Source organism: Populus trichocarpa, chromosome 11 (assembly GCF_000002775.5).
Source record: "Populus trichocarpa isolate Nisqually-1 chromosome 11, P.trichocarpa_v4.1, whole genome shotgun sequence".
NCBI lineage: Eukaryota > Viridiplantae > Streptophyta > Magnoliopsida > Malpighiales > Salicaceae > Populus > Populus trichocarpa.
The window spans coordinates 17,423,676-17,687,201 of NC_037295.2; the positions used below are offsets into that span (position 1 = coordinate 17,423,676).

The 263,526-nt window shown below is 34.2% G+C and overlaps 38 protein-coding genes across 73 annotated transcripts; 16 read left to right on the plus strand and 22 right to left on the minus strand.

Moving 5' to 3' along the window:
* The first annotated feature begins 1,240 nt into the window (after positions 1-1,240).
* LOC7454997 (protein PIN-LIKES 3) lies at positions 1,241-4,365 on the plus strand. Its single transcript, XM_024611868.2, has 10 exons — positions 1,241-1,533; positions 1,645-1,826; positions 1,928-2,007; positions 2,098-2,344; positions 2,436-2,633; positions 2,764-2,856; positions 3,060-3,160; positions 3,446-3,498; positions 3,625-3,810; positions 3,966-4,365. The coding sequence occupies exons 2-10, from the start codon at positions 1,692-1,694 to the stop codon at positions 4,088-4,090; spliced, it is 1,218 nt and encodes a 405-aa protein (XP_024467636.1). The 5' UTR covers positions 1,241-1,533; positions 1,645-1,691; the 3' UTR covers positions 4,091-4,365.
* Positions 4,366-5,784: 1,419 nt separating this feature from the next.
* On the minus strand, positions 5,785-11,066 carry LOC7489056 (protein PIN-LIKES 3). Of its 4 annotated transcripts, none has more exons than XM_024580963.2 (12): positions 10,582-11,066; positions 9,995-10,031; positions 9,663-9,836; positions 9,204-9,283; positions 8,976-9,100; positions 8,152-8,273; positions 7,827-8,042; positions 7,553-7,645; positions 6,790-6,890; positions 6,630-6,682; positions 6,333-6,518; positions 5,785-6,225 (listed from the first exon to the last, which is right to left on the minus strand). In XM_024580963.2, exons 3-12 carry the CDS (start codon positions 9,795-9,797, stop codon positions 6,101-6,103), a joined length of 1,236 nt encoding a protein of 411 aa, XP_024436731.2. In that variant the 5' UTR covers positions 9,798-9,836; positions 9,995-10,031; positions 10,582-11,066; the 3' UTR covers positions 5,785-6,100. The 4 variants fall into 4 exon arrangements, with proteins under 4 accessions (XP_024436731.2, XP_024436732.2, XP_052301139.1 ...); XM_024580964.2 differs by having other exon boundaries at positions 9,995-10,044; XM_052445179.1 differs by having other exon boundaries at positions 9,663-10,044.
* Positions 11,067-16,053: 4,987 nt separating this feature from the next.
* On the plus strand, positions 16,054-19,630 carry LOC18103446 (protein FAR1-RELATED SEQUENCE 5). Of its 2 annotated transcripts, XM_006377806.3 has the most exons (3): positions 16,054-16,251; positions 16,482-18,745; positions 19,308-19,630. In XM_006377806.3, the coding sequence occupies exons 2-3, from the start codon at positions 16,490-16,492 to the stop codon at positions 19,473-19,475; spliced, it is 2,424 nt and encodes an 807-aa protein (XP_006377868.3). In that variant the 5' UTR covers positions 16,054-16,251; positions 16,482-16,489; the 3' UTR covers positions 19,476-19,630. The 2 variants fall into 2 exon arrangements, with proteins under 2 accessions (XP_006377868.3, XP_024437102.2); XM_024581334.2 differs by having other exon boundaries at positions 16,054-18,745.
* A 1,371-nt stretch (positions 19,631-21,001) lies between these two features.
* Positions 21,002-24,761, minus strand: LOC7454998 (diacylglycerol O-acyltransferase 2). Its single transcript, XM_002317599.4, has 9 exons — positions 24,428-24,761; positions 24,245-24,319; positions 23,983-24,068; positions 23,299-23,405; positions 23,061-23,216; positions 22,583-22,669; positions 22,220-22,317; positions 21,890-21,977; positions 21,002-21,213 (listed from the first exon to the last, which is right to left on the minus strand). Exons 1-9 carry the CDS (start codon positions 24,610-24,612, stop codon positions 21,112-21,114), a joined length of 984 nt encoding a protein of 327 aa, XP_002317635.2. The 5' UTR covers positions 24,613-24,761; the 3' UTR covers positions 21,002-21,111.
* A 4,481-nt stretch (positions 24,762-29,242) lies between these two features.
* On the minus strand, positions 29,243-30,685 carry LOC7454999 (uncharacterized). Of its 2 annotated transcripts, none has more exons than XM_024581097.2 (4): positions 30,346-30,685; positions 30,009-30,182; positions 29,627-29,788; positions 29,243-29,525 (listed from the first exon to the last, which is right to left on the minus strand). In XM_024581097.2, the coding sequence occupies exons 1-4, from the start codon at positions 30,364-30,366 to the stop codon at positions 29,412-29,414; spliced, it is 471 nt and encodes a 156-aa protein (XP_024436865.1). In that variant the 5' UTR covers positions 30,367-30,685; the 3' UTR covers positions 29,243-29,411. The 2 variants fall into 2 exon arrangements, with proteins under 2 accessions (XP_024436865.1, XP_002317636.4); XM_002317600.4 differs by having other exon boundaries at positions 30,292-30,664.
* A 934-nt stretch (positions 30,686-31,619) lies between these two features.
* LOC112329158 (vacuolar iron transporter homolog 2.1-like) lies at positions 31,620-32,222 on the minus strand. The gene has a single exon (XM_024611855.2). It carries the CDS (start codon positions 32,220-32,222, stop codon positions 31,752-31,754), a length of 471 nt encoding a protein of 156 aa, XP_024467623.1. The 3' UTR covers positions 31,620-31,751.
* LOC7455001 (uncharacterized) lies at positions 31,620-34,932 on the minus strand. Its single transcript, XM_006377807.3, is given in 5 exon segments — positions 31,620-33,622; positions 33,806-33,922; positions 34,021-34,159; positions 34,161-34,431; positions 34,780-34,932. Coding segments are annotated over 4 exon segments (543 nt in total). The 5' UTR covers positions 34,370-34,431; positions 34,780-34,932; the 3' UTR covers positions 31,620-33,544.
* LOC7455000 (vacuolar iron transporter homolog 1) lies at positions 32,280-32,594 on the minus strand. The gene has a single exon (XM_024611637.1). The coding sequence runs from the start codon at positions 32,592-32,594 to the stop codon at positions 32,280-32,282; it is 315 nt and encodes a 104-aa protein (XP_024467405.1).
* Positions 34,933-40,116: 5,184 nt separating the features above from the next.
* LOC7455002 (subtilisin-like serine-protease S) lies at positions 40,117-44,587 on the plus strand. The gene is made up of 11 exons (XM_052445693.1): positions 40,117-40,378; positions 40,472-40,566; positions 40,683-40,780; positions 40,866-41,024; positions 41,906-42,017; positions 42,100-42,628; positions 42,708-42,802; positions 42,897-43,139; positions 43,232-43,346; positions 43,487-43,673; positions 43,815-44,587. The coding sequence occupies exons 1-11, from the start codon at positions 40,295-40,297 to the stop codon at positions 44,375-44,377; spliced, it is 2,280 nt and encodes a 759-aa protein (XP_052301653.1). The 5' UTR covers positions 40,117-40,294; the 3' UTR covers positions 44,378-44,587.
* Positions 44,588-46,257: 1,670 nt separating this feature from the next.
* On the minus strand, positions 46,258-48,420 carry LOC7489057 (uncharacterized). The gene is made up of 2 exons (XM_002317603.4): positions 47,999-48,420; positions 46,258-47,048 (listed from the first exon to the last, which is right to left on the minus strand). The coding sequence occupies exon 2, from the start codon at positions 47,029-47,031 to the stop codon at positions 46,585-46,587; it is 447 nt and encodes a 148-aa protein (XP_002317639.2). The 5' UTR covers positions 47,032-47,048; positions 47,999-48,420; the 3' UTR covers positions 46,258-46,584.
* A 5,867-nt stretch (positions 48,421-54,287) lies between these two features.
* On the plus strand, positions 54,288-57,797 carry LOC7455003 (probable L-type lectin-domain containing receptor kinase S.5). The gene is made up of 2 exons (XM_024611601.2): positions 54,288-55,651; positions 56,661-57,797. Exons 1-2 carry the CDS (start codon positions 54,421-54,423, stop codon positions 57,458-57,460), a joined length of 2,031 nt encoding a protein of 676 aa, XP_024467369.1. The 5' UTR covers positions 54,288-54,420; the 3' UTR covers positions 57,461-57,797.
* A 2,545-nt stretch (positions 57,798-60,342) lies between these two features.
* Positions 60,343-62,041, minus strand: LOC7489058 (2-oxoglutarate-dependent dioxygenase DAO). Its single transcript, XM_002317604.4, has 3 exons — positions 61,547-62,041; positions 60,896-61,211; positions 60,343-60,778 (listed from the first exon to the last, which is right to left on the minus strand). The coding sequence occupies exons 1-3, from the start codon at positions 61,876-61,878 to the stop codon at positions 60,533-60,535; spliced, it is 894 nt and encodes a 297-aa protein (XP_002317640.4). The 5' UTR covers positions 61,879-62,041; the 3' UTR covers positions 60,343-60,532.
* Positions 62,042-62,642: 601 nt separating this feature from the next.
* Positions 62,643-73,738, minus strand: LOC18103447 (kinesin-like protein KIN-14E). Of its 4 annotated transcripts, none has more exons than XM_024581213.2 (24): positions 73,473-73,738; positions 72,941-73,200; positions 72,394-72,466; positions 71,976-72,107; positions 71,653-71,891; positions 71,060-71,387; positions 70,106-70,205; positions 69,838-70,019; positions 69,585-69,700; positions 69,257-69,359; positions 68,426-68,578; positions 68,195-68,341; positions 67,896-68,096; positions 67,106-67,270; positions 66,920-67,024; positions 66,622-66,741; positions 66,341-66,535; positions 66,095-66,221; positions 65,198-65,400; positions 64,885-65,067; positions 64,360-64,455; positions 64,046-64,243; positions 63,331-63,602; positions 62,643-63,115 (listed from the first exon to the last, which is right to left on the minus strand). In XM_024581213.2, exons 2-24 carry the CDS (start codon positions 73,096-73,098, stop codon positions 62,923-62,925), a joined length of 3,789 nt encoding a protein of 1,262 aa, XP_024436981.2. In that variant the 5' UTR covers positions 73,099-73,200; positions 73,473-73,738; the 3' UTR covers positions 62,643-62,922. The 4 variants fall into 4 exon arrangements, with proteins under 4 accessions (XP_024436981.2, XP_006377870.3, XP_024436980.2 ...); XM_006377808.3 differs by having other exon boundaries at positions 66,622-66,759; positions 73,473-73,737; XM_024581212.2 differs by lacking the exon at positions 73,473-73,738 and adding an exon at positions 73,316-73,460 and having other exon boundaries at positions 66,622-66,759.
* A 3,182-nt stretch (positions 73,739-76,920) lies between these two features.
* On the minus strand, positions 76,921-80,160 carry LOC7455005 (N-acylphosphatidylethanolamine synthase). Of its 3 annotated transcripts, none has more exons than XM_052445664.1 (5): positions 79,901-80,160; positions 79,626-79,753; positions 78,536-78,591; positions 78,245-78,382; positions 76,921-77,973 (listed from the first exon to the last, which is right to left on the minus strand). In XM_052445664.1, the coding sequence occupies exons 1-5, from the start codon at positions 80,107-80,109 to the stop codon at positions 77,656-77,658; spliced, it is 849 nt and encodes a 282-aa protein (XP_052301624.1). In that variant the 5' UTR covers positions 80,110-80,160; the 3' UTR covers positions 76,921-77,655. The 3 variants fall into 3 exon arrangements, with proteins under 3 accessions (XP_052301624.1, XP_002317641.4, XP_024467359.2); XM_002317605.4 differs by lacking the exon at positions 78,536-78,591 and adding an exon at positions 79,232-79,317 and having other exon boundaries at positions 79,901-80,159; XM_024611591.2 differs by lacking the exon at positions 78,536-78,591 and adding an exon at positions 79,232-79,317 and having other exon boundaries at positions 79,921-80,128.
* An 892-nt stretch (positions 80,161-81,052) lies between these two features.
* Positions 81,053-86,089, minus strand: LOC7455006 (probable aquaporin NIP5-1). The gene is made up of 4 exons (XM_002317606.3): positions 85,040-86,089; positions 82,505-82,924; positions 82,198-82,259; positions 81,053-81,642 (listed from the first exon to the last, which is right to left on the minus strand). The coding sequence occupies exons 1-4, from the start codon at positions 85,262-85,264 to the stop codon at positions 81,447-81,449; spliced, it is 903 nt and encodes a 300-aa protein (XP_002317642.1). The 5' UTR covers positions 85,265-86,089; the 3' UTR covers positions 81,053-81,446.
* A 6,468-nt stretch (positions 86,090-92,557) lies between these two features.
* LOC7455007 (protein FATTY ACID EXPORT 4, chloroplastic) lies at positions 92,558-95,432 on the minus strand. The gene is made up of 4 exons (XM_002317607.4): positions 95,114-95,432; positions 94,957-95,021; positions 92,943-93,030; positions 92,558-92,817 (listed from the first exon to the last, which is right to left on the minus strand). Exons 1-4 carry the CDS (start codon positions 95,361-95,363, stop codon positions 92,705-92,707), a joined length of 516 nt encoding a protein of 171 aa, XP_002317643.1. The 5' UTR covers positions 95,364-95,432; the 3' UTR covers positions 92,558-92,704.
* Positions 95,433-97,499: 2,067 nt separating this feature from the next.
* On the minus strand, positions 97,500-99,536 carry LOC7455008 (probable receptor-like protein kinase At4g10390). Its single transcript, XM_002317608.4, has 2 exons — positions 98,575-99,536; positions 97,500-98,468 (listed from the first exon to the last, which is right to left on the minus strand). Exons 1-2 carry the CDS (start codon positions 98,948-98,950, stop codon positions 97,732-97,734), a joined length of 1,113 nt encoding a protein of 370 aa, XP_002317644.3. The 5' UTR covers positions 98,951-99,536; the 3' UTR covers positions 97,500-97,731.
* A 5,565-nt stretch (positions 99,537-105,101) lies between these two features.
* LOC7455010 (uncharacterized) lies at positions 105,102-110,932 on the plus strand. Of its 5 annotated transcripts, none has more exons than XR_002984561.2 (5): positions 105,102-106,249; positions 106,450-107,001; positions 107,109-107,502; positions 110,419-110,528; positions 110,625-110,932. XR_002984561.2 is itself a non-coding variant. In XM_002316996.4 (3 exons), the coding sequence occupies exons 1-3, from the start codon at positions 105,299-105,301 to the stop codon at positions 107,217-107,219; spliced, it is 1,614 nt and encodes a 537-aa protein (XP_002317032.1). In that variant the 5' UTR covers positions 105,102-105,298; the 3' UTR covers positions 107,220-107,605. The 5 variants fall into 5 exon arrangements, 1 of the variants encoding a protein (XP_002317032.1); XR_008056856.1 differs by having other exon boundaries at positions 110,431-110,528; XR_002984559.2 differs by having other exon boundaries at positions 110,419-110,932.
* Positions 110,933-116,010: 5,078 nt separating this feature from the next.
* LOC7489059 (trihelix transcription factor GTL1-like) lies at positions 116,011-120,697 on the plus strand. Of its 3 annotated transcripts, none has more exons than XM_052445256.1 (3): positions 116,011-117,087; positions 117,769-119,473; positions 119,583-119,745. In XM_052445256.1, the coding sequence occupies exons 1-3, from the start codon at positions 116,684-116,686 to the stop codon at positions 119,592-119,594; spliced, it is 2,121 nt and encodes a 706-aa protein (XP_052301216.1). In that variant the 5' UTR covers positions 116,011-116,683; the 3' UTR covers positions 119,595-119,745. The 3 variants fall into 3 exon arrangements, with proteins under 3 accessions (XP_052301216.1, XP_024436869.2, XP_052301217.1); XM_024581101.2 differs by having other exon boundaries at positions 116,014-117,087; positions 119,579-120,697; XM_052445257.1 differs by lacking the exon at positions 116,011-117,087 and adding an exon at positions 117,186-117,632 and having other exon boundaries at positions 119,579-120,697.
* Positions 120,698-124,644: 3,947 nt separating this feature from the next.
* On the minus strand, positions 124,645-129,107 carry LOC7489060 (uncharacterized). The gene is made up of 10 exons (XM_024611496.2): positions 128,745-129,107; positions 128,566-128,644; positions 128,316-128,410; positions 128,090-128,194; positions 127,913-127,992; positions 127,098-127,188; positions 126,912-127,019; positions 126,612-126,698; positions 125,239-125,307; positions 124,645-125,118 (listed from the first exon to the last, which is right to left on the minus strand). Exons 1-10 carry the CDS (start codon positions 129,000-129,002, stop codon positions 124,990-124,992), a joined length of 1,101 nt encoding a protein of 366 aa, XP_024467264.2. The 5' UTR covers positions 129,003-129,107; the 3' UTR covers positions 124,645-124,989.
* Positions 129,108-134,684: 5,577 nt separating this feature from the next.
* LOC7455011 (probable methyltransferase PMT18) lies at positions 134,685-138,762 on the minus strand. Of its 2 annotated transcripts, none has more exons than XM_024611652.2 (6): positions 138,213-138,762; positions 136,625-137,324; positions 136,262-136,472; positions 135,784-136,081; positions 135,204-135,671; positions 134,685-135,107 (listed from the first exon to the last, which is right to left on the minus strand). In XM_024611652.2, exons 2-6 carry the CDS (start codon positions 137,294-137,296, stop codon positions 134,879-134,881), a joined length of 1,878 nt encoding a protein of 625 aa, XP_024467420.1. In that variant the 5' UTR covers positions 137,297-137,324; positions 138,213-138,762; the 3' UTR covers positions 134,685-134,878. The 2 variants fall into 2 exon arrangements, with proteins under 2 accessions (XP_024467420.1, XP_002317647.1); XM_002317611.4 differs by having other exon boundaries at positions 136,625-137,314; positions 138,213-138,761.
* Positions 138,763-145,830: 7,068 nt separating this feature from the next.
* On the plus strand, positions 145,831-147,395 carry LOC7455012 (60S ribosomal protein L9). The gene is made up of 3 exons (XM_002316998.4): positions 145,831-146,314; positions 146,875-146,997; positions 147,175-147,395. Exons 1-3 carry the CDS (start codon positions 145,943-145,945, stop codon positions 147,259-147,261), a joined length of 582 nt encoding a protein of 193 aa, XP_002317034.1. The 5' UTR covers positions 145,831-145,942; the 3' UTR covers positions 147,262-147,395.
* Positions 147,396-156,340: 8,945 nt separating this feature from the next.
* On the plus strand, positions 156,341-157,320 carry LOC7489062 (RING-H2 finger protein ATL79). The gene has a single exon (XM_024581042.2). It carries the CDS (start codon positions 156,352-156,354, stop codon positions 157,153-157,155), a length of 804 nt encoding a protein of 267 aa, XP_024436810.2. The 5' UTR covers positions 156,341-156,351; the 3' UTR covers positions 157,156-157,320.
* A 2,558-nt stretch (positions 157,321-159,878) lies between these two features.
* Positions 159,879-163,596, minus strand: LOC7489063 (actin-7). Its single transcript, XM_002317612.3, has 5 exons — positions 163,228-163,596; positions 161,646-161,719; positions 161,167-161,530; positions 160,440-161,053; positions 159,879-160,123 (listed from the first exon to the last, which is right to left on the minus strand). Exons 2-5 carry the CDS (start codon positions 161,703-161,705, stop codon positions 160,058-160,060), a joined length of 1,104 nt encoding a protein of 367 aa, XP_002317648.1. The 5' UTR covers positions 161,706-161,719; positions 163,228-163,596; the 3' UTR covers positions 159,879-160,057.
* Positions 163,597-165,460: 1,864 nt separating this feature from the next.
* On the plus strand, positions 165,461-168,305 carry LOC18103449 (probable cinnamyl alcohol dehydrogenase 1). The gene is made up of 7 exons (XM_006377811.3): positions 165,461-165,610; positions 165,970-166,074; positions 166,395-166,508; positions 166,604-166,834; positions 167,183-167,468; positions 167,598-167,748; positions 167,866-168,305. Exons 2-7 carry the CDS (start codon positions 165,986-165,988, stop codon positions 168,060-168,062), a joined length of 1,068 nt encoding a protein of 355 aa, XP_006377873.3. The 5' UTR covers positions 165,461-165,610; positions 165,970-165,985; the 3' UTR covers positions 168,063-168,305.
* On the plus strand, positions 165,469-172,651 carry LOC18103450 (probable cinnamyl alcohol dehydrogenase 1). 5 transcript variants are annotated; one of them, XM_024581259.2, is made up of 7 exons: positions 165,469-165,610; positions 170,304-170,408; positions 170,736-170,849; positions 170,945-171,175; positions 171,520-171,805; positions 171,935-172,082; positions 172,197-172,651. In XM_024581259.2, the coding sequence occupies exons 2-7, from the start codon at positions 170,320-170,322 to the stop codon at positions 172,391-172,393; spliced, it is 1,065 nt and encodes a 354-aa protein (XP_024437027.1). In that variant the 5' UTR covers positions 165,469-165,610; positions 170,304-170,319; the 3' UTR covers positions 172,394-172,651. The 5 variants fall into 5 exon arrangements, with proteins under 5 accessions (XP_024437027.1, XP_024437025.1, XP_052301482.1 ...); XM_024581257.2 differs by lacking the exon at positions 165,469-165,610 and adding an exon at positions 169,587-170,114; XM_052445522.1 differs by lacking the exon at positions 165,469-165,610 and adding an exon at positions 169,587-169,809.
* A 5,991-nt stretch (positions 172,652-178,642) lies between these two features.
* LOC127904040 (protein WALLS ARE THIN 1-like) lies at positions 178,643-181,162 on the minus strand. 3 transcript variants are annotated; one of them, XM_052445525.1, is made up of 5 exons: positions 180,219-181,162; positions 180,055-180,115; positions 179,719-179,968; positions 179,480-179,642; positions 178,643-179,405 (listed from the first exon to the last, which is right to left on the minus strand). In XM_052445525.1, coding segments are annotated over exons 2-5 (432 nt in total). In that variant the 5' UTR covers positions 180,072-180,115; positions 180,219-181,162; the 3' UTR covers positions 178,643-179,403. The 3 variants fall into 3 exon arrangements, with proteins under 3 accessions (XP_052301485.1, XP_052301484.1, XP_052301483.1); XM_052445524.1 differs by having other exon boundaries at positions 178,643-179,642; XM_052445523.1 differs by lacking the exon at positions 180,055-180,115 and having other exon boundaries at positions 178,643-179,642.
* Positions 181,163-181,307: 145 nt separating this feature from the next.
* Positions 181,308-186,698, minus strand: LOC7455015 (uncharacterized). The gene is made up of 14 exons (XM_002317616.4): positions 185,859-186,698; positions 185,634-185,696; positions 185,329-185,445; positions 184,833-185,241; positions 184,565-184,716; positions 184,344-184,452; positions 184,007-184,058; positions 183,604-183,701; positions 183,229-183,419; positions 182,878-183,057; positions 182,534-182,792; positions 182,299-182,457; positions 182,072-182,223; positions 181,308-181,947 (listed from the first exon to the last, which is right to left on the minus strand). Exons 1-14 carry the CDS (start codon positions 186,104-186,106, stop codon positions 181,770-181,772), a joined length of 2,367 nt encoding a protein of 788 aa, XP_002317652.3. The 5' UTR covers positions 186,107-186,698; the 3' UTR covers positions 181,308-181,769.
* Positions 186,699-187,836: 1,138 nt separating this feature from the next.
* LOC7455017 (60S ribosomal protein L9) lies at positions 187,837-189,357 on the minus strand. Its single transcript, XM_002317617.4, has 3 exons — positions 188,855-189,357; positions 188,216-188,338; positions 187,837-188,050 (listed from the first exon to the last, which is right to left on the minus strand). The coding sequence occupies exons 1-3, from the start codon at positions 189,224-189,226 to the stop codon at positions 187,964-187,966; spliced, it is 582 nt and encodes a 193-aa protein (XP_002317653.1). The 5' UTR covers positions 189,227-189,357; the 3' UTR covers positions 187,837-187,963.
* Positions 189,358-190,632: 1,275 nt separating this feature from the next.
* LOC7455018 (nuclear pore complex protein NUP98A) lies at positions 190,633-197,406 on the minus strand. Of its 3 annotated transcripts, none has more exons than XM_024581141.2 (13): positions 197,248-197,406; positions 197,007-197,055; positions 196,374-196,682; positions 195,058-195,702; positions 194,705-194,923; positions 194,029-194,582; positions 193,611-193,695; positions 193,483-193,528; positions 193,008-193,146; positions 192,693-192,809; positions 192,403-192,577; positions 192,104-192,166; positions 190,633-191,615 (listed from the first exon to the last, which is right to left on the minus strand). In XM_024581141.2, exons 2-13 carry the CDS (start codon positions 197,023-197,025, stop codon positions 190,927-190,929), a joined length of 3,060 nt encoding a protein of 1,019 aa, XP_024436909.2. In that variant the 5' UTR covers positions 197,026-197,055; positions 197,248-197,406; the 3' UTR covers positions 190,633-190,926. The 3 variants fall into 3 exon arrangements, with proteins under 3 accessions (XP_024436909.2, XP_002317654.2, XP_024436910.1); XM_002317618.4 differs by having other exon boundaries at positions 193,647-193,695; positions 197,248-197,397; XM_024581142.2 differs by lacking the exon at positions 192,104-192,166 and having other exon boundaries at positions 197,248-197,397.
* Positions 197,407-205,892: 8,486 nt separating this feature from the next.
* Positions 205,893-207,791, plus strand: LOC18103451 (WAT1-related protein At3g30340). Its single transcript, XM_006377815.3, has 6 exons — positions 205,893-206,151; positions 206,389-206,451; positions 206,536-206,652; positions 206,757-207,171; positions 207,255-207,406; positions 207,506-207,791. Exons 1-6 carry the CDS (start codon positions 205,970-205,972, stop codon positions 207,672-207,674), a joined length of 1,098 nt encoding a protein of 365 aa, XP_006377877.3. The 5' UTR covers positions 205,893-205,969; the 3' UTR covers positions 207,675-207,791.
* A 606-nt stretch (positions 207,792-208,397) lies between these two features.
* On the minus strand, positions 208,398-209,263 carry LOC7489067 (uncharacterized). The gene has a single exon (XM_002317619.4). It carries the CDS (start codon positions 209,167-209,169, stop codon positions 208,702-208,704), a length of 468 nt encoding a protein of 155 aa, XP_002317655.2. The 5' UTR covers positions 209,170-209,263; the 3' UTR covers positions 208,398-208,701.
* A 3,452-nt stretch (positions 209,264-212,715) lies between these two features.
* Positions 212,716-215,215, plus strand: LOC7455020 (uncharacterized). Of its 2 annotated transcripts, none has more exons than XM_002317003.4 (7): positions 212,716-212,882; positions 213,208-213,491; positions 213,827-213,961; positions 214,052-214,094; positions 214,486-214,545; positions 214,644-214,758; positions 214,874-215,215. In XM_002317003.4, exons 2-7 carry the CDS (start codon positions 213,214-213,216, stop codon positions 215,002-215,004), a joined length of 762 nt encoding a protein of 253 aa, XP_002317039.1. In that variant the 5' UTR covers positions 212,716-212,882; positions 213,208-213,213; the 3' UTR covers positions 215,005-215,215. The 2 variants fall into 2 exon arrangements, with proteins under 2 accessions (XP_002317039.1, XP_024467521.1); XM_024611753.2 differs by having other exon boundaries at positions 214,489-214,545.
* Positions 215,216-217,319: 2,104 nt separating this feature from the next.
* On the plus strand, positions 217,320-221,171 carry LOC7489068 (protein NTM1-like 9). Of its 7 annotated transcripts, none has more exons than XM_052445366.1 (8): positions 217,320-217,720; positions 218,179-218,471; positions 218,846-219,157; positions 219,238-219,609; positions 219,797-220,261; positions 220,348-220,389; positions 220,545-220,583; positions 220,670-221,171. In XM_052445366.1, the coding sequence occupies exons 1-8, from the start codon at positions 217,552-217,554 to the stop codon at positions 221,000-221,002; spliced, it is 2,025 nt and encodes a 674-aa protein (XP_052301326.1). In that variant the 5' UTR covers positions 217,320-217,551; the 3' UTR covers positions 221,003-221,171. The 7 variants fall into 7 exon arrangements, with proteins under 7 accessions (XP_052301326.1, XP_024437069.2, XP_052301327.1 ...); XM_024581301.2 differs by having other exon boundaries at positions 219,238-219,546; positions 220,348-220,422; positions 220,509-220,583; XM_052445367.1 differs by having other exon boundaries at positions 219,328-219,609; positions 220,348-220,422; positions 220,509-220,583.
* Positions 221,172-225,527: 4,356 nt separating this feature from the next.
* On the plus strand, positions 225,528-226,110 carry LOC7489069 (uncharacterized). Its single transcript, XM_002317005.4, has one exon. It carries the CDS (start codon positions 225,628-225,630, stop codon positions 225,802-225,804), a length of 177 nt encoding a protein of 58 aa, XP_002317041.1. The 5' UTR covers positions 225,528-225,627; the 3' UTR covers positions 225,805-226,110.
* Positions 226,111-235,291: 9,181 nt separating this feature from the next.
* LOC18109378 (heavy metal-associated isoprenylated plant protein 30) lies at positions 235,292-238,472 on the plus strand. 2 transcript variants are annotated; one of them, XM_052445176.1, is made up of 4 exons: positions 235,299-235,446; positions 235,529-235,650; positions 236,270-236,345; positions 237,828-238,472. In XM_052445176.1, exons 2-4 carry the CDS (start codon positions 235,621-235,623, stop codon positions 238,148-238,150), a joined length of 429 nt encoding a protein of 142 aa, XP_052301136.1. In that variant the 5' UTR covers positions 235,299-235,446; positions 235,529-235,620; the 3' UTR covers positions 238,151-238,472. The 2 variants fall into 2 exon arrangements, with proteins under 2 accessions (XP_006387655.2, XP_052301136.1); XM_006387593.3 differs by having other exon boundaries at positions 235,292-235,650.
* A 1,938-nt stretch (positions 238,473-240,410) lies between these two features.
* On the plus strand, positions 240,411-246,163 carry LOC18103452 (uncharacterized). 3 transcript variants are annotated; one of them, XM_024611505.2, is made up of 3 exons: positions 240,411-241,049; positions 242,238-245,032; positions 245,448-246,163. In XM_024611505.2, the coding sequence occupies exons 1-3, from the start codon at positions 240,650-240,652 to the stop codon at positions 245,457-245,459; spliced, it is 3,207 nt and encodes a 1,068-aa protein (XP_024467273.2). In that variant the 5' UTR covers positions 240,411-240,649; the 3' UTR covers positions 245,460-246,163. The 3 variants fall into 3 exon arrangements, with proteins under 3 accessions (XP_024467273.2, XP_024467271.2, XP_024467272.2); XM_024611503.2 differs by having other exon boundaries at positions 245,514-246,163; XM_024611504.2 differs by having other exon boundaries at positions 245,517-246,163.
* An 11,334-nt stretch (positions 246,164-257,497) lies between these two features.
* Positions 257,498-260,003, minus strand: LOC18103453 (B3 domain-containing transcription factor NGA1). Its single transcript, XM_024611669.2, has one exon. It carries the CDS (start codon positions 259,412-259,414, stop codon positions 258,086-258,088), a length of 1,329 nt encoding a protein of 442 aa, XP_024467437.2. The 5' UTR covers positions 259,415-260,003; the 3' UTR covers positions 257,498-258,085.
* Between the last annotated feature and the right edge of the window lie 3,523 nt (positions 260,004-263,526).

Sequence of the window (263,526 nt, forward strand, 5' to 3'; positions counted from 1 at the left end):
TTGTGTGTGTTTGGTATTGCGGTAGTGGTTGTGGTTGTGGTTTGAAAAAAGTAGTTTTATAAAAAGTACTTTTAATTGAGGTTGGTTTGAAAAAATAGGTGTTTGGTTAAAACTGTGGTTGAAATTGAGGTTGAAAAAAAGTAGTTTAATGTGTTTGGGTAAGAATGCTTTTGAAATTGAGGTTATAAAATAATTTTAAAAAATATATATTAATATTGATAGTTTTAAATTTAAATATTATAGAATTAATTACTCATATTACATTATGAAATAAATAATACTTTATATAAAATATTTTTTATTATTCCATTAAACTATTTAATAATACAATTAAATAAAATATTATCATGTATAAAATTGATATTACAGTGCGAGTAAATTTAATTTACTTTATACTAGTTTTTCGGTAAAAATATATTGTTCATATCACAGTGCAAATAAATTTAATTTACTATAAACTATTTTTTTTAAAAAAATATTAATAAAATTAATACATAAAAAAAAAAGTGTACCGTGTACACTGTGCATGTTAATTGCACTGTTCAGTGAACAGTGCAATTAGCATGCACAGTGAATGGAAAGCATGATAAAAAAATATTAATAAAATTAATACATACTAAAAAAAAATACATACTATAAAAAAAAAAAAAAAGTGTACCGTGTACACTGTGCATGTTAATTGCACTGTTCAGTGAACAGTGCAATTAGCATGCACAGTGAATGGAAAGCATGATTTTCCTGCTTTTTATTTTTAACGTTTCAGCCGCAAAAAACACGTGGGACCCAGACATAGTAAATCAAGTTTTTTCATTACCAAACGGCTGCCAACTGCGTTTTAATTAAAACGCAGCCGCAGCCGCGTAAACAAACGGACCCAGCATTTTTTATATAATTAAATATTATGTTTGCTGTGGTTGCTTCAAACGCAGAAGCAACCACGCAAACAAACGGACTCTTAACATGTAAGTCATGATACGAGGACATAATTGTGTGAGGTTGCAAACCGGCAAATTTATAAGGTTTGTTGGCAACTTCAATCAAATGTCTTTTCTAAATTATACTCCTTTCTTTTTTTCAATAAAAAAATAGTGTTCATCTTACTTTTATATTTTTTAATACTGTGAACTCGCTTTCAGCTTTATTCATGAACAAACAGTAACTTTCAAGAGTCAAATTATAATTTAAAATTTTATTATTAAATATTTTTTTTCAAGTAGTTTGTCTCACTTAGAAAAAAAACTATTTATTTAGTATAGATATTTTACAGTTGGAACACACTTAGAAAAAAAAAAAAAAACCTACCAGCTAGCTTCTTCTACAAAAAGATTCCGACATTTTCACGTGTGAAGATATAATGTTTTCCACTAAAGAAGACAGAGGAAGAGCTCTTGATTAAGGTAGTATTTCCTATTTGAATGATCAGAACTCTATTAGCTAATGTCTGTAAGAAACAAGCAGTTTCTGTAATTCTTGCCTGCAAAGTATCAACAGAAGCTTGAGTTTGCTTAGGACTATCCAAACTTGTCAAAAGAGGTACCTTCGTACCTTTTTCTTTCCATTAGATTCGATTCCATAGTTTTCACTCCTACGTTCTTAGGAAACGCTCTTATATCTGTTGAAAGAACTTCCTTTTCTTTTCCATAGGAGTGTCAAGAGATCAACTTGCAAGTTTTGCAGAGAAGTTGTGTGTAATGGGATTTCTTGATCTCTTTGTTGCGGCATTAATGCCAGTTCTGAAAGTACTCTTGATTACTGGACTTGGCTTGTTCTTAGCGCTCGATCGCATAGATCTCCTGGGAGCGAATGCAAGACACTACATGAATAATGTGAGTCCAATATATGTGTACTTACATGATTCTGTTCTTTACATTTACTTCTTCTTGCCTTCCATCTCATCAAAAAGGAAATTTGCTTTGTGTATTTGCAGCTTGTATTCTATCTGTTTGGTCCAGCGCTCGTGGTTAGCCAGCTTGGAGAGACCATTACTTTCCAAAGTTTGAATACCTTGTGAGTGATACAGTTCGCACCAATTTTCACTCTTAAGGCAATCTTGAAACTAACTCTTGGCACAAAAAAATTGTTGTGGTGATGGTGTAGATGGTTTATGCCAGTAAATATCCTTCTGACATTCATGATCGGCTCTATACTGGCTTGGATTCTCATTAAAATCACAAAAACTCCGCCGCACCTCCAAGGCCTTGTCATTGGTTGCTGTTCTGCTGGAAATCTGGGGAATTTGCTTCTGATTATTGTTCCTGCAGTCTGCATGGAGTCAAATAGCCCATTTGGAGATTCAACTATCTGCTCCACTAATGGAACAACTTATGCTTCTCTTTCCATGGCGGTATGATCTGCCATTCTATTATTCTTTTCAGTTTTGTTATAGAAGGAATTACATTCATTTTTTCATGCTACTATTTATTCTGATTATGCAGGTTGGAGCTATTTATATATGGACCTATGTGTATATTATCATGAGGATATATTCAGATAAGAGTGCTGAAGATACTGATACAAATCAACCCATATCAGATTCTGAAAGTTATAAAGCGTTACTTCTTTCAAGAAAAAACTCTGGCTCCAGTGGCTGTTCTAAGGAAGATGAACTTCCTCTAACTATTTCTGGGGAAAAAGTAAGATTTCTTTGGCCTTAGTTTATTATTACAAATGCTAGCATCTGTTTTTTTTTTAATGCAAAATGTAGCTCTTCCTCTGCAGATATTGGATGGCGTAACCTTGCTAATTAAATTCTTTTGATGATAGTTGACAGTTATGGAGAAGATTTTTCAGTCTGTTAAGAAATTTACAGCAAAGATCAACCTGAAGATGGTGTTTGCACCGGCAACAATTGCAGCGGTAGGCTAAAAATTTAATGATAATTTTTTCTCTCTCTAATCTTCAATATTATTCTTTGATAGAGATAATCACAAACCATACAAGTCTTAATGATAAATACAGAAAAAAGGAAAACCAGAAGAGTAATTTTGTCGAGTTCGTCAGTGCTTAATCTACCAATGTACATGTCACTAATTTGCTTCGTTTTCCTTAATTTCCTTCAGATTTGTGGGTTTATAATTGGCACAGTCTCTCCAATCCGAATACTGATGATCGGGGATAGTGCTCCTCTTCGCGTGATTGATAGATCTGCATCTTTGCTGGGGTAATAAATCAATTATGGACTCTGTTTGGCTTTTGATGATGGCAAATCTATCTTTACAGCTGACCATTATAGAACTAGCCTGCTGGCCAAATCTTAGTCTAATCCAACGGCCGGATAAAATTATACGTGTTTTCATCAAAATACTCGTTTAACTCGTCCACACTTCTTCTTGCACTTGGATTTGTCGTCCTGTGTCATATAACCCAGAATGTAACTTTCTTCGTTATTTAGGAACTCACAGCAACATTGTTATTGATCTTGTTTATACAATTTTCTGACCTGCAGAGAGGCAACAATTCCATGCATGACACTGATAGTAGGATCTAACCTTCTCAGAGGTAATTTCCTGAATCTACCTGGATCATCTCATGCTTAATTTCCTTTACATACATCCTGCCTCTAGTTGCTGAAAAATCAAATTTACATCCTCAAGATTTCTAATCACTAACTCCATACTCTTTCAGGTTTAAGAAAATCAGGAGTGAGTGTATCAGTCATTGTAGGGATTGTAGCTGTGCGAAATATTTTCTTGCCACTTATTGGCATCGGTATTGTCAAAGCGGCACATCATCTCGGCATGGTTGAATCAGACTCCTTGTATCAGTTTATCCTTCTGCTTCAATATGCACTTCCACCTGCAATGACAGTAGGTATGGCAACTTGATACTAAAAGTTGGAACTAATATTTTATTTTTCCGATTTGACGGCAAGAAGTATCCTCGAGCCAGCTACAAAACCAGTGAAAAAATTACCTGATGAATACTAAACCTGCTAATCTGTTTGTTATTTGTTGTTAAATTGACAGGGGTTATTGCACAGCTTTTCAAGGCCGGTGAAGGTGAATGTTCAGTCATTATGCTGTGGAGTTATGCTTTATCAGCACTGTCTCTTACCCTCTGGTCAACCTTTTACATGTGGCTGCTGCAGTAAGCACAATTAGGGTTCCTTCTATTCCCTGGAACTACCCTGCCATGACAAAATGAGGCCGCCGCAAGCTTATCTTCATCCTTCAGGCACATCGATCACATGGGGCATCAGTAATTTACTAGTAAATTAAGCTCATGAAGCTTTGTTCCATGATATTTATTTAATTATAGCCACCATATTATTTGATTAAAATTTGTAGAATATATAGTGTCAATCATTTTGGGATATGGACATCTGTGTGCTTATGAATTGTGATTCCACTATAATGGATTTGGGCATTGGTCCGCTGTCTGCAGGCTCTGCTGCTGGCAACCGGGGGATTTGAAACATCGGTTTCCTCCCTGCTCAGCCTGTTTTTCAATCTGACAGCCCGTTGTCAGCTCTGAATCTGGAACGACAATCGTCACGACAGATTTTTTCATGTAATTGCATTCTAATAATAGCTATTAAACCTAATATGATTTAATAGGTTGATTTAAAAAATTCATGAATCAGATTTCATTGAGAATGAATTTTAAATTGAAAAAAAAAATTTGACCTGATAAGTAACCGCAACTTTTTAAATCAAATTTAAATATTAATAATATATGTAATTTGAAAATATAAAATTATATAATCGAAAATCATTGATTATACATATTAAAGATATCTTTTATGCTCACAATTTATATATAATGTTAAATTATGTGTTTATTATTTATTTGATTGACTTGTATTTTGAATCTTTTTTTTAAATACTTTTATTATCTATTACAAGGTATTTAATGTTGGAGATTTTTTTATAATACACAATTTTATATTATTGGATATAATTTTTAATTCAACTGTCGGATTTAATTAAGAATTTGCTAGGATATTCTAAAGATTATATTTTTTATAGAATTAAAATTTTAAAGTAATTGAAGATTGGAAAGATCTTTTGATAATGATTAGAAATTACTATTTGAGTTTTACTATATTTTTCTAATTGGTTTAAGATTATATTTTGTATTTGAATTAGATGTTTTTAATTATCTTTTTGGCTTTATTTAGAACAATTTTCCCTAATTTTTAGGACTTTCATTACTTTTCTTTTATTTTCGAGTTTTCTTATTATTTAGGTAAATTTTTAAGTTTATTTAAGGAATTGTAAGTATTTTGTAGATGCATACTACTTAATAAGAAAATATCAAGTAATAAAATTTCAAATTAGAGTTTCTATGTGATCCCTATTTTATATAATTTTATATTCTTAATTATATTTGCTATCTTTATTGTGTTGCTTCATTAACATCAGTCATTGACCAACTATCATAAATTATGGTTTATTGTATGCTTTCTTCTGTCTTTTCATAACTTTCAAAATATTTGATTTTATTAATGGATTGAGACAAACACCCTAAATACTTAATTTGTATATAAAAAATTGATATCCACTATTATTATAAACATATTCAATAAATACATAATAAGCGATTTTAGATCATATTTTAACATTCTTAACTTTTTTTGTGTAACTCTGTTAAGTATATAATTGATAGTTAATATTATCTTCCTTACAAGTTATGAGATACTCTCAACTTTATATAATTGATATTCATCATTGTTTTTAGAATTTATGTTTCACAAATCATGATTAATAATATTTTTTTATTGAGATAAATAAAGTTTAATAGATAATATTAGTTTAGAAACAAAATTTACTAAAATATTCCTCATTCTCCACCAATATGTCTTCTCATTACCTTTATTTTTTTTTGAACTTTATTCATACAATGCTTATACATTTCAAGTATCTTAACTTTACTTCTAAGAAAATACATATAACAATATTTTTTATAATTTAATAATTTTTTTCCATAATTTTTTCCCATAAATTAAATCTAGAATTTCGCCTCCGCTGAAATTCTATTTTATAATGTAATATTTTTTTTCCATTGTAATATTACATTGGAAATATCTATGCCAAGGCCTAAGATATAATGCATTGCCTAGATTGTGTATGTTGGAAGCGATCCAAGAGGCAAGTGATAGTTATTTGACGAGCCACATGAAGAATGCTGACCAAAGCATCACCGAAACTGAGGCCAAGGCATAGGTCCGTAGCATGATGACCGAGTATTCGGCTTCGCCAGCTCCAAACAACTGGGTCATTGTGCCTGCCAAATCAGGACAAAGAACATGCGAAAAACCGATTTCTAGTTAGGAACCGATTCAATCTGTCTCCAGATAAGGACATGGTTGAACTTTGCATGAATGTTAAAACCTATGTTGATTGCTGGAGGCAGTGCAAATTGAAGCAGCAGAACAAACTTGTACAGAGGATCTGAGTTCACCGCGCCAAAATGGACTGCACATTTAATGAAACCAACTCCCAATATCGGCAAGATTATATAACGGACTGCCGTGATACCAATAATCACTGAGATCGGCACCTTTGACCCCCTGAAGCCTGAGAACACATTCTGGTCATCATTGTATCTATGCTTCGGGAAGTTCAACTAGTGAAGAAGGGCAGGATAGTGAAAATAAGCATGATAAAAATCAAAATGATCGCGATTACCCTTCAGAAGATTTGCTCCTAAAATCAAAGTGGTGATTGTAATGGCTGACTCCCTGCAAACACACAACAGAAAGGAATTCTAGGGGAGCATGTTAGGTAGCTGAATGTTTTTTTGGTTTCTCGGGAATGTTCATATATATCATCAAAGAGGGATGCTGACCCGACAAAGTATGCAGAGTCTTCAACCACACGAAGAGGAGCACTGTCACCGATCAACACTTTTCGGAAGGGAGGGATAGTACCGGCTATAAATCCAACAATCTATAAAAATAAAGCAGTAAGGGGGGTCAATTCTCGCATCGATACTGAAACATAAAGTGGCCTGTTTAGTCTATTCAGCATTAGATGCTTTAAATGTGATCAAGAACTGAAGAGGGAAAACAATCCAGCTTAAACCAGCAAGCTGCTTGCTAATGGCTGCTTCATGGCAATATCTCCATAAGTGGTCTTTAAATTTCGATAGGGTTCAAAGATCAATGAGGCATGTATGAAGAGCAGGCTTATTGTAAATAATGCTTTATAAAAGAACGGCTTGTTCTAGAAAATTCATGGAAGGAATGGAATAGTACTACAGAAGAAATGGACTTGATCCTATATGAAGCATGTATTTATATCCTTTAAGAAAGCATGGGATGCATCTGACGTATTTTTTCATCCACTGAAGCTCATCGGCTACCCAGCAGGAATATTCTTGCTCATGAGCTATCATTTTGATGCTTAAGCCTTTCTGCAATGTGCAGTCTCTAATATGCATGATCATTTCAGTATGCTATAACGTGAGCAAATTTGAAATGTGAGCCTTCTCTTGCTATATATGATCTCCAAACTAGAAAGAAGATTAGTAGATGCTTTATACACTTCCTTAAAGAATCAATGTGCCCTTTGGCCAACACAGAAAAAATAAGAACTTGCCATTACCGTACCGCTCCATTAATTGAAGGTGAAAGCAATCTCTTCAGGTTGAGTTTCTTCAGAACCTTTTGAAATCCTTGCTTAATGTTTTCTGGAAATGGCACCTGTCAAGAAATCTTGATTGGTAGGTTGATGATTGCTCTCAAAAACATTTTATTCAAGGGAACAAGAGGAACCAATAGTATCGTGAAAACTTCAACATGTGCTCATAGTGAGCACCAAACAATATATGGAAAAGGATAAGAGAGTTAAGAAAGAAATGAATGTATAATGTTTTCAGGCAACCTTCGCCTTCCCCTTTGACACTGCACGATCAAGTTCAAAGTTCTCCATACCCTCATCGATTGAGGGCTCTTTTAAGAAAAGCATGGGCCCTGGTGTTATTTCTCGGGCAGACTCTATACCCTCTGGCAAGGCATCCGGTTTGGTTTCATCAGAATCTGTACTTGAATATATTCGCACAATATTGTACACATATGACCACAATAAGATGGATCCAATCTGAAATATCAAGAAAAAATGGAAAGAATTTTAAACAATTCAAGACCTATTATACTGCCTTTCTTAGAGCACATAAAAAATTAAATTCAAGTAAGAAACATTGTCATACTGCCAAAGAGAGCGTAGCATATGCCAATCCATGCATTTTACAGATACTGGCGTCGCCAAATGGATTGCCTTTTTCTTCACAGGCAGCTGGAATGATTATGAGAGGCATGTTGCCCAGATTCCCTGCTCACATTCAACCGCCCATGTAAACTAGAAATCAGGTACAAAAGGTCGAATGTAATGAAGCTTGTGCCACAGCTTCAATATATTAACAATACATGATATTACTGTCAAGAGGGGCCTAAATAGCTGGGAAAAAAAAAAAAAACAAATATTGATGTGTGACAGGAGTATATAATTAGATTAGAGTGTCTAAAGTGTTTCATCACAGCGTACAGTAACTAGACCAAGGATAGCAAAATTAATAGACTTTCATTTCTGCTTAATTCACTTGCAGGAAATGGCACATCAGCCTCTTTTCTAAGGCGGTTGGTCTGCACGGGTTGGATGGCAGGAAAGAAAGAAGGAGAGGAATCAACAGCAGAAATCTTAAAAACTTGTTTCTTTTAGTTGGAAGGATGATGATCAGTTAACAAAGCAGAGGCCTCCTTGACATGGAATTAATATCTGACAAGAAATCTTAAAGAGCAACTAAAAGATGTAAAAACCTATACTTCAAATCACAATCATCAGTAAAAGGGCACATCATCAGAAACTGATTTACTATTGATACCGATGCCAGTGAATTAAATTGCTCAGACCTTCTCTCTTATTTCATGAAGACTTCGGTTAATCAACAAATATTTTGTGAAAATTTATAAATCAGAAAGGAACACTCAAAAGCTGTGCATGTATCTTCCTTCAGCCAGAAATAATGAAACCCACCAGCAGCACAACAGCCCAAGATGAGGCCCCGCAGGTGAATAGGAGCTTTTGTAATTTTTATAAGTAGCCATCCAAGCGCTGAGCCAGCGATAAAGGTGATAAGAATATTGAGTGGCATGAACCACCTACATAACAATTCAACCAAAGCTGATTGTAATAAACTAGCAGAAAAAAAACCACATTGAAAGAAAACAGCTGCTGAAAAGTCGATTAGAGAAATTAACTCACAGCATAACTATGCTTTTCAATGTTATGAATTTCGCCAAGTTGCTACCAACAAGTGCTGGATTCAAGACATAAAACACAAGCTGCACAAGAATTGAAATAGAAAATCCACATATATTCTTAGGGAACTCGGCGCAGGACAACTAGAGCAGCATTGAAAGGAGAAAAGCAATTGATAAATAATTTATCTGCAATTTTTCCCACTTTGTATCGAACACACACACACACACACACACAGATTTTCATTCTTCAAAAGGGTGATGTTATAATAGAAGTTCAAAAAAGAATGGACCATTATACTAAATAATCAGCTGTATATTTAAAACTAAAAGAAAATCTGTCACCCCCCAAAGAAATTGTCTAGTATACATTGGCAGACATCTAAGTGATCCTTCAGACTAAGTTCTTTTGTTAAATTTATCATCTATTCTAAAATCCATTTGGAAAAATATTGGTGCTTACACTATTCAGATGCTTCCGCGCATCCGTCCCCAAAATATCCATGCGCTCAGTTGCAAGAAATACGCCTACTGCAGTAATCAGGAGCACCTTCACAACTGGCATCAGTGCAACAACGAACAGTTGCCAAAGCCCCATAGAAACTTAAGCAGGTCTCAGATTCAATCCTACACCTTACTGAATAAAAGGTAACAGCACATTAAGCAGGTCTCAGACTATTACAAGTCACTGAAGATGATTCTCGTAATTAACAATTCTGAATTTCTGAAATATAACTAATGACTGCAAGTGGAGTCAAGCGTGTGAGGGTGTCAACTGCTTTAGAACTCACTGACCAGTTTGGAATAGTCTGAGGCCACAAACATCTGCAACCTGTCAGCCAGTTCTTGATTCAGAAACAGGAAATTCGATTGGAAGTTCAGAACACAAGGTATTTATAAAGAAAATATCTTCAAAAACAGGGAATTTAGGCTTATAAAACTAATAAAATATAGCCAAAAGAGCCAAGTTTTTTATGGGAGTGATAAAAAAGGGGTGGCTATCATCATCAGAATAAAACTAAAATAGAGCAGAAAATCACACATATAAAGAACCATACCCTTGCACTCGAAAACGATAAATAAGAGGAGAAGAAAGATTAAAACGCAACAAAGTTTGTACCCCAACAATATAGAAACTGCACAAATATCATTTATGCAAGGCAGGCACGCAAGCAATGAGAGATCAAGCATGCATGCTATGTTCTCCACTAAATTTTGGCAAGCAAGAAACTACTATGTGACAGAAATGCTTTTGAAAATCAATCAGATAGAAAGATGGTAACAGAAAGAATTGATAGAGGAAATGAAAATGACCCGAAAGAGAGAAAAAGAAAGCAAAACAAGACTGATAAAGAAAGAAGTTAGGAGTCTTGAAAAGTTACCAGAAAGTAGAAGAGAGCCTTTCTTTTCTTTCGACTATCAAAACGAGTGAAGGCAGTTTTACACTTTAGCCAAACAAGAGATGCAGAGAAGAAATGCACACTCTGAAGTGCTTGACAAAACCAACAGAAACCCCCAGCTGTTTCGCTTCCGCTTGGACTAGCTACTGGTGATTGCTTTTGCTGGCAGAGGGCACGAATTTCATGTCTGAAAAGGTCTGAAACTATGGCATGTCTGAAAAGGTCTGAAACTATGGCACACTATTTTTAGGGTGGTGTATGTTAATGGGAATTCAGGAAGATTTTATGGGAGAAAAAACGACTGTTTTCTTTGCCTTTTTTTCGTTTATTGTAAGTGCCAAATGGACTTTTGGAACACAGACGAGTGTAATCTCTTTCTTTTCCATCCTAATATGAGCTCGATTCAATGATACAACATGTCATTTTCCACCTCTCATTAAGCTTTTTGGATGAAAGCAAATCAAGATTCAATTTTAATGTCTTTGTTGGAGCACCCATGCATGTTCCTTGAGTCAATAAGATGGTTCAAGCTCTACACAAGCTAACTAATGGTAGAAAAAAATAAATAAAAAAATACAATTAAGTGTATTTAGTGCTCCATTAATGCTATTAAAGGAAGTTCCATCAATTAGTGCTCCATTAATACTTAATGGAAGCTACGTCAATTGATTCTTATGTGCACAGTGCTTATAAATAAACAGCATGTAGAGCAAGGAAGGACAAAAAATATATATACATATTAGAACACTTGTTTTCTTCATTCACTATTACCATTGCCTGTTTCTAACGTCCTTGCAATATTTTCTACAAATCTTTCCACAAATACACAAATATAACCTGTTGCAATTTTATCTCATTACACACACATTAATAGATGATAACTCTTTATTCACTCTTGCTTTTGCTTTTTCTAGCACTCTGTGACAATTTTACAAACAAATAAACTTGGATATGATATATTTCTCCCCGTGTTTTATTAACTTAGCCCTATACATGGGGGAACTGTTTTCCAGGAAAGCACAGATCAAGTACAAGATCTAAATTATATTTCCAAACCCTTTTGTCCGTTAAGGAAAGCACAAATCCAACAAAGGTTTTTTCTCAACCTAGTCAGTGGTGTTGTCTGTCAAAAACTAAATAAAAAGCTGGCTAATTCTCATTTTTGTTTTATCAAAAGTAATTGATTTCCCCCTATATAAGCTCTTGCCCTTCCAAATCTCTAGCAACTTACTCATCAAATACAAATGCTCAACAATGTTAATTTAACTATACAAAAATAGCTTCACACTCTTTCATTTTCTCAAAGAGAAATATAGAACCCAACTCCATTATGTGTACTAGATGCATAGAGACAACCTCAATTCCATGAAGGAATTAGACAAAACAAAAAACAAAATGGGCATGATTCTCTAACTTTACGGAGGAGTCACTCTTTCTACGAGAAGCACTCCTCAACATGTCCTTACCATCAACGTTACTATCTCTATCAATCATCTCCTGAGTCTTGATCACATTCTCCCCATCATAAAAGACTTAGACGTGATACTACACTAACTCCTAAGAACAAGAATGAACACCATTCTCACAAGGTGACATTCCTCGAACTCTTAATCACACCTCTCATCACCATACATAATGAGGTATTGGTTGTTATCATGAAAAAAAACTACATGTAATATCCACCTCTCATGAAAAGTGGTTCAATCACAAAGAACCCTAAAAAGTTATATCTCTTTCACCATGATTATATAAATGACAATGACAAATGGCATGACCTAAAAAAAAAATTGAAAGATTGATTGCCAAAAACTACCTTCAACAATTTATGAAGAAAGAGTTGTAACCTGAATAAACAAGGAACAATCCTTATGATGCACTACTTGAGATTAGATAATCTCTATGGATTGTGTCTCAATCTCTTGAACTTTTCAATAAAGCAGTGTTTTTCCAGGTCTTCATGATCGTTTATCTTTAAAAAGATCACAAATCCTTTGACATATTTCCATGACCACACATCTCCTATAGTATCTGGAACTTCTCCCTCAAAATGTGTTCTTAAATGCATATACAAATCAGATTACTTTCCTTTACATTTATCTCATTTTACTATTTTTTGACTAAATTTTCTTGTGAAATAAAGAACAAAAGAATTATGTCAAACAAGTCAAGGAGGACATCAAGAACATTTTTAATATCCATCTCAAGCCTGTCAAGAGAAGGTAGCCATGAAGTTTAAACAATCATGATGGTTTTCTTCTTCAATCATGGTTGACCAAGTGAGCTACTTTGGAGAGAGCATCGTAACAAAACTGGATGTAAACATGGGAAAAGAGTAGTTAATCCTTGTAAAGGGAATGCATATCTACCATGGGGATCAAATATCATATGATTTGAAGATCTAAAACTTCACATTCATTGATTGAAATATGAGCTCTCGATCAATTTAAAACTATCAAATATAAAGGAAGTTGATTAAAGAAAAGATGTTGTTGAGTTCATTGAGCCAAAGCAGCTATAAATATATGATGAGGATAGCTAATTCTTATAGAGAAGGCGTTTATAAGTCCATTAGTGATGGTTTGAGTCTTTGAAGTGGTCGGAGATGTCACATTCATTTGCCTGAAAGTGATAACCTGATCAACCTTATTGGCTGAAAAACATGACAAACAAAGATTAAACGACATGTCACTCGTTCTCTTTATTAAAGATGAGTGATACGTCGTTTAGAGTAAACCCTAGAAATTAGGGTTTTCTAATTAGGATTTTGCAAACTTCAATTTGGCCCATGTTCTTTCAATTCTGGCATATGCTCCTTTAATTGACTCTGAAACTTCTAGTTTGTTCAATTTAACTCCTATCAACCATCAAACTTTCAATTTCTTTCAAATTGACCCATGTTTTGATTGATTTCAGTCCTCAAACTTATGTGTTTTTTGGACTTTGGTTCTTGGTTTTGAGGTTCTTCAATTCGGCCCTTAATTCTGAACTTAGATTTTTCTTGCAATTTCACCCATGATTTCATAAAGCATAGATCAGTCCATGGATGTCAACGAAGTTTGGTTCAAAATACTGGTTTATATTTGTTTAATAACTTTCTTTCATCGTATCCTCGAATCAACTCTAGCATGGTTTTAACAAGCAACAATGCCACACTTCACATTCAGACATCTTAAATGTGAAGATATAGTGACAGGAGCAATCAACTCTAGTCCATCGAGGAATGAAAGAGTTGGTGTTGTGATCGCTTTGTTAAAGACTTAGTACATGTACTGTGCATCTGTTCTTCGCCTGTCATGAATCGCTAGAATTTTGAACTGCATTCATTATATATCTACTCCCTGATAACATTTCAAGACTCCTAACTTCCTCCTTTATCAGCCTGTTCTTCGGATGCAGAGGAGTTAAAAATACCACACAGCATGAAGCATTCAGAGTTCCCTAGCAAAGAATGTAATTTGCGTTTTCAATTTCGATTGATGTGCAGCTTGTGTTTTTTGTCTTGAATCCAGCACTTGTTGGCAAACACCTTGGCAAAATACATAACATTAAGAAGCATAGCTATGCAGTGAGTTTCTCCGACCAAATTTTCTTGGGCAATTTCGTGCTAGTTTATAAAGCACAGTTATGCTGTGAATTTCTCTGCTCAATGCTTGGATGGTTTTTTTTATTTTTTTAGATTAACATGAATATCCGAGTCAGTTTGTGCACATCTCAACTAATCCTACGAGCCTTGAAATTAATAACTATATAAGCTTCTAATTGTCCTAAGGTTTGTGGAACTCGATTTGATGACCTCTAAGAAGTAAATCTAAAATCTGATCAGTTAAGCTACACCATTTAAAATTTACTTAAATGATTACTTAATAATATTGTCACATGCCCCTTGGATCACTTTTGACGTGACAATATGGGCAATGAACTTAGCTTAGATTTGATTCAGTATCTGGCAATTACAATTGCTTGCTATCGAAGAAATTATGAGATATGGACACAAAAGCTTACTAGCTAGGCTAAATGCATCTCAGGGACCTTTACAAGCCCCAAAACATTCTGCAACCAACAATCTGCAGTTATATTGTTTGAAGATGTAATATGTGTTTGAAATTAAAGTAGTTCTTATTTTGTTATAATTTGAAAAAAATGTTTAAAAAATACTATAATTTTTTTTTGTAACCAAGATTTTAAAAGAGGAATTTCAGTAGAATTCATGCAAAATTATAATATATATTATTTAATTAATTTTAAAATTATGGTCAAGACAACCATTCAATCATTTCTAAAATCATCATATAATAAACACCAGGAGATAAATCATTAACAAAAACAATAGAATGGATTATTGTGTGTTCTAAATTTTCTTTTCCGGAAGATTTTGTCACTTTTTTTTTTTATTTTATCATCATTTTTTTTTCTAAGAAAAAAAACAAATTTCCCTTTTTTTCCAATATAAATTTACAACCTTTTTATTTCTACAGAGAAATTTCTATATATAATTCGATATAAAATTGACTCAAAGTAAATATCATAGGTTATCTGAGTTGATTCAAATTAATTTAATTTTTTTTATTTTTTTTATTAGTTTTCATCGTATAGTTTTTGAATTAACCGAATCATGGATCAATTTAAATTTTTAACAAGTTGATACCAAGTTAATTTTTCTAAAATAATTAAATGAAGTATTAAAACAGCATCTATAAATAGTTTAACAGCATAATTCCAATCTCATTAATTTGCACTCCCTCCTAATCAGCATTCATAACTTTCTCATAAAAAAGGAAAACCTTTTTCATATAAAAGGAGGAGCAAATAAAAAAGAAGAGTAAATTGTATATTAACCCTTGTATTTGTGAGAAGCTAATAATGTAGTCCCTCTACTTCCCAAGAACAAATAACGGACTAAGTTATAGTAAATAGGTACATGAAATATGTTCACCTAAGAAAGATTCCAAGGTTGGTCCAGCATTATAACCAGTTCATCCATCTAGTTAAAGAGCTTGGATTTGAGTTGTGACATCATAGCTTTTTTGTCGATTAAATTCTATAAATATTTTAAATTTCAATATAAATATAAATATAAATGAGATAAAATTCTTCTAAATATATCCTATTAATGATTTAGAACAATAAAAAAAAGATATGAAAAATAAGAATAGAGAGAGAGAGAAAAATGTCACTTGGTTTGTCAAATAACAAAACAAAAGTTTGAATTTATCTTTTTTATTTAAGATTAGATCATATATTTGGTAGTATTATTTATAGAATTAAGTTTAATAAATTCAATTGTAGCCCATTTCCTCTAGCTTTGTGATGATGGGAATTGACCAAGGAATGAAACTTGTGGAGAAGTTAGAAAGATCGTGAAGTTTAGGTCCTGATATGTTATTGACTTTATATTATGTATACTGATTTGTAGTTATTCCAAACCCGAATAGGAAATAAAGGCAGCTCTGCTCTGTCTGATTACTTCCAAAATTTAGTCCTCGTCCTCAAAACTTCGATTCTGCAAATGGGTTTCTATCATCCATTGCTGTTTGATTTTCAAGAAGTAATGTTCTTTGAAGTGACTGAGTGAACTCATATCAATATCATGTGTGTATGCTGAGAAAGTGAAAGCTTTCACCTCCTTATTTCATACAAGCCAAGCCCAAGTGGGTCAGTCTACTTCATTTTTACTCTCCTTCAAGTTTTCATCAATGGGTTTCTTTATTACAGGATATATTTTCTGTTTGTGGTAGTGATGTGTCTTTTCTTTGTTTTCTGTTTAAAGATTGAAACTTTTTTCACCTTGGGCTTGAAAGTTTTCGTCTTTAGTTGGAAGCGAAGTAGCAGTGTTTGATTTCTTGATATTTGTAGCTGTGCTTAGATTAATTTTTTTTATATAGTGGTTGATATGATAATGGAGCTGGAACCACTGACTATGGGGAATGAAGTTATTGAATTTGACATGATGGGTTTGGGAGACGATACTGTGGATGATATTCAGCATCAGTCTGTTGATGTTGGTGTTGATGAAGTGGAAGAAGAGGAAGGAGGAGATGGAGAAGTTGAAGGAAACCATTTCCTGCTGAATTTTTATGACCCCCAAAGTTCCGACAATTCCATTTCTGGTCAAGTCTATATCCCTCAAGGGGACACTAATCTTGAGCCTTATGAGGGTATGGAATTTGAGTCTGAGGAGGCTGCGAAGGCTTTTTACAATTCGTATGCTCGTCGTGTAGGATTTAGTACTCGTGTCAGTATGTCTCGCAGGTCTAGACGTGATGGTGCTATCATTCAGAGGTCTTTTGTTTGTGCAAAAGAGGGTTTCCGCATTGACAAGGATAAGCCTGCACGTTCTGATGTGCGTGTCAAACGCCCTCGTGCTGAAACCCGTGTTGGTTGTAAGGCCATGTTGGTTGTTAAAATCCAGGATTCTGGTAGATGGGTTGTTTCGGCATTTGTAAGGGAACATAACCACGAGCTTGTTCCACCTGACAAGGTGCATTGTCTCCGCTCTCATCGCCATGTATCCGGCTCTGCCAAATCATTGATTGATACCTTGCAGGGTGCTGGGATTGGTCCCAGTGGTATTATGTCTGCCCTCATCAAAGAATATGGTGGAATCAGTAATGTTGGTTTTACTGAGCGTGACTGTAGGAATTACATGAGGAGCAGTCGACAAAGAACTCTTGGTGGTGACACTCAGCACCTTTTGGACTACCTGCGAAACAAGCAGGCTGAGAATTCTGCGTTTTTCTATGCTGTGCAGGGTGATGAAGATCAGTGTATGAGCAATATCTTCTGGGCTGATGCAAAGGCAAGGGCTAACTACACATACTTTGGTGACACTGTTACCTTTGATACAACTTACCGGTCAAATCGCTATCGATTGCCCTTTGCACCGTTCACTGGAGTTAACCATCACGGGCAGCCTGTTTTGTTCGGTTGTGCTCTCTTGGTCAATGAATCCGAGGCTTCTTTTCTTTGGCTTTTCAAAACATGGCTTATGGCAATGTCTGAACGGCCTCCTGTTTCAATCACTACTGATCATGATAGGGTAATTTGTCTAGCCGTGAACCAGGTTTTTCCGGAAACCCGTCATCGTATCTGCAAGTGGCACATCTTTAAAGAATTCCAGGAGAAGCTGTCCCATGTGCTTTCTGAGCATCCTAATTTTGAAGCAGAGCTCCATAAATGTGTTAACCTCACAGACTCAGTTGAGGAATTTGAGTCTTGTTGGTTGTCTCTACTTAATAGATATAATCTCAGGGAGCACGAGTGGCTACAAGCAGTTTATACTGATCGACGCCAATGGGTCCCAGCTTACTTGAGAGATACATTCTTTGCAGAAATGTCTATAACACAGCGCAGTGACAGCATCAACTCTTACTTTGATGGATACATCAATGCCTCAACTACCCTACAGTTGTTTGTTAAGCAGTATGAGAAGGCTTTGGAAAGCCGCTATGAGAAAGAAGTCAAAGCTGACTATGATTCGATAAATACTGCCCCAGTTCTGAAGACACCTTCACCTATGGAGAAGCAAGTGGCTGAGCTCTATTCCAGGAAATTGTTTTTAAAATTTCAAGAAGAGTTGGTTGAGACTTTAACTTTCCTGGCAACCAAAGTTGTGGATGATGGGGCAATCACCACTTATAGAGTTGCTAAGTTTGGTGAGAATCATAAAGCTTATACTGTTAGCTTTAATGTTCGTGAGATGAAAGCCTCTTGTAGTTGTCTGATGTTTGAGTTCTCCGGCCTTCTTTGCAGACACATATTGACAGTTTTTAGGGTGACAAATGTTCTTACACTGCCTTCCCATTATGTTTTGAAACGATGGACAAGGAATGCCAAGAGTGGTGTCATATTGGAGGAACACGCCAGTGATTTTCTTGGTAGTTCACGAGAATCTCTTACCTTTCGATACAGCAACCTTCGCCATGAGGCCCTTAAGTACGTTGATAATGGAATCCAAAGTTTAGAAATTTACAATGTTTCAATGGATGCTTTGCAAGAGGCAGCAAATAAAGTGGCTCTTGCAAGAAAGAATGGTGGGAAAGTTGCAATAGCAAATAGAGCTGGCAGAGAAGAGTATCCTCCTCAGGGAAGTCAAGCAAATAATAACAATCAAAATCAGCAACAGGGCTTAGAACAGCCTGCTTCTGGGGTCAGTTTTTCATTCCTTTTCTCTCACACTTCAGTTATTTATTCATTTAATTTTTCCTTTGTCAGTAATATTTGATACTTATTTTTGCCCTTTTCTATAGATTTTTCTGTTAACGCTGCAATATAGGTTCTATTAATGGCAGAAATTGCTCTTTTAATTCCGATTAACTATTGACTTTGTCAGTTGAGATTAATTTGTTGACTTCAATGGGTCTCTTTGTAGTTTGTAGCAGAAACAAGCTGTTTAGATTCATGGTAATCATCATCGTTGTCATACCAACGTCTGATTTTGTTTCCATGAACAGCCTAAGCTCTCACTGCATCTGCTGTATTGGAACATTTGTCTTCTTTTTTTTGTGTGAATAGAATTCTTATTTTTAAGCAGAATGTTTCTTAATTTTTCTTTTTCTTTTTCCTACTCCTAATAGTTGATGATGTAGAGGCTTGGTCCTGATAGTTGCATTCTACTTTGTGGGATAGTAGAATAAAATACAGCTGGCTTGTGTTTGTTTTGTTACTTCCGCAGCTGAATGTAATTGAATATTAAATGTATCAATTTGCAGGATGACCAGGACAAGAAAATCCAGAAACTGCATCGCAAACTGGATCGTGCACGACGAAAATGTGAAGTATATAGAGCAAACTTGCTTTCAGTGCTGAAAGATATTGAGGAGCAGAAATTACAATTGTCTATTAAAGTTCAAAATATTAAGTTGGGAATGAAAGATTAACCCAAATGGCTTTGTTGGTATCAGCTTCTCCTCTCCCCCTCCCCCCTCTCCTTCCCTTCCTTTGGCTTTCTCTAGCTAGATGAGACGCACAAATGAGAAGTGTAATTTGTTTCTTATGATAGAAGATGAAATTACCCCTTTTTGGCTTTGAGTTATATCATCCTTCATATTTTTATAGTGTTCTAATCTCAGTTGGTGATGGTTTTCATCCTGCTTCCTGTCGTAATACCACTCAACGGAACAAGTTAGCAAGGGCAATTGCTTTCCCGTCAATTGCGTCTGATGGCTTTAGTCTATGAAACTTTTTATACTGCACTTAGCCTTGGTGAAAATGCTATCGTCTTAAGGTAGTGCCATGGCATCTGTATGGAAACGGGAACTCTTGTGTGAAAGATGCTACCTTTTTAAATTTACTTGAACATAAATTGGCTAAGCAATTTTCGAAAAATGGCCATGGTTCTAGGAACCCCACTTTAACAGTGATAAGTAATATCTTTATATGATCAACCTTGGTTTACCAGTTTTGGTTTTAAAAATACCAAAATCACCTACAGCATCCTCCGTTGCAGTAACTGCTAGAGGTGACAAATGAAAGAAGCTGATTAGTTCAAACTGGGCTCGGATGAAAAAATATTCAAGCCTCAACTTACATTTCTAGTAAGGTCTGGACCGACATGATACAGTTGCTTTACAGAAATGTACAAGAACCAGATGTTTTGATTTCAAAGAGTTATACAAGGTTGATTGTCCGAGAGACCTCCTGAACTTTTGATCAAATCTATATAGACTTTTGACCTTCTAATTTTATTTTTGTCCCTCAAATTTTCAGTTTAAGGCAAAATAATCTCACTTGGGCTTTCATCATCTAGGAGGGAATAGTCACACATATGCACATCATGTGCTACCTAACTGAGTTTATAGGACGGAGGTGGAGACGATGTGATGTATTGTATTGACCTGATAGTTCGATAAATAAAAAACAACGGGAAAATTAAACGAATTAGCCCATATATAATGGCATTGAACCTCACATGACATTCAAATTTCTATATAATAATTTTAGCTGTTTTTGTTTTTGGCTCACTTGCAACTCCATCACACAAGACCTCATCCCATTATCGTTTCTGCATGACAGGGACTCATGGCCGAAAACAGCACTCAATTCATTATCATTTCTGCAGAAAACTGTTTGCATGTGCTTCTGGAACGCAAAACCCTGCTGATACTTGAATAAGTCAAACAGCTGGAACCAAAATTACTTGCAACTGTCGCTTTACAAGTCATCTTTGTGCTGTCTCCCTAAACTAAAAGAAATGTAACCAAGAACATTGGATTCCTTGAATGAATATTTATTGGCTTTTGAAAGTTTATTTAAAAATATTTTTCTCGAATAATATTTTTCAGATTTTTTTTATTATCTTCGATATTAACACATTAAAATCATTCAAAAACATTTTTAAAAAATCAATTTAATGCTTTTTTTGACGAAAAACAATTTGAAAAACAATTTAAAAAACAATTTAAAATGCAAAAACAAACACTCATTATATACAACATATAAACAAGAAAACATAGAAGAAGATAAATAAATGTAAAAAAGATACATTCTGAAACAGGTCTAAGTTGTGTAGTCAAATTATAGAACTTTCAATTCAAGATCAGCAAACCCAACCCGTGCTCTGTGCCTTTTAAAGAGATCTTCCAGTGCGGCAACAAACTGACTGTGCACTTCAGCGAGCTGCAAAATGAATCTATGTATAAGCAACAGTTGGAGATTAATATCACTCAGTCGTTAGTCTATAGATTTAGTGAAAAGAGGAATGCAGGCAGCTTTAAGTCCCACCCTAACTGGATTTCTTTTTGTACCAGTACTAGGGCCTTAAGGTTCTGAGCTTGTTAAATTATAACAGCTTTACAATCTGCTACATTTTGTACAGCGTGTAACTAGTTTGGGACTGGGAAATGCCGGCATCTTAAATTGCAAGCTATGGATTTTTACATTACAGAGCTTTGAGCTGAGTGTCAACACTTCACATTACATTATATTCTCCAGTAATCAAGCGGCATTATGGGACTATGACCATCCTTGGAACCAACTTTCACTTGATGGTATGTAAGTTTTTCTTGGCCCCTCAAATGAAATTGGGAATTTGGGGTGGCTTTGCCACTGGCCAGAGCAGGAAGTATTACTAACTAATACTGGAAGAAAAAGGAATCCACAAATGAACAATAGGCTATGGAGCTCAATGGTGCTCTTGCAAAAGCAAGAGGGGCGAGGTCTCTCCCTTATTAATCCTTCATTAATCTAAAACATAAAAGGAATTTATTGTACTCCACACTCAAACAAAATGGATATGTTCACCATTTCCAGTCACAACTGATTCATCAGATTGCAGATTTAAGTGGCACCATACCTCTTCCACAGTGGGCTGAAGATTTTGCTTAAGCTCAATAGGTCTACCAACCACGATATGCATCGGGCGTTGGAAGGGCAAGGGAGTCCTGAAAAGCAGCAAAAAATTATAAATTGCAAATATGTTTTTGTTTAAATATACAGAGGAAATAATACAACAAACCCACTTCCCCAACAAAAAAAGGAGTCATTTTGTCTTTCCCATTAAACATTAGCAGATTTTTCAGAGAAAGCTGCACCAAGTGGCAGTGGGTATAATCACGGGCCTAAACACTTAACACAAACGGAGTTTCTCTGAACATAGTTGGTATTTCCTCAAATTTTTACTTACCCAAAAATTCCCCCAAAGACAACTGGAGTGAATTTAATTGCCCTAGAAATTTTCAAGAATAACTTTCCGCTGGGTTTCCACCATTTATACACTTTTGACTGCAGCAAGAATAAGAAAATTAACCATGTTATCAATGGAAAATGTGTAATTGTAAAAGGGAGAATTAATCTATAAGATGAAAACAATGAAAACTCAGTTCTTGAAACATTAACCTCAAGCAGTACGCAAGAGGACCAATGTCTTTACAATGGACCAATCCACATAATTCCAGCATTCACTGGCAAAGTGGAATACATAACAAGAAAATACTATACTTTGCATTTAACCAACAGGTGACAAAATGAAAAAGAAAAGAATCAATACTTGACCAAAGCAGAAAACTGGAACCAAGGGTGCACCGTTCTCCATGGCTATCTTGATAAACCCTCTTCTTGACTTGAGGAAAGCGATCTGAAAGCAAGCAGCACCCAAGATTAACAACCAAGCTATTCTTCAGGGTGAAAAAAAAAAGAGTCTCTTTCAGTTTGGTTTGCATATGATGTCTGTCAATTTCAGGTCCCAAACCTCAAGGATTCTACGTAAAAGGGATGTAAAAGTAATAGCTTTCTATCACCATCTAAATAGGAGAAAAGGGTGGGTTAAAGAATAAGGAACAATGATAAACACACACAAACATGTAAGAACTAGATTGTAAAATATATCAACGTCCAACATATGAACCAGCAAGGATCAGGCAGGGTAGGTTGCATAAGTCCTAGATCCAAAACTTTCAAAGCCAGACAGGGGAAAAATCTACTTAGGCGCAAAAGGGAGAGAGAGAGAGAGAGCATAAAGAGAAGACCTCATTATCATGCTCCATGTAAAATGTCTCTTGTACTCCACCTGGATTTACAATGCAACTATAACCAGCTGACAGAAGGGAAGTAAAATTTTTCTTTGTAGCAGATGTAAGACCACACCATGTCCATATATGTCTCAAAAATGGCATGAGGAAAACCTGAATTTTAATTCCCATGTGTTGAGAAAGAGAAGGAAAAGCTCTAAATATTTAAAAATACAGAGAGGGGAAAATGCCTTACAGCGCTACTAGCAAGGACCTTTACTTTTGGGAGAGGCATGAAACCTGTATGATCTGCTAATGCAACGACCCCAATGGGCCAAACTGAATGTGGCTCATAACCAAAGACTGCATGAAGCACGAAAGAAGTCTCCTGTTACTTGCTCAAAAAAGCTAAAAGAAGCTATTAGAAATTTAGCACAGCTAAAAAGTTAAGATCCACAGGAAACTGTAAAATCAACTGCCTCCTGAACAACATCCTCGCAGAAAAACCCAATACCCCAGCCACTTGAATTTCAAAATCAAAAAAGTAATTTAATCTAATAAAAATCCACTCTTCTGATATCACATCTTGAATCCTATTGCCAATTTCTCAAAGATAACACAAGTCCTATTCTGACATCATTTGTTAGAGTTACAACATCCTAGTGCTATTGTCACACGTAATTCTGAAATTGGACCAAGCTGATATCAATAGGAATGAACAAGTGGGGCATCAAACCATTCAATTCTCACTTCTATTAAAAATTGGTTAATCATTAAGCTTTAGACCAGTAACCCCTGTGGATTTATTGTCTCAACGAAGTCCTTTTTCAGATTCACTTTCATTTCAAAAATAGCAACACAAAAGTCAATTGCAAACCACCATTTTCATGTTCTGCAAACGAACACTGATGGAAAAAAATCCCACAAATAAAGTATATACCATAAGCACGATCAGGATGGAAGGCATTTATATCCTCAACATGTAAAGTCACCGGAAAATAGCAGCAAGCATATCTACATATATACCTGCATTTGTTATCAAAAGCAATTAAGATGCAATCTTTATCATACAACAAAAGAAAAAAAATTCAAAGATTCAATCTTTCTTGAACAACAAAAGCAAAAATTCATTCCTTTTCCCTTTCAAGATAGTAAAAGTACTAACGAAAGAATAAACAAAAGGAGTAAGATAGTTTCATTACCCACAAAGGCGACGGCCCAACTTGTTATCATCATCAATTGGAACGAAAACTAGCAACAAAAGCAATCCGAAAACACTAAAAGCCAGAACAAAAAAGAACCCATGTGTTGGTTTCCATGTTTGAAGAGAATCAAACGAAGAAAAGATCAAAAATTGAGGAAAGAAAAGGGCTGTTGATACTTACAGGAGACATTTGGAGAAAGAGAGAAAAAGGAGAGAAAAAATAACTAAAAGAACAACAAAATGGATTGAACCAAGCCATATTGCTACTGCTATCAAGCTGAGAATTATGTTTGATGAAAATAATTCTCTTGCTTTGAATGTTGTTAGCTCTCCCTGCTCTTGTTCTTCTTGCTTATGATTCTCCATGGTTTTACTGGTGATGATGGCTTAATGCGGGGCGGGTGCCTTCTGCTTCTCGAGCTTTCTATGCTTGATTTCTCCACCAGTTCTTTACCTGGCTTTAAATGTCATTTTCTTTTAAAAAAAAAATTAAAATTGTTTTGGTGCACAGGTGAAGAATTAATGACTCATAGCAGGTTATAAATATTCCTCCTCAGTTCTTTTCCAGCTTCTCTACTGCTATTTCTTCCATTATTATTATTATTATTATTCCTTGGTGAAAACTTATGACTCGATAATTTTAATTTATTTTATAATTTTTATTTGTTATTTCGTTAATGAAAAAAATCACATAGAATTTCAAGATTGTCAACATTTTTATTTCTTTAATGAAAAAAAATTGTCAGGATTTTCTTTTAATTTTGTTCTTTTCTTTCATAATTAACGATAATCTCAAGGCGACTTTCACGTAGTGAGATCAAGTCCATATTTTTATATCTGATTAGAGACAAATTATGTGCACCATACCTCGAATTTAATATCTATTTTTAAAATCTAAATTATTTTAAATTTGTTATGTAATTACCTTAAAAAACGCTTTCTTTTTATTCATATCTATATATCATAATCAATTTTTATAATTAAAAAAACAGTTAATAACATTACTTTTAATTATTAAAATTAAAAAAAATTAATTAACACGCAAGTTAATTTAAAAATACTATTTATTGTCAAAGAAAAATAAAAATTGAAGACAATTATGAAGTTTTTGTATTCAATCTTGATTTACTTTGACTAAAGAAAGGCAACTATTAAACGCGGTGCAAACTGCATTTTATAAAAAATTTAATTTTTTTTTGTTAAAATTATTTTTTTTTGTATATTTTAGATCTTTTTGATGCGTTAATCTAAAAATAATTTTTAAAAAATAAAAAAAACATTATTTTGATACATTTTATTATGAAAAATATTTTAAAAAACAACCACAATCACACTTCCAAACAAACCTAAGCTTACACAAGTAACAAATTAACTTGAGCAGAGCTTGATATTGATTTATCACACGTATCAATAAAACTTAAAGAATAAAAAAATAAAAAAAAATATATTAATAAAATGGGAGATGTAGATACCGATAGGTAGGAAGATCTAGAGAGTTTGATGGAATCTAGAACTTGGTTGCTTAGCTAAATTTAAGAATTTTATTATTTTTTATTATTATTTTTTTAATTTAAGAATTTATTCCTAAGGGTGGTTGTCTTTTTCGCTGAGAGTTTGGAATTAAAGCCTCAGTTTCTCCACCACAAAGCACATGCATGCTCCACGTACATTTCTGAGGTGACACTTCTGGACGGGTGGTGGATCTAGAGCCTCGTTAATTCAGACCGATTTAATTAAACCCCGGTGGAGCATGTTTAAACGGATTGTTTTTTAAATAATTTTTATGCTAAAATATATATAAATAATATTTTTTTTTATTTTTTAAAAATTATTTTTGACATCAACATATTAAAACGATTCAAAACATACAAGCTATATTAAATTTTAATAAAAAAATTAAATTTTTTGAAAACACGGTTTGGACTGCGTTGCAAACCGTTTCTCTTTTAACTTTTATTTTTATTATTTTTATTAAAATAATATTATTTTAATTATTTAAAAAGAATTCTAATTCACGAGCCTTGCTCGATGACAATTCCGTATCAAATTTTAAAACTATGGTCTGTTTTTTCGACATTGCGTCTCCGCTTACCCAACCAAGATGATACACGTGCCAGAATATGGTACATCACCAAAAGTCTAAAAAAGACATCAGTCTGTTTTATGTCTTGTTATAAGTTAGAAGTACAAGTAGGATTGTTTAGCCGCCGTTTATTTATTTTTTTAAATTATTTTAATATATTAATATTAAAAATAAATTTTAAAAAATATATTCTCAAATAAAAAATATTTTAAAAACACAATTACTATCCCAGCATCAATTAGATTCTCAATAGCAATAATTACAGTGACATTTGATTATTTTTACCTTTCGTTTTAATTAAAAAAAAATGCTAAAATATTCATTTTTTAATTATAAAATAAATATTTATAGTGATGTAATTGTAAAATCTAATTTGATTCATGATAAATCAACTTAAATTAACCTAAATAAATTCAAAAACACTTCGGAAAAAACATCAAACTTAGCCATAGATAAATTTTTCATGTCGATGAGGTTTGATTACATGAGCTCTTATCTAATTTTCTTTTTTATAATTAACTTGACTGAAAAATTTATGTTTTTGGTTTTCACTGAAACCTTGACTAAATATTTATAGCCGTTTTGTTTTAAAGTTTATGTGCGAAGGAAAATTTCAAAAAAAATAAAAACTACAAAATTTTATGATATTCAATAATTACTAGCTATACTTATAGCATAGAAGAGAAATAAACATAAAAAAACTTATATCGGGTTCTATTAAAAAAATATAATAATTCAACTTTAAGGGGTGTAACTCAACTAGTCAAGTTCTATGTTTGCTTTCTATAGATCACCAGTTCGAGTTCTATAAATCTCGAGGCCACTGGAGACTTACATGGTCATTAATTTCAGGGTCTGTGGTATTAGTTGAGGTACACGCAAGCTGGTCTGAACACTCGTATTAATATAATTCTCTCTATTATTGAAGAATTGCTAGCGAAGTCTTGTGAACGTGGGTATTTTAGCATGTACGTACCATTTATTTAATTATCCATTAATGCTAAATAAAGATTGTTTTTGGTTTTGAAAAGGCACCAAATAAGGTTACGAAAAGGAAAGGATAATCCATGAGTGATGGAACAACTTTAAAAGGAAAATTGGCAAATCTTCTTAACGTATCGCTTTAGTCTTCAATTTTTTATTTAATCATTAAGTTTTTAGTTTGATTATGATGTTTTTGGGCGTTTCTCTTTATATTTCACTTATCAAAAACATACTTGCACCACATATTTATTAATTTTCTGGTTTTTAATTATATTTATTAGCTTCATCAATAATAAATTGAACAATAATAACAACGACCATTGTCGTTGTCATAATAATAATAATAATAAACAATAATTATTATTACAAAGACTTGTACTATTTAAGGGCAGTTTGGAATTATTTTTCATATTGTATTTTATGAAAATTTAAAATTTTTTATTTAAATTTTTTTATATTTTCAGATTGTTTTGAAATATTAATGTTAAAAATAAAATAAAATATTATTCTAATTTATTTCTAGAATTTGTTATTTTTAAAAAACAACCTTCCAATTATCTATGATTAGTTAAGGTTGGCAAGACAACAAGAGATGTTGGGCGTTGCAGCTGTCTCCGAATCCCTGATTTCAAGGAACAAAGACAGCTTGCTGAATTTGTTAATTATGAAAGTAGCATTGACCCCAGAGTTTTGGGCGATCCACGTTCCGTTTTTGAAGTTTGAAGCTCCTGGCATGGCTTCCATTTATGGCCCATCATCACCATGACATTGGATTCAGACAGGTGTAACATAAAATAAACAAGACAAGCAATCCATGCATGTATGGGGTCCTAAGCTATGTTGTAGATGTCACAGATAATTGTGTTTGCTTTATAATGCTGTGCAAATGATTTGTAATATGAGGTGTGGATTGGAAAATCATTAAACGTTAATTTTTTAAGATTTTGATATGAATATCGTATTTACTAATTAAACGTAATCTAGTTATGCTAATTAACTTAGTGACTTGGAGTTTGATCCAAACCGAGTTTTATTTTAAATTATTTTTTATTGAATTTATTCAAGTCTGAGTAATCTAGTAAGTTGATTCTTGATTTGATTAGTTCGGTTAAGATAAATTAAATCAAAACAAAAAAGAATCCATTAAAAAAAATTAAATCAATGATATTTTAGATAAAAATAATAAATTTAAGTTGATTCAATGACTTATGGATTGAATCGACAACTTAGTAACTTAGGTTCCAAATCATGTTAGGCTCCGAGTTGGATTTAATAATTATGATTAATATATTAAAACCACGTAAAATCATTCAAAAAAAATATTAATTTAATATTTTTTTTTTAGTTCATATATATTTTAAATATATTTTCAAACACAATATTACTCATGTTAGATGTCCCTCGCTCAAAGTCTTTTGAGTCTTGTGTAATATTACAAGAGATATGTTAATATGGATAGATTATTAACATACATACATAATTTGATTAGATTTATTTATTATTATAATATATGATCAACCAATCTAGAATGTGATTTAATATTTAAGAAATTTGATCAAGTAATGAGTCTGAACAGATTTTGGTGGAACAAAAGGTTTGGATTGGATATTGAAACGTGAAAGATGGTGTAGAATGACCCCATTGAGATTCAACAATTGCCTTGCAATTTTCATCAATTTCTTCTTATTCTCCATAGTTGGACTGGTTGAATATCAATATAACAAGAACACCTTTCACTTCAATCATGCTTGGGTCATTTTCAAGAACTTCTGTCATACAGAAACTTTTTTCTGTATGTATTCTATTCTTCCTGCATAATAAGTTTGGTAGATAAGACAAAGCTATTGCAGGATTGGTTACTTAGAATTGATTTGCGCTTTCTTCTTAGCCACATAAAGACAGGATTGCTTTGTTCAGAAGCACACAATCTTAAGTAAATTGGGAAATTTATTAACATTTTGAGACTAACAGGATCAATGATTAGACATAGAAAGGTTATGGAAAATTAGACAAGAAGAGCAAGAGCTTCGTGAAAGCTGCAGGATGTGGAACTTGCAAGTGAAAACTAGTTTGCCCAAGTTGCTGGGGATAGCGAACATTAGCATCCCATTGCAAGCCATCCAAGCCATGCCCTGCGCTTCTTTTTGTGCCTTTTATCTTTTTGGGATGACTTTGAAATTCTTACACATGCTTCTGCAGTGCAAGTGATCTCCTGCAGAATTTCCAAAGTATGTTCATGCTACTAGAAAATACGTCAAGAATATTAGATAGGACATCTAGCATACTATTCCAAGAAAGGGACTCTTAACATACTTGATCTGTAAGAGAATCTTGCTTCTCTTTGTGGGTGGTGATCATTTGCTCATCCTCCTTAGTGGTTATGGTTGAAGCCTCATCACGGCCCATTTTTTCAGGTCCTTGAAAGGTGGAAGAGCTTGACCTCGATGTGTTCTCTATATCCATCTCTAGGCTTAACTGATGAATTGAAGATAAGAGAAGATTAAGCTGGTAATAAGAGTTCAATCACCACAAAGATTTTACAGCGACATTTTGGGGACTTCAAATTTGAAGGGTTAGCGAATCTTCAAAGAAAGGGCTCTTGGAAATTCCCACATAAAATCCAAATATCAGCATTGCAGATCAATACAGATATCTGGAAGAAAAAAATTCAGGATATATAATGATGTTTAGAAACCTGTAATACTCGGTTTTCGAGCATTTCTAGTCTATCCATCAGGTTGCCTTTGTGTTGAACTTCCTCAAGTGCAGATGATAAATTCTTGAACTGATCTTCTGCTTCCACTGTCCTGACTACAGACTTGGCTGTGTGCCTTCCTGACAAGGAATGCTTCTCTTCCAGAAACTGCAGCTGCATATATTCATCAAGAGAAGTAAAACGTCCAAATCCAAACATTAATCAAAATGAAGCAATGAATTAGAGGTCCTAAGCATATATTAGTACAATTGAAATGCATTACCAAACGATCAAGGCGATCCAATCTTGGTAGAACAGGCAAAGGAGAAGAGAATACCTGCTTTTCTTCCTGCCCCATGATTGTCAAACTATGATCAGATCCTTTTCAAGTTTGCAGTCCAGACTGTTCCTTTAGCAACCTTTCAAACTATCATATAGATATGGTGCATCTATGGTGGCTGGAAGGAAATGCTACCTTTCAGACTTTAGCATTTATACAAGTAGTTTGTTTATTTTGGAAGGGCTTTAAATGATGACCACCTTGTCATACCCTATTGTCCTTATTCAGGCAATCATCTACACCAGATATTTTATTTTTATCCCATCATGCATGCCTTGTCTAGTCTATCTTCACTTCTTTTATTTCCCAAAATCTTTATCATCTTGGAAATGGAGGCTTCTGTTAACAAACTTGTCAAAGGTATGGCTCTTTGACTTGAGATGAGGCCCAGAAGCCCCAATCAAGAACGGTGCCATTAATTATATTGATTTGCCTCAACCACTCCTGATAAAAGTGATGAACTCCTGCAAATTTGCAATCATACAAGTCGTGCAAGTCTCAATCTATGAACTGATTAGCTTGATCATGCTCCACACTCATAGCACAAGTATATTGGTACTTCTAGGCCATTTTGCTCTTTATCGAGACATCGATTACTCCACGTACGAGTGGCTTGTAATCTACTTCATTAAGCTCTGCAAATCAATCAGACGGTCCATTTAGCTATAAGTGTCGATGGCAGAACAACTGTCAAACTTTGTCCCATTTTTTGTACAGTGGAACCCAACTAGGAATGCTTTTTTGGAATCATCCAAGAGAAAACAATGGCAAAAGACAAGCAATTCGAGCATAAAAAAGCTGTCTGGAATGTAAAATGTCAAACAAGTTGACTGCTTTTGCACATTTCCCATGCACATGTCACATTCTAGTTAACTACTAGATGTTCATTTACATATTGGATGATGCCTAAACATTGGTTAGAACAAATTTGACATATTTTGATGGGTTGATGAAGTTCCCTTGCTTCTTGTTCTTAACATCGGTTAGAATAAGTTTTGTTGTTTTTCTCTTTGTTTTTGAATTTTCTTGTTTGTTTAATATTTTTATTGCCTTTAATTTCCTACCTAGGTTATTTATTTATTTATTTAAGGAATTGTAAACCTCTTATAAAAAAAACTACTAAAAAAAATATTCAATAATAAAATTTCAAATTAGAACTTTTGTGTTGTAATCTATTCAATAAAATTATGAATTGCTTGTAGTTGTTTTTTATTTTTTTTTATGAGTCAAATATTCATCTCCTGACATTTATGCATTAGTATACCAGTATCTTCAAACAATATTAGCATCTAGTATTAAGCAAACAAGATTCAGCAAGAAACAACAGCTTTGGCTTTATATGAAAAACCAAACCCCCCCTTTTGCAGCTTCTCTTTCAGTAATGATGGAAATAATCTAAGTCATCAACTATGATCCTTATCGAAAGGCTTGAGCAACCCAAAAGTAATTGCCATGGCAATCCAACCTCCAAGTAGAATTCTTACCGCCGATATCCTAATTGGTGAACCACCAAGATAAGCTCCGAAGCCTCCAAAAAAAGCCAGAGCTATTGATGCAACCACAGCAATCACCACAATCCTAACAACATTTTGGGCCACAAGCACGGCAGACAGCGAAGGCACACATGATCCTATCAAAAATGATACACCCGATGCAACGGCAGCCTTGTAGGGGTTTGTTAGCACCTCCTCTCCGTCATCCTCCCGCAATATTTCAGGACTTCTCTTTCCATCTTCTTGGATTACCTTCATTACAGGAGACCTTCCGGGAGACATACCTGGGGGCAACTTTGGCTCGAGGATCATACTTCGTGACATTCTCTGTGTTGGCTCAGAGATGACCTTGGAGTCATCCAGCTTTGCTTCTCCTTTCATCCTTGCTGTAGTTGGGGTGCCATCGAGTCCGATTCCAGGAGCATCTTTCCCGTAATTTTACGAACTGAAGTGGCTAACAGTTTCCTTTTCGATATCCTTTTGGGTTGAGACAGAAACAAACTCCCCAACAGCCATGCTACAAGCACCTGCAACAGCTCCAGCCAGTCCAGATAAGACCATGTACCGTCTATCTTCCTTTGCTGCACCTACGCCAAGCATTAGTGATGTGGTAGAAAGCAGACCATCATTAGCTCCTAGAATAGCTGCTCGGGGCCATTGAGCTCGTCGCAATCTCTGGACCTTTCGAGCATCTTCATCAGCTACTGAAATCGTATGTTCAGCACAAGTTCCTGATATTTGATGTGAAGCCATGTGGAAGAGAGAAGGGCTTTTAGCTTAATTAGGGACGGAAGTTTGGAAGGAGTGTGGCTACCTAGGTTGAGACATACAACAGGCACGTGGAGTAGATAAATACATGCAGGTATGAAAGTGGAGGAACTGAGAATTTCACACCGGCAAAATTGGATTTCTTTATAAAAAAGACAAGACAATACTTAGGTGGTACCGTGAAAGATTACTTATGGGGTCAACACAAACGTTGAAGTCTATGACATTTTCATCTTTTATGCATTGGATCAGAAGGGCATCATTTTATATTTAAGCACTTTTCAGCAAAGTGAAAGGTGACTGGCAAGGCAACTCTTTTATATTGAAGAACTTGATACTCAGCAATTTAGCTCCATCCCAAGCATGCATGTCATGTTCAAGCATCAGATGCCATTTCACAAGGAGTTGCTCAAAAGCACCGGTCAGGGTAATTGGCTTCCCATAAAAATCATATAAAGCCTTCCTTGTATGGCTGAAGCAACACAAGAAACATCTCTGTCATGCTCCAGACAATTCAACAGTTTCCAAAATAATCTGCAAGGGCAGCTTTCATCTGATATTTACTTAAAGGGAAAATTATGGAAGATTCAATCATTCAATATATGAAGGTAGTGTGATAGGTCATGACCTCAAACCTTCCACTTATGCATCAGTATATCCTGTCAGGATATTTCTATACCAAACAAAAATCATAAAATGTTTTGCGTACAAGGTCTATGGTATACTTGTTACCTCAGCTAGCTTGGATATTCACAAGTCTGTACATAACTATAAACTAAAAATTTCACAGATGGAGTATCACAATGTAAAATTAGGATATTTATCTTATAGAAGCAAAATTGAATTGAAAGGCCAAGAGTTAAGATAAATGAAAGAGGTACTCGTGTTTCATAGAAGATTAACACTATATTTAACTCATTGCTGCAAGTGTGACTTTAGAGATAGCCATCCCTCTTGTCTTGCTCATCAGCTTCCTTGTTAGCAGCTTGAACAGACTTGAACCACAAAAATGCCTGTAGACAAAGGTCATGTTAAGCTAAACAATGGGACTAGACAACTTCATCACCCACATGAGATATTAGTAATTCATAATAAATTTCAAAAAGTTCAGGATCCACAGAATTTGAAGGATCAAATTCTTGAATCTTGATTGACATGCACTCCAGCTTAACACTGAGAAAGAGATGACCACTTACAGAAGTAGGAATGCCCGTAAATGCAAAGAATCCTAGCAATGGAGCGTACAGAATGCTGTCTGTGTTCACAATCCCGAAAACCGGCCTCTGATTCACATACTCAAAAATGGAACCAATCTGGACACATTGGATTTTAATCAATAAAACTATCTACTTTATTAGTATATAAAGCTATAGAGGAGAAAAAAAAAAAGTACAGGAAGTCAAGAACTCACAGCAGCAATTGCAGTAATTGCCGAGGCAAGTAAATAAACAAAAAAGGGAACTTCAAAGTTCTGCTTTGATGAGTTCTCTTTGCCTTCACCCTTAGCCCATGGTGGGGGTTCATCAGAATCTGGTTTAGCCCAAGTCGGGAGTTTCTTCAGATTTACTAGACTTTGCAGACCCTTCAGTTGCAGCACACACAAAAAACTTCTTTTGCTTTTGATAATCATTATAACACCCTCTACTTCTCACTATTGATTGATTCAAATCCAGTACCTTCTGTCTTACAAAAAAATTGGAATATGAACCATGCCTTATCAAGTCTGAACTGCACCAACACAACAAGGTCGCAGAAGCCATAGTCTCCTTCTCTTCCCCCTATCAAATTCCTCACTCTTCTTTCAATTCTTTACTATATAGACCTAAAAGTATTGACAACATTGTAAAATCTTTATGCTAAGTTGCTAACTACAGTATCCAACTAGAACAATCTTGGTTTTCAGTACCAAAGACCCTGGTTCTTTCACTTTCTTGGCACCATCACTTCATGAATGATAAGTTAAGAGCCGAAAGGAAAGTTCCATGAAAAAAAAAGAGAGCAGAAGCTCAGCTAAACTTTGACATGCAATTGATTCATGTCAAACTGCTTTAAAGCCAATTTTCTAGAATATTTGAGCATTTCTTCATTAGTAGCCATAGTAGATACAGCTAAGGATGATGATAACTGATGCAGACAACTCTAAATAGATTGAGAAAACGAGAAGGAATACCTGTTGAGTTATGGATTAGAACACAAGGTTGAAGAGAGTGAAGCGAAGCCGAGGATAAGCAGGGGTGCCGGTGCTTTTTAGCTTAGCCACACGCAACTCAAATGGTTTCTTCATTTCTTCAGCTCTTGTTTTTTTCCTTCTTGGGTTCTTAGGAAGGTTTATTGAGCCTGGACATGTTGATGGGCTGGGCTTTGATATTCAGTTTTGTAACATATTTTTCAAACTGAAATCCGAAATTTCAGGTCTCGTTCTTGGCGACACCGATACATGCACGATGTATCCGCTAGGGGTTTCACATAGGGTGGTCCTGGTACCGGAGAGCGGAGACCCCACACTAGCACCGCGTTCTGTATCCGAAAACACGAGCGATCAGGAAAGAACCAATCCAGCGAGAGTTTACTTGACTTTGGGTGTTTTTATTTCTGTTTTATTTTTTGTATTTATCATGAATTACATAAAAAAACACAAAAATTAAAATAAAAAATTTAACTATTGTGTTTTTTGTTTTTAGTGGTGGACTTCACCACTAAAAACAAACATAACAACAAAAATAATCATACAATACGATCCACGATAATGTTTGGATGGACTAATTAAGTAATTTTTTAATTCTAAAATAAAAATGGATATGAAATATTTTCACGACAAATCAATATTTTCACAAGAAATTTCTTTAAAATAAAAATTATAAACTAAAAGTAGGAGTGATTATTTTCGATTCGATTCGGTTTTTATAAAAAAAAAGTAACCAAACCGAAATATCTTTTTGAAAAAAAAATCAAAACCGGTTCAAAAGCAAAACTCTAACCTCCATTATTATTTTAGATTCGGGTGAGAAAAATAAAAAATAAAAATCTTTTTTCATAACCACATGAGTATTAAGTATAGATTATTTATATAAAACTCGGAGAGAGGAAAAAACTAGAGATTGAAAACATGTTGACAATCAAGTCAAAGAAAGGTGTCAGCATTGAATAATCCTAGCGTTCAAGTTAATTAGCAAGTCATTTTCTACGATGCTTGTTGGAGTGATGCCTTGTCTCGTCTTTTATAAGCAATCCAACACCTTCTTTTTATCTTCAAATTTGTGGTGGAATGACAAGAAGAAATTGCCGATCTATAGAGAAAATACATTTTATTGCTTTAAACGGTGCTCTTATGTTTTAAAAATTATTTTTAATATTAGCACATCAAAAAATCAAAAAATAATATGAAAACGCTAAAAAAAATTAATTTATTTTTTTTAAAATACTTTTATGCCTTTCATTTTCATTTGATTGATTGTCCACTTATGTTTCTTGCAAACACTTGCGCGTAGTCGGTGAGATCAGTAATGGTATAGAAGCCTCCCATGCCTTGATATCCACTGATAGTTGAGAGATTGGTTGCCTTCTAAAACATCATTAACTTGGGATATAAGGTAGGCAATAATTCATTACAAGTTTTGTTTCATCAAATTGAGAAAATCTTTTGTAAGTTATCACCATTACATCATCATTGTCATGAATAAAATTCCCAAGGGATCAACCTTAACATATTTGGAGATAGAAGGGTTAACATTTAAGTTATTAAACTCAGTTTACTGGTTAAGTGTATTAATTCAAGTCGGCCAAAGCAGCTTTACTATATTTTTTAAAGGGAAATAATCAGGTTTTGACCATGTTTAGGTTATAGATTGACTCGTTAGGTCAATTTCAAATTAATTTTATTAAAACTTGTTTTGATCTTGGATTAGAGTGTTTATATACCTTACAAAAAGCATGTAATACATGTTTTTTTTTAATGAGTGATGCACCTCTAAAACAAATACTTTGGTCTCAAATCGATGGTTTTATAACCATGATGAACACCATACAACAACTATGAATCTAAGAAGATATAAATTGATTTGCATGTATTTCTTCAGGTAAAACATAAAAAGAAAAAAAAAACAATAATGAGAACAATCCTTGCCTCACCATGACAAGACAACAAAACACCATCGATCCCACACTTTACAGAGATTCTGCAAATAGTTTGAAAACCCCATTACTGCTTTGCACCGAACAGAATGATGAACGATTCTGCTGCAGTCAACTAAGACACTTGATGCGCTGCCAATTAACAACACTATAAATCCATTCCTCGTTTCGATTCAACCTTTTCTATCGGCAAACATGGTATTGAGAGTAGAGAGAAGCAATAAGTAAAACTTTGATCATCATTTCTACAAAGATTCTGCAACATAATTATATGGGTCTTGCTATATATTAATGAGTGATTTGTACTAAAGGTATGTACTAGAGCGTGCCATGAAAGTGCTAGCCGTTATTTACTGCATCTGTGAGTCTTGTAATTGTTTATTGACGATGCAGGTTGGAACCTGTGATCAATTGATGCTCCCGGCCTACTTTTTCCTTTTAAAATCCTAAGAAAAAATAATTCTTTAATTTGATCTCCTATTTATCAGATAGGTTTCTGTTCTTCAACTAAACATGTTTTTGTGATTTCTTTATATATCGTTATGTATCGACTTTAAGCATTACTCAAATAATCTTTGTCTAATAATTTTGTTTATATAAAAAATATTACAACTTTTTTGTTTGAAAAAGATGTTGTTTTTGTCATAAATGTTAACGGATATATATGTGCTCGACATCCACATGTAGCCATCAGAAACAGTTGCCTCCCTCTCACAAATTTCACAAGCTAGGCTCTTTCTCAGAGGGAAAACAATCAATTCCAGTTTTTTCTACCATGTAGTTCTTGAGGAATATTCTAAACCCAAGTAAACGCATACTCTTCTCTTGGAAATTCTTGCAAGTTGCTAGTTAATTTGTCATATACCATGTTTGCACATGGTGATGATCTTGAAGGTTGGGTTGGCACTTTGTCTTTCTCAGGGCAGAAAATGACGCTTCTTTTCCAAGAGGGAAACTAAAATACAAAAACCAAACACATAATTTATTAACCCACCAAGAACTAACCTGCAAGTCACCAAGAACAAGATTGTTCCAACCCCTTTTTGAATCCACATGTAGAGTTCTTCTACCTTTGACTATTAGTTTTGTCTGGGGAAAAAAAAAAACTGTGCAGGGAATTTGGAGCTTTGTCTTGCTCAGCCTTTCATGGGGTAAATAATATTCTCTGTGTAATCATATCTTGAGCTTCCATGAGCAGATATTGATGGTTTTCCCGTGATAAATCTCTTAGAATATTGCCATGTTCTTAACCACCAAATTAATTAATTTCGTTCCTTGTGTTTGCCATTAGTGCCGTTTGTTTGCTGGTGAGCTGCAAATATAGAATGAGAGTTCGTACAATGTGTGAATCATTAATACCATTTTACCTCTCAGGTTAATTTAATTACTTTAAATCTACCTGATTAATTTAGTCAAAACTCAATTTAAATTTAAAATAAATCAAAACAATATAATTTAAAAATAATAATAATAAAATATTAAAATAATATCAACTGAAATTTAAACTAAATCATTGATGAGATCAAATTGAATAGCATTATTGTCAAATTAATGACAGGAGTGAGACAAAAGGAATGTAAGCGGGGGTAATGGGAGATATTAAAAAATATAACAGTCACAGTCAAATAAAATAACCTTTAGCAAGTAAAAAGGGCAGTGGCATATGATCGGCTGCATTAAGCGTGGATAATTATTTAAAGTGTTTTTTAAATTATTTTTTTATTTAAAAATATATTAAAATAAAATAAAAATTCTTTCCAAAGAACCCTAAGGCTGCTGGAGCCTAAATGGCAGCTAACCTTTTCTTCTCAGAAATAACAAAAGTGAAAACAAAGGACATTTATTTGTCACCTTAACTCAACGGTCTGAATTAAAAGCTAAGCTAAGCTACGCTTTTTGGTTGGCGGGGAGAGAGTGTCGCTGTTTTGTTTGCCCCTAAAGCTAAGCTAAGCTCTCTCTCTCTCTCTCTCTCTCACACACGTGTATATGTATGGGTATGCAAAATTTCTCAGATTTGATATTCAAGCCCAAAAAAATAATCTTATGAATTCTTTAACTATAGATAAGAAAAAACAATTGATGCAGATATTTTTAAATATTTTTTTATTTTAGTTTATAAAGTTAAATAATATACTTAATAAATTTGTTTTTCCTAGTTTGTTTATGGTTTTTATTACTTTTTATTTTCATGTTCCAAAAAATAATTTCATGAATGTTTAATTATAGATAAAAAAATATTTATGTAGGAGGTTTTTAAGGAAAATTATTTTTTTCTTAATTATTTTTATTTTTTCCTTTTAGTTTAGAAAATTAAATAATATACTTAATAATTTTATTTTTCTTAGTTTGTTTATGACTTTCCCTTAATTTTTAGGTTTTCTAGTTTATAATATCAATGTATAAAATCGGTCTGAAAATAATATGATCATTACAATGAAAAAAAAATGAAAACAATACCCTTAAAATTGGTTGGTTCCAATGAATGGATCCAAATAAAATATTTTTAGAGAAATAAAATTTATAAATCAAAGTAGTTGGTACAAAATATATCTTGGAGTTACAAATGGTTTAGACAACTAATCTAAGATAATTAATTGAATGGTCTGATTATTTAACCAAAACTTTTAATTGGGGCAAATATTTTTTTTTCTTGGCACAATTTTGTTTTTTCGATAAAATGTGAATATGAAATGTTTATATTTTGAGCATCCATTTAATTTTAATAACTATATAGACTATAGAGAAACATAAATACTATAGTTATAAAACTCAACTCGGGTTATAAATTAGATAAGTTGACATAAATCAATTTAAATCAATATTATTTTAATTTAAAAAAAATAAAATGACATGGTTTAAAATTTTTTAATGAAAAAAATCAAATAATATCTTAGATTAAATTTACCACAAGTCGATATAAATTGTATTTTCAAAAAAAAATTGAAAATAAATTGAAATAACATAGTTTTGATTTTTTTTATTCAAGTTAACTTGTCTAACTTATATTTATAGTATTGATAAAATTATTATAATTTCTCAAGTCATGGATCACTAGTGATATCTTCGAGACCTTCCCCTTGTGTTAAAAGTAAATTCATCTTTTCGATTTGGTTGAATTTAGAAGATTCATATGCGAAATAGAGAATTGATGAGAAGTTCATATATATATATATATATGCTAAGTATTTTTATCATGCATTTATGGACAAATTTGTTTTCTTCTTTCCTCTCACATCCTCAATGTCCCCATTCACAAAATGGGTCACCAATGTTGGTCTACACTCTACACTGTACTCGATATTTTCACGTTATATCGGTGTTTGTGTCTTCAAAGCTTTTTTTTTTTTTTTGTCTCACGCATATATAAAGATGGTGGACTACATTGCATTCTTGTGAAGTGTGAACATTCTCTCCCTTGCCCACTTTCTGTTTTTTCTTTTTCGTTAATTATTATTCGTCTTTCTCCCTCCTTGTTTGCTGGCTCTTATATATACACCCCACCAACTATTCCTTGTTTCAAGAACTAGTAGTGGTGGCATATACTTGTTGTGTTGATGGCTTCTATGAGATGGTGTTGCATTTTCTGTCTGTTTCTTGCTGTTTTTGGAGCACAAGTTGGTATTTGTTTTTCTTCTAAGGTTTGTGCTGATTCTTGATATGATATGTGTTTTCTCTCGCTGGTTTCTAAGTGGGTTTTATTTGATGTTTTGTTTTGTTTCTTGAATTTGTAGGTTTATGTGGTTTATATGGGAAGCAAAAGTGGGGATGACCCAGATGATGTTTTGAGCCAAAATCATCTTATGCTTGCTTCTGTTCATGGAGGAAGGTAAAACCTTTGTGCCATTTTTATTACTTTCATGTCATTTGTTGCTTTGCCTCTCTCTCTCTCTCTCTCTCTCTCTCTTTTTAATCTACTGGTTTAATGTGGTTTTCTGTTGACAGTATCGAGCAAGCACAGGCCTCTCACCTTTATAGTTATAGACATGGCTTCAGAGGTTTTGCTGCTAAGTTGACTGATGAGCAAGCTTCTCAGATTGCTCGTAAGTTCGTAACTTTTCTGCAATTTATTGCTTTGTTTTGGAATGAAAATGAGATTTACAACAACATTTTGGTTTTTCTGGACAGAGATGCCTGGAGTAGTCTCTGTGTTTCCCAATTTGAAAAGGAAGTTGCACACCACTCGTTCATGGGATTTCATGGGGCTACTGGGTGAAGAGACCATGGAGATACCAGGGCATTCAACCAAGAACCAAGTCAATGTTATCATTGGTTTTATCGATACTGGTGAATGAACTGTTTGCCTTTAAAAATTAAAACTAGTTTCCCTGTGTACTAATTCTTGATTGAATACCCATGAGCCCGTGTGTTTTGATTAAATGCTGCTGCATGTACAGACACATTTTCTTGACATACCTTCTTTTTGCTGAATGATGTCCTTGATATTCGAGATTCATTCTGAAATTCCATCTTTGCTTGTTTATGGCTCAAGTAATTCTTGAACTTCTTATCAAAAAATAATATAAATCATATCCTGAGATCTCACATAAAAGCTTAAGTTATTAGATTGAGATGGTTCTTTGACATGATATCAGAACCTTGATGACCAAGTGGTCTCGAGTTCGAATCTCACCATCCCTATTTATTTGATAAAAAATTAAGCACAAGGTAATGTGGACCTGTGAAAATTTCAAGCTCAAAGTGCTTTTACTTGAGGGGGTGTGTTAGAGAATAATATAAATCATATATTGGGACCTCACCTAACAGCTTAAGCTATTGAGTTGAGAGATTTTCTCTTCTTAATCAAAACTGATTAAGTAACCGAAGATCAGTTTTGATTCTTAGTAATTATAGTTTTTAATGCTAATTATAATTCTTGTAACAGTCAAACAAATTTTCCTATATATACAGTTGTATATTGTAAACAGAAGTAATAAAAAAAAAATCATCTCAACCCAATAGCTTAAACTGTTAGGTGAAATTATAGGATATGGTTTATATTATTCTCTAACACTCCTCCATTTCAATGTTGTGTTTGACTCTAGATTTAGATAACATTTATAAATTAGTGCACCGTCTGTAACTGTTCATGCTTTGATCATTTGTGTGGCATTGAGTTGGTTGCATATAATTTTTTTAAAAAAAATTGGATTGATTCTTATGATCAGGAATTTGGCCTGAATCTCCAAGTTTTAGCGATGCTAATATGCCTCCGGTGCCAGCCATATGGAGGGGGGAGTGCGAACCGGGAGAAGCATTCAATGCTTCATCTTGCAACAGGTTCATTCATGCTAAATAATTTATTCAATGATTAATTCCGTGGACATTAATTTATTAGTGAGGGATCTAAATTTATTGATAGGAAAGTGATTGGAGCAAGATACTATATGAGTGGCTATGAAGCTGAAGAAGATTCTGCCAGGATAGTGTCATTCCGATCTCCAAGGGACAGCTCTGGTCATGGCAGTCACACAGCCTCGACAGCTGCTGGTCGTTATGTTACAAATGTGAATTATAAGGGGTTGGCAGCTGGAGGGGCCAGAGGTGGTGCACCAATGGCTAGAATTGCAGTATACAAGACTTGTTGGGACTCAGGTTGCTATGATGTTGACTTGCTGGCTGCCTTTGATGATGCAATCAGAGATGGGGTTCATCTCTTGTCCGTGTCCTTGGGTCCTGATGCTCCCCAGGGAGATTATTTTAAGGATGCTATCTCCATTGGGTCATTCCATGCTGCTAGTCATGGAGTATTAGTAGTTGCTTCAGTTGGAAATGCAGGGGACCGTGGTTCTGCAACCAACCTAGCCCCATGGATGATTACGGTTGGTGCTAGTTCAATGGATAGGGATTTTGCATCTGATATTGTTTTAGGAAATGACACAAAATTCACGGTAAAAATATTTCTTCATTTATTGAAAAATGTTTGCAGTAAATGGCAGAGCCTTATTAGTTCTCAATCCTGAAAATTAGGGGGAAAGTCTGAGTCTCTTTGGAATGAATGCCTCTGCAAGGATCATCTCTGCCTCTGAAGCCAGTGCAGGATATTTCACACCTTATCAATCCAGGTGATGCAACAGGTACTTGAAAGTGAGTTAAATTTATATTTCAATGCATGGGAGAAATCTAACTTATTTTTCCTTCTCCTGCTTGTTCCTGTAGTTATTGTTTGGAGAGTTCTTTAAACAGTACCATAGCCAGAGGCAAAGTTCTTGTCTGTCGAATTGCTGAGGGTTCAAGTGAGTCTAAGCTCGCAAAGAGCAAGGTGGTGAAAGAAGCTGGAGGAGTTGGAATGGTTCTTATTGATGAGGCAGATAAAGATGTTGCCATCCCTTTTGTCATTCCTTCAGCTATTGTGGGAAAAGAGATAGGAAGGGAGATCCTATCCTATATAAATAACACACGGTTTGTTTTTTTTCCTCATCAATATGGAGACTGGGTGTTTAGCTTTCAAGTTTCTCCAATTTTCTGATTCATGGTACTCTGATTGTGAACAGAAAACCAATGTCAAAAATTTCCCGTGCAAAGACAGTTTTGGGTTCTCAACCAGCACCCCGTATTGCCTCATTTTCTTCCAAAGGACCCAATTCCCTGACCCCTGAAATTTTGAAGGTAACATTTCAACTTGAGTTCAAGTGATTTTTGAGAATACCTACTGGCATTTTTAAATTATTTCTTTCAACTTGTTTCGTGATTCATATATGATTAATCTAAGTTTTTTCGTCTTTCCTTGTGATCCTACCACTTTGTAGCCTGATATTGCAGCTCCTGGACTGAACATCCTTGCAGCCTGGTCTCCAGTAGCTGGGAGAATGCAATTTAACATCCTTTCTGGTACTTCCATGTCATGCCCACACATAACAGGAATTGCTACCTTGGTCAAAGCAGTCCATCCATCTTGGTCTCCATCTGCTATCAAGTCTGCAATCATGACGACTGGTGAGTTTATCATACCAACATTCTGATAATCAACTTGATGTTTCCCGTTCAAGGTCTCTAGGTGAGATTGATGAAGCAGAAAAAATAGTCTTTTGTCGAGAACTTTCTAAACAAGAATCTGATTTCAAATGGAAAATGCAGCTACCATCCTGGATAAGAACGACGAACCCATCAGAGTGGATCCTGAAGGAAGAAGGGCCAATTCATTTGATTATGGATCAGGATTTGTCGACCCTTCAAGAGTCCTTGATCCTGGCCTCATCTATGATGCCCATCCAATAGATTATAAGGCATTTCTCTGTTCAATTGGTTATGATGAGAAATCACTACGTCTGGTCACAAGAGATAACAGCACATGTGATCAGACATTTACAACAGCTTCCAGCCTGAATTATCCTTCCATCACTGTTCCAAATCTTAAAGACAGCTTCTCAGTTACTCGAACTGTGACAAATGTTGGGAAACCAAGAAGTGTTTATAAAGCTGTAGTGTCTAATCCTGTGGGAATCAATGTTACTGTTGTGCCAAAGCAACTAATCTTCAACAGATATGGCCAGAAGATCAAATTCACGGTGAATTTCAAGGTGGCTGCTCCATCAAAGGGCTATGCATTTGGTTTTTTGACATGGACGAGTGGAGATGCACGGGTCACCAGCCCCCTAGTTGTCCAGGCTGCACCATTCCCCAAGGGCTTGATGAGATAACCTGGCTTAGTATGTACATATCAGCTTAGGAATCTGGAGATCCTGACAACCCTCCACAAATACAGTTGCAGAAATATATTTGAGTTCATAAGTCCACAGGACCTTACTGTAACATGGATCATGCAGCAATTGAATGATTGATAAGATTGTTAAGCAGGCCACATAAAATGGAATATACAAGTACAAAGTCAAATTTTGGCTCTTTTTATATATTTATTTACTCTCTTTTTTTGTCTCTCTAGTGTATTTTCTTTGGCCTATCAATGTAACCTTCAACATAGCATTGAACCCTGATCAGATTGGCATGTGATAGTTATCTTGTAATTCCTGATGACTGATAACAGTTGAGAATTTCTGGTTTGAGCAGTGCTGGCTTGGCTTCCAGGGGCAATGGAGTTGAACCTTTTTTGTGTGAAAATTAATAGGAAAAGTAACGAAGTAAAACAGAGTGATAGACGAATCTGTTCAATCCCCATTGCAATGGCGGCTGGCATTCATTCCAGGTCTTTGATTTTCCAGAAAGATAAGGCTATTCACTGCTTTTCCGTTCCCTTCTTTTTACAATGCCAATCTGACCATCTGAGCACTGATTTTGCTGGGAATCACCTCAATCCTGACCACTTTGAAGGAAACCAGCTATTTATCTTCACCGCAAGTTGATTTTTTTTTCAATATGATAACATTTTTTACCTGTTTTTTAACATAAAAAAAATTCTCAAATGCAAATCAAAAAGTTATATATGGATTTAATTAAATAAATCAAAATCTATTTAAGCAACCAAAATAAATTATAAAACTTAATTTCTAACCAACAAAAATTAACCAGCTAAACTCGTGATCCAAGTTATGGACTAAACTAGGCTAAACAATTTTTTTCAATCGTGTCACCTATTTGCCTAAATTAGATTGTGATATTCCAAAAAAAATAATTATTTTCAACTATATTTTGACCCCAAAAAAACACCTCAAACACCTTATAAAACATATTCATGTCCTCAAATAACCCAAAAAATGACCCGAAAATCCACAATCAACTAGAAATCAAAATTGTTTGCGAGCTCAGACCCACATGGAAAAAAAAAAAATCTAGGATAAACTCTCTTCATTGAAAGGAATCTATTGAGACCAAAATCATCATTTTTTATGTCCTTAATTGGTGTAAACGATGATTTTCTTTCTCTACCGCTAAAATCTGGCCACTTCCTCTCTTCTCTTTCAAATCGTGTATAAAAAAATAAAATTTAGAATCAAAATTTACTTTGTTCTAAAAATTGAAAAGACCGAATAATTATAATTGAAAATGTATGGGACTAAAATGAACATTTCACCCAAACTTATCTAAAGCCACACATTCTCTTGGTATTTTTCATTTTGATCCTATGTTTTTTAATCTCATATTTTTTAAACAAATTGACCTCTAGATTGGCAATTTAAATGTGAAATTAAAAAAAAAATTCTAAAACGAGAATAATTCACTATAAAAATCCATAGTTAATTGTAAGAGAGTTTACCAGATATAGGACTCTTTATAAGTGTAATAAATGTTTTTTAATATATCTAAATAATTTTTTTTTTTTACATTAATATATTAATATATCAAAACGATAAAAATACATATAAAAAAAACTAATTAAAAGCTAAAAAAATTCAAAAACATGATCAACCGCAATAACAAAATAGCCTTAATATGTTTTGTAAGGAGGTGAATTCAGGGCAACCTTCTTGCTCCTGTTCTGTAATTCAATCATGGTCCTTAATATCATGCTGCATTGCTCTGGTGGTCGACCACAGACAAACATCTCTTATCTCATTAGAACTAGCCAGCAGTAACATAATCTTCTTTCCCAAACTACGTGGTCTTAAAGAGAAATCACCATAAATAATGAAGGCTTAATAAATTAAATCAGGAAAATAGGAACATCCACATCACAGACATAATGCCTTAAAAACAGATCAAATCCAAGTATTGACTTGATTACTCATAAAAGACTTCAGAAATCACAGCAGTATAGAATATCATCTATTTCATTCTTGTTTCTACTTTCAGTTCTAATTATATGGTAGTCTTTCAGCATCAGCCATTGGCAAATTAACCACCCATGTGGCCAGTCAGATAGAATAACATACTCTGGCAATTAACTCTGAAACCATGCACTGACGATAATGTACAAGGGCGCCTATCAGTGATATCATTAAAACGGAGGTAACTAGAACCCGTTGGGCTGCACTTTTGAAGGATCAATCAAACCTTCTAAAACAACAAGCTGGTCTAGTAACGCAAATTTCTCATCTTCAAGGGTCTTGACCTCGTCCTCAACCTTGCTCAAAGCTCCTCCCACAGAAAAGCTATCTTCCTCCAACAACAAATACCTGTGTCTTAGATGCCGGTATTCATCTACTGGGGCAGAGGAATCTGGCAGTGAATCAGAGTTCGACCTCTCTGGTTGTTGGAACAATGGAGAGCCTTCTTTCTTCGAGCTCTTTTTGAAGGCTTTCTGCCCTGGTCTTAAAGACAGAGGTACCCGCACTTGTTTGACTTCTCTGACATCATTCCCTTGCAACTGAATCGTGGAAGCTCTTGAGGCTCCAGCTTTCTTTTTACGAGGCTTGGCATTTTGAATTTCAGATGAAGGCGCCATCCTTGGATTTTGCATTTCTTTATCAGCAAATTCTGCAAGATCTCAGAGATAAATTATCGTACTTATTAAAAAGGCACATAGCATGCTGCTGAAGCAAGCTTCAAGACTGCATGGCCATACGTGGAGAATCAAACAAGTATCAAAATAGTAGATTATGCCACTAAAAGAACCATCCATAAACATTTAAAGGGGCTTTCATAAAATCAACAGTATTGAATTCATTTGCTTATGAAGGTTGATAATTATGCTGGGAAAAACATAGAGGAAAGCATTACTTAAAAACTAATCTCATGAATCCAGATGACCTTGTCTCTTTCATGAACTAGTCCCTTGCTCAATTCATGAAAACTAGCTCGATTTACCCAAATAAGAACTCACTCACTCATTAACCTATCTTAGCTTTCTAATTGCTTTCCTTCCAGAGTTCACATTAAATATCACCTGTTTCGAGCTGAAAATCGACAAGATTAATTTACTAAACTCCCATATTAGTACCCACATGAAAACATAAACCTCTTGTTCCGTCTTCAAACCGAACTCCCATACTCTTGGAAGAAAAACTCATTCAGATTTGCAATTTTTTATAGTACTATTGTGTCAACACACACATCAAAGCCTAAATCTTTCTAAGGGGCTACTCCTGTCTAACTTCCATTATCACTGCCCTTCACAGCAATTACCAAAACCTAAAATTCACAAGCTTCAAGAACCATTGCCTTTCCAGTGTAAATCGCAAAACCCACAGTTTAAATTATCAAAATATACAACATGAAATCAAAACAAACACCCATAAAAAAAAAAAAAACACAAGAACATCCAGAACCCACAATAAAAAGATCCCTCCTTTTCAGTCAAAATTGCTCCTTTCAATTGAAATCAAACCCACAAAGGAATTTCACAGAAAGGGTTTCCTCATCAATAACATATACACAAATAAGAAAAAAAAGGGTTGCAAATAGAGAGGAAGAAAAAAATATTTTACCTTTCAAGCCGAGAGAAGATGTTTCAGTTGGTGTTTGGTGTGTTTGATATTTTTATGACAAGACGGACAACGCAAAAGCAAAAGGAAGAAGGTAAAGGTTTATTTAAAGGGGCTAGTACTAGTACAACCTATACAATGGCCTGCTTCTTATATGGTTTGTCCGTATTGAAGAACAAATGGGAGAGACAGGCTCCGACTTTTCTTTACTTTTCCATCTACTACTTGTATTAGCAATCAAATCACGGTGAAAAACCTTATCCCTCCAGCACTCGGTTGACCAAAAAGGGCCCAAGTGGTGGACGGACGGATGGATCCAGCCAGGCAGGCTGGTTCGTTCGTGAAGAAAGAAATCATGGGGGATTTGTTCTTCTTTATTTGTCTCTGCTGACTGTTAATTACCATCCATCCTGTTTTTTGCCATTGAATAACTCATCCACGGACGGATAGTTGGTGATGTAAGGAAAAAAAATTCTTCATTTTTTAGTCTGTTTTGTATTATTTTATTATGAATTGAATCTAAAATATTTTGATTTTATTGAAAGATCATTGAAGTTAAACAATATCACCCCCTTCATTTATCTATTATTAGTGGTTGTATACATAAACTTTGGGTATTAAAAATATATTAAAATGATGAGTAAAATTATGATAATAATTTTAGATATAAGACTACATTTTTGGCCCGCCAGAAGGGTTGGATAATTCTTTTAAAACCTTAAAAAAATATAGAAACATTGTAAAATAAAAGATTTAATGTATATTGCACGAAATATTTTTAAGATATTAAGAAGGTAATATATTAAATTATATATATTTATTAAAAAAAATATCGAGACATTGATACACTAAATTGGTCCAAACCCATCATATTTAACTTCTGAAACTCGTGATTTGACCCATGAAATCATAATATCCTCATGAAATTTATATCAAAACAAATTAAAAAGTTAAATTCTATTAAATAAAATATTAAAAAATATATATATATATATATATATATATATATATAAAAAAAAAAACTAAAAAAAGTGATTGAAGTAAATCTAGATTAATAGCCATTGCACTACTGTGAGCCAAGCCAAATTATTTCTAACATAAAAAAATGCTTAGATGATGACAATGTTTTCAAACAAGAATGAAAAAAATGATATTCAAGTCATTGAACTTATTGATCCAATAAATCTGTTTAATTTAATTAAAAATCTTATAAAAGGAATAATAATAATAATAATAATAATAATAATAATAATAATAATAATAATAATAGAGCTTATTCTCTAGATGAAGGATGAAAGTTTAAAAAAAACAAAAGAATTTGTGATGACATATTAAACGATATATTTTTTTAGATAAATATTGAGTGATTCATTTAATTTAATTCAAAAACATTTTTTTTGAAAAAAAAAGCTAACAAAAAACAATAAATAAAAAGACATAAGAAAATCAAGGCTATTTTCAAAATAAGTGAAAATTCCAGTAAAAAAATAACAGATCTCAGTCTCCAATTAAATCAAATGTTAAATGATGAAACTGAAAAACATTAGTTTTTTTTTTAAAGTAAACTCGAACAAATTTTCTAAATTTGGGTTAATCTCTCAAATTTGCAACCTGTTAAATCCTTAACCCGAGCTCAATTTAATGTTGAAGGATAAAATTGTAAAATAATATCAATTTAAAAAACTTGTCAGAGTAAAAAAAAATAATAATAAAAAAATAAGGATAAAATCTAATAAATAAATATAATGAAAGAGGATGAAATCATAAAAAAAAATCTAACATATAAAAAACTTGAGGGAGGATGAAATTAAAAAAAAAAAAACAATTCAATTTTATAAATTAATTTAAATAAAAAAAATAGCAATTAAAAATATAAGGAATAAATTTTAAGGAAAACAAATTCAATGACTGTTGTGAAATTTTGCAAAGCCTTACGCAAAACTTCGAGGAAAAAAAAAAATCAACCGCAATCAAATTAGAGAGAATTCTGCCACACTCCCGCTTAGGGAGGTAGGTCCTAAAATGATGATTAAGAGAACATCAATGATATTTTTTTTAGCATCATAAATTGCCGCACATGCCGTCCAAATATGATAGGGCGGCTTTCTAGCTGGCGCATACAATGCACGGAGGAATAACTTCTTTTTTTTTTAATTATTATTGGTATTAATTAATAAATGAAATAACTCCTACTATTAAATGAGTATTAAAGAAAAACCTTTATGAAATTACAAATAAACCCCTAAAGTCAATTTATCCCAAATATCCAAGAAGGGGAGAGTAAAAAAGAAAAAACCCAATTTATCCCCAATAATCATTTTTGTTTTCTAAATTTAGAATTGAGGGATTAAATTTACCTTGCAAGAAGTTTGAAACGTGAAGGCTGAAGTACACTGGTCGTAAAGAATGGTGAAAGATCATTTATTTGCTTGCCAAAACCAGCTTTACTTTACCCTGAAACTGAAGCACTGTAGCATAGAATCTTGTAATTTGAATTTGTTAATGTAGATCGTGTTGAACATTTTCGCATGTTTCTGTTTTTTTTTTTTTTTAATCGTGACCTGGATATTCCACACTTTTTATTGTAAAGGGTTAGATTATTTCTGTTTGAAGTTCGGGAATGTTTGAGAATGCGGTTTAACCCGTGTTTCTAAAAATTTGAATTTTTTTTTTTGTTAAAATTTAATATGCTTTGTATGTTTTGGATCGTTTTGATGATCGTTTCTAAAAATTTGGATCGTTTTTCAAAAATTATTTTTAAAAAATAAAAAAACATCATTAACATGCATTTTAGCACGAAAAGTTATTTGAAAAGCACCTGCAACCACACTGCCAAACAAGCTCTAAATTTGTGTTCTTATTTTTATAGGGATATATCGTTGTCTTAACCGCTAGACTAACACTTTATTAATTAACTAGAGTGTTTGAAGGTGCAGTAATAATTATTTTTTAAAATATTTTTTGTTTAAAAATATTTTAAAATAATATTTTTTTTTATTTTTAAAAAAATTATTTTAACATTAACATATTAAAATAATTTAAAAATATAAAAAAATATTAATTTAAAATAAAATAAATAAATTTGCAAGCCGGAATTCCTTTACCATGCTTAATTTAATACGAGACCACTAATAATCAGACGGAAGTTGCCCTGCTACACTACCTTCAATTGCTATCACAGGGCCCACAAACACACAAATTTTACAAAGCCAGCATTTACTTCGAGGAGAAGAGAGGAAAAAAAGAGGTCAACTGTTGCCAATTAAAGAGAAATCCACCGCACGCGCCGCTTATGAAGGTAGGCTATGAAGATTTGGAAATCACCAATAAAAAAATATTTTTTACTTGTAAACTGTCATGCACGCTGCAAAATAATTTTTTTAATTATTATTAATATTAATTAAAATACCAAATAGCAAATCAGTATTAAAAAAATATATATAGTGAATTTATTAATAAACCCCTAAAGTGAGGGTTATTTTTTATATTAAGGAGAATTGGGTCATTATATTTTCTATGATTTGTAAAAAAATTGGACTTGATCATGAATTTTGCTTTGAATTGTGAGATTTTTATACGAGTACAAAAGTTTTGACTTGATTTAATAATAATAATAATAATAATAATAAGAATCTGTTTAAAAATACGGGTGAATCCGTGTTTTTAAAAAATTCAAAAAATATTTTTTATTAATAATTAATAATAATAATAATAAAGATTTTAATTATATATGTCCTTCTTTGACGGACTTGAACTTACGCATGAAAGAATTTTCAACACCTTTAATATTTTGTTTTTCTCTCATTAATTCTGCAGAGCTTTTTAAATTTGATCCCTTTTTTCTAACTATTTATAATCATATAAATTACAATTTATCTCTTTTTTTTTTTTACTTAAAAACGCATTTAAAAAAAAAACATGATGAAAATTACTTGAAATATTACCCTTAAGAGGGCCACAAATTAATTAGAAAAGGAGTTCTTACTGTTATTCATGCAAGTGGCCTAGTTTTCCTTGCCTTCCATGCAAAGATTCATCGTGAAATATTCATAATGGCACGACCAGCGGCTAGTATTCTTTAGGTTACCGGAAAAACTGCACAGAGCATCAGAAATCGAAGCCAGAACTGCAACGCTATAGCGTCCGGCTGCCTGGGTTTAATTTTTAATTATATCTTTTTTCTTTTATTTTTTTTTAAATCACATGTTCTTTTTATCAATTCCCAGGAAATAAAACACGAAAAGTTCATGTGTCCATCATGGTCTGTGTATATATATATATATATATATATATATATATATATATATATAAAATGAGCTGGCCAGCAGTTATATTTTTTATACTTGTGCTACTAGATATTTTAGTTTTTTTTAGTTTAACGTGGGTGTCCGGACCAGCTTACGTGCATCTCGACTAATCCCACAGGCCCTGAAGTTAACGACCATGTAAGCCTCCAGTGACCATCATATGAGCAACCACAGGGCTTGAACCTGAGACCACAGAGGGAGCAAACCTCTTGGTCTCAAGCTCTTACCACTGGACCACAGAAGGGCTATTAGAGACTTTACTTGTATGAAAGTGTGGTTGCAATTGCTTTTCAAAATGTTTTTTGTGCCGAAATTTATTAAAATGATTTTATTTTTATTTTTTAAAAATTATTTTTGAGATCAGCGCATCAAAACAATCCAAAACATACCCAAAAATTAATTTTTAACAAAAACAATTTTTAATTTCACTTCATCTCTTCCTGATAGGTCAACCAAATATGGAAGCTCCAAAAATACTGGGTCTACATCTCCAAAAATTAGTTATTAAAAATGTTAGGGTTTATAATAATTTATGGGTTTGTTGAATTAAGATGTGTATGGGTAAATATTATATGTTAATGGATATGAATTGAAATGAGTTTTGATGAATTGATAAGTTTTGTTATGAATTTCATATGAAAAATGATAATAATGAATTTACTAATGATTAAAAATGAAATACAAGACAACTAAAAAATTTAGGGATATAATAGATAAATTAAAAAAAACATTTAATATTTATATTTAATCTACTTGTACAAAACAACAAGTCAGCAAGAACAACATCAATTTATGATAATTCTTTTAAGCTATGATTTTAAATGTTATGTACCATATGTCAGCATAGAATTGTTGTCAACAACTTTCCTAGTCCTTGAAAGATTTAGAAATAGATAAATGAAAGTTTGTAGTATATATTGAGAAATATATTTTTAATGAAATTAAAAATAAAATTATTATGAAGCAGTTTTAAAATATAAAATGTCGAAGAAAACAATTATAACATAAGTTTTTTTCATTTTAAAAGTATTCTTAAATTAATTTTGCTTGACTTGAGTTGGTACATGTATTTCAAATTAATTTCTATATATAACATATATATGTATAGCATATAATATCAAATATTTGTTAGTAATTTGCCCCCTCGTTTAAAAATTTCTGGCTCCGCCACTGCCTGTCAGCTTCCAAACACAAAATAAGTTGGATATCTAGAAATCGTATTTATTGGGAGGAGCAGTTACGATCCTCGAACGAGACTAATCTCACTCTTTAAAACGATGTGAGGATATCCGGGTAAGAATAATAATAAAAAAGAAGCCTTGGAGTGGTCCTGTACAGATTCAACTCAAGATCAATCAACTCCATGATTATCGTTTTGATCTAAAATGTAATCTCCTGTACTATTACATCTTCTTCAAGGTTGAATTTGACTAAAAAAAAGCTTGACATCAACCTTATAGCTTAACATGCACTTCTAGCAAAAAAAAATATTCCATTTTAAATAACATAATTCTTTATCTTCGTTAATTAATTTAAATCAGAAGCGACAATGCTTTAAGAATCGAATCAGGAAGAAATTCAGTGTAGGACTGAAATACATTAAAATAAAATACATTTGTGTATTGAGTTTGATTTGTCGTGTGGTCAAAAAGCCTCGTGCCATGCCTTGGCTTTGTTCCCTTGACAAATGGGTTCATCATCTGTGAAGAGAAAGGTCATTAATAGAATCAAAAATGCTTTGGCACCAAATGAAAATGTCATTTTTGAGATCAGGGTAATCAGGCGAGGAGGATTCTACGTGTCTTGGTCAAAATCATCTCTAAGTGGGAATTGGTGAGGTGGTAGTTTTTGTCGCTAATTAAGAAATGAAAAATAGATTTGAAAAAATCCATAAATTGTAGCTTTTGATAACCACGGAGAGGAAGACTCTGGGGTATACCAATTGGGTTTTAGTCATGGTCACTAGATAAAGCAAGAGGGAATAAAAAAATGGATAAATTATTGAACCTCATAGGAAATGTCCTGTTTTCAAGATTAAAAATCATTACAGTTGGCCTCCAAAATTTTGTTCTTGGCTTGGTTGGTCTGCAAAGCTAGCAAAGCCGCCAAACCATTTTCATGGATCTTCAAGCAAGTTTTGTTACCATCGTTTCTTTCCTAATTCTAGCCCTATCTCAAGCTCAAAACCTGCAACCATTCCACCGAGAATACGGCCCGTTTAACCAAACCTACTATGATATATTCCAAGTAGAAAGACCTGCCATGATCAGCAACGACGCCCTTCAGATCACTCCTGATTCTAGCAATAGAAACTTCAGTCTAGCAAACCGGTCTGGTCGTGTATTGCTCAACAAGTCCTTCATCCTATGGGAAGATGATGGGGCTGGCGGCGTACGGGTGGCTTCTTTCAACAGTTCGTTTGTTATTAACATCTTTCGCGTTGACAACTCCACACCTGGAGAAGGGTTAGCATTTCTCATAGCCCCGGACCTTGCACTCCCGGAGAACAGCGACGGGCAGTATCTCGGTCTGACCAACTCTACTACAGACCGCAATCCGGAGAATGGCATAGTTGCCATTGAGCTTGATACTGTTAAGCAGGAATTTGATCCTGATGGTAACCACATGGGCCTTAACATCCACAGTGTCATTTCTCTCAAGACTGTTTCCCTTGACGACTTGGGCATCGAAATTGCTCCTGTTGGTGCCAGGAATCACATGGTTTGGGTTCATTATGATGGGAACAGTAAGAAAATGGAAGTGTATATGGCAGAGGAAGGAAAGGCCAAGCCTGCCACGCCGGCGCTGGCAGCAGAACTTAACCTCAAAGACCTTGTCCGAGAGAAGTCTTACTTTGGTTTTGCTGCATCCACGGGAAGAAATTTTCAGCTCAATTGTGTCCTCAGGTGGAACCTGACAGTAGAGATGCTGTCTGATGACTCGGTTGAGAATGGTGGCATTGATAATAAGAAGCTGATAAAGATCTGTGTAGGAATTGGGGTTGCTCTATTTTCGTTGCTGCTGATTGGGGTAGGGACTTGGCTCTACTATCTTCACAAGAAGAAGGCAGCATCGGACCCTAATCTGTTAGGTGCCCTTAAGAGTTTGCCTGGAACGCCGAGGGAGTTCCCTTTCAAGGATCTGAAGAAGGCCACCAATAATTTCGATGAGAGGCATAAGCTTGGTCAAGGTGGTTTTGGTGTGGTCTACAAAGGTCTGCTGACCAAAGAGAACATTCAAATTGCAGTAAAAAAATTCTCCAGAGACAACATCAAGGGTCAGGATGATTTCCTGTCTGAACTTACCATCATTAACCGTCTCCGCCATAAACATCTTGTCCGATTACTTGGCAAGTTTCCTTCTCTCTAGCTATATTTCACATCTACCTCTCTTTGTTTCTCCTTTTACGTTGTACCTAATATCCATACAAAGTCCATGCTTGTCATGTCATTTTCTGTGTCCTGATTGATATTTTTTCCTTCTTGAAAGTAAAAAAAAATTACTAAATTTCTTTGAAACTATAGCTTTGTAAGAGAATAACAACAAGGGTTTGCAATTACAAGTTATATTTTACAGTAGCAAGTTCAAAGGAGTCTTAGCACTTGCATGGTCCCGGAAGTTATATCACAACTTGGCATGTGCCTGGTTGCAGAGCTTGGAAGGGTTCAAAATGCCAACAACGTTTTTTTGAACATTTTGCATGTTGGATATGCATACAATTGTTAATTTCATCACATCATTATAGCAATAGGGCTGTTGATAAGTCTTTTGATGAAGCTCAATCAAGGGAAACATGACAAAAGTTATCAACAGTAGAAATCCATGTATTGATTGTTGGCAGCAGGTCTTTGTCCTGGTAATTAACTTTTCTGCTTTTGTTTTGATCATTTGTGACTTTAGTCATTGGTTTCTTTTCTTTTCTTTTCCACCTTCTCTTTTTATATATATTCTTTCCACATTCTTTTTTCATGCGGATCACTCTTCAGAAAGAAAAGGCTGTCGATAGCTATCTAATTCAATCATGTTGCTAACATGAAAAGAAAAGCTCATGTGAACATGATCTGATATCCTTTTGTTGGGAAAAGAGGAATAAAAGAAACCGAAGATTTTGCTTTCGAAAGTGAGATGCGGTGGGAGAGTCTAATATGTAGTGGTATGTAACTGGAAATCTGAAATGGTACAACTTAGTGTACATACATGACCAAACAAATGGTAGAACGTCTCTTTCATGGGTTGCACAGCCAATTTTGCTCTAAATGTTCAATGCAGCAGTGTTACTGCTCAATCCATGTTCATATTTCAGCATAATGAGGGTCTTAAAGTGGTTTCTGATAATAATCTTGACTTTGATTAACTAGGCTGGTGCCACAAGAGTGGAATGTTGCTTCTAGTATATGACTACATGCCAAATGGGAGCTTGGACAATCACCTATTCCATGAACTTGAGGGTAATGTCATCCTAGAGTGGAACTTGAGGTACAAGATCATATCAGGTGTAGCATCAGCGCTGCACTACCTCCACAATGAATATGATCAAACAGTGGTGCATCGTGACCTCAAGGCCAGTAACATCATGCTGGATTCTGAGTTCAATGCTCGGTTAGGTGATTTTGGTCTGGCGCGCGCTTTGGAGAATGAGAAAACGTCCTATGCTGAGCTAGAAGGAGTGCCTGGAACCATGGGCTACATTGCACCAGAATGCTTTCACACTGGCAAGGCCACCCGCGAGTCTGATGTCTATGGTTTCGGCGCTGTAGTTCTAGAGGTAGTGTGCGGTCAGCGTCCATGGACCAAGATTGGAGGCTTCCAATTCTTGGTGGACTGGGTTTGGAGTCTACATCGTGAAGAGCGTATACTAGAGGCTGTGGATGAAAGGCTGAACAGTGACTATGTTGCTGAGGAAGCAAAGAGGCTGCTGCTGCTTGGACTAGCATGCTCCCATCCTATTGCCAGCGAAAGGCCTAAAACGCAGGCCATCTTTCAGATAATATCAGGATCAGTGCCGCCGCCGCACGTACCCCCTTTGAAACCAGCGTTCGTGTGGCCTGCTGCCGTTGGCAACATCGACGTTGATGCTAGTTCAGCTGATACTATTCCCATTACATCTGGTTGGACTCCTCAGTACATCAGCAGGGAAAGTTTTGGTACAGGAGAATAAACCGGCTCTACTGTCAGTCCTGTCTAACAGCTGCAAAGTTCTTTCTCAAATCATCATTGCTTTTTCCTCCCCACATTTCTTGGCACCAAAAGGGAAGCATCTGAGATTTCTTTTTAAGGTCATTGTTGGGAGGGGGGAGAAGAGTCATAGCTGTGTTTTAAAAATACTTTTTATTTGAAAAACATTAAATTAATGTTTTTTTTTTGTAATTTTTAATGATTTTGATGTTTTTATATGTAAAAAAATAAAATATAAATTATTTTGATAAAATTTCAAACGTAAAACACTAAATAAACACAAAATTATGTGCTTGAATATATTTTTTTCATCCACAGAATTGCACAGGTTTTCTTTCTTATTTCCACCAATATGTTGTTGATGATCGGGCTATATTGGATTTATCCTTTCTCTCTCTTTGTTTAAAGTAATCAATTGAGATCCAAGGTCATGGGATCCCACAAGCCAATATTTGAAGCCAAATCTGATCAGTAAAGATCACGTGATGGAAAAGAAAACTTAGTCAAAGATTGAAGTGTTGACTCCAAGAAATCAATTATGTGCAGAAATCAAAGTTGGTGCACCTTTCTTGGGGACCGATTTGAAAAAAGGCTTGGGTTTGGGGTTAGCTTGCAGCAGGTCACCACAAGGACAGCAAGAGACTGTGGAATTTATTTGCTTATATATGCCCTAAACGTGCAGGCAAGAATTGGCCAGTACCTGAATTAATCGGCTGCGGTGGTTGGTGATCGGTAATTCCTCGTTATTTTTTGGGTTATTGCACAATAACCGGCAGCAGATCGGCAGGTTGCGGCTAGAATGCAGTAATTAATCGGCTAGAGATGCAAAATTATCGGCAATTGCAAGCCAGTGGGATGAAAACTCGGAGTTTCACTCGCAAAATAATCGTAAATAAATCTGGAGCGGCCCTCCTTTTAATCGGCGATTGGGAAAACTCGTCAGTTAATCGGAAATGCCAAAAATCGGCTATGAGTGGCCGATTAACATGGAATTAATCATCAATTTGTTTGGAATTTAATCGTCAAGACATCGGCATAAAAAGTCGGGAAGTATTCGGCGTTTGTTTTTTCCGAAGTTAATCAGCAGAATCGAGGATTTTGGAAATGATCGGTAAATGATCGGAAGCAGCAATGGGTCAAGAAAAGAAGGGTATCTAAGCTGGAAATAATCGGCCCTTTTTTCTTGGGCCTTAACCCGTTCTACGCCATAACATACAAAGCACAGAAAACTGGAAGTATATATTAGGGCTCTGGCTGTGTTCATATGTTCGGTCCACCTTAAGACAACACCTATAATCAAAATTACAAACCCGGCTCGGCCCAGCAGTTTGGCCTAAGATCTGGGTAACCTAGGACCTTGTCCGGATCTCAAATAGCAAAAACTTAAAGATGCAATTGACCTGGTCAAACTCAGGTGTCCTGCTAAGTTAACCGAAAACTCTAGTGACCCAAGATAACTCAAGTGAAATTCAATTTTTACTTTTAACATTTTTATTTTTTTAATAAACCTAGAAAATATAAAATTGATTTATGAATATTTAGTCTCACATTTTGTTTTACAGTTTACATTCACATAAATTGTTTCTTAACTTTTTGACGTGGAATAACTATATATAGCTTACATCCACATGAATTGTTTCTTAACTTTTCGATGTGAGATAATTATATTACACTTCATGCCTCACATTTCTTTTTTTATAACCTACATCCACATGAATTGTTTCTTAAAAAAAATTATGTGTGATAATTATACTACACATTCTGCCTCACATTTTTTTATAGTCTAATTCATATGTATTATTTAAAAAAAAAATCATATAAAATATTAAAACCTCAAATATAATTTTATTTTTTATTTTCCAAGGTTAACCCAAGACCTCCCTTCTTAGTTGGGTCAACCTTTAGACTGGGGATGGGGATTAATAATTATGCCTATAAGACTCCACGAATGAATAAATTAATTATACACAAATCCATGTATTATCTATAATTTTAAAACCCGACCTGCATTTAGCTCGAGACAAAGATTAGGTCATGGGTTAGGAGAGCTGATAAAAAAAATATTTTCTTTTTAAAAAGAATTAAAACAATATTATTTTAACAAAAAAAAAAATCAATTTGGTTAATGGCTAGGTTTTGATTGGGTTAAATCTAAGTAGATGAAGTTACAAAGTCAACTCAAATTTTTGATCATGTTAGTTAAGATTTTTTCTTTTTCTATTTATTTCAACCTCGATTGGATCCGTGTCAGACGGGTTCCAAGTCATTTCACTAGTCTAGTATGGGTTTTAATATTATAATATTACCTATTGCAAAAGACTTGAAATTATAATTATAAAGTCTTTTTTAAGAACTGATTTGGAAAAGAATATGGTATTCAGGTCAACCCAATCAATTATTTTAGTTAAAAATAATGTTATTATATTTAATTTTTCCAAAGTTGACTTGGTCAAATTTAGCCATTTCAAATAAATTATTAAATATTTTTTATGGAATAAAGGGAATCAGCAAATCAGATTCAATGCCCTTCTGCCAACCATGTGAAACCATAAAGCATGCAAGTGCTGAACTTATCTATAATCACAAGACTGTAAGCTCCCTAAACCTGCAGTAAATATACTGTGGTTTTTCCTAACATGGCCAAACCTGTTCTTCCTGAGAACTTTGGTAGTTCAGACAGAAAGGAAACCCTGAACATGCTATTTAGACAACAATTTCCGGAGTGCTGAGTTCATTAGCTTGGTCGTTCATGTTCAGAGCTTATAAGAACATTATAATCTTCTTGTTTCTAAAATTCTTTGAGATAAGGTGTTCCCCACTTTCTGTTTAAGACCAAGAACATGAACACTTGCAATATTTGGAGAATGAAGCATAATCTTGTTAGTTTATTAGAAATCATAATCTTATTTCATTTGTTTAGGTAATGTCTGAATCTGAGAGATTCTTCTTTGCCATACTAAAAGGTAAAACTAGAGATATAGGCATCCCAATTTATTTTGTGTTCTATGCAAGTTCAGCAGTCCTACAGCCTGCAGATTGCTTGCTCCTTTATTTTTTAGGACAGGATGCGTTTAAGTTCAAGGGCTTCACCAGCCTCCAATTTTGTGGTAAGTCTGAGCTTTCTATAATCTTCATATTTGAAAGGGACAAAGAGACGTGGGTGTTCAGAGTCCACAAGTTCCGGCGGAGCTTCCACTTCGTCCTTGGGACCGACCAGGAATGAAGCGATTGAGATCCGAATTGTGGCTTCCTTGCATTGCACTCGATGCTGCACGTTACGAAGCCCTCCATTGCTCCATGCCTTCATCACATCAACAAGAAGTTTACCAAACATCAAACTTATCTCTAGCAGCTTAAAACTAAGAAGTCAATCTAGTACTAATAATAAGGCAACCAAATGCAGGAACTCTGTTATTACCGTAGCAACGTCTCCAAGATTGACCAGGAGGGTGCCTGGTGAAGGATCAACTGCAGCAAACACACCAGATGGGTCCATCACTTCAAGTCCACCAACATTTTCATCATCTTGAAGGATAGTCAGGAACCCAGAATCTGTATGTATTTGGACTCCAGACGAGCCTATGGTTTCGGGGGTGAAGCTGTACTTGTTGATCCTGAACTGGGAAATCCATGACTCGAACAAATCACCATTCAACCCCATACTTTCAGCCAACTTTCGTGCTATATCCATGGCTGCCCCATGAATTGCCTTAGCATACATCTCGATAACCTCTCTGGCAACAACAATCCCAAATTAAGACACTGATATAGTACATCTCTCTATGATAAGGGTTTTGCATGAGTTCAAAATCTACTGATTCTAAGGATTTTTCCACGTATTCTTCTACCATAAGAGTGGTTTTCTTTTCCCGGGGTCAGAGATCATCTGAACCCCAAAAAAATGCAAAGAAAAAGTATCCAGAATGCTTTCTCCAGTAATAATGATGGTAGTTCCCATTTTACCTTCCATCAGTCAATTTGTTTATTCAAAGCTGAAGACTTTAAGAAACTTCAATGAAAATGAAGTGAAGAGTAGTCGAAATACTATAGAAATGAAAAGGAATTTTACCTTTGGTAAGGAGAGGCATCCATTTGGGAGCAGAAAGTTTCCACGGCTTGAGAAGACCTCATATCATGAAGTCCTAAAGCCTCATAAAGAGGGTTGACTTTGCTTGGTGCCATGTAGCCACTCCCAGCTATGACATCTATGTTGCGCTTTTTGACATCAAAGGGCAGGTCTAGCAATGACCTCACAACCCTCTTCATATCTGCCATGAGGGCCAAAGAGATATTGTGATTCACAATCCTGAAACAGCCCCACTCCACACATGCTCTCCTCAGTTTCTCATACTGTCCTGGAAACTCATGCAGATCAATTATTGGGACACCACTCTTACCCATGTTTACCTGTGAAATTGTGTTTCATTTCTCGAAATATATAGAGACCTCTTCATCGTTTCAGTAAGTTGTGTTATTGCACGGCATTGATGCTTATATGCTTACACATAAAAGCTTTGCTTTGTTTAGGCAGACATCATGTGGCAGACTTCATATTTTGTGCCCGACAAATATGAGAAGGCAAGGCAAAATGTTCATGTAAAACAAAACAATGACATCTTTATTCTTGCCTAACGAGATTCCAAGAACAGCCAGCATCAGCTGAAGTAGTTAATATGGTGTCACCCAAAACCCTATTTCGGAAAGATGAGTTGGAAATTAATCTCATCTTTCTACATATAGATCATGAAGGAAATGATGGAATTCCTAGTTCACAAAAGCCAGTAATAAAGGTGTGCTTCTCATTTTAAGTTTTGGAGGAACATCCAAGTCATGCAATATATTCAGATTTTCCAATAAAGATGAACTGACTAAAAGGTGAGCAAGTACATCAAAGCAGGCAGGATTGCATTATCATGTTCCATAACAAGACCATGACCTCTGTCTCCGTTAAGTTCATCAATATTGCTGAAAATATGCTCCCAATGAATGAATGGTCTCCTTGTAGAAACAGGTTTTATAAATAAAAAATGCAACGCAACCAACTGTTGCAGAGACATGAAAGGTTAATGACAGATTAAATTTTGAAGACATTAATGAAGGTAACATGGTAAGGACCTGTTCCACATCAACGAAGATTTTAAGCACTCACGTGCCTGAAGAAGATATTTTGGATTAATTAGTTATATTATCAACTCATTGATAAGTATTATCAACAAAAAGGTGCAAGTACTATATACAAACAATTCAGACTATACAAATCAAATCCTTCAGGCCAATTACAACCTCTTCAGCCTCGGTAAGGTATTTGTTAGAGATCATCAGAACCCATCCATAATTTAGTTAGTTAATCTCCAGTCATCCCAGTGTCATCAAAAGCCAAAGAAAAAAAATCTACAAAATCAACGGAGCTCAGAGGTGAAATTTCAACCCCGGTAACAAAATACTCTACATTGAATGACGACCATCTGTCTTCTCTCTCACCAGTCTTTGTTCTTGAATCTCTTCAAGATCATCGCCATCCCCTTTCTTACCTGCCTGCTCTTTCCAATATGCAACCAGTTTTTTAAGCCGAGCAACCTCTTTTGACGAAACATTTTTGCTTGGATCATTAACAATTGATCGAACCCTTGATGCATACCTGAAATGGCAAAAGTTGAGATACCAAGAAAGGCAAAAACATGTATGAGAGACTGGAAGAGATTTAATGAGATAAATTGCAGTCGTAATTTAATTCTATCATCTTAAAACTAACCAATACTAATCTTGGATAAGACATCTCACATTAAGAATCACAAAACAAGCTATTAAAAACATTATGGATATGTTATGAATGTTTGGAAGACAGAAACATACATTAGAGAATTGTATGACTCGTCTAAATTTGATTCCGCTGGAGATACATTCACGAACATAAGCGTCTTGGCATTACCACCAAGGGAATCACTCATTAACATGGTTAACTTGTGGTTCCTGTAAGGTATGTGTTGACCACCAGAAGATAAAGCACTAATGACATCCCCGAGGGCTGAAAGTGATTTATTGATGCTTTGAGCTTCCTTAAGTTGACTACCTGAAGAGCCTGACTTCTTCACCCTTTCTGAACCAGCAAGGTCCACAAAACTTAACTGCACATGATATTGAGATGTGGTCATACAAATAACCAACAAAATAAACTTTAACTCAAGGATGACATCAACGAGTGAGTCTCTCATGCGGTTGCTTTTCAAAGTGTTTTTCACTCGGAAATATATCAAAATAATATATTTTTTTATTTTTAAAAAATCATTTTGACATCAGCGCATCAAAATAATCTAAAAACACCAAAAAAAATATTAATTTAAAACAAAGAAAAAAATTAAATAAAAAATTAATTTTTTCTAAAAGCGCTTTTAAAACGCAAAAACAAACAGGGCAAGTATCACATTTCTAGATGCAGCTATGAGCATGGGTCTTCACATCTCATAAGAAAGAAGAACAAGTCAATGCACAAGTACATTATGCTTCTGACACCAATCATTCAGTACATAGAAGCAGCTTATAATTTGTTCAAGAATAACTAGATAGATACCTTTCCCCTTGCAACAGACTGAGTTTGAAGGTTGGTACTTTCAATAACAACTGAAAGTATCAAATGAGACCTCGAACTTTCTTCATTCATTTGAGTCCCGGATATATGCCGCTTATCAGATCCTCTCTGAATAATGCTTTGTAATTCTTCAAATGTAGCAATGGATACAACTGTCACATTTTCTACAGAAACCATACCCTGAATATCATATAATACATAATACATGAGATCCAAGAAATGAAAGTGATATCAATCAAACTAGACAAGATCTAAACTAACAATTATTAGATCTCACTTTTTGAAATAGCAATCACCTTTGAATCTTTCTTAATATCCAATTTTAAGCGCTTCATGTTCTTTGGTAATAGAAGGTCCACAAGTGTATCTTGATACAATTCCACCATATATGCCTGCATCATTTTGCAAATAAGATAAATTTTTTTATAATAAAGAGTGCATTTCACACAGGTTTGTGGGAGTGTTTCGAATTGATTTTAAATGTCTAACAAAGCTAGTAGAAACATATTATGTGCAATGATGCAAATGCACAAAGCTTTGTGAGTGTGTTTCAAATGGATTTTAAATGCCTAACAGAGATAATAGAAACATATTACATGCAATGATGCAAATGCATGCAGGAATACGTGCATGCAAAGACAGAGACTGGTCAACATAGACAAGCCAGCAAGCAACTCATGTTGATTATTAAAATCTCTTATGTGCCTTAGATGAATGGAGTATAAAAAATCTAGCTAATGAAAATTTAGTGCCGCAACATCGAATATGAATAAGCTGTCATCATTATCAGTACCCAACAATTGACGTTAAAACTAAATTACCTTTAATGAAAATGAGAATTTATTGCTATCACGTCTTAAAATTTTAAAAAGTTCTGAAGTGGCCCGTGGTGTCAGTCCAGGATTGCCTTCAGAGCCATAAATGGTAAATGTCTTCCCGGAACCAGTTTGACCATAAGCAAATATGCAAACATTATACCCATCTACTGCAGACTGAACCAAATACTGCATCACAATTTCCAACAAAGAAAAAATTAAATAAGAGTTAGTTGAAGAATCCTAAGCTATTTACAAGGTTCCATCCAGCTTAAAAATTAAAGCAGTATATTGATAAATGAATAAAATTCAAACTCACTCGTGTATCCTCGAACACATCTTCCTGAGTAGCACTTCCATCAAATACTCGATCATACATATGTTGTTTTGCTTTGTCATCTTTCCATGGATGCTCAACTGTAAATTCATCTATACTTGTAAGCAGGCCTCTATCCTTTTCAGAAATCTCTTTCTCACTTAGAGGCCTCAACCGACAGAAAACCCTGATCTTGCCTTTCATATCTGAAATGCATCAAAGAAAATGACTCCATTAGCTTTATGGTAATCAGACATATAGTTTTCATTCACGGAAAAAAATACTGATGATGATGTTTGGAAAAGATTAATAAAGCAGAGGCTCGCACAGTTTGTTTGTGAAAGTGTTGCAGTTTTGGAAGAAAACTTGTGGCTACTGCCTCTCCCCTAACATGTTTTTCTCACAACATCTCCTCTCTCTCATTCTTCCCTCTTTTACAAAAAAATTCCATTTTTATTTCTAGCCTTTCACTTCTTTCCTCGGAGGTTCCAGTTTTTTTCTTTGCAACCAGCCCTTGCTAAAACTCTCATAACAGTAGGTTACATCTTACCCTGGATTCCTATGCCAGTTTTGACATCTTAACCCAACAAAATCTTAGTTAATGAAGGCTGCATGAACTAATCTGATGTCACAGTGTTCCTACAAATCAGATAATGATAATTTTAATGTTATTTGACAGTATTCAAATCAACATCAAATGCCACAGTTGTTAGCTATTTACTTTACCTTCCTTAAGTTCTCCTAATCAATTGCTAGGGATTTCAAAAAATCATAGGACTGCATCATGAAGAGCATTACAAGTGGGACAATTATGTTTTAATTCATTATTTCATATTCTGATGATGTGATTTTTTATTTTGTTGTGTAGGCATTGATATAATATATTCGAGGCAATCCAACCTTCTATAGTATTAAAATAACGTTTCCGCAAAACTTGTTCTTCCTTATAAAGCACTTCTAGCTCAGCAAGTTGAGATGCTTGCATCTTCAAAATGGCAGCAGTCTGCTCATTCTTTCTGTCAATGTCCTGAAAGCATGTTCCAACTTATGGATTTAGTAAGCAAAATATACATGAAAATTTAACCAAATCATAAAATAATTGCATATGTACCAGAAATAGAGAACCTGATGCAAAAGCTTATGTACCTCTTTCATTTCTCTCAGTTCCTCTAATTCCTTCAAATTGTTATGCAATGCAGCCAAATCTGCATTCGCGACTGCAAGAGTTGATTTGGAAGTGGCCAGATCTTGTGTGACTGTTTCCAGCTTCCGTTCAAGTTCAATCACTCGAAACTTTAAGGATTGGCGTTCCTGCTCAAGGTTTTTCTCAATAACTTCCATCTGCATTATGACCAACAGTGACATTAACCATTTTGCAGCAACAAGTCACCAATAGATGGTTAACAAATTCAAGAAGGTATCAATACCTCTTCAACTTTCCTTTCGAGTCTAGAGATCTTCTGTTCGAGAAATATTTTTTCATTAGCTGATCTTTGCATCCTTTCTTCTGCTGCATGCAATTCCTCATTCCGCTGTTTAAATTCATCCTGGAGCTTGTGCAACACCTGTGTTATCCACAGTTCAAATTGACTACTACATCATAAAGCACGCAATATGATTCTATCGTATTAATGAGAACAGAGTCCAGACTAGAAAACACTGCAACAAATTACACACAAATTCAGAACATAATAGTCATTTTATTTTATTTTTTTGGAATTGTACCTGATTATCAGCTCCAACTAAATTGTTTTTGGTATTTTTCTCTACTGCAAAGTTACTGAGGTTGGCCAAACTTGTTTCCACGCTTCTTTTTTCTGATAATGCAGCCTAAAACTCAAAACTTAACATTAGCAAAATAGACATGGTAATTAAAGAAAGTACATGTGCCTCAGATTTAATAACACTAACCTGAAGAGCTGCATCCCTTTCAGCACACAATGACTTAAGTCTATCACGATCACACTCTACTTCTGCCAAGTTTTGCTTCTCTGATCTCAAGGAATCTTTCAAGGCCTCCAATTCCTCTTGCAATTTCACTTCTTGATTTTGCTTCTCATGCAATTCTTCCAATAACTGGATAAGCATTTAACCGGTTAATCATAAGTGCAAGTTCAAAGAGATGCATAAGGAAAAAAAAAATTCAGTTCTTTAAACAAGGGTCTCAAATCCATTATATAATGAAACACTTGTTGATGATCATGCACCACTTGAAAATCAATTATGGGGACCAAGCTAGCCTTCAAGTATGTTAGATTCCAATATAGACACCGATTGAAAATCATGTACGCCAGATTTTACCTTAGAAGAAACTCATTCAGATCTGCTCTACACTTCGTTGACATCTTAGCCCCAAAATTTAAACATGCAAGTCAACTATGAAGCAGGACAAAGAACAAGACAAGATAGACAGACACAGAAAAACCAAATCTTGACAAAAGTACAGAGATGCAACAATGAATACAAAGGTATTTCATATATTAACAATTTTGGACTGCCTGCATCCATTTTCTACACTTATTTTTCTTTATAATATTTTTCAATCGATAATTATTACCAAATTTAGACTTGATTTTCACGTTTGAGCTGCATAAAAAATGACTTAAAATGCATCAAATACTTTATCTGATGATATCTCCCCTGCATGCCCAACTGATCATGAATAAAGAAAGAAAGAAAAAAGTAAAACTTTAGAGCATACCTGTTCAGTTTTCTTATGAGACTCTTCAATAGTTCTAGACAATTCACGTAAACGTTTTTCATGCACTTCTGCACTGGGAGGCTTAAAATTGTTAGAAACATCTCCATTCACTGAGCCACTAGCAGCTGTCCGAGCTTTAGAATAACGACGCAGCATAACATCATTTATATGTGTTTGAAGAGCAACACAAATTTCTTCTCCCTGATAAACAAAGTTTGGTTACTTCAGCAAATACAGTTAAGAAGATCAAGTTCCAACTATGGAGAACCAAAATATAGGGAAGTGACAAATTTTTTAACCTGCTTGGTCTCAAACTGAAATATGTGTAGAACACCAGCAACTCTCATTTTGAAGAACACAGCAGTATTGCTACTACCAAACTGCATTATGTCTCTTAATTCTGCTGAATGTAAATATTCCTTTGGAACTGGACGGAAAAAATGCACCTGTGGACCAATAAACAAAAAAAATTAAGGTCCTTTAGATTTCATGATCTGGAATGTGAAAAGAATTTCACCATGTAGACTTACCCCTCGCTTGTTAATGCCCAAAATAATCCGTCCAGGCAGAAGTCCAATAGGATCATCAATCTTGCGAACGCTGAAGAAAACGGAATTGCCATACGGAAGTGACCTTAATATCCGCAGAAATTGTTGTCTTGCATCATCCTTTGTCAAATTTTCCTACATGGGAACAGGACAGTATCAAAAGAAGACTTTCACTATAGAACGGAGAATAGACTGACAGGCAAAATGCCAACATTCTAAAAGAATCTACTTTACAAAGATGGGTTGTAACACATAAGTTAAACAAATAGTAGAATTTATTGAGTGCAATTGTTATCATTTGGTACAATATTCTACCCCCTTTTATGCCTTGTTTAAGGTAGCTCCTTGGATCTATTCAATTGAATCTGACTAAAATTGGTAAACAAAGTAGCAAAATCACCAGGAACTTGAAACCATAAGTTTTAGTTTTACATAATTTAAATTGCACTAGTATACCCCTCGGCCAACCACATCTCTGATGTAAGTAGACACAAAAGTGGAGGAAGAAATTAAACCATCAACCACACAATTTAAGAAGTTTTCTCAAACTAAAACAGAAAACAAACCAGAAAATGATGTAAAAATAAAAATTATTTTGCTTTTAGACAAACAAAAATAATGTTTTATTCAATACAAGGATAAAAATATACAAAAATCCTAGAAGCAACTTGTTTTAAGCAATCCTTGATAACAAATCAATAATCCCAAGTCAACAAGCAAGTTATAAACATGACTTGAACAAACATAAACATTTAAGACAAACAAAGTTTCTTGAAAGTTATGAAGACAGGAGTTTCAGATTTTAGTTCTTACCATCGAATGATAACGAGAAAGAATATCCAACTCCCACTCCCTCTTTCCTCGTGTAATTGCAATTTGTCTGGGAAGAAAGCGCTCAAGGAGAGAAGTCCAATCACTGCAAAATATATTAGCCTCAGCATGTCAAAATTCATAGGAATAGAGAGTAACTTGAGATCAAAATATGACCATAAAATCTACCCCATTGTGGTCAAGCCTTAAACTAAGTCACTATGATTCCAAGATGAAAGAATATCTAAAAATCATTGCAAGTTCAGAAGTAAAAATGCTAGAATCTAACTTAAATTAGACAAACAAAAAAGGGAAGAGAGAAACAACTAACACAGATAATTCAGGACTACCAACATATCCAATGTCAACCAATATCTGCAACGCAGACAACTGTGCAGCATCCTCCCTCCCAACAGGATAATTGCCCAATATATAGTCATGTTGCAACTGTAGCAATATAATCATGCATCAGTAAAGCAAGAAGCTATGGCTATGTTAAACTATAGAAATAGCATGGAAGATCTTTCCAAACTTTAATTTGAAGTTACAGCTATTCAATGATATTTAAGGGCAAGCTTACGCACTTGAACATATGATAATTGCACAAACATTGGATCTGTTACAGCTTCATCTGACTCCCGAAATAGTTTTTTCTTAAATATCAGTTTGCAATGCAAAATTTCTCCCTTGCTTCGATCCTTGGCTGCCTTGAATTCTCCTAACAAATCTCCAATATATTTGTTATCATCTAACCCAATGTACTCCTCTGCATGAAAACAAGGTGCAGATTAAATGACAACATCAATTGATCTTTGTCAAGGAAAACAACCAAGAAAGCCAAAGGATACATACCATTCCCAGGATCAGGTGACTTGGAACCAGACACAACTTTATGGCATTCAAAGAGACTGAAGCTAGGAAATGCTGATAGCTTAATTATCCCAGCGAGTTCCTGAAAAATGTACAAATTACATTGATGTAATATTATTTCAAATTGCAAAACAAAAAAATAAATCAGTTCTCACAGGTCGATAAGCTTAGCTATCACTTTAGCCCACAATGCCAAACAGGCCATCAATAATGGTGGCAAGATTTGAACAAATAAAAATGAGTTTTGCATCTAGTAAACACCTACCAATTTATATTATGCTTTTCATTTGAGAAAGAAATAACAAAACAATGGCTTAAGTGATGGCTGAACACCCCAGTTGGTGGGAAGCCTAGACCAGCCACAGTAGAATGGCCATCGCAGCTCTATAATCTTTGTTTAACCACATTCAATCCAACTCGAATCAAACATCAAGCTCACAAGCTCCCTGGACCATTCACAATCATCACAATGGTTTTCAAAATATACTTGTGGATGTTTTCTTGTCACTATGATACATGAAATTGTATTCAATAAGCATTTCAAAGTACAAAGTACAGGTGTGTTCTTCCCAAAAACCTCGCAAAAGTGAAACCCACAAGCCTGGCTGTCAAACAAATTCAAATTGAAGATATGCACAGCATGACCCCATTTCTAGTCACATATTCCTTTTGTTCTGCATAATCATTCCCCCATTGCTTCACCCAAATGGAGATTGATTTCAAAAATTTCCATCAAAATATCAATTCTCCTTTCAACCATTTCTAAGCACTTCTTCCTCTGTTTGCATATATCCTTGAGAAAATTATAATCAAAATAGCAGATCCACCTGCGATGATTTTTTTTTTTCCATGTTGAGATTGAGTTTCTTGTTTCACTATATCTATCCTACCTGGAATGAAACCATAGAAGATAGATTTGATGGCTTTTTAAAATACCTCAACAGCATCAGACACTGTCGTCGCCATGTCATATGTGATTTCTTCAAAAGTTTCATCCAGAAAAAACACTATTGTTGTAAGCTTTCGACCAGTTAGAAGAGCTTCAATTTCCTCACGTCCTGGTATTGTATGCCTAGGACCAGCTTTGACAGAACGCTTCAAAGCATTTAGTGTATTTAATGCAAGGATTTGGACCTCAGAATCAGTACTTGCACCATAAGCTACATTATGGACATACTCAGACAAATATCCACCGATGTCCTTGCTAGGAGGCATAGAAGAAGCACATAAGTACATTAGCTCCCATCCTTTAATCAAGTATTGCCTGCGATATGAGAATCAGCAAAGCTAGATGGCATTAGATAAGGAAAAAAAAGCATTTAAAGGAGAAACAATCAGAAGCCCAAATAAAATCAAGCATGCAAACCAAGCATCACCGTTACATGTATAAGAAAGATTTGTCCATTGGGAATCAGCTCTAGTAAAGAAAGGCCAATTAGGATGGGTTTTAAATTCACAAATTACAAGATGAGGAGGAAAAACAACTTGCTAATAGAAAGCTAAATAAAAAAAAAAGAAGCTATGCATGCCTGTCAGGGTTATTCCTTGTTTGCTTTGAAATCTGAGCAAAAATTTCATCTCGAAGTTCTGCACGTTTTAATGTGTGCTTGAACAATTTTCCAACTAGCTCAATTCGTTCATCTAAGCTTGTTGGAGCTGCTCTATCGGATGAATCAACTCCCATGTACTTCAAAATTATCTGGAAGAGTTTAGTGGCGCGGCTTACCAGGTCACTATTAATTTTAAGCAATGAAGTTGGTATCGGATCCTGCAAAAGAGCACTAACTTAGCACTTCATGACTAAATATATCTTTGACAGAACATACTTCCTTGATGCACAGCATAATTTTACCTTTTGGAAACACAGCATATCCTCAAATGTGAACTTTTCCCGAACTTGAGGGCCTACAGATTTTTTAGAAAAGAATCCACGTTTCCCAGTGGATTGAATTTGTTTCTGCATCAACTTTAAGAATCCCTCAACCTGCATGGAACAAAAATTATGTATGATTTTGCAAAAATAGAAATGACTGCAACAACTGTGGCTCAATTCCAAGCCAGTTTGGGCCAGCTTAATGTATACTTCTGCAACATTCAACTTGATCATAAACCAAATCCGCATAAGAAGGTAAATGAATAGTGGCCAAATATGATAATCATAAGCTTAGTTTAGATTCAACTCATTATATTCAAGCAAGTAAACATAAATGAGAAGTAGAAGTTCTTCCACATTATTACTTTAACAGCAAAAGAACTTATTTGTTTGTTACCTGGAATTTATCAATCAATGGTATGGCACCAGCAAGTTCTGCCGGAATAGCTGTGGAGAGGGTTGCTGGTGTACTGTGAGAAAAAACAATAAATAACACTAAGAGTTAGAGGTTCGATAAATTCTAACAAAAGAAAACATAAAAATTACTTCCTGGAAGTTCTAAAGCTATCTAGTCATCTTTTACAAGCAAAGCAACATAGAGACAATCAAAAGCAACACGTAGTACTCTTATAACAAGGCCAACAATATAATGCACCAGTATCAACCGGTCATAAAATCAAAAGCTAAGGCAACAAGAATTGGGCAGGCAAAACCAGTGAAAGACAATGCACCTGAGAGAAGGTTTATCAAGTCCTTTACATTTTACCATGTTAAAGCTTTTGAATAAAATCAAGATATACAAGATCAAAAACTTAGACCCTGTAATTAAGTCCAACGCTACTTTCAATCCGAGTTTCATAGCATCGCAACAGTAAACAAACAAAGATAAAAAGCCAACAACGAAAGTAACAAATACGGAGCTAAAAATGGTGTAGAAGACTTACGGGGTAGCGAAATTGGAGCCATCGCTATCATATCCATCCCCATTTGAGAAAGAAGCAGAAGGGTGCATAGGAGTCTCTTCATTTCCATTAGTGGAGCTAAAAGAAGACCTGCTTGATCTGATACTTTGAGCCATTAACGACTGCACATCAAGTTTCATTTCCCAAATACAAATAACCCTACTTCACATAACAAACAATCCCTTCCTCAAATAAACCAATCTCGCCACCATATAGCTCCCCCAGCTACCTTTCCTTAATAACTGCAAAAGACAAACACTTTAAAGATCAAAACACAATCTTTATCTAAAAGGGTATCCAAAATTACAATCCAAGAAGTCAACAAAACTCGATTTCAATCAAGAAACACACACACACCTATCAATGTAGATCCACAATACAATCTATCTAAAACAACAAAAGAAACAAAACCCAGCTGAGCAGATGGCGCTGAAGTGACGAGAAGTGAAAAGGAACTAAAATTTATCAATCAAGAAATGCAGACACGAAATGGGAACCAAGAAAACGTTATCACCTTTTTAAGCTGACAATCAAGAAAGGAGGAAGCTTCGAGAGCTTAAGAGATCTGAAATGGTGATGGTGATAGTATATTGATGGCAGTGATGAAAAACGTGTGAAGAGAGAGGGAGAGTCACGAGAATGATATAAATGGGAGAGGAGAGGAGAGGAGAGGAGGAAGGAGGAGGAGGAGGAGGAGGAGCAATGTCTTCTCCTATTTCTACACTTGTTTTCTTCTTCTTTTTTTGCTGTCCTTTCTTGTGTTCTGTTGCGGAGTACATTAATCAGCAACTTCAAAATTCAAATCTACACATTAAACATTATCATGGATTTATTGTATTTTGCTACAAAATCTCTCTTTTTATGAAGTATGCAATAGGACTATATATAGTAATCTTATTAAATAATATTAAAAAAATAATATGGAGTATGAATATTTTTTTATATGCATAAACTAGTTTAAAAATAGCTTCATGGTTGGTAAAAAATTAGATTTTATTAATATATTATTCAATTAAAAATACTCATAAAAAAATTATATATAGTTTCCATGTAACATAATGTGTTGATAAAGGTTGGGGGTGTAATTTATGTGTCTATTTGTTTCTGCATTAAATTTTTTTATTTAAAATTAATATATTTTTAAATAAAAATTATTTTAAAAATAACGGATAGCATACATTTCCTATTTAAGCAACTAGCCTTGTTTTTTTTTTTTTTTTTTTGGGAATTTCAAAAGGTTGGCCCCACTCCTCAGAAGTCCGCCTTTTATGTTTCAGCACTACGGTCCCCTCCAAGATTTTGACTTGGCACCTTACAGGGACCCCATTTTCATGATCTTGAGCTATCTATACTGCTTTATTTATTTATTTATTTCACATTTTGAGATGTGAGCCCCACTGCCTTTTGTTAGTGCTTGATAATTAAATTAATATATAAATTATTCAAGATTTGATTAAGAACACTTTTTGTTGAATAGTTGACCAAGAGTTTTGATAATGTCTTTTTTTTTTTTTAGGGAAAATTGTTTTAACATTGTGAAAAAACATACAAATATCTCGAACTTTTTTTTTTTTTTTTTTAGTATTTATATGATCGATGAGACTGAGGGAGTGTTGGAAAATATGATTGCGGTTAATTTTTAAAGTATTTTTTTTAAGAAATATATTAAAATAATATTTTTTTTATTTTTTTAAAATTATTTTTAATATTAACACATCAAAACAATTCAAAAATATAAAAAAATAATTTTAAACAAAACAAATTCATTTTTTTAGGAAACGCGGCTGAAACCGCGTTTCCAAATGATCACTAAAGCAACACGGTTATGCCGTGCTTTTACCAAATTTTGAATTTTATTTTGCTTCAAATTATTTTTTGAAGCTTTTTTATTATTTTGATGTACTGAAATTAAAATTAAATTTAAAAAATTATTTTGATATATGTCCAAACAAAAAGAACTTTAAAAAACAACCGTTAAATATGGTATTGTGGTAACTTTTATAATTATAATTTTAAAAAATAAGTTTGAAAGAGTTATAAATTATAGTTTTTTATTAATCAAGATTTCGAAAAAGAGTTTTAAACTAAATTATGCAAAACTGTGGTATGTATTAATTAATTAAATTAAACAATTCCGAATAGATGGAAAGAGGTAACAATCTACAACCCTCAGTTCATATAATGTTAATGAAATTCATCTTTTGGCTAGTATTTTGTTACCGGCTAGAGATAAAAAAGAATGGAGATAACTGGAACAATAAAAATTCTCACATGATCCTTGAACACGCATCATTTGTAATGCATGCAGAAATCTGAAATGGACCCATAAATTTCGTGTCCTTTGATCCTTTCCGAAGGGAATTATGACCTAACAATGAGCCACAATTATTGCTTCACAGGCACATGCACGTTTGCGCCACAAATGACCCATTCAAGGCAAATTTGCTGGATTGCCGGCCATGTTGCTGCCGGCACCTCTCCCACCTGTGTATTTCTGCCCGCCAAAGGTATGCATATTCACTGTAGCTTCATACTTGCGTGACTAGCAGTAAACTCCCATGACCACCTGCCATCTAGCTAAATCACTTTAGTAATGCTTCAAGTACAGTTAATGTTGTTTTTTAAAGTATATTTTTTAAAAACAAATAAAAAAATATAACTTGAGTTGAGTTTTTATTTTTAATATCAGTAAATAAAAACAAATAAAAAATAAAAAAAAAATCAATTTTTTTTAAAACGCCATAACTAACTTGACAGGTCCTTTGTTTTGTTCATGTCTAATCATTTTGTCCCTTTCAATGTTCATGAGAGATGGAAGGGGCAGCAGAAGAGTATTTACTCACACAGTAGCATTAAAGACAGACATGAGAAATTTGGGGAATGGAAAGTCATCATTGTTAAAGCAAATACCAACCATGTTAAAAGCATAAACCAGATTCATTATATCTATCAGTCCCCTTCTTCTTTTTTTCTTTTTTTTTCATTAGGGTATTTTTTTTACTACTACATTCTTGGTGGTTTGGTAGTTAACTCAATGAATCGTGATTTAAAATTTAACTTGAGTTGAGTTTTAAATTATATTAGATAAAAGTTGGTTCGATCAAATCTACTTCCCTTGATAGGTTATTAACGATATAATTAACTTGGTTAAAATTTTGATTTTTTTTTTTTTTGAAGATTTTCAAAACAATATTATTTCAGGTTACTTTTTAAATAGTTTTGAATCAATACACCAAAAGCAAACTTGCCTTGGCTTTATCGTCAAGAATTTCATTCATTTTTCTTACCAAAAGGGCATACAGGTCCAAGAATGACAGTGCAGCCACACAAAAAAGGATTGGGTCTTCTTAAAGGGATTCCAGCCTGCATTCTGCCTCCACACTGCCCTTACTTTTTATCCTGGGGTCCGTTATGGTTGCATATTCATTAGTTTGTGATAGCCCTAAAGTGAGAGAGATCCTGACAATAGTAAATCCACATTCTGTAATCTGTACCATAAAACTGCTGGGATTAGCAATGTATATTTGCTGTACTTTCTGCCATCTACTCACTGATAATTCTGTGTATGCAAGGTCCACCAGAGAAAAGGGTATGAATGAAAATCCTACCCGTGCTAGCTGCTACCAACTAATTCTGTCTGTGAAGGTCCAGGAAGGGAAAAAGAAGGTATGAATGCAGAGTCCAAGTACAGTTGCCATTATCAAGTGAAATACGAATAAAGTGGTTTCAATTATGATTCCAAAGCTCATCATTTGATTGTGATAGCATCAACTAACTCCACTACCTCGAGACTAGCCATCTCAACTACATGAGTGCATGACCAAACTCTCCACTACAAACCACCACTAATGAAAGATATTTGACTTCTATCATCCATGCATTTCAGGGTAGCAGACAAAGATTCGAGGAAAAGAAAATCATCAGAGAGCAACTGCTGAACGTGCAAAACACCATTGTATACATGCAGGCAATGGAAGAAGATAATTCTATTAAGGAATACCTATTGCGAAGATTACAAGCAAGGCAGATAGAACGTCCTTCACAATAATAAAACGATTTAGAACATCAAATTACAGTGTTCCAGTTCCAATGAATCTCAGCTGAGACTCCTGTAGCCACAAAAAGTTGCTTCGATTACAATCATTCACCCTCCAATATACCTCTAAAAGAATCAATTGCAGATCTTTCACCCTAGGCAAGGATACCAAATGTTCAGTAGTCACTGCAAGTGGTGAAGAGCGTTGTCCAAATACCCCATGACACTGTAAGAGGTGCTGATTATGTATTTGCTCACAATTAAATTACATAAAACAAGCATCAAGAGGCAATGCTCAATGAGCTCTCGTCTCTTGTTTCAAATCATTAGGATTGTCGTTTTAAAAACCTTAGGGACCAACCTGCTTCTCATCCTTCCAGATACAATTTTTTCGAGGGAAAATGAATAAGGATATGGAGTGCACAAGAAAAATTATCACACCTTTCTATCCACCCTCAAAGAGATGCAAAAAGAATCAAGAATTTGAACTAATGAAAGGATGTCTTGTGCTTCCCCCCTCATTTAAATTTTTGAAATTGATTCCACGAAACGTGACCAGAACAAAGGTGTATTTATCATTACCATAAACTTTTGGAAATAATCACATGCATATCCCCTACCACCATGCATGCTTGGTAGAAGACATGCACGAAGATATTCTCTACTCTTCTACCTGTCCAGAATTCAGAGATTTTGCCTCAGATAACTTTTTACTCGAACTCCTTAAGCTTTCCATGGAGGTCTGAATCTGGTCTGAAATACTAGTGTAGAGACACCTCTGTGCTGCTTCATCCAATCCAGACGGGGAAAGGATGGGCCATCCTCTGGTAGGATTATGCAAATTATGGGACGTAGAAATTGCCATTTGTGTCATTTTAGGAAGGTTGAATTCCATAGGCTCGCCAATAACTATGTTGATGCTCTTATTACACAACGGAAAAGGAGGCCTTCTCCCAAACCAAAAATTTTCAGGCATCACCTGCAAGTTATAACCAATGATGTGAAATACTCAATGATGGCTGCATTTTTTGTAAAATCCAGAAAGTTAAATAGGCCAAAAACGTTGCTGTATGAAGAACTTCTAGACCCAAAATCAGTAAAATTAGTGCGTGAATGAAGAACTGTTACATGTAAATGTCTAGCTTTCTGGCACACAAGGAAAATGGGAACGCAATCCTCTTTCAGTTCTGTACATGTTCAAGTCACCTCTTCAAAATCTTTCAATTCTATGAATATTGAAGAAAAGTTACCTCTTCAAAACCATGATGAACAATTGGCAGAACTATTGGAGTTACAGGGGAACGAACAATGAGACTAGCAGTTCCCCATTTCAATCGCCTTATAGGAGCATCTTCTTGAGACACTTTTCCTTCAGGAAAGGTATGTAGCTGCTCATTAAAAGCAAGAAAAGCACCAGGACAGTGAGAAAAAAATTGCTTCCTCATAAAAAACTATGGAACAATTTACATAATTTCTCAGACACTCTGCCTGCTAGTGTAGGATATGTATCGCTATGATGGCAAGTGAGACTGAAACATCACCCAGGTAAAGAAAGCCATTAAATCATGCTTCCTGCTGTTCACAAGTCCATTGCAACCTAAAAACGTGCAATATTTTTCACAATATCAATTCCAATTCAGGTTCTCATCATATTACTACTATTCAAGCTACTGGTTTGAACTTGTAATAATTGAACTATACAAGTTACTGCCTGGAATTTTTTCATACTTGACAGTAACGCACCAATGTACGAAAAACAGGACATTGACTGAGCAAAAACACGTTAAACACTATGCTCTCATTCATGAAAAATTGACAAAACTAAGCATAACATAAATCGTCTCAATGTATCATTGACACTATGACAGCAATCTTTCTGTCAATCTAGTTACATCCATCAAGAAAAAGTGTTGAATGACCAAGCTGCTTCAGACTAAAAAGGCTCACATCTTTCACAAAATTGGCCAATGCTGAGAGAGAGGGAGGTGGAATTGCAAAGAATTATGTTTTAGCAGCCTAGTGAGGCCAGGACTTCATTGATACAATGAAGAAAGCATGGGCACTTTTAACTAATAGCATAAGGCCTGCCAGGAGAGTTCATTAAGACATAAAAAAAATGTAATACTATAAACATTCAACACATTCATACACTAACCAAACTATGTTTCAGTAGAAACTAAACAACAAAACCATCCAATCATTACACCAAATAATGGTATAGCATTTTAACTAAATACCCATTCTCCATCACTCAACCGCTCAAGAGCTTCATTCATGTGCTTTTGATAGATTCCACCACCCCTTGTAATAGGTATACATTTCCCTGCAGAATTCACTACTTCAGACCCAAAAGCTTACTAAAAAAGTATCACATAAATTACTTAAAAACAAGGATTTATGTCGCAACCACAACTGAAGATAGAATAGAACATGGCCTGTCCTATTTTAGTACTTTCAAGTGATATTGTTTCAGCAGCAGCTAAGGTTTGAACCAACAACAGAACACTAAATTGCAACTGATTTTCATATACATAGATCAAATTAAAAAAAGAAAATGAAACAAAGAAAACTCCAAAACCAACAAACACAATAGACAATTTAACACAAAAATCAGTAAGGAAAAAAAAATACCAATACGGAAAAAATAAGACAGCAATGAATTCTTGAAACAAATGTCTTCAGCTGCAAGTGCCCATCTAGCCAAATTTGAATCAAAAATAGGAAACCCCTTGAATCCCCACATCACTGGATCATCCAACCTGTCAAAAACAACAGCAAAACTCTAAAAAACCAAACTTTCGCTTCATTAACGGTCAAAGAACCAATCTTTACCGAGAAATCAAGCATTAAACAAACAGAAAAAAGAAACCCAGAAAAGAAAAGGCAACCAAATGAGCATAAGTTACGTGGACATGTGATTGCTAACAGTGATAAGGGGCACCCCAAGGGGTCTAGATCGAACAAGATTGATAAGGGTATCAGCATTATGGACTGTAGTGGTGTTAAGAAGATTGGCAACTGCCTTTGCAAATGCTCCAACGGCCATAATCACCATCTTTCTTGGTATTCCTCTCATGTGGCTCCCTCTTGCTGCCCACTCCATCGTTCGAGTCATCTTTTCCTTGACTTGTTTGCTTTTGCAGTTGGTCTTCGGTGGCTGTAATTTCTTTGCTGAAAATAAGAATAGTCAAGACCTTGGGCCTTTAGTTCGTTTTTTGTTTTAGGCCTAATGTGTGGGCCCTTGTAAATCCAGCCCATGCTTATTATTCGACACTTTACCCAATATGAAATTGCAATGAAATAAAATTCTCTAAATAAAATAAACTATAAAAAAGAACAGTATAATTGTAAACAATGTTTTAAATTATTTAAAAAACTCAACTCTATTAGTATATATAAAAAAAATTAAAATTTATAGAGCAAAAGCAGGAAATACAAAAAAGTAAATATGAGCAATTGTGTTTTTTTTTTATCAAAGAATCAATTCACCCTAGTAGTTTAAATTATTAGATGAGCTCTCAAGATATAATTTATATTATTTTCTAATATACCTCATTAAATGAAAACTCTTTAGGATTGAAACTTGCATAAGTTCACATTACCTTGTGTTTAAATTTTATCAAATAAATAGAGATGGTAAGATTCGAACTCGTGACCGTTTAGTCATCAAGGCTCTAATACCATGTTAAAAGATCATCTCAATCCAATAGTTTAAGCTATCAGATAAAATCAAAAGATATGATTTATAGTATTTTCTAACATTTTTCATACCTATCTTAAATTATACATCGTCAAAAAATGGTAGTGACAATATGGTGGTGGCTGAAATATTTAAAATGATAATTAATGTAATTTGATTATTGTTTTGTAAAATATCTTATAGAATATCATGAATTAAAATGATAATTAATGTGATTTGAGTATTGTTTTGTCCTTCATTTTATATATATATATATATATATATATATATATCCCTTACCAATTAATATCGAATCCAACCGGATATTACGAGATATGAGTAGGCAAAATGCTCAGTAAAATTATACAACGAGGAAAAATGTACATAATCCTTGCATTTTCATCCCATATATGTTTTTCTGCATCACACATAACATTTTTCACAGGAAATTACAAATTAAGACAATAATATTAAAACACAAAGACAGTAATATTATGAGACATGTTTAATCTCACGTAGCTAGGAAATAAAACACACAAAATAAATAAGCACTTCGTCAAGCTCTATATTAATTACATATCCAGAGATGATGACTGAAGAGATGGCAATCACCACTCCAAGTGCACCCCATTATTCAACCACACTGTAGGCCGTGGACTTAGCGTCACATCACCTTTTTATTCTTCGCAAACTTTCAAAGATATTAATCATGCATGTATCGTCTTGTTCCACGCCATCATTCATTGCATGATCGATCGATCGATCGATCTATCCTAGCGACGGAAGCTCCTGACTGGACGGGGTGGATCAGTCTCGTCGTCCCGGAGCTTCACAAGCGTGTAGGCGCCAGCACCGACTACGGCTCCAAGTGTCGGTGCCACCAGATAAATCCAAATTTTTTTGTAATTTCCTGCAGCTATTGCTGGCCCCAAAGTCCTCACTGGATTCATAGAACCACCAGTTGATGGCCTGCCCACGTCAAGAAGATTACAATTATACCACTGTACTTTCCAATATTTTTCTTCACCAAACTTTGTTTTCTGTGTTGTAAGCATTATATATTATGGTAAAATCACTATATTCTTGTAAAAGAAAATTATTTAGTTTTCATACTGTATATGAAAATTCCCGGAGCTTCTCATGTTTGGTTCTTTCATGGTTTTTGTCCTTTCAACAGGAAAGGTTAGACCTATCCCTTCATCATTTCTCTAGCCATCTTTAACCCCGGCCCTAGCTAATGTGGTGTCATGTATTGCTAGCCCGCCTACCCTATTCGGGGAATCAGTACTGCTATCAGATACGACATTAATTTCTAGGCTCTTCCTTGCATGCAAGGCTTGATATTATTGACTTTATAGAGAGCTGGATTTGTTTACTTATATTTCAATATCTTTTTCCATGTTTTGTCGCAAACACCTAGCAATGTCCTCGAGATAAAATTACAGAAACGATGAAGTTTTCAAAAATCTCTATAAACAAATAAATGATTGCCTAAAGAAGGAAGGAAGACTTGGAGTAACTTACCCTGCAACAAGAATGTTCAGCATAACCGTAGCTCCGACTGCTATTCCAGCCAGCTCTCCCACCTTTTCATCAAAAAGAAATAAGAGAGAAAATATATAAGCTTATGCATGTGTGTGGAGATGCACTCATGTGTTGGTACAGATTAATATATAACATTAATAACTTATTATTTCTAGCGACGCAGCCCAAGCCAAGGCCTGAGCTGACGGGTCACAGGGTTTTGCAACGGCGGTTTTTCTTTCCTTAGGAGAGAAACGCCATCTAGGTGGGTGTGTAAAGAAATGAATTACTAGGACGAAGTACTCACAGCACGAGTGTCAGTGGCAACAGCAGTGACAACAAACAAGAGATTGAAAGTGATGAAGAACTCAAGCGCAAAAGCTTGGCCAGTGCTCACAGATGGAACGGTAACCCCACCAGACATGAAGGGGTGGAAGACTCCTTTAAGAGCAAAAGAAGCACAGATGGAAGCCGATACTTGAGCTGCAATGTAGGCAGGCACTTGGACCCAAGGGAAGTGGCGTAGAGCTGCAAAAGCAATGGTGAGTGATGGGTTCAAATGAGCTCCAGAGATGTGTCCAGTTGATAGGATTATGATCATCACTGCTAGTCCGGCACAGGCTGCATTTCCGATAAGTGTTTCTGCGTGATCATACTTCTGGTTCACTATTGGTCCTGCTGTCGCCATAAATATCAGGATGAAGGTTCCCACAAATTCTGCTCCAAGCTGCATGAACATGTCAGTAATTAATCCGTAAACACCCAATCATCAATTCTTGATCATAATATTCCAAATGAATATTTTGACACGAATTATAGGCATTTTACTGCATTTTAAAATCATTAAAATAATTCAAGAACTCAATCACTCAACAAATTAACAACAAAAAGAACTCATATAATTTAGCTTCACATCAATTGGCTTTACATAGAAACTGATTCATTCCAACCCTACTTCTCTAATGTTTGATGAGGATGCTCTCAAGAGACAGGTAGACATAGAAATATTATCTTCTAACAAGAAGATGATGTACGCAGTACGTATTAATTACTAACAAACCGTCCAAACATAATCTATTTAGGTGATGTCATTTAAGATGTTGAGTATTAAAATAATTTTTTTTTTATTTTTAAAAATTATTTTTAATATTAATAAATTAATCTTAAAAAATATTAAATTTTTTATAAAACATATTTAAAACGCAATTAATTCTAGACAACAAGCAATAGATTGAGCAGGTGAAATGACCTCATGATTTTTAATATTTTGGGTTATTTTCTCTGTGTTTACTGGCCCTGAAGACTATATATATATATTAATTCCATTATTTTCACCTCTGTCACCAGCTTTATTTCTAACCACAAACTTAAGGTCCAATAAGAAGCTTCTTATTAGAATAAAATTAACCCAGAAGCTGCCACCGTCCTCCTCGTAGTTTAATTAGCATGCTGGTATATTATTTTAGTTAATTTGTAACAAATATTTAACTATAATAAAAACATTAATCATGCCCAACTAGTCATATAATTTAATGACAAATAATTAATGAAATAAGTGGACGGGTTAATTTCTATTTTAATCCCTCAGAGGTTAATAATGTAAGATTAACAAATTAAATATATTTCACATAATTTCAAAATAAAATTTTTTTTTTTTTTTTCTTGTCTCCTTCTCTTCTAATTTAGGGCAGTAAGCAAACCCTAATTAACTATGAGACAGGACATCACATTCAATTAGATTTACAAGCCACTAGGCTTGTTCATGTATGTCAGGGTATCAAACCCACGGCCCACCATCTAAGACTTTGGAGTTTGGATGGTTACTACGAACAGTTTATTTTTATATTTTTTTGAAAAAATTAAATTAAATTTTATTTATTTTACTTCAAATTAATTTATGCAAGCTACGACTGCTATACCTTTCAAACAATCTTTAAAGCGTGTTTAAGAGTTTGATTATCGGTTGTTTTTTAAAATAATTTCACTCGAAAATATATTAAAATAATATTTTTTTATTTTTAAAAAAATTATTTTTGATATTAGTACATCAAAATAATCCAAAAAATTAAAAAATATTAATTTAAAATAAAAAATTAAATAGATTAAATTTAATATTTTTTAAAAATACTTTTAAAATACTGAAAAAAAACATTATCTTGTACATATAATCAAAAACCTTCGGTAAAACAAAATGCAATGTCACAGCCGTGTATAAAAATAAAATCTCTCACCGCCCGAAATTTCACTAAAACTCGGGAGGATAACGGCAAACAACGAAGTCAACATTGCAAGCAATAATAATAACTGCAGCGTTGAATATTCAACGTATCCGTCTAAGCTGTGTTTGTCACGGCTTCTCTCATGCTTACATGCACTTTTTGAAGGAAAAAAAAAATGATTTGAACAAATATTAAATTGATATGTTTTTAGTATATCTTTATGGTTTTAATATATTAAAATTAAAAATTAAATTAAATTAAATTTTTTTATGTATTTTCAAGTCATAAAAACTATTTTGAAGATCGCAGTGCCACTACAGTGCAAACCATATTTCTAAAATAAAAATATTAACAAGTCCCAAAGAATCTAAATTATAATTAACTGAAATCTAAGTAAACAAAGTGTAAAAATAGTTTTATATTAATTCTATGAGTTTTTTTTTAATAAAAATCAATAACAATAGAAATTATTATATGAAAGACACGCATGATTAGAATTAACACCATGGTGAATGGTGATGTGAAGGGGGGTGGCGTGTGTGCTTGCATGGCAGCTAGTGGCATTCATGGGAGTCCAAAAACAAGTAATAAAAAAGAGAGAGATGATCATAGAGAGGTTTTACCTTGCGAGTTAGAGAAACGTCAGGAGAAGGAATATCAAGGAAGCACGTGTGGGGTTGACCCCAATTTGGAGCAGTGACAGGCAAGCACTTGCATTTTGGCATTATTTTCCTATCTGAATAGGACAGTGAGTCCACCCTCAGCCCAGTAAAAAGTGGCCCTCCCGGTGTCCCCGGCGTATTCGGTGCCGTCACCGTCGGTGTCCCAGCTTCTTCTGGCCCCGGCATTCTTCTTTCCCAACTTTTTTTTTTTTCTGGTTTTTGATGATAACAAGTAACACTATAACAAAGACACAAACAAGTTTTTTTTTTTTTTTTGGAGATAATTAGAGGGTGGATAGGAGAGAGAGACAGTTACATGTTTTGAAGGTTTTTATAATGTTTTTGCTACAGGGTGATTTTGATCTTTGCCAGGAGGATCAACAACAGTACTAGAGGAAAATTGTTACTCCTGATATGAAAACATATATAATAAATTACTAAAACTATTTTTTTTTGTTTTTGTTTTTGGAATGATGGGAATGAAGAACAAATTCAATTACATGCTTGACAAGCTTTTATAAATTTTCTGCTACGGAATAGGGGAAATGAAGCGAGCCAGGCTATGAACTACAAAATAAAGGCAGCTAGATCAGATGAAGCAATCTATGCATGGACAAAACTAGAGATTTTTTTTTTCTTTTCTGGGGGGGGATTTCTGGGATTTTCGAGAAATGCAAAGACTTACATGCTTCGAAAGTTTTTATAAAGGTTTGGCTAAGGAAGAAGGAGAAAATCAGATCGATCCAGCTTCAAGACTAAAACAAAGCAAACACAATACTGTAGACCATAGAAAGCTGAGCAAGAAGAGGAGGAAATGAACAGAGGCAATTAGAGAGCAGTAGGGATTATTGTTCTAATAATATTTGTAACAGAAGAAATTAAAGAGACTGGAACTCGACAGGCTGCAGGGAAGTCAAGGAGGAAGAAGAGAGAGTTGGTGAAAGTGTGAGCCAAAAACTAATGCTATGTCAAAGCTTATATACACGAAACGAGGCTCCTATGGTGTAAGAACTAAATTATTAATATTCTATCAAGAAAAAGTCACTGCAAAACACATCATCATCGTCCCTTAACAGCCCTAACTTCACCACATGATGCTAGAGTCACTTTACAATTTCCTCACAGGCACATTTGCTGCCGTGTGATCTCAGTAAACGCCACATGATGACCTCAAATGGGTAGCTATCTGACCATGCACTGTCATGCCATCTTTTTACTTGCTTAAAATAATTTCAATACCAGCCAATCATGGAATAAACAAAGCAAAATGAACCATCCTCCCTTCCCCTACAATAATACAAGACTTGCATTATTTTAGAGGACGCGTACATGAATAATAATGCATCTAGCCATAATCCCTTCTTGATCAGCTCATACAAATATTAAAGCATATAAAAGCAGGAGACGAGGGGCTCATTTTGAGTGAGTTCAAGAGAAGAAAAACTCACCAATCAATGATTTAGTATATTTGAATCGGTTTTTTCAATCTTTGCTTGAATTTAAACTTGAAATGAATAAAATTTACAATTTGAGCCAACCCTTAGAGTGCTAAAGAATCAATTCATAACTTCCTGAGATTCAATTATTAGATTAAAATTTTGGATTAAAATGATATTTTAATATGATATTAAAATATTAATATATTTAGATGTTCACTAGATAGGTGATATATGTTATAGTGTGAGTCGGTTTAGATTTCTTCCATCATAAAAAGGAATGCTAAGACAATAACAAGTGTTTTATTTTAAAAAAAACTCAAGTTATTAATTTAATTGGGTTTAATAAGCTAGCATTGCAACGATAATATAATAACTAATTAGAAAAACTATCAAAAAAAGTATTAAAAAAAACAACCCAATCTAATCCAGCTTAGCATGTCAAATTTGTAATTAATCTGGTGATGATACTGGGATAATCCTATCAAAAACAAATTAAACAAGCCAATGAAACTCAATTATCAAACAATTCAATGTTAATGAAAAAAAAGATTTGACTCAATCGATTTAGGTTATCCCATTAACCTCGCGACCATGTATATAAGATTGAGATAACTCTATAAAAAAACATTAAAAAAAAAACACAATAACCAATTCCTAATAAATAAATAAAAATCTACAAGAACTTTTATATATGAAATTAGATAACACAATAATCCTTATATGAAATTATATGTTTAGAAAGTTAATATAAAGTTATATTTAAATAACATCTAAAACATAAAATTTCCGAGTTGAGAATGGTTCTTTATTACCGAATTAAGATCAAAAGAAGAATCAAATGGTATAAACATGCAGTTGTCTATTATTACACTTTAGTTTATTTTATATATAATTAGGCATAATATATCATTTGACCCACAAACAACCACTCCGGAATCATGGCATCTCAACTTCAAGATCAAGGTTTAGCTCCTCCTATTTGCCTTCATCTAACTCAGCACTTTACACTTTACCATTATTTTAATTTTAAAGAAAAACCCACTTGTAGATCAACCTGCCCTAGCTCTGCGATTTTTCCTGTGCCTATAATCAAAACCTTAGACCCGTGCCCTCCATCCCTTTTAACATCCCCCACATGTTTGATTATATTCCGTGGTCAGTTCACATTGATTTGTTCTGTTTTGCCTCTTTTTTTCCCATTAAAATTTGATCAAGCATGCAATAACATTGATGTTGACGATGATGATGATGATTATTATAACAATTCCCAGGTCATTATGGCTCATTAGTGCTATACTTAAAAATACGATGCTCATGAAGATACAATTCCAGGAAGCTACAATCCTCCAAAATTTGTAATATGAACGAAGAAACAAAACATTGAATCGCCTTTGCATTGGTTGCTCTAATCTTTAAATACTTAGACAGGGCTGCCTATTGAAGATGAGCAAATCCCAAGATGATAAAATATTTTATTCAAGGAATCTTTAGAATTTGTCCTCGATTTTGCGTACGTTATTAGTCCATCTTGCGTCTCATGCCAACACTTGGTGTTGCTGTATAACCATTCTTTTAACTCGAGTTAACTTATGATTCAAATAACAACTAAATTAAATTGAATTTAAAAAAGAATAAAAATTAAATTAAATTAGTGTAACATGATAAAAAAACATAACATAGATTGATTTATAACTTAACTGGCCTAAGAAAAAACACAATATAAACTCGGTTAAAGCCAATTAACTTTTTTTCTTTTTATTTTTTAAATGATATTATTTTATTTTTTAAAAATAAAAAAATATTAGATTGACCCGAATTAAGATCAATTCAGCTAACCTATGACACATGATTTGTCTCGGGTGAATCTGAATCGGATTTTAAAACTATGTATATAACCCATGAAATTATGGGTAAACCTCAAAAGCAATCCGTCTATAATGGATCTCAAATGAATCCTCCTACGCAGAGTTATGATTCTCAATTAGATCCCTAAGATTTATAAATTGAGCTCTCAATTCACTTTTTTTCATTCAAAACCACCATAAATTTTCAACAAAGAATGTCAATTTAATGGCATCATTTTTTTTTAATGTAAAACATGCAATCTAGATGGAATATATTAACAAAATATTGACAACGAAAACTCAATCCACAATTCTGATTTTTCTCAGATCCAATTGAGGGGAAAAAAACAACCTTTGTCTATACTAAATTGAGGTATATAAGTTATATTGTAGAAATTATTTCAAGATATTTTTAAGACTCTCAATTATTTTTAATTTTAATGTCTGAGAGATTGTATTTGATAATATATTAGAATAATGATAAAAAAATTAATTTAAAGTTTATTTTTTAAAATAAAGTTTGAGAGAAGTACAAAAGAAGGGTGCGGAAGGAATGTATAGAAATTCCAAAATAAGAGGCGTCATAGTGTGGATTAACAAGTAAATATTAAATTATGAAGCTAGAAGCCAAAGTGTAACAAATGTTCTTGTCTGTACTGCAAACGACCTATGAACTTTTGCAACTGGCCAACTAGACAGAGAAACAGGTTCCTGAAGGACAATCTTGATAACCATCAACTACTCTTGTATGTATATATTTTACATTAATTTCTTCATCAATTATTGAGAATCTTAAAATTATTTAAAATCATAAAAATAATAATTTAAAATACAAAAATAATATATATATATATATATATATATATATATATATATATATATATATATATATATGCCAACCTGGTAAAGTTTTGGGGTCCAATTCTCCTTGATTATGCTATCATTTTATATTCAGGAAATGTGATAAAAAAATTAAATTTATGAGATATACTAAGTTGAAAATGGATGATTTATTTAAGATTAGATCAGAAAATAATTTGATATTTATTTATTTATTTTTAATATAAAAAGGTTGATAAAAGATATTTTAATATATTAAAAAGTAAAAAAATTGCGAACAACATAGTAAATAGTTATTTTATTAATATTATGATTTGCCGGTGACTGGTTGGATTAATTATACAGAAAAATAATAATATATTTTAATGCCTAACAGCTTCTATTTTAAAATATCTTTTAGGTTTCTTTCAAAGTCCATGGCTGTAAGATCAAATAATTCACTATTTTAATCAAGTTGACCCAATTATTAAATTTCAATTATACTTTTTTTTTCTTTTGACTTAATTTGGATTTTCCTCTTAGAATTTTGTGCCTATTTTGTTTTTTTCAGAGTGATTTTAAAAAAATTAATTTTTTTATTTTAAATTAATATTTTTTTTGATATTTTCATATTATTTTGAAATACTAATATTAAAAATAATAAAAATATTATATTAATACATTTAAAAGAAAACATTTTTAAAAAAATACATTATAATATTTTCAAACACCTCATTGGTTCGCGGGTATTGGCTTGAAGATGTGCAGCTCTGCTTTCCTATTGGTTGAATGTAAATAAATAAAAAGAATAAAAATAATAATATTTGGTGAGATAGTCAATTGCATGCAGAGGCACCCTCGTCTCAATTTAAAACACAGTCGTGGTGATTAGTGACTCCATCACTTGTCGGTCACCTTCTACCCCGATCCATGCATGACCTAAGCCAGGGATTCTATTGGTTGAATATCATGTCACCTCTTACATTATTAACTGCCTGGAGTAAATTGTAATCTATATATATATATATATATCATATTTTTTAACAAACTAATAAGTTAGCCACTTGATGAATAAAATATCCTTTTTATTAAAGGTATACTCATAACAAAGTCATTTCAAAATTTTAAAAAATAAAATAAAATAATGTTGTTTTATTTTATTTTTAAAAAAATTAAGTTAGATTTTAAGCGAGTCAATTGAGTGATAAATTGATCAGATTATATCAAGTTAACTCTTATCTATTTTAATGTAAAATCATGTCTAGACTAGATTGATTAGTCATCGAGTTGACCCAGAAGTCGGTCTAATTATGACTTAATATTTTTTTAAATGGATCGTCGCTGAAATAATGGGTGGTCACTTAAGGTATCAATATTGGATTTTTACTAGTTAAAAACTTTTTGCATAAACTTTTGGAAAATGATTCACGTGTTGGAAGAAAATAATTACTTTAGCCATTAATAAAGCGGATGAAAGAGTTTGATTTTTTTTTTTGAAATTATTTTATATATATATTTTTAAATTATTATGATGTGTCAATATCAAAAATAATTTTTAAAAATTAAAAAGATATCTTTTAATATATTTTTAAATAAAAAAAGACTGTATTTTAATATTTTAAGCAACTCAAGTCAATTAAGTATTCCAAGTTAATGAAAGCACTAATTTCTTTTAAGATTTGATTAGATGGGCAGTGCCCTTTTTCTCTGCGAGGGTTTTGAGTGGAGTTGATGCCACCAAATATTAATTAGCAAACTCTGAATTGTGCTGAGATTCCTCTACCACTCACAAAACTGGCTCTTTTAAGTATTCTGTACAGCTTTGATTAACCTAGCATAATGACAGAATACTTAGCTACCAAGTCCACTAGCACCTTCTTAGATCTCTTGATTAATGTGCTTAGCTAACTTAATCAAAACAAACAAGTATATCTTTGTGCAAATCAGGTGTGTCAGCAGGGAAATTCTGCCTCTTAGTCATGCCTCCTTTATTTCTGTGCTTGCTTGGCTATATACCCTTTAATCACAAGATATCCCCATCAACAAGTAACTGGGAATTTCTTCCATGAGCAGCAGAGGTTTTTTCTTGAAAAAGAGGCGCAGAGGAAATGGATGTTTCAATGCACAACACTTGCAGACAAGATGTAGTGGAGGGCCTTTTTGGGAGAGGCCTTGAATGATGAAAGTTGAGACTCAATAAAGTCATCAGGATCTCTCCCCTCTCGAGCTCCTTTCCTTCCTGTTCTCCATTGTGACTTGCTCTTTCAAGCACAGTCAATACTCGAAAAAAACAAAACCCAACTTCCCCTCCTAGACAAAAGGGAAGATTCCTTAATATTTTTATGAAAAGCACTTTTTGCATAATTTTCTCTATGTATGGAAGCGACATTCTCTACTAACTATTAAGCGGTTAAAGCTAATCACAAGTAAAGCATACACCTTATATCTTAATTGTTTGGCATAATTCTGTCGGAATAATTCTGTCCAAGTCCCACAAACTATCAAATTTGAGATCAGAAATGCTTAGGAGAAAAAGTTGCTGTGGATTGCGCACTATAATGATAGCATGTGGGATACAAGAAAGTGGTTTGACCATCAAGTATACTCCATTTCTTTCAAGCTTTAATGGGATTTTGTGTGGCAGAAACTCTAGGTGTGTTTGTTGAGCAGAAGATACACCGCATCATTCTTTCCGCTCTTTTCTGTTCCTTTTTCTTTTCGAGTGCCAATGGACATTGCCACCCAATCAACTTTGCATCAATGCCAACCCTAATCATGAACCAAGCAACACCAGCAGTATCTCACTAGAAGCTTCTGACTAGTACTTCAATGAATAGATGAGTTTCACAAAGACAAGACCAGTGCTAAAGAGACATGGATTGCCATCCTTATTTTGCTAGCGTGGGATGCAACTTATTTGACTTGGGAATAATAACAAGACAAAAATGTAGGCATTGGTCACTGACAAGATCCCTTTTGGCCAGATCCTGTCAAATCTGCATTTACACGGTCAAGTATACATACATATCTTGGCATGCACTGGAACAGCTATGAGGAAAAGGAATTACAGGCAAACAAAAAATAATAATAGAAGCTAGCTATCAAATAGCCCATGGTTTCACCTAAAAGCTGAAGAACTGAATCACTCTTCACATAGATCTTGGTATTTAACTTGGAAAACATGTTCTACTACCAATCCATTACCAGAAGAATTAAAATCGAGATCAAGAAATGAAGCTGTGAAAAACCCATTACTCATCACAATATATATATATATATATATATATATATATATATATGCAAATTATCTGTGAAAAAGTGAAGCTGCTAAATTATATTCAGATAACTTGCTTATTTGAGAAATGAAATGAAGAACCTGAGGAGAAATCAATGATTAAGATCAGATTCTATATCAACTCAAAATGCAAAATTTTAGTTAAAGACACTTCTTATGTTGAGGGAGGGTACACTAGCTCGTACATTAGAATGACAAAAATGATAGATTGACTAAACACGGTCAATAATCAGAGATTATCCTGCAGTAAATAGGCGGAGATGAACACAGACAGTGCACAAATAGATAAAACTAGCAGAAGACCAGAAGGAATCAATTTTTGGGTAGCTGCCAATCGTATTCCTGGATGGTATAAGAAAAACAAAGAAAAAGGCAATAGAAACAGTCAAATTCTCAAATATGATGTACATACTACAAAGGACCAACATCAAGATACCTAGGACATTCTGAACAAAGAAAAGACTTACCAAATACAGAAGAGAATAGGAAGGCTGACCCAAACCCGAGGGAATCCCCAATAGCTTTTGTCTCCGGAGCTTGCATCAGAAAGTAAGCCTACATGGAAAAGGCAAGCCTAGTTATCAATGTAGTTGCACAAACTTTATAATCTGGTTTCGCTGTTTACGCTTACTCAGAATTCAAGGATGGCTACCTCCAACTTGCATTTACACAAGTTCATGTGTGATTGTATACACATGCACACATTCCCAACATATCTGAAAAACAATCTAGTACTGCTAATTCACAATAAGTGGGCAGCATGTTTGAACCACCTTCAGCCTTGTCATAATGCATTTTGAACAGTCTAGTATGGTTAATCATAATAGAGTTTAATGGTATTGAAAATGTTGATTTTGTATAGTTTTTCCAGGTCTAACGTTGCAGATTCTTTCTTTTGTTTTTTCTTTTCTTTGGATAGACAAATAAATTCATTAACCAAAAAGGAACAGGTGGCTAACACTTGTAAAGAATAAGCATTAAGATAAAGGTAACAGCGATAATAAGCTAAATACAACTGATGCAAAAAACCTTAATATAGTAAAGTAAAGATTTAAGAAGACAAAGGAAACTAACAAGCAATCCTCACAATCCCTTTAAGCAACAGTCTGAGCAAAGCTGTAACAGCAACAACATAACCACTCAAAAAGAGCCCAGGTAAGTTTGCTCTACGATATAATTTGATAAGAGTGGCCATTCTAATTTTGCACCAAATCTTCTGCAGAAATCAAACCCATCTCCATACACCATCTTTAAGCAAAGCTGCAACAGCAACAATATACGCACTCAAAAAGAGACCAGGTATGCTTACGAACTCATTTGAATCTCCAGCAGACCCAAAAGCTGAATTCAATCTAGATATGGAATTTATTGAGAAAAGCTCTTGTGCTTGAAGTACTCCTAGCTCAAGCAGTCAAATGTTCCATTCTTATACTGAGCATTAGAAATCATCCAATGACTGACACTTTCCCTAATGAACTATCCTGTTTCTATCCAAGTTTAGGTAGTATACATAATCATATCAAGAGTGGGCATAGAATTGGGGTTCCATCTCCTTACACTGATCACCTAGACTGCACATCAACTTGAATGCCTTGCTCTGCTAGCTTGTCCTGTTTGGGATGGAAGGGCTTGGATTAGCAAGTCCGAACCAATCTAATACTTTTCCATTCATCTTTAATAACATCCCCCAAGGGCCATTGCAGTAAAGTTCCTATCTCAAGTTGATTTGAGATTCGACAATTCCACATACTACTCGTTCTGTTTCAACTAAGTTCTCAGATTTGGCAGTGAGTTCCAGCCCATAGTTTCCTAGAACTTGGTACATCTTAAGGTCGCTGTATGATCATGGGGGACAGTACACCACTTAGCATAGCATGCATTGCATTGAGGGTATGCTCGGTTGGTTCACTATTTGGAATGGTGGTATGCTTTAGAGTGCTCATTGGGGTGGCTTATTATTTATTATCAGTGAAATCAATTTGACGCCATTAGTGAGACAAGTAAATTTTTAAAGAAGCATCCATTCTTCTTCTTTCCTTCACTCCTTCATCCCACATCTTCTTTCACCATGTATAGCACCTAATTAATAATTTGGGTGGTCAGTTTTGGCAGTGCAATCAAATGGAGACCAAGATTCGCTTTTACAGGGGGTCTGGACAACTATTCCACTCATTAAAGATTGAGGGTGTCATGAGTCCAGAGTTAACAATGTGCTCTGCCCATCATCAGAAACATGAGAGAGATCAAACCCCACCTTTATCTCTGTGCTTTCAAATGAACTAACTATCATAAAGAATCTTAAACACTACAAACACTCTTTTGAAGTTCAGAACATGAACTATCACAAATATGGAAAGCCTAACAATGAGGCATTGTTCTAGTAGTCAAAGGACTCAAGGCTAGGACTCGTAATGCATCAAAAAGTTCATACCAAATTTTAACTAAATAGAGAGCAATGACAAAAACTTAAGTAAAAGTTACCGTTCCCATAAGAGCAGCCCCTGTCAACCCTCCAAAAAGTGACCCCTTGCTTCCTGATTTACCAACTTCATTCACAAAAATGCAATCTTTATAAGCAAAAACAAAGATAAGGCAACAAAGGCAAAAAAAAAAGAAAAGGAAAAGATTCAATTTTTACAGGCAAAGAGGCCACCGCCAAGAAGAATGACACCATAGGCAGCAGAGGTTACAGGTGCAAGATCTGCCAACTGACATTTGCAGCCAAGACGTCTTCTTTTCGAAATACAAGTAGCACTGGAATTGGATCTTCTCCCATTCCTTAAACAAGAAAAAGAAGAGAACCCCGGCAAAGTTGTTGAGATTATGTCTTTGTTGTAACTACTCAATGTCGGGAACCTCGTAGGAATCAGCAAAAAGGAGCAAGACATGATCACTTTCTAACTCTCACTGTCTTGTCTGCCCTCTCACTATCTACCACTGGCCCTTGGTAAATAGTACTTGTGGCTAAAGAACTTTTTTAATTTTTTAAGGCCATCCAATTTAATTTTGGGCTAGTCCAGTTCTAAATTTCTAATGCCGATTTTGGGTTTAGATGATAGTTTTTAGACCCGGTCCGATCTAAAACCTGAGTTCCGGGTTTTAACCGAGTCACCGGGTTGTTTGGGTTAATTTTTTTTTTAAAAAAATCAAAACAACATCGTTTTAATAAAAAAAAACAAAAGTCAATGGGTTGCAATTGGGTTTTTGACCGAGTCTTGCCGGCTCAACCGGATCGCCGGGTCAATTCTCCAGGTTTTTTCTTTTCTTGTTTTTTTAACCCAACTCGATTTCAATCCTGAGTTGGCCGGGTCCTGGATGCACCTACTAAGCTGGACCAAATTTCAAAACTATTGATGGAATTGACTAGTTTTTGTGGATATCGTTTGCCTTTTATAATGAATGCAAAAATGGGCCATAGACCTCTACTTTGGGATAGGAAAATATATAGCACAATTCTTAAATATAATTTTTTAGGATAATTAAACTTGAATTAGAAAAAATTTTGGGTTGCAGCAATTGATGGGTGATAGTGATTAGTCAGTTTATAGGAGATTGATAAATAATTTTTACAAGATTTTATAATTATATAAAATGCAATTCCGAGCATGTTATATTGAAAGAGAGTTATTAATGTAATTTGGTATTTTTAATTATAACTAAATAAATGACTCATGTTACGTCGTGGACGGATCAATATTTTGTTAAAATAAAAGAGGATATTAATGTGATATCAACATTTTACAATGAGCCAAAAAAATCTAAGATTTTGGTAATTAAAAAAAGTCACACGTGTTATAAAGATAGTGACCCGAAAAGCAAACAAAAACAAAAAACCATGAATCAAGCATAAGAGGGTGGGTCAAGGGAAAAAAAATAAAAAATCATAAGAATAGAATCAAATCTAAAACATCCAAACGTAATAAAAAATCAAACATGTAGAAATTTTTGATGTGTTTTTTACATAAAAAAATCTGATATGTAAATTGAAAAACTTATAAACACATTTAACTAAACAAATCAATAATCTTCGTGTAAAGAAATAAAAAAAATTCAACAATAAACAAAAATAAAACTGAAAAAACTAAAAGACAAATGTAGATCAAGATATTTAATATTACAATAAGAATAATTTAAGCGGTTGTGTTTAATGAATTTATTAATCAAAATAAATTTGTAATAGAAACTGAAACACACATAAAATTTATTGAATACAATAAAAAAAAAACAAAATACTATGTAAGGTTGCATATATTAAAAATCTTATGAAAAAATCAATATTGTTTTTGAAAAAAAATAAATTTAATATATATAAAATCTAAAAAAATTTATAAATGAATCATGTCAACATCTTTAAAAATTAAACATATCCACAGTGTTATATGAGGAGGTAAACAGTAACGCCAAAAATTGATCTTTTTAAATATATTGTATAATACAATACAACGATTTTTATTTTTTTCTATATTTTATTTACTTTTTTTTTAGAGAGAAAGGAGAGAAAAGTTTTGAAGAAAGATTAAACAACAACAAAAAGGAAGATATATATATATATATATATATATATCGTAATTTGTTTTTATAATCCAATACAATGATCATTTGATATTTTTGTCTTAACCTTTCTACATTTGTTTTTCTTTTAAAAATTTAGTTAATTACCACTTGATTCTTGCTTAATCAAATTTATTAAATTAAAATTGTTTAGGTTGACACATTCAACAAAACATATTTATTGCATTTTAATATATAGTTTATCATGAAATCTCTGAAATGTTCAAATAGTTAGGATTTATTATATAGCTCACTTAAATGTTATAATTCTTTTTGCAACCTTATTATTTTAATTATTTGGATCCAAATTTGATAGTTTTTATACGTTGTAATTAAATTGATTCTTATTTAATCATTTTCATTGAATTAAAATGTTTTACCTTAGAGATATGTTGTAAATTGAATGCATATTAATTTTCCTATAAAATAAATTATTTTCATTAATAGGTTTTAAATGATAGTAATTAATAAAATGAAGAAAACACCTTTTTTTTTTACTCCTCTTGAACCAAGGTCTCACTTTCATTGCCATCTGAACAAGTCCTTAGCCAACAATCCTTTTCAACAAATGACTTGTATGCATGTTACAAATAAATGACATGATATTAAAATTAAAAAAAAAAAAAAAAAAAACTTGTACGTGCATTTCATTTACAATTTGACACCATCAGCATCATCCCTGTAATTCCTGACAGAATGTTTCTACTAGCATTTATTTGGCAAATCCTTTTGCTGTGTGCAGAGGAGGGAAATGGAAGCTACATTCTCCTTGATGGTATGCAGGATTTGTGCAGCAGAAGGCCTAAGACTTGGAGACTGTCCAAGGCAAAGAGCTGCAAGGGAAATCATAGCCATGACTTCCTTGACTTCGAAGTCTCCTCCCAATTTTGGATCCACCATTTCTGCCACCTTCGTCGGGTTGCACTCATCACCACTAGCAATTATGCTCTTCAAAATGGGTCCAATCATTGATGTCAATAGCTGGTCCTGGCCTCTTTCCTCGCAAAATGCCTCCATTCCCGTCACAAGTTCCAAAATGATGACTCCATAGCTGTACACATCATTCTTCTTTGATGCTATTCCTGTTCTAAGGTAGTGTGGATCAGTATAACCCGGAGAACCCATCATCACTTGCTTCCTATTATTGGAACTCATTACTGTAGAAGAAAATCCCATCTTTGCGAACCCAAAATCACATAGCTTGCAATTGAGTTGCTCATCGAGTAAAATATTTGAAGGTTTGATGTCGCCATGTACAATTTGGAGAGGACATTTTTCATGTAAATATTCAAGAGCTTGAGCAAGTTGGTAAGCTATTGCCATTCTCTTTCTCCATGAAAGTACTGTACTTCTTGATGACTCCCTAATTTCTCTCCCTGCACCATGGAGTTTGTCTTGCAAGGTTCCATTGGAAACGTACTCAAATACCAAAGCACCTTCGTCTGAGAATTAAACACAATAAAGATAGATTTTTAGCACGAGAACTTAGATTTAACGACAAACAAGTAATGTCACTAACAATTTTCTGATGTAAAACCAGACACAAACCTTGATTGTCACAATATCCTAGAAGCTTGACAATGTTGTCATGTTGAAGTTGGAGCAGGATGTCTAGTTCTTGCTTGAAGACTCTATTAAGATAGTCACTTGGGCAGTGAATCTTGATTGCCCCAATGCTGGAACCAGGCAAGTGCGCCAAATATACTGTGCTAAACCCTCCTGATCCAACAATCTGAGAGAAATTCATTGACAGCCTCTCTATCTCACTCCAACTGTATTTCCTTGCACAGCCATTAGTACCATCAAAATCTTTTTCCTCTTTCGGGTCAAGATCACCAGTACCATTTGAAGCAGCAGCAGCAGCAGCATCGATTTTCTTGGTGTCTCTTTTGTGTCCGAATTTGAGTCTGAGAAAGCAGCCCATGATGGTGACACAAGCAAGAGAAGAACACTAGAGAAGCAGCGATCGAGAACTATATGGCAATTCTATGGTGAAAGAGATCAGATCAGTGGTGGTGTTCTTAAGGACTAGTTGTCGGTGGATGGATAGTTCTAGGGGGGATGGCAATGGTGGGTATGGTGGCGGGTTGCTTAATGGAAGCCACAGAGAAGGTGAGCTGAGAGGAGTAACAGAGAAGAGATCATAAGAAAATACGTGAAGGGATGGGCCAGCACCACCAGAACCTGCAGACAACTAGGCCTCTGGTTGGAACTAGTCTCATGCTACCAGAACTCATAGAAACATCTCCAATGGTCTTTGGATTTGTGTATGGTAAGGAAGGAAACATATGGAGTCAGAATCTGACAGATTCAATCCATTCCTTATAAAACATACTTGGAAATTAAATTAAGACACAAAATCATTAACTAATTACATTATTAATTCTTGCTGTTATTGTTTATTTGTCAAGCAGATTTTTTTTTCTATTATTTTAAAGTTGAACAAAGACTTCATCTCCATGTGCTCTTGGTCTAAAGTCTAAACACTACATGCCCTAGCTATAACTAAAGAGAGCTTAAAATACGTACAAATGGTGATTCTTGACAAATTTAATTTGAAAAACTCGGACTTCGATGGCCATAGACTCACAAATTTATTTATTTTTTATTAAAAAAGGATTAAAATAAATAGAACGTATATATTATTTGAATGAAAACAATTCCCATGTATTGGGTTGGGGTAATAAACTGGCTCCCGTCCATAATTGTATGATATTAAAATGATATGTGAAAATAAAAAATAAAAATCTTATAGGAAAAAAAGAAGGTAATGAATTGGGAAAAAAATTATTTTGAGAAAAAAAGGCAAAAAAAAGTTTGATTCTAAAATAATAATTGAAGTTGTTATTTTTATAAAATAGAAAAATTATTAAATGAATCTAGTTCACCCTCTAAGACTATAGATCAAACCAATAAATATTTTACGTATCATCAAACTTATCCAAGTCATTAATTTTGTGATTGATTCATTATATATATATTTTTTATTTTTTAATTAAGATGATATTATTAAATTTGATAAAATTCACATTCTAAATATAATTTAATAATTTAATAAAGTTTTATTGATTGGTCACTATAATCTTAGATGGTGGAGGATTAAGTTCACCTAATAATTTTTTTTTATACAAAATATCATAACACTTATTAAAATTCACATTCTAAATATAATTTATTAATTTAAAAGATGAAATTAATTTTCTATTTGAACACAAGAAATTAACCATACATGAATTAATGATCATAGCATGGGATTTTATCTCATCTTCCCTTTTTATTTAATCCGGAAAGGCATGGGAAATTAAGGAAGATGGTGACGTGCTAACGGCAACACGGAATTACCAATAATTAAAGAAGAAAGAAAACAAAAAAGCTTGATTCTTTATATCTAATGATTTGAAATTAAAAAAAAATAAAATCTGGCAAGTCAAATTTAGGTTGCTGGCTGGCTAGCTAGCTAGTTCTTCTCACTTTCTTCAAACCCTTGTGCTTTTTATTCATGGCTGGCCATGCTTTCATTTCAAGAAGGTAATCAATTATAACTCAAGAGAATTTAACATCATCAACAATTATACATGCCCGTGTTATTGATCTTGACATGGTGAATTTAACCAGTGCTTTGCAGGCTGTTGATTTCAAAACTGCAATTTAAACATGATTATTCCTCTTAACTTCTGAATTAGAGATGAGAAAAGGTGGTAATTCGGAGGAAGAATCAGTAAAAAAATAAATTCTATATATAACATGGTGAATTAATGGTGATGATCGGTGATCATGGTTTGCATCCCTTCACAGCAATTCTTTGAAACACAATTTCTTTCCCTAACAATAAACTATCTGCAGATTTAAACTCTGTGATCTTGCAGCATCAGTTCACGAGCAAGGGCGGTGATATATAAAATTGGTGAGAAATGCTGAACATCACCGTGCTCTAGAAAATCTTACAGATATCAGAATGAATTATCCCGTGTACGTATAATCATGAATTTTTTAATATGAACAAGAAATTCTGTGAATGCATGATTAATACCAATTGAACTATAATTTGTTTGGATTATCATCATAACAGAAGATTTATAGATGATGAATCAAACCTAATGATTTCACCTGAGGAAAAGTAAGAAAAGGGCAGAAGGGCTAGCAAATTCCCAATAATTTATACTGTTCTTTAGCCTCTTCCATGCTGGTTTGACTTTCATGCAAGAAGCTTAACAATGGCCATGGAGCAATCATTATACTATTATAATGCAGATTTTGTCAGGAAAAAAAAAAGTTTCAAACATTGCCTTGACACATTCCTGCTAAGAGCATCATGAGCTTGAGTAATTTATCTGTCAAAATTGCAGGCATGTCATGATCTATCTCTTACCGAATCCTAGGCAACTATTAATTAATGAATTTTTATTTATTTATTGTTTTAGTCTGAAGAAGTTCCAAGCCCACATATATTCCCATCTTATTTTAATTTTGTCCCCATGTCAATAAACAATCTCTCATTAAAATGAGTTCCTAATGCTTGTGAGTGTGACTGGTAATCCCTACGTACCAAGTTGCTAGGATTTTATTGTCTTCCCGTGTGCCAAAACAAGACACAATTATTATTATAAAAAATCAATTAGAACAGAAAACATTGATTAAGCATGTATATTTTGATAGATTCTACAATCCGAAGAAACAAGATAGAGGACAAGCACCGATCAAACCAAGAGAAAGAACCCTAAACAACCAACTCTAGAACAAATTTGTCTCTCAATGTTTTTTTGTTTTGTTTTGTTTTTGTTTTCTTTGTGAGTTTGTATCTTTCCAGAGAGGGCCAGGAGGTGGCTATGGAAGAGGCTGAGCATCAAGGGGATTAAATTCGTAAATTAGATTAATGGCAAATCCATTCGGAGTCGCTGGCTTTCGAGCAATCATATTTATGCTAATCCCACAGTTCCTGTGAGGATCTTTACCGGTAGTGACCAAGACAGAGTATGCCTCACAAGGGTAAATGTACAAGTTCGACTCGGTGACAAATGGATCAACATATACCCGATCAGTCTCAACAGTCATTTTATTAAGAATTTGTTCTTATTTTTGTGTTTTAAATCCCCTAAATGTTCAGGTATATAAACTTGGAGAATAGAAAGTTGTGAAATATTTATTTAAATAATTCAGACTTATAGAAACCTTATTGTTTTGATAGAATAGAATGACAGAAGAGTTATAATTAATGAAATGAAAATATAATAAATTATTGGAAGACTTTTCATATACTTGCAAGTATAGGAAGATGAATATTTTTTATATTAATAAGTCATGTTAATAATCTTAAAATAGAACTCGATGGTTCTAACATAAATCTTTAAGACAAATTGGATTTGACGTGCAGCCACACCTAGAGAAAATAAATTTGATAGTTCATTAAATTTATGGTGTCTTGGGCTTAACTCGCAGCTGTATTCAAGTATATTGAATTTGACACATTGTTAAATTCACAATGCCTTAAAGCTTAACTCATGACTAAACCCAAGTATATTGGGTATGATAAAATGATAAATCCATGGTGTCTTGGGATCAACGCATGGTTTAACTCAGGTATATTAAATCTAACAATATATCAGACCTATAGTGATTTGAGTTCAACTCATGACCGAACCCAAGTATGTTGAATATAACAACTAGCCAAATCCATAGAGATTTAGGCTCAGCTGAACCCAAATATATTAAATCTGACAACTTTCATATTAATATTTGATTGATTTATCATGGATTTGGGTTCTTCCATAACACAAAAAACATATAGTAAAAAATACTGATTAATCACCTTCAAATTCGATGAGCATTTTTCTTCGTTTAGTTCTATATATATATATATATATCTGTTATCTTTTGTTTTGGTGGGTGAAGGTATTTCTAGAGAATTTTTGCTAATTTTCCATCCAATCAGATTTCAAACATGCTATCTATCCCTGTTCTTAAAAAAATCATGACATACATTTTCTTACAATATCTTTTCATACTTGAGTTAAATATATGAAAACATGAAAATCGAGGAAAATAAAATTAAAAAAACATTTATAATAAGCTTTTAACATTCAACGACAAGGATAGTGACAGTAAACAATATGGATTAGGTATCAGACACATTTTGATTAGTGTTATCAATCCTTCTAAAACCTGATCCTTTACTTCAGGTTTTATAATAATAAAAAAATTAATCTAACCAAACCCGAGTAATAATCTAACCAGTTAAACTATAATGTTATTATAACTCGGTTTAACTTGAAAAAATTAAAATAATATTATTTTAATTTTAAAAAGTAAAAACAAAACGATGTTATTTTAAATAAATTAATTAAGTTAACTCATCCCAGCTCAATTTATAGGTTTGAACAAATTTAATAACTTTGATTTTGAATATCTTATATATATACACATCCGGTTGAGATTGGATATTTTATCTCTCGATTACAAAATAAAAGGGGAAAGGACATATTTATCCCCAGACAATCACAAAATCATCAACTAGGTCCCAAAACAAAATAAAACCCAATTGAGTCCCTCATCTATCAAGTGTTACCCAATTAACCGCTGCCTTAAGTTTTTTTTTTTCCCAGGAGAATAAAACAAAGAGGACATGTTTTTCTTAAAAAGATGCTTTTTTGTCATGAATTTTAAGGGTATCGATTAAAAAATAATTATTTCATGTCAAAAAGATCATTTTGTTTATTTTCAGCCCTTAAATTAGAGAAAAATGAGAGAAACTCTATAAAAAATAACAAAATTATTGTTTGGCCAAAATCTGACCTTTGAAATGGAAGATCTTTGTATCTTTTGGTTTGTCTTCTCGACAATAGTTTGATAGATGTGATTTTTTTCTTTAAGCATGGTAAGGAAGTAGATCGATTTCTATTTTTAATTTTTTTTTATTCAATTAATTTTTGTTTTTTGATATGATTTTGGGGTGTTTTGGGTTTGTTGGATGGTTTTTATGGTTTCGGGGTGAAGATTGATAAAAAAAAATAGATTTTATGGACAAACCCCCTTTAAAATTTTAGCTATCATGGTAGTGGCCGGATTCTGAACAATAGCCCAGCAAACAACATGTCACCTGTTTAATAAAAAAGAGGCGTAGGTTGGTTTTTTTTTTTTTATCTAAAATATATTTTAGATATTATCTAGTTAAATAAGAATATAGTAATATTAGCAATATTTTTATAGCTTGTCATTGCTTTATTTTTAATTTTATCCTATTGCTTTTCTAATAGTATATATTTTAATTTTTATATAATTAAATAAAAATTATTTAAAAAAAAAAATGTTATCAAGTCTAGAATTTATAATCAAAGATGTTATCACATGAATATTTTAAGAAATTATTTCATATATATTAAAGTTTGAGTTTATAATCAAAATTTTACTTGTATATATAAAATAAATTAGCAATAGCTGTATATTTTTTATATTTTAAAAAAGTTGTCCAACTCGTATGGAGAAATACGAATCAATTATCTAGTAAAAAATTAAATAAAAAATATAAATTATTCTTTTTTTAGCCGGAAGAGATTATACTCTAAAAATTTATCTAAAAATATAAAAAAAAATATTCCTAGAAAAATCATTACATTAACAAACAGAAATGAAAAGGTAAAGAAATTGACAAGTCATCCAAAGAGATCAATTTCAAAAGCAATATCCCGTTTAAACCTCCACAGTCCACACGTTTGAAATTCCACTTGATATTCCTACGGGCTACGACCCAACAAGAACACCGGTTCCAAAAAGATTCCACAGAAAATTACAAAATAAAAAATTGATTCCCTTTCCCTTTCCCTTTCCCTTTCCCTTTGAATTTTCAAAATCAACAAATCAATCCCCCCTTTTTTTTCAAAACTTTTTAAATAAAATAAAATCATTACTCACTCATTCTACTTTGTTTAAAAGATATTTTATATTGTATTATTATATTTTTTAAAGTGTTTTTCAATTAAAAATATATTAAAATAATTTTTTTTATTTTTTAAAATTTATTTCTAATTCCACCGTATTAAAATTATATTAAAGAATAAATAAATAATTCGAAAAAAATGAATAATTTCTATCAAAAATATTTTTGAAATATGAAAATTATAATCCTAAAACCCATCCTTAATCCCTCCGAACAACAAGATCAACACAAACCAAACTGAATTGTAATAAAACTTCACCGTAAACAACACGACCTTTTTCCGTTTTCTTATGAGACGGAAACGATTCTTCCCACCCAAACAACAGAAAATCGGAGCTTATAATGGACTTTTCCTCTCCTCCCTGCCGCTCGCCGCTCTCACTCTCCCGCACCCGCAACCGCAACCGTAGATGGCGTCAGAGTCGGACTGGCACCGCCGTCGTTGTGGTGGCTGCACTCGTGATTTCCACCACAGCCTGGCTGTCTCTTGTATTTTCTGGCACTACTGCTCGGTGTTGGCATAGGTTTAAGAATTGGGAAGGGAGTCCTCATACTCTCACATGGAAGCCACGAAGTCAGAAGCCAAATCAAAACGGGAAAGTTGACGGAATTTCGAGTTTCTCCACCGCCCCGTCTCTTCAATTGGGCAGAAACAGGAGCCTGTCCGAGGCGGAGAGACGGAAGGTTGAAGCAGGATTGACGTTGAATCATATAGTTTTCGGCATTGCAGGATCCTCTCAGTTGTGGAAGAGAAGGAGAGAGTTTATAAGGCTTTGGTGGAGAAAGAATTCAATGAGGGGTCATGTTTGGTTAGAGGAGAAAGTGGATGATAAAGAATGGGATGAATCATTGCCTGTGATTATGATTTCGGAGGATACTTCTCGGTTTCGGTACACGAACCCGACCGGACATCCTTCTGGGCTTCGGATTGGGCGCATTGTGTTGGAGACTTTTCGACTAGGTTTGTCTGATGTAAGGTGGTTTGTTTTAGGCGATGATGATACTATTTTTAATCTGGATAATTTGGTTAATGTGTTAAGTAAGTACGATTATAATGAAATGGTTTATGTTGGTGGCTCTTCGGAGAGTCACTCTGCGAATACTTATTTTAGTCATAATATGGCTTATGGAGGTGGGGGGATTGCTATAAGTTATCCTCTTGCCGAGGCGCTTTATAGTGTTCTTGATGATTGTCTTGAGAGATATCATAAGTTATATGGAAGTGATGATAGGCTCCACGCTTGTATTTCGGAGCTCGGTGTTCCATTGTCAAGAGAGCTTGGGTTTCACCAGGTTTGTTTATCCAATCAGCTGTTAATTATTTTCTAATTGTTTTGACAACTTGCATTTTGTTAGTAATTATGACTTGTGCTGCTGAGAAGTTTGTGATTTTTTTTATCGAAGTCAACTTGATGAATTAAATGTTGACCAAAAAATTTAGAGGGTTGTCTTGACATGTTGAATTTGGATTGTGGTTGGTTTTGTTATGGCAGTGGGATATTAGGGGTAGTGCTCATGGTCTGCTATCTGCGCATCCGGTTGCACCCTTTGTATCGATTCATCATGTTGAAGCTGTGGATCCTTTTTACCCTGGGTTGAGTTCTCTGGATAGTTTGAAACTATTCACAAAGGCCATGAAGGTTGACCCTATGAGTTTCTTGCAGCGATCGATCTGTTATGACCGTGCACGCCGCCTATCCTTTTCCGTCTCGCTTGGTTATACTATTCAAGTGTTCCCGGGCATTGTTCCTCCCCGGGTGCTTGAGCGCTCAGAAATGACTTACTCTGCTTGGAACAAGATTCATAGTCGGAATGAGTTTGATTTGGATACCAGGGATCCTTCCAAATCTGTTTGTAAGAGGCCGGTCCTCTTCTTCTTAGAAGACGTGGAAAGACAAGGCAACACTACTTTGGGTACATATGTGCAGGCAAGAATGAAAGACGATTTGAAAAGAAGTTTTTTCTGCTTTACTCGTTCTGCTCCTTTGCCTTACGTGGAGAGCATTCAGGTGTTGGGGTATCCTCTGAAGAAGAACTGGCATTTGGTGAGTTCCTTATTTGTATTCTTTTTACTGTCTACTCTGAGTCTACTGTAATTTTCAGACTTTCCTTTCAAGCTAAAAGCTGACATTTCAAATATATATTTGGACAGTCACCACGTCGCCTGTGTTGCAAACTGAATCAAACAAGTGATGAACTCCTTACAATATCAGTTGGACAGTGTGAGAAAGGATCTTGTGGTTCTTTTGCTGATTCTGTGTGAATATGGGTTGAATGGGAGCACTTGGTATACTCGCTAGTAATGCTGTGGATATATTTTCTGCTTGAAGAAGGCCCTTCTCCAACTTGTGCTTTATATTGTTCAGCATCATTGTTTTGGCTTCCTTCTTGCAACAGCAGTTTACTGACTGTAATCTGGCATTTTGAAAGCCATGCTAACAAATTGCAGATATGATAGTTCCTTTTTGTACACAGTTGAGTTTAAGATGAGATTGCAAACCTTCACTTCGTGGACTGCATTCTTTGCCTTCCTTTTTCTTCAGAAGGTAAATAATTTCAAGTCTATATCTAACTTATAGACATTGCTAATGATGTGAGAGACAGTTTTAGTTAGTTTGCAAATGAAAATGCCGCTATTCATTTCTTCTATTTTTAAGTGTGTGTTTTATGTCAATTCTAGTAATATTTTCTCTTGCTCCTTCAACTCTCTCTGGAACTCTATTGTTTGAGCAATTAGACCTTCAATGTGCCACTCACTCATCCTAGTGGATGTTCAGTTAAATATCATCCCAATTATTTGGTGTTAGTTTGATATGTCCTTTTCACTTGATAGGGAAAGCCCTTGTTAGGATTTTCATGTGTGTGTGTGTTGGGGAGAGAGAGCATTTGTTTGAGATTCTGTTCTAATTAGAATGCAGTTGTCTATCTTACAATACGGTTCTGGTTTGCTGTTGATAGGTGGGATCCAAGTGCAACTTGTTGAGCACATCATCTTACATTCTCATATCTCATTTGTGTACTTTCAGTGCTCATTAGTGCATGTTTTCTGTATTTATTCCACCTGTATCATACTTGCTATGATCTAATTCTATGAATATATTACATTTGACTTCCCAGTTTCTGATACTAGTAAGTTTGAAGGATTTGTTTATGTACTCCATGAGTCTTACCTCAACTCCATGCAACTTATGAGGCCATCATAATATGGATTCATAGGCGTGCATCATAGCACAACTCAACTTGCATCTTGTCTCCAATTTGTGTACCTTCACTGCTTAAACAGAAAGGCTTCATTTCAGACTGATGGTTATTTTTCATTTCAGTAACAAAACTAGCATTAACACACATACATGCGCATGAGACATCCATGCACATATTAAAGGAATGAAAGAAACAAACTGAGGAAAGAAGGACAAAACCAACCGTGCTATCAGAAGCTAGATAGCATGGAAGAAGCTAAAGTGTGGGAGGTCTGCCAACCAGATTTCGGGTCATTGACACATATTCTAGCTAGAGATGCATTCCTCGGGAACAATATGCCCAACAAATAGGAAAGTACCCAGAAAGACTGGAGAAAGTGTCAAAATTACAAAGGGAGCCTTAGAAAAAGAAAAAATGTGTCAAAAGGCATGTTGTAGTGTCAGATAAGGCTTCGGGGAGTCGTGCCAGCAATTCAATGCTGTTGAATTGAGTTGTGTTTAAGTTTGTATTTTAATAAAATGTCTCTCTTTGCCCTCCGGTGCAGTTTTTTTCTCCTGTTGTGGACCTACAATGACTTGGAGTTCATTGGTTTGTTATCAACTCTTGTTATGCTCACAAGAGCTAGATCATTAAATTAGTTCACCATGTCTGTTTGATAGCAACTTCTCTATAAGGGCTCGAGTATATATTGGCAAGGACCTTGTTAGTCCAATTACGACCTTGTGAAGTTCGTTATTCTAAATTCTCGCACACTCCAAATTTGTATTGTGCTTTCTTTCGTACCCTTGGAACTTGGAAGGTTAGGGGTGCAGATTTTGTGAGTGTGATAGAAGAACATTTTGGTGATTTGTCACCAGCATTTTGTGATTTTTGTTGGTGATCATGTCCTGTACTGTTCTTAAAGCCTTCTTTGTCTGGTGATGACCGTCTCTCATTCTCTTAGTCATGAATCTTTGTTCTTTAATAATCGATGAGTTGCTAGTTAAAATGTACTTTTTTAAGGAAATATGTTTTGACTAGCATTAATGAGTCTCTCCAACCTATCTTCATTGTAACGAATGGGATAAATGGGCATCTATTAGATTTGATTGTTTGAGCAAGAATCTAGAAGGGCATCAAAACAGACACAGTTCAATGGGTCCATGCAAAAACGAACTGCCAATGTCTTGTTTTGATTCGTTCTTTATGTGACCTGTCACTCTTAATTAAACTAGCATCTTAATGGAGCCTTTTTTCTCTTCCCATTGAGGGTGTCGATGTGGTTTTCTTACTTCTTTAATAAATTCTCTAGATGGTTTAACTTGACTAATCTCTCAGTGAAGGGCTGTTTGCATACACAGCTGGTAGTTGATTTGATCATTTGCCTTTTCCAGTCATATTCTTCTTGAGAGGAATAGGCAACTAAGGCGAGATTCTTTGTGTAGCTGTGTTTCAAGAGGCCTTTACAGTCATACTCTTTCTTTTCTGAACTAGAATTTCCATCTTTTCTTCCACGCAGCCCAGCATAATGGTTTTCACTTGAGAGTTGTCGTAATTTTGGTTCATTGGTTAACTCACAGCTTAATTTTTTCTTTCTTCCTTGCAGTTCACTCCATGTTAATATACCTGTCTTGAAACGGGAATTGCACATAAATCATAGCATATTGTCAGACATCTGCAATGATTTTTAATAGCTTTACATTTTAGTGCTTTAATCTTTGTGCATCGACTGATATGGTCTACTTACTATGGTATTACTTCAAGATTGCATGTGGTCTAGCAAATCAGAGGTGGAATTTGTAGCTGAGAACCTCTCAAAAAGTGGGAGGTCAGCTGCATTTGAAGTTGGAAGTTGAGAATGAACTAGTGGATACACTGTACATCCATTGCATTAGTGAGTAAAGCCAAGGGTTCATAGTGACTTTTGAAGGGCCAGATGCAGTTTGATGTCACGGTAAAGCATTAAGTGCCAGAAGTGCAACTTGTTCATTCTGGTGGGTGCAAGTCATTTTAGTTCTAGTGGGAACTGCGGCCTAAATAAAGTGGACAATTAAGGATGCTTTAGGAGTCGTTAATAAATCACTTCAATTGACAGTGACCTCTTTTTAACTTCATGGGATTTGGCTTAGGACACACATTTATCCTATTTTTTTCATTTTCATCCAATAATTTCCACACTTCTGCAAATTCATAAGCATGTTTTCCATTTGTTCTCTTTTCCCCTTTCTAATCATGTGTTTTGAGTTAATTAAGGTTGATTTCTTTTTGTTTTTTGCCACAAGGGAACTCAGCAGTATAGATTTGAGATTTCTATTCGGAGATCCCATAAGGACGAATGTAGCCCGAGGTCGGTCAGGTTGATTACCTAGGGATATGGAGTGTTGGATGAAAGGTATGGTGGTAGTTACATCCTTGAGAAGCGTTTATACTTGTCAGAACAGATCAGTTGGAATTTAACCTGAACACATGCTACTGAGTTTATTGATAGACACCGGAAAAAAGAAGAGGTGGGCAGGGTCATGTGGCGGAGGACAAGTTTGGATTTCAAAGTGGGAAAGCGGCCAATCGCACGGTTGGTTACTTTAACAAGGAAGCCTTAGGATTGTTGTTTTTACTATGTGTGGGTGAGGGCTAAACCCTAACCTCAAAACATTGAATTAGGATTCTGCTCATACCATAATAATGTTCATTCGTGGTGCATTTTGGACTCCAAATGCATGGAATATGTGCTGTGTTTTGCAAGGTTATGGTGATGACAATAGCAAGCTCCATCTCATGTCAAATCTGTTTGCAGTATTTGTCTGTGTGTTGGCTCTAATGTTGTTTGCTCACATGTGGTCTGAGAGTGTGTTTCGCTGGCTTGTTTGGTGTTTGGGTGTGTGTGTTGTGTTGTGTTGTGAGATTAATAAACTTGAGTAAGATACATTCATGGCGTAAATTAAATCTAAAGTCACCATTTAATTTAAAATATTTGTTTAAAGTAAACAGATTTCTAAATAATTCAGTTAAGATCCATGCAAGCTAGGAGCTAATTAAAGTAAAATAATTAAGGTTAGTCAATTTTAACATATTTAAGGTTATTAACTGTGTAATTAAACATTAGTTAATTGATATTTATAAAACTAAAAGGACTGATGTTAGTTAATCTTAATATATTTTTAAGTCTTTCATCTCATTATTAAATGTTGTTAATTTCTTATGCTTTTTAAAGTGAAAGCTAAACATATATTTAATTGTATAAAACTTGCATTTCACTCTTCAAAAATTCAACAACTAATTTTTTAAACCATAAAAAATCCTTCTTTTTTTATATTTTTTGCTTTAAAGCAAAGTATTAAAGATATATATCTCAAACGTAGTGCATGTTCATGTGAAAATAATTAGGAGGAATATTCACCTAAATAAAGATTAATTTATGAGGTTTATAAATTTTAAAATACTCCAATTAATTAATTAATTAATTAAGAAAATAATGGATGGTGAGCTGGAGTGGATTAAGCCCTTAATAGTCGATAAATACAAGGATTGTTACAGTAGTGATTGTATATAAAAGGTGATGAACATGGCAGTAATTTGCATTATTTTTATTTTGGTGTTTTACAGCTTTTGTCTCTGTTCTTTCGTTGATTTGATTGTAAATTATAGGACGTACGTAACCCTTCTTTGTTTTTGTTAGGCTCTTCGTCAAATGAAGTTAGAGGAGATCATATCTCCTCCTTTTATTTATTTATTTTTATAAATTGAGGCCAAGTTCTATCATCTTTTTATATATATATATTCAAAATAAACTCAAAACTTTTTCGATTTTGTTTTACACATTGTCGAAACTTTTCATTTTGGTCGGTTAATTCGGTTAATTATCATTTCAAAACCTAACTTATGCTAGATTTGATGTCGAACTATATTGAGAGTTGACCCGATCAAATCTGATTGATTGATCTAATTTGATTTTTTTAAAAAAAAATAAATAAATCTAGTCAATCAGATTATGACTGGTTTAAACAACGTTATCCCAACTTTTGTTTTAAAAAAAAAAGTCTTGAAACGAACTTTATTTTGAATTGACTCGTCTAACCCGACTTTTAATTATAACTAGCAAGAAACTTGAGAGGAGGAGGAGGTGGATGAAAATAATAAGGGAAGCAAGGGGCATGTGCGCGCCCATTAGGGCAATTAACATGATGGGGAGGGGAGGGGAGGGAGGGAGGGAGTGGTGTGGGTGGCAGTTGGGAAGGTTTCACAAAACCAGGAGAAACGCCACGCACGTTCTTACACCTCACAAAAATGGGGCCCTTCTGACAGCTGTTCCAATCTGTTCTTGTCTCTCCCTCCCTTCCTTTTCCTTATTTCATCCAAGATTTATTTATTTATTTATTTATTTATTTGACATCTTCTTGATCCGTTGAAGATTTTTAGGTGAAACCAAGATTAATTATGATAGATTTTGATTCCTTCCTAGAGTAATTAATGCTCTAATTATATATATTTTTAAAAAATAATAGCGTGATTAATGTTCTGTTTATTATTTTATTGAAGAGTCCATTAATTAATCACTTTTCATTTCATGTGTATTAATTAGTGATGTGCTTAATACCGATACATTACCAATTAATCACTTAATTAGCCTAGTTGGTTGAATGCTGATCCACAACATCTTTGTTTATAGGATCAAGGTCAAGGATTCAAATCACTGCTGGGATTAATTAATTAGTGTATTAACTATCATTTTTTTTTTCTGAGTTTGTAGTTAGATGTAATTAAAGAAAACTAAATCATTCAAAATGAACTCGAGTTGGATTCGTCTTTAATCTTAATTATTTACCAAACAAATTAAACTTCATTTCATTAATTTGAATAATTAAAGATTAATTAACAAATTAAACTTCATTTCATTAATTTGAATAATTAAAGATTAATTTCTCTTTAAATATAAACCCTATTTTTAATAAACATTCTATGTATTTGATATATCAAACTAAGTGCATGTTTGATAAACTATGTTTACAATTGAGTTCGAGTACATTTTAAAAATACATTTATTTTAAAAAAATTATCAAATTGATATTTTTTTAGTGTTTTCTTATAATTTTGATGTCCTGATGTTAAAAATAAAAAAATATTTTTGAAAAACACTTTGCACTACAATACCAAACACTCACTAAGAGTCCGCTTGTTGTTTTTTATTTTAAAAGCGATTTTAAAAAGATTTGAAATATTTTATTTTTTTCTTTGCTTCAAATCATTTTTTAATGTTTTCATATCGTTTTGATGTATTAGTATCAAAAATAATTTTTTAAAAATAAAAATATTATTTTAATATATTTTATTTTAAAAAAATTACATCGCGACGCAGTAATCTCACTCGAATACGCAAGCAAATTTTTATGGTATAAAGGACATAAGATGCCCCGTAGGTATTGATTATTATTAATTACAGTAGAGGTTTCCAAGTGGAGTCCACAAATGATGGGGGGAGTAAGCTCTGGATTAAGTAATGCTTATCATGTTGTATAGTCTCTTTTAGAACCCTAATTTAAACAGCCTAATGCCATGTGGGTATGATTAGGGATTTAATGAAACAGTTTGGAAGAAAGCATAGAGTATACTTAAAGATCAAAAAGGTGGAAAATAATAATAAAAAGGAAGAAACATGGACAACATTAATGTGCTGTCATGAAATGTGTACGTGAATGTCATGGTCTTAAAAAAATGTGGTCATGATGGGTGTTCCAGGGGTGCACTTAACCACACCCATTAACCCACGGACCCACGGACCCAATCACATGGAACTTATTTCAATGGGTCACATGGGACCGGGCCATAAATAGTACTTTTCTTCCCTTTTTTTTTTCTTCGCGTTCTGACCATGTTTTTTAAAAACAAATTAATTTTTTTAATGTTTTTTATTGTTTCGATGCGCTGATCATGTCATAAATAAATTTTAAAGAATAAAAAGGATGTTATTTTGATTTATTTCTAAACAAAACACACTCTGAAAACAATTTATATTACAATTCGAAACACGATAAATTAAGTCATCTTCCATGTGTTATCTTGGAGCGTCTCTCGTGCTTCCTATCATTTCACTACAAGAAAACGAAAACAAATTATTGAATTTGAATTCTTGGTTTCTTGGTTCGCTAATTAATGTGGAGTTGTGTTCTTAAAACCTTTCGAGAAGATTGATGTTTGAGAATATATATTCATGGATTTTAGAAGAATATAGTTTGAATTAATAATATTAAATTCAAAACCTATTTAAATTTATTTTTAATAGATACACAAAAAAAACCATGTTGTTAATTTTAATATATATATATATATATATATATATATATATATATATATATATATATATATATATATAGTTCTCGAGCTGGGAGGAAATTAAAACACACAATTATTGTCAAATAATTACTGATTAGATGCAGGCTACACACGCTCAACATCGAAACGATGTAGTATCTCATAATGATTGATCTGGTGTGCATAATATCCTAGCAATTATTTTTCATTTTGTAGTTATTACAAAACAAGAACAAACGGCTATTCAACATAGAACTAATGAACAGCCGTTTTAGCCTGATGTGTGGTTGGGTTAATATTGAACCATGGTTAAGCGGGAGCGTCCATATTCTGATTCTCATGGTTCCATCTTTGTCCAGCTCAAATCTTGCAAAGAAAAAACATTAAAAATGGAAAAGAAATGATAAATTGAATTTTTTTTTTAAAAAAAAGAGGAAAAATCAAAAGAATATATATGGTATGGCTCTCTGTAGGGTAAGGAGAATCTAGTGTTGCCAATTTCAATAAAGTTAAAGCAAAAGTCCCAATCGAACATGGCCATGTCAATGGCAGTGGAAAATGGTAGGTTAGATGCAGAATATCATTGGAGACGAAGACGAAGATGGTTTGCAGAGAATTTTAATTTCAGGGATGAGGTGATGTGTGTGTGTGTACTTGTGGGTGACTGATTGTGTGCTGCTGATCCCTTTGAGCTTTCCTTTTCATCTTCCTCCCCCACCTCAGCCATTGCTCTCTCTTCTGCAACTTCTTCAAATTAGTTATGCTATTCAAATTAATTTAATCTTTTTGATGTATACTCCTCCTCCTTCCTCTTCTTCCTTTTTGTTTTTATGGCCACGGGTATTATTCTTGGATTTACCATCAATTAGGATCGATTATCAAACTCCCGACATATCAATCCAGTAACGTGTCAATTTAAAACCTATCTCGAGTCGAGTTTGTTTTTAAATCAATCTTTTCTAATCAAAACGATATCATTCTGAGTTTTATTGAAAAAAATAAAATAACATTCTTTTAATAATTTAAAAAAAAAATCATAACTTAGTTTGACTTTCTAATCCATGAGTTATTATGGGCAACTTACAATCATATTTTTGATTGATTTAACTCTCGTGCTGGATATTATAACTATGCTTTTAAAGGTGTAAATCTTACTTCATGTTAATGTATTATTTCTTAAAATAATTTACTTTAATCTTAATTTATTTTTCATTATATTGGCATGGAAAATGTTTTTAAAGTTTTTGTCAGAATTTATGGGAAAAAATATTTGTCAGTAAACCTGCAAAACAAGTACATAATTAATGAGATTTTAATCAAAATGAACCCTACAGAAATAACTCCTTCATAGTAAAAAAAAAAAAAAAAGTATTAAAAATAGAAAATATGTTGATTACCCTGTAGAAAATATCACATGCATTTCAAGAAAAACAAGTAAGGAATTACCCTGTAGAAATGCATTTATCTTGGTGATTAATTCCAAATTAATAAATTTTTATTATTATATTGAATAAATAGAAATAATGATGGTAATAAAAAGGGGTCATAAACAATTATTAGCGGCAAAGGGAGAGAGAAGAGAACTGACAACACAGCATCTCATTTGTTTTATCATTTCACACAGCTCTCTCTCTCTCTCTCTCTCTCTCTCTCTCTCTCTCTCTCAATCATCAACATCCTCATAATTTGTCATCTCCATTCATTTCTCTTTCTCTCTCTGCCTAGCCTCATCTTTTGGCAGAGTGTAGTGCAGCTGATGATGATGATGATGATGCCCTTCTTCTAGTTTTTCTTTTTATTCCTGGTTTTATTGAATTAAAAACAAGAAAAAAGGGTTTAAAAAATAATAAATCAAATCTGAAGAAGAGGGCAGCAGCAGCTAGCACTGACTCATAGGAATTCTTTCTTTCTTGGCTTTTATTTTATCTTTTCCAGTTGTCTACTCTCTCCCTCCCTCTCTCTGTCTCTCTTTTTCTTTTCTTTTCTTTTTAAACATCACCAAAACTTCCCTTACCCTCTCTCTCTCTCTCTCTCTCTTTGTTGCTCTCCCAATTCTCTTATTATCTCTTGAATTCTTCTCATTTCCCCTTAATCCTCTGGCGAGGGAGGGGACAAAGGGATCAAGAAATCATTTACGGGCTGAATTATCATCATAGATGAAGAGAGATCCTCAGCTTCAAGAATCGCAAATTTAATATCAAGGAAAAGTGAGTGGGGAGAGGGAGAGAGTCAAGTTCAGAGATGCAACAAGGAGGTGGAGAAAGAGGGTCATCACAGTCACAATATGGAGTGCCACACCAACAGGAAGGTGATGTACCTATAACAACTCCTACATCTGCTGCACTAGCAACCCACATGCAGCAGCAAGTAGTAGAAGAAGCATCGCCCATTAGCAGCAGACCTCCTGCCACAGCTGCCACAACAAGTGGGGTTATGAATTTAGATGAATTTATTAGACTTTCAGGGAGTGGTGGTGCAGAAGAAGATATTGTTGCTGGAGAAGATGCAGATCGAACAGGAGGTATTGCTAGTGGCAATAGGTGGCCAAGGCAAGAAACTCATGCCCTTTTGCAAATTAGGTCTGAAATGGATGCTGCTTTTCGTGATGCCACCTTAAAAGGTCCTCTATGGGAGGATGTTTCAAGGTAGACAAATATCAACAACATTAACCCTTTTCTCCTTTTTTTTTTTTTTTTTACTATAATTCTCTTCAGATCTCCATTTCTCTGTAAACACAAGCACATGGCTTCTATCTCTTTCCATCACGACTCACGAGCTACCTAGATTGGCATCTCTATTTTTTAAAAAACAAAAATTCTAATAAATAATAATAATAATAATAAATTGGATGAAATATACCCAATTGGGGTGTAAGAATAACTACCTTCACTTTTTTTTTTCTTTCCTTTTTCTTGCTATTTTCAATGGAAGAAAAATTGAAAATCCCAAGAGGGATATGAACAAGATCGATTCTTTTTTATTTTTTATTTTTTGTAATTTTTCATTATTTGTTTTTACTATTAAATCAAGCAACTCTCTTTCCTTTGTTTTTGTTTTTTCTCTCTCTCTCTACACTTATTAAATGGATTAGATAGTTGGTATGGGAAGTGGAGAAGAAGCCAGTGGGCCTAAAGGTATGAAAGTGAGTGAGAGAGAGCATCATCTTCTTCTTTATTAAATTTAAATCAAGGTAAGATTTTTTTTTAAAAAAAAAGATGTATTTTTTATCATTGGATCATTAGAAATCTTTGATTTTTATTTTTTGTTTTTTATCATTGGAAAGTATACTACTTGTGGTAATAAAATATGAAAGCATGATGTAACAGGAAGCTAGCAGAGATGGGATACAAGAGAAATGCCAAGAAATGTAAAGAAAAGTTTGAGAACGTGCACAAGTATTATAAAAGAACAAAGGAAGGTAGAGCCGGTCGTCAAGATGGCAAAAGCTACAGGTTTTTTACCCAGCTTGAAGCTTTGCATAATACTACTGGTAGTGGCGGTGCTTCTGCTAGTGTCATCAATATGTCTGGTGCTGCTCCTCAGCAGATTTTCACTACAACAACAAGCAGTCTGGATGTTGCTCCTGTTTCTGTTGGAATTCCTATGCCTATTTCGTCTTCTGTTAGAATTCCTCCACCTTCTTCTCGGGTACTTCAACCAGCTTCAAATATTGGCTCAATGTTCCCTCCTGATTTGGGGGCAACAGTGGCCGCAGCTGCTGCAGGTGCTGGCCCTGTTGGAATCAGCTTCTCGTCGAATGGGTCTTCTTCTTCTCCAAGTTCTGAAGACGATGACGACGACGAGGAGGAGGATGAAGAGCTATTAGGAGGACAACCATCAGCTACGGCTGCTGGTACGAGTCGAAAACGTAAAAGGGCATCATTATCGTCAGCTAAAGGAGAAACTCATCGGATGATGGAGTTTTTTGAGGGACTAATGAAACAGCTCATGCAGAAGCAAGAGGCGATGCAACAGAGATTTTTGGAGGCGATTGAGAAGAGGGAGCAAGATAGGATGATAAGAGATGAAGCTTGGAAAAGGCAAGAGATGGCTAGATTGAGTCGTGAACATGAGATTATGGCTCAAGAACGGGCTATTTCTGCTAGTCGAGATGCTGCTATTGTTGCCTTTCTACAGAAAATTACAGGCCAAACTATTCATTTGCCTACGCCTGTATCAATGGCTCCTCCATTTTCACTACCTCCACCACCACCACCACCAGAACCGCAACCGGTTCAAGTAACGCCATTGTTCACTGTCTCAACCCAACCACCACCACCACCACAACTTCAACCCATGCCACAGTCACAAGTAACACCACAACAAAATATACAACAGCCACAACCACTTCCCCAACAGCAGCACCACCACCACCAACAAGGGCATCGTCAACACCAACTACCCATTTCTTCAGATATAGTAATGGCGGTCCCGGAACAACAAATAATACCACAGGAAATTGGAAGTGGTGGCGGTAGTGGGAGCGAGCCAGCGTCATCAAGATGGCCAAAGCCAGAAGTTCTTGCACTTATAAAGTTGAGAAGCGGGCTTGAAACTAAATACCAAGAAGCTGGGCCTAAGGGGCCACTTTGGGAAGAAATTTCAACAGGAATGCAAAGGATGGGCTATAAAAGAAGTGCCAAAAGATGCAAAGAAAAATGGGAGAATATCAACAAGTACTTCAAGAAAGTAAAAGAAAGTAACAAAAATCGCTCAGAAGATGCCAAGACTTGCCCTTATTTTCATGAGCTTGATGCCCTTTATAGGAAAAAGATTCTTGGTGGAAGTGGTGGTGGTGGTGGTGGTGGAAGCACCTCTACTAGTGGCTTTGACAGCCAAAGTAGGCCACAAGAACAGCAGCAGCAAGAGAGCTTACAATTGGACCCAATGCCACATCCAATGCAGCAGCCACCGCAACAGACACAAACCACAGAATCACAAAATAAAAATGGGGCTGGTGGTGATGTTCAAGCAAGCAATATAGGTTTGCCTGGGAATCTCGGAGAAGGAAATGGAGGAGCAGCAAAGAAGGTAAACCTTAGTTTTGTTCAAAAAAGAAAAAAAAAAATTGTAATGTTACGAAGTAATCGATGTTCAGTTATTTGATGCCTATTGATCCTTTCTTTGATATTGAAGCCAGAAGACATCGTGAAGGAGTTGAAGAAACAGCAGGGGACTCAACAACAACAACAGCAACAGCAACAGCAACAGCAACAACAGTTAATGGTTGATGGCTATGATAAGATAGAGGAAGGTGACAGTGAAAACGTAAATGAAGATGAATATGACGACGAAGACGAGGGCGACGACGATGATGAAGAGGAGGAGGAGGAAGGGTTACAAGAGGAGAGGAAAATGGCATACAAGATAGAGTTCCAAAGGCAGAACACAAGTAGTGCTGCCAATGGAGGAGGGACTGGCGGGGCACCCTCCTTTTTGGCCATGGTTCAATAGTACCATTGTCAATATCCTCGTATCCTCAAAATGTACCATATGTACCTATGTGTGCAGAAGCTCAAATCAAACGAAAGATATCTAACAAAACTATTTGAGTTCAAAGCCTGACAACCTTAAAACTTCTTCCCTTTAATTCCATTTCCTTTCACCCCCATAAATTCTTTTCTCGTCCTGTATCTTATCTGTCCCTTTCCTTTCCTTTTCCTTCTCCTTTTCCTTCTCCTTTTCCACCATAATAGCTTCGTTAAGATGAGATGTCATTTTGCATGGCAATCATCACCACTACTTGTACCACTTTTTCTTTCAATTTATTGATTTGTTGATTGTTGAATAAAGCACCTGTTTGTTCAAGACAAAACAGGAGGATTGATTAACGAAGACCAAAATAAGCTTTGGCCTAGCCTAGCTTACTACCTAGGACCAACACCATAGTCATTTAGTCATGTCAACATCATCAAAGAGATCAGACAGAAGACAGCAGCAGCAGCAGCCCAGTGAAGAAGATATGGGACGAGAGAAAGAACTTGTACAAGTTAATTAAAGCATGCATGCTGATAATTGTGATCATATATACAATCCTTAGGAGAAGCTAGCAGATCATCTTAATTAATTAATGCCTTTTATTTATAAGCAATATTGCATTCTTTCTCTTGCTTAGCTTGAGTTTAATGAAGATTCTTGGATGGTTTTCCAGGATTTCTTCATCTTTATTGATAATGTAATCAAACTTTATTTTATTTTTAATTCTTTAACTTCAGCGCATTATAGTGATTGTATACAATAATTATCCCCTTCTAATTTCTTGTGTTAAGTTAATTCATAATTAATGACACATTTGTAAAAAAGATTAATTATTTTTTTTACTAACCCTAACTATATATTCTCAAGGAGTTAATTCATTTAGTACTGAGTTGGACAAAGCACTTATACGATCGAATTCCATTACAGCACTTTATGTTTCAGGATGAACATATAATCTTCATTATATTTCTCATTCTAACTTGAAAACTTGATATATATATATACTTATACGATCGAATTCCATTACAGCACTTTATGTTTGAGGATGAACATATAATCTTCATTATATTTCTCATTCTAACTTGAAAACTTGATGTTCATCCTGAAACATAAAGTGCTGTAATGGAATTCGATCGTATAAGTGTATATATATATATATATATATATATATATATATATATATATATATATATATATATATATATAAGATTTAAGAAAGCTGGATGAGAGATTAAAAAAGATTTAATTTCAAGTATATGAAAGCTAGTGAAGGACACCATAATCATTAAAACAAAAAAGAAATTATAGTATTCAACTTCAAAATAAAAGGGAAAAATTAGAAATATCAAGAGCCAAGCAGCAATATTATAATGAGGGACATGGTGTGGATTTTTGACAAGGAGCAACAGCAACAAATGTGGGTAGCCATGTAGAAATTGCTTTCCTGTAATTCCCCACTTACCACACATTCATATTTGCCAACTAGCAACAAAAATGGGTTTCTATATTCCTTTCTTCCCCTCTATTGTAATCCACTTACCTCATGAAATCTTACATCAAAGCATGGCATGTTCTCCCCACCCATGTGCTTTGCTATTTTCCCCTCCCATGATCACCAAACTCCCCCCCACTTGCTCCTTTCCTTTATAATTATTTCTTTCTTTCTTTTAATAACATGTTTATGCTCTTTTTTCCATCACATCTTGCTCTCTTATAAGCATTGATATATAAATTGTTAGAGAGTAATATAAAATCATTTTTGGTATCTCATCTAATAGATTAAACTTCTAGTTTGAGAAGGTTATTTAACATGGTAGCATAACCTTGTTAATCAAGTGATTACGAGTTCAAATATCATCACCTCATTATAATAAATAAAAAATTAAGCACGAGGTATTTTGGATCTGTGAAAGTTTCAAATCCAAATAACTTGCACTTGAGATGATGCATTAGAGAGTAATATAAAACTATTCTTGAAAACTCACTTAATAGCTTAATTAAGCTATTTTGTTGAACTGGTTGTTTAAAATAAACTTTGTCGAGTATGATATATATGAGTAATTTACTTTATTAAAAACTATTTAAAACTTGAATTTATCAATTCCGTTAAATGCTTAGATGTTTTCTTAGATAATATTTGATTATATATCTCCCTTTTTTTTTATTAGTTCAGATACAAAGAGAGGTTGACTCCATATATACCAGGTATAGAATATTGTGAATAACTAAAACAATTATATAAAAAAATAAAAAGACACCAGAAATTGAAGTATCATGCTCACACAATACACTATGCATGTATTAATATAGTATTCGGTGATTAGTTTAGTGTTGGCAGATGTAAGCTAAAAGTAATAATACACAAATCATTTTTTTTATACATAGGTTCTGCACATGGGGAAGAGTACTAGCTAGCTAGCCTGGTTGGTGTTGCTGCTGGCACTTGGTAGGATTTATGCATACATAATTAAAGCACAGCCCGGCCTGGACTTTACTTTAAAATATATGCAGGCATGATCAAACATTTTATTATTTTAGAGAAAAGAGAAGAAGGGCGATGCGAGATCGATGAAATGGAGGGAACATGCATTACCCATACCCCTCTCCCCCTCACTGATCTACTCTCTCCTCCTTTTGGTTTGCTTGGAGTAGAGAAATACTTTTCTTATGTTTTTGCCGATAATAACCGAGTTAGTTTATATCTGGTAATGTGGTGTAAATATTTATATAAAAAATGTTTTTATGTTAAAAATATATTTAAATAATGTTTTTTTATATATATATTTATCAAGATATTAAAATCATTGAAAAATTTCTAGAAAATATCAATTTGATTCTTTTTTATATGAGAATTTTGAAAAATACATTGAAATACAAACAGTACCTAAATTTATTTTTAGATTAAATTAAAGGGTTACCTTAAGAGTCAAGTTATTTATAATAATAATGGGGCAAATTAAGCCATAAAGTTTTAGTGGCAACATAACAGCCGTAATGCTCTATGAACTAAAAGTGATCACATACAAAGTACTTTTCAGTGCTCATAATGGAGATGTATAGACATGAGAGGAACAAATTATGAGGGGCTGCAGGTGCCAGGACCCTACATAGAACGACCACCCGTAAAGCTGCTGTTGATTTTTCACCTTTTCCACTGTCGTGAGGTTGATTACTGTTGAGAAAATCAGTTCATTAATTGATTATAATGAATGGAAATGGAAGTTTGCAGGCGTTGAACCACATGCACTCGTGTCCACTGCAATTGCTCTTTGCATTTTTTATATTGTCCCTTCAAAAATGAATTGAATCCATTAAGATATCTTCGGTAAATATTCATCTCAGTTTGCACTTTTTATTTCATTCTTTTAAGCTATAAGTTTTTACAGTCTCGACGTGCTTGGATTCATACAAAAACCAATTAGAAAAGTAAAAAGAATCAGTTTTGTTCGAATTTAGTTTCATAAGCCTAAAACCGAATGAATCGAGCCAAACCAAACCAAATTTAGTGAAAAAGATACCTAGCCGTCGCACCCCCAGCCATCAAGACTCTCTCTTCATCTTTCTTACTCTCCTAGTCTCTGTCTTTCAATCTCTTTGAAAAATTGGTCCCGCTACTCCTTCTCGATAAGTGAGGTAGGGGTGTTGTTTAGTTCCAGTAATCAAGCGCTGCTCTTTGTTGATTATTCATGGATCTGGAGTTATAATATTCTATTGTTGATTTAGCTGCCTTCTTTCATAATCTTAGTAGCGAGTATCTTGTAAGTGCATTTAGCGTATCATTTTCCTGCCAAATGTCGAGGAGGCCATCGAGTCCAGTAGTCATTGATCTGCCCACACTAGTGTAGTATTTACAATTTGCCTGGGATAATTGCTAGTTACTTTAAGAGAGTAGAGTAGCAAGGGCAGACCCACCAGAAGTAGGGGCAAACTAAGAGCATATTTTCCATCTTGAGACGGTGATTCAGTCCAGCAACGGTGATGGTTAAAGCAACAGAGACAATCTTAAGGGTCAAAGATTGAATCTGGTGAAGGGAAAGATTATTGCGAGCGCAAGATTAGATCTTTGTGTTCTTTCGTCCCAAAGGGCATCGCCCCATTCCTTTACATTGGTTATAGACAGGCCTTGCTTCACCACAGGCCTGTCTGTTCCCAGAATGATCGCAAATAAATGAATCTGCCATTATAAGCTTCAAGCAGTGTCACATCACTTGTTTGTTTCCAGTAACAACAATTATTATCTGGGTAATACTTGGGAATTAAGGGCTTGCCTGGACTTGAAAAGAAAAAATTCCCATGGTTTATCGATCAGTCCAGGCATCTTCGTCAAAGTGGCAAAGAGGTTGCTTTTCCGAGCAAGTTGAGCAAAACCCTATTCAGATTTCTCAATCATTACCCAGAAACAACATCATTTCGACCCACACAAAGTCCGAGCCATCACTTTCCATTCTGAGGATAGCAATTCATATCTCAATGACGGTGGTTATGAGTAGAGCTGCACGTGCAAAGAAAGAACATTTTGTACTCTCGTATGGCATCTACTTTTATCAATGTCAGACCAATCATTTAATGATTCTTAGCAACGCATTTTACCATTTGCCACACCGACACATCAGTATTCAGTACGCAAAACTTGAGGAGAAAAAGGAAAAATAAATAAATAAATAAAACTCTCACCTTGTTTTCCAAGCAAAGAGGATTTTCTATGATGACTTCGTCAGCAAAACTAACTGATAAAGGGCCACACTTGCACTTTCATTATGGGAGACTGAAACTCCGATCTCCACCTCAAATTACAGCCAAATAAAAGAATACAGGATACATAGGACAAATAACTCGGGGTATTATTGTTGACCATTTGCATCCATCTCTATGAGTGATCAAGTTCACTTCATAGCCAGGCTACACGGTTAGGATGAGAGCTATGAACACATAAATGGCAAAGGGTAATAATGAAATGAAAGCCTTGAGAATAAATTTCCATTGCCTCAGCTTCAACACCGATGAAAGAACGTTCCAAAATTGAGATTCTGTAGAGAATGGAAGGAGTGATCCTAATGGTTACAAGTGCCTCAATCCAATTCCTGCTTGCTCTTACTTTTCATTTTAGCCTTAAACCTTGACTTTGCCATTAGTGTCTGTACTGTGTTTAAGAAGTTCCCAACCGCCATGAAGACCAGAAGGATACCGCAGAAAATAACCTGCCAGAAACAGATTCTGTCACTAAATTGCTTTCTGCATATTTGTACGGGGTACAGTTGCAAATTGATAGATAGCAAAAGCTATCTTAAAACGGGGCAAAGAAAGTTATAAAAGCTTACCTGCCATTCAGAGGTGACCCCTTTGAATGCAGTCCTCAGCAGCTGTAGTCCAACATATGCCTCAAAACCCTGAAACAAGTCCAGAAGCACACACGGCTAATCAGGTCAAATCTCAATTCCAGAAGCACATATGATATAATCGTTGAACTCAGGCCATCATGCTTGTTTCAACAATTCAAATGTGAAAATTACTAGTAGCCGACCACACTAATTGCACAATCATTTGATGAAACCTAATGCTTCGTCAATTTCTTTCAAACACATGAAACAGAAGGGGATGCTTGTTGATGCTTTGTTAAACGAGCGCAAAGCCTGCCAGCCCAAATGAGCCACTCATGACTAAACTAGAATTTCCAGCCCGTTTTGAATCCTCAGAATTTGAAATAAATGAAATCAATTCAACACCATTTTATCCAATTATAGCATTCAGAAAGCCCTAAACTACTGAAATGAATTCTACAACTTGTTAAAACCAGTAATTTCTGTACAACTGCAAACAATCACGCACCCTTTAGCACATCCAATGGGGTGCAATTTGTTTCAGAATTGACCGTTTAGAATTTTATCCCCAAAACACCCTTTTTTTAGGGCAGTTATGCATTATTTCCTCATGATATTTTTGGAAGGTTCAGATTAAGTTCTTTTGAAGGCTAGGATTTCTTTTGACAAGGGTTTTCTTAACCATTTAAGGGATGCTATTGATGTAAGGGATCATTATTAGTCATTTTTGAGATTGTATAAGAAAGAGTTCTTTCTTTTTCCTGGCCATATAGCACATAGGACCAGCCATAGCCTTGGTTGTGTTTGATCTCTTTCACTCTCTTTACTCTCATCAACAAATAAAAGGGACAGTTAAGTCGAAGAAGATGTTTGAGGAAGACGGAGAGTTGGGTGAATGATGTAGCTGGAGTAACTCAATTCAAATTAATACCAGGTTTTGAAACATATTCCAAACTAAAAATTCAAGTAGAGAATCAATTCAATTCAATCTACTTCAAGCATTAAAATCAATTCTAGTCAAGTATTGGTTCCAAACAAGCTGTTCATTATATTCCTTAGCCTACTTCATTCATGTAGCATGTCTTCGCATCAAATTTAGTTTCACAACAACAGAACAAGAGTTTCTTAACCCACCAATGTAATTTTGTGAAAACAACGGCCTTGGTCAACCAGACTGCTGAACACATTCATGGTTATGATATGATATAAAATTGCTATCAGATTAATACATTGCTTCATTTACCATACAAAGTGTATGCAAAATTAGCGGAGGCAAAAAACTCTTGATGAGTAACGCTTATGATTAGTGGACAGATGCAAAGAGCAGGTCCCATCTGTATACTAGAACAACAGGTGAGAGGTAGCATAAATACCTGCAGAATGAAGAGAATAGGATACAACAGCCACAATTGCCCATCCACCCCAGCTGTTTCTCCCCATACAACATCCATTCGCTTAGCCTAAAATAAAAATTAACAAAAGGATTGAAACTATAATGCATTAAATAAAATGCATGTGAGGTAGAGACAATTCCTATCCTGTACATTAGACCTGTAATAAACAAGAATCACTAAACCACACACTTCACAAGAATAAAGACAAAAACAGACTGCGCCTAAAGTAAAGCACCCAGCGATTCTTTGCAGGGCATAAAAGTGATTTTAGAAGGCTACCTTTCCCAACGCAATACGAGTATAGAGTCTCTGGCGTTGATATCTATTTTGCAAAAGCATTGCTACTCCTTGCATCATAGCCCATTGCAAGAACAGTTCAACCCCTCTCTGCACAGGATTTAAGGAATGGTTAACAAATAAAAACAGAAAATGCATTTAGAATCTATTGGGGGGAAAAAAAGCAACCTGCTTCTGAGCACAATTTGGTTGTCCTTTGATGTCCCAAGTGAGACTAACAAGGGCCATAATCATCGCACAATAGTGATGGTATATCCACCTGCAAAGGCATATCATCTACTTCATTGAGATATTCTTGAGCCAGTTCAGGGGACAATACTATCTAATGAAACTGGCATTTCCATGCATATTGATGAACATAATATTTATGTGAATGCTCTAAGAGGAGAATAAGCCTAATGACGTGGGGAAACTTCTTCAAAATTCTTGGCTCAATATTCTTGGCATAATAATGTTTATTGAATTATTTCATTAATGATTAAGATATTTTATGTTTTAAGGAGTTTAAGAGGAGTCCAAAACACGGTTTGGTAAAACAAGCATGAATTTTAATCTAACCGTTGGATCAAAGCTAAAATTGACATAAGATTTTGAGGGCAAAAAATTTTGAAGGCTCTGTTTTCCATTGGGTTAAAATTTCATGATGATCGAAGATTGGGAAGACAAGGCTTGGAAGTTACTATGCGGAATTGTATTTATTTACCTTGTTGTATTTGGATTCTTTTTCCTCATTTAAATTAAGACTTTCAATTTTATTAGTATTTTACTATTTAGAAAATTTCACACCCCTTTATTTATGTCTCATATCAAAAGAAACGAGTTCAGTTAACATAGTCATGGTGCTAATTATCTGAATAATCCCTTGATTTCAATGCATCTCATCCAAATTTATTCCAAATCATTAACATTTTGCATGCAAAACACTATAAAGGCCGGAGCTCAGGCAACATGTTAAAAACCAGAAAAGCCAGGATTGCAAATACCATGGACGAATATCACTTCCATTGGCTCTCAATATGTTCTCTCTCAAAGCCAATCCAGTGTAGAGAAACAATAGCCAGGCCTACCAAAGCACAGCCCAAAAATGTAAAAACTTGATCTTGAATGAAATAAGCCAAAAACATCAAAATCCCTCGATTCCTGAAATAACCAGCGATTACCTGATACAATTGAACCGGAAACGTAGGCAAGCACCCATTCCAAACCCAAGATCTTAAACACAGTAAAACCGATGGGAAAAGAAGAAACAAAAGCGCAGTCCTATCCTGCTCCCAAAGAAAAACAGCACTGTAAATTATACATAGCTTTCACAATCACTTTCAATATCAACTTTTTCAATAAATTCCAGAAAAAAATAAAGGAAATTTAAGAAAAAATAAAGCATACCCTGTAGCTGTTATACTCCTCTTTAACCTTCCACTGCACATCTTTTCGAGACGCCCGCACATTAATCGGTCCCAAAAACATTTTTAGAAAACGCCCTGCATGCATGCATACATCAAAAACATCTCTCATTAACATTTCCATGGATTACTCTCGCCTGAGCAGAGTTCTGATACGATCTAGTGCATTATTTATTCATTAACCATTAATCAAATTTTAAATCCATAAAAATGAAATCAAAATAAGAAGACACCTTGAGGCTTTGAAGGAAGAAAAGCGGAAGCATCTCCATCAGTTATAATACATCTTGCTTTCTGTAAATCTTCTTCAAGCTAAAAATAAAACAACATAAAATCAATCAATCAATCAGGAAAGCAAAAGAGATCCAATTTACACTCAAAAGCAGAGCAAATATTCAATCTAATTAATTGCCTTGGCAACTAATTTAGGAGCGAGGCGATTGTTGCGGTTAAGGAGTGTACGGCAACGGCGAACAGAAGATTCGAGAGAGAGAGCTTTCTGTCGAAGAGATTGTTCATCATGTGAAGATTTAGCAATTAAAGAAGCTGCGGTTTCTTGCAACTCCTTCGCTTGTTCCACCACTCGAGCTACCTCTTCCTCCACAGTATCCTCCGCCGCCGCCGCCGCCGGACTATTATTGTTGTTGTTATTATTCGCCGGCGCAGCCATTACACGATGTGGCGCTGGCGCTGCTGCTGCTGCTGCTGCTTCAATTTATTTTGGTTTTTAATAAGGTAATGTGATATGTGATGTCACTGTCTTTTTGGAAAGATAAATATTATTTTTTTCAGTGTTTCTCTAGATGCACAATTTTATGTATCTGGAGTCTACATCAAGTTTTGGAATTTATTTATTTATTTATTTTGGTTTTGTATCCTCTGTACAGGTGTACGCGTGACAACAAAATAAAAGTAGTTAAAAATATTTTTTATTAAAAAATTTATTAAAAAAATTAGGTTTTTTTTATTTTTAAAGTTATCACAATAAAATCATTACAAAACATTTAAATTAAAATCTTCGCAAAATACTTTAAAAAAAATTTAATATTTTTTAAACCACGTATATTTTTTATAACACAAACAAATGTATTTTTAAATGAAAAAACAAATGATAACATATCGATTTAAGACCTTATTCTAAGCATGTTTCAAGTTAAACCAAGTAGAAATTGACCCATTCGACTTAATAGGTCAATTCATAATCTAATCTCGTTTAAAATCTTTTAAAAAAATTAAAATAATATCATTTTATTTTATTTTTTAAAATAATCTTTAACCAACATTGTTTTGATTTTATTCGAATTAGCTCACTCAATCCATAACTTAACTTCGTGCTGAGTCCTAGGAGGAGTTGAGTTTAATTATGTAATATATATATTAAAAGTTAGGATGCCAACTCACCTTCTTTGTTGTTCACATGAATAGGAGGTAGTTTCTTTTTAATATAACACTTTGAATTAGATAATTACCGTTCATTCATTGAGCGTGTGGAACACACGCTAGCAGCTTTTCGATTAAAAATAAAAAATACAACATGAAAACACTAAAACATCCCTCATGATCCTTTTAATTACACAACATACCTATGTAATTTTACTATCACACTCCATAATAATATTTGTTTAGAACTATAGTGAAATCCCCATGACAAGAGTATATATGAGAGTTATGGCCTGTACAAGTTTTATGGTTATTCAAATTTAATAGTTATTTCATATATTTTTTATATATAAAATAACCCTTTTTTTAGAAAGAGAAAATATATTTTAGTTCAAAATCTATAGCTATTATATAATTTTTTTTGTATATGAATGATTTTTATATCCAAATATGTTATTAGGCTTTTTTTTAATTTTAAATTCCTAGCTCTGCCTTTGGTTGTGTGCGTGATCAATGTATGAATTATTGTGTGATTAGATATTCAAGGGTGTTCCTTAGCGTTTATTCAGTTTTTTAATCTAACAATTGTTTTTTTTATATAAAAAAAAAAGAAATGATAACAATTCACATGCATTGCTTTGTAAGATTAGAATCCTAAAATTTTGATTTTTTTTATTAAATTATTATTCAAAAATATTCTCTTATTCTTTGCTTCTCCACCACTAGCAAAGCAAAGCATGAATATTGTCTCATCTTATCACATTTGATCACATCATGTTATTTAGCAAAATTCTGCTGTTCATATATCTTTATTATATTTGGTTATTATATGTTATAGAAAAGAGTTAATTGTTATTATATAGTTCAAAACCTAGTAAATTTTTACAAAGCTTTTCTTTTTTACAAAAAAAAAACTCGTGACTTGAGTAATTAAACTCGAAGTACCTAATCTGAAAAAAAAATCACAAAATTTAATTTACAATCAATCAAATGATAAATGATAAAATTAAAAAAAAATTATTTATACAAATTAATTTAAAAAAATATATAAATTAATAGAATGAGAATCAAAATTAACATATAAAATAAATTTTATATTTGATTGTGAAATTAAAAAAAAATCAATTTAGTAAAAGGACAAAAAAATTAAAAAGAACGAGGACTGAAATCGACATAAAAAAACAATGTTGTAATTAAAGGGTGAAATTGAAAAGAATAATAATGAGCACCAAATTAGAAAATATAATACCATCAATTTGAATTGAATGATGGAATTGAAAACCACTAGAATTTTTACAAAAAGACCAAGGATAAAAATTAAAAATCTAAAGAACGAGAACCATATTGGCGAATATAATATTTGATAAATTAAGATTGAATGATGAAATTAAAAATAAATAAAACTTATATAAAAGGGTTAAGAATAAAAATTAAAAATCATAAAATTAAAACAAAAGTTGAAATGTCAACAAATAAAAATATCAAGCTATAATTTTCAGTGAAAAAGAAAAAAACAAAACAAAAATTTAAATAAATTATTTAAAAAAAAAAAATCAACCCAACCATAATAACAAACAGTATTAACTATACGAGACGATGTAGTACAGAAGTAGGCGCACCTATATCTGGAGAGTAGGTGGCAGACAACCTTTAAGAGAATCTAACTTAAATTCATGGCCTCCATTTGTAAGGAATCCCCAAGATTTTTTGAGCTAATTTTCATTATCGTGACAATAAATTAATGAGTGCAACTGTGCAACTCAGAGGAAGACAGCCAATCTAACTGCCAAACATTTAACAACCAACCAGATTGGTCTCCATCCATGTGATAGGCCGGGTTAATGTTTTCTTCACTTGAAAAAAAAAATGATTAGGCATGCTAGCAATTTTTAAAAAAAAAACAAGAAAAAACTGAGTTTTCTTTTATTGTATCCAATTAATTTAATAAATTGGTAGATTAATAATATATAATACAATTAAAAAACAAAAATGACATTAAAAATAACCCGAGTTCTTCGACCACACTTGCAACATAGCCACATGAATGAAATAACTTCATAAAAAGTAATTTGAATAAAACGTCGAAGATCAATTCTCAAACTCATCCAATATTGCATGGTGAAATTTAAAAAAAAATATTTTTTGAAAAAAAAAAAACAAAAAAGCCCTGAGTCAACTCGGGTTGAACAACCAAGTCCACAACTCACAACATGAGATCAAGATAAACTTATAGAGAGAAACGTGAAAAAAATAGTTAAGATCAATCTACAATCAACCAAATATTAAATGATGAAACTTGAAAAAAAATCAATTTCAAAAAGAGACCTAAAAACCACCGAAGATAACTTAGATTAATCTTCTAAACCTGTTATCCAAGACATGAGATCAGGAATAGCCCATGGAAGGAAAATCAAAAAAAAAAACACAGATAAATTTTTTATCAAATAAATATTGAAAGATGAAATTAAAAAATAATTAAAAAATCCAAAACAAAACAAAACAAATAACAATCAAAAGATTGAAGACCAAATATGACTTAAAATATAATTAAACCAAATACAGAGGGATGAAAATGAAAACAAAATTCAATTAAGAAAAGGATCCAAAACAATACAAATAGTAATCAAAACAATGATAACCAAATTTTATATAAAAATTAAATGAAATAAAATGTTGAGGGAAGAAATTGAAAATAAAAATCAATTAAAAAAATGACAAAATAAAATAAACAGCAATTAAAAGAATGAGGATTAAATTTTATATAAAAACAAAATGACATGACATCTTTCAACTTTGGTAAACCAACATAGTTTTCAAAGAAATAAGAGAGAAAGGATGGAGAAGAAAAAAAAACGCGTCAAAGCCTCACTATAACCATGCATTTTACATGTGCCGCCACCACTAGAAAGGTCTCATCATGGCAGTTTTAACACATCCACAAACGATGATAGGAAACCACCGGAAAAGGTCACATGCATTGTTAGAGTGTAGTGACATCTTCCCACACGCTAGCACGTGCACCGCACAAGCCAGCCAAGTTGCCATATCCGTCTTTTTCAGTCTTTGTAGTATTTTCTTTTCAAATTGGATCCTTTAATTTTATATCAATAAAATTATATTTATTTTACAACAGAATTTTTTCCTTCATATTGTAGTATCCTCATATTTAGGAAACTAAAAAAAACTATCAAGTCCAGTCTTAAAAAATTAAACGTAAAGGGATCAAATTAAAAACAAATTAAAAGATAAAAAAAAAGGATCAAATCTCTTTATTGGCCATGCAATTTAGTCTCCGATGTTTTTTTTAAAGGGCTCAATAGTAGTTCATTATTCAAATTAAGTCCCCATTGCTTAAACTGTTTTAATTCATTTTTTTTTCAATTCGAGCATCAGCCTAGAACTGGTTTTCTTTTTTGATATCACAAGTAGCCAAAACAAAACCAAACAAAACAATTAATCAAGTCCGATCCCAAATTACTCTAATGCAAAAGGATCTAACTGGAAAAAAAAATTAGTGCAAAAAAAATAAACAAATAAAAAAGAAAATATTTCTCTAATGAAGAATGTATTCCCTTACAATCCATAATAAAAGGTTGATGTTTTTTTTTAAAAAAAACAATTATTGTTAATTTAAATAGGACTTACAAGTTCATGAAGTACCTAATTTGAAATTTGATCACTAAAATGATAAGCAGCCAAATCGTAAGGTACTTTTTTAAGTTTCCTTAAATAACATTCCTTGAACTAATTTTGACTATATTTATTATACTTGGTTTAAGATCTAGGTTGTCGGTTGGCCTAGTAAACTCTAAAATAATAGTATTTTAGTTTTTTTTTATTAAAATAATATGGTTTTGAATAAAAAATTTTAAAAATATTCTTAAAATTGACCCGATCATGTCTCTTTCTGATTTGATCAGGTCACCCGAATTGATTTAACATCCACCTTAATTCACTAAAAAACTTATACTAGACCACGTTCCGAATCGATCCGCCTTACATACCCAGATGTAATAGCTATGGTTTGGATAAGATCAAGACAGAGTTCATCAATTGCCATTTTCTTATGTGATTGTTTCTTTTTGGTTTTTTTTTAGGGCGGCAAGGGTATAGCTTGAGCAAGCTTCCTCTGTGATGCCTGCACTCTATGTGTATTGGTAGAGTTTAATATTTCACTCGCACAATTAGGCTGGAACAGGTTAGAAATAGGAATATGTAGATTTGTTTAGCTTAGTTCTTTTCTTAGTAGGTAAGCTGCACTTCTCAAATTAAGAGAAACAGCAAGAAGTTCATCAATCTTGGGGTTTTAGTTAAGACTAACAATAGATAAACAGAGAGGAAATTTCAAGCTCAAGAAACAACCTAGCCTGACAAAATCTTGATCTATGAAGCCATGTTTCATCATCAAATCTGTGATGGCATCACGAGTCCTGAGGTAGGTGGTAGATTCTTAGATGCCATTGCCACGTAGAGGAGAAGAAATCTAGCTAGCTTCAAACCTAGTGGGAGTCCACTTGCTAGGAGGTTAGGTTTTAGTTTTCTGCATGGATTACTTGAGCAAACGTGGTTTGTTGGCCAAATCAAAAGGCTGGGTCCTCAAAATTTTCTTCACCGTGCACAAGACGGTCTCCTTGCCTCTTCCAATTCCTCGTAAAATAAGCGTTTTGCTCTCAAGGAAACGCACTCCTTGTCAATACTTGGATTTTGCTTATGGTTTTAGGTAGTGATTACAGTTACAGTCGACCATTACAATTACAATCAACCATTCGGGTATTCGATATCATCTCATCTCTTATGGATATTGAAGTGCTGACCTATAGTTATGAAACTCCAATCCATTTTCATCCCTAGTTTTGAATGTTCTTCTGAACCTGCAAAATTATGTAAAGAACTCAAAAAAGAAAATCTATATTTTTTGAAAACCAATCTCTCAGACCTAGTCTAACTTTCACTATGAAGATGAGAAGAAATGTGGAGGAAATAAATTTATCTTCATTGATGAAACACATGACCCAAAAATATGGAGGAAAAGCCTATCCGCAAGGAGAAATATCCTGATAAAAACAATCTGATTCAACATCATGATTTACCAGAAGGAGAAAAGAAAGAAAGAAAGAGCATAAAGAAGGGCACCGGGAAGAGTAAAAAAATGATACTGCACGGCTTCTACTGTTGTTTTTGCTTAGCTTCACCAGTCCAGTAAGTTTTGACAGCAACAAGAATTTTCTCTGGATTAAAGGGTCCACTTTCATGGTCCATAATTTGGCTCTTCCATCTCATGCCATTTGTTATAGTCTGAATCTTCACAAGAACCTCTACTGTATCCCTGAATATCACTGTCCCTTCTGGCCTTAGAATTCTATCCATCTCCAGCAGAATGTGGGTTATGTCACACCTTCAAGAGAGAAAAATCAAACACAAATTCAATCACAAGATTGTAACTTACAGGATCATGGTGATCAAAGTCAGTTCTTCAGCATTCAAGTTTTACCTGTCCTGATATATACTGAACACCCCACCAGCATGGATGAGATCATATGTTCTTGGATATGTTGAGACTGCCTCACACCAATCCTGATATGAGCCAATAAACCCTCGTTCATAGATCACACCAAGTGTGTCTGGATTTGAATTGGCAGGTACCACATTCATAACCCACACCGGATATTTTACCAAGGCCGCGGCTAATCCTCCAAGTTGAGCATTCATGTCCATTATGTTCCGGAATCTGCCTTGGGTGAGAGGACTAATGATATTCTTATAATGCGCCACTCTATCCTTCCACAGATCATTATCCTCCTTGAATTTCTCAGCATTGATTCCTGGAATAGAACCACTGCGAATTCTTGGAGGGACTGCGAATGCTCGTGCTGGCCATTTCTCCACTACACCACCAGCAACTTCATCCGAGCCGCTTACCTCTGGCAATGGAGTTATGCAAGTTTCCATGTCTTTATACCTTTTTTTTTTTTTGGAATAAAGCACATGTATGCATAGGTGTTAAATGAAAGGTTTTGGCATATCAAAGATAGGATATGAAATAGCATGAAAGATGGGCATTGAGAGAATACCAGGCAGCATCTGGATTGTCTGACTTGCATATATGTGGTGTTTTATAGATCTTCCTGCTTGCAACGCACTCGATGTGGTTAAGGGGCTTTTGCCAGACTGAAAGATCACCCTTTTCAACCACCTTCTTCCAGCACAGGCGCTTGGCTACATCCTCGATAGCATCCTGCTCTTGCTTCAAGTCTTTCGCGGTTCTTTCCCAACCTCTCCAGTATTTCTTCCAGTGAATAGGAGGACCAGATAGAATCCAATAACCACCAGGCCTTAAAACTCTATCCACTTCAATCAGATACAAACCATCTGTGAAATAAAAGAAAACAACATGCTTGGATCAATGGAAGTTTTGTTGAACCATATTGATAAACGAAAAAATTTTGGTCGTAATTGAGCTCCATTTTTATTAAATCATCCTCTGTTGTGCAGAAGTCCATGCTTTATATGTTGTTCAAACACAAGTGCAAGTTAAAATTGAGGGCGTACCATTTTGATGCCATGGTATCAAGCAACGGGAACAATGAGCCATGTCAAAAGCCCTTGCTGGGTAAGGAAGCCTTTGCGAAGCCATGATGCCAATCATAGCAGGAACTCCCCTCTCCAATGCAAACCAGACCTGTGCTTCATGCGTATCCCTTGGTGCAAAAGACATTGCTATAATGTCCCTCTTCAACAGGTATGCACCCCAACTCGCAACCTTAACACCCACAACAAAGACATAAACAATACACATAAGGCTTGGAATGCTGATAATTCTCATGGAATAGAACACTTGTAGATTAAGCTATTTGGATAGGATTCGAAAACAGATGTTGAGTAGAAAACATGATATTTTGGCAATTAACTTACACCACAGCCTGTGTCAATAGCAGTTCTGATGCTTCCATCAGTAAGAGGAATGAGCTCACTAATGTCATCAATATAAGCATCAGCTCCACGGGGGAACATGGTGCCTCCACCGGGGAATCTAAATCGGTCACCCTCAACTTGAATCCAATTCTGCACAGCCTTTTCAATGCTAAGTTCATTATGGGGAATGTTATCATACCAGGCATAATCACGGCTTTGTGGCCATTTAAAAGGGGTCTTATATTTAGGAGGAGCAGGTATCAAGCAAAGAAGCAACTCATCCTTTGTTGGGCAATGCCTCTCTCTATATTTCAACATGTTCCTATCAAATTTCCTTCCCCTTTGAGGATCTTGGCAAGGAGTGTACTCACTATAGGACATGTCGCATGGTGGAATCTCATTAACTGAATCAGTGTTGTTGATCTGAATCTGATGATGGCTATTAAAGTCCAAGACAGCTGATTCTGATGATGGATTGGAACTAACCCCGGCAACGTTTGAAACATCACAAGCTACTTTAGTGATGGACTGGGCTAGATTTGTGGGGGCTGCGGTATGCTGCCAAGCTCCCAAAACATAGAACAAAACGCAAAGGCCGCTGACCCCAAGAATCCAAGTTAGGCGCTTTCTCTTTGCTTCTAGCTGATGCTGCTTTGGTGATCCATTTGCCATTTTTATTTCTAATCAACACTGCAAATATCTCAAACACAAAAGAAACGAGCGGAAACAGATTTAGAGACAGGAAGGTCTAGGTGGTGGAATTGTTGAACAAACATACACATCATTTTTATAAAGCTGTCAGCCTCATCAAAAAATCAACACTGCACACCAAAAAGCTCCACTTCCACACATGGACTCATGATTTCATTATTCATTTTGTGAAAAGGAAAAGAGATATTCTGCCAATCTGGCCGAAAATGACGGTCATAATGACACCAGATAGCAACCTATTCATGAACTTACAGTGATCTGTAGAACCAATGAAGAGCTAGCACTGAAAAAGACATGACAAAATTCAAGGGCAATTTTCGTGATTTACTAAACAGAGGAAACAGATAAGAGACAGAGCTTGGATTGATTACTCTAAATTCCATCAGGGAAAAAAACCTTGAAGATGGAAATTAAGGGTAAAACAAACAAGTAAGCATTAAACATGTTTGAAAAATAAAATAAAATAAAAAATCCCATGTGACAAAAACACAGCAAGATCATTACAACCCTAAAAGCAAACACCAACATGTTACAACATTTCTTCCAAGTTGCAAGATGGTGTAAGAAAGTCACAGATACAAAGCTTACTTTTGTGCTCTTTTTTACCTCTAGTGGTTAGATAAGCAAAGCTTACCTCTTTCTAACAACATAAATTAGAGTGCAAGTATCAATATTTTCCAACAAGAAATCAACTTTTTACAGCCTATCTTCTTTCATCTTTCTTTCTTTAACCAACAAAACACAAACCCACAAAGACAACCTCAACAGATCCACAAGAAACATCTCTGTACATTTTCTTGAACTACTAAGAGAAGGGTTTCTTTTTCTTTTTAAAAAAAGGAACAGGGAGGAAGGAAGGAAGAAGAAAGTACAGTACCTGAAGAAGGAGATTCTCTCTCAGCTTAACAAACCCTTCACTCAAAAAATAAAAGAATAATCAAACAAGAAGCTAAAAACTCAGCATGGGTATTCTTTAGCTTTTATCTAACTATCCTCTGATTAAATTACTAGCAATGACGAGAAAATAAATAAGAGGAAAAGGGAAAGAAGGCTAATGAAACTATCTAGCTTAAAAACTGCCAAGAAGGGAACATGAAGACAAAGAGACAGAGAAAGGGAGTGGTTAAGGTTATAAAAATGTGTAACATGTAAAGGAAGCATAGAAAGTCTCCACCATTACAGGAACAAGAAAGTGGGGTGGTGGACTTATGAAGAGAGAGTGTGTGGTTCACTTGGATTATGTCTTCGTTAATGAGTTACAAAAATGGAGGAAGGGGTGACTGGTGAGCCTTGATCTTGTGGGATTTTGATTTAGTAAAAAACAATAGACAAGGTGGTGGCAGGTTCCGAGCATTCACAGGAGACTGACCAGCCTCTTTTCACTCCCCCTCCGTCTAGTTCTTCTCCTTCACTAACTTCTATTCTATTTTTTAAATTATTTAACCTTTTCCCCATCTTTTCAGGCTCCTAATCCTAACAACACCTAATTCAAAAGCCAACTTAGCCTATTACAAATTACAAATACAATTATTAAATAAAAAAAAAATGAGCTGACCCTTTCACGCACATACATTATTATTATTATTATATTATAGATTATAGAAAACTCTAACTCGGTTGGGAAAACCACTGTATGTGTCCAGTGTCCACTATACCAGGAAACAATGGATTTTCTCGTGGCTAATACTTGGTGCGAGGATACTTTTATCTTTTCACATAAAATAATATTATTATTCTATTATTTGTTTGGGAAAAATAAAAGTATTTGATGTAAAGATATTTTGATTTTTTTATAAGCTTTTTAGTAATTAAAAAATTAATTGGTGGTATGTTTGTCTTTTTAATTTTAAATGTATAGTAAAAAACCCTATTATATCTCTATTGTCAGCAAAAAAAAAAAACTTGTAGACCAATAAATTTTTTATATTTCATAAACTTTTGAATAATAAAAATACTTCTTTATCCTTGAGATGATAAAATAATTAAGCTATAGATTTAAAAAAAACAAAAAGTTAGCTATGCTCTAAGTATTAATAAAAAAAATCATACATCCAAGCTTATGGCCTAAAACCTGGGTCTTTTTAAAGAAAAGCTCAGACATGTGAGCCTTCAAACATAGACCCATATGCATGGATTTGGGTTTTTTTTTTTTTAAGGGGTAGACGACATGTTACTTGTTGAAACAAACTTATTTTATAAGCAATTTCAACCCAAAAATATATTACAAATACTTTTTATAATATCTATTAACAAGTTGTTTAACCTGAAAATCTAAAAAAACAATCCAAAAGCATGGAATCAAATAAGGTTAGATTTGTCTTCCTCGATTTATATTAATTTTTTTAGGTAATATTGAAATTCTAAATAAACATCATCAAACTCCTCTCATCGTATGGAACTTATAAACTCCAAAATAAACTATTTTAGTAGTCTAAGAAGACAATTTTCTCTTTTAATATCGTAATCTAGTCACATCTCTCTCTCTCTCTCTCTCTCTCTCTCTCTCTCTCTCTCTCTCTCTCTCTCTCTCTCTCTCTCTCTCTCTCTCTCTCTCTCTCCTCTCTCTCTCTCTCTCTCTCTCCTCTCTCTCTCTCTCTCTCTCTCTCTCTCTCTCTCTCTCTCTCTCTCTCTCTGATTAGAGATTGAAAGTAAAAAAATATATATATCAAAATTGAATTGTAAAAAATTAAGAGACCAAATGGGTATAATTTGCAAAAATGAAGGACTAAATTGAACTTTTCTTGAGAACTTTAAATAGACCATCTATTTTTTATGCCTTTTCCACACTAATTATCGTTATTTTCATATTGTTCCTGATTAATAAATTTGAATAAATTATCTGTCAATTTCACCATAAAAGAATACAATTGTCAAAATAAAATAAAATTGAGTACTTGAAAAAAGAGAGAAAAAGTTTAATAAAGAGTGAATAACACACACACACACACATATATATATATAGTCCCAAACCATAGAAGACTTATAATCACATGACATCTCCGAGTAATTCAGAAATGCAATCATTGCTTGCTAATACAAGAAGAAGAAGAAGAAGAAGAAGAAGATTAAAGAAAAGGAACATCAGATCTTCACCAAGACAGTGTACCAAGCGGGGAGTCGAGGCTAGTCAACAACTGTACCAGAGAAGAGAGACCAGATGTGCCCTGTACATGGCCTCGAGAATAGCAAGAGTTGGTATGCCTAATTGCCCATAGATAATAATAATATTCGAGCTCGGAAGTGACTGTGCAGACAGGAAAAGCAGTGAGTGCCGTTGTCAGCTTGTTAAAGATCCAAGCAAAATGATTCCATGAATATAATATAATATGGTGATTGGTGACTGCATTTTCATGCCCAAGTTGAGACACTTTTATGGTTATATTTCACGATTGGATTTGTTTTTGAAGAAATTCCCCTTCTTTCTACGTTGGAAGGCACCCCCAACCTGTGGGCGGATCTGTTAATACCATAGTTGTTTGTTCACCGGGAAAACTTGGGATTTAAAATATGATTGGGGGGCACCGGAACTTGGTTAAATAATTTTTAGTCACTCGATTAACATAATTAAACTAACTTAAATTTTTTTAAGGTCACTCTTTAGATTCATTATTTTAAAATCCGGACTAACGCGATCCGAGATCCAGTGATCTCAAAATCTAGACCGGTTAATGTTAAAGTAAAAAAACACTCTATTAACTCGAGTCTGACCAGATCAAAACCTAATCATTAACCCATTTATTTTTTTTAAGAATTTTTTTTGTTATAATAACTTTGTTTTGATTATTTTTTGAAAAAAAATTTTTAGGGTTAACCTCCTGACCCGAGTTTTTTTCTAGATCGGATTTTAAAATTCTACCCAGATCATGTATGATAACTATGATAAATATTATTCGAAACCTGGACCAGTCCATGTTAAAGTAAAAAAAAAAAAACCTATTAACCTGAGTCTGACAAGGTCAAAACCTAATCATCAACTCATTTATTTTTTTTGTTTGAATAACATCATTTTGATTCATTTTTTTAAAAAAAATTTAGGATTTACCTTCTGACCTGAGTTTTTTTTCTAGATTAATCTTGAATTGGATTTTAAAACTCTTGTCTAGATCAGATCATGTATGATAACTATTATAAATATTGTTTACTTTCTTTTAGCACAAGCAATTATAATAATGAAAGAGGTTAGGAAAAGCAGATAGGAGGATTACTGCATTAAGCTGCTGTTTTTGTATTTTTCTTTTCTTTTCTTTTTATTTATTGATAGGTTTCACATGTCTTCAGAGATAAAATCTCCAAGTTTAATTATCGCTGAAACATTTCTTGCTTCTTATGTATGATTGATTACTCTTTTATTTTTGGTTTGGTAACATATTCTTATTTTTCTTTTTTCAAGTTTACTTTTGAATTTTAAGGAACAAAATGATAGACTCGAGTTGATCCACTGACTCACAAGTTTACCCAACAATCTAACAACTCAAACCCTTTTTAATGTCAGATCTCGTACCCTAAATTGTGTAAGCATGTGCTTAGTATTATGATAACTCGTGTGATTGTAGTTTTTTAACAAAAAAAAATAAAAATTGTGATATGTGCTAACAAAAAATTGTACCAGAAAAACCCTAAAGCTCTGCATGCCATAAAAGAAACTAGCTCTATGATACCTTGAACGATAAGAAAAAACAAACTATGAGGGGTGTAGCTCAACTAGTCAGGTCTTGAGTTTGCTCTTCAAATGTCACTGGTTCGAGTCCTATAAGCTTCGGGGCTACTGGAAGTTTACATTGTCGTTAATTTCAGGATCCGTGAGATTAATTGAAATGTGTGTAAGTTGATCCAGACATCTATGCTAATCTAAACAAAATCAGTTGTATATAATATAGGTGAGAAACAAATTATACATAGTGATGATAATAAAGGCATGGTGATGATAATAAAGGAAGAGCATCACACGAGATAAGAAGGAAGTAAAGGATGAAGGATGGCGTGAGAGGGAGAAAGAGAATCAAGTGCCAAGTTCACTGGCGCAAGAAAGCAGCTGCCCACGGCTAGAAGATAAAGGGACATAGATTTAGATGATGATGTGATGGTGGTTGGTGGCAACGCTGACATTTTCTCAGTGAAAAAGATTTTGCATTTCTTGTCGTTTTAGGCCATCGATAATTGACCGACAAGTAGCTTTCGCTCGTATTAAGATACACTTGTAACCTTTTTTATTGTCTCGAGCAGGAATAAATCAGCTGGTGAGCCTGGCATCACGTGACTTGCCTTTGTCGAAAAACAAAATGAAGGGAATATTTGTTTTTGTGATTGAAAAACAAAAACATTTTTTCAGATTATTTTTTAAATTATTTTTATTTTAAAAAATACTAAATTAATATTTTTTTAGATATTTTTTTATATATTGATATAAAAAATAAAAACAAAATAATTGAGCTTTGAATTTTGTTTTTTACTTTATATAAGGTTATTATATTCTCATTTAATTTTCTTCTTAGTATTATATAAGATTCTTTATAAAAAAAATTGATAAAAATTGTTTTTTTTATAATTTCACCCTTTTATTTTAAGTTGTTTAATAATTGAGTTTCATAATTTTATTTAATTTACTTTTACACGGGGATATTCTGTTATCACAGTCTAATCACATATTTGACGTGCTAACCCGGATGGATTCGAGTTGAGTTTTTTTTTATTGTAATTTTTTTTATTTTATTTACCATCATTATATTTTTTTATTCTTGATATTAAATTATTCGAGTTTATTAAATCCAATCGAGTTAATGACTTATTTGAATTGACCTGCAATATAGCGAAGATCACCTATCCAGCACAAGTTAATAAAATGAAGGGAAAAACAATTTTACCATGATTTAAAATTAAAATTGTTGTTTAAAAACGAGAGGGGCTTGTTTTAGCACATTGAATGAAAATACTAAACGAACATCTGTAAATTTGATGGAATTTTTAACTGTGATTGAAAGTGAATGAATGAAGTGATTATATTTTAGACAAAATCGATAAAATAATAAGTTTTAAAACTCAATTGATAACGGATAACATTAAGTTAATTTCGGCTGATCTGTCAAAATCATAGGGATAATTTTGAAAAAAATAAAATGAAAAGCTCAATTGATTAAATATTTAAGAAAAAAAGGTAAAAAATAGCACTGAATTAAATAAAAACTAAGTGAACTCAAGTCAACTAAATAAACTCACAATGCAAGTCATGCACGTCATCAGATGCAATAAGTTTTTTATATCATAAATTATTTTTCATTTAATTGTATGACGATAAAGCACATGGAAATTTTTTTGCCTGAAACAATTTTTTTAAAGGAAAAAAATTGTGATAATCATTTATAACAAATGATAAAATTATATATTTTTTTAGTTTCGAGCTAGATAAAAAAATAGATCATTGATAATAAAAGATGAATTTGTTTTTTTTTAAATCAAGGAACAGAAAAAGACATTAAATAAAAAAAAACAAAGAAAAACAAATAGTAACTCGAATGCCTCATATTAACTCATTAAACTCGCGATCCAGTTCATTAACTCAATTAGGTTCAATGATTTATCTTATCAATTTTAACCCAAATATAAAATAGAAAAACTTTAAAAATTAAAAAGAAAAAAAAAGGAGCCCAGGCACGTGGGTGTTGGTGGCCCAACGTGCATAGGTATTAAAAAATCATCTCAGCCTGCGTGCCTCGACCTTAATTTTTTTAATTATTATTTTTATTTTTTAAGGAAGCAGATGACTTGTCGCCAGTTTTAATTTTGTTGTTGTTGAAATAAAACAATAGATGATACATCGTTTGTTTTCTATAGAATCCGTGATTGGAGGTTACTAGAAAAATGGGGCATTGATTTTTTTTTGTTTAGAAAATTATTTTCAACCCATTTTGACTGAAAATACTATAAATACCTTGATAAATTTATACGTGGCCTTAAAAAAACCTAAAAAAATTCTCATGTTAGATCTGCCTCCTCCGGCAAGGAGAAAAAAAAAAAACCATCTAGGTAAAACTCTTCTTATAAAATAGAAACCATTGACAACGATTTCAAGTTTTCAATCATCTTTATAACCAAAATCTTCGTCAACGATAATTTTCTCTGTCTTCACGGGAATCCGACGGTCCTCTTTCTTCTCTTAAAAAATAGATTGAAAATTGAGGGAAATGAACTTTGATTGTAAAATTAAAATTATGACAACTAAAGGGATTGATCACCTATAAACTAAAAAACATGAGGGGTCAAAATAAATTTTTTGTATGAAATTTGAAGCCATCACTTATTTAGTTATTTTAACCGGTCATTTTCATTTTGATCCTTTGTTTTTCAATCCAATCATCTCTTTAAAAATATATAATTATGTGCTAATTTGAACTAAAAAAACTTAATTGCACAAAAATAAAGTTTAAGGACTAATAAAAAATAATTTACGAGAGAGTAAACAAAGCATCTCCAACAGATAAAACACCACACGTTCTTAGTTTTTGTCAATGTAATGGGCGAGCAAGGTTTCATCACTCGTAAATGATGGCATCATTTAGAAGAATTAATTTTTTGTCAATAATAATAAAAATTGGCAAATGAACACAAATTATTATTATTATTTTTTGAAAAATAGCACTCACTTTGGTAATTTAGAAGAATTAATGTCCAAAGAACAGAGAGGAAAAGAACACGAGACAAACTAGGAAGCTTCCTTAGCACATGCCTTGTCTTCAGAATCTGTCAGATAAGGAGGGAAACAGGAGCGTGTGAACTCGAAAAAGAAAGTGATGGATCATGGACATGTTCCTCCCTTCTTGGATAAAAATTTACCCTATCAAGCTAAACGACATCGTGTCTTGTCCATCCATTTTCTGCACATCTCTCTTTTCATCCTACCAATAGGGATATGGAAACTGGTCCTCACGTGTTCGATTTTTTTATTTTCATATCACATCTATTATTTACTGGATAATAAATTTAAATATTCATAAATTATTTATCCGTTTAGTTATAGGAATTCAATAAATATATATTATTTAATAAAAAATAAAATAATATTTTTTTATATTTTTACATCTTTTTGATGTACTGATATAAAAAATAATAAAAATATTATTTTAATGCATTTCTAAACAGAAAAACACTTTAAATCCAATCACCATCATAATTTCAAACACACCTTTAGTGTTGACGTGGCATTGCCCATAACATAATCATATTGCCTAGCTCAACTTTATTTGAATATTTTTGTAAATAAATAATTAAAAATTTATAGTACAAAAAATCGATTATCCTCCTACATAATAAGAAAAAAAAAATGGTAAGAAACAACAGAAAATCAAAATATAGAAACAAATAAAGGAAGAAAATGTGGGCTAGTCTGGGCTGGGCTTGAGAAAACCCATCAAACAATTTCAAACCGGACCAGCCGATAGGGCTCGAGAAAAACCTATTTCTTAACGTTAACATATTTTAGGGTTTGGGGGCTTCTTTTAACACTCTATTCTACTGAAAGCTGCCGCTGTTATATAAACAAAAAAATTATTTTCTTAGGGTTTGTGGCCTTGGAGAGATACTAGAGTTGAACAGAGCTGCTACTGCTCAGGAACCATGAAGACCATCCTCTCTTCTGAAACGATGGATATCCCAGATGGGGTTAAGATCAAGATCAATGCCAGAATCATCGAAGTCGAAGGCCCAAGAGGGAAGCTTACAAGGAACTTCAAGCACTTGAATCTTGATTTTCAGTTGATCAAAGACGAGGAAGGGAAGAGAAAGCTCAAGATCGATGCCTGGTTTGCGTCAAGAAAGACCAGTGCTGCTATCAGGACAGCCCTTAGCCATGTTGAGAACTTGATTACTGGGGTTACTAAGGGCTACAGATACAAGATGAGGTTTGTGTATGCTCACTTTCCCATCAATGCCTCCATCACCAACAGCAATGCTGCCATTGAGATCAGGAACTTTCTTGGCGAGAAGAAGGTAAGATTCTTTTACTACTTTCGAGAAACCCATTTGGTCTTTAAGGCTACTGTTACTGTTTGATGCGTGTTACTACTTTCGAGAAACCCATTTTCTTGATGTTGGGTTTAGAAACTGAAAAAAGTGAGTATTTTTTATTTTATTTTATTTTATTTTTTAATTTTAGTGTTCAACTATTGACAATTTAGCTGGTAACTGATGCTGGTAATTGATGGTTTATGAGATTATTCTATTAGGTTTGGTTATTGTTAGCTGATTTTGGTGTTGTATGATAAATATACAGAGAATGCAATTTTATTGGATTGTCAATTTTGATTTTGAGACAAGTAAAGGTAGTGAGATAATGTTGTGAGAGTAATCTAGAGGAAGAATATTCATTTGGTTTTGCTGTAGTTCCGTGTTGAATTTTTGTCAATGGATATGGATATGATATGAGCTGTTGCCAGTCAGCAGTGTTGTGAATTTTGTTCATGTAAAAAAAGAACTGGTTTTACTTTTTGTGGATGATTTTTTTACTGATGGTTCAATTTTGTAATGCTGTTTGTGTTTGGTTACTGAAGGTGAGGAAGGTTGACATGTTGGAAGGCGTGTCTATTGTTCGGTCTGAAAAGGTTAAGGATGAACTCGTCCTAGATGGCAACGACATTGAACTTGTCTCCCGGTCTGCTGCTTTGATTAATCAGGTTCGTGTGTGTGGTGTGCTCGCATTTGTAGCAATACATACCTGAATGTGCACTTTTGTATCTGAATTTACAATTTTGTTTGAAAAACTTAGGAGTACCTTATTTTGTAAATGAATCATGCATGCCCAGCAACTTCCATTTCTCTTTATTTGCTGACCAGGATTTTTCATTCAACAGAAATGTCATGTGAAGAACAAGGATATCCGCAAATTTCTTGATGGGATCTATGTGAGTGAGAAGGGAACTGTAGTTGAGGAAGAGTGAGTCAAGGAGAGGAGCAGTTTTAGTTCTGTTCATCAAGTAGTTCTCTTCATGTTCAATTAATACCCTGGATGCTAAGATGTTTTATCGATGTTTTGTGGAGTTGTCATTTTATAAAATTTTGATTGTTCTGCCTATGTTTTCAATATTTATTGTGCCATGGGATTGCTCTTTTATTCTTTTTTTGGCTACCAGCACTGATGCTACTATTCCCAGAGCTTGAACATTGCTGGATATTTTGGAATGATAACACCAAACTAGACGACCAAGTCACCAATATTTTGATTGTTCTGCCTATGTTTTCAATATTTAGTATTTAGTGTGCCATCTCTTTTACTCTTTTTTTGGCTACCAGCACTGATGCTACTATTTCCAGAGCTTGAATATTGCTGGATATTTTGGAATGATAACACCTAACTAGATGACCAAGTCACCAAAATTTTGATTGTTCTGCCTATGTTTTCAGTATTTAGTGTGCCATGGGATTGCTCTTTTATTCTTTTTTTGGCTACCAGCACGCTACTATTCCCAGAGCTTGAACATTGCTGGATATTTTGGAACGATAACACCAAACTAGACGACCAAGTCACCAAGTAGCTTTGGTTTTCTTGCTGTAGACTTGAAATGTGAAGAAAGTAGATTTGTATATGTTTACTTGTGGTGTGTTTCCTTCAAGATTCTCTGTCAATGATTTATCATTGTGCCTCATGTTGGCATGAGAGGATGTTTTAGATTACTATTGGTGGATCAGAATAAAAAATAGAAGAAATTCTTCGATTCCTGCACCAAATATCCGGATCTAGTGGGTAACAGCAGGCTTTATGCTAGAAAGGTGTTCCATTACCAAAAGAAACACTAAACAGAAATGAGAAAGTGATCAGACCTAAATCAAAAGAAAGGTAAACGTCTAACATTTATCAAGAAACATCAACCCAGCAAAAGAAAACATCTTTTAAATTACTACTACAGTTTCTCTATACTGCACTTTGTGTCAAATTTTGCAAAATCTTTATAGGGTGAGATGGAAGCTTTTTCTGGCTGCTGAAATCATTTTTCTTTAGAAAGAAAGAGAGAGAGATCTGGAAAATCCAGTCCTATAAAAGATATGAAAAATCTAAATGGTAGGATGGATGCTGTAGTTTGGAGATCATTCTATGGTGGACTAAAGATCCTTGGAATAGTCATAACTGCTGGAGGATCCATGCTGCTTAGCTTCTACCGAAGACCTCCAATGAGACACCCTCACCCGCCAAGTCCTTCTGGCAGCAGTGAAGGAACATTCTTTATAAATGAATTGGAGGATAGAACGAGATTGATATTAGGACCTGTTCTAATGTTCCTTTCTGCCATGGCTTGGTCAACATGGCTTGCGTTCAATCAAAATTTCTGGAGCTTTATCCAGCCAGGTCACGCCTCTCCGCTCTAAAGTGTCTCATCGGTTCTGTGCAATCCACTATTATAGCAGCAGCCTTGGAGCGAGAACGTAACTCATGGAAGATAAGATGGGATATTCATCTTGCTTCCCTTGCATATTGTATAAGCTTCAGCTTTCCACAGACTAATTACTGCCATTACCATCTCACCATCATTCATATTTATATCCTCCTTTTGTAGTTCGTATTCAATTTGTAACTTGCTTGAACGAAATGTAGGGTGTATTTGTATCTGGGACTGCATATAGACTCCAAATTTGGTGTATAGAGAAGGAATGGCCTTTTTACGTTTCCATGTTTTCTCCACTTGCATTGCTTTTAACTGCCATCTTCTCGGCATTTGTCTGGGCTGAACGATTGAACTGAGGAAGGTTTGTTGCTTTCAAGTGAAAGAGACAAATAGCAATTATAACCACGGCTAGGTTTTTCTTATGGTGCACCCTTCTTACTTTGTTTCTTATGTTTATTGTGTTCTTCCACAGTAAATTGGGAGGTATTCTGGTTGTTGGTCTTTATGGTTTCCTGTGGGGAAGAAGCAAGGCTGAGAAACAAGAAATACATAATGGTGAATCTCCAGCCGAGAAATCTCCAGATATTGAAAAAAACTGACTGTTTTCTGTGCTTGCGTGTTTCTCTCAAATATGAAGTAGTGTGGCAAGTTAAATCTAGTAAATTGCTCAGACTGACAATAAATTTCCTTTTCTTTTCCTTTGCTGTCAAATTCTCTCCTAACCTCTAATGTCCAATTTTTCCCTTTATTCTTTTTTTTTTTCTGATAAAAATATTCTGCAGCATGACATTGACCAGTCCATTGCAAAGATGGAAGGGAATTGGATGCGCTAAACTCAAGTATTTATTAACCAACATTTTGTTCCCACAAACGAATCATCATCGTTCACGAATTTTGTTTTCCTAATAGGAATTGTTGTTATGTTGTCGCCATTCATGTGAAATGACAGCTCTCCCATTCCAAGGAGGCTGGGGAGAGTGAAAAAGAAGCTGCACCGAAAGTGAGCTGGAAGAAGCTTGAATGGCGGCACTTTTTTTTTTTTAATGGAAATACAGGGTATCTTAGATTAGCCTTCACGCACCAAACTAATAAGTCCTTGCGGTTCAAAAACAGTTTTTACATGGTGCTTTGCACCCTGCGGCTCGTGGCCTTAAGAGTTTTTTTGTTGGCAGGATCAGGAGTCGAACTTGAGACCTGGCGGGAGCAAACCCCCAAGCCCCATCTAATATCCACTAGCTAGACCAACACCTTGAGGTTCTTAAATGGCGGCAACATCTCTGGTAAAAAATGATTGGCATGTTTGGCAACCACCAATATTGAAGAATGAGCTAGAATGGTTATCCATTGAAGCCTATAAATAGAACCAAACAAAGAGAGCAATTTAGAAGAGCCAAGAGCTAAATTGTGTGGAGAAAAGAGAGGTAAGGAGAGCTTCCAGAGGGCAAGAGCAGTGGCTGCAACTATAGCATTAAAAATTGACCAACACACTATCAACCCATACTTTCTAGAAGTGGGTGTCTGCCATTGTTAAAGAAGAAGGCAACCATGAATATTGAAAAATGCAGTAGCCATTAATGAAAGAGGTGCAATAATAGTTGAAAAGAAGAATTTAGTAAAAGGGTAATATAATCAATGATGTTTTTTAGTGTTATGTTTTTCTATATATATATATATATAAATAGGCATGTAGTTTGAGTGTTTAGATGTGTGGAGTGATCAGGAGAATAAAGAGAGAGAGAGAGAAAGAGAGTTGTAATCTTGTGTATTGTTTGAAAGAACTCTGAGCTTAGTGTTTGTTTATGGACATTTATCTCTTGGGATATTATTTTTGTGTGTATTAATGTTTTTTCACGATGTTCCTCTTAAAACATTAAAGAGATCAGATCAGATCAGTTTTTGTTTTTTCTTTGTTAGACTTTGTGGCAAAAACTATTAGAGTTGTAAGAAAGTTAATATGTGAATAATAGTTGTTAAAGTTTTAGATTTGGGACCTGCAGAATAAAATGCTTGAATGCTTGATGGTAATTGGTGAATTAGTGGGAAGTTAATGGAAATACAAATAGGCTAAGTAAGTAAAATCCTGGGAATAGTACAAAACTATTATTTTTGCACAGTTTAGTGTTCTTGTTTGCTCAATATAGAGTTCTGTGTACGTGAATGATGCATACTAAGTCACTAAATATGCTTTCATTCTCTGATTTTGTCTCTTTCTCGCAGAGAAATTTCATGTCAAGAACAAGGATATCCAAAATTTCTAGATGAAGGGCACCGTTGTTGAGGAAGGATGATGCGACCTAAACTATTTAAACTAGGAATCAAATGAAACAAGAATGCAGAAATCATGAAAAGGGATTAAGGAACCTTAAAATTATTGTATATTCTTAATTTTTTTTTTGAAGAAACAGAACCTTTTGGGCTTCTCGCGTAGAAATTTCTGGAAAAATTTAAATAAAAAATTAAACAAGGTCATTTGACATGTCTATATTTCGTTTTAAATTTTAACCTGTCGTTCTTGTTCGTAAACGAGGCATTTCACATTATCTAAGTGCAATGAATCCACCTTCGACTATTTACATCCTTCAGAACCTCCTGCATCGATCAAATCAATTATCAAGGAGCCATTCCAGTTGCATCAACATTTTGCTGTGATGATGAGGGTTAGAGGTTAGACATGAGTGAATGCTTTTTTTTTTTTTTCAATTTTTGAAGAACCCTATTTGACAACATATTATAGACTGTTTTCGATGAAAGCTCAGGCAGTTGGGTTGTAATTGTTGAGAAAATAGGCAATACTCTACTTAGCAGTGTCTTTGGCGTTGGCAGCTTGAGATTCTCTGTTGGACTCTTGTTTTCTTTTGAAATGACAGGTGTAAGTTCTCTCATGATTCTTGTTATTCCATTTCCCAAATTGTCATACACGATAGCTGGTTAAGAGGATCATATTGTTTTTGAGCCACTGGTTTCCCAAATTGTCATACATGACAGGTGTAAGTTCTCTCATGACTCGGTGGCATGTCGTGATAGAGTTGGCAAAAGTTATCTTGGGAGCTAAAAAAGTTAGATATTGGTGTCAAAAATCAGTCAAGAACCCTTAAAACTATAGTTGTCAAAAATCACTCAAGGTTTCCTGGTGTTCTGATGATTTTGGGGCTGATCTTAGATTCTCAGTGCATGCCTAGTGCAATCGCCACTTTCGAGTTTACACCTGGTTAGAGTTAATGCACTGTTTTGAGGCTGATGTCTCTGCTATATCCGATCCTCCGTTCAACCTTCTCCTTTCCAGGCTTGTTATAGGAAGGTAGTGGTGCTGGTGATTGGCTAGGAACCCTTGTTGGAACATGATGTTTGTAGAGCCAGTCGAGTTATGCAAGGATTGACCTCGATGCCTCCAAGCCTTTGCTCTTTTAAGGATTGGTGGGCAAAGGGTTGGCTTGTTGTCTTCTAATGTTCTTTGCCTGTTTTTGCCTTCATGTTGACTATCTATAATCCAATGAAACCTGCCCTACGAATGCATCTTGCTTCACCAGGCAGCAAAATTGATGGATAGTGGTGATATAAACTTTCAACTGAAGGTGTTTCAACAGAAACGACAATTGCAAGGATCTTCAGTCGACGGCAAAATGATCTCCATTTTGCAGTCTCTCTTTCCTAAATCTTGCAATCCATGTCAGACTCGTCAGCACAGATCCTTGACCACTTCCAATGCCCAATCAAACAATAGGAGGAGGTATACATGCACCCAGAAGCCTTCATGGCTGGGTCTATTCTAATAATAGGAAGAACAGCCCGTTCCTGTCAGCCATTAATGGCAAAATCCTACGGGCTCTGCCGGATTTCCTTGCCGCTGAGGTTCTTTTTCTCAATGTATTTAAGTGTGTGGTGGTTAGCCGGTAGCCATCACAGCCCATTAATTCTTCTTGCCGTAAATCAGAAGGCAAACATAATTAACATTGGCCGTGTTCCATCTGGCACGAAACAGGCCTCATTGGCTAAAACATTTACGGGGCAGACCAGAAAGCGCTTCAAAGTTCAATCATTAACAACATCTGTTTTCCTCGAGGCTGAGCCACGCTAAAACCAGCAGCTCATGCGATCGATCATGGGGTAATATACAGAACTTCGAACTCCTGACGACTTATTCTTGAAACTTGCTCTATAGAGAGAAAATCTAATTACTGCTCAAACGTCCGACTTTCAAAGAATTAATTGAACCACCAAACTCGTCATGGATTAGTAGCATAAGAGATGACACGCTAAATTATTGTACTTTCTATGGCTGCCAACAAACAGATGACTTGCCAACATGGGCATGGCATGGTTCTTCAATACGAAAGGCTCAAGGCCATACCCTTCTGAAAATTTGTCTTCAGTACACAATTGAGTTGAATAATAATTAGATGAACTCCATTCCACCTGGTACTGTGCAGTTGCCTTTGGAGCAAGGCAATTCCATTGTTATTTCCTTTCCCTGATAAATTCCTTGATGGGTATACAACAGTACAATTGTACATGTATTTGTGTCGCACCACCTTCATGCCTTGAATTGACTTGTAGTACTGGTAGGCTAATTTAAACTCTCGTCAATTTCAATGCCTCCATACCACAGAATCTGAAGACTACTCCAAATTAAATTCTTGGTACACCTACCAAAGATTGATGTATATAGGGCCTTAGTAATTGTTATAATATTGTTGGGTTTGGTTTGCTTTCTGCAGGGAAAGGTTATAACCTAACTTGGTTCAACCCGTAAGTCAACTCAACAACCAGCTCATCTAGAGCTTCATCAAAGTCGAGCCAGTGAAAAAACTGAGTTTTTTTTCAAATAATGTTGTTTCAATTTTTTTTTTTAAAAATACATGAGTTAACCTAGCTTAATTCATTGACTCGATTTTCTAACTATGATATATAACCTGATATATCGTATTATTAGTGCCATATATTAATTATTAATGCCATATATTACCCTGATTAGTTCAACTACCCTAGCCATCTGTTGTTTTCTATCGTTAACCTTATCAGGATTCATTTAAGAGGTGACCATGTGGAGCTTACATCAACCCTAGTAAATGTTATTTGTTCGGACATGTTTATGATCGAACCCTATGTTGTGAGATCATAGTTAGGCTCTATCGATCCTAGTAGCATTCAAATTTGTAAATTGCCTACGGGAGCTTGTAGAGTTTGACATCACCATTAATTAAGCAACAAGATTTTATTGATGATCATGTATAGATAATCCTAGATTGGTGTTCATATTTTTTTTAATGTAAAAAAAGTTGTTCAAACGTTGTTATTGTATTTTAAAGAAGTAAAAAAAAATTATGACTTAAGTTATAGATTTGTTGGGTCTAATAAGTTGATTTTATTTACTAATAAAAAAAAGGACATTAAATGAACCAAATTAAAAAAAAATGATTATGATGACATGCACTTGTTAAAAGGAAAAAAAATAATCATAAAACTTAATTTTTAGACAATCAATACTAAATGATGATTTTTTTTAAAAGTAAAGAAAATAACAAAAAAAAAAAAAAACCTTGGGTCAACCAAAATTAGCATGCTAAACTTGCCCAAATCGTGAGGCTGAAATAACACCTTTGAAAGCAAATAAAAAAAATTTATGAAGTTGAGTTCCAAACAAATCTAATATAAAAGGATGAAATTGAAGAAAAAAATCAATAATAAAAAAAAAACACTAGTAAACCTAGGTATACCCTCCAAACTCGCGACCCAGACTATCCGAACATGATAGCCTAATAAAAAGTGAAACGAGAAAATTATGAAGTTCAATTCTAAAATAAATTTTATGTTGAAGGGTGAAATAAAAAAAAATTATTTTTCTTTAAAAAACCACCCCTAAAAAAAGACCTAATTCAACTCGGGCAAACCCATTAAACTCGTGATTTATGTCATGAGATCAGGATAGTCTCATATAAAAGAAACCAAAGAAAATCATGAAGCCAAATCTCTAACAAACTCAATGTTAATAGATTAAATTGAAAAATAAAATCAGCACATAAAAAAAGATGTTAACCCGGGTTAACTTTTCAAACTCATGACCTATGTCATGAGAACAAAATTACCATATTAAATAAAATCATGAAACTTAATTCTTAACCAACCCATGTTAAAGGATTAACTTGAAAAAAATATTCATTAAAAAAAAAAACTACCAAAAAAAGAAATAAAAAGAAAAAGGACCCAATCTAAATAAAAACAAAATGAGAGGATAACTTTGAATTTTTGATAGAACAATGCGAAGTCTGAGGAGGGGAGAGAGAAAAGAGGAAGGAGAAGAAATAGAAAAAAAGATAAATGACCCTTCATGCACAACCAATCGCCATACGCACTGCTGGAAAGTTTTCCCCGAGACACATTGAATGCCACTAAAGATGGCGATATTTTGACGCTGGAGGAAGCCGCACGCGCCTCTAGAGCGAGCAACTTCCTATACACATTGATACGTGTAATGCCTACGCTAGCTCATTTGCCGCTGCCTATCAATCCCAGTCCCTCTAGCTTTTTTCAGTTTCAAATTTGGTTCCTCAAGTTTTAATTGTTTTAGATAAATAAAATATTTTTTTTAAAAAACAAGTATCAACCAAGCATCAAAGGTTTTCCTTGACATTATGAAATCCTCATATCTAGGTAACCAAAAAACATTGTTAAGTCCAATCCCCAAACAATTACATTTTAAAGGATCAAATTGAAAAAAAATAAAAATTGAGTGACCAATAAAATCTAGGGCTGATTTTTTCCTTGCCTATGCACTTTAGTCCCTGAATCTTTCAAGAAAAAACGGTTGAATATTTGTTTATTGTTCAAATTCATTTCTCATAGCTTCAATTGTTTTAAATCAATATAATTTCATTTAATTTTTCCAAATCGAGCATTGTTTTTTTCCTGACATCTTGAGAACCCTACTTGAAGCCAACCAAAACAAAATATCAAGTCCAATATCAATCCGACCCAATTTAAAAAAATGAAATTGAAGAGCAAAAAAACTTGGGCGACTGAAAAAAAGGAACGTACATTATTATAATCCATAATATTTTTGTTCCTGAATTAACAATATTTTTCATTAGAGTTTTGAATTTTTTTTAACTTGTAATTGTGATTATAATAGTAATAGTATAGAACATTGATTTGAGTAGTGTTTTTTTTTTTTTTTTTTTTTGAGGAAGAGATCATTAATGATAAAGGGTATGCTTTAAATGTGTAAAAAATTAGGTGAGATGTAAAAGCTTTGAAGAAAAAAGCAAATCACAAGGACCCCTCGTTGAACCATTTTGATAAGGCAGAACAACAATTTTCACATAGTAGAAAACTGTAAAAACCGAAACTTGGGGGAGAGCTTATGAATTATTTTCTACCACAAACATTTCGGATTTGAATATATATATATATATATATATATATATATATATATATATATATATATATGAAAAATAAATAAATTATATTATAAATGCATTACTTTGACAATAAATAATTTATTTGGTTATGTTTGATTAATGTAGGCAGAAGTGACAAATATAATTAAAAGTTACCAAATACTTAATTAAATAAAGATTAATTGTTTCAATATTTTAATATATGAAAACTGGCTGGGGAATATCCGATCGTCAGAAAAAGTTGTGGAATCCCTTGATGCCTATAAATTCACTTCAGTCTGAACTTCCACGCAATCTTTCTCTTTCTCACTCTGTGGAGCTGATAAACCTATCGCAGGACACGAGCATAACCGGCAAGAACCAAGAATCGCACATTACAAAAAACACAAGAAAGTTTTCAAGTCCCAAAATGAGACCAGCACCATTAGAAACAACAGCAGCAGCAGACATCAGCCATCTATCCCCACCACCACCACTCCCTTCTAGACCTCCATCATGTGACCCTCAAGTTCACAGCTGCAAATGGTGGCCTTACTCAAACTCAAATGATGCTGGAGCCAACACAGCTACGATCCTCATGATTCTCCTCTGTGCACTCATTTGTGCACTGGCTTTTAATACAGCCATTCGTTGGTTCTTGCGAAGCGACAATGATAGCTCATCGGACCACCTTCGCGAACTCGAGGAGCAGAGGAAACCCAACAAGGAGTCAGACATGGCATTACTAGTACTGGCTACAACACAGGTGTATTATGCTGGAATGAAGCTTGCTGGGGCGGAGGCTGATTGCGCAATTTGCTTGTCAGAATTCGTGGAAGGCGAGGGGATTCGGGTGTTAGGGAGATGTAACCATGGATTCCATGTCCACTGTGTAGAAAAGTGGTTGGCTAGTCATTCTTCCTGTCCTACTTGCCGCTGTAGTTGTCTTGCTTCCTCCCTTTCCTCACCAGAACCTGCCAATTGCTGCGCAAGGAATGGCCTCGACAACAACTCTTCTCAATCAGCAGAACCTCAAAGAGCTCCAGCCAATCTCAGTGCTAATGAAAACATACCCGTGTAGCTAGTTTTTGCAAGTTTTTTGTTTTAATAAAACTTTCATATTTTTAAGCCCTTCAACCACATGGACCTCTCCCCTTGAGAGGTCTTGGCTTCAAGCCTCTCTGCGAATACAGAAACGTTGAGATACTTATATTTAATAAAACTCGTATATTTTTAAATCCTTCAACGACGTTGTCCCTTTTGGTTTCAAGCAAGCAACGCCAGTTGTTCTCCTAGGTATTGAATGTGTTTTGGCTAATGATAAGACTCTCGCCCTTTTGTTCTCTGTTGCTGAACCGAAGAGAAGCTTGCGTTCAACTCACTACAAACAAAGAATTATCCTTTTATTGCAAATGGGTATCGAATATGTGCCACTTCTTTCCTTGATCATGATTTATTTCAAAGGCATCAATGCAAATGTGTAGTTCTTTCCTCAGGCATCGCTTGGCCGCAAAACTGATGGCAACTCCTCGCCCTACTTCAGCTGCATTTCTCTGGGAATTCTAGAATCCACCGAGGAGAATGTGCCGGGCGTATCTCAACAAGTTCACTGTCTGCACAAAAATCGTGGGTCATTTACCAGCACCGGAAAGGGCTTCCGTATCAACGCAGCATAGAGTCAACACAAACTATTAGAGCGTGTTTGGCAGTGTGGTTGCGGGTACTTTTCAAATAACTTTTTGTGCTAAAATACATGCCAATGATATTTTTTTATTTTTTAAAAATTATTTTTGACATCAGCACATCAAAACGATTTAAAACATACAAATCATATTAAATTTTAGTAAAAATAATAAAAAAAAAAATTTAAAATTTTTGTAAACACAGTCGCAGCCGCGTTCCCAAACGTAGCCGCGATCTAAAAGAATAAGGCTCCTCACCTCAATCATTCCACTGCTATTATCACAAACAGTAGGCAGAATTTCCTCAGAGCTGCCATGGTTGATATTATCCTCCAATTTAAACAATATCATTTATTCTACTATCTTTTCTTATATAATTCTATAAATTAAATGCAGGAATTTTTTTTTCTTACACATAGCTTTATGTTAATGGATTTAAATTTTAATTCAATTATTGAATGAGGGCTGAAATTTTTCTGAGAGATGTTAGAGAAATTATTTTTTGGGATTAATTTGACATGTTTTTCAAGTTGGTTTAAATTTTTTTTTATTTGTTTAAAACTCTTTTATTGTTTTTTTGAGTTTTATTTAAGATTATAAAGCATGTCTTAAGAGTCAAAACAACCTATGATCCACATTACTTAACTTTTTTTTTGCTTGTTCCATTGAACGAATCACATATTCAAAAAGATAATATCAGCAAGAATCCATATGCACGACCTTATGATTTAGGATGCATATTTAGCGAGTTAATCTAGATTGACTCGCTCTTTAATATTTAAATTACATGTTTATAATGTTAGTTCGAGTTAATTCATCATACTGATTTTTTTATTTTTTTTTTATCATATTCCATCTTTCTATATTTAATTAACTAAAAATTGAACATAATTATTTTTCTACTCTTGAATAAAGGTTTTTTCTTTGTTTACTGTGATCATTTTATTTTTTAAAATATTTGTGTTTATTTGCTATCGTTCCCTCTTGTTTGTTCATTTAATTCAAATAAAATTAATTTATTTAATTGTTCGGGACTATAACTCGAGTTATTGAGTTTTTTTTTTTAAACACGATGCGACACCTAAATATTTTACAAGGTGTAGTGGAGAACTATAATCCAACTATCAACAGAAAAAGAAGCAGAATATATCAAAAGTAAAGCATCTGATCAGTTCTTGAATATAGCTAAGAAGCATGATAGACAACTCACGAAACAAACCTTTTTTTTTTGAAAAAAAAAAGAAAAAGAAAAAACATACCTTAAGAGAATGTGCTCGTTTTTGTTTAAGAAGTAAAAAGAGCACTAGCTAGGTAAGGAGAGGAGACAGTGGAAGTAAAAAGAGCATTCTTGTTTCTTTATGTCTTCAATCCCATCGGTAAAACGTGAAGCTCATACATTTAATGCCGGGAAAGGAAAGAGAGAAGGGGATAGAGAACGGTTGGTTGTTGATTTTTCACTTTAAAGCGTGGTGCTGGCTCGTTAACTGGGTGGTCAGGCAGCCCACCTTACCTGCCTGGTCTGGTTAACGAGCAAGTAAATACACAGGCCTCTGCAAGATCAGGCCTTGCCGTATTCACACAAACCGCCATCTTCTCCATCTTCCCCTCTCCCTTTGTGGACACATAGATATACCACCTCACCTCTCTGGTCGAAAACCAACCTGAGGGCCTAATTTTTGTGTGTTTATTTAAATACTACAAATCGTTATAAGTTGTAAGAATCAAAGATTCTCACCTTGGTGAATCTGAAAAAAGGAGAAGCTATTTTTAACAAAGTTCTGTACACCGATATGATGACTTGCATTTGATTTCTTTCCCATTTCCGCAATCTTCAAAGAAGGTGCATGCAAGCTATCTGAGGGTGGAAGGCTTCTGGGATTTCATTATTCATTAAATGAAAATTTTATTCTGTAATAAAAGAGAGCTTATTTACTCAAATCAGGTGAGCTAATCACTGATTCACAGTGCACGAGCCATGACCATGCTAATAAAATCTCAGGAACGAGGGAACATCCGTGCATTTCATTCCATTTCGTCTAGTATACATGGAGCAGGAAAAGACTGAATGAGTGTAGTGATCAAACACATTAATGCTATTTATGGGCCGATGACTTGGAGAAGATAAAAGGCAATCTACACTGTGAATAATTTTTTATTTCATTTCATATTGTGACTACGAAGGTGAGAAAGAGAACAAAACCAAACCAAACAGGTCAATACTACACGGTCTCACACTCCAAAACCATAATGATAAATAAGGAATGGGAAAGGGGGGGGGGGGGGGGGGGGGGGGGCAACATGCTAGAAGCACTTCCTATGAACAATGGAGGGTCCTGATTCATCATACTCTCCCTTTGATATCCACATCTGCATATGACAGAACCGAAACAAATAAAAAATTGAATTCTAAAATCCATTGCCTGAATTAAAATGCTGAATGCCAAATAAATATAGGCAGAAAGTATGTGGAAACTTCAGAACAGCGTAAAATAATTAATCCAGTAAATGTTATGACTTGGATTTCTAATTTTTCTGTTTTGTTTTTGTACCAATTACCAGTGCCAATTGTCTTGTGAGTGTTATGTGTTTCTCAATTAATGGAAGTTAACATTTTCAAATACAGAAATAAAAAGAAGAAATTAAACATAGAATAGAATCCTCACGGGAGATGTACGATGGATACCTGTTGGAAAGTGCTGAGAGAAGCCAGTATAGACCCTCCAATCCAGACACTGTATTTTCTCTCAGGAGGTGCAACCACCTTGATTTTCATGCTACTTGGAGCAAGAGCTGTGATCTCCTTACTCATTCTATCAGCTATTCCTGGAAACATGGTAGATCCACCACTGAGCACTATGTTACCATACAAGTCTTTCCTGATATCAACATCACACTTCATGATTGAACTATAAGTGGTTTCGTGAATTCCAGGTGCTTCCATCCCGATGAGTGATGGTTGAAATAGGACCTCAGGGCAACGGAAACGCTCTGCACCGATGGTGATAACCTGGCCATCAGGTAGCTCATAGCTCTTCTCAATTGAAGAGCTACTTTTAGCAGTTTCAAGCTCCTGCTCATAATCAAGAGCCACATATGCAAGCTTCTCCTTAATGTCTCTTACAATTTCCCGTTCAGCAGTTGTGGTGAATGAGTACCCTCTCTCTGTAAGGATCTTCATCAAGGCATCTGTTAAATCCCTTCCAGCAAGATCAAGCCTAAGGATTGCATGAGGAAGTGCATAACCTTCATAGACGGGGACTGTGTGACTAACTCCATCACCAGAATCCAGCACAATACCTGAAAAGTACACCACAAAAAGAAAGTTACAGACAAATTTGAAGAGCATCAAACTTTTCTTTGTGATTGAAAACAGAGAAGGGTTCTCAAAGATACATGTATCTCCTTCACACCTGTAGTACGTCCACTAGCATATAAGGAGAGCACCGCCTGGATAGCAACATACATGGCAGGGACATTAAAGGTTTCAAACATAATCTGTGTCATTTTTTCCCTGTTGGCCTTAGGGTTCAGGGGAGCTTCAGTAAGTAGCACAGGATGCTCTTCAGGAGCCACACGAAGCTCATTGTAGAAAGTGTGATGCCAAATCTTTTCCATATCATCCCAGTTGCTAACAATCCCATGCTCGATAGGGTACTTTAACGTGAGAATACCTCTTTTTGACTGGGCCTCATCCCCAACATAGGCATCTTTCTGCCCCATTCCAACAATACTTGGGAAGACTGCCCTTGGAGAATCATCTCCAGCAAAACCTGCCTATTGAAGAAGCAAACACTTCAAAGTTATATGCATGTTCAAGTGAACTAAAAAAGGCTCTCACAACACTGTGGCCCAAAAGGAACACAAACTGTTAAAAGACAACCACACTCACCTTAATCATTACAGTGCCATTATCGCATACAAGAGCTTGGATTTCCTCATCATCAGCCATGGTTTATACTGATCCTGCAAGTCGAGTAGTACCATCTAGTCAAGGCAGAGAACCATAGCAAGGTACAATAGCATTTGGAAAAATAATCATAAATTCACCATGCAACAGAAAAGATTGGTATTTGGAAAGACAAGATTATTGTACTTCAACAATGAGAAAAGAACTGTTTACATCTTGGAGAAACAAACTTGAACGAAGTGTTATGTACTTTCGTTGAAAGTAAACTTAAGCAAGACAAAGTGTAAGCCAGCAATACAACAATTTAATTCTTTATTTGTGGCAATACCAAAACAAAGGCTAGTGCTCCCTACACCACCTCAAATGTTAACACAATCCAATGTTAGCTTATGGGCATAATAGGTGGTGTTTGGTGCTAGGCTATGAAAAAGAAGGATGAATTATTACTGGAGTAATTATTACAATAGCAATTTTTAAGGCTGGCAAAATTGGTTTGTAAGAATGTTTGGTGTTCTAATAAATTGAAGGGTTAAAAGTTAGTGGAAAAATAAAAAAAATATTTGGTGACAAGGGTAAAATTTAACCACCATAAATCCCCTACCAAACACCCCCTAAAGATCACATCAGTTATACCAATCACCCAATTTTCTTGCACACAACACAAATCAAGTGTGCAAATGCTTGCGTTCAGAAAATCTCGTATCCAGAATCAAGGTAAACGTTTGTCTTAGAATCCATATACAAAAACAAGAAGTCCAAATTCAAGACCCCTAATAAAGTTTTAGTGCAATTTCTATAGCAAATTACATGTCTTGAACGTAAAAAATATCTTCATTGATTATTGTACTTCAACAATAAGAGCAGACTTGTCCACATTATCAAGAAACAAGCTTTGAAAAAAATGTCAAATACTTCAACTGACGACAATTTGATTCCCTGTTCATTGCAATCCTGAGAGAAAGGCCAACGATTGCTACACCATATTAATGGTTAACGAAATCGCCTATCAGCTAAATGAGCACAAAATAGAACATGCCAGTCATATCAATCACTCATTTTTATAGCATGCAGCGCAAACCACAAATGCAAATACTCATGATCAACAAATCCCAAATCCACAGCCCAGGTAAACATATGTCCTAGCAGAAAACAAGAAGTCCATGTCCAAAAACCCGGCAAATAAGCACTACGCTAACTGACAGTTGCAGTTAAGAGTCCTAGTACTGTTTCTACCGCCCAAAGCACAAGTCTTGAACATGAAACACACACAAAGCATACATCGAATGTTCCTGTTTCCAATAATCAACAATTGATATTATAAATTTAAGCACAAAATGATCCAAGTAATAGATCCAATCATTGATAATAAAGACTATAAAGCAACAGAAATCAAATAATAAAAGAAATTCAGAGCACAAAACACTAAAATCCACAAGTAAAAAGCACTGATACTGGCAAGAAAGAATCAAAACTAAAAGCAAGCAAGCAAACCCAATTCTTGAATAAAGCAAGGAAACGCTATAAACAATTCAAGAAACAAACTTTCCTTAAAGAAACAACGTACCCTGAGATTCTGATGAAATAGAAAACCAAAACTGAGAGCAAAAAAGGAAGAAACCCAAGTTTCTTCTGTTGTATGCTCACAGTGAATGAGTTGTCTAGAGAATGTGCTTGCTTTTATTTAAGAAGTGAAAGAAAACAAGAAAAAGCTGGAATTTTTGGACTCATGAGATTGAAGTGAAGTGGGGAGGGGAGGGTCACTTTCTTTTCTTCCTTTCTTCAATGCCACGGGAAGAAGTGACTGAAGAGAAACAATGCTAAAAGCAAAAGCAAAAAGAGAAAGAGGAGAGGGAACAGGATTGTGCCACTGGACTGACAGTGTGGCAAGTGGAGGATTTGCTTGCTTGCTTGCTTGCCTTCCTTCCTTTACTTTGGACAGTATCTCCAGTGATGCTTTTCGTTTTCTTTCATTTTCTTTAGTTTTTCCAACAGATTTTTTCTTCTTTATTTTTTAAAGTAAATTACAAAAGAAGTTAATGTGATTTTAACCTTAAGGTGTTCTTATAAAACCCGAATTGAGAATCAATTCAAGACAAAATTATGCTCATTGGAACTCACAACGCACCATCTCTTTCTGTGATTTTATGCTCCATCAGGATGGATGCTTCTTATACCCTGTATCTCTTGTGTTTGTTCAATGTATTAGACCTTTTCTAATATACCGCACTCTGATCCTCTCCCCCTTGTTGGAAGATTTTTGACATCACCTTGTTTCTTGATTTTCTTGAACATGTCTAATAAAGTTGGAAGTTTTAGAAACATACTTCTAGTTGTGCCTTTATGTGCGGTATGTGTAAGTTTTGAAAGCTTGTTTGCTTGAGGACAGACTGATCTTTCAATATTACCACCTGTGATGGCATAGCATGCTTGTCTCACGCTATAAGATAATGCTTTATGCCTGATTGTTCTGCTACTATAAAGTCGGGATGAAGAAATCAGTTCATTTTCTCGTATTGCTCTGCAGCGGGTTAGATATTTTTTTTTTATCAAACTTGAAAAAATGTTAAGAGCGCGGGGAATTATTTAGAAGTATCATCGAGATGGATAAAATAGATTAATTTTAAAACCTCCTGTTCCTTTTTTTTTTCTAGCTTGAATTTTTAATTAAATCATATGAAAACTGACCAAACATAAATACGTTGATTTAATGGTACAAAAATACTCTAGCTTTTTAAAAAAATTCAAGAAAATAAGTTTTTAATAAAATATTGAGACAAAGCGTCATCCCATGACACAGGTAATGGACTCGTTGAACAACTTTGCATTAAAAAAAGATATCATTCTTTTGTCGGGCTAAGTTACTGGTTGAAAGTTGGATCCTAATCTGATTTTCAGATTTTCTACACCTATTAATCTCCTCTTTCTATTTTCTGCTTCATAAGAGGACGCTAATGTTAATGAGTTTAACAGCAGAATTCTCTTGAAGATGATGCTTAAATGAATGAGATGGGAGGGTATGCTAAAGCTGCTCTGCTGCCATGCTGTTTCCAGCAACAAGTTTCTGCTTTGCATTTTACCTGTAGAACCACAATCCGGCCAATCAGAAGGTTCCAAAAACTGAATCTGCACACCAAGAACCCTTTAATGAAGAGGAAAAAGCAACACAAGTAAGACCCAGAAATGACCATCACTGAGTTATGAGGAACTTGCCGTCTGCTCATTTTCTCTAATCTCTTCTCTTCATGCACGCTCGAAAAGGTTTGTGTTCTGAATTTGGATAATGGACCATCAACAATGGATTAGCCCAAGACGTTTATCGCTTCTATATGGCCGGATGAAGGTTGTGTATTAACTGAACTCGGCACAAGCACCAACAATTGCTCCGATCTGCTTAATCACAGATGACCCTTGAGAAATTATTACATGAATCCAATTTATTATATATTGATTATGTCAATAAATTTATTTGAGCAAACTTTATAACTTGAGATATGTTATTAGTTTAATCTTAAGAGTGCACCAAATACATATAATAATCTCCTGTAATGATTTATATTGAAAACGATAAAATAAGGTTTTCATTAATAAAAAATAAAGAAAAAACGTTCAATCTAAAGTTGTGGAGAACTAGCTGTACAAGTAGATTTATTTAATCTAGTTGCATTAAAAAAATATATTAAATTAATATTTTTTGCTATGGTAAGATGAGATATTATATGATATGAATTATATTATTATGTAATAACGTCATGCTTTGGTCACGTGGCTGAACCTTAGCAGCCCCCGTCACCTGGATTTGCTAACTTAAGAGCCCTAACTCATCAGCCAAAGTCGTCCTTCAAGACTTTTCTCTCGTACAAACAAACAGAACACAATCACTCTGCCACTCTCCCTTCTCTTCCTTCTCAACTACTTAACAGCACTACTACATCTTTGGACTTTTACGGGTAATAACAAAATCTCTTTCAATTTGATATTTAGTATTTCTCTGTGAATTTGTTGTTTATGGCACTAAATTTGATTGCCCTTTTATCTAAATTTTGCTAAGAATTAACTTACAATCCCATCTCAGATTCATAAGTTGCTGTCTGTGTATAAGCATTAGTTACAATCAAATCTATACGCTAGTTCCATCCTAAGCTTTTCAATCCTTTTTTTTTTTTTTTAATTTATTGTATAATTTATGAGTGCCTCTATATGCTACTGAGGTTATGATGTCTACTGTGTTAGACGATTTATGTATACCATTTTCTTTTTATTGCATACTTTGAGAAAGTGATGTGCCTTGGCTTTTATGGTGATTTAGTTAATACTACTTAGCAATGAGCTCCGAGGGTGTTAAAGATGACTGTCTTGCGTGGGCAGCGAGAGACCCCTCTGGAGTCTTATCTCCTTACAAGTTTAGTCGCAGGTATGCTTTAGGTTTTCCCTTGAAAGTTGAGTTCCGTTTTTTATATGCAATGTTTATACCAGCGGTTGCAATTTACAGCTTAAGTTTCGAATAAGAGTTTTTTGATTTATTTATGGATGTTTTGTCATGTATAAGCTAGAAGAACTGGTGAATTTTTTTTTGCTTAATTCAAAAGACTCTATTGTTTGTTGAGAATAACAGTCAAATACACGAGCTCTTTGATGTTGTTAACTGTAACCCAGAATGAAATGGCTGTACTTCCACAATTCTTCTTGCCTTTTTAACCGTTGGCTAAAGGTAATCTGGGAAATTCTATCCAGGGCTCTTGGAAAAGATGATGTTTCGCTAAAAATAACGCACTGTGGAGTTTGCTATGCTGATGTTATCTGGAGTAAGAACAAGCATGGAGATTCGCGCTATCCATTGGTGCCTGGGTATGTGGCCTAATTGAATAATATCACTAACTTTGATGATGAAACTAATTTTATGGTTTTATTGAACTTAAGTAGTTATGTTTATTCGCTTACAGACATGAGATTGCTGGAATTGTAAAGGAAGTTGGTTCCAGTGTCAGCAACTTCAAGGTTGGTGACCATGTTGGAGTAGGCACTTATGTTAATTCTTGCAGAGAATGTGAGCATTGCAATGACAAGGAAGAAGTTAGTTGTGAAAAAGGATCGGTTTTCACTTTTAATGGCATTGATGCTGATGGCTCGATTACAAAGGGTGGATATTCTAGCTACATCGTTGTCCATGAAAGGTAAATACTTTTGTAATTTCTGTCTTTGTTCTTATATTTTCTGTTTATTTTGTTATACATCAAGAAATTTAGAGATGAACTATCCATGAGAAATAAGTTGACTTTGCTGTTGCTTTGTCACCATGAAATTCCAATGATTTGCTGTATTTCAGAGCCTAGCCATCTCTTCAGTATCAAATAGTAACATAATGCATGTTCTTAGTGCAAGGATCTAACATCAAAAAAGAAAAAGAAAAAAGAACAATCAATGCTAAGGCTTCTAGAGTTAATATGATACTGTTGACCTATTAATCTGCTGTTTCGAAAACTGAGCCAGCTTTCACTGCATCGTTTGTGTCGAATCTACAGGTACTGCTTTCGGATACCTGATGGTTATCCTTTGGCCTCTGCAGCACCTCTGCTTTGTGCTGGAATCACTGTGTACAACCCCATGATGCGACATAAGATGAACCAACCAGGTAAATCTCTTGGAGTGATTGGGCTCGGTGGTCTGGGTCACATGGCAGTGAAGTTTGGCAAGGCTTTTGGATTGAAAGTAACTGTTTTAAGCACAAGCGTATCTAAAAAGGAGGAAGCCCTGAGTGTGCTCGGCGCAGACAATTTCGTGATTACATCCGATCAAGCGCAGATGAAGGTGAAGTCACAAGAATTTCTGGGAAGCATGTTTTTATCTAATGACATAAGTGATATATTAACAATCATGTTTGCTCCCTATTTTCCTCTTGTTGTTTTCCTTTTTTGATATCTGATATCTTTTATGCAGGCCTTGTACAAATCACTAGACTTCATAATCGACACAGCATCCGGCGATCACCCATTTGATCCATACTTGTCTCTTTTGAAGACTGCTGGTGTTTTTGTTCTTGTTGGGTTCCCAAGTGAAGTCAAATTCAGTCCTGCGAGCCTCAATATCGGTAACTTCCTCTAGCAAATTTAGTTCTTAGTTTTTTTCTAGCTGAACTTTCTTATAGTCTTCCGTTGATATAAGAAATTGCAAGCGGAATTGATTGCTTAACCTACCACACTGGCAGGTATGAAAACTGTAGCTGGTAGCATAACAGGTGGTACAAGAGTGATCCAAGAGATGTTGGACTTCTGTGCTGCTAATAAAATTTACCCCGGGATCGAAGTAATTCCAATTCAGTATATAAATGAAGCTCTTGAGAGGATGGTAAAGAACGACGTGAAGTACCGGTTTGTGATTGATATTGAGAACTCCTTGAAGTGATAGCATGGAGGCAACCAGGGAAATCTCCTCATTTCATGCATACAGTCATAATATGCATGTTGGATGCCAGGGGGTTTTCTTCTATGAAATATATTTGGGTTTGATCCTATCCTTGGTGTTGTTGAAATAATGATCCAGAATTTCGCGAATGAATCATTTATATCCAGAAATAACAATATTTTTGATATATAGTTTGATCAAATGTAGCACTCTATCCAATAAAAGAAAGAGCAGTTTATGTAATTTTGGAGTGTCCTTCCTTGTCTCTCTTTTGATGCTTCTGTGTACTGTTACTTCCAAGTATCACATGATTATGTTTTATTACATGCAAAGAGTTATTAGCTTTATGATTTGTTGTAATTTGTTTTTTTTATTTTTTTATAATTATCTCAGTTTCATGATCAATTTGATGGGTTAACTTGTTTTGTTTGGTTTGTTTTCCTTTTTTAAATGATATTTTTTTTTCAATTTTATTTTTTAATATTAGGTTGGTTACTAATTAGGCTTCATGGTTTATTTTAGTTTACTTTTTATAGTTTGTCCTGATCTCATAACCCGGATCATGAGTTTTGCAGGTTAATTCAAGTTGACTTGGGTTGTTTTATTCTCTTTTTGCAAATAATTTTTTTCTTCAATTTCACCCTTCAATAATGGGTTAATTAGAAATTGTAAATCATAATTTGTTTTAATTTGCTATATATAGGGTTATCCTAGTCTCATGACTTACATGTTTGATAGGTTAATTGGGGTTGTCTCAAGTTGTTTTTTGGGATTTCTTTATATGTTTCTATCATTGTCTCATAACTCAGGTCTGACTTTGACAGATTAACTCGAGTTTACTCAGGTCGTTTGTTTTATTCCTTTTCTAATTGATTTTTTTTCTAGTTTCGTCCTTTAACATTGAGTTGATTGAGAATTGAACTTCATAATTTTTTTAATTTACCTTATATGAGGTTATCGTAGTCTAATGTAGGTTGTGAATTTTTCAGGTTAACTCAAGTTAACATGCGCCAATTTAATATATTATCGTCTCAATATTAAATAAAAAGATGTTGATTTTAATTTTTTTTAATCAAATTATATTTTTACTGGTTATATAAATTGTTTTTGGACCTATCAAATTAATAAGATAACATTGAGTTAATTTCAAATGATTAAAAATTTGTTTTATTAGGAAAATGTCAGAAACATATAAATATTTTTTTAAGTTTTTTTTTTTTAATTCAACTTGCAGTATAGCTTGTGAAATCAATCTAGTTTATAGTGTTACTTGATTTGCGTGTCATCCCTGCTGATGCTAATCTTCCGTTGCAATTTTATCTGATGTCCCCGAAGGAAGACTTCTGCATCCCTTTCTCTTCGTGGATAAACCATGCCTTTAGTTTTCTAAAGAACCGATGTGCGATCCTCGTTACGTAAGAAACCTGGGCTTCAACATTATTAACAGGGCCAGCTTCGTGCTTGGGCCTAACCCCCTGCGACTCTGACAAAAAAAATAATATTTTGTTTCTCTTCTTGAATTCCCAAATATCTTCTCTCAGGTAATCCTTAAAAATTCTGTTCAGGGTTATTGGAGGAAGGATGTTATTTGGACGCTGACATGGAGGAACTGAACAACATCCCCAATTTCAAGGCTGGTGACCATGTCATGTCGTACTCGCCATTTAACGAGAATGGTTCCATCTTTTAATAATATCTTAGCTGACGAACATGCTTTGGTAAGATCTTAGCTGACGACCATGCTTTGGTAAGACCTGGCAGAACCTTAGCTTATTTAAGAGTCGCACTTCAACGCTTATTTTTCGTACGGACAAACAGAACACAATCAATTTACCACTCTTGCTTCTCAACTGCTTCACAGCACTACATCTTTGCAGTAATAACAGAATCTCTTTCAATTTGATATCTAGTATTTCTCTGCGAATTTGTTATTTATGGCGTTCACTTTGATTGCCCTTTTATCTAAATCTTGCTTAGAATTACATTTCAATCCCATCTTAGATTCATATGTTGCTGTATGTCTTCAAACATTAGTTACAATCAAATCTAGAGGCAAGTTCCATTCAAAAGCATTTCAATCTTTCTTTTTTTTTTTTCAATTTACTGTGCAATTTATTAGTTATGTCCCTAGACGGTGATGATGTTTGAAGATTATTATTTTATTTATTACTGTTACCATATCTTTTTCTTGTTTTCCATACCTTGGGAAACTGATGTGCCATGGCTTTTATGGTGATTTAGTTAATTCTACTTGGCAATGAGCTCTGAGGGTGTTAAAGATGACTGTCTTGCGTGGGCAGCGGGAGACCCTTCTGGAGTCCTTTCTCCTTACAAGTTTAGTCGCAGGTATGCTTTAGGTTTTCCCTTGAAAGTTGACTTCCGTTTTTTACATGCAATGTTTATACCAGCCGTTGCGATTTACAGCCTAAGATTTCGAATAAGAGTTTTTCGATTAATTCATGGAGGTTTTGTCATGTATAAGCTAGAAGAACTGGTGACAAAATGTTTGCTTTCTTCAATAGATTCTGTATTGTTTGTTGAAAATAACAATCAAAGTCACGAGCTGTTTGATGTTGTTACCAAGAATGAATTGGTTGTACGTCTGCATTTCTTTCTTCTTCTTTTTTTCTTTTGTAACCGTTGGCTAAAGGTAATCTGGGAAATTCTATCCAGGGCTCTTGGAAAAGATGATGTTTCGCTAAAAATAACGCACTGTGGAGTTTGCTATGCTGATGTTATCTGGAGTAAGAACAAGCATGGAGATTCGCGCTATCCATTGGTGCCCGGGTATGTGGTCTAATTGAATAATATCACTAACTTTGATGATGAAACTAATTTTATAGTTTTATTAAACTTAAGTAGTTATGTTTATTCGCTTACAGACATGAGATTGCTGGAATTGTAAAGGAAGTTGGATCCAGTGTCAGCAACTTCAAGGTTGGTGACCATGTTGGAGTAGGCACTTACGTTAATTCTTGCAGAGAATGTGAGCATTGCAATGACAAGGAAGAAGTTAGTTGTGAAAAAGGATCAGTTTTCACTTTTAATGGCATTGATGCTGATGGTTCGATTACAAAGGGTGGATATTCTAGCTACATCGTTGTCCATGAAAGGTAAATACTTTTGTAATTTCTGTCTTTGTTCTTATATTTTCTGTTTATTTTGTTATACATCAAGAAATTTAGAGATGAACTATCCATGAGAAATAAGTTGACTTTGCTGTTGCTTTGTCACCATGAAATTCCAATGATTTGCCGTATTTCAGAGCCTAGCCATCTTCAGTATCAAATAGTAATATAATGCATGTTCTTAGTGCAACGATCTAACATTAAAAAAAAAAAACAAAAGAAAAATCAATGCTAAGGCTTCTAGAGTTAATATGATACTGTTGACCTATTAATCTGATGTTTCGAAAATTGAGCCAGCTTTCACTCCATCGTTTGTGTTGAATTTACAGGTACTGCTTTCGGATACCTGATGGTTATCCTTTGGCCTCTGCAGCACCTCTGCTTTGTGCTGGAATCACTGTGTACAACCCCATGATGCGACATAAGATGAACCAACCTGGTAAATCTCTTGGAGTGATTGGGCTCGGTGGTCTGGGTCACATGGCAGTGAAGTTTGGCAAGGCTTTTGGCTTGAAAGTAACTGTTTTAAGCACAAGCGTATCTAAAAAGGAGGAAGCCCTGAGTGTGCTCGGCGCAGACAATTTCGTGATTACATCCGATCAAGCACAGATGAAGGTGAAGTCACAAGAATTTCTGGGAAGCATGTTTTTATCTAATGACATAAGTGATATATTAATAATCATGTTTGCTCCCTATTTGCCTCTTGTTGATTTCCTTTTTTGATATCTGATATCTTTTATGCAGGCCTTGTACAAATCACTAGACTTCATAATCGACACAGCATCCGGCGATCACCCATTTGATCCATACTTGCTTTTGAAGACTGCTGGTGTTTTTGTTCTTGTTGGGTTCCCAAGTGAAGTCAAATTCAGTCCTGCGAGCCTCAATATCGGTAACTTCCTCTAGCAAATTTAGTTAGTTTTTTTCTAGCCGAACTTTCTGATAGTCTTCCGTTGATATAAGAAATTGCAAGCGGAATTGATTGCTTAACCTACCACACTGGCAGGTATGAAAACTGTAGCTGGTAGCATAACAGGTGGTACAAGAGTGATCCAAGAGATGTTGGACTTCTGTGCTGCTAATAAAATTTACCCCGGGATCGAAGTAATTCCAATTCAGTATATAAATGAAGCTCTTGAGAGGATGGTAAAGAACGACGTGAAGTACCGTTTTGTGATTGATATTGAGAACTCCTTGAAGTGATAGCATGGAGGCAACCAGGGAAATCTCCTCATTTCATGCATACGGTCATAATATGCATGTTGGATGCCAGGGGGTTTTCTTCTATGAAATATATTTGGGTTTGATCCTATCCTTGCTGTTGTTGAAATAATGATCCAGAATTTCGCGAATGAATCATTTATATCCAGAAATATTGTACCGCAGCAATAACAATATTTGTTACCTACTGTTTGATTAAGTGTGGCGCTCTATCCAATAAAAGAAATAGCAGTTTATGTATTTTTGAGGTGTCCTTCCTCGTTTCTCTTTTGATGCTTCTGAGTACTGTTACCGCCAAATATCACATGATTACACGCAAATCGACTTGAATGACTTCGATTAGAAAGTGGCATGAGAACGTTGAAGGTGAAGACAAAACCTATATATGATGGTTGCTGCTGTACCTGCATAACCAAGGACATAACTTCTGATGTGAGCAGCTTCTACCATTTTAACATTATTATTAGCTGACAAAACCTATATATTAGATTGACACGAAGAAACGAGTTGGATAGACTTTGTAAACCACAACCTGAGTAAGTTGGACAGCATTATTATTAGCAAGGCCCTAATGAACATATCCACTTCATATATAACAGATGATTGATTACCTGGAGAATTAGTGATGCACTACCTGCAATATTTCATGTTAGAATAGGTGTTTGAGAGTGTGTTAACAATTGTTTTTCAGAACATTTTAGGACTTGTACTCTTCACTTTCTCCATCCTCAATAAGAGAGCAGCATGCAAATCAGTGAAATGGTAAAAATTTAGCTGAAGTTATTCATTATGAGCTCATTTAGGCACGTACCCGAGTAAAACTTCCATGATGAAAGTGAAATTTGGGGTGACATTACTTAACGCACTTGCAACTCCCGAAGATGTGCGCTAAACCAGCATAGTAAAGATAGATGGTAAATGATGCAGGTGGTTCTGATCAGTTAGTCATGGATCTGCCTCACCTGGGCTAAATGGATAGTTGTATAGAGATATTTATGAATCGATAGGATAGAACTAAGTTTAGGAAGAGGTCTGAGTTGCTTAAAATAATCGGTCTAATAAAAAGATTCATAATTTTCAATCTAAATGTTGAATTGTGCTCAAATTTGATTAGGAGGTTCCAAAAATCAAGTTCTATAAGGGGTCGGAGGGATTGTTCAGGCTAGTTTTGCTATTTTTCTTTATTATTCTTGAATTCTCTAGTTTGTTTAAGTCTGTTTTTAGGTTTATTTAAGAAAAATTATAAATCTCTTAGAAAGCCATACTGTTAGAGTAAATTTTGAATTAAAGTCTTTCTGTGGTCAGTTGTGCTTGCGTTTTTTCTTGTGTTATCTTTGTCGGCATCAATAACTCCAACTCCAAGTAATGAAAGAACAAAAATCTCTGTGATCACTTACAATGAAAGCGAAGCGCTGTTTCCTGCATTTCAAACTCATTCCAACGATGATAACAAGTTTTCTCAACTCTCCCGATATCTACTACGAGTCCATCATGAAGTCGATCTTAAGCCATTTCGTTAATATATACTTTTATCCAAACTCTCCAGTCCCTTTTAGATATATTAGAACCCTCTTAGCTTCCACAAAATGAGTTTGGCTTTGACTTTGCCTGAACCTAGAAAGACAGCAAACACATAATATTTGGATGCGTAGCAGTAAAATATAACGAGCTGTCAACTAAACTTTTTTAGGTTTTACTATCTATTTTTGGAGCTCCATTCTCTCCTTTTTAAACTTCTCTCCTGGTACCATAGAAGTACTACCTGGTTTGTAATTTTTTGATATCAAACTTATTTAATAACTTTAAAGAGAACCTCTTTTGACATAAAAAAATAATTATATATAGACTGAGAGATACCTCCATGTCTAAAAAATATATTATCAAACAAAGTTCATTTATCTCAAACTTATCATTTATGTTGGCTTTAAATTCTTCTACAAGTTGCTCCTTATCGCATGTGATCAACAAATCATCTATATATACCAACACAATTAGTTTGTTTTTACCAATATGCTTCACATACAAAGTTACTTCATTCATACTCCTTTCAAAGCCTGAGCTTAAAAGGTGACTATGTAATCTGTTATACCAGCCCTTTAAAGCTTGTTTAAGTCCATATAAAGTATTTTTTAGCAAATATACCTTATTTGCTGCATTTTTTTTTTCAAAATCATAAAGTTGTTCAACATATATTTTTTCATTTAAAAAACCATTTAAAAATGCAGACTTGACATTCAATTGAAAGATATACCATCCACATTTTGGATAATGATCGAGGATTTAATTAAATGGTTATCAAGAGACTAACCACAAAAAAGGTACAAGTTAAAGGAAAATAAAAAGTAAAAGGACAATAAGGGAGAGTGAAGGCTCCTCTTACTCCTATAACAAACACGGAAACAACATCAGCAAAGCCTTGAGAAGCAACATATTTAACATGGGATCCCCACAAACTCAGACCATGGATGAAACATAAACAGATGCAATAAAAACCCCCAAAAGTCACCACCTCCACAGTCAAGTACCAAGAAATTAATGAATCAGAAGCTACGGAGCCCTCCCCCTTCCATTGTTAGTCCAAAGGAAATACCCTCATCATTACGAAATAAGTCAAGCCCCGTGTAAGGAAATTCTTCATTCTTTACCTTTAGTGTTGTTACTTTGTTGCCAATTATTAGATTACCAACCTCTCCCTTCTTTTTTCTTTTTCCTTATTGATTTTTTCTGTAAGAGTTCTTAGCCTGACTCTTTTCTTTTAAAACTGCAACAAGAGCTTTTTCTGTAATGTTTTGAATATAAAGACATAGGAAAAGGCTATAGAGCCCTTGAAGGCTTAGATGTAGGAATAAATGAATGAGGGGTATAGTAGTAATTGAATAAAAAGATGATAAATATAAATAGAAAGAAGAGATCTGAATATTTTGAGAGAGCAAACCGTGAGAGAGAAGGGAGAAAGAAGAAGAAGAAGAGAAAAAAGAGAAATTAGAAGGGAAATAGAAATGAGTTGAAGAAATAAGTTTAAAGGTAAGATTTAGGTTGTTAAATGTATAAATGTATGTTAATTGAACTTTAATTTCATTTTTGATGAATGTTAGGGTTTTGAAAATTTGTGTTTTGGGTTTAATTGATGAATTAAATTGAATGTTATGGGGTTGATTGTTGTGGGTAATTGATTATTTAGTTGATTATGGAAGATTATGATGATTTTGAGTTATGATTTTGTTTGAATGGTGAATTTGTGTTAGAAATAAGGAAAGAACAGTGGGTTTTCTGTTGAAATTCTGGGTTGGAGGTTGAAGATGATGAAAATTCAATTTGATCCCTCAATTAGTGGAATTACAGTTTAGTCCCCAAACTTTGGAAAATTTACATATTGGTCCCTGGAGCCTATTCCGAGATTCTGAACAGAATAAAGGATGAATTATGGGTAGAATTCCTGTATATTTATGAAATTTTAACACTTTCAATTTAGTCATCCAATTTGACAAAAATTATCATTTGACCCTTAAAAATATGATAAATTCAGATTAGTCCCTAGCTATAATATTAGCTTTTGCAGATTGGTTTAATGAATAATTGAGGGTTATTTAGTAAATTATTACCAATTTTATTATTTGTTTTATTATGGATTGGATTTCGGGAAAACCGTTAATGTTGAGTTTTTAGGAAAAATAACTAGTTAGTTAAAAAACATATAGGGTTATGGAATAGACCCTTAGATAAGTGTATTAAATAGGTTAAATGTTCTTTTGAGTCATTCTTGAATATGTCTCCTTTGTATTCAGATAATCCTGATATTCTACCGGCAGGACGTCAGTAGGATTTTCTTCGGTGTCTGCTTTTGACTTCTGTTTGCTTTCGAGTCAGGTGAGTGGATAATTTTCCATATGAATAAGAAATATTATAAATATTTGATTTGTTAATATGAATTGGATCATGCTTCTTGATAATATATATGTTGATTATTATCCTTGTTATGATAAAGCATGATCAATTGTTGAATCTGAATTCTTGATATGAACCAATATATATTTTGAATTGACTTCTGAATTGATAGCTCCTTATTTGATTGATGTCATGAGTTGAGCCTTGAGACATGAATATGTCTGTTTGATTATGATTATGAATCTATGGTATGTCAGTCAGAATACCTATGCTAATAGGGTAGTGTTAGTCTTTGTGCACATCGTATCTGAACCCTAGTTGGTCGGGGGAGTCACCAACCTGTGTGGACTGATCATCCCACAGTACGGAGCCTCATGCTCATTGCATTTTAATTTTCTGACGAGTTTTACCATATGATCTTCTTGTTATGGCCTATTTGAGAAACCTTTCCATAAGAACCTAGAGCCATAATTGTATATATATTCATCCTTGTTATATTACCTCGTGTGTGTATATTGAATGTTATCTACTCACTGAGTTGTTGAACTCACCATCTCATTATTTACCTTTTCAGGCTTATAGCTTTATAGCAGGTCACTTTTGTTGGACCTTCAGAACCTGCTCTTTGGTTGTACTTTATACCTTTCCTTTATGTCTAGTTAGTGCTCCAAAACTCTGAATTTATATGAACTCTTGTATTAAGACAATTCAATTATATTATGAAGTTGATTTTGTTATTAATGTTGCGTTGAACTCTGATTGAGTTAGGATAAGTTTGGGTTTGTATAGGTATGGAATCTTGGAGGGGAACCTTGCCTATGTGCCAGTCATGGATCCGGAATTCGGATCGTGACACTTTCACTTGTGCCTTCTTGTCGATAGGTTTGCCTTTGCTCCACTACTTGTAATGCATTTACTAACTCTTGAAGACTCATTTCTGATAAATCGTTTTTAGTCTTCTAGAGAGCAATTTTTGTGCTCAAATTTCTCTAGTAACTTACCAGAACCTTCTCTCATATTTTTGAATCAGGAAAATCTTCACTCAGTAGCCTTACTTAATTCACAATATTTGAAATTTGATTTGAGAAGTCTTTGACAATCTCGATTTTCTTCATCTTCAGACCTTCAAATTGTCTTCTAAGATTCAAGATTTGTATTTTTTTGGACTTCTCATCACCATGAAATTTAACTTTTAACTTATCTCATGCCTATTTGGCAGTTTGACAAGCTATAATTCTAATTCTTCACTCACAACATTAAGAAAACAAGTAAAAGCTTTGTATTGTTTTTCCTTTTCTTCATTAAAGAACTTTATCTATGCAATTATGGAATTGTTTTCTAGTAGAGTTAGTTGCTTATCATTCTCTCCTACAAATCAAAGTCCCATACACCATAATCTTGCCTTGTGAATATTGATGTTTTTGCCGGAAAGCCTGAAGCTTTCATTTTCAAACCTCACTAATCTATGTGTTTCATTTACAACCCTTCAAAGATAAAAGGTGGGTTGTTAAATGATATTAAGAGAACTTAGCTTAATCAAGGAACAAAGAACCAGGAGTAGAACAAGAACATCGAAGTTACCAAATGTTGTCAAATGGTATTTCAAAAGAACCAGGAGTAGAACAAGAACATCGAAGTTACCAAATGTTGTCAAATGGTATTTCAAGAACTTAGCTTAATCAAAGAACAAAGAACTAGGAGCGGAACAAGAACATGGAGGTTATTGCCAACTCTCAAATTTTATTTATAGGCAAAATCAAAGATTACAAGATCTTAATCATAAAGAAAAGGAATCATAACATCCATAATCTAATTTATCTATGGGATTACATAATTACATAGACTTATTCTAAGTCAAACAAATATCTAGCTAAATTTAAGCCTAAAAATCAGAATATAAAAAAAAAATTCATAACAAATAAAAAGAAATGGCTAAAAAATAATCTCTAGTTTTGATGCCACCACTTCATCACTTAAGTGTAAGATGGCATATCTTTCTTTTGGTAGTGGAAGACACAATCTCTCCAGCAACATGCTTAATAATTAAAAGGATGCCCCACTATTCAACACAGTATATTCCTTTCTCTTTCCTTCTTTCCTTTTTTTTTTCTTTGATGTCTAATATCTTTTATGCAGGCCTCGTCCAAATTACTAGACTTTATGATCAACACAGTATCGGGGAATCACCGTTTTGATCCATACATGTCTGTCTTAATTGAAGACCTGCTGGTGTTTTTGTTCTTGTTGGGTTCCCAAGTCAAGTCAGATTCAGCCCTGCAATCCTTAATTTGGTAACTTACTGTAGCAAAACTTACCCCAAGATTGAAGTGATTCCAATTCAGTACGTAAAGAATGACTTGAAGTCCTGTTTGTGATTGATATTAAGAACTCTTAGAAGTGATAGCATGGCTTTTTTGATATGGCCAACGCAATGCGATGTTACTTTAAACTGAACTGATAGTTCAGTTCAGAAAAGAACAAAAATCTAAGCCATGCAGTAGAATACTGAAACTAAATAGTTCTTTCATCACAACCTTACTATTGCTAGGTAAATGGATATTGGTGCCGGAGGACGTTGACTCCCACTAACTAGTCATTGTTTTTGGTTGATCCTTTGTCAGCAATAAGCAAGACGTTCCATTTAAACTTTATTTTATTGTGGGTAGGAAAAAAGTGTGTTTGGTGAAGTATATTCAAATACAAGACACCACTGGGACTTCAAAAGCCACTTTGATAATTGCTGACAGTCTTGCATTTGAATTGGTCCAGGTAAGTCTGAATCTTCACTTCCTTTCGCTTGTGTCAGGATTCGTCAACGGGTAGTCATTTATGGAAGTTTCCAATGCTTTACCTTTAGCTAAGCCTTTTCCCTCATCAGGCTTCCGAGCAGCACTATTGTCTTGTAACTAACCAATGAACAGGAAGAGATAAGAAACCTTAGAGTTTAATAGCTCACCTGCCCAAATGAAGTCTCTTCGCAAAAGCAATTGCTGAGAATATTCCAGCAATGACAACTTACAGTGGACTAAACATTAGCTGCAAAAACTGGCCCCTTGTGACTAATACACCAGGTTTGCGGGTAGTAGACTAATGCTGAGTTCACAACTTCCTGTAACAGAATATACATCAGTAAAAAGCAATTGAGCAGTGTCAAAGTTAGATAGCTATTGCAGAAACTCTTACATAGTATATAGTGGTCAGGAGCTGCACATTCCAATCCAACTTCCATATTGCAGGATTTCTTGCAAAAAACAGCGCAAGAAAAGAAGATTGGATTGATGCATTCGAAGAAGCAAATCAAAGTGTTCAGTGATAAACTAGCTGGATATACTTTGTAAGCTACAGCCTGAGTGAGAAGGTCAGAATTATCAGCAAAATCTTAATGAAAATATCTACTTCAAATAAAACAGATGAATGATTACCTGGAGAATTAACCATGCACTCCACGCAAAATGAATAAGTGCAGAACCTTTAATCCAGTTTTCTTTAGCATGCCTGTACTCACCAGCAGAACCTTTGGTGCTATAGATGTTTATCAATGCTCTGTTCTCAAAACTTTTAAACAGATATCCTCCTTTCCAGAAGGTAAAAAACAGTGAGCCACTTATGCAAATAGCCGTGCCCAACATTTTAGCCCGTCCTCTAGGGCTTGCAGTCTTCACTTTCTCCATCCTGAATGGGATGGCAGCAAATCAATAAAGTTTGAACCGTTGAACATAAAATTGATTCATTATAAGGTCAGTTGAGCACATACACACCAGAGTAAAACTGCCATGATGAATGTCAAACTCGGGATAACGTTACTCAACGCGCTTGCAACTGTCGGAGAAGTGTACTTATATGTTATATGCTTAAAAGCACACAAGGCATCAAAAAAATTTAATTCGCACAAATGCATGAATTCACAATCATATTTCTTTACCTTTCAATTACATAAGCAAAAGGGCCTAACAAAATCATCGCAATGAGATGACGTTAAACGACAAATACTATTTGATTGAGTCCCTTCTCAAGAGCAATTTTCATGAGGATATTAGATCCTCCATAAGCGAATTGAACTAGTAACATCGCTGCATAAGGAGCACAGGCTTGCATGGTTATGAATTTCTTCCACTGCAATGGAAGAGAAAACAGTTCATCATTTTCCCCTTTAAATAGTAACGAAGGATCAATCTCAACCACTTCTTCTATAATAAATTCTGTCTCGTGTGGAAGAATGACACCTCTTTCTTAAGCTAGTGGAATTCACAATCAGTGTAGCAACATGCTAGATAAGAAGGATGCCCCACTATTACTGAAAGAGCATGCTTTACGAACCAGAAGCCAGCTATCTCTGAAGATGCTTTTTCCTTTTCCAAATCCACAATTTCTTCTGTAATTCTATGGCCACAAACTGAAAATATATATATTAGAGTACTTTGTGACACGAACATGTTCTGTTCAAGATTAAACCTGATCATTTCCTGGGAATAATAGTTCAACTTGTTCATTCTTCAACTCTGATGTCTACATGGAGCACCTTTATGTCTTTATTCTTCAACGTATCCAACTAGCTCCTCGTCGTTTGGTTATGGTTACTTGACATGAAATTCACAAAATATTTTGTGAGGTTCTTTATCAGCCTATTAATGTTAGCTTGTCTGTGTGAGAAAATAGAAGGGGAATTCGGATGTATGTGGTCTAAATTGTGTGTTTCTAGAATTGGATGCTCTTTACTATAAATTTCTACGGTGATATCTGAAAAAAAATCCCGTGTTGTTACAATTCTTGTTAGGAAAACAAAACTTGTGAACGATGATGATTCGTTTGTGGGAACAAAAGGGTGGTTAATAAAGACTTGAGTTTAGAGCATCCAATTCCTTCTATCTTTGCAATGGATTGATCAATGTAATGCTGCAGAATATTTTTATCAGATAGAAAGGAAAAGGGGGGAAAATTGATATTAGAGGTTGAGAGAGAATTTGACAGCAAAGGAACAGAAAAAGAAAATCATTGTCAGTCAGAGAAGCAGTTTACTTGATATAACATGCCACACCACTTTATATATGAGAGAAACACATGCACAGAAAACAGTCTTTTTCGATATCGGAAGATTTCTCTGCTGGAGATCCACTATTATGTATTTCTTGTTTCTCAGCCTTGCTTCTCCCCCACAGGACACCATAAAGACCTCCATCAATAAGAATACCACCCAGTACACTGAAACGAAATAGTCCATTCATCACAACGTTACTATTACTAGGCAAATGGACGATGCCTCAGGGCATTAACTCCCACTAACTAGTCATTGTATTTGGTGGATCCTTTGTCAGCAAATAGCAAGAGATCCCATTTATCATTGTTTGTTGATGAGTAGAAAAGAAGTGTGTTTGGTGAAGTTTATTCAAATACAAGACACCACTGAGACTTCAAAAGCCACTTTGATAATTGCTGACAGTCTTGCATTTGAATTAGTCTAGGTAAGTCTGAAACTTCACTTCCTTCCGCTTGTGTCAGGATTTGTCAATGGGTAGTCATTTATGGAAATTTCCATTGTTTTACCATTAGCCAAGCCTCTTCCTTCATCAGGCTTCTGAGCAGCGCTATTGTCTTGCCTTTTACCCCACAGTACACAGTAGAGACCCACTACAATGAGACCTGTTCCAATCAAGCTGGGAAATGCCAAATAATGGTACGAATAAATAAGAATGGACAGCTTGAATTGTTTTGAAATGGCAACCTGTAACTAACTGATGAACGGGAAGGGTGGAGAAACTTTAGAATTGAAAAGCTCACCTGCCCAAATGAAGTCTCTCCGCAAATGCAAATGCTGAGAATAGTCCAACAATGACAACTAGTAGTGGACTAAACATAGCTACAAAAACTGGCCCCTTGTGACTAATACACCAGGTTTGCAGGTAGTAGCCTAATGCTGAGATCACAACTCCCTATAAACATAATATACATAAGTAACAAGCAATTTAGCAGTCTCAAAGTTAGATGGTTATTTCAGAAACCCTCACACAGTATATAATGGTCAGGAGCTGCACATTCCAGTCCAGCTTCCATATTGCAGTAGTTCTTGCAAAAAACAGCGCAAGAAAAGAAGATTGGATTGATGCGAAGAAGCAAATCAAAGTGTTCAGCGATAAACGAGCTGGATAGACTTTGTAAACCACAGCCTGAGAGAGCAGGTGAGAATTATCAGCAAGACCTTAATGAACATATCCACTTCAAATAAAACAGACGAATGACTACCTGGAGAATTAGCCATGCACTCCACGCAACATGACTGGTAAGAATAAGTGCAGAACCTTTAATCCAGTTTTCTTTAGCATGCATGTATTCACCAGCAGAACCTTTGGTGCTATAGATGTTTATTAATGCTCTGTTCTCAAAACTTTTAAACAGATATCCTCCTTTCCAGAAGGTAAAAACCAGAGAGCCACTTATGCAAATAGTCGTGCCCAACATTTTCGCCCATCCTCTAGGGCTTTCAGTCTTCACTTTCTCCATCCTGAGTAAGATGGAAGCAAATCAATAAATTTGATCTGGTGAACTTAAAATTGATTCATTATAAGGTCAGTTGAGCACATACATACCCGAGTAAAACTGCCATGATGAATGTCAAGCTCGGGATAACATTACTCAACGCGCTTGCAACTGTCGGAGAAGTGTATGCTAAACCAGCATAGTAAACATTAAGATGGATGGTAGTTCCTAGTGATGAAAGCACAAAAATCTTTATGATCACTGACAATGAAAGCGAAGGGCGCTGCTTCCTGCTTTACAAATACATTCCAAAAATTACAAATTTTCTCATATTCTCCTTAGGAATCCATGATCTCTTAAACCATTCTGTTAGTACTTATGTTATATGCTTTAGAGTACATCAAGGCATCAAAAAACTTAATTTCCCACAAATACATGCATCGACAATCTTACTTGTTTACCTTTCAATTACATAAGCAAAAGGGCCCAACAAAATCACTGCAATGACATGACGGTAAACCACAAATACTATTTGATTGAGTCCCTTCTCAAGAGCAATTTTCATGAGGATATTAGATCCTCCATAAGCGAATTGAACTAGTAACATCGCTGCATATGGAGCACAGGCTTGCATGGTTAAGAATTGCTTCCACTGCAATGGAAGAGAAAACAGTTCATCATTTTTCCCTTTAAATAGTAACAAAGGATCAATCTCAGCCACTTCTTCTATAATAAATTCTCTGTCTCGTGTGGAAGAATGACACCTCTTTCTTAAGCTAGTGGAATTCACAATCAGCGTAGCAACATGCTAGATAAGAAGGATGCCCCACTATTACTGAAAGAGCATGCTTAAAGAACCAGTAGCCAGCTATTTCTGAAGATGCTTTTGCCTTTTCCATATCCACATTTTCTGCTGTAATTCTATGGCCACTATCTGAAATATATATATTAAGAGTATTTTGTGACACGAACATGTTCTGTTCAAGATTAAACCTCATTTCCTGGGAATAATAGATCAACTTGTTTGTGCTTCAATTCTGATGTCTAGATGGAGCAACTTTATGTCTTTATTCTTCAAGTACCCAATTGGCTCCTTGTCGATTGGTTATGGTTAGTTGACATGAAATTCACAAAATATTTTGTAAGGTTCTTCATCAGCCTGTTGTTAGTTTGTCTATGTAAGAAAATACCAAGGGAATTTTTATGTATGTGGTCTAAATTGTGTATGTTTGCTAGAACTGGATGCTCTTAACTCTGCATTTCTACAGTGGTGAATATCACCCTTGGCAACCTGGAAACAACATTCATAAACGATAGTGATTCCTTTGGAGGAAAAAAAGGTTGGTTAATAAAGACTTGAGTTGAGAGCATCCAATTCCTTTCCATCTTTGCGATAGAATAATTAATGTCATTCTGCTGAATATTTTTATCAGACAAAAAGAAGAACGGGAAAAAAAGGACATTCGAGGTTAAGAAAAGGTAATTTATTGTCAGTCTGAGTAGGAATTTACTAGATATAACTTGCTACACTACTTTATATATGAGAGAAACACACAAGCACAGAAAACAGTCAGTGTTTTTCAATATCTGGAGATTCACCATTATGTATTTCTTGTTTCTCAGCCTTGCTTCTTCCCCACAGGACACCATAAAGACCTCCAACAATCAGAATGCCTCCCAATATACTGTGGAAAGAACACCAAAAACATAAGATACAAACTAAGAAGGCTGCACAATAGAAAAACTTTAATTGTGGTTATTATTACTATTTGTATCTTTCCCTTGAAAGCAACAAACCTTTGCCAGTTCAATCGTTCAGCCCATAAAATTGCTGAGAAGATGGCAGTTAAAAGCAATGCAAGTGGAGAAAACATGGAAACGTAAAACGGCCCTTTCTTCTCTATACACCAAATTTGGAGTCCATATGCAGCCCCAGTTACGAATACACCCTGCAATTCGTTCAAGCAAGTTATAAATTGAATATGAACTGCAAAAGGAGGATATAAATATTAATGATGGTGAGATGGTAATGACAGTAAGTAGTGTATGGAAAGCTGAGGCTTACACAATACGCAAGGGAAGCAAGTTGAATATCCCATCTTATCTTCCATGAGTTACGTTCTCGCTCCAAGGCTGCAGCTATAATAGTAGATTGCACAGAACCGATGAGACACTGTAGAGTGGAGAGGCGTAACCTGGCTGGATAAAGCTCCAGCAATTTTGATTGAACGACAAGCCATGTTGACCAAGCTATGGCAGAAAGGAACATTAGAACAGGTCCTAAGATCAATCTCGTTCTACCCTCCAATTTATTAACAAAGAATGTTCCATCGTTGCTGCCAGGACTTGGTGAGTTAGGATGTCTCGTCGAAGGTCTTCGGTAGAAGCTAAGCAGCATGGCTCCTCCAACAGTTATGACTATTCCAAGGATCTTTAGTCCACCATAGAATGATCTCCAACCTACAGCCTCCAACCTACCATTTCAAATTTTCAGATAATTTTGCAAACTATCTTTGGCACTTTTTTTTTTTCTTCAGCAAAAGAAAAATCATCCATCTTACCCCATAATGATAGCTAAGAAAAATGTGACAACTGGAATGGAATTGAGAATAGCAGCTGCAAATGTTGCTGAGGTTAAATGGAGCGCTACGTAGTATAGATCCAAGCTCAATGTTGGCCTACGTTTTCATCAGTCAGACACATAAAAATTAATCTAGCTTCACTCATGAAGATGATTACAAATTGTTTCATTAACAAAAGACACCATTTAGTTAGGAATTTGAAAGTAGTTTAACCCTGTCAAACAAAAGTTAAAAGTGTAAGCAAACAGTTCTATATTGAAAAAGCTGTCGATACATCAACTAACCCTAATAAAGCAGCCACAAAAATCTTGCAGAAGAGGCTGAATGACACCGATCCGCTCTTCTTCCTACAGGGATAAAGTGATGGAGAGTGTTAGTTCATCCACCCTGTTTTACCGCTTGCCAGTGAATGAAAAACATGTAGGAATCATTTTACCTGAAGTCAAGCCAAACATGAAAGCAAAACAACATGAAATGATCAAGATAGAAATGAGAAGAACAGCACCAACCTCTCCATCAAGAGAACAAGGAGTGCCAACACAAGTGTGGCAATCATTTGCCGATAGGCATTGAACACTAAAGGGTTCATCCCAGCATTTAGCGCTGCCTTTGATATTAAGGTCATCCCTGCAAAACCAAACTGAATGAAAGTCATTGCCAACAGGACTTGATGGCTAATTGCCGCACCCTTCAAAGATTTGTAAAGCTTCATTATGCAGGCCATGATGGATAAAGAAGAGCGCTCGAATGGCAACATATAAATAAAGGAAGTGAAAACTACTAGCAATGAAGTAAACCTACAACATCGTTGTGGGAAGTGTCAGCAGAGAATCGCATCCCTGTCATTTTCAAAGACACCAGATACGTAATTTATTCGCGGGTGGAAAGTGTCCCCCTCTTCAAGATCATTAGAAATGACTGGACAAGCATACAGAATCATGTCCTCTTACTTTCTTAATTCCATGTGAGTCAAAAATCGACGACATGGGATGAGCCAATATTATAACATACAAGTCCCTTACAAGTTGATATTACTTTACATTATTATTCAAGACTGGAATAAATGAATTGACAGCAATAGAGAAAAATGCTATAAAATGGATTAAGGTAAGTTGTTATAGTAAAGGGCACAACTATAGGTTCCACTGTATATAGAGGGATCGTGCCAAAGAAACTCCACTGTGTTCTCCTTGAGAGGAACATCAAAGATATCCAGCGAACTGTTCGAACCACCTCCAAATTTGACTTTTATCCTTTGTTCTGTTTTTGTCTTCTTCCAAGATTTCACACATTGTGCAGTTAGAGAAAATGTAGTAGTAATCTATTTATAAGATGTGTTCTTTTGAGGTTGGTGTTCTTCAAAATTGTTGACGTTTCCCTTCTTTTGCTATACGTCTGATCACTTTCCATTTATAGGTTTAGGTTTCTTTTTGTTTTAAAGTTGCACCGTCTCTCATAAAGTCTGTTGTTTCGTACTCTTATCCAGGAGACACGGTGGTTAGAATTGAAATATTTTATATTTATATTTTAGCTCCTTGATGTTTCTTCTAATAAATTAATAATTATACTGACAAACAAGTGCGTGCTCTGGAATTGTTTGATTTGGATAGCAGGGCCATTACTACTGTGCAGTTGAGATTGCTTCTTTGACCCTCTTTGGATGGCAATGTCTCTGCTCAAAGTTTTGGAAAGCATTTGAGATATGCTTCTTTGGCCCTCTTGGACGGTAATGTCTCTCTACGGGTGCTCTCTGTTTTTGAAAAGCATTTGAGATTGCTTTTTTGACCCTCTATTTGAGAAAGCTGCTTTGGCCTCTGTATTTGACCCTCGTTGGATGGTAATCTCTCTGTGAATGCTCACTGTTTTGAAAAGCATACGTGACCACCACTACCCTCATGAAAATGTTTGATTTTATCTTTAGGGTTGAGGCGTCGCTTTTATTCGATTCAGGTCCTTTGCATGAACAATTATGAGGGAAAAAAGAAAGCAATGATCCTCTACGTAGATTCTTCACATGAATAATTTCATAAATCTAAAGCATCCACTCTCATGCAGCAAAGATAAATATTGTCAATGATGTACAAATCTACTCCCCCCTTATTTCAAGAGCACAGCAAGAAAACCAGTGCTACTTGGTAACTTCGTCTTCTAGTTTGGTGTCTTCATTAGTAGAAAGTGGCGTGTCAGTAAAATTTTCAATTTCTTTAGCTGCTTTCATGTGACATTTTTGTTATTTTCTCAATTGCCTCGTTTTTTTTTGGCTCTTGGTTTTTATTTTTCAATTTCAACCTCCTAGGTCAACTTTTTTATTTCAGAAATTTCTTCCATTTTGCGTCTCCTATCCTGTCAATAGTTTTGGACTCCGTTCCATGGTTTATGACTCCAAACTATCTAGCAATGTTCAAGATTTGGTAACAATAGCATCGGTGCTGGTAGCTAAAAAGAGAGCAAGACAGCAATCCCATGGCACATCAGATATTGAAAACATAGGCAGAACAATCAAAATTTTATAAAATGAAAACTCCAGACAAAATCGATGAAACATCTTAAGCATCCAGGGTATTAATAGAGCACGAAGAGAACTACCAGATGAACAAAACTAAAACTCCTTGACTCACTCTTCCTCAAAAACAGTTCCCTTCTCACTCACATAGATCCCATCAAGAAATTTGCGGATATCCTTGTTCTTCACGTGACATTTCTGTTCAAAGAAAAAAACCTTTTCAGCAAATGAAGAAAAATGGAAGCTGCTGGGCATGCATGATTCATATATAAAATAAGGTGCACCTAAGTTTTTTGAACAAAAGAATAAATTCAGATACAGAAGTGCACATTCAGGTACGCAAGCATCATCGCACACACGAACCTGATTAATCAAAGCAGCAGACCGGGAGACAAGTTCAATGTCGTTGCCATCTAGGACGAGTTCATCCTTGACCTTTTCAGACCGAACAATAGACACACCATCCAGCATGTCAACCTTTCTCACCTTAAGAAACCAAACACAAACAGCATTACCAAATTGATCCACCAATAAAAATCATCCGCAAAAAGTAAACATCAGGTTTTTTTTACATGGTCAAAACTCATAACACTGCTGACTGGCAACAACTACTCATATCATATCCATATCCATTGACAAAAATTCAACACAGAACTACACCAAAACCAAATGAATGTTCTTCCTTTAGATTAATCTCACAACAATATTTCAATACATTTACTATTTCTCAGATCAAAATTGCATTAGATCAGCAATAAATAAACAATAGAATAATCTTTGTATATTTGTATATTTGTCATACAATAGCAACATCATTTAAAAATAACCAATAGAATAATCTCACAAACCATCAGCTACCAGCTAAATTATCAACAGTTGAACAATAAGATTTTTTTCACTTTCTAAACCTAAAATTAAAAAGTTTTCGAAGAAAAACGTATCAAACACTAACACCGGCCTTAAAGAACAATTGGTTTCTCGAAAGTAGTAAGAAATCATTACCTTCTTCTCGCCAAGGAAGTTCCTGATCTCGATGGCAGTACTGCTGTTAGTGATGGAGGCATTGATGGGAAAGTGAGCATACACAAACCTCATCTTGTATCTGTAGCCCTTGGTAACCCCAGTGATCAAGTTCTCAACGTGGCTAAGGGCTGTCCTAATAGCAGCACTGGTCTTTCTTGAAGCAAACCAGGCATCTATCTTGAGCTTTCTCTTCCCTTCCTCGTCTTTGATCAACTGAAAATCAAGATTCAAGTGCTTGAAGTTCCTTGTAAGCTTCCCTCTTGGGCCTTCGACTTCGATGATTCTAGCATTGATCTTGATCTTAACCCCATCTGGGATATCCATCGTTTCAGAAGAGAGGATTGTCTTCATGATTTCTCGGCGTCGGCGGCAGCCCTCTCGAACTATTGTTTCTCTCCAAGGCCACAAAACCAGAATTTTTTTTTATTATATAACAGCGGGCGGCAGCTTAGAGTAAAGCAGGGTAGAGTGTTAAAAAAAATGCCCTAAAGTTTTTGTGTTTTAGGGCCTAAACCCTAAAATATGATATGGTGATGTAGGCCCTTTTGCTTGGTCCAGTTTGAAATTGCTGGATGGGTCTTTCCGAAGCCCAGCCCAACCCACATTTCCTTCCCTTGTTTGCTCCTTTATTTTTGTAAAAGCCTGTTTGATGAATTTTGTTTTAGTTTTTGGAAAAATTTAGGTGATTGATTTTTATCCATTTACATCGAATTCTTTTTTTCTTGTACGGTCTTTATAGTTTTTGTATTTTCACTTCTAATCCAAAAGTTTAATTTCTTTACATTTTAGCTATTGAATTAGAGAGAATGAGAGAAAAAATCACTTAAAATTAATAAAAATAATGAGAATTAACAGTTTAACTATTTTTTAAGGTATCCACCACTTGTAAGCCATGAATTTGTTGGAGATGAAGTGTGTATAGAGAGTATGTTAAGTATTGGGAAATATTTTTTGAGTGAATGAGAGGAGAGATATAGAAGGTGAGAATCCAAATAAGTATTGGCTTGAAAAAGAATTTCTTGGTTCTAGATCATCATGGTAATAAGGGATGGTTGCATCCCTCAAATCTTAAAAACTTGTTTTTGAAATAATATAAGAAATGCTTTTTTTTTCAGTAAATAATCATGATGACGGTTAAATTGATTTTTTTTTAAAAAAAATTATATATTATGATTAGTTGTATTATCACTTTCATCATTACCATTATAATATTATCAATTCTAGTTATTGATATATCATCACTTAGTACTACCTTACCATAACATTTATCACTGTCATCGAATTGAGATATTTTTTTTAAAAAAAATATCATTCTTTTTCATCATAAAAACACAACCATTATTTTGGAAATTTAGCATATGCTTTATATTAAAAATAATATAATTAAATTTTTATTTTTTGCTTAAAAGAAATTTGAATAATGATACCATTTTGATTTTGTTATAATCTTCCAAGTTTGTTCACGTTTTTGAGATACTAGTAGAAACTTAATTACTATTTTCATGATCATGTAAGAATTAACCTAAAAGGGAACCTAGAGTTAACCATGTTTTATAAAATTAAATTAATGTCTTGTCTAATCAACAAGAAATCCGATCCAAGTTTCAATCCTATGAAAACCAGCCTGCAATCCATACCTAGGGTTATGTCTATCCTCACCCCTTGTTAGATTACAAATGAAATCACCAACGAGTGGGATTTGTGATTTCTACTAGTAAAAGACGAGATTTCACAAAGAAGAGAAACTTGAATAGGAATTTCAAACACAATAAAGGAATCAATTTTACTAGAAAAAGGAAATCGACCATCCCTCCATTTTGTCCCCTACAAAGATCAGAAACAGTGAGACTAAAAGAACAACATGCCCGATGAGCAGAAAAGATGAAGGGTAAGAACTTGGACAAGGAAAGGAAGAAGCAAGAGCTAGTGATACACAACCACATTACTCGCGCTAATATATCACAACTTAGATAAAGATCCTATACAAGTCCAGGCCGCCTCGAAAACAAACAAAAACCCTTGCATCACTCCCTCGGGACTGCCTGCAGTTGTCAACAATCTGCGGTAGCTTGCGCATCCCGATCCTCTTCTTCCTCCTCCAGCATGTACTTGCTGAAATGGTTGACCTTGAACTTCCACTCTCCTTTAACAGGGTCATATGAAACAAATTCGGCGCCTTGGTCTTCGGCCTTTCTTTTGAGCATCTCCTTGTATTTTTCTATTTTTGGTCCTTCTGTGAACTGACGTCCAGTCTTTTTGTCAAAGCATTTTATGTTGAGAAGTGTTACCTCAGCGGGCTTGTTGAGACCTTGTCCAACAGGTGGTTTCTTGCTATCATCCATGTACACAATAACCTCCCGGTTATTAAACTGAACAAGGGACTCAAGATCAAGCCGTCGAACATCTGTTTCACCCGAGAACTTGATGCTTCCATAGCCATGCCTTCCAACCACAAAATCCTTAACATGGCGGCAGAAACCTGGTTTAGCCCTCTCCTTGGCTGCCAGTTCCTGGATACGAGGCTCAGTAAAATAGTCAGAACGTCGCAGTTTTGGCATTAGTGCCTCAATATCTGCTCCATGCTCATACACAATTGCAGCCTCGCCAGCTCTGTGACCACTGAGTGTCATGTAGGACTCTTCTTTCTGAGCTGAATGATCCTCATGGACTCCATTAGGTTTCTGGTTGACTTTGACATGGGGGGCTTGCTCCTTGATTACACCATTTTCAGCCAAATTTTCTGCATAATAAATAGTGATGAGCACAAGCAAAAAAAAAAAAAATCCATTCAGGGACAATAGAAGCCATACCCAAAGAAAATCCTTTTGAAATAAGCTACAGAAATTAATAAAAAAAAAACTACACAAACCCCAAGAATATATTTGGGTTTGAGAGGTTAAAATAATGCACAAGACGTATGTGTCATAAGGTAAATTTAAACATGCAACAAATGGAGAACAGCTGTGTTTCCATGGAAAAGTGTGCCTATTGAAGAAAATGACATTCGATGCGTAGACTTCACCGGATGGAAGTCATGAAATCGGTTGTCATATGAAGTTCAGTCAGAAGTTTGAATATACCACGCAACCTCCCAAAAGATCTTATTAAGTGGGCAAGATCAAACTCTTCAACATAAACTAGCAGCAGCAGTTTTGGCCATGTCAATTTCGGGAATCATTCAGCACAAATGAAGAAAGGGTGAATATTACAAATGTAACAATATCTTACTATTTTTATCACCAGCAGTGTAACCATTTGAGAGATTGGCAAAGTCTGATTCTGAAATTTTTCCTGGATAAAAGAAGGTAATAAGCTAAATTTGGACTGTTAAAAAAAACAAATTACAGCAACAATGACGCTATAATATGATGACACAGAATGAAAGGAAAGTAAAGCCCTAGAGCATTGGAATAACTGGGGCATCATTGCCTATCCCTTCCATGTGTCAATCAAAGTTAGCCAGAATATGCCAACACACTACAAAAATATTGCAGACCTGAGGTAGCATTGTTAGATTGGAAATTTACCATTCTCATGTACTGGTGCAGATGCATTCACTGGAGATGCTTTCTCTGCACTTGCCCTTGAAGGCCACTGGTCCATAGGACGAATCACCAGAGCTCTTGGGTTTTCCCTCGGAATGAAAAGAGCATCCGCCTTTGGTGTACTGGGCGTTTCTTCTTCATCACTGAAAAATGGAACCTGAATGCAATAGTTGAGCAAAGAAGCAAGTCAATGTGCAACCTCTCCATAAATCCAGTTATAGACAAGGCAATCAATAGCCATTTTAAGGAACAAATTTTGCAAATCTAATCACCTTTGGACCATCATGCTTAGGGTAATATTTCCTCGCAGGCAACCTAATCCTCCTCTGTGACAGGTGCCGAGAAGTCAATAAGGATGATACTCTAACAGGAGAGGGTTTCTCAATGACCTGATAGAAAATAAAGAGCCAAAAGTCACCGCTATTTCTCCAATTACATTTTATAGACACAAGAATCAATGGCAATAACACAGAATAATAGTAAAGATAAGGCAAAGCTGATTTACATTATGAAAACAAAAAAAAAAGTCAAAAATCAATGTAACACCCTATAGTAAACAAGTTCAGTTCAGAACAGGTTATAGTTACAGGCATAGAAGAAATCCCATATTGAACTGAAGGTGTAGTTCCAGCTCGACCAATAGACATTTGAGGCATTGCAGGAAGTGTTCCAAATGGATTTGTAACAGGAACTGGTTGTATAGCAACAGCACTTTGTGGGGTAGACCTGTTAAACAAAAAAACATTGTTATATGCATCATAAATTGATTAATTACCCAGTAGCTTGAATCTTTTCACGAACGATAAGAAAGAGGGGTAACAGAACACTATTCACATTGAGTGCACATGTTAAGAACAGACAGGAAGCCTGTCTTAATAAAAACAACATAAGCATTGCAGAGCAGGAAGGAGAACACGTCTCCTAAGCATGTACATTTAGCATACATGATATGAAAAATCAAACAAACATGCACACAGCAGCTAAATATAGAAAGTGAAGCAAAGACATACAACTGCCACATGCATACAGACAACTACTATAGAGAGTGAAGCAAAAACATACAATTGCCCCAAATTGTTTGATACACCAGCAAAGCCACTCATACCAGCTGAAAAATAGCACACAACTAATGTCAGCACCATAAATTAAATGCTTAAAAACTAAATGATGAAAAAGAAAAACAAAGATACCTGCTTGTGTCTGACTAAAGTTCGAGGCAAAAGTACCTGCATTCTGAGCTGGCTGAGACATTTGAAAAGGTGCTGGTTGAGATGGCTACAGATAAAGTTATAGTTAGTCATAAAAGTTTACCAGATGTGCCAACACTGGAACTTAAATCACTCGCAAATATGCACATGCTGCATACAAATCATAACAAGCTACACAAATTGCCAAAAAGGATTTCTGATTTGGAATGTTTGTTTTTCATTCCACTTCCACCCATGTACACAAGCAGAAAGAGCTTGAAATAAATGAGGGATGGAGCTGAGAATTTAAGTTGCTTGGGAGGTATTAAAACTGATAATGCTCAATACCATCATTTCTGCTCATAAAATGAAGAAATTAAATATGATGATAAAGTACTCGACAACATTAATTGTTACTTACTGTCATTTGATTAAACCCCCCCAGATTTGGAGTTATCAGAGACGGGGTGCTTGAGAAAAGGCCACCAGTGGAAGGGCTACTGAACAATGAACTAGTGGTACTTGGTCCAAATGGACTGGGCTGTGAAAATGCAGTAGCCTGTCCCAGTGAAGGTGTGGTTGATGGGAATGAGAGAGATGGTTGGGTGTTATTAAACATACTAGAACCAAATGGTGAAGCAGTTCCTTGGCCTACAGTAGAACTAAACAAGGATGGTGTTGAACTAAAACTAGGTGTACTTGTTGATCCAAAAAGAGACGGAGATGAACCAGCTGAGAATGCAGGTGTTGTTGATGACTGAAAGAGATTGGAAGATGTTGAAGGGCCAAAGGAGGTTGTGTTGAATGAAGGTGTAGATGTTTGAGTTTTTGGAGCAAACAGGTTTGTAGTTGTTGAAGAAAATATATTTGCAGACGTTTGACCAAGTCCAGTTGGAGGAGCAAAAGGATTTGGCTGTGAGGCTGAGACATTAAATCCGCCCCCGCCAGGAGATTGACCAGCAGGAAGCGGTCCACCTGTAATTCAATATTACAGCATTAGTTGTTGGAGAAAATATGCATGGTGTGTGTTTTTCATTGTTATTAGCAATGAGAATAAAAATGTCCAGAACTTTCCAACGTAACCACAAACAAATTACCTTTGTCTCCCAATTGATAGTCCTCCCACCTTAGCTCCTCATGGCTTTTATCTTTGTATGCAGTCATGGCTGATATCGACAATAATTTCCCAGCCTGTGCACCACCTTCTGCCTCAGCTGTTTCTGCATATGGTGATGCTCTACTTCCAGGACGTTGCGCCCCAAAACCTGACTGGGCAAAGCCATTGTTCCCAAATGGTGATGTTGTACTCTGGGCTCCTACATACCATATCATAAAAATACAAGTCAAGCAATGTAAGCCATTCAAGTTCCTTTTACTCTAGAAAAACAACTCTCGTTATCAAGACAGGTCTTGTTGCAAATTGCAAAACAATAAACTTAAAAAGGCTCACCAAAGGGAGAAGTCTGGGCTGGAAAAGTTGATGTAGTACTTCCAAATGGGCTGCTCCCAAAAGCAGAAGCTGATTGGCCAAAACCTGGACTGGATGAAAACGTAAAGGATGGTGATGAAGTAGCCCCAAAAGCAGAAGTAGTCGGTGCCCCAAAGGCAGGTGTGGTAGTTGAAGCTCCAAAACCTGAAGTGGTGGAAGTTCCAAAAGCTCCACCAGTTCCAAACAACGGGGAACTGGTAAATGTAGTTCCTGTGCTACCAAAACCAGGAGTCGCCGTTGAGCCAAAGGCTGGGGTGGTGCTTGGGGTGCCAAAGGCTGGGGCGGAGCTTGGGGCGCCAAAGGCTGGGGCGGTGCTTGTGGAGCCAAAGGCTGGAGTGGTGCTTGTGGAGCCAAAGGCTGGAGTGGTGCTTGTGGCGCCAAAGGCTTGAGTGGTGTTTGTGGAACCAAAGGGTGGAGTGTTTGTAGCGCCAAAGGCTGGAGTACTTGTAGCGCCAAATGCAGACTGAGTTGGTGCACCAAAAGGTGTGGAACCGAATAAACTATTCCCAAAAGCTGGTTGTGACTGCTGATTTGTGCTTCCAAAAGGACTCGCTTGAGCAGTAGACCCAAAGCCTCCAAAAGGCTTCTGACCAAAAACAGAAGAACCTGCAAATAAATATATAGAAAGAGTGAGAAAGTGCTGTCCATTTGTAAAACCAGGAAAAAAAACCAATCAGATAAAGGATACTAACACAAACTTAAAGTGTGTGCATGCATGAGTGTTTGAGCACATGCATGTGTTTGTCTTGATATACAGATGCTAGTAGGGAAGGCAGATGAAGTTAGCCAGTAAAATCTTGATGAGGAAGAACACAAAGGCAAGAAAAATCACCAAGTTAAGAAGAAAAACAAGTGAGTATAAGTCTGCTACAGAGAGCAGAGAGTAGTCAAAACAAATGCACAGGTAAAAAATGAAATAGTAAACATTATGTATCATAATTAATTAAATCTCAACATCTACCAATTTCATTGAAGAAAACAAACAATAATGAAACAATGAGCTCAAAAACTAGGGCCAAACAACAACAAGCATTCAGATTTTAGAAAAATAACCAACATGCTGTGTAACCAAATCACCTCCTAGAACACTTGCTTTTCTAAGGAATTGAAAACTTGTCTGCTATAAGACTTCCAAGACAAAAGTTTACGACATCTCTGAGTTAGTCAACAATCCATATGCATTTACTGTACAAGCACAACAATCTTACTTCTACATAGCAAAATCATAACCCAGGAATAGATAACCGGTGGAAAAGGAAATAAAAATAAAAACTTACCACCAAATGCTGATGACGATGAAGCACCAAAAGCAGGGGTACTAGACGCTCCAAAAGCAGGGGTACTAGATGCTCCAAAAGCAGGCGTTGAGCTACCAAAAGCATTTGTTGCAGAGAATGAAGAAGTTTGGGGTGTGCCAAACATTCCAGTTGAAGTGCCCCCAAATATAGAACTCCCTGTTTGTGCACCAAAAGGAGTTGTTGGACTACCAAATGGCTTCGGCGCAAAAGGATTATTACTTGCATTACTGGTCTGACCAAAAGCCGGCTGCGTTGTCCCAAACGGACTATTTGATGATTGTCCAAAAGCTGTTACAAAACACAAATTTCAACTCTTTAGCACACACATTACCCATACGGAATCTCACTGACAAATAAATTACACTCCCAACAGAACATGAGCCAAAATTATGAAAATAGCACGTCAACAATCATCCATCCATCTATTCGCGACGCAAAAAATCACAAAAATATGCAATGGCAGCACTGTAATTATAATCAGCTTTAAGTTCACTTCCATTCCGTATCTATTTCATGTTTCTTTCATTATTTTTCACCTCTTTCCTCTAACTCAAAAGAAATCCGAATTCAGCATTATAGAAAAAAAATTAAAAATCATAAAAAATAACTTACGATTGCTAGCGCCAAACATCCTTCCTTTTATTGACCAATCCTCTACCTCCTGCACTCAAACAAAATCAAACGTAATCATCGCTAATTACATTACTAATCACTGAATCAAAACTGAATGCTGAACATAATCGAAATCGATAATGTTACGATTAATGAGCGATTGCGACAGAAATTCAAAATTACAGATCGAAAAGATAATAGCGATTAAGAGAAAATTAGTTAGGGTTTAATGGTTGGTTACCTGGAGGTGGTAACGGAACTTAGAGGATTAATTTGGATCTGAAATAGAGAAGGAAGGAGGGAGGGGAGGGCAGGGAAGGGAAAGGAAGGGTTTGGGTGTGTAAAATAGAGTGGTGTTTGGCTCTCTTTTTTTTTTTTTTTTCTCCCTGTCTTGCAGATAGAGGGGCTATGCTGAGTTACATGAGCAACATTAATGAAAGTAGTTTTTTTTAATGTTATTTTTTTAAAAAAATTATTTGTTTATTATTAAAAACATTAATTATAGAAAAATATTTTTTAGTTAAATAAAAATTTATTTTATTTTTAATAAAAAATATTTTTTTTGAAGATTTATGAAAATTTAAAAATATATTGTTATTTATTAATGATATCAAACTCCATCTTTAATTTTTTCATTACTATATATTTTATTTTGAATATTTTTTATTTTTATTTTATTTTTAAAAAATTTTATTTTTATATAAGTTTTAATCTTTATTTTTTATTATTATTTTTTTTATTAAAATTTTTTATCTATCATATTTTATCTCTATTTTTTAATTTTTATTTATTTTATTTAAAATAATTTATTAAATTGAGTTTTATTTTCAATTTCATCCTTTTTTAATTTTTTTAATTTTAGATTTAGTCTTTATTTTTTTAATTATAATTATTTTATTTAAAATAATTTATGAAATTAGATGTTTTTTTTTAATTTTATTTTTTTTCAACCTTTTTATATGTAAGATTTAGTTTTTATTTTTTCAATAAATTAGAAAAATATATATTAGTAAGTAGTTTTTCAGATTATTTTTTATGATATAGTTAAGCATTGAAAAATATTTTTTTTATTTTTTTATGATATTATTAAATATAAAAAATAATTAGCTTTTTTATAAAATTTAATTTTTTTAAAAAATTATTTTTGTGCAAACAAACAAAGGGATAAAAAGGAGGGGTGAAAGAGTGCAGAGACAGAGAGACTAGCGTTGTTTCTAAGTCTGCATCAGGAATTCAGGACCTTTTTTGTAATTGTGGCAGAGAATAGCGTTAAAGTGCTGTCAATACCGTGGAGAGGTTTCGAACTATTAGTTGTGTTTTAAAGTATATTTTATTTGAAAATATATTAAAATAATATTTTTAAAAAATTTTAAAATTTATTTTTGATATTATTATATCAAAACGATCAACAAATACTAAAAATATTAATTTAAAGAAAAACAAATTCTAATTTTAACAAAAAAACAGATTGAATCTCAATGCTAAATATCCTCATAGTCTAAAAGTCAGACGTGATTTGTATTTGGGAGTGCGATCGAACCTTATTTCTGAAAAAATTGATTTTTTTTTTGAATTATTTTTTTTAAATCGTTTTAATATGTTGATGTCAAAAATGAATTTTAGTGTATGTTTGGAGCGGTGGTGCAACCACTATTTCATGAACTTTTGAGTTTTTTTAAATTTTTTCTCATATTAATTTTTTTATTATTTTTAAATTATTTTGATGTGTTGGTGTAAAAAATAAATTTAAAAAATAAAAAAATATTTTTTTAATATATTTTTAAATAAAAAAAATTTTAAAATAATTTTTACCACTATTTTATACACGCCTCAAAAAGGCTTAAGATTTTAATTTAAAGTGCAATTTTTATGATATTATTTTGATAAATAACTACTCAATGTGTGACCTGATCTTGTTGAGTCACACCAGGATTTTTTTTTTCTATTTTTTTCAACCCGGTCTGGTTCCAGCTCTGGATTAGTCGAGCCCCGGATCGACCTACCAAGCCGGGTCGAGTTTCAAAACTATTTAAAATTTTTTTACTTTTTTTTCTTTACTTCAAATTAATATTTTTTTTGATATTTTCAGATCATTTTGATGTGCTGATGTCAAAAATAATTTTTAAAAAATAAAAAAAATATTATTTTGATGTATTTCCAAATAAAAAACACTTTGAAAAGTAACAACAATACCAACTAGTCAAATCTAAATTAGCTTTTTTAAAACTGAGATCGGGTACTAAGTCAACCCCGCAAAGCAGAGTTTAATTACTGTGTATTATACTACCATGTCGGATAATGGTTCCTCGCAAGAATTGTTCTAGTTATTAAAAGCAACGAATTCAGTAATGTTGCAAATATGTTATTCTTGTTTCGATGTAAACAACATGGCCTGCAATATTCAGTCTAGCTGAGCTTATCATTTTCTCACTTGTCCATATATGGGAATCAGCAGGTACCTGCATGGTTTTAGCATTATAAAAACTAGCTACTTAGACCTAGCACGGTTCGATTAAGTAGAGGGTCAAGTTTGTAGCAGGTGAAGAAAATATGGGGGCACCAAGTGGTGGTTTAAGAGGCAGAAGGAAGTCATCAACAAGGGGACACCACAGGTTTGTTGGTGTGCAGAGGCCATCTGGGAGATGGGTGGCAGAGATTAAGGACTCGTTGCAAAAGGTTCGGCTCTGGCTTGGAACTTTTGATACTGCTGAGGATGCTGCAAGAGCATATGATGATGCAGCTCGGGCATTACGCGGTGCTAATGCTCGTACAAACTTTGAATTGCCTCAGCCTGCACCAAATTCTGGGCCTGGTGGTCGGGCTAATCTTTCAGAAGTTGAGCCTTTCTCGTTTGAGGACGTTTGCGGGACGGGAACTGAAGCAGAAGGGATTCTCGGTGCTCAAAGCCAAGCTGCTTGATGGCAAGGGATTGCGGGTGCTTCCATCTGCTAATTGCTCTTCAAGTGTGCAGCCTGACATGATTGCGAATATTTCCCACAAAAACAATTCTAAGAGAGAGCTGGCATCAACAGCTTCTATTACTCACGGAGTTGGAACTGTCAATGCTATTCAGGATCCTGGTAGTTCAGGATCAGGTAAGGGTGACCTTGTCTTAGATCTTGATCATGGTGACATGATGGCAGGTCATGTTGCGGCGGCTCAGTGGAGTCGACCATGCCAAACTACAGCAACAGCAAACATGGAATGGCCTAGTGAACCAGCATCATATGAAGTCTCCTGGGCCACACAGATGAACCATATTTACGTTCAGGCTGCTTTGTTTACCTCTAGTACTACAATTGCTACTTCTGCATGGCCACTTTCTGCGACAACCCAACCAAGTTTTGATTCAACGTATCCGTATCCGTGCGCCACTGAGCTGCTTATGAACAAGATTAGTCGAACGATGACAACAAACATGCCATCACCTCAAATTGATGGACCAACAGAAGGTGTTTGGTCTGCTGAGCAACAATTCCTGCACTGTGATAATAGTGGTTGGACTGGTGCTAATAGCAGCAGTTGGGATCCTTTTCTCTTGTATCCTCAGTGTTAGGATGACATTGTCATTTCTCCCTCCTCTGTTGGTGTCTATAACTTGAAACCAACAACAATTACCAGCCAATCATTATTTTAGATATGCACTATAAACTCCCACCTATATGGGCATCAAGTTCCAGAAATTTTTTCTTTCCAGGGATTGATCAGTGATAAGTATGTGTAATTTTCCCTTTACATGTAAAATTCTAAAGTATCTTTCACAAACTTTTATTTATTGGAGGAATTATACTGCCTCTACTATGAAGTTATTCTCTCTATTTTTAATCACAAAAAGGAAAAAATTCCCTCTGAAGCATAAAAGAATATAAAGCATATAGCATTGCTGATAATGTCAAATACTCAGTTTTATATTTTTCTGAGAAAGCAATCTTATCAGACTGGAAATTCTTTCCCTGCAGCTTAAGCACTCAAATTTATAATTTATTTTCTTACTATCAAATGGAACAGGAATCCTGTGCAAGCAATGGTAAGGCTAGCAAGCTCTAGAACACTTACAAGTCGAATGGACAATGGAATAACAGTTCATATCCTGAAGTTTGAATCCCTAACCATAAAATCCAGAACTGGCTTTCTTACTCACAGTAAGTTATTGATCTACCATAACGTATGAAGATTACGACGATAATGTATAAATCTAGACCATAATATGTGAAGATTACGATGATGTTGTTTCAGTTGCAAGTTGCAGTACTTCATAGTGAAGTAAAATTGTTAGAATTTATGTCCATAAAATAAAATAAAAAAGAAGGTTACATTTCGCACTTTTGAAGCCTGGAAATGAAAGATGACTGTTTCCTTGTGATGATCGTCGAAACGACAAATATCTGATTTAGTCCATGTTACTAAGAAGCATGATAGGGAAAGCTAGAATGGCCCTGCAATTAAAAGCCAAAGACATCAGATTAAGAAAATAAAATAACATGGTGTTACTTCATTTGGACTTGGTAAGATATATGCTAGCAGTATGAAATGTTTCCTTGTTCTTGACATGGCATTTTTGTCCCAGTGCAGGGACATGATAGAGACCGTGCGAGCCCGACGAGGTTAATTAAACACCATTTTACTATTTATGATAGTGTCTGAAAGGGAAATCCTATAGCAATCTGAAATGACTACAGTTTTATCCTGTCTCTTGCTCCCTTGGGAAAGGACAGAAGGGATTAGGTAGTTGAGGATCTTAATCATCATCAACGTTGACAGATTATCTTAATGTGTGTTTTACGCGGGATGATCAAGTAATCTCACTAAATACGAAAGATAATTAACAGAACAGATTAAACTTTGAGAAACTCTATATTCGTTGTTGAGGGCCTTGAGGCTGATTACCCATTTTGTCATTGTTGCTGTTGGTTGATGAAATTGCAGCTACTACAACTTCCATACAACTACCTGACCAGGATTCTCTAATTAATAATTAATCATGTGATTAACTAGATATCAGATACCTGATAATACTTCATTAGAAGAGGATTTCATACACTAAAATGGAAAAGAAAAGGAATACGAAAGCCATCTTTAAATTAGACTAGTCCTCTGGAAACACACAATAAGGAAGTGATGATCTTCTTATCTAATATGCTCATGAATATTGTTGGAGTGTTTGAATAATGGATGATCACATGTTCTAGTCAATATTTCACTTTTAAAAACTGGAAGAGCATGGGATTAGTGGTTGAGGACTTAATTCCTGCAAAATAGTTCCTTTTTATAGAGGTTTTTGGAACCCTTCGATGATTAAGTCAATGATTTTATAATAAATGGTTGTAATAAATAAAGAAATAGGTATTAAACTCTAAGAATAAGAATATTTGTTTGGTCTTTTATGATAGATGCTTCGACAATATATGATAAGAGAATAAAGATTGTAAATCCCTTACCTGGGTGGTTTAAAAGGTTTTTATTGTCCTTATACTACGAAACATGTTCTTTTTTCAATGGGCCGAAAATCTTTTCCTTTTGAATATTTTAGTGAGGAGGAAATCTCTTACATCAATATTAATGCTAATGAAAATATCTTTTACACAACATTAATGTTGATATGAATCACCTTTTCACATTTTTAGTGTTGACAAACAAACAATAGAGCTATAGAAGGCTTTTATGTCTTATTTCACACACAACGTTAATGTGAATGAGAATAACCATTTGATAACATTAATGTCAATTGAAATATATCCAACTCTTAGAAGATTTTCATACACCTAGAGGTATAGAGAAATAATTATCCTAAGATCTGGTGTGTCAGATCCACATTCACTTCGGCCCGATGTGAGCATGAGAGATTTGGGTATGATATTTTGCTAAAATTACAGGCATTTAGGCTCAGCATGTAGCTGAGCCTAAAGGTATTAGGTTTGACATCTCGCTAAATTCATAGGTACTTGAGCTCAGCGTGTAGCTAAGCCTAAAGGGGATTGGGTCTGACATCTCGCTAGACTCATAAATGTCTAGGCTTTGCACGTAGCCAAGCCTAAGGGTATTGGGTGTAGCATCTCACTAGACTTTTAGACACTTGGACTCAACGTGTAGCCAAGCCCAAAAGGGATTGGGTCTGACATCTCGTTAGATCTACAAGTGCTTAGGCTCAGCATGTAGCTGAATTTAAGGATGTTGAGTTTGACATCTTGTCAGATCCATAAGTATTTAGGCTCAACATGTAGCTGAACTCAAGGCTATTGGGTTTAACAAAAGAACTAAAACCATATTACCCGGGCTTGTTATCATATCAAGCTTATGCATGTTAGGTCATCACCCTATTTTTGACCTTTCTATTCGTGGGCTCGAGTCATATAAAATATGTTGATCCATCAATAGCCCCTCAAGTCTTTGTGTATTGAAAGGTCATCTTTAATGAAAGACTTTTTACTTTCCCCATGAGATCTATCCGTGGAATTGTTGGGATCCTTGTGGCCATACTACTTGCCTTTATTGTAGGAGATCCCTTAGGAAACAAAATGACAGCTTGTTATTAATGCAGTAATTGAGTGGACTTTTAGAGATCTGAGATGACATGAAAAGTCATTCATCCAACGATGAGAGTGAAAAAATGTTCATTTTATAACCTTAGTCGTTCATCTTTTCTTTCTTTTACTTTCTCTTTTTACGATCTAAAAACAGATTTGAAGATTTCTTAAGCCAGTTCTGTCCTTTCTTGGAGAAGAAGCTATCATTATTAGATACTTCCTTTTGACAACTTCCTCTTCTATATAATCAAAACCAAATGGACCCTTGTAGAATCAGACTTGACCCTAGGAGTTCAGGCATCACTTTCTCTAGTAACGAGTTTAGGTTTCAACCAGGAACTGGAGGAAGTGGCGGGGACAAGGGTCCACCAAATTGGGCCTCAATGCTTCCATTCATAGGCCTAAATTGTATAAAATATGTCCATCCGTCAGGAAGTGCCTTCATATTTAACACCCGGTAATACCATATGTTCTGAATCTTATCTTAAATATTCAACAAATCCATTCTAACCTGGCTAACTTGTATGGTCCATTACAATCTATTACTTTCCCGGAAGAGATCACCTGGGACATGCTATGATCAGCTACCGAAACACAGATAGTACGGCCGTACAACGACGATAAGCAAATGAATGGATTTGGCCCTCCCTTCAGAAAGTTGTCGGTAATTGGAATATAGAATCAGGAAAAGGTTCTCGATGCTACATTATGATTTGATAAAAAAAAAAAATGAAGGTGCAGGGGGTGCTTGGGCCTTAACCAAAAAGCTCAAAGATGGAGATAGTTGACACATTCAATATCTTGATAGTGTTAAAGCATCTCTTAGCGAATCAACACAACAGTACTCCTCCTATTGCCTGCTCAGCAGCAGCCTGGTGAGGGTAAAAGTTCTCTCCATTAGTGATGAATAATCACAATAACTTTTAGCTCTTAAGATCCCCCATTTTAACCTGCACTTAAAAGAGTACAATCTGCCAGGATTACATGTGCCGCATTCGCGTTGAATATTTACTGGCCAGCTATGGAAGAATAAGTACTAGCAACCAAAAGATTGGAAAGAATGACTGAAGTGAAATCTGATTTTGAGTATAGGTGTAAACCATGAATGACTTAAGTGAGATATTGGAGGGGAATACTTTCAGCTTGGAGTACAAATCTAGGATGGAATACGAGGAAACAGGAAGGTGCAAAAAATGACTCAGGCATTTCATGAAGGGGCACCGATAATGGACAAGATAACTCAGCCATTGGATTGTACAGTGTTTGAGCTCAGAATTAGTTTTTCTTGTGAGGCCAGGAAATAGTGGTTCTAAATTACCCTTTTGTTGTATAGAATTTGCTGCATGATAGCCTTCATTTCAGCCTAATTTAGAAAAATAAAACAAGCTATTTTTGTAGAAATTAAATGCAGTACTGTATGTGTGATTGATGAAATTTAGGCATTTTCATGGATATACAATTCTATACGCCTGAATGCAGAGCATGCTAGCCATTTTGTTTCTAAAAGATGTCGTGTTGTGTGTAATGTAAATATTCTTACAGAAATATTTATGGAAGATGGGATAGGATCAAGTTCAAGAAAAGTCTTGGGTTACATAGTGATTAGTGATAAGAAAACTCATAATTTTCGTCCTCTTAGTAAACAGGATTAATAAAAATTTTAAACAAATTAGAAAATCTAAAAAAAAAAAAAAATAGCACTAACAACACTTTCTAGATCTAATTTGGAGGCTTTCCAGACACCTTGATTGGAACCGACTCTTCTATAAAACTATATCTTTGAAATTTCTTGACAAAATTTGATTATTATAGGGTTGTTTTAGGACTTGTAAACTTTTTAGAAAGATAAACTAATTAAAAGAAAAAATATTAAATAATACTATGGGGGCAAAATTATATATAGCTCGTGCTTACTGTTTTCTTTATATTGTTTGGGTATGCATCATGCAGTATTAGATGCTATAAGCAGGAGATCTCCACTCAAAAGATGCCATTAAACTATATTTGGCAAGGCTACCAATTAACAAACGAAGAACATCATCCGCGTAGATAAAGTCTAGAAGAAAATGCAAATGAAAACTTCTGGCCAATAATCTACTGCTTCTGCCATTTTCGCGTATGAAATCACGCATTGATTCTTCACTGTTTTTGTATGAGCCATGCTAGATGATTCTCTTGTAATCTCCATTTTTTGGAAAGTATCAGTCAAAAGAAAGTGTAAATAAGAGAATAAATATTAAACTATTGTCAAAGTTGGTTGCTTAAAGCATTGATGTGATTTGAAGAATTTAATCTTGCTTTCTTCCCACTTATTCCTGAGTCCATTTATTTAGAGCAATAAATCTGTGCATAAGTTGTGGTGTCTGATACAGGAAATTGGTTAGCAAAGAGAGAGATAAGAGGGGTGTTACTCTACTTCCTTCAAGGGTGCTCAATTCAATGGCTGATTGCAATGAATGGAAACCTTTCATTGCGATGATAACAGTTGATTTTGCCTTTTCCATTGTGAATATTCTTCTAAAGAAAGTCCTTGATGAGGGGATTAACCATTTGGTCCTTATCACCTACCGGCTTTCGATTTCTGCTCTTTTCTTGGGTCCAATTGGCTACTTCTGGGAAAGGTAGTAGCTCTTTAGGCCAACATTCTGCCTAGTATTATTTTGATTTCTTGACTGTATAAACTTGTGCCCCTCCTCAGAATAGTTCTATGCAGGCATGTAGGTAGGTAGCTAGCTAGCTAGGATCAAATGTTCGGCGAAGTTAATGAATAAGGATAGAAGATTTTCTTGTAGCATTAATTCTGATACTACTTTTGAGGTATTAGAGCAACAAATCTTATAAATCAAGCTTGCTTGCAGGGGTAGCAGACCAAAGCTCACCTTTCGGATCTCATGTTACCTGTTCCTTAGTGCCATTGTTGGGTGAGTATTGTTTAAGCCTTTTCAAGTTTCCAATGTCCTTGCCATTAATATCATGGAAAACTCCTAACTAATTATTCCTTGCAGGGCATCACTGACACAATACTTCTTCCTTATCGGCATTCAATACACATCTGCTACATTTGCATGTGCCTTCGTCAACATGGTTCCTGTTGTTACATTTATAATGGCACTGCCATTCAAGTATGAACAACAATTTACTTTCAACTTCCATGGTTCTGCAAAGTCTTGTGTTCTTACATCGTAGGTTCGCAGCTTTAACTTTCTTTGCTTCTACTGCCTTGCAGAATGGAGACTGTTCATATAAAATCCAACAGTGGCAAAGCCAAAACACTCGGTGCCCTGGTGTGTGTTGCAGGTGCCATACTGTTGACTGTTTACCGAGGAGCGCCACTATTTAACCATTCACCCAATCAAGCTGTAACTCGAGCCATGGATCATGGTCTAAAGCTGAGCCATGCTAGAAGGGCCGAGAGATGGACCTTTGGTTGTATAGCTTTGCTTGCAGGAACCTTGTTGTGGTCTTCTTGGTTTGTACTCCAATCACATATTGGCAGGAGATACCCCTGTCAGTATTCTAGCACAGCCATTATGTCCTTCTTCGGTGCAATTCAATCAGCTGTTTTATGCTTGTCCACTAAAAGGAGCCTCTCCATATGGGTTCTGAAAGGAAAGATAGAAATTATAACTGTCCTGTATGCTGTAAGTATAGCTGGAATCAAATCTCAATGGTACTACAGGTTTATGCTGTCCTCTCATACCAAATGAACTATTGGTTTATGCAGGGAATGATTGGATCAGGCTTGTGCTATGTGGGCATGTCATGGTGTGTTAAGAAAAGGGGTCCCGTCTTTACAGCAGCATTCAGTCCCCTAGTTCAGATAATGGCAGCCATGCTTGATGTCCCTGTACTCCATGAGGAACTCTATCTTGGCAGGTAATCTTTTAGACCATTCTGTTTCTATTAATATCTGACTAATGAATTGTACCCTATACTACCTCTATTTTTTTTCACAAATGGGATTTCAATGAGCAGTTTGCTGGGATCCATCTTTGTAATCATTGGCTTATACATTCTTCTATGGGGTAAGAACAAAGAAATGCAGAATCATGCAACAAGAGTAGCTCAAGAAGCTGAAGAGGTCAAGGAACAAGAACCCCCCGTACAAGTCATCACTGTCTCTTTTGATTCAAGGTGTCATTGAGGCCAGTTATATGGTGCTTTCCACTTTCCAAGAAAATCCATGTTCGGTACTAATTGTACTTCCCTTCAAATTTTCACAACATACGAATAAAATTCGAAGAAAATACTTTCAGCTTCATTTCTACTCCCTGCCTCAAAGAAGAAATGGATGGAGGGGGGGAAAAAAGGGACAGAAAGTACTAGTTATGGTAGCAAAGTTGTCTGCAAGTTTCGTCTTCGGTGGAGCTCTATGATCAAATTTACAAATACTATTGTATCATTAAGCCAAAAATTCAGATATTGTAGGTGGCTAGGCATGTACAACATGATAACACAACCATTCTGACACCCCAAGTCTCATTTTGGAGAAGAATGCTGTGCAGGATATTGGAATATTACTTAATGGATGGCATTCCTGGTGTGGAGTCCCTCTTTTTGTGCTAGGCATCTGTGCTTAATCATCATGGATCATGACCTACAAATTTGTTGGGACAAAGAGACTCCACTCAAATGCTGAAGCATAACTAGACTGATATAAAGCCATCGATCGCCTCCCGAATGGGATAAGAAGAACAAGATTTTAGCTTAGAGAATTGCTAAGCTAGGATTAGATCTCGTTTGGAGTTTGGACTAGGCTTTTCTGATGCAGTGTATAACAACCAGTTATTCTCCAGTTAAGGACTTGGATTTTGTGAAGAGAAAAAAGGGAAACAGTTCATACATTTCGGTTTTCGGAGACGAGCAATTACTATAAATATGAACTTAATATCAATTCCAATGACTTCCATTGACAGTAAAAGAAATATTTAGCCATTCTATGCTCAACATTTAATAGCTAAGTTATTACAGGCACACCATCATTCAAATGTAAATCACACCATACATGATTTTTGAAACTTTATTCTGATCCTGCTGAAATACTGAAAATCAAACCTGTAGCAAGTTATTTCAACATGCAAACCTAAACCTTTTGAATATAGAGCATTACTAAAGCACAGCTTCATTCCTTTTGCACCTCCTGCTTCAATTTTCCTTCCTTACTGACCTGATCAATCTGAATGGTCAGAATGATTTTCCTCCTTCAATCCCTTGTCTTTCTTCTTCCCCTTCTTTCCATGCTTACCAGGCTTGAGTCCATGAGGTTCAAAAGTATCCGAAATGTCCATATGAACTCCAGGATCATTAGTGTTGTAGTGGCTACCAAACATGATAGAATTGTTAAGAGCTTGGAAATTGCTGTTAACATAAGTACCTGATGCCTCAGGCTCACCAAACGACTCCCCATCAGGCAACTTTTTACCTTTCTGATCATCCAACTCACTTCGCATTGTAGCTCCCGTGTTGGTTCCAGCAAGAGTAATGATTCTAATGCCATGATCATCCTCATCAGCCGAGCTTTCCTGGTTGTGGAGACCAGCAATGCGGTTTGTTATGACATCCACCATGTCTCTAACTTCGCGGCCGAGAAGTTTATTCTTGTCCCCCTCAGAGGTTGGCTTATGTTCAGGAGGAGCCATGATTTGGAGGCTGAAAAGGTTGGGGCTAGCTAGGAATGCAAGACAATGCAGGGAAGTTCAAGCTATGGAATTTGGAGTTGGAGCTAGAGGGGTTGCATTGAATTTAAGAGGAAGTGTGAGGGACCAACTGTTTGTTAGAATAAATTAAAGGGTGGGAATAACTTAGATGACAATACAAGGATCTGATTTATTAAAGATGGAAAAAGAGAGAGGATTACTTGGCAATTGGTTTTCCTTTACAATTTTATTTCTTTTGTTAATCACAAGGCTCTATTCTTATAATATTTTTAAAATCCCGGGAATACTTAGAATTCTTCCAACTTACAAGTTAGAAGGGTCAATTTAAATTTAAATAAATTTAAATTAATTTATTTTAAAAAAATAAATAAATAAAGAATCAAACGATGAAATGACCAATTTTATTTTTTTAAAAAAAGTCACCATGTTTTTTATTTGGGTTTTAACTAGATTAACCAAGTCATATATTGATTTGTATTTTTAACTAAGTCAGATTAAATTAATTTTTATTTTTATTTTTTAAATTCAAATCAATATAAACCTTGACTACTAGCTAATTCAAGTTTTATAACTATAATTTTTATTAATTGTGAAGGTCATAACAAACAAGAAGCAATTGTTGTTTTTGGTTATAGTGAATATCTAATCACAATATTTTTAATTATTATAAAATAACAAAAAAAAAAGTAATTGTTATTTAATTAATCTCTTTTCTTGTGTTGGATTTTTTTCGTTGATGTAAATAGTAAATACTTGAAGATCAAATCCCTAACTTGATTCTTTGATTTCTCTTTATTCATGATGTCGGGGGCTTTTTCTTTTGTACAAAGTTTAAGAAAAAATTGAATTAATGGATTATGAGAGGTGTTATTAAAAGAGCAATTTTTAAGAACATTCGTAATTAAAGTATTAAATGTTAATGAAAATTAAAAAAAATTATCAATAATAAATGATAAACTACAATTAAAAATTAATTTGATATGTTTTTTTTTTAAAAAAGAAAAATATAATATTTGATGCCTTTTCTAATTATTATTTTAAAACTTCACTCTAAGCTAATCTCGGTTGATTCTAATTTTTTTTAAAAATTATTATTAAGTTAATGGTTGAGTTTTAATTAAATTATCAAGAATATTAAATAAACTTATATTTTTAACTAGATTAATTTATATTTTTTATCTATTTTTTGAACCGGACTCCGAGTCAACTGATTGTCTGTCCAGTACATGTGTTCAAAACAATGCTTTTAAATTTTTAATAATTAACCCCTCCCTCTTCAAAGGAGGAACAGGCATGATTAAAAAGTAGAGGGTAAACTTTATCCTTCATTACTCTTGTACCAAAGGTAACTTTAAAGTGACCGACTCCATTTTAACTTTTTTATTTTATTTTGATGTTTATACCATCCTTAGGTTAATTTTTTCGAATTAGATTTATTTCTTTGTCTGTTATGTCTAAGATCATGAAAAATTTTATAATATTAAAGTTGTGATTATCTATATTTACACAATAATAGATAAATTGACAGAAGAGGATAAAGAGAATTAAAAAATAATTTTTAAGTATGTGAAAAAATTCCTTTTACTTTTTATTGGATTCCATGTGATTTTCTTTTTTATGTTTATCTTTCATATTAAGTAAGTATTCGAGATGGTCTGAGGTTTGGGTCACGAGTTGCCCAAGCCAATCTAGATCTATTTCGAAATGATAACATTTGAAAAAAAATATTAAAAAATTTATTAGAATTGATTTAGCTAAGTCTCACCGGAATCATGGTTTAAAAAATACAGCCTTATTGTCCCTTTTTAAGTTCTGTTAGGTCAGACGATAGAGATTGATGCCTTGATGGAATAAAAAATACAGCCTTCAAAATAATTACGAATAGTTTATAAAAAGGTATATTAGGAATAAACAAATATTAAGAAATCACCATGAATTTTACTGTCAATATTTTTTAATTTATTTTTTTACCTGCCCTTTAAAATCTACTAACAGATTGAGTAAAAAAAGAATGAAAGATGATTTTTTTCAGTTTTATTTTTTAATATTTATTTAATCAGAGATTGAATTCTATTTTTTATTTTATTTTCTATATAATTTTTCACTCATTTTAAAAACAACAAGAGCTATCTCGGATCTTTTTGTTCATTGTTTTTTGTTAAATTTTTTGTATTTTGAAGTTTTGTGTTTAAATTAAGTTAAATTGATTGATTAAATATAAATATAAGATGTTCATTTTATGATAGTTTGTTTGGCTTACTTTCCAGGTCGCTGTTTTGACGACGTGTGTGGTCTTTTTTAGTGTCATCGTACAACCTTTTACAGTGACGTTGGGATTGTTTCGGTAAACTCTTTCTGGTGGTGAGTCTCCAACAAGTTTTTTTTTCTTCTTCTCTCAAATATGTTGTAAGCAACTTATTTTTTATAGTTAATTATTTTTATTTTTTATTTTATTTACTGTCAATGGTTTTTTTAATCATATTATTGAACTAAACAAATTTATTAAACTTATTCAAGTAAATAAGTTATATCTTGGATTTTTCTCATTTCATTAAAAATGTTGATGTAGCCTAAATATTTTTTTTATATTAAAAAAAATTAATACATACGCCACCTATCTAGTTTCTACAAAATCTATACATTCACGAGAAATTACATTTTCACCGCGGGTGGCACTGGGTTGAGCTTTGAAATCCAGTAAAAGATCGAGAAGGGGACTAGAATTTGGTTTTACCGCAGTAAGGAATATTTATTGACTGTGGTAGTTGCAACGTCGACGATTCTTAGGTTGGTGGGTGGATAATGTATTTACATACTCTTACTTTATATACTCAAATAATGATTAGGGTAAATTATATTTTCATCCTTATATATTATTCAATGTTTCACTTCTATCCCACCATCTAATATTTCTTAATTTTACCCCTGTATTTTTTAAAAAGTTGAGATTTTCTTATCATTACTAAATAACTAATAAAAAGCTAAATTCTTTTTTTTTTTCTCATTTTAATTCTTCTTCTTAGTTTCCTCCTTCACCTAGGTCATGTGATCTTGGTTTTTTATTTTTTTTATTTAAGGTTTTTTATGCTCTTAAAAAAATAGTTATCAGATCTAATCTAGAATTGATCCGGAAAAAATCTAGAATTAATGCTTTGATAATTTAACTAAAAATTCAACTCAAGTTAGGTTTTGGATCTTGAGTTTACTAAATTAATTTGTCAGGTTTAATCGAATTTAACAATCATGATCGATTATGATCTAGAAATGTTTTTTTTCCCATGAACCTTTTAATGTAACAAAAACACTTGAAAACTTGAAACAAAGAAAACTTAAAGCTCAAATTCAAAAAGTGGGCTATTTAATGATTAAGGGTAAAATTAGAATCTTAGGAAACTCGAAGGGTAACATTGAGAAATTGTAAACTATAGGGTTGAAGTGCAACATTTATGTAAATGAGAGGCCAATTGAAGTTCACGGTATTGTATTATTATTATTATAATAATTATTATTATTATAAAAAAAGAAAACAAATAAAATAAAAAGAAAATAAAAATCGGAAGCCACCCTTGTGGTGATGTCTCATTTTCTCCTCCTCATTTCCATGTACTTGTTGCGCCGAAGCAGTGAAGTTTTGGTCTCAACAACAAAGTAAATATTACTTTTGTTGCTGTGCTTTAAGCAAAAACATTTTCCAGGTAAAAGGGTTTTCCTTTTTACTATTTCTTTTTGTTTCTCTATGTGGAAAGCTTTTGCCTATTCAAATTGCTTTGCTTTTATTGTAATCGTACCTGGGTTTAGCTTTTCAGTAGAATTTCTTTTTTGGGCTATTACTTTCTTGCCAGCTTTTTTATTTCTGATCTGTTTTTGCGCGAAAGATTCAATATTTTTGTTTGATTCTACTTGGGGTGCAGTGATGATGCCTATACAGATGAGCCCTTTTGATCTTGTTGAGAGTAAAGTGGTTTATGGGGTTTATTTTAGTTATTGAAGTTTTATTGAATCTTTGTGTGTTTTTAATAGAATCAGATGCAGAATGATGGGTCTGGTAGAGATGGCACCACCAGAGCTGGTGGAGATGTGCCCCTCACTGAGGTTGACCTGGAGAAGCAGGATAACAGTAAGGTGTTAACGCAAGAAGGCGGTAATGGGGTCTTGTCAGGGAATTCTGATTATTCACCAGTGATTGCCATTGTGGTTTCTAATGGCGAGTCTCCTGTGGCTGCCAGCAAGGAAGAGTTGCATAGTGTGGATTTTCCCAGAAAAGGGTCGTTGTCAAGGACTTCAAGTTCGCACGAACAATGCAGGTTTACCCACTCATACTTCTAATAAATCTTGCCTAGTTATTAATTATCTGCACTGTGGGTTCTGGGTTTTCCCATTTTTGGTCTTGCTTGATTTGATTGGTTTGTGGCCTTAATTGGCTATGAAAATGATGAGTCTGTTTCATGTCATAAACTTGTGGATTTTCTCATTTCATGTTCATAGTTTAGTGTGCTTTTATATGCACTTTTTTCAGCAGTCCTAGTGCTGCCCTGGTATAGATTGAGTGTTGTGCAACATTAGATACAGAAATCTAAATCTTTATTGACCTAATGGAGCTACACACAAGCAATAAGTAGGTTACTTTGTTATTCTTCAGAGTTTGTCAGCAGGAGAAGGAAGAAGTTCTCATAGATCTTGGATGCAAATGTAAAGGCGGTCTTGCAAAAGCCCATCGCACATGTATTGATACCTGGTTTAGCACAAGAGGGTCCAACAAATGTGAGATATGCCAGTAAGTCCTTCAACATGTCTGTTTATGCTATGAAGTTGGCACAGAGAGGTTTATGAATTGTTTTTGTATGATTTAAATCTTTTATTGCAGGGCTGTAGCTGTAAATGTGTCACCTCCAGAATCTCAGCCAATTGTAGGTATTCTATACCTGAGTGCAAAAAATCAGAGTGTGCTTAAGATAGCCCTTTTCATTTTCATCTGGTCTAAATTCGACCCATGCATTGGATTTTGGAATGCCATGCAAGCTCATGCATCTTTTTTGGGGCCTGCCTAAGTTAGCTTGTCATATCAGCTTCTAAAATCAAAATGACAGTGCTGGGAATTTTTTCTCTCCAAAAATACCCAAATGTTATGCTTTAAAAAATCCTTATAAGGGATTGCGCTATGCAGGGAAGCATGATTTATAGATAGTTGTTTCAGCATTATGGTTTGATGACAGAGAGTTTGTATGAGAGACCAAGTAGTGTTTAAATGTTGATATTCTGTTTAAAATTTGTATTTTTTGTTGCGTGTATTTTATGAAGCAGGCAAACTACTGGGTTTGGAGAATTGACCCAAACTTTAGACCACGAGACCGTGATAGGGTAAGCCAATTACTGTGGTCAATCTACTGCAAGTACGTGTACTTTTTTGGATGTGATGTTCAATGTGATGAGTTTGAGCGCGTTCATCTTTGAAACAGGGCTGTTTTAGTCCTCTTTGGGTGGCGTTCTCAATCCTTATTGGTGGTCTCTTGTTGGATGTGCTGATATCCATCACCCTTGGTGTTTCTGCCTTACCTGTTAACATAATAATTGGTAAGCACGTCTATATTAGTTTAAACAGTTGACTGACTTGTTCATATCCAAACTGTATTATTCCAAAATGAAGGACATTATGCAAGTTGATGTCGAAACTATACACATTGTACAGGGGTCATTGTTGTTCTCGGACTTGGAACCGCGCTTCGGCTAGCCCTGGAATTCTGCCATGAGTGGAGTTTTAGGAGAGCAGTTCAAAGGGCAGATGCCAATGAGAATCATGGTTACCATCCAGCTTCGTAGTAAATATGTATAGGATGAAGATACAGCTCACGAGAGAGGTCTTAATTTGTTGGGGAAGTACACATAAAGTATTCAACTTATATATATATATATATAGCATGTCTTGTTTGGGGATGGTTGTTGATTCTTGCTGAGTGTGCTCGCACATGACAATACACATTAAGTTTGGGAAACTTTCATTTCCCTAATGCGTTGGAATTTTATTTAACTATACTCCCCCTCTTAGGGCATGAAAAAAAGAGTTACCTTGGTGGAGAAATTGTCGAGGGATGATCAAAGAGAAAATTGTCATTGGCCCAATGGGCTCTCTTCAATCAAGATTTGAAGCTGATCAAAATCATTGGGCTTCCTCAAATCTTCACGATTTCTTTCAAAGACTATTATTATGACTGAAGAGGGTCGCTTTTCCATATGTTCTGGCCTGCAGGCAAGGAAGAAGCTCCGTGGAAAAGCATGTGGGGTCCAATTGAATGTCCCCAGTCTCAAAATTCAAAAGACTGTTGGCTCTTTATTGGGGTCCGGGCCTGTTGTTGACTCACTATGTGAGAACAATGGTTAATATAGCAGTAGGTATAGGCATGTGCCTGCCAAGAAAATGTTCAACATGGCTACTTTACTACATGCATCTTTTATCCCTTCTTCAACTTCACTCGAGGAGAAAGAGAATCAAATTTCGATATTTCCTTGCATTAAAATATCATATACAAGATATTTGATGTGTTACTTTTGCATAGTTAAGGAAAAGTACCTCTCGAATCTAGTCCTTTGACAAGGTTTGAGTTTGAATAATATGGTTGAAGCCTCCGTCTCGAGCTCCTACGAAGAATAACTTCATTGAAATCATGGGAGTCTTGGGGAGCCAGAGAGGGTCGGGGCCTCACTTGGATCATAAAATTTATCATACAAAGATCCCCTCAAGGTGAATCACCTACTGCCTGTAAAACTAAACACCTGCTTTGGCCCTCTTTGATGAGCTGTGCTACTGATTCCAGTCTCGCATGGGCAAAAGGAGGTTCCTGACATAAAAAGGGACAGGGCTCTCCGAGGATACTTTGAGAGCTTCTTGATGTTGAGAGGTGGGATGCCCTTCGAGACGTGGCATTCGGCACTTCCATTATTGGCATCTCCTATTCTTGAGGTTTGGTGGCAGCTCGTTTGGCGGGTTGCTTTCCACTTTACTGTTTCGGATTCAATTCATGACATTTTATGTGTCAAGGATTAAACTTTTTCTTTATACCATTTTAATAACATTACTTCGAACAATTTATTTTAAAAGACTGAAATTAAATTATTTTTAATAAAAATAAAAAGAAAAATTCGTTGACATATTTTATCCGGATTCGTATCGCTAGGTAATCCATCATGTCACATGAGTTTACCCATATTAATACCTTTTACGGTTCAAAAACAAACTTAATTCAAATCGATTTTAAACCAAATCAATTCTCCAAATAAATTGTATCGAATAACTATGATTTCTTGTAATGTGTTGGAAGCTTGCAATCAAATTTAAGGAGGGGCAAGAGGGGCAACTGGAAAGAAGATTAGAGAAGTGATGATCGTGAATCAATGAAAATAGTAATTAGAAAAAGTGAAGAAAAGGGGAAAAAGTGACAAATATTCCTTGCAATCAAGGAAAAGGGAAGAGAGCAGTTGTTTACTCCCCACCATTGTGCACTCCTCCACCAAACGAAACCAGAGGTTGGAAATCACGCGGTTTCCTGTACACCGTGGACTCGAGAGCCATCACAGCAATGGGGGCTCGGAAGGTTCATAGTCCACACCTAGCAATTTCACCAACAGACTAATCCATTGTTGTTCTTTGCTACTAGAGTATAACAAAAATATCTATTAGTCCCTAATTATGATAGGGCTTCACATCTTTACTCCTAATTATAAACTATTGCAATTTCACCCCTCAATCGTTGATAAACGAATAACAACTCAATCTCTAATTGCATCTACTGATTTAGTGTGTGGAGGTAGCTTTTGAGATTATGATTTAAAAAAAATGAATAAAAACAAAGCTATAAACTATAGCTTTTTTTTAAACCCAAGTTTTTACCACAATTTGATATAGAAAGTAAGTTTAAATAATGAAAATCAAATCATTTTTCAAGTTGTGACTAGCCTAATAAGAGTATCTTCAACTACGCTGCACCACAATTTCAAACAAAGATTTAGATATTGGATTCACTTCAAGACCTATTTTGAAAGATATATAAAAGTTGGAGGACTGATTTAATCTTCCATTATTATTACCGTGTTCGCTTTCACCCTCACTACTTCACAACCACAACTTTTCTTACATGACACTTGGCTTTGTTGTCTTGTCCTGATGCCAGTTTGCGAGCAGTAAAACTGAGGAGGTTAAATAACGAGAAGAAGAGAAGAAGAAGCACACGTGTTATAGGCTGATCATATCAGCTGATCACAGAAACGGAAGAGCAAGCAAAGATAGAGAGAGAGATTGAGAGATTTTGTAGTACCAAACTTGATAGGATCTCTTTGTTGGGTTTTGGTCAGAACAAGGAACAAGAAGACAACATGGTGGCTATGGTGCCTGTGGACTCGCTACCTTTAGGGTTTAGATTCAGGCCAACTGATGAAGAATTGATAAGCCACTACTTGAGACTTAAAATCAACGGTCGTGATTCTGAAGTTGAAGTCATCCCTGAAATTGATATTTGTAAATGGGAGCCTTGGGATTTGCCTGGTAAAACAAATGAAAAGTCCTTTCTTTTTTATATTTTTTTACGTGGGTTTTCTTTGATTTTAAAGATTTTGTATCTTTGATATTTTTTTGGTTGGTTGCTGAATTTCTTTATTCCCTGTGAATAAATTCCTTTTTTTGCTTATCTGGGTATTTCCTTATTCATTAAGATTCCTTAATTTACTAGTAAAGATTATTATTTTATTGGAATCAGTGTATTTTAGTTTGATTGCTTTAATTAGTGTTCTATATAGTGCACAAGTCTGCTACTTTAGCTGAATTTGGAGTCATATGGAATGTGGGGTTTCAGGGCTACATGTAGATTTACTTGAATTTTCGGTAAAGATTTTTTTTTTTGGAATCAGAGTATTTTAGTATCCTCTCTATGATTTAGTGTACTATAATTTACTGTTCTGCTATTTTTAGCTAAACTTTGAGTTAATTTGAATGTGGCGTTGTAGGGCTATCTGTGATAAAGACTGATGATCCAGAGTGGTTCTTCTTCTGCCCACGAGATAGGAAGTATCCTAACGGTCATCGTTCGAATAGAGCAACGGAAGCTGGTTATTGGAAGGCTACAGGGAAGGATCGAACAATAAAGTCTCGAAAATCAGCTGGTAATACTACCTTGATTGGTATGAAGAAAACACTGGTTTTCTACCGTGGTCGTGCTCCAAATGGAAAGCGTACAAACTGGGTCATGCATGAGTATCGTCCCACTGAAAAGGATCTTGATGGTACCGGCCCTGGCCAGGTTGCTTTGCTTTCTTGATCTCATTCTTGTTATTAATTTGTTCATTTTGACTTTCTATAGTTCGTTGCAATGCTTAGTTGTAATCACATTCTATGGAGCAAGTGGGGGAATGTTGTCTGCATGCTGTGTACATTACATGTTTGTATTATGATTTTCATATTAACCATGCATTCAATCTTGGTATTTTTTATGGAAATGTGCACATAATGTTGGCAGCTAAACTCAAGGAATTTTGTGGTAATAATTTTTAAGTTACCAAATGTCCTTTTGTGCTGTATCTATACAGCGCTACTTTTGTTAAAATGAATACTGCTGATTCTCATTGATGCTGTAAATCTCTTCAACTCACCGATTTTCTCTCTTCATCTGGACAGGGTGCATTCGTCCTTTTCCGCTTGTTCAGGAAGCCAGAAGAGAGGCCCAGCATTGTAAAGTATGATGAAATAGAACAGACTGCATACTCTACTACAGCTGCCAAGTCCTCTCCTGATGATGCATCATCCGATCTTGTTCAAGAAACAGCTACATCTGAAATGAGTTCAGGAAAGCAACCTGAAGATATAAAGATGTGGTCAACTGAGTCTGACAACATGACTTCTAATGCTGTGGTGCCTATTGATAGCTGCAGTAATAGTCGTGCAACTTCAGATGTTGAAGATCAAGTGCCAGAAGCAACAGCTGTGGAGGTGAGAACCGGATTCTGTATTTTGGCCTCTTGTACTCCACTCAAGATAAACATTATGAGAAATTTGATTTTTTTTCCCAGGCATATCTACCACTGGATGAAAATTCACCCTTACATGAGCCCATGTCTGGTGAACCTGATTGTAAAGTTTTCTCCCCAATGCGATCACAGATTCCAGTGGACCTCGGATACTACATGGATTCACCTTATGCCAGTGACTTTGGCAACAATCAAAATGGATTTTCCTTTCTGGATGGCACCAGTGAACAGGATGTATCCCTCACTGAATTGTTAGATGATTACTTAAACAACCATGATGACTATTCTGGTGAAGAAACAAGCAGTCAGAACACCTTGGGTGTTGGAAGTGAGACTCAGTTGTTTGGCCAGGTACCACCAGGAAACTTTCATGTTAAGGACCATGGTATATACAATGGGATGGCTCAAGAACTGGTAAAACTTTGGTCTTTTGGTAGCTTTTAAACCAGTGTTTGTTGAATCTTTTAGCTGTCATATATCTTAAATGTTGCATCTTGCATTTTCTTAAATGGTTGAGCATTTTGACATAGTTGATTTGTACGTGTTTGAAAAAAAAAATCTGAAGTTCTAAAATCCTTTTGTAATTTTGATGTACCACCAGCATGCTTCACACATGGGAGCCCCGGTGTGGCCTGGTGATCAATTTGATAGCTATGAGCTATTACAATTGCAAACTGCACTTGGTACTTGCCAAGCACCCACATCCTTTTCTGATGGAGAAATTGGAAGGGGAAATATTGGACATTTTGGAAATAACTTTGTTGGACAAGATGCTCCACCTGCCAATTCTGCAATCTCATCCTTTGATGTATATAATAGTATGGAAGAACCAACCAGCCAAATGACCTCTGTAGACTATGGCAGTGGTGTTAGTGGATCTGGAATCAAGATTAGGACCCGCCAGCCTCAAGTCCGGCGACATTCAGACAACTTGGTTGCCCAGGGCAGTGCCCCAAGAAGAATCCGTTTGCTGGTAGAACGTTCAGTTGAATCAGTTGGAAATTTCAAGGTTAATGATGCAACCCACGTTGATGATGAAGATGAGGTGCAATCAGCTGTAACCGAGGTAAGTTTCATCAATCTAGACAATGTAGAGTTTCTGTTGTAATGCATCCATCAATTATTTTTTGTTCATACAATCATTTGATGCAGGCCACTGGAGATGCTGAAAAACAGGCCTCTACAGTCGATGAAGATGAAGATGAGGTGCAATCAGCTGTAACCGAGGTAAGTTTCATCAATCTAGACAATGTGGAATTTCTGTTGAAATGCATCCATCAATTATGTTTAGTTCATACAATCATTTGATGCAGGCCACTGGGGATGCTGAAAAACAGGCCTCTACAGATGATGAAGATGAAGATGAGGTGCAATCAGCTGTAACCGAGGTAAGTTTCATCAATCTAGACAATGTGGAATTTCTGTTGAAATGCATACATCAATTATGTTTTGTTCATACAATCATTTGATGCAGGCCACTGGAGATGCTGAAAAACAGGCCTCTGCAGTTGATGATCTGCAGAATGAAAGCCCACTTGCAATTTCCAAGACCAACAAGGAAATTGCTGAAGAGTCTTCTTCAAATCTGAGGTTACGAGTGAAAAGGGAAGCTGACTCCGGGAGCGGTCAGATAGCATCGCCAGCTTTTCCAGCTGCACCTCCTGCACATCATGGACACAAATCATTATCAATTTATGTCAGCATTTTCCTCCTCCTGATCTTGTTCATAGCTTTTGCTGGGATGTGGAGATCCCTCGAGTCTGTGAAGTTGCTCTGGTTACAGGATGGTGCAAGTGATAATTTGTAGTGCATGTTTTCTTTCAACGAGGAGCAGCATAGTTTTGTAGATGGCATTTAAACACTTAAAAGGCATATATAACGGAGGTCACTGCTTGCTACTAGTGTGTGTATACTATGACCTCTTGTTCATGTAAACTTGGATTAGTTTTTCTGTACAATAAATAACTCTGATAGTAGATGGTGATTTCGTTCTCTCCCATCTAGTTTCTCAGTTCCTCGATCGGAGATCAGGATGCTGACCGCTATTTTTTTTTATTACTTTTTGTTAATTAATAATTAATGTAATTTTCAAGATCAACACATATTGCAAACAATACAACCTTTTCATTCAGCAACAATGAGAAAACAATATCTTAATTTTAATAAAAATATTATTTTGAAGTTTTTTTTAATTAAATTATGTTTTGTTTTTTTAAATTAATGTGGATGTTTGAGTCAACTTGCGTGTAGCTCAATTAATTTTATAGGTTTTGAAATTAACGACCATATAAACCTCCAATGGCTTTGGATTTGTGGGATTTGAACTAATAATCTCTTAGGAGTAATCTTAATGCTTAACCAGTTGAGCTACACCCTTTAAGATTTATTTTTATTAATCATTCAGGTTGTTTAGGTTGTTTTTAAATATCATAAACTAATTAGGTTATATTTGGTCACCCTTGATATTGGTTTAAAATTTCTTTTTTACTAGAAAATATATATACAACGTCTAAAAAAATTACTGTTTCAACTCGTAGCGTAGCATATTATAAATTTTTTTTTCTCTAAATGGATTAGACTTCGAAGATTTTTATGCTAAAATGGCCATGATGTCCTTAATTAACATTATATTTCATGATTTTATTTTTTCAATTAAGAATAAACATAGGTGATTATGTTTAAGGTTCTACAATAATCTTCCCTGTAGCATGGTCATAAGAATCATACCAATGGCATGCCTGCCATTGCCATACTAAGAAGATGAAGTACATGATAATGCAGATTTGATCGGGCAAGATATTTGCTAATGCAAAGTATTTATTGTTGGGATGATTTTCATTGAAAACCTTCTAATAAATTCTAATTAAAAAAAATTCTAATTTATAATTTTTTAAATTTATAACTGCAAAACTATTACAATATCAAACTAGCTTACTTAAGTTATTTTTATTTTTTTACATTTTAATTAAAAAATAATAATTAAATATGTTAAGTTAAATAAAAAGTTTATTAAATATTTGAATCAAGGTTTTGATTCAATTAAAAATGAATTTTTAATATATTATTTCTAACTTATATGACTTATATAGTGCTATTGAAAGTTATTTTTGTCCAACATGCTTCTATTCTAACAAACGTTTGTCATAAATTATAATTTAAAATCAAACATTATTTTTCATAATCATGTTAAAAAAATAAAATAAAAAAACTCAAAAACTAGAATCGAAGAAAAAAAAAAAAAAAACACTAGAACTTGATTTGAATGGACACCTAGGCACCTCCTTCGCTGTTGCCGCCACAGGCTCTGTTTCCGACCATAGCGGCTTCAATGTTTGGAGTGGCTTATGCCCCTCACCCAGATGTCAAAAACCTAGCTTCTTGGTTTTAGACTCGGCTTTTTCATTAATAACTAACATTTTTTTGTATTTTAGTGTGAAAGATATATAAATATAACAGTTTTTTTTTCTATAAATTAGAAATTTAATATTAAACAAGCTTTTTTTCTTTAATAATATCAATATAAAAGTGTTTTTCAATTTAAAATATACTAAAATAATATTTTTATTTATTTTTTTTTGTTTTTGATATTAGAATATCAAAACTATAAAAAACCACATTAAAAAATTTAAAAATAATTTAAAAATCACTTAAAGATCAGGTTGAAGTATTGTCCATTCCGTTCCGTTTGAAATGGCCGAAACGTTTCATACCAATTCAAAAAATAAAACAAAACAAAACAATTTTTATCTCATTTTAAATCTCGGTCCGTTCCGGATTTGTTAGCTAAATTTCGGCTGGAATGTTTTGGTTTCATTCCACATATTCGATTCCGGTTTTGAAAAACCATTGAATCAAATTGAACCTGGTTCAATTTAATTAATTAAACCACCTAAGTATAAAAAGCTCTTTTTCATTACTATTTTCAATAACAATGATATTAATAATAATATTGAAAATTATTATTACTATTTTCATTAACAATGATATTAATTTTTTAAAATTAGATTTATCATTGATATATATATAGTTTATATTCATGTTGTTGTTTTTTCAAGTTTATACTTTGTAGGAATTTGAGCAAAATAAGGGATGCTTTAGATCCCATTATCCTTGATAACATTGACCTAACTTTATATTTAAAATATTTGTGTTAAAACATTTTATTTTCATAATATTTTGATATTTTATATAAGTTGAATTACTTTAAGTTAAAGATCCATTTAATATTGACTATTTAGAAATATTTTAAATTTTGAAATTATATTTGTTTGACATTATGTTTGTATTGCATAATTTATCTTAAATTTGAATTATATATATATAACCCCGAAACGGCATGTCAAAATACTTCGAAACTGAAACATTTCATTCCAATTGAAAAAACAAAATATCTACCGAAATGGAATTAACAACCTTGGTTGAACAACAATTTCCAAACGAGTAATTATGTAGTGTGTTTTTGTGTTTCAATACGCTTTTAAATTACTTTTCATATGAAAAGGCATTAAATTGACACTTTTTAGATACTCTTAAAAGATTATGATGTATTAATATTAAAAATTAAAAAGATTTGAAAAAATTATTTTGAGTTATATTTAATGAAAATATATTTTTGAAAAACATTATGCATTATTTATCAAATATAATTAGATCTTGTTTGGGAGTATGGTAGCTTACTTTATAAAAATATATTTATCTTTATGAAAAATCAAATTAATATTATTTTTAATGTTTTTTAATATAATTTTGATATACTAAATAAAAAATAAAAAAGTATTCTGATACATTTTTAAATAAAATATTCTATTTATTGATGAAAAGACATGTTGATCTTGTAGTTTTGCCGGGGCATTAGGATACCACCATCCATTCCAAATGGTGGGCTAGTAGGACAAAACAATGGGCTAACAGTAGGAGCAGTATGGGAAGAGATCAAAACCTAGTGATGCTGCCTGTTTTTGACATATTTTAATGGCATGATAATATTAAAAAATATGAAAATAAGTTAGAACGAAATTCTTGTTTGTTTCTGCCTCATGATTTGCCACTTCACCTGGATAGGATAGAGGAGACTAACATCTATCTTTATCTATTTTCTTTCACTGGTGGATCATTGTTTGCTGATTTCTGTGGATATTTCACTAATAATCCGACTCTTCAAGTGTTTCTTCGTCTCCATTACTCTTCAAGTTATTTAATCTGACGTGGAAAAGATCCATGTAACTTGGATGGGATGTCAAACAAAAAATTTCAATTTAATAATTTAAATTATTTGGTGAGGTCTTAAAATATAATTTATATTATTTTTTAATATACCTCATCAAGTAAAAATTCTTTGAACTTAAAACTTGCACAGATCTATATTACATTGTGCTTGATTTTTATCAAATAAATAAAGGTGGTGAGATTCAAACTCGTGACTGCTTGGTCATCAAGACTCTAATACACGTTAAATAACCATCTCAACCTAATAGTTTCGTAACCGCTTGACTATTAAGGTTCTGATACCATATCAAATAATCATCTCAACCCAATAGCTTACCTATTGGGTTGAGATAATTATTTAACATGGTATCAGAGCCTTGATGACTAAACGGTCACGAGTTCGAATCTCATCATCCATAATTATTTGATAAAAATCAAGCACAAGATAGTATGAATCTGTGCAAGTTTCAAGCCCAAAAGACTTTCCCTTGAAAGGATACGTAGAAGAATAATATAAATTATATCTTGAAACTTCACTTAACACTTAACAGTTTAAAAATAATAACATTTTGATCTTAATTTTTGTTTTTAAAAAAATTTATTAATCTGATGATCAGGTTTTGATGAAGAAAGATTTAGATCGAAAAGATCTTTATATCAACTTCAATTTATTCTGAGTCAACCATTCTTTTTTTAATGTTTCTTTAACCAGATCGATTTAGATATTAGGTAAGCTGGATTCATCTGGTCCGAGTTATACGAACATTGTTGAATGATATTTATAAGATTTGATTAAAAATAAAAATATACAAAGCTTCTTCTTTAATTCTTTACCTTTTTGAAAACAACAGCAGGGCTTGTTGGATGGTGTAGATCGTCATAAATCTAAAGAAACTATAACCCAAGCAAGCTCATGCTGTCATGCTGCAATCACGTCCACGTGTCAGAAACAGCCCACTGTCCAAAGAGAATTGCTTTGCTTTCCTGCTGCCGCCGTGGTAATCATGGCTTTTTGCATAGTACCAATTATTTTTTAATAATAATAATAATAACAAAGCCAAACTCCAAAAATAATTAAATTAAATTAAATTAATTTCTTCCTTTAAATATTCCCAGAGAAAACCAGAAACCATTCTGAGTAATAAACTAAACTACTGAAGAGTCTAGACATACAGAAACCCATTTGGCAATTCTTTGGCAAGAGACAAGAGAAGAGAGAAAGAAGAGATGATACTGGTGGCGATAATGGCGGAGCTGATGGAGGAGTACACGGCGTTGCTGACAAGTGTTTTGGAGCATTTGTTTAACGAGGCACCTTTTCCAAGAAGGGTTCGTTTTCTCATACTCCATAACCTTCCTTTTGCTTCCTCTGCTCATCCTCCTCTACTTAGACCTCCTAACTAGACTTCACTGAATACTATAAATATATTGTTAACAGGGAGTTTTCTCCCCTCCCACCAACCTCTTTACTGAAGCTTAAATTCTTGAGGGATTTGTTTTGCTCTGTAAATTGTTGGAGAGTTTATCAGAGATTTTTCATATATTATGTTCCTCTCCCACTGCTCATCCTCGTTGTTTTGCTCTGTAAATTGTTCGAGCACTCCACAGTTTCAGATTAGCTGGGTTTGATTTTGTAATCTTTTTCTTAATCCATTGTGTTATCTTTATAGATTAATTAATTAGATTATCTTTTAAATTGATTGAGTGAAAGGATTTCTTTTATATATGTGGTAGAAATTGGAATTATCCCTCTTAATTTTAGTTCGTGATTAATTTTATGTTCACATATATATATATATATATATATATATATATATATATATATATAATGTCTCTTGGCATTTTGGAAGACGGGAATTAACCAAGCCTTGTCCATTCTTCTGATGAGTTCTAAAACAATGGGTGAGTTTTTCTTTACGATTTGGCTTTGTTTTGACTTCTTCAAAAGAGAGAGGGACTGAGTTAGAGTGATGGAGACTGAATCAACCTATGAACAAACCAAAAGATGAGTGTAACTTTAAATTTATTTTTGATATTTTTAAATTTATTTTTAATATTATCGTATCAAAACTATATAAAAATACTAAGAACAAATATAATTGGTTGCACCGCTGCAACTTCTCCATGTCTATGTTCCATGCTCAGAGTCTTCTTAATTAATATTGTTTTTACCATAATATTAAAGGTATAATGACGTGGGTTGGACATGTTTCTCACTTTGCGTTCCATAATCAAGCTCAATGGATGGTTATAGCACATTAGGAACAATTAATTGAAAGAAAATCACTAGGATGATGAAGTGGACATAGTTTGAGGACTTGAAATATTCAATTAGGAGTATAGGGACTGAATTGAAATGCATCCTAGAGTTTGTGTATGAATCAATAATATAACTTTTCCTTGATCATGCTTAATAATAAGAAGCCAAATGGTATCATGCAAGTTCCTTTCAAAATGGAAAGTTTTGGACACAGTTATTAAACTCAGCTTGGGATTAGTAGTGAGATCGCTAATTTTTTTTAAAGATCATTTTAATTTTTAAAATAAGATTTTTGATTGAATCGAGTTAAAAATTCGTTTACCTCGTGTTTAGTTTTGTATTAGATTAATTCTTGGGTTAAGTTTAATAAATATGATTTTGAATATTATAAATATAACACATTATTCATTTTGGTTTTTATCTATTTATATAATTGTAGTAATTTTTGTTTTTTAAATTATTTTTTTGTTTTTAAAAGTATTAAATTGATGAATTTTAAATATTTTTGATAATTTTAATGTATTGATTTTAAATTTTATTATATTTTAATTAAACAATACTTAAAAATAGATTAGACACCCGTAATATCAATCACTACTAAACTCATGTTTGATGGGATAATGATTTCACCTTTCCTTTCAAATTTTGGTGATAATGTGCTTGGTTTTCCTCATGAAAAGGACAGTACAAGAGTTCTCTGTCCTTGTGAAGATTCTTTGCTTGATATGGTCATCTCTTCGTGCTTTTAGATTGTTCCAAAATAATTTGAAATCAGCTAAATTGCTCTATCATTGTATCCATTGAAAAGTCGTCTTCAAGACACAATTTTGGAAATATGATGTCTTTGATGGTGTTTGGGAGTTAGATGATGATTGTTTTTTTAAAATGGTGTTTTAATTTAAAAATATATTAAAATAATTTTTTAAAAAATTTATTTTTGACATAGTATATGAAAATGATATGAAAAAATATATATAAAAAATATTAATTTTAAAAAATAAAAATAAAAATTTAAATTTTTTTAAAAGTACTTTTAAAATGATAAAACAAACAAACCTTTAAAATTCTTGAAAAAATCTAAATTTATGTATTATTACTCAACCGAGATATTAAAAAGTTTTAAAATTTAAGTACTTTATAGGCCTTGTCTAGTTGTATTCCTATGAATGTCTAGATCTTGATGCAACTCGTGATGGGGTTAAGGTTGAATTTTTTTTAGAAAAAAATGTATAGATCTTTAATGTGTTTCTGGGATTCATTTTTTTTTTCATTGTAATTTATAAAGAAAAAGAAGAGAGAAAAAAAAATAAAAAACAAATCAAAGACACACTGAAACTTCAATTACATCATCACCGATATCATTATAAAGCTTTCGACAAAATAAATTCAACAATACTAAGTAAGGTTACCAAGTAAAGACACTTGCCGTCAAAAACAAGTGAGCCACCTACTCTCTTTGAGCGACAAAAATAATTTTAAAACCCGGCCCGATGGTCGACCCGGGACCCAGGTTGGGTTGAAGCAAAAACCAGCTAGGGATTTGACCTGGTAAAACCCGGTAGAACTGGCTAAACCTGGATGAGACCCAATTGGTTTTTTTCTAAGGAAAACATCACCGTTTTAGAGTGGTTTTTTTCTAAGCAAACACCAAAGACAACAAACATAATCTCTCTTTCCTGCCCCAAAACCTTTTTAACCATACTAGTTGCAAATAAGAGCAGAAAGAGTCTAAGCCACATGTAAAAGACTTCAAGGCAAGTCATACCTAATTTTTTTCCCTCTCTTTGATTTAACATATTAACATATGGTCGTTAGTTTCTTGATTGTATTTACAATTGTACTAAGAAGTTGGCATTGCCGATTTGCTAATTCGAACACACGAGTAATATCACTATTACATTTAATAGTTTTAGCGATAAAATATTTTGTCGGTATTTACTCTATCATTCCGTCGACGCGTATTTTACCGACTGATTCACGGACAGAAAATGTTTATTGATAAACCTCTTGTTAGTAGTTTCTTTTCTGTCGGCATTTTTGCCAGTAAAAAAAATTGATGGTTTTACAAACGAAAATGCGTGCAAAAAAATTATCTGCTTGGAATATACCGATAGAATTATTCCGTCGGTGATTGGCAGTGGCATTTAGAGTAATTTTATTCCAACACTCTGTAACGTACCGGCGAAATTATTTTGTCGGTGATGTAATAGTTGAAGTGATATATGTAGTAAATGTTTTCCAACTCTCTGTAATATACCGACGAATTGAGTTCATCGGTAACTCTGTCCGTAATAATTAAAAATTATATTTTTTTAAAAAACATCAATTGAATAAAAAAAGAAAATAATTAAAAAAAAGAAATTGTATAAAATTCAAGTATGTAAAAATAAATTATCATAATATAAAATTCAAATATTCATTACAAATTTATATGTTCAAATAAAATTACACTAGAACAAAAGTGGCGCTAGAGGAGAAAGAAGAGGAGGCTGGTCGTTTCTAGGACCATAGGGCCAAAAAGGAGGTGCACATGTAGCACCTATCTATGATCTCATATCCATGATCATTCGACGAAGTTCTTCATAATCCATAGAGAGTCGTTTATATATTTTTTTTATTAAGATGGGTCATATGTTCTTGTAAGGCCGTAAACTCCTGAGACTCGGTGCTCGATATCAATTGCAAGCTCCCAATGTTTGAGACACTATGGGCCATCCGCAAGTTCTCGACCGTAGTGTTGGAGAGTCTATACACCCAATTTCTATCGAGTCCACCAGACGATCATGTCTCCATCCATAAATCCGGATCAAAATCTGGTGGGTCGAAGGATCATTCCCGTATCTCCCATTCAACCGGCTGTCATATGTCTCCTGAAAATAAGAAAAATGAAATCATCAAATTCAATTCAAGAAAATAATAACTTACGAAAGAAAATGGTTGAATGAACATACCATAAAGTGTTGAGCGTAGTTGTCGATGAACTGTTGCATCCCTTTTTGACGGCTTTCACTCCGCATATGCGTCTCCACAAAAAGCTCCATCACGTCCAAGAGTCGTAGCCTGTAAGAAAAAAAATGCTGCCAGTTAAATATATTTATAAATAACAACTAATTAATTAAAGATAGATGTGATTAAAATTAATCTTACCATCCGCTTTGCATGCAAAATGAACGGAACGGAGCCGTCGATGTGCATGGTAACCGAACCGTGAATTTTCCGGCTCCAGTTCCCCACACCAAACTGTGAGCGTCGTGTGAAATGCTAGGACGTCTCATGATGAATATATTTAGCCCATATATTATCCAGGATGTATAGCAGCCTGAAATTCTTCCAAACCACCACGTCATTCCAGCATGGTAGACTGTTTTCTCTAGCATATTTTTTAAATTTTTTTGCACCTCATACTAAAAATCACGCAGCCTACATGATACAAACGTATTCTATATGAGTTAATGACAAATGAAATTTTAAGATTTAAAATTAAAAAAACAAATTATCGTATTGTTTTTAATGTTACCTAGTTGCAGCGTAATTTTCCCAAACCTTTATCGCAACATTATCATTTGCTCTATCCCACTCAAATTTAGCCTTACATTAAAAATTTATAAAAAATAAATCAATAATTTCAATAAAGTAAAGGAATTAACATAAAAATAGTTAAAATTTTAAGTTAACATTAACCTTAAATCTTGTAAACCATACATCGACATGAAGTTTCCAATCAGGATGTTTGGAAACCTGGTTCCATTGAAACAATAGAATTTCCATCAACGATTTAAATGCCGATGTTATTACTCGGGTAGCCTCAATGTTTGTGAACCTGAAAATCGATAAATTTAATAAAATATTATTTGTTCATAAATTGTTAAACACAAACTAACTCAAGGCAAAACAAACTTACATTGAAAGGACGTCCTTCTAATGTGCCTCGTACTTGCGGGTGTGAAAATCCTGCTATAAAGAGACACTGCCTCTATGCTGTGGAACCGTACTCGAAGAGGCAACGTCGTGAGTTGACACGGGTGCCTCTTCTTGGTAGTAGTTTCACAATTTTAATATAACAAAATATGAAAGAATTTTCTATCAATTTTTGCAGTAGTTTCATAATTTTAACACATACAAAATATCAAGGATTAAAGGTAATTGGATTCAAGTATCCTTTAAAAAAATATTGTAGACCCTAAGGCCTATTTATTTTTGCGTAAATTGCAATATAAGCTTAGCAATACTAGTTATTTAGATACAAGCTATTTAATTTTATAAGGAAATCCTAACCATTGATTTCAAATTAATGGTTTTTATTTCACAAATATGATTAAGACTTAGCAATCTTCGCTGGAAGGTTGAAACTAGTGATTTCCTCCATTGGTTTTTAAATATAGATCTTATATCTAAATATGTTTTTCTTTATTAAAATAATTTAAATAAAATTTGATCTAAAGATTTAGATTAGTTTGTTCTTATCTGTTTATATACTGGACTTACTATCTAGATTCCATTCTTCTCTATTGATTTATATTGGCTTAAACTCACATGTGATGCAAAAAATTACCATATAAATATTCAAAATTGTAAAATATTTCATCTCCATAAAGGTCATGTATTGGTGTTGTTAGAAGATTTTTCAAATAGAAAGTATTTTGATTGTTACATATTATTTTTAAATATCGTGTGAGAATACCAACAATCTATTATTATTATTATTATTATTATTATTATTATTATTATTATTATTATTCAATGTACTTATTATTATTATTCAAGTATTTCAGACAACTAAAGTCATGAAAATGCATGGAAACCAACTTCTTAGCAAATACTTGAAGTTCACACACCATAAATACACCTTTTTCTTTTACAATTATATTAATTTAATTTTTGAGAGTCCATAAAGATATTCAATATGCATGGAAATTCTTAGCAAATACTTTTAATATATTTACTTGTTTTATTGTTAACTAGGTGAATATAGGTATTTAACATGTCTTCTCGTAATAGAAGTACTCCAAATAATAATCCTTCAACAACTCAATTATTTCAACCTTCAATTTTCATGTCAAGTGGTAGCAAAGTAAGAACATATTTGGCATGTGGTCATTGTAGAGAAGTTCCTGAACTTAATGTTGGATGTAAAAAAACTAATTTGATATACTTATATTGTGCCAAAGTTTTTACGAGTGGTGATATTAATCGATTTAAGCAATATTTAGTTGAAGCTAAAGGAGAAGTTGAACAATGTCACAAATATTCTTTTTATGTTCGACATTAAATGCTTTTGAATCTTTAATGAAATATTGAAAAAAAGAAAGAGCTAGAGAAATGCAAGCAAATTTCAAATCATTTAGAACACAACAAAGAGAGGATGACTCGTCAATTTTAACAACTGAAGAAGCATAAAGTTTTTACCATACTCTATCAACAATGACCATACAAGATATTTTAGATGATGTTAATTAATGATTGATCCTTTAGTAAGAAATATTATTCAAAACAAAGTATTGTTTAACACTAATATTTATTCGTTAATTGTATTCTAAATATAGATTTCATAAATATTAATGAGATTGAAGATGATTGTAATGATGAAGTTACAAAGAAGCATGATGATGTTTTATTAGGCATTAACAAGATTGACTCCATTCCATTGACATTTGATTTAAATTTTACTCCTATGAACACCAAAGAACTTGATGTGTTCATTCAATAAAAGTGAATGTGTTGTTGATTCATAATTTATATTTATGGATGTTTTGTTTAAAATATTTCAGAATTTATATTTGGTTTGTATTTTAGATATTGAATTAAATTTATGTTGTTGATTTAAAATTTAAATTTGATTTCTATAAGTGTTGCATTGTAACTTGTTAGGGGTTTTCTATAAGTGTTGTATTGAATTTTTTTTTGTGTTGACTCGGGTTAACCTAGCTGACTTGTGACTTAATCATTGTACCAGGTCACCCATTTGGGTTGGATTTAAAAATTATATCGATAAATATGGCTTATTTCTGTTATAATTGGTAACCTTTCTTGATGTCTTTGGACTCATTTCATTAAGATTTTTTTATAGTACCTGTAGTGTCATAATTGAAGTTTTAATTAGTATGCTTAAATGATCTACTCTCTCTCTCTCTCTTTCTCTCTCATATCTTCTTATCATAATTTATACAGTTCATTTTATATTTTTTTTTATTGTTGTTTTTACTCGTAGTGACATGTATAAACTTTATTATTTTCTTTTCAAACCGTGTTATTATTATTTTTTAATTCTTATTAATAAGAAAAAAAATACCTTTAAGGTTGGAGATAACTTATTAACTTCTATGGATAGCGTGTTTCCCTATGTAAGGGAAGTCTCCCTATATAGATGTAACATCCTCTCTAATTTCTAAACCAGTATTTAATGAAATCGATGTTAAGTGACAATGAACCTTAGAGGTTTTGTTGTTTATTAAAAATTGGTGTTTTGAAAGAGGAAGATTCGTTAGGGAGAAGAATTCCTTATCTTGAAGTTTAAGGTTGTACACATATGGTTTTATGTTCTAGATCGTATTTCTGAAAAATATTGAATTTTTGCAATGATCTTTTTAAAATGGAATAAATGTACCTCAACAATGCTACACCGATACTATTTGCATTGCCATAATTAATTTGTATGTTGGTCGAAGATTTGACATGAAAAATAATTTACAAATTAATCAACTAAGATTTTATACAAAGTATGAATCCGATAAATGATTAATTATTTTTCTCTAAGTTTCATTCTATAAAATAATTGAGGTAAATATTATTAATTATTTTCTATTTAATAAAAAAATAAATCAACAAATTAAACAACTTAAAAAAAAATAAAATACAATGCTCTTATTGTTCGCTGCCTGCCTAGGAATACACTTGCAAGTAGCTAGCTAGGTATCATGTTATCATGCCTCCACACTAAGGTATGGTGATAAAAAAAAATTATTTAAAAGACATACATTCGATGATGCTTTTTGTCTTTTAAAACATTGTTCAAGGAACAAGAATTTTCTCTTTTGAAATAAATATCAAGTGAAATTCCATCAGGGAAAGGAGGTGAAGGATCGATGGCAGAAGTGAGAATAATAATTGGGTGAGTAATCTTCCAATAAATGTCCACTCGGTGTTCTTTTTAATCAAACAGTCGGATTCCAATATAATATGCACTCGGTATTCTGAGAATTTCCTAATTAATACATTAATTTTACTAGAAAAATCTGTCTAAAAATATTCACATCTGGTCCCTGTAACTTGCAGTACTACTGGGAACTCTCTATTCTAAAATCAATCAAATCAAATCAAAATCAATCCTTCCACTAGCATCTCATTTCAATTAAAAGCAATTTAATCATACATGTATGATGTTATGTTCTGTTGGCCCTCCTACACGTAAATTGTGGTTAGCAATAATACAAAACGCAAGTGTCATGTATTATGATGTTTTTTTTTTTTTTGATTTTATAGTGGTATTTTTTTTAATTATGAATAAAATTATAATTATAAGACCAATTCAAAAATTAACTTAATCCAAGACTCGAGTTGTGGATTGACTCATAAGTGTAAACGAGTCAACCTATACTATACTTTCTTCTTTTTAGAAGAAAAATTAAATGACATCTTCTTAATAAAAAAAAATCAATTCAAAATAAAACCCAACTCCAACTTAAATTTTAAATTAATAAGTTATTGAGTTGAATTGTATAATCGGGTTTTATATTTATAGTTTAAATATACTTGTTATTGATAAATATTTGATTGTACGTAGACAAGCACGATGACTATATAAGGGGAATTAAGGAACTAGGTTTTCATTCAAACACATGTATCTTCTTATTCTTTTATCAAACAAAAATTAAACAATCTTCCTGTTTCTCCATCGATCTCCTCTCTCTGGCTACCTCTATTTCATATAGTATTGGTGTGATTGCTGGAATAATACCTTAGTTGGTTAGGATATTCGATGGTTTTGATAGGAATATATGTAGTGCACCTATATTCTTTATTATTAATTTAATTAGTCCATGATGCTCCTAGCTAGATAATTGATATATAATAATTAAGTACTCATCAAAATCATATATTAATTAGCTCAAAAGATTCGTTTAATATATACAAAAAAACCTAAACATTCTATACCTTAGAGAATACCTAACAAATAACAATAAAATTAGTGTACATGCGGGAATATAACTTTGTAAGGCTTGTGGCCGGAGAGATAATGGTGCATGTCATGTCTAGTGATTTCAAAGATGGTGGAAAAGAAATTCTGATGGGTGTAGTTTAACTGATCAGTTTCTAGATTTATTTTTTAGAGATTACTAGTTCGAGTTTCATAAATCTCAGGATCATTGGAGGTTTACATGATTGTTAATTTCATGACTCGTAGGATTAGTCAAACTGCACGTAAACTGGTCCGGACATCCATATTAATTAATCTAAAAAAAGATGGTGGAGAAGGGAAGATTTTAGAATATATGTTGATCATCACTTTGCATCAAAACCTAGCTTTTCCAATCCAATCTATATCAAACATGACTCGTTGATATATTCCTCTTTGGCTATGTCATCAGAAACCATGTTCTCTAGACCCACATATATATCAAGCTTAGTACATAATTAAAATTTTATGGGTTTTAGATACCATTAATTAAGCCCTTCTCTCTAAGAGTTGTTTTAATTTTAATGGAAGAGGCCACATTTCCAAATGGTTCTTTGAACTTTGAAGGATGCCCACAAAGGAATATCTTCTTGGGTCTGGCTTGTCTTTTCTAGTTAAGTTTAACTCTCTCCTTTAATTTCCTTTGCTTTATACACTTAAGGGAACCCTATTAACTTCCATGGCTACCTTCTTAGAGAGAGCATTTAAGACTATCATATCTTCCATCACTCACTCCTACTTTTACTTCCAAGAAGACCACGTAAGGATCAAAAATATCAGACACAACATGCCGAAGGGGAGACCACTTTCTTTGCAGGTTCGCTTTCTTCTCCTACAACTATTGTTTTTCTTCGAGTTATTAAGGTATCTCTTGTCTGTTGCTTGAGCTTTCACCTTAGTTTTCATGTTCAACTTGCCATGCAAGAGAAAATACCAGGGTTCTATCTCTGCCTATTAGTTGAGAGCTCTTTTTTTCCTTTTCCTTGTAAGGGTACTGGAGGAGCATAGACCTCAAAAAAGTAAAAAATAAAATAAAAACTGTAGTTTGTTCTATTTGCAATATGCCTCTAGTTGACATTAAAAAAAAAAAAATAAACGAAAAAAATATTGTAAGTTGGAATTCCCCTCTGCGCTATATATAAATAAAAAAATTAAAGAAATCAGGTTTTTCTTATATATAATATATACTTTCGGTTTATTTTTTTTAAAGAAAATTTCCTGCTATCATCTACACAGGAAATCCTTGAGTGGTAAGAGCAGAGTTAAACCCTTCGCTCAATCCATTTGGTTTCCTATAATAGCCTAATTAAGCATGAATGTTTCGAAAGATCAAAAGGAACAAAGGAATATATATATATATATATATATATATATATATATATATATAGAATCTCTCAAAACCATGTTTAAACCGTGTTCTTTTGTTGCTTTTACAGACTGTTGAGCTCAAGGTCAGGATGTGCTGCGCTGGCTGTGAAAGGGTTGTCAAAAATGCCATTTATAAGCTTAGAGGTATATCTTTTGTGGAATTAATTTGGAATGGCTTACTATTCAGGGGAAAAAGAGGGTTTTTTTTTTTAAAAAAAAAAATTCTCGCCGATTAATTTTTAGAAAATAAAAAAATAGAAAATTCAAGGAAATACAAAAATAATATTTATAGAAAAAAATGAGAATTTTTCAATGATTGAGAAATGAAACTTTATTTTGAAATCTATAGCCAGACTCTCAGCCACTGTTTTTTTAAGAAAATAAAAAAAAATGACTAATTATTTTCAAAATCATGAAAAACATTAAGAAATAAAAAGATTAATTCTTTTATTTATTAAACTCTTTAAAAAACAAAATAACTAAGTATTTTCATATATTTTTTTCTTATTTCTTAATTTATTCTTTTGGAAAAAATCACTTTCTTTAAGAGGATAAGGTTCTAAACTAGAGGATTCTTTTCTATTTATTTTTCACCTAATCTCCCATCTTTTTTTTCTCTCAAGGATACCTTACATCCGTACGTCTTTTTTAGTATTAAATATTTTTTTCTATACATGAAGAAAATACAAAAAAAGCTGTATTTAATTAATTACATACTTATTAAAGCTGTGTTTTTTTTTTCTCTTTCTAGAGTTGGAATAATAAAAAAAATGATAATATCTAATTAGAATTAATATGACAGATTATTAGAACACTTGAATTTGAAAATTCAGTTTTTTTATCACTCTACTCATCTCGTTAATATTTATCCTTTTTTTTGGTTTATTAACAAATTACTAAGTATATTTAGTAATGTAGTGTAAAATATTTTTTAATTGAAAATACATTAAAATAATATATTTTTAGATTTTTTTATTTTAAACTATCAAAACCAATTTAGGTAAAAACAATACAATAACAAATCATATAGAAAATTTAATCTCCTAATCCAACCAGGCCCAAATTCCAAAGAAGAGTTGCTTGTGCTTATGAAAATTTATTATATTTATCCATGGCATGAACTGATTATTTTATTCCTTAATTCAAGAATCCTGTTTCTTTCAATTGGATAAAAAATGATAATAATTTAAATTAAAAAAAATAGAATATTGTGTATATGTGTGTGTATATATTAAACACAGTGATATTTTGTTTTTATTAAACTGCTAGGGAGGCTGATCTTCTGAAAAGTGGAAGGATATTGAAAAATGTTTTATTTCAGATGTCAATTTTCGTTTTAGTGGTTAAATTATAAACGAATCTCTAGCAATTAATTGATTTTTCTGTTTTTCTATTAATTAAACAGAATCAACCCGAAGATATATAGTTCATAATTTGTTCATATATCTTCTTCCATAGAATATTAGGCTACCAAATTTCTGGAAAACAATTTTCTTAATCCATTAACCTACTAGATACTATATTTAGAAGTACAAAATAAATGATACTAATTACTATTACATATATTATCAACATGCATGTGAAATTAATTTGAAACATATATAAATGCTATCTATGTGTTATTAGGTATTGATTCAGTGGAGGTTGACCTAGAGATGGAAAAGGTGACCGTGGTGGGGTATGTTGATCGCAACAAGGTCCTAAAGGCAGCGAGAAGGGCAGGAAAGAGGGCGGAATTCTGGCCATATCCGGATCTACCGCTGTACTTTACATCAGCAAATAACTATTTCAAGGACACAGCAAGTGAGTTCAAAGAGAGTTACAACTATTACAAGCATGGCTACAATCTTGCAGACAGGCACGGGACCATTCCGGTGAGCCACCGGGGAGATGACAAGGTCAGCAACATGTTCAATGATGACAATGTTAATGCCTGCTGTCTCATGTAGCTAGCTATATATGATGAATCTTCAAGTTCCAAGTGTGTAGCATCGCAAATTGATCATCCTGTTATATATGCATGTGATCTATGTATAAAATGTAGAAGGGATTTTATTTTTATGGGGATGGAATGTATCATGAATTGATAATCCTCTATGCGAGCTATGGAAAAGCTTGTGTGTTGCTTTTCTTCTATGTTCTGATTGCAGGCGTGGGGATATATTCAAAATGTAGCTCCGAGGGCTTGTTTTCATGGCCCTGGGCTATTTATCACTGTATAAAAAGGTGTCCATGTCAAATAATTTGCTATCTAGTTTATACTTTTTTCAAGTAATTGTACTCATGATTTTTTTTTTTAAAATATATATGTGACCTCTCTGCTCAAGAAAAATCCCTAATGTCACCCCCTCCGTTTAGTTTCCTTGCCTTCTGTGTTGAATGTTCATGGACATGATGGAGGCACACCATAATAATTGGATAGACACGCAAACAAAGAGGACATGGATGGAATAATGTTCTTGATAAGGGCAAACAAAGATAGAGTGGGTGCTGATTCATCCAAAGGAAGAAGAAGAAGAAGAAGAAGAAGAAGAAGAAGATAGTTTGTACCAAAATAATTGAAATGAATCTAGAATACTTCACCACTAAGGATTCAAGAAACTGACTGGAGACATTTCATTGACCAATCGCCGAAGTTACTTTATGGTGGAGTTCCTCACTTGTTGTCAAAATAATCATCAACTTTTCCAAGCGATTTCCCTTTCCCTTTTCCATGTGTGTTGTTCTTGGGAGACTGACTGGTTCCCCTTCCCTTGGAAGTAGTCATACTCACATAGTTTTGATCATTGGATTGGCATAGAATACTGGTAGGGATGGCTTGATATAGTGAAATTCATGTTTGTTAACGTGATATGACTTTTACTTGAAAATACATATTCATAACATTATCTTATCAAAATGATATGAAAAAATAAAAAAATTAACTTGAAGTAAAGAGAAAATTAATAATTTTTTTAAAAAATATTTTTAAAATATAAAAATAAAAAAAATATTATCTTTCAATTGTCAAGATGGTTTGAATATTTTTTAACCACCTTTCTAATTTCTAAAAAGGGACACCACATTTTTAGGAATTGTAAAAGAGTGTTTGTGATTATGATTGTGATGCAAGTTATTTTTCAAAATGTTTTTATCTGAAAATAAATCAAAATAATATTTATTTTTATATTTTTGACATCAAAACGATAAAAAAATCTAAAAATATTAATTAAATTTTTTTTAAAATATTTTTTTTTAGAAAAGTAAAGTCTAACCGCACTCTCAAACAGTGTCTAAAACCATTACCCCACAATTTGGTATTTCTCATCATTCTTTTCATTCTTATTAATATAGTTTTAAAATTAGACCCCGACTTGCATAGATTGACTCATGACCCAGCCGATCAAGGGTCAAAAACAAGCCGGGTTTGACAAAAAATAAGGTAGTTAAAAAAACTCGGGTGATCCAATCAAAAACCTGAATTGACCTAGTCAAAAATCTGGTTGTAATTTGTTGACTATTTATATTTTCTTTTAACAAAAATGATATTGTTTTGATTTATAAACAATTAGAATCAACTGGAGATGATCTGGTGACCCGGGTCTTAAACCGAATTAAAAAAATCTACTTATTAAATCTAATTCCTCAATTGACAAATTGACACGATGAGCTATCAATTTAATTAGATAGAGTTTTTCTTTTCCAATTAGGATATATAGACATTGACCTGGTTAGACTAAGAATAGACTTGAACATGTTAATTCAAATAATATTTAATATCATCAATCATCATAAAATATTAATTAATATTTTATAAAAAATTATTATTCAAAATTTAGTAGTTTTTCCTTTGAAATTTCGTTCTTTACTAATCAAAATTTTCCATCTTAATCTTGTTTATTCTCTATTTCTCAATTAAAAAAGAAAACAAAATTAATTGAAAAATAACAATGATATTAACGAAAGGGAAAAGGCTAAGTTTTAAGAAAATAAAAATACAAGGAATTAATATATAGTTTTTTAAACCGCATGGAATAATTAATTAGTTTTGTTAAATTACATGATTAAGTTATAATTATCTCCTTTTCTTAAACTGGGTGCCAAATTGAACTTCGATCAAAATTGAGTGGTGTAGAAACTGAATACCCGAAACTCTTGGGCCACCAAAGGAAATTACACAAGAGACAAAAGTCCAGTTCCCATTTGTCTCTCCAACTCCTATAATCTCTCAAAAGAAGAGAAAAAGGAAGAGACACGGAAACCCACCACAACCAAACGACCAAACCATCAAGCCCCAACACAGCATCACTTTCCATTGTTTTCTTGTTGTTTTTGTTCATAAAACACTGAACTCTTTTTCTTGAATTCGCATTCTCGTTGCACCCTTTTGTGGGTTCTGTCAAAGTCTGAGTCTTTGTTGGGGTTTTGATAATCATAATCAACTTGTAGAAGAAAAGAGAAGAAAAATAATGGCCAGTGACACTAAAAGAGGGTCTGTTTCTCGTTTATCACCATTAGCTAAGCCTTTTATCCTGAAGACACCCAAGAACTCAAGCTCTGCCCTTAATTCTTCACTTCAAGATACAAGCTTGAGCCCTTCAAGTTCAAGGCTTGCTCAGTCTTTTTCAAGTTTCAGTGTAGAAGGTGACTCCTTTTCTTATTATTCTCTAAACCCATCTCGGGTTTATCAAGGTTCAGCTGATTTTGGTTTATTTAATGAGTCAAAGTCAGACTTGGATACTCTCCTTGTAAGTAAGTCCGCTGAGCTTGGCTATAAGGCTCACAACAGTGGTGATCACCAAGAAATTCTTCACTGGAAGGATAAGCATGATGGCTTTTCAATGTCTAATGATGACCCCACCAAACAAGGTGTGCTTTAAGTTTCATGCTTTCGCCTACGTAGAATCTTGTTAGAGAATTGGTGGTGTAATTTGTTCCCTTTAAAGCTCCTTAATTTTGATATATTACTTGTTATGCATATCGTAGGAGATTCTTTAGAAAAACAGAATATGACTTGTTATGCATAATTTATCAAGAAAACCTATTAATTCTGGCATAAACTTAGCACTCCTGATGTTTAATTTTAGGCCATGAACTCAGACTTCTTGTTTCTGTTGATGACTTGAATAACTTCCATCCTTAGGAGAACCTTATATGTTGTTGGTACGTCCCAAAATGGCTTAAAAAATGCGGAAAGTATTTACTGATTGGTTGTTCATTTAAATGACTAGAGGGGGCGTGTATGGATATACCCACTATCTAGAAGTGTATATGATGAACATAAGAGTTGCCTTTCGCTTGAGAAATTCTGTTGGGGTTTCAAAATCAATGAGATAGCAGTACCGAAGGCGTAACAATGTTTGGCATTTGGGCATCACTAGCCTGCATCTGGGAATAACTAGCTTGCAGAACATTTATATTGACGAGATTAGCATCTGCATGGTGTTTGTTTCTGATGAGATGTAAAGTGCACATCATCATCAGTTACTACCAAAAGCAGAGGCAGGTGCTTTGGATAATCATGGAATGTTTGTTGTTGACAGTTAGGATCTGACATGCCAACTTTTCATATTTGCATGGCACAATTAGACCATCTTTCTTGACAAACAAAACTAAGTTTATTTTCAGAGGAAATTAAAACCTTTTCACTTTGAAAATCCACATGATCTGTTTCATGTTTTTGCGATTGATCCATTTGTTGATTCTGCATTCTTTATTGTTCATTTTCCTGGAATTATTGTTTCTTGTTATCGTAGATTTTCTATCAAGTTGCTCTCGAGTTTGTGTGCTTAAATATGTTTTATTCTTTTTAGTGAAGCAATTTGATCTAGTCTTTTCAATCATTATCGGGTATGTGTTCAAATATGTTTTGCTCTTTTATGGATGAAGTAGTTTCCTTTAGCCATTTTGATTATTACTAGGTTCTGGCACGTTTTATAAGATGTGGTGATTCTGGTACCCCTTGAATTGATTAACTAAAGTGGTATGCATGTTAATGGATGAAATCTGTATCTTCAAGGATGGCTATAGGTCACAAGCTATTCATCCTCTCTGCAGGATCTTCTACTGAAGGATTGAAGTTGAGAGCAGAAACATCTGATCATGTGTGCAGAAAATTCAGTGGTATCTCTAGAAAGGATGATGAAGTCAGACCTAAAAGTACTAGGCAAATTGACTCTCAACATGTCTCTTTTTCAGCAGTGAAGTCAAGGCCAATCTCTTCCAAGTTTTCAACCTCATCAGATCTGCACTCTTCTGCCTTAGTTCAAGATCCTCAAAGCGGAGTTCCAGCCATATCTTGGAGCTCAAATGATTCCAAGATTCCTTCTTTTGAAAGAAGATTTTCGCAGCAACTCGATGCTTGTACAACCAAAGTGAATTCTTCCCCTTCATCAGATAGCAATTCTTTGCGGGCTCTAGACTCTGAATCTTCGGGAACTGGTTCAAGTTATTCACCCTTTAATCATGCCTTGTCACAGACCCTAGATTCTGGTGGACATGGTGGAGTCAGCAAGAGTGGCATTTTTTGGTATAGTCTAGCCAGTCTAGTAGATGCTGCTGTGGATAAAAGGAAGGAAGTTTTCCATGATGAAGTCCTGACAGATAAAAGTAAAGTAAAAATGAGCAAACCTGCCACCCAAGAGGTTATGGAGCCCTTGTCAATGACAGTGTCTGAGCTGCAAATCACTTGTCCTAGTCATCCTATTGAGTTGGCTTCAAAATCCCTTGGTGTTAAAGAAAGTGATCCTATTGGAAACTCTTCTGAAATAATTAACGAGAATGATTCTGATTTGGATTCTCCTTGTTGGAAAGGAAAACTTAGTGCTAATCAATCAACCTGTGAAGTTTCTAGACCTGATGATTTTCAACATCTTAAAAGTGCTCGAGGAGCTTGCAGCAATTTAAATCCTCTCGCGCCTCATTTTGTCCCTAGCTGTGGCCAACAGAAAGTAAATTACCGTGGAACTGAATGTGAAGGAGATGATAGTTTGACTTTCCAGAAGACTGAATCTTCTGCGGTTAGTTTATTCTCCAGAGAACATACACTACAAAAACCTGGTACAGCTGGATCATCTTCTTCGGATCGGAGCAGTATTACTGAGACACATTGCTCTATTGACAATCATGTCCGCAATGAGGAATATGAGCCACTCACCAACTCTAGTACTAGCTCCATGCTCAGCTCATCTTGCGTGGTTCAACCATCCATTCTGGAAGATTACTTCACTTCCAATGGCCAGCTTCTGACTAGGCAAAAGGTTGGAGGATCTGGGAAGGTTATCGAGGATGCAGTACCTAATGGCTCAACTAGTGTGTCTTTGCTTGCAAGCAAACATGTCAGACCCATAAGTACTAGGCAAATTGACTCTCAACATGTCTCGTTTTCCGCTGTGATGTCTAGGCCAATCTCTTCTAAGTTTTCAACTTTATCAGACTTGCACTCTTCTGCCATAGTTCAAGATCTTCAAAGTGGAGCTCCAGCAATATCTTGGAGCTCCAATGGTTCCGACATTGCTTCTTTTGAAAGAAGATTCTCACAGAAACTCAATGTTTGTGCAGCCAAAGGGAATTCTTCCCCTTCATCAGATAGCAATTCTTTGCAAGCTCTAGACTCTGAATCATCGGGAGCTGGTTCAAGTTATTCGCCCTTTAATCATGCCTTGTCACAGAACCTAGATTCTGATGGACATGGTGGAGTCAGCAAGAGTGGCATTTTTTGGTATGGTCTAGCCAGTCTAGTAGATGCTGCTGTGGATAAAAGGAAGGAAGTTTTCCATGATAAAGTCCTGACAGATAAAAGCAAAGGAAAAATGAGCAAACCTGCCACCCAAGAGGTTATGGAGCCCTTGTCAATGACAGTGTCTGAGCTGCAAATCACTTGTCCTAGTCATCCTATTGAGTTGGCTTCAAAATCCCTTGGTGTTAAAGAAAGTGATCCTATTGGAAACTCTTCTGAAATAATTAACGAGAATGATTCTGATTTGGATTCTCCTTGTTGGAAAGGAAAACTTAGTGCTAATCAATCAACCTGTGAAGTTTCTAGACCTGATGATTTTCAACATCTTAAAAGTGCTCGAGGAGCTTGCAGCAATTTAAATCCTCTCGCGCCTCATTTTGTCCCTAGCTGTGGCAAACAGAAAGTAAATTACCGTGGAACTGAATGTGAAGGAGATGATAGTTTGACTTTCCAGAAGACTGAATCTTCTGCGGTTAGTTTATTCTCCAGAGAACATACACTACAAAAACCTGGTACAGCTGGATCATCTTCTTCGGATCGGAGCAGTATTACTGAGACACATTGCTCTATTGACAATCATGTCCGCAATAAGGAATATGAGCCACTCACCAACTCTAGTACTAGCTCCATGCTCAGCTCATCTTGTTTGGTTCAACCATCCATTCCGGAAGATTACTTCATCTCTAACGGCCAGCTGCTGACTGGGAAAAAAGTTGGAGGATCTGGGAAGGATATCAAGGATGCAGTATCTAATGGCTCAACTAGTGTGTCTTTGCTTGCAAGCGAACATGTCACCAGTTCATCTTCCTGTAGAGTTGGTGTTTCTTCTGCTTTAAGTGAAACATATGGGCTTGTAACTAAGCCTTTGTGCACACCTCCAAAATTGGATATTCAAATAGTGGTTAAAACAATAAATCAAGTGTCAGAATTGCTTATGCAAAACTGCTCATATGATTTAGATTCTCTGAATGAGCATGAACATGATATAATGAAGCGCGTTGTCTGTAATCTTAATGCGTGTATCAGAAACAGGGTTCGAGAGCATACTCTGACTTCTGAATCAAGTCATCCTCGCGCTTCATATTGTGTTGTGAAATCAGCTGATCTAAACAAGGTATGGATTTTTCGGTTTCTAAAATTAGTGGATCTGATTCGAGGTGATGGAAAAACTTCACTTTCTACTGTAAATTCTTTCTCGACTTCCATTTAGCATATTCAGGCTGCTAATGGGTTTTTGAATACTTATAAATTTTTTATAATGCTTATTGTGGAATTATCAAGGCTGTCTTGCTATAGTCAAGTAGGCAATGGTTTGTGCTATTAGTAACAATCAAGTTCACTGTTTCATTTTTCTTGAGAATGAATTTTGTTTGATACCTTCATCAGCCACGACCGATATGATTGTTGCACAAAGCTTTTCTTATTCATATTAATTGATGTCTTCCTCCTCCATGAAAAATTACTTGTGTCCTTCTGGGTTATAGTTGAAGGATGATTTTTTTTCTCCTTTCGTGCTTTGGTTTTTCCAGTGTTGCTTTTGATATCTCATCTGGCCATTCATTATTACTTGCTGAGAACCTGAATAATGTCTTCAGCAGTGCTGGAACATGGAACTTCAAGCGAAAAGGGCAAAAGCTGTGATGGTTTCCCATGAGCTTGGCCATCAGAATAAAGCATGCAAAGCAGAAGAGTTGTTCTACTGAATTCAGGGATAGATTCTTGGATTCTTTAAAGGCATGGAATGAATGATTTAAGAAAAGTGAATACATTAAGCAGCCAAATCTTTGCATTCTTTGTTGTTGATTCTGGTCATTGAGGAGGCTCTGGAAGGACATCAACAACTTGAGGAAGAAGAGAACCCTCAAGTTTTTTTGTACAAGAACTCGTGGCTTGAGGCTGAAGCATCTCTTTGTTCCATGAAGTATAAAGCTTGTGTCTTGGGTATGAAAACTGGGATGTAATAAGTAAAGATGGCAGTGAGATGAAAGAAAGACATAGTAATTACCTGAGGTCTTTTGATGCAACCTTCTGCTCTCCCTTGAGTAGAGTAAATGCTCTTGTCCAAACAATCAAATGCTTCAAGCTCACCCTTTGAAGGGGAAAAAATATCACTAGGCTACAGAACCTAGCATCAAAAGCCCTTGACATAGTGTTTAGTTAGTAGCAGTTTAATTTGTTGTTGTGCTTCGTTTTGGAAGTCTGTTTTTGGTGAACTGATTGAGTTCTGCATTTTGACTTGCTCCCATCCCTTTGTGCATTTGTGACCCGGCAACAGTTTCTGGCTATGGGTCTGGCACCATATTTGCCCTGCAGCTTTTACTTAAAAGAGCCCAAATTACACGGCTTTAGAGTTAAAGATGCATCCACCAGGGCTTTTTGTATGGATCCTCTTGATGATAGCCCTTATTTTTCTATCTCAATAGCCTAGCTCTGTTCCTACATGGGCTTGAGAGCTACCACCATGGCGCATCCCATTATTTCTTGTTTTTACCTTCTGCTATGAAATAGCTGAATCCCAGCACTGCCTGGCTGGTTGCACAAGTAGCTTAACCTATTTCCACATGTATGTGACTCATGGCAGAGGAGTGATATCACATTGGATACCAACAGTACTTTAGGAAAGCAGAAAGTAGTGGATTCATAGCATCTGGAGTGGCATTGCCACATTGACTCTTCAGTTTCACCACCACATAATATCGATCACATGGGAGTGCCAGGATTCAATCCATCCTAAGCACACACTGAAAAGCTGACTGACATTGTATGCATACTGCCACTGAAACATGGGCCAGAAGCCTCCAATTTGTGCACATCAGCATGATTTATCAACGCAGCTGAAAATGAACCCGCAAAAAAGTTCAGAAGAATAATATTTGCTCTCATGTCAAAGGGATATGCGAATGCTTTTCATAAATGGTATATTCCTTCTAACCATGTATTGCTCATTGTGCTTTTCATCACAGTCCATGCTCCTTGTATTTTCTTTATATAAAGATAGAAACTCCATGGCCAGAGATTGCAGAGGTAGGAGCAAGCAAGGTCATTTATCTCTCATTTACTGTGGAGTGGTGCCACAATATCAATTGTTTTAGCCAGGCTTACATTTTGCATACCTACTTGGAATTTGAAAAGTACAAGGACAGCCCATGAAGTCGCTCAGCCACAAGGACAAATGTGACAAGTCACTGTAAGGGGGGACCTTTACCTTATCAATTTGTTACCATGTACCACAACTCCAGAATTTGCAGTATCAGTATTTAGTTTCAGAGATGGTAATTCAGCCAAATCCGATAAAACTTACTTTTACTATGAGATAAACTCGACTTAAATATAACATTAGTATTATATATAGATGTTTAAAACATTTATATTTTTTAAATCTCGTAAAATACACTAATATTAATATATGTCTGATAAATAAAGTATGCATATCTAGATTCGACAGGTGAATATCCATTGTTATCCCTACTTAATTAATTTATCCTAATTATAATATTTGTACCTAAAAGAAATTAGAAACTGTATAATCATTCAAGGATCGATGCTGCCATACATGAGAAGAGAAAAAAAACCTTTACTCTCTCACTCTCTCTCTCTCTTTCTCCATATGGTTCACATGGTCATATACTTTTTAATCATTATTTCATGAAACCAAGTAATATATTCTATAGTTATCATCACAAAGCTGGTGGGGTAAGATAAAGGAAACAGTAGGAAGCAAGCAGGAAGAGCTGGTGGCAGGGGTAAATCAACAATGGAAAAGAGAAGAAAGAGTATACAGTAGACACAAGAGAGGGACTCTGTAACTCTAGCCAAAGAGAGTGAAGACAAAAGAAAGAAAACAAAATGGGGTGAAGGAAGAAACGAAACAGGAAACGTTAGGGGAGTGGGCAGCTGAGCCTGAAAAATGGTGAAGTTATCTCATTTAAAATTTATTTTTAATATTTATATATTAAAATAATTTAAAAACATAAAAAAAACTGATAACCTAGAGCAAAATCTTAGCACGCGGCATTGAACGAGGGAGATCCATGCATGTGTAGGACAAAAAATATTATCCCTATCCCATCACGGTGGGTCAGAGATTTCTGAGAAAAATTTAGCCACCCATCCCAACCAACCCCATAATTATTATCATCTCCTCTTTCCTTCATTCATCTCACATCACAGAATGCATTTTTATTCGCATCTTTTCAGTCTACTCCTTCCAAGTAATAATTAATTTTGCTATTCATTTCATACTTCTGAGCCCAGCTCGGCACATGAACTTGTCCATGGTATAATAATGAGTTAACTCGTGGGTCAATAAGTTGTCAACCACAACCCTGTTAAAATAAAGAAACTCGATGGGATCTAGTTTGGTAGTCAACGGGCAACTCACTGGACCAAGCTCAAGTTTAAATCTGATAAAAGATCTTTACAAAAAATAAATTTAAGAATACGTTAATTAATTTAGGTTTTATACATGATCAAGATTTAAACTCGGTGAGCAAAAGCTAATCTGAGAATGTCATATGATCTATATATCTTCGAAAATGACATTTTTACACACACATATATACATGATGTAAATGGATTTTCCTTTATCTTTACGGCTGTTTTGGAGGGGGCGTGTGAATCTATAATGAGATGTTGCTGTCAACACCGCCCTATATAATTGTGGTTGTTTTCTGGGATCTGCTGCCACCCTTTGCAGCAGACTGACAATATTGTTAATGCTATGCCATAATTACAATATGAAAGCCGTATATAGCTGCAAGCACTGAATATATATATATATATATATATATATATATATATATATATAGCTTTACTTTCTTTTCTTTTCTCTCTGTGCTACCTGCTCTCTTCTACTTCTGCTTCTCTTCTTTTTCTGCTGCTTAATCTCTTTGCCTTTAAGTTCCCATTTCTCTTCTTCATATGATCCCATAACGAAACCAAAAGGTAAAAAGTACTGTGTAATCCCTTATATATATATATTCGATCCTAGCCATTCATTTCTTGACATGTTCATTATCAAGACAGTCCAGATTCTATATGTTGTCCGTTTTAGCTTTTAAGGGACATGGAATATTCAGTGTAGAATGGGGAAAGAAAGCGTGACATGCTCCTCTCTCTTTCTTCTTTCTCTCACTCTTTAATCCTTTCCTGTTCTTCTTTAACACTTTACAGCATAGAAATATAAATAAAAAGTAAAGAAAGTTAGAGGGTCTTTTCCTCTTTACCATTCATAATTTTTTTCCAACGATGATGTATTTTCAATACTGTTCATGCAACAAGAACTGGCTAGCTAGTATCTCTTGTGAATTTGTTTTTTCTCATGATTTTTTCCACAATAATAATGTGAATAGCAAGCCCTTTTATGCCTTAAATCAAGTACTCGTAATATATTATTATTTTTGGATTGAACCCAACAAAAAAAAAAGAGGCTCGAGAGAGAAACTAACAAAGACTATTATGAAACATTCGAGATTTTTTTGGATTGAATCCAAAATAATAAGGTGAAGGGCAAACCCTTTTATGGCCTTAAGCAACTCTTAACACAGTAAAAAGTAATTTACTCTTTAGCATCCATAATAGAGTCAAAAGAAAAGATGGGTATGGTATGGTATGCTATACAATCACGGGGAATATTTATATGCATTACAAGCAAAAAAGAATAAAATAAATAAATATCGAACGTGGTCCATGCAATTCTAGGGAGTGGGAGCACCGAGGAGAGTGCACGTCCTCACTCGTCTCTCTAGAAGAATATATGCAAGAAATGAAGGAGAAAAAACTTAAAGAAAGAGAGAAATATATGGAGACCATGGATTGAAAACCACTGAAAACTACTTTTCTCTACTATTTCTTTCTTTATTTTCGTCATTGATTACGCCTATGAACCCTAACCCTACTACACAATCTCTTTCTAGCTAGAGTGGGGACGTCTCTCTCTAGCTCTCTCTATATCCTCAGGTTTATGTGTTGGAGAACTTGGCATCTAGCTAGTTTAGTTTCTTTGCTTTATTAATCAACAACCTTCCTGTGTACACACAGTTGCCATTGGTGGCTACTTAACTAGTTTTCAACTTGTTTAAACCCCTTCAAAATAGACGATTACCTTACATAATCACGCACCAAAAACAGTGATTAAGCAAGCATTTTAATGTTGCTCTGGAAATATTAAGCTCTAGATTAGGTTTTAGTGATAGGACAAGTCGTTTTTCGTAATCCATTTAGGAATTAACTAGCTAAAAATTAAACAAGAGTGGGGCTATAAGGTCTTTGGTTAATTTAGCATTAAACTATGTTAAGTCATTCAATCCCAATTTCCAACCAAGTGATTGTAAAAAGTGTACAAAATGCTGCTATGGATCAGAGAACAGTTTTCTAACTTGATGAAATTGATGGCATAAAAATAGCAAGAGACTGTCCAAAATATATATCGATAGGGTTGTTGCCTCTCTGCTGTGGTGGCTCTGTGGTCTAGTGTAAGTACTTGACCACTGGTTCTAGGGCAGCCCTACCTAGCTATGCATTATACTCCATACTAATCAATACACTGAGAGGTCTCTTTCTGGTTGGTTTCCTACAAACCATATAGAGATTCTAGATGCTATGGCCAGCAGAGCTCTGGACCCTATCCTGTGCATCTTTTATCTACATGTAGTGCATGACGAGTCTATGTGTAAGAGTGTAAGTATTTCAGTGGCTTGCCTTTCTAAAGCCTAGAAATCCAACCACAACTAAGCTTATTGTAGCAAAAACGGCACAGCCATGTTCACTCATCTTCTCTGACTTCGGATTACGGTTTTTTTTATTAAAAAAAATGTTTTTTAAAAAAATATTTTTTTAAAAAAATATTTTTTTATTTTAAATTAATTTTTTTATATTTCTAAATTATTTTGATGTATTGATGTTAAAAATATTTTTTTAAAAAATAAAAAAAATATTATTTTAATTTATTTCCAAACAAAAAATAATTTTAAAAAATAACAATTAACACATTTCATATTCGTGTTCCTTTTCTATTCTTTAGTCTACAAAAACTGCCTACTTCTGTCTACATAAAATAATTAATTTCCAACAATCTTGTATCATGATTTAAATTTCTTCTTTGAAATTACGAAAACAAAAAGGTCTTTGGCAATTTTTTCCACTAGTGTGTGAGAGGAATATCTAATATATTTGGTAAACTATACACACATAAGATTATAAATTATAAAATCTATCATATCGTCTCTTTTCATCAAAACACTCGCTTAAAGGTCAAGAAATTGTCTTCTCGATCAATTCCACCCATCCATGATTTATGCAATATATTCAAAGAGTGTGTTCGAGCTCCTCATCATTAAAAACCTAAAATATTTCGTTTAAAGCATGATAAATAAGTGATTACACTTTTTTACCCTAAAAAATGTTCTAAAAATAAATAGTTAGGCCTCTAAACAACCTACTTCCTTAACTTAAATTCTCAACGTGTTCCTCCTCATTGATAGTTGGCTAAGGACAATACATACAGTTCTATCTCCACACTTAAAGTGTTAATGTTAATTAAGGGGATGAAGATATATATATATATATATATATATATATAGGATCAAGTAGTTGTACCCTTTTATCTTGTCCCTTTAAACCTTTTGAAACCAATTATTGCTTGCCTTGATTAAGATATAGTACTTGTAATTTTGAATTGCAATTTTTCCATGATTGGGATTCCTAAGAATGTGATGATTTTTGATATCAATTATTGCTTACTTTAATTAAGATATAGTACTTGTAATTTTGAATTGCAATTTTTCCATGATCCTAGTGGGATTCCCAAGAATGTGATGGTTTTTTACATCAATTATTGCTTACCTTAATTAAGATTTGTAATTTTGAATTGCAATTAGTTCATTATCCTAGTGGGATTCCCAAGAATGTGATGGTTTTTTACATCAATTATTGCTTACCTTAATTAAGATATAGTACTTGTAATTTTGAATTGCAATTTTTCCATTATCCTAGTGGGAATTCTAATAATGGGATGACACATATATTATTAACTAATTATTTATTTTTAATATATTTTTAAATTAAGATTTAATCGGCTGGTAATATTATGGTAACTTTTATTTTTTAAAAGTATTTTTTAAATTATTTTTCACATAAAATTGTTTTACTTATTTTTTTGTATGTTTTGATGTTAAAAATTAAAAGATTATTAAAAAAATTATTTTTATATTTTTTTAATAAAAAGTTATTTTTTAAAAAACACCCTCCCCCTACAGTATTCTTTGATTTGATATCTCTTGTGTACCATATTTCTGAGCTTGCATGTGCTGCTTGGTAATGATTTATTCCCCTAAAAACCATACCAAGACCTAGTAATGTCACTGTCAAAGTTAATGAGATGGTGACAGTTTTTTTAATGTAAAGTCGAACTGATATGATTAATGGGGTAATTGTGCCAAAGGGCATACAGTTCTGTACCTGCTGGTCTCATCAAATACACCATGATCTATCCTTCAATTATTTGCTCATGAGATGATAACTGGGTCTTGCCTCTCGTGAGTGCACAAGTCTGGATAGAGATACTAGCTATGTCAGATCAAAAAACAAAAAGAAAAGCTCAAGATTTGTTTCTGCAGCACAAAACTCATTTGAAAATGTTTTAATTGTTAAAATTAAATATATACTAGCTATGTCATGTTTTCTTGAATTCATAGGAAACCTATTTCCCTGGTGGATTAATTATGATATTAAAGATTGTGGTTTAACTTCAAGTATCATATAACTCTTAATCGAGCACAGAGATCACTAAACCTTGATTTCAATAACAAATGATTTTACATATATAATTAATTACTACTTAAGCAAGAGCTTTGGCAACTCCTATCTTTTAATTTAGCATCGCTTGAAGTATTTGGCCAGCTAGAAATGGATTAGTTTTTAATTAAACTAATACGGGAAAATACTTTTTTATAACTTTATTTCATGTTTTTTCTTGATTATAGGTTAGCAAGAAGTGTTTCACTTATGATTTAGAGATAAGTTCAACTTGTATTAGTACATGATCTAATAATATTAAGTCAAAGTAATTATAATATTAAGTCAAAGTAATTAAGAGAATATAAATCTCGATCGGTATTTTATTTTTCTTTGGATTGTTCTTTCTATGTTAACTTTACTTTCAATTGTTTAGTCATTTACTAAATAACTAACAACAATAAATCCATCAATGATTATTAAAAAAAAAAAAAAAAACTTAAGCAAGAGCTTCTCAAGGCTATGAACTTATCACTCGGACTGAAGAGGTAGCTAGATAGGGAGGAAAATTAACAAAGTGCTGTCCATTAGGGATACAATATATTTCATGATTTATTACTTGAGCCAGCAACAATCACATATATGATTTATGGGATTAGAATTGAGAAATGTGCCTCATTTTTCTTGTAGTATCTATTATTATAGTTCAAAGTGATTTTTATTTAGAAATGTATTAAGATAATATTCTTTTATATTTTAAAAATTATTTTTAATATATATCAACGCATTAAAACGATTCAAAAATACTAAAAAAATATTAATTTTAAATTAAAAAAATTAAATTTTTTTAAAATAAAACGAGATAGATTATTTTTTACACCCAAGTAACTTGTACTCTTGACATGAGAGAGAGAGTTTCTACTTCCCATTACACGTATAAAGTTAGAATGCTCAGGCCTTCCATTAATGGCATTTCAATATCAACAACAGTGATCAATTTGGCATGCAACTGATCGACCCAGTACCCCAAAATTCAAAGGCATTTTGCAAACTGGAAATTTGGAAGCTAATTCGTAGATTTTATGTTAGCAGAAACCACTTGCATGTATGATCACAATGTAGCGTACAAAAAGTATCGTATATAGATTTGTTTACCTTCGAGACTTCATACATCTAGGAGCATGAGCATAATATAACTATTTCTGTTTGCAATTTGTAGCTTAATTATGGACAAGCACCCCACAGAAGTGGTCAACTCAAACAAAAAGATTTGATATGTACGTACAGTTCAGGTCCTCTGTGATAATATATATTTCAAGCATCATGCAGAGCTAAGTCTCACTACATCACTAGATTACGCAAATATCAATATTTATGGTTCCAAAGAGGACACATCTTATATGAACTTCATTAGAAACCCATCAGGATTTTTCAACAACAAAGAGAGTGATATGAAACTTCATCTGCCGCAAACCTCTCCTTTAATTGCTCCAATACTGCAACCTAACTTGGATTTTAAAAGGGGTCACATGACAATGGTGCATCGCCTTATCCAAGCTAGCTCTTATAATGATAGCAATAGCTGAAGATATGGGCACTAGAGAAGGAAATATATATATATATAGCCCATGAATTCATGCTTAATCTCATTGATCAGGATTCATGGTAATTACTTCTCCTCCATATCTAATACATGGGGGTGGACTACTATCAAGGACAGTAAAGTATAGAATACTTGAATGTTAAATTCAAGTTGTAATTGGATAAAAAATTTCTTACCCTAAAATTCGTGAGTGAGATTAACAAATTTGAATGAAAACTGGCGAACATGCTCTCTCCACTGCAGATGAACGACAAGCTAATACATAGAACAAACGGTGGCTAAATTACTGCATTGTTTCCTCTCACAAAATGATTATATAAACTTCACATTTCTAGGAGTTGATTGAGTCCAAACTTGAAGTATGTCGTCTTAAATAGAGAGATCCGAGAGAGAAAAAATCCAAAGGGAAAGGTGATAGTGTGACGATAGTATTTCAGAAAGAAATTAAATAGTTGTCAGCTCCTGCTTCTACATGAATTATCCTTACTAATTTTTCAAAATACTTTGAGTCATTAATGCACCATCCATATTCAGCATCATATATTTAAGTGGCATGACCAATGGTTTATTATGACAGAACTTAATTATGTCTTTATTTGCAATTCTTGTTCTCAAATTAATTCGCACTCTGTCTAGTTATTAATAAGTAAACTACACTTGTCTTTTTCATCGTCAATAAGGGCATGATGCAGGAGCCTTTTCTTATTTATTTATTTTTTTTCTTCTTTATTTAGGAATTTGTTTCTCTTATTCTAGTTTAGGAAATTATTTAATTTAATAATTTTACTTTTTCTTGCTAAATGTAGGCCTAAAACTAGTATAAAGAGAATTTTCTAACTTTTATTTTTCCAGAGACAATAAAATTAAATATTTTAAATGTCTTCCCATAGTTATAGTATTCTTAGTAATTTCTCGTAATTAGTGTTGTATGTTGTTGAATAACAAGGGTAAAAAAAGATTGCAGAATATGATGTGCTCATACAAGAGGAGATAAAAACGTTTGTCCTTAGGAAAGAAATGTTTAGAAACCAATGATAAAAGACATACAAAGACATATAATAAAATTAACTCATCAGTTGGCGGCAATAAAAAACTTGAGGGATCATAATGAGAGTGATTATGGATTTATAAACTAATTTGAGAACCCGTTCCAGAGACGAGAAAAGAGAAGACAATCTCTTGATCGGAATGTGTTTCATGAAAACTTAGAGTTTTGGATAAAACTTTCAATGTTTGTAGGAACTTTACAGGTAAAGAAGTTATTAATTAGTTGCAAGAGGTAGAACATATGTTTGAATTCAAGAAGATCCTAGAAAAAATGAAGATGAAGTTGATCAACACTAGACGAAGGGTTTATGCTTTTCTTGGAAGGAACAATTGAAGCAAACCCACAAGAGACAAGACAAGCTCAAGAGTTGTGAATGAAAAAGGATGAATAAGAAGATGAAGGCACACTTCCTTCGTTTTAGGTATACTTAAAATATAGATTTTTCAAAGAGAATATCTTTTCATAATTGTTAGAAAAGCCATTATTGTGTACTCATCATGGTGCTTTAAATACCAAAGGTAATTTGCAGGTTTCCACAACAACTAGACAACTAGAGGCTTATTGCTATAAGACCCAGACATGATAAAAGCAAGTAGCAAGTTGGAAACTTTAAAAGACTCAAATGAACTGGATGCTAAGGTAGATGACAGGTAGTTATGACATAGATGTAGATTCATGTTCTCCTTTAATTATAATATTTATTTTGATGATAATTATACTGTTAAATAATAATATAAACAAATGACATTAATATTAGTAATTATGTCATTAATGATGTTTTCAATGACAATAATAACAATTTGTATTCAAGGACGAGTTATTTCTAATTCAGGGAGATTGACACAATAACTTTTATTTATTTATTTTTTATTTAGTTTATAAGTTTTATTTTTTTATTTAGTTTAAGATTTTTTCTTTCTTATTCAGTTTAGAAATTTATTTCTTATTTAGTTTTGGAAATTTATTTTTTTATTCAGTTTAGTCCTAAACTAATAAAAATAAGGTTGTATAGCTAGTATTTTTTTAAGGACTAGGATAAATAAAATTAAATATCTTGAATGTATTCTCATATTTATAGTGTTCTTAGTTTTGATGAATTTTAACTCATAACAAATCAGTCATCCTTCGTTTTCATCTACACCAAAGACATAACTGAAAAGAGCTATTATCAAAGGTATCTCTAATGGGATTCCAATTATGATGATGTAACTGGAAATGAAATTAGTTTGGTCTTTTGAATCATGAAGACTATCAAGTTGTGATAAGGATGGGAATAATGCATGAGACTAAAGCTAGTGATAATTAATTAGAGTTTTAAGAATGACTTTAACAAAATATATAATCTGAGCTGAATTGTAATCAATATTGAGCATGTTGTTCAAGTGCAAGAAATATTTATTTGGAGTGAAAATGACATAAAAGAGAGTAATTACAGTGATGATACTCGAATTTATCATGCATGTTTAATTTGCATCATTGAGAGGGACAAGTTTGTGAAGGCATGCTTACATTATAATTAAACTTCATTGCCGATTAACTTAACGATTGGAAATTATATATATGGCCATAAGAGTGTGCAATGAAATAGTGAAGTGAAAGCAAAAGGTATAGCAGTAAATTTGAACAAAATACTAATTGTTTAAGAGTAAGTAGCAACTTGCAACCAGCAACTAGCAGCAAGTTCCACTTAATGTAGTAGTAATGTCTCTCTCTTAGCCTTTTTAATTATATTCTAATCAACTAATTACATGATTACTACTAATCTCAAACAAGAAAACCAGTGTTTAAGCTATCTGTTTTAGACTGACCATGAGGGAAATAATGAGGATTGATTGGCTTTTAAAGAACTTTCTCCAAGGAAAAAAAAAAAGGTTTTAAAAGAAGAGACTAAACGTGGAAGCAAGAATTAAAGATAAAATCATTAAAGAGGGCAAGAAATAGAGGAAAACACTACCTTATAAAGTTCTGCAACTTTGTCTGCAAAACCTGCGGCCTTGTCCAGTGAACCAGCGACAAGAACAACAACCTACCGAGGTAAAAACGAGAGAGAGGGAGAAGAAAACAAGCTGCTACAAATTATATCAGGTTGCTAATAATCATACAGTACTCAGTCTACACACAAGAGTCAGGAAAGTTTGTTATACTACTAAATACTTCAGCTATCAGTGAAGAAAGAGAGACTCCAGAGAGGATAGTTAGTGCCCAAAGAGAATATAAGATGTTCGAATCTAATAAAATAAGTGGGAAACCATGGTGTTGATACATATTGAGGAAAACGAAACCAGGCCCTACAAAAAAGAAAAGAAATCATGGAATCTTGGGCAACAAGGATGGATCTATGTCTCTGATATAAGCCTATATCTATTGACATGTACTACATATATTTACACAAAGTGAAAAAGAAAGATAGTACTTGAAACATCGGTGGCAGATGCTAGAGATAGATTGCTCTCTCAAAGTTTCTTTTGCTTTCTGGCAGCTGGCTAATAAATCCTTTGAAAAACCCTCGTTGCTTTGAACAATTCCCTTGTGTACTTTGTGGGCAGCAATATTAATTCATTGATAAGATCCTTTTCATTCCTGTTTTATTCATCATCATCAAGGAATGACTGGTGAAGAATCAACATTTGTGATTTATGGGGTCTTGTTGAGCATGAAAAGAAATGAAGAAATCTAATGTAAAGGAAGTGATCAAATTAGCTAGCTGTCTTGGTGTGGACCTTGTTGTTGTGTTTATTGATGGCAAAGTTTAGAATTTTGGACCTCACGAGGAGTCAATAATCTCAGATATCTAAATCCAAGGACATGGAGGAGGAGGATGACGATGACTTCCCTTTGTGGAGAAATTGAGTATTGGAGGGTGGCAGTTCTGGTAGTGGGGTGCCTCTATAGAGTTTCAATTGGTGGAGGGGATGTTGCAGAGACTGTGAAGCAAGTTGAGGAGTAGGCTGCAATGCAATAGTAGCATTATGAGGTAATGTTGCTGCTGCTGTTGTTGTTGAGGACAATTTGCGATCATAGTTATCAGATTGATCAGTAATGGGGCAATCCATGTTTACACCAAACAACCTCAGTTTCTTTGCCGCTGCTTTCCCTTGGACTACCGGCACCGACTCATACACCACTGGCTCGACAACCCCACCTCCTCCTAGCTGCCATTGCACCATCCCCATTCCAACTTGTTGTGGGGTTGGTTCAACTGCTGCTCCTGCTGATGATCTCATGTAAAAAACTGACTCAGAAGATGAACAAGGGTTTACCACATTGTTATAATTACCATATCCATGACCATAATAACTACCACCAACATTGTAATAGGCATTTCTATTAGGATTAGACAAGTGGAGGTGGTCCCTTGGCAAAATTGGTGCTGTTGGCGGGCGCATGAGTAAAGGGCTCCAAGGGATTGATGAGAAAGGGAGGTTGTGGTGGTAGAGTTGGTGGTGAGAGGCGTGGTCCGGTGCATCCGGCCGGCGCCTCCAGTCAATGTACAAACGATCTTTACCCAATTCACCTACCCCTCTTTGAAACGACACAATATCACCAGCATCAAGCTTCTTCTCCTTCACAAAACGGCTCCAACCTTTAGTCATAACATAGCTCTGGCTACTATTCCAGTACGAATACCTAAATGTCCAAGCTTTACCATTCCTATCCTCAAAATTCAATAAAAGCCCCTTCTCATTCGATGATGAATCTAAAGGAAAGTACTTCTCTGCGTGCTGTTTTGGGATCACAAGGCGATTTAGCTTTCCTACATCACTTGGAGTTACGACCTTATCAAACATGTGCTCCTTTTCTATCACCACACAGCTAGATTCTCCTCGGCCCCCTTCTTCATCATCATTGACATCCATAAGGTCAAGTTTTGCGGCGGTGGAAGCTCCACTCTCATCAAATCTTGATGTATCTTGATCTTCTTGGTCATACTTGTTGCCTAACCAAGAACCCATTTGGTGGTTCTCAAAGATTTGGCCTAAAGGGACCACAAGTTGGGTTTTTTGATGAGAAGAAGAAGATGAAGGAGATGAAGAAGATGAGTATGAAGAAAAAGGGAGTCCTTTTCCTCTACTTATTTGATCTTCTTCACTAAAACCTGACCCAAACTCCATGTTTTTCCTAATAAAAAAAAACTCTAGTCTTTTCCTTCGGAAAGATCTAATATTAGCCAGCTAAGAAGAAGTAAAAATCAAAGGAGGGTAGCAAAAACTAGCAATGGCTTTCTTCTATGAAGAAAACGAGAAGAAAGAGGGGGGGTGTTTGAAGGCAAATTGGTTATCAAAACAAACAAGTACTAGTAAAGTCTATCACTTTTTTAGGGTTAAAGATTATTCTCCTTCCATAATCTCAAAGACCAAGGAAAAAAAAACAGATAGGCAATAACTCCCATTTCAATGACAGTCGGTGCAATATTCTTTGACCAAGTTACAAGACTTCAAGAGAAACCAAAACTAGACAACAAACACCTTCACATACGTTTCAAAGAGTGCAAGTTCCTCTAGTTGTTGACCTTAGAATGTGAAAAACAAAAATCAAGTATAAGAGTTGCAAGGGTGGGAATATGTGTGTGATTTTCTTACAAGGGCATTTCCCTGGAAGCTTCTCAAGTTAGGCAATTTTGCCTTTCTTCCTCCTGAATAAATTCTAAATCTTTGCTGCTATCTTTCTTGAGAGAGGGAGGGAGGGAGAGAGAGTGTGAAAGAGAAAGAAGTGGAGGGCTGTGTTTATATGTAGGGACCTCATGTATTATTTGGTTGGGCTCATGTGAACTTGTCAATGTCATCATCCTGGGTGGTATACATTAAAAATTTCTCCCCCCCCCCCCCCCCCCCCCCCCCCCCCCATAAGATCCTAAAAAAGCCAGCTGTTTCGGAGACCATGAGCTTCTAATCGTAATTGTTTTTTTACCCCCAGCTAGCAATAAAAGTTTTAGTATGCTATTTACTTTATTGTTTCTTTACATTACTTTTTTTTTATTAAACTAATTATATAATCTTAACGTTCATCTCACAACTGCTGGTTTGATACTTGAAAAAAGGATGCTTACTTTGTTAATTAAACATTTTATAGCTTTGTTAATCTCGTGATTTCTTCATGATTTTTTTTAATTAATTTCAACATGATTAAAGATTAAAGAGATAAAAGATCTAAAAATAAAAAATTCTAAAACCCAATGCAAAAAAATAAAATAAAAATGTATTAAGATACTTGACTTCTCATCTTTATTTGAAATTCATGAGTGTTATTGGACAAAAGTTTTCTTGGGATTTTTTGGTTAAAAATAAAATTCATCTCTTGGTGGGGTATCTCTTGATGTGTCCTAAAGACTTTTCGATGAGCTTCTTGTCCAATGACATACAATGGCTAAGAGCAAATTTCAGAGAAAAACATGGAATCTTCTGTTACTTGAAGTATTTAGCTAACCAGGAATAATCTGATTTTAAAGAAAATTCAACTAGAATATGAAGCATATTTTATTCTAACATTCCATTGATTGTCTGTCTGGTTGAAAAATTATGACTCAAACTTTAGCTATACAGGTAATAACTTCATCAGAAATTCAGACAGTGTCCGGAAGTGTACAAACACCAATAATCAAAGGATTAAAGTCATACAAATTGATAATATTAAAATTTTTAGTAAATGGCCATTTAACAGCAATTTGGGTTTTTTTTTTAATGTTTTTTTTCCAACTTTTACATTTTCTTTTTAGCAATCTTTAGGTTTTGTAACAAATAATTTCTCCTTCTACTTTGGCCATCCTCTAAATGGTTATTTTTAATATAATCCTCTATTATCATTAAAAAAAAAGCGTTTTTTGATTCACATAGGCAACTTTTACTCCCCATATGTGGAAAGGAAGGGAACTGGAGAGGAAAGGGAATATAAGCAGAAGGTATATCTAAGTAACTAGGGTTGTTAGGGTTTTGACTTTGCTTTTCCTTCCATTTAATTCGTACGGATCACCCTGCTGCTTTAGCCAACAGGATAGAAAAGGATATTAGGGGGGGCTCTCAGAGGTAGCAAAAGTTGTAACAGTTTCTATTGCAGGGCGGCATGCAGTCCACAGAGGCCCACCACCTATATATCCCCAAATCTATGCCATGCCATGCCATGTTTAATGTCTGAAAAGATGAAGCTTCTGCTATGGCTCAATCTGTCTACTGAGATGAACCCTAGCAATGGTGAACATGATGAGTAATTTCTTTGTTGGGTTCGGTCAAATTTTGAAGAATGCAAGAAAAGAAGTGATGGATTTTCAGTATCATTGATTATATGTCTATATGGTACTTTGAATTTCATTGAAACTTAGGCAACTAATTTATTGTCCAAGTATGAAGTCATAACACATCAATCACTTCATGTTCTTATAAGCCAACAACATGAGTGATTGATGAAATATGACAATGGGGTGTTCTGCTCTCTTGGACCAAAGCATTGGGTGGCAACTGGCAAATCAATTAATTGCCATTCTTTTCTTGACACAATTGTACAATTTTTTTTTTTTTGTTATTAATTTTTTAGGAAACTTGGTATCATGGACAACTCTATGTATGTAATTTTATTCACATTTTTTTTATATAATTTATATCATTCCTTTATTGCTTTCCTTTATAATTCTTATTCACAATTTATTACTTTATTTGTTTTTGCCTTGTTGTTTATTTCTTTAAGTGGGTGTCTATATATATATATATATATATATAAAATCAATTCTTGCGTAAGTTTTTATTTATTTATTTATAATAGTACTTTTTTTCCTTTTTCTTTTTAATTTAGTTTTTTTTATATTTTTCATTCTTTAAACATTGGTTTTTTATTATTATTTGGGATTTGTTTTTTGTATGGTTATTCCGGTTTTATGACTCTTGTCAGTACTAGTTTTATGAGTTAATTTAGTTGAATTATGATTTTTTTTTTGTCTTTTTTTAATTTTTTTTTAATTTCATACTTTAACATTAACTTGATTGAGAATTAGATTTCATAATTTATTTTGATTTGATTTCTATAAAGTTGTTTCGGTTTCATCACCTAGGCTGCAAGTTCAGCAGGTTAACCTGAGTTGACTCTAGTTGTTTTTTTGTGCTCTTTTTTTAATTGATTTTTTTTCAATTTCATCTTTCAAAATTAGATTGATTGAGAATTATGTTTTATAATTTATTTTAATTTGTTATCTTTGAGATTATCTCAGTTTCATGATCAAGTTAATTTAAGTTGACTCCAGTTGTTTTTTTTCCCTTTCTTTCAATTGATTTTTTTTCTTTCAATTTCATCATTCAACATTGGGTTGGTTGAGAATTAGACTTTATATTTTTTTTATTTTTTTCTATGAGGTTATCACAGTCTCATAATTTTGGTCATGAATTTGACAAGTTAACTCGGGTTGTTTTTTGTGTCATTTTTTAAACTGATTTTTTTTTAATTCCATCTTTCATATTGGATTGATTAAGAATTGAATTTCATAATTTGTTTTGATTTGTTTTTTATAAGGTTATCTCTCTTTCATGACATGAGTTTGTCAGGTTAACCCAAGTTGACTCCGGTTGTTTTTTTTTAATTGATTTTTTTTAATTTCATCATTTAACATTGGACTAGTTGAGAATTAGTCTTCATAATATTTTTTTATTTGACCTTGATTAATCCAATATATTGTTGTCTCTAATTTTTTTAAAAAAAATATGTCATCTTGAAATTTTATTGAGTCAAACTATGTTTTCTCTGATTGTCCAGATAATTATTGAACTTGTCAAGTTAACCGGGTTATACCGAATCAATCCTTATATTTTATTTTCCCTGCCATAAGACGCATTATCAAGTCTAGAAATTTTTTTACATTGATTTTTTTTTTCATCCATCACGCATGAGAAGGGTACTCACTCAACCGTTTTAACAAAAAAAAAAAAAAAAAACTGTAGGGACGAAAGCAAATTTGTTTGTGATGCCAAACTTGCAATCATTTTGAACTAGTAATCCATTCAGGAAACACAGCAGAAGCGTCCTCAATTTAGATAGTGAGGCATTATGTTCGCAACCAAACAGCTAGCTAATTATGGACAGGAATACCTACTCTTAAATGGTAGGGATGCCTTAATTCTTCACTTACATGTGAGGACGTCGTCTAGGCTCCTTTCCAGTCCCCATCCTCCAGCTTTTTTCTTCAAGATGCATGGCCTCGATCCTGATATTCTTAGGCATCATTCTAACTCTCCTATATATATATATA

Excerpts from the sequence above, each read along its gene's own strand:
- LOC7454997 (XM_024611868.2), top strand. The coding sequence starts at position 1,692 with ATGGGATTTCTTGATCTCTTTGTTGCGGCATTAATGCCAGTTCTGAAA. Across the intron at positions 2,634-2,763 it reads TAACTATTTCTGGGGAAAAA|TTGACAGTTATGGAGAAGAT; the intron begins GTAAGATTTCTT and ends TTTTGATGATAG. Across the intron at positions 3,811-3,965 it reads TCCACCTGCAATGACAGTAG|GGGTTATTGCACAGCTTTTC; the intron begins GTATGGCAACTT and ends TTAAATTGACAG.
- LOC7489056 (XM_024580963.2), bottom strand. The coding sequence starts at position 9,797 with ATGGGGCTTTGGCAACTGTTCGTTGTTGCACTGATGCCAGTTGTGAAG. Across the intron at positions 8,043-8,151 it reads ATGCTACGCTCTCTTTGGCA|ATTGGATCCATCTTATTGTG; the intron begins GTATGACAATGT and ends TTGATATTTCAG. Across the intron at positions 6,683-6,789 it reads GACTCTGCATACTTTGTCGG|GGAGTCAGCCATTACAATCA; the intron begins GTCAGCATCCCT and ends GTGTGTTTGCAG.
- LOC18103446 (XM_024581334.2), top strand. The coding sequence starts at position 16,490 with ATGATAATGGAGCTGGAACCACTGACTATGGGGAATGAAGTTATTGAA. Across the intron at positions 18,746-19,307 it reads TAGAACAGCCTGCTTCTGGG|GATGACCAGGACAAGAAAAT; the intron begins GTCAGTTTTTCA and ends ATCAATTTGCAG.
- LOC7454998 (XM_002317599.4), bottom strand. The coding sequence starts at position 24,612 with ATGGAGAATCATAAGCAAGAAGAACAAGAGCAGGGAGAGCTAACAACA. Across the intron at positions 23,406-23,982 it reads CCATCCTGATCGTGCTTATG|TCTTTGGTTATGAGCCACAT; the intron begins GTATATACTTTA and ends TGCTTCATGCAG. Across the intron at positions 23,217-23,298 it reads AGGTCCTTGCTAGTAGCGCT|GTTTTCCTCATGCCATTTTT; the intron begins GTAAGGCATTTT and ends ATTAAAATTCAG.
- LOC7454999 (XM_002317600.4), bottom strand. The coding sequence starts at position 30,366 with ATGGGGCAGGAAGAAAAGCAGGTATTCTCTTCTCCTTTGCCTGTTCTA. Across the intron at positions 30,183-30,291 it reads TGGATCGCCTTGATCGTTTG|CTGCAGTTTCTGGAAGAGAA; the intron begins GTAATGCATTTC and ends GAATATATGCAG. Across the intron at positions 29,789-30,008 it reads TCGAAAACCGAGTATTACAG|TTAAGCCTAGAGATGGATAT; the intron begins GTTTCTAAACAT and ends TCAATTCATCAG.
- LOC112329158 (XM_024611855.2), bottom strand. The coding sequence starts at position 32,222 with ATGAAAGGAGAAGCAAAGCTGGATGACTCCAAGGTCATCTCTGAGCCA.
- LOC7455000 (XM_024611637.1), bottom strand. The coding sequence starts at position 32,594 with ATGGCTTCACATCAAATATCAGGAACTTGTGCTGAACATACGATTTCA.
- LOC7455002 (XM_052445693.1), top strand. The coding sequence starts at position 40,295 with ATGGCTTCTATGAGATGGTGTTGCATTTTCTGTCTGTTTCTTGCTGTT. Across the intron at positions 42,629-42,707 it reads GAAATGACACAAAATTCACG|GGGGAAAGTCTGAGTCTCTT; the intron begins GTAAAAATATTT and ends CCTGAAAATTAG. Across the intron at positions 43,674-43,814 it reads GTCTGCAATCATGACGACTG|CTACCATCCTGGATAAGAAC; the intron begins GTGAGTTTATCA and ends TGGAAAATGCAG.
- LOC7489057 (XM_002317603.4), bottom strand. The coding sequence starts at position 47,031 with ATGCAAAATCCAAGGATGGCGCCTTCATCTGAAATTCAAAATGCCAAG.
- LOC7455003 (XM_024611601.2), top strand. The coding sequence starts at position 54,421 with ATGGATCTTCAAGCAAGTTTTGTTACCATCGTTTCTTTCCTAATTCTA. Across the intron at positions 55,652-56,660 it reads ACATCTTGTCCGATTACTTG|GCTGGTGCCACAAGAGTGGA; the intron begins GCAAGTTTCCTT and ends TTGATTAACTAG.
- LOC7489058 (XM_002317604.4), bottom strand. The coding sequence starts at position 61,878 with ATGGGTAAGAGTGGTGTCCCAATAATTGATCTGCATGAGTTTCCAGGA. Across the intron at positions 61,212-61,546 it reads GATGCCTCTCCTTACCAAAG|AGAGGTTATCGAGATGTATG; the intron begins GTAAAATTCCTT and ends TGTTGTTGCCAG. Across the intron at positions 60,779-60,895 it reads ATCTTGGAGACGTTGCTACG|GCATGGAGCAATGGAGGGCT; the intron begins GTAATAACAGAG and ends GATGTGATGAAG.
- LOC18103447 (XM_006377808.3), bottom strand. The coding sequence starts at position 73,098 with ATGAAACTTGATGTGCAGTCGTTAATGGCTCAAAGTATCAGATCAAGC. Across the intron at positions 71,388-71,652 it reads ACAAGGAATAACCCTGACAG|GCAATACTTGATTAAAGGAT; the intron begins GCATGCATAGCT and ends CTCATATCGCAG. Across the intron at positions 70,020-70,105 it reads GTCACCTGATCCTGGGAATG|AGGAGTACATTGGGTTAGAT; the intron begins GTATGTATCCTT and ends GTTTTCATGCAG.
- LOC7455005 (XM_002317605.4), bottom strand. The coding sequence starts at position 80,109 with ATGACTCGAACGATGGAGTGGGCAGCAAGAGGGAGCCACATGAGAGGA. Across the intron at positions 79,754-79,900 it reads GTTAGCAATCACATGTCCAC|GTTGGATGATCCAGTGATGT; the intron begins GTAACTTATGCT and ends TGTTTTTGACAG. Across the intron at positions 78,383-79,231 it reads GGTTGAGTGATGGAGAATGG|CTACATACCTTTCCTGAAGG; the intron begins GTATTTAGTTAA and ends TTTAATGAGCAG.
- LOC7455006 (XM_002317606.3), bottom strand. The coding sequence starts at position 85,264 with ATGCCGGGGCCAGAAGAAGCTGGGACACCGACGGTGACGGCACCGAAT. Across the intron at positions 82,925-85,039 it reads ACGTTTCTCTAACTCGCAAG|CTTGGAGCAGAATTTGTGGG; the intron begins GTAAAACCTCTC and ends ATGTTCATGCAG. Across the intron at positions 82,260-82,504 it reads TTGCCACTGACACTCGTGCT|GTGGGAGAGCTGGCTGGAAT; the intron begins GTGAGTACTTCG and ends TTTGATGAAAAG.
- LOC7455007 (XM_002317607.4), bottom strand. The coding sequence starts at position 95,363 with ATGTCTTGCTCCTTTTTGCTGATTCCTACGAGGTTCCCGACATTGAGT. Across the intron at positions 93,031-94,956 it reads GGGCTGCTCTTATGGGAACG|GCTTACTTTCTGATGCAAGC; the intron begins GTAACTTTTACT and ends TTTTCCATGTAG. Across the intron at positions 92,818-92,942 it reads CCTATTCTCTTCTGTATTTG|GAATACGATTGGCAGCTACC; the intron begins GTAAGTCTTTTC and ends TATACCATCCAG.
- LOC7455008 (XM_002317608.4), bottom strand. The coding sequence starts at position 98,950 with ATGGGCTGCTTTCTCAGACTCAAATTCGGACACAAAAGAGACACCAAG. Across the intron at positions 98,469-98,574 it reads AGGATATTGTGACAATCAAG|ACGAAGGTGCTTTGGTATTT; the intron begins GTTTGTGTCTGG and ends TTTAATTCTCAG.
- LOC7455010 (XM_002316996.4), top strand. The coding sequence starts at position 105,299 with ATGGACTTTTCCTCTCCTCCCTGCCGCTCGCCGCTCTCACTCTCCCGC. Across the intron at positions 106,250-106,449 it reads GAGAGCTTGGGTTTCACCAG|TGGGATATTAGGGGTAGTGC; the intron begins GTTTGTTTATCC and ends TTGTTATGGCAG. Across the intron at positions 107,002-107,108 it reads TGAAGAAGAACTGGCATTTG|TCACCACGTCGCCTGTGTTG; the intron begins GTGAGTTCCTTA and ends ATATTTGGACAG.
- LOC7489059 (XM_024581101.2), top strand. The coding sequence starts at position 116,684 with ATGCAACAAGGAGGTGGAGAAAGAGGGTCATCACAGTCACAATATGGA. Across the intron at positions 117,088-117,768 it reads CTATGGGAGGATGTTTCAAG|GAAGCTAGCAGAGATGGGAT; the intron begins GTAGACAAATAT and ends ATGATGTAACAG. Across the intron at positions 119,474-119,578 it reads ATGGAGGAGCAGCAAAGAAG|CCAGAAGACATCGTGAAGGA; the intron begins GTAAACCTTAGT and ends TTGATATTGAAG.
- LOC7489060 (XM_024611496.2), bottom strand. The coding sequence starts at position 129,002 with ATGGCTGCGCCGGCGAATAATAACAACAACAATAATAGTCCGGCGGCG. Across the intron at positions 128,411-128,565 it reads TCTTCCTTCAAAGCCTCAAG|GGCGTTTTCTAAAAATGTTT; the intron begins GTGTCTTCTTAT and ends GCATGCATGCAG. Across the intron at positions 127,189-127,912 it reads GGAAGTGATATTCGTCCATG|GTGGATATACCATCACTATT; the intron begins GTATTTGCAATC and ends ATGCCTTTGCAG.
- LOC7455011 (XM_024611652.2), bottom strand. The coding sequence starts at position 137,296 with ATGGCAAATGGATCACCAAAGCAGCATCAGCTAGAAGCAAAGAGAAAG. Across the intron at positions 136,473-136,624 it reads CTATTGACACAGGCTGTGGT|GTTGCGAGTTGGGGTGCATA; the intron begins GTAAGTTAATTG and ends GTGGGTGTTAAG. Across the intron at positions 135,108-135,203 it reads TTCAGTATATATCAGGACAG|GTGTGACATAACCCACATTC; the intron begins GTAAAACTTGAA and ends TCTCTCTTGAAG.
- LOC7455012 (XM_002316998.4), top strand. The coding sequence starts at position 145,943 with ATGAAGACCATCCTCTCTTCTGAAACGATGGATATCCCAGATGGGGTT. Across the intron at positions 146,315-146,874 it reads ACTTTCTTGGCGAGAAGAAG|GTGAGGAAGGTTGACATGTT; the intron begins GTAAGATTCTTT and ends TGGTTACTGAAG. Across the intron at positions 146,998-147,174 it reads CTGCTGCTTTGATTAATCAG|AAATGTCATGTGAAGAACAA; the intron begins GTTCGTGTGTGT and ends TTCATTCAACAG.
- LOC7489062 (XM_024581042.2), top strand. The coding sequence starts at position 156,352 with ATGCCTATAAATTCACTTCAGTCTGAACTTCCACGCAATCTTTCTCTT.
- LOC7489063 (XM_002317612.3), bottom strand. The coding sequence starts at position 161,705 with ATGGCTGATGATGAGGAAATCCAAGCTCTTGTATGCGATAATGGCACT. Across the intron at positions 161,531-161,645 it reads ATGGCACTGTAATGATTAAG|GCAGGTTTTGCTGGAGATGA; the intron begins GTGAGTGTGGTT and ends CTTCTTCAATAG. Across the intron at positions 161,054-161,166 it reads TGCTAGTGGACGTACTACAG|GTATTGTGCTGGATTCTGGT; the intron begins GTGTGAAGGAGA and ends TGTACTTTTCAG.
- LOC18103449 (XM_006377811.3), top strand. The coding sequence starts at position 165,986 with ATGAGCTCCGAGGGTGTTAAAGATGACTGTCTTGCGTGGGCAGCGAGA. Across the intron at positions 166,509-166,603 it reads CGCTATCCATTGGTGCCTGG|ACATGAGATTGCTGGAATTG; the intron begins GTATGTGGCCTA and ends ATTCGCTTACAG. Across the intron at positions 167,469-167,597 it reads CCGATCAAGCGCAGATGAAG|GCCTTGTACAAATCACTAGA; the intron begins GTGAAGTCACAA and ends TCTTTTATGCAG.
- LOC18103450 (XM_024581259.2), top strand. The coding sequence starts at position 170,320 with ATGAGCTCTGAGGGTGTTAAAGATGACTGTCTTGCGTGGGCAGCGGGA. Across the intron at positions 170,409-170,735 it reads CCTTACAAGTTTAGTCGCAG|GGCTCTTGGAAAAGATGATG; the intron begins GTATGCTTTAGG and ends AATTCTATCCAG. Across the intron at positions 171,176-171,519 it reads TACATCGTTGTCCATGAAAG|GTACTGCTTTCGGATACCTG; the intron begins GTAAATACTTTT and ends TTGAATTTACAG.
- LOC127904040 (XM_052445523.1), bottom strand. The coding sequence starts at position 180,256 with ATGATTTTGTTAGGCCCTTTTGCTTATGTAATTGAAAG. Across the intron at positions 179,969-180,218 it reads TTTGCTTATGTAATTGAAAG|GATGGAGAAAGTGAAGACTG; the intron begins GTAAAGAAATAT and ends CATCCCATTCAG. Across the intron at positions 179,643-179,718 it reads GTGCATGGTTAATTCTCCAG|GCTGTAGCTTACAAAGTATA; the intron begins GTAATCATTCAT and ends CTTCTCACTCAG.
- LOC7455015 (XM_002317616.4), bottom strand. The coding sequence starts at position 186,106 with ATGTTGCCATTCGAGCGCTCTTCTTTATCCATCATGGCCTGCATAATG. Across the intron at positions 185,242-185,328 it reads TTCTTAGCTATCATTATGGG|GTTGGAGGCTGTAGGTTGGA; the intron begins GTAAGATGGATG and ends TTGAAATGGTAG. Across the intron at positions 182,793-182,877 it reads ATCATGGCAGTTTTACTCGG|GATGGAGAAAGTGAAGACTG; the intron begins GTATGTATGTGC and ends CATCTTACTCAG.
- LOC7455017 (XM_002317617.4), bottom strand. The coding sequence starts at position 189,226 with ATGAAGACAATCCTCTCTTCTGAAACGATGGATATCCCAGATGGGGTT. Across the intron at positions 188,339-188,854 it reads ACTTCCTTGGCGAGAAGAAG|GTGAGAAAGGTTGACATGCT; the intron begins GTAATGATTTCT and ends TGGTTTCTTAAG. Across the intron at positions 188,051-188,215 it reads CTGCTGCTTTGATTAATCAG|AAATGTCACGTGAAGAACAA; the intron begins GTTCGTGTGTGC and ends TTCTTTGAACAG.
- LOC7455018 (XM_024581141.2), bottom strand. Across the intron at positions 194,924-195,057 it reads AGCCCAGACTTCTCCCTTTG|GAGCCCAGAGTACAACATCA; the intron begins GTGAGCCTTTTT and ends TATGGTATGTAG. Across the intron at positions 191,616-192,103 it reads CACTGCTGGTGATAAAAATA|AAAATTTGGCTGAAAATGGT; the intron begins GTAAGATATTGT and ends TTTATTATGCAG.
- LOC18103451 (XM_006377815.3), top strand. The coding sequence starts at position 205,970 with ATGGCTGATTGCAATGAATGGAAACCTTTCATTGCGATGATAACAGTT. Across the intron at positions 206,452-206,535 it reads TTCCTTAGTGCCATTGTTGG|GGCATCACTGACACAATACT; the intron begins GTGAGTATTGTT and ends TATTCCTTGCAG. Across the intron at positions 207,172-207,254 it reads TTATAACTGTCCTGTATGCT|GGAATGATTGGATCAGGCTT; the intron begins GTAAGTATAGCT and ends TGGTTTATGCAG.
- LOC7489067 (XM_002317619.4), bottom strand. The coding sequence starts at position 209,169 with ATGGCTCCTCCTGAACATAAGCCAACCTCTGAGGGGGACAAGAATAAA.
- LOC7455020 (XM_002317003.4), top strand. The coding sequence starts at position 213,214 with ATGCAGAATGATGGGTCTGGTAGAGATGGCACCACCAGAGCTGGTGGA. Across the intron at positions 213,492-213,826 it reads AGTTCGCACGAACAATGCAG|AGTTTGTCAGCAGGAGAAGG; the intron begins GTTTACCCACTC and ends GTTATTCTTCAG. Across the intron at positions 214,546-214,643 it reads GACCACGAGACCGTGATAGG|GGCTGTTTTAGTCCTCTTTG; the intron begins GTAAGCCAATTA and ends TCTTTGAAACAG.
- LOC7489068 (XM_006377818.3), top strand. The coding sequence starts at position 217,552 with ATGGTGGCTATGGTGCCTGTGGACTCGCTACCTTTAGGGTTTAGATTC. Across the intron at positions 220,262-220,347 it reads TGCAATCAGCTGTAACCGAG|GCCACTGGAGATGCTGAAAA; the intron begins GTAAGTTTCATC and ends CATTTGATGCAG. Across the intron at positions 220,584-220,669 it reads TGCAATCAGCTGTAACCGAG|GCCACTGGAGATGCTGAAAA; the intron begins GTAAGTTTCATC and ends CATTTGATGCAG.
- LOC7489069 (XM_002317005.4), top strand. The coding sequence starts at position 225,628 with ATGATACTGGTGGCGATAATGGCGGAGCTGATGGAGGAGTACACGGCG.
- LOC18109378 (XM_006387593.3), top strand. The coding sequence starts at position 235,513 with ATGGCTACCTTCTTAGAGAGAGCATTTAAGACTATCATATCTTCCATC. Across the intron at positions 235,651-236,269 it reads GGAGACCACTTTCTTTGCAG|ACTGTTGAGCTCAAGGTCAG; the intron begins GTTCGCTTTCTT and ends TTGCTTTTACAG. Across the intron at positions 236,346-237,827 it reads TGCCATTTATAAGCTTAGAG|GTATTGATTCAGTGGAGGTT; the intron begins GTATATCTTTTG and ends ATGTGTTATTAG.
- LOC18103452 (XM_024611503.2), top strand. The coding sequence starts at position 240,650 with ATGGCCAGTGACACTAAAAGAGGGTCTGTTTCTCGTTTATCACCATTA. Across the intron at positions 241,050-242,237 it reads TGATGACCCCACCAAACAAG|GATCTTCTACTGAAGGATTG; the intron begins GTGTGCTTTAAG and ends TCCTCTCTGCAG. Across the intron at positions 245,033-245,513 it reads AATCAGCTGATCTAAACAAG|CAGTGCTGGAACATGGAACT; the intron begins GTATGGATTTTT and ends TAATGTCTTCAG.
- LOC18103453 (XM_024611669.2), bottom strand. The coding sequence starts at position 259,414 with ATGGAGTTTGGGTCAGGTTTTAGTGAAGAAGATCAAATAAGTAGAGGA.